The sequence below is a fragment of the Mya arenaria genome, chromosome 12, assembly GCF_026914265.1.
Source record: "Mya arenaria isolate MELC-2E11 chromosome 12, ASM2691426v1".
Classification (NCBI taxonomy): domain Eukaryota; kingdom Metazoa; phylum Mollusca; class Bivalvia; order Myida; family Myidae; genus Mya; species Mya arenaria.
This window is the reverse complement of record NC_069133.1, coordinates 10,812,734-11,098,662: the sequence shown is the minus strand read 5'-3', so window position 1 is coordinate 11,098,662 and position 285,929 is coordinate 10,812,734. Positions and strand designations below refer to the sequence as shown.

The following is a 285,929-nucleotide window of genomic DNA, read 5'->3' as shown; positions in this document are numbered from 1 at the left end:
TTTGAATCCAATTTGAACTTTTATATTGCAGACAATTCATTTCCGTTTTCATGAAATACATTGCTAATTGTTTCCCAACTGGTCAAGGTACCATTTAATTTGTCCATATTTCAATCTTTTTCTTGATGATGAATGCTTGAATATATGCTTGCTTTATGTTTAGATGTTTCTTCTGAGCTGTGTCTGTAGTTTTTCATATAAATATTAAGACAAAATTATTACAATGAAAATAAATGCTATAAAAAATCAAAGAGATACCTTCTATTTTATATTTTTCAAACATTCTGACTTTACAAATTCACACAACAAACAACAAACTAAAATACAAGACCACAAATATTCTTACACACATTATCAACAATGCGTAGTCTTCACTCCTCATCTGTAAAGCGGCTGATCTAAAGAACATCATACGATCTCTGACAGCGAGAGGGCTTGAATACAATGAAACAAACTCGAACATTTCGAGTCCATTGTCTAGCCACATGTGTTATGCTTAAACTTTTGACATTTTAAATATAAGTGAAAAACAATGACACAAGATCACGAAAAGAAAAAAAATCGTTAACACTGTACAGGCCACAAACGTTGTTCAAAATAAACGGAATTCGGTCGGATTGTTTCCGAACAATCTTGCTTATGTTCGATTAAAGACCATGTAGGGTCAAACAGAAGGCCACGAAGTGAAATCAAAGAAACGCTCAAAGCCCCATTGTTGACCCAAATTCATTGAAACTTGGTCAGAACGCTTCTTTTCATAAAATCTAAGTCAATTTCTTTTTTAACTAGTTTATCTATACTTAACTAATCGTCATATTCATGTTATAAATTACAATTTGAAATAAATTTTGACAACACGTCGTGTTATAACTCGTCAGGTCGAATGCGTCAAGTCGAGAAGACTAGATGATAATGCCATCAGTAATTACAATATACGCTTCCGTAGAAGGAAGAGACAGTAATTTGGATTTAACCTGCATATAACAAACTAACACCAAAACGTTTTTCCTCATTTCGTTAAGTTATCTAGTAGTACCATGGTATGAAGTTGCCCTCCCGCCCACCTAAAACAATATTTTGCTAAATAAATCATTTTTCAAACAAGTTTGCTTATACATGAGTAGCCTTGTCATAATTTTGTTGTTTTGGGTTCTGGGCATGTCCCGACAGTTTCAAGTGCATAACTTAAGAAAAACAAATATTAAGGAAGAATAATGAGACGCAGTTAAATATAAATAAATGTGCAATTGTTCTTAAACAATTGACTTTCCTCAAATATTCTTCCGTAACTTTTGTTTATGTAAGTTCATCTTCTTATTGTTTTCCTTATGGCCACACTTGCTATTTCTTCCCATAAACAGCATTTCTTTTTATGTAAGCTAGAACATTTCGAAATTGTAACCATGCAGCGATTGGACATGCTAATAATAAGAATGATGGTGATGATGATGATGTTGATGATGATGATGATGATGATGATGATGATGATGATGATGCTGCTGCTGCTGCTGCTGCTGCTGCTGCTGCTGCTGCTGATAATGATGATGATGATGATGATGATGATGATGATGATGATGATGATGATGATGATGATGATGATGATGATGCTGCTGCTGCTGCTGCTGCTGCTGCTGCTGCTGCTGATAATGATAATGATGATGATGATGATGATGATGATGATGATGAACTAATTATAATTGCAATGCAGACAAGAACAAAACGCTATCGATTTATATGAACATGATGAAAAAAGGGGACAATTATCGCATTGCTCGATTAATATTCTTAATTTCACAAGTGGCCTTAGATCACAGTTATTTGAACTATAAGTCTCACATTTTATCTTTAAAAAATGATTGAAAAACAACGAACTGTCGGCTGTAGAACCATGCAAGATACAACATTCATTCACAAAAAAATATCTTATTGACTATTGAGCCGGCTGTCAAATTGGAGTAAAATTACATAAACCTAAAATAACGTTTCTGTTTGGCTACAATCGACCTATTTTTGAACTTCCACAGGCTATTATTGTTCGAGTGTTTTACTTGAATTAATATAAAACATGCTAATTAGGAGACTACAATTGACTTTATAAAAAAACTCATAGCGTATTCCAAATGAATGTGCGATGGGGACTTATACATGTTACGTTTTTCAGTTATAATGTACACTACTCAAATTCTTAAAAGATAGATATATTTGTAAACCGTGGTGATACTCTGTTCATCATATTATCATGAAACCTTTATTTCTCTGCACTGTATAAAAGGATATACGAACTGTTTATGTCAATGATATATTGTAAGGCGAGTTAGTTTTGTAACGAGTCTGTTCCATTTTCGCTACTTTTTACCAGGAATGGACCCAAAAACCAAAACCTACCGCACACTATTGCTTATTCATTACGAATTTGTGTATATTTTTGTGCCTATTTGTTAATTTAAACGCCTTATATGAGTATGTTATTATACTCAGCGTATCTTATATGAAAATATATTATGAATAATATCTTATATTGAACATGCACTAAGTAAAACATCAGACATAGTGAGTAGAGCTTTAGAAGCCATACTTTTGTGTATGTATCAGTAAAACAAACGTACCGATTAGTGCTTGCGATGGAAATACTTATTAAATAAGAATATTATACAATGTGTTTTTTCGTGTGCAGCAAATTAACGGCCAACATCATGCTTCATATATTATTTTTGAATACATATACTTGTTCATACTAGTCAAAAATTAAAATATAACATTTTCATCTAGAAATTAGTTGTTTTGATAATGCTAACGCATTTATCTGATATAAATTTGATACTTTCGTTCACACACTATTTCAACAACATTACATGGTGCAAATTGATTTACCTTTTTGAAAAACCATATAAACACATGTGAATATAAACTATTAATAGAAATCAATAAATCAAACCTTTAGCTCTAATATAAATAGCTTATATTGCTAACACATCATCTTTACAGCAATTAACAAAACTATTAAATGATCTAATGCTCTAAAGAAGGACCACTGATACATACAAAATATATGTTTTATGATGAGTTATGGTTTCTTACTGCAATGATTATAAACTTGATATTTTTGGCTCAGGGAGACAAAAGAAGCAACACTTGAATGTTTGAATGGCTTATATTAAACAATTGTGATATATGAATGCTTCAAGAGGTACCCTGTAAAAAGAAATTGATTCCAAAATGGAAAACAGAAATCAAATAGTAAGGGTGTTGCATTTCTATTTAGCTCTAAAGGCTTAAAATAAAACAAGAAACAAAATTGATTAAGGTTGAATTTTAATTGTTGACATTATAGTCACATTACTCAGAACTTTTATTAATTAGCATATATTGGCCAAATAAAGATGAACCACTGCTGTTCTTTCAACTTGAAAATTATATGCTAAACAACAATGACTAGAAAAGTGGTAAAACTGGAATTCATAAAAAATGCAGAGAAATATTATTTGAAATGTTAAGCTCCTCAAACATAAGCGATGCATGGAATCTGAAAGCGATGCATGGAAAATGAAACATCCCGAAAAACTACAATATACATGGCACTTCAACACAAAACCTCGCATTCTCGCATACTGTTTAGTTTCCGATGACTTATAAACATTTTAGAAGAAACAACTATAAACCCCGCCTATGAAACAGACCACTCACTGATGTCAATTAGGTTTGAACACGTCTAAGATAAAAAAGGTCTGGGGTATTTCACATTAATAAGTCTGTCTCATAAGATCCAATTTATCAAGACAGAATAAAAACGTGCATAGACGAAGATATCTTCTTATTTATACTGTTATTGATAGTGTGTGTTATTCATTTATTATTATATTTATGTTCAAAATAAGAAAACAAATCAATATTGACACTGAAAAATATCAATTTTTGAAATTCAGTGTCAAATTAAGTAAATTACTATGCCAGAAAGAGCACCTGTTTCTTTCCCTCTTTCATTAGCAATATATTAATATTTAAACACACGCGTTCCTTTTGCTGTATTAACATCATGATCTTATGGACAGACAACTGCGGTCTTGGGCCAGGTTAGAGAGTATATAAGTTATCTTGACCAGTAAACTCAATAGCTGGAGCCCCTGACTTGTAAGCGAGGGGTCCCAGTTTCGATATTCAGACTTGACTTAAACGTTGACCCAAATTCATTGAAACTTGGCCAGAATGCTTATTTTCATAAAATCGAAGACAATTTCTTTTAAACTAGTTTATCTATACATTATTAATCGTCATATTCATGTTATAAATTACAATTTGAAACACTTTTTGACAACACGTCGTGTTATAACTCGTCAGGTCGAATGCGTCAAGTCGAGAAGACTTGATGAAAACGCCATCAGTAATTACAATAAACGCTTCTGTACTATGTTTAAGAAAGAAGAGACAATTATTTGGATTTAACCTGCATATGACTTAGTAACAAACTAACACCAACACTTTTTTCCTCATTTCGTTAAGTTATCTAGTAGTACCATGGTATGAAGTTGCCCTCTCGTCCACCTAAAACAATACTTTGCTGAATAAATCATTTTTCAAACAAGTTTGCTGATATATGAGTAGCCTTGTCATAATTTTGTTGTTTTGGATTCTGGGCATGTCCCGACAGTTTCAATTGCATAACTTAAGAAAAACAAATATTAAGGAAGAATAATGAGACGCAGTTAAATATAAATAAATGTGCAATTGTTCTTAAACAACTAACTTTCCTCAAATATTCTTCCGTAACTTTTGTTTATGTAAGTTCATCTTCTTATTTTTTTCCTTATGGCCACACTTGCTATTTCTTCCCATAAACAGCATTTCTTTTTATGTAAGCTAAAACATTTCGAAATTGTAACCATGCAACGATTGGACATGCTAATAATAAGAATAATGATGATGATGATGTTGATGATGATGATGTGATGATGATGATGATGATGATGATGATGATGATCGATTTATATGATCATGATGAAAAAAGGGGACAATTATCACATTGCTCGATTAATATTCTTTATTTCACAAGTGGCCTTAGATCACAGTTATTTCAACTATAAGTCTCACATTTTATCTTAAAAAAACGATTGAAAAACAACGAACTGTCGGCTGTAGAACCATGCAAGATACAACATTCATTCACAAGAAAACATCCTATTGACTATTGAGCCGGCTGTCATATTGGAGTAGAAATACATAAACCTAAAATAACGTTTCTGTTTGGCTACAATCGACCTATTTTTGAACTTCCACAGGCTATAATTGTTCGAATGTTTTACTTGAATTAATATAAAACATGCTAATTAGGTGACTACAATTGACTTTATAAAAAAACTCATAGCGTATTACAAATGAATGTGCGATGGGGACTTATACATGTTACGTTTTTCAGTTATAATGTACACTACTCAAATTCTTAAAAGATAGATATAATTGAAAACCGTGGTGATATTCTGTTCATCATATTGTCAAGAAACCTTTATTTCTCTGCACTGTATAAAAGGATATACGAACTGTTTATGTCAATGATATATTGTAAGGCGAGTTAGTTTTGTAACGAGTCTGTTCCATTTTCGCTACTTTTTACCAGGAATGGACCCAAAAACCAAAACCTACCGCACACTATTGCTTATTCATTACGAATTTGTGTATATTTTTGTGCCTATTTGTTAATTTAAACGCCTTATATGAGTATGTTATTATACTCAGCGTATCTTATATGAAAATATATTATGAATAATATCTTATATTGAACATGCACTAAGTAAAACATCAGACATAGTGAGTAGAGCTTTAGAAGCCATACTTTTGTGTATGTATCAGTAAAACAAACGTACCGATTTGTGCTTCCGATTGAAAATACTTATTAAATAAGAATATTATACAATGTGTTTTTTTGTGTGCAGCAAATTAACGGCCAACATTATGCTTCATATATTATTTTTGAATACATATACTTGTTCATACTAGTCAAAAATTAAAATATAACATTTTCATCTAGAAATTAGTTGTTTTGATAATGCTTACGCATTTATCTGATATAAATTTGATACTTTCGTTCACACACTATTTCAACAACATTACATAGTGCAATTTGATTTACCTTTTTGAAAAACCATATAGACACATGTGAATATAAACTATTAATAGAAATCAATAAATCAAACCTTTAGCTCTAATATAAAGAGCTAATATTGCTAACACATCATCTTTACAGCAATTAACAAAACTATTAAATGATCTAATGCTCACAAAAGAAGGACCACTGATACATACAAACTATATGTTTAATGATGAGTTATGGTTTCTTACTGCAATGATTATAAACTTGATATTTTTGGCTCAGGGAGACATAAATAGCAACACTTAATGTTCATGGTTAAGGCTATTATCAGGAACGGAAACACATGTTTAAATGGCTTAAATTAAATCATTATGATATATGTATGCTTCAAGAGGTACACTATACAAAAAATAAATTGATTCAAAAATGGAAAACAGAATGGGGAGTTGATCATATATTATGCGAAAACAAATCAAAAAGTAAGGGTGGTGCATTTCTATTCAGCCCAAAACACAATCTTGAAATAAAAGAAGAAACAGAAGTGATTGAAGGTAGAATTTTAATTGTTTAATTGTTGACTTAACAATACATGACTAAAAACTTTCATTGATTAACATATATGGGCCAAACAAAGATAAACCACTTCTAGTCTTACAACTTGGAAATTATATGCCTAACAACAATGACAAGAAAATGGCAAAACTGGCATTCATAAAAAAAGGTAGAAAAAAAATATATATAAATGTTAAGTTCCTCAAACTTCAGCGATGCATGGAGACTAAACATCCCGAAGAACAACAATATACGTGGCACTTGAACACAATATTTATGCAAAAAGCTACAGAAACATGCTCAGTAGCAAACAGTTTAAACATAAACCCGGTTTAGTGGCAATGGGCAAACGCCAAAGACATAGACCACAAAATCACAAACAAGAAACATAAAACAGCACAAAACTCTGCAAACAGCACAGTGCATAAATAATATATATATATATATATATATATATATATATATATATATATATATATATATATATATATATATATATATATATATATATATATATATATATATATATATATATATATATATATATATATATATATATATAAATAGTTGGTATGTTTATCAAGAAGTGTTAGGTACCGCCTTGGAACGGTCAGTAAAAGGTAAATTTACTTGGGGTTTAAACCAGTTTATGTGCACAAACCTCACTCTTATCCCAACAATCCTTAATAAAGATAAAACGCAAAAGGTAAATCTTATCAAAGTATGCATTAACTTGAGGAAACTTATCAATAAAACAAATAATAATAATAAAAAGGTAAACCCCAACTACTTCTATGATTAGAAATCCCAACTCTATCTGCAGACGGAGGGAAACAATTCAGAGCACCTAATGCAAATACTTTTCAAAGATACGATGCAGTCATCGTAAGAAACCAAAAAAATCACACACAGTCTGCCATATAAAATAAAAGGTTTAAAACTGTGTGATCATAGATTTTCATAATAAAAAGCATCATTGTACTAAAACTGGGAACAAATAAAGAAAAACATTATTAAAAATAAAAGCGACTTGTATATGCTATTCTCTCCTTCCAAATGATTTGAAAACGTAAAATATTTGAAGAAAATTAAGTCACAACCAAAACACTCGGAGTCAGTCAACACGTGTTCGCCAAAAAAGGTTTTAAAGATAACATGAATTAGCGAATTCTTCATAAAAATCAAAGCACTGAAAGCTTAGTTATGAAAGGATGCTATATTCAACCCAATATTTTGTTTCAACCTCACATTTACTGTAGAGTTGACTACTGTTTAGTTTCCGAAGGCTTATAAACATTTTAGAAGAAACATCTATAAAGCCCGACTATGGAACAGACTACTCACTGGTTTCAATTTGTTTTAACATGTCTAAGATATAAAAAAATAGGTCCGGGGTATTTCACAATACATAACTCCGTCTTATAAGATGCAATTTATCAAGACAGTATAACAAAATTGCATAGACGAAGATATGTTTTGATGTATGCTGTTATTGGTAGTGTTTGTTATCTAGTTGTTATTATATCAATGTTCAAAATAAATGAGAAAACAATCCATTATTTACACTGCTTTTTGTTTAAATTCAGTGTCAAATTAAGAACTATGCCGGAAAGAGCACCTGTTTTTTCTCTTTCATTCCTCTTTAATATTATATTGATAAGTATATAACACAAGTATTCTTTTTACTGTATTAACATCAGGATCTAAGGGGTAGATAACTGCGGTCTTGGGCCAGGTAAGAGAGTATATAGGTTATCCCGGCCGGTCATCTCAATTGGTGGAGCGTCTGAATTGCAAGCTAAAGGTGTGAGTTTGTGAGATGTTGTAGTGGTCTAGCACGTCACCAATGCATAACGTGTTGAAAGGGCCAGGATGTGATATACGCACGTGAAGGCATGTACCTGGCACAGCTGTCACTTTTGACGCCCTCTCTATTGCATTCCATTTATAGTGCTCCATGTATATACAATAATATTCCTTTTACTGGTTGATGTAACACATGATAAACTTAAAATAATGACTGATATTAGAAATGACTTAAGATGTTTATCTTATAACGACCTTGAGCTGTATTTAAACCATCGCGGACATGAACAGCGTGCTCGCGCCAATAATATTTATATGGAAAACAACAGAAACAAGCTCTGTAGCCAAAAGTTTAAACATAAACACCGTTTAATGGCACATGGTTAACGCCAAAGACATAAAACACAAAACCAAAAAAACAAAAACAAGAAACATGGAACAACAGCACAAAACTCAACAAACATTACAGTGCATATATATTATACAACAAACTAGGTGTGTTTATCAAGGATTGTTAAGTTCCGCATTGGAACGGTCAGTAAAATGTAAATTTACTGGGGGTTCAAACCAGTTTGCGTGCATAACCTCACTCTTATCCTAACAATCCAGATTTAAGAAAAAACCTAAAACGTAAATTTTATCAAGTATGCATAAATTCTATCTGCAGACGAAGGAATATAATTCAGAGTACCTAATTCAACAACTTTTCAAAGATACAGTTATTGTTTGAAACTACGAACATCACACACAGTCTGCCTTATGTAGCCAAGTGAATTTACAGTCTAAGAGAGATAATCCTGTCATGAGATAATGCTGTTAGTTAATCAGATTTCTCTCCCTTACCTTTGTAAAGGAAGAAGTGGGAAATCTCAAGCTTGATTGATTGTCGTGCACAGTTGAAGTCTACAGAGATGTTGGTTTTACTTTGTTTTAGAAAACTTGATTGTTTTACTTGGAATCGGATGTTCTGATGGTTAGTATTGATTTGCATTTGTTGTCTTTTGTGTTTGTCTTGGGTTAGCAATGTATTGGAATGATCATTATTTCATTCAGCTGCATTTATTTAGTTTTGCCATGTATTTTCAAGACATCAGCAGATTTTGTATTTAAAACGAAATGGCAGTTCCATGACATTCTTTTAGCCTCTTTCCATATACTAATATATGTGGGTTTGGTTACAGTTGGTAACATGCATGGATAACAGAAGTCACCATGGGAGTACGAGGGAGTAGGAGTGTTATAACCCATAAATAGTTCCAGTAAGTTCCCTGTCAATGTTTTGTTTTAGTATGTACTGTGTTGTTGTTGTTGTTGTAATCGCTTGTATTATATATGTGTTTTATATGCTTTAGCCATTTAATTTAATCTGCCACTGCACACGATTAAATCATATAAGATAATTAGACTGTTTACGACGTTAAGACAGCTAAACTTATAAACATGTTATTATTCAAACATCTTATGATTGTTTATATTTATATTTTCAGGACGTTCCGATATTATATTAACATTGAATAATGTTGAATATAGAGATATTGAAGAACACTGTGTTTGTTTTTTGAACTATTAAACTGCTACATATGGTAACCTGGACATATAGACCCACCCTCGCTCAGGACTTATTCTCATCTTAAAACTTAGAATAACATAGAAAGCAACACTAAGTAAATAAAAGGTTTAAAACTGTTACAGCGTTTGTTACCTACGTGGTGTCAGAAAATGGACGTTATGTGTTATGGATAAACACTTGAATTAAAAGAGATGCAAAACATGTTCCTTTTTATGAACTATCGGATATACACTTTTAGCCTTTAATTGAAGGGGACACGCAAGATTATATCCGAGGAATATCCTTATTTATTTTATGCTTTCCGGTGGTTTATAGAGATTTATCTGTAAGAAAAATGTTATTTCACTGTTCCAAGCAGTTATAGTTTACCTTGGTTTTATTATTATTTTATTTGTTGTAACGGAATAAAAGAAATAATTTTGTTTTAGTTGTATATGTATTTATTCAACCACGGCATTATACATACGCATTGTGGCGAATTTTATATATTATTATTATTAATATTTTAATATTAATCGTCAAAATAACAACATTGTGATGTAATGTACTTTATCGCATTGAAACGGAAAACAATAGACAATGTCGTTGACGGTTGACGTTCCCTTGTATTGGCCACTAGCAAAATTGTCTTGTTGACAAGAGCTGTTTGAGTATTAAAAGCGACAAAAGTCCACATTATCCTATATTGTAACATGAAAAGCATTTGTATGTGTGGTGAATATACTGTGCAGAAAAAAAGACTGTATTCGGCCAAAAATAACATGCACACATTTCATTACCCTTTTCTAAGCCATTTTAGCATTGTTTTCATATCTCCTAATATTTGTTTAAACTGAGGGTCAAGACAGCCGTACACAAAAGGGTTGATAACATGGTTTATGAACACAAGCCTGAAAAAGAAGAAATACACGGCCTTCTCATAGTCATTCAAACTCTTTAAGATACCTCGTGTTATAAAATCTAATAATGTCATATACATAATTGTTGTGATAATGAATATGATTGTCAGAACGAACATAATGTACGTTTTCCGGCGAATGCGATTCGCTTTTTCTCGACGTCGACGCCGTACCTGTTGTATATGACGTTCTTCCGACGTCCAAACCTCGCAAGTTGTTTCGGCGTCCAAGACACAAACATCAATGACCGCAACCGATTCGCTATCATGTGGGGACCTCATTTCCGTTATGCTGAACTCTATCGCTGATTCACCGTTTCTGGTCGATACGTCAGAATTAGTTATCTCGGGTTTTTTATATGATTCTGGTTGCGACCTTGACGACTTGCTGACCATTGGCGGGCCCGAGTGTTTGCTCCTCCCGGCGAATTTGCGATCGAAAATGAGTGTCTTTGCTACCAGTATATAAAGAACGAGCGTGATTACCAGGCATATCCCAAGTATAACCTCCACTGATGTAGCGATTACAAACAGATGTCTACTGTCAACATAACGAGCATCCTTTCCACAGATAGTGACGGTAACGTTTCTTCCGTTGTATAACCTAACGTCCTGGTGGATTCCCCAGAGAAACCAGCTCGGGAGTGAAATTATGAATGCCGCGCCGTAGATCGCCCCGCACATGATAATCGCGTGTCGAGGCCTGATCTGCCATCCGAATGGCGCACAAACCTTCCGGTAGCGATCGACGGCGATTGTGCACAGACAAAACGCCGCCCCTGACACCGTGAACACGTTGAAAAATGACTTGACCTTGCAGATGGTTGGAAATGGGTACTTGTACCAGTATTGCTGCGTGAGAATCTCCCCAGGCATCGTGGTCAGCGTGCTTATAACGTCCAGAAAAGCCAAGCACAGCACGAAGTACCGGAAGTTACAGTCATGGTAACGCTTTATAAACATATACAATACCAACAGATTGCCAAACAGTCCAAGAACTATTTCAATTCCAACAAAAACCGTCACGGGTGTGACAGCCCTTTTTAATTCGCCATTCAGTTGGTCCAATAATTCACTCTCCGTCGCATGAGATAGTCTCGTGCCGTTGCCAGCATTAGAGAGGTTATTAACAGTATGGCCAAAACTAATAGTACTTGTAGGCATGTGGCTATCAACCATCATTATTTAACTTTTTTTAAAACATTGCTCCACTATTGAAAAAATGTCGATCAAAACTTAAATTAATTAAAGCAATCACATCATAACTAACAACTTTATTATCCATCTTTTGAATGATGCGTTGTCTATTTTCTACTTGTGGTAAATATTGCTTTTAAAAAGTATAACGATTGCGGTTCTTATTGTAACATGAGTAAGTGAACCAAGCGGATGTACACTTTTTAATCATTCATGGCACAACTGACACAAAGAGTATAGCTATTTTTTTTTCTTTTGGCTTCTTAACCTTTTGATTGTATAAAAGCTATATTGATTGGGCTTCAAATAAATAGTCACACAGCAATTATTTAATACGCTTTGCAGAAGTAATTTTCCTGTGGCTTCTTGCGTTTCATTTAGTTTCTGAGTATGAATTACAATACTTGTATTGCCAAGTCACCTTGAATCCACTGTTTCGAAATTGATCTCCATTAATCAGCAGAAATTTGAGTTTTCTCGGTTGCAACACAAAGTTGTAACTTTTTGTAAATTGTGACTCCGACTATGTCCTACCCGACAGTTACGATTGCTCGGTATATAAACAGAGGAAGGGTTCACTTTCTGTTATTTATGCTGTAATTTCGCCTCACAAGATGGAAGAGCTTTCTCTGTAAAAGCCTATAACCTCTGACTTTCAGTTATACTCACTATGACCCACAAGCTAGCTGAGCTCTCTCTCTTCGCAAGAACGTAGAAGCTATGACTTATCTAAAATCAAAGCGCTGATAGCGCTGCACGAACAGGGTTTTAAACAGGTTTTCACCATTATGATTCACGATCATGTGTATATTAATAAGGTGCTGATATGTTGCACAGTGAATCTAAGAGTCCCCGTGTAAACCAACCACAGGGGCCGCCCCAGGTTTATTGAAGCATAATGGTAAATGACAAATTAATATTTTATTGACAATAAACTTAATGTCGCTGTGTAACCAGGTAAACCAGGATGGAGAATGCAACCAATCACAGCATAAGCCTCAATCTTATGGGGTTATAAGTTAGACTTGCCAAGGATTTATTAACCAGAGAAATAAAATAGAAATCGTTGATCATCCAGTGTGAATTTAAAAGATACACTAAAACCGTTTCCGGTTGGTAATTAGATGTAGGCATAAACAAAGACTACACTAATTATAAAATTGAAAACGATCCTTTTCAGGGACACTGTTAAAATTTTAAATAGTATTTTAGAATGATATATACACTGATTTACATAAAAAATGGATTCTCACCCAGGAGGAACGATAAATAGATACTATGCAACGGCTGGTGAATTATTGAAACAGCATACAAAGTCCACGAAGCCTTACTCCCCGTAAATGTGTGGGGTTTAATAAAAGAAAATGAAAATATAAAAAGGGTGAATGCTTGTGCTATTCCCAACCAAGAAAATGAAATATAAAATAACCAAACTTTACTCATTAGCAAGAGTTTGCCTATGTTTGCGTTATTATTCAAAATCAACTTCGAAAATACAACAGATTAAAAACAAATAGTTTCTTAATTAAAATGATCAAAATTAAAATAATTTCTTTCAAACAATTGAAAATGAAACACCTAAAAAGGTTATTAAATCCGTGATATTTTCTTAAATTTACACCAAACCAGCAAAAAAAATAAAACATAATTCATTTCAATGAAATGACATTTTCAAAAAAAAAAAAAAAAAAAAAAACATCCGTCTATACGTACACTTTTAACAGAAAATAAAATAAATTAAACAAAATAAGTCTTAAAAAATCCTTAAGTTCAAAACTTTTTTTTCTTCTTTGACTTTATGGTCAGCAACTCTCTTCTATTTCTATATCGTCAGCTAACTCGTCAGCACTTTAGAACGAGCCTGTCAAAATGCCACGTGATCAAATAACGACTGTTGATTGGATGCGGGCGATCACGTGATATTTTAAGCGGGGAAACTGTGCGCAGGGGATGAGATCATTGTGTCACGTGATGGAATAATGCGCTTTTAGTGGATAGTAGTTCTTTGTTTACGTTTCGATGTTCATTCATTTTTGGGCGCAGGGATACTACTTTAATATTATCTTTATCTAAGTTCAACAAATTAAATGATTAAAATAGCTATTGCGATATGATTGCTTCTTGCGTTGTCAAATCTAGCTCGGTTATTGTTAACATAGCTTGCAATTTACATAGGCATTTTCAACCCTGTTCAACAAGTCCCTTTATCGTATGCCTTAACTTCAACGCGGTCCACTCGTCAGCTATTATCAAAACAATGCGTCAAACTGGGCTTTTCAGCAAAGTCGGCTATTTTAAAAAAAAGTGACTACAAAGTTCAAGTGAATTTAACAAAATGTTCCTCTTTTCAGTAGTCCGAAGTGGCATCCAGAATGTAAACGTTACCAAAAACTTGATCTCTTAGCGTTGGAAAATGCTATATGAAATGGTTTAACTTACAATTACAATTTCAATTAACCATTTATATAATTGTGAAAGTATTTCTATCAATCAAAATTGATTATTCGCCCAATTAATACCATAAAGTTTTACGTTTCGTTATTGGCAGTTGTTTTTCAAATGCACTATTGGCAATGACTATCGAATTAAAAAGGGGAACAACTTTGCAAACGGGTAAAACTTCGTAGCACTATTCTTTGCCTTTTTTTACTTGATCCGGTGTTCAAAATGTACTAAATCAATTCAATAGCTAAATAATACTGAGTTTGAAACTGATTAACACAAGTATTTCAATATGCACAGAGTGCTTACGCAAATTTAACGTTATAGAAAATATACAGGGGAAGTTTGTCGATTTCATTGTAAGATCATATAATATTTCGCGAGTGTCATAGAAAAATATATTTTCACGAGTGGTGAAGATAATTTGATATGCCGATACCCTTGGGACGCCTCTAACGCAATGTTTTGACAGCTGTTTATTTCCGGCTCGTAGAGAAATAGTTCTCTAAGAGTTTTTTATTTTTTATTATTTACTCGTGTTTAAGTGCAAACTAGTGATCATTCATCGATGAGCTTTTATTAATGCATCTAAATTATAAATAATAACCGTAAATGAAAGTATTTTTAAATTGAACTGGGCATGAAAACATGGCGAAAATAACACTGGTCGCCATTTACTGAATGAAAAATGAAAAGGTCGAACGTGTTAATAAAACAATGTGAATAAACATTGGATTTAAAACACTTTCCCAAGTTTTTTGCTTTATGGGACGTGGAAATTCAATCACCAATTACTGTCAGAGAGCAGTCTGATTCGCCTGTTTTCGTGATAAAGAGTGATTACCACGCTTGGTTATTGACAATATTTTAGGCGGGTTGGGTAAACAAAAATCGTATCGTGAATTTTCCGAGAAGTTCACACTACAAAGTCATACAGTTTAATACGATAAATTGATAGATAATATAACATCGTACTTATGTTCGAGCGGCTGTTTTCGTTTGTAATGTGTTTTGTACGAACGCCAATGTTCAAACATTCAGCTTCAAGATAAAAACATGTAAGAAAAACGGGACAACTCTTTTTCTAAAAAACGCTAAGTTATATGTATAAGCAAAAAATCTTTATTTAAATTAACGCAACCTCTCTTAATATTAAATTATTTTTGGTAATATTTACTGGTTCAAATGTAACTTTAGTTCTGATCAATGGGACATAACTGCCCTTGATTTTAAAAGTGGTGATTGAAGTTGATATTTACTGACCGAACGATTCCAAAGCTGTTGTAGAATACATGTAGATTATTCCAGGTTGTAAATAGTTCTCTGACCATTGGAAAAGACGCCCTGTTATACCACTTTTTGTTACTTAAATAAAAGACCACGATGCCAGACTCTATCAAAAGCTTTGGATATATCACAGAATACTGCCCTGATTTCTTCTTCTTCATCGAGGGTTTGACAAAAAGAATGATACACGGACACTAGTTGGTTGCCAGTCGAATCTTTCGGGACAAACCCATATTCGAGAGTCGTTATAACATTGTTTTGAGTGATGAAGTTGAAAACATGTTTATGAATAATGCGTTGAAGAACGCTCAGCAGGGAAATGGGTCTGTAGTTGCTGACGTCCTGAGGGTCGTTTTTTTAAAATAAAATGTACTGACATGCGCGAGTTTCCATTGGCGAGGAACGTTCCTTGTATGCAACGAGTAATTCAATAGACAGTTTTCTTGAGCTTTCCTTCAATACAACACCATTAAATAGGTCAGGATCCAAAAATTCACCCCTTTTTTAGAATACGAAGGCAATCTTCAACTTCAAGTTGAGCCATTTCAGTAGAAGATAGAGTAGGTGAGTTGGTGTGTACTGTGAAGGAAGGAACATGGTGATTTGTATTTTCAAGACTGCTTTTTGATTGAAAGAAAGTGTTAATAATGTTTGCTTTGTCCAAGATGTCTTCATACAGCTAATTGTTGTGTCTGAGTGACGGAATGCTGCGTGTTAAATTATGTGTGATTTTTATGAGTTTCCAGAAATATGTGGATTGGTTTGAAGGATCACGCAGTGCTTCTCCTAGTTTGTTAAAGTGATCTTGTTTTGCTGAGCGTGTAAGTGTGTTTGTTTGGTTTCGTATGCGTTTGAAGGTGGACATGTATATAGGGGTGTCTGTATGGTTTGCTAGTTTGTTATCTCTCTTCCTTCTGTGAATTGATTTACTTATTTCATTGTGGGACCAAGGAGGATCTGAATGGTAACATTCGCGAAACAACAATTTTAGCTGGTTTGTAAAACTTGACGTGTACACATCTTATTAGGATCAATACATGAAACCCAGGTAAAATCTGCAATAAGAACACGCAGGCGTTCATAATTACCTTCCGGGTGTTTACAAATTAACCTCTTAAAGGTAAGATTGATAGGATCTGCCCCTCGTGTAATATCTTGGAAGTTGAATTCCACTACCTTCTTGAATGTAGCATGTATGCAGCATTAAGACAAAGATTCATTCCTCAATAGTATTGTCGACACCTAAGTATGTTTAAATCAATTGAATTATTTATGTCAAGGAATTTGATCATAATTAGAGACATTGCTGTGTATGTATATTCAGCTTTGATATTGGAAACCAGCATACTTTGTAACTCGTCAATTCTTCAATGTATTAAAAGGAAACTTACCAATATTAATATACCTTAATAATACATTTATTAATTTACATTTGGTATTACTGATCTTTCGATCGCCATGTATTTCATGAACTTTTTATATTTCTGCAATGATCATGGGTCATTTTGAACTAATTCATTGAGTGTATATCATGTGATTTGAAATATACGCCTGTTCTGTTCTACTATTATAAAGACTTTGGAATATGAACTTAAGATACACAAACGATTTGGAAGCATTGAGTTTGGTTTGTGGTCACCAAGCCGGACAAGTGGGTTTCCTCCGGATGTTCCGGTTTCCCCCACAACACAATACCACATTATCGCGTAACCTCGTGCCAAAGAGCTATTGATATTAGCTACTTGTTTCACGATCGTTGTAAAATAAATAGTTTTAACTAAGGAAGGATCTTTAAGATGCAGTTTAATAAAAGTAAATGTGTAATTGTTTTTGAACAATTCGCTTATCTTAAATATTCTTCCTTAGCTTTTGTTTATATTAAATTCATCTTCTAATTGTTTTATGACCACACATGTCATAGGCCCTTCTAACAGCATTTATATATTCATATGTAAGATCTGTCATGAGTCGTCATATAATACACACATTTACTCAACGAGTTCAACAATTTTCTTAGAAATCGAGCCGTTTGCGAGTTCATTAACATATTTTCTAAACGAGATGAGTTCAGTTGTGTATAATATAATGACGAGTGACAGATTCTTTTTATCACACGTTGTTTTTTTCAGTATTAAATAACAAAAGGACCTACCTGCTGATGAGACAAATGCCACAAACTGACACTGCAACGTCATCTCCCGCGCTACATGCATTGGAGAAATCATCATCATCATCATCATCATCATCATCATCATCATCATCATCATCATCATCATCATCATCATCATAATCATCATAATCATCATCATCATCATCATCATCATCATCATCATCATCATCATCATCATCATCATCATCATCATCATTTTGAGTGAATAATATGAACATAAGTACGTTTGACATTATCATGTGACGAAATTATTAGTTGTATGGAGCCTCCGTCGTTCGTTACTTCCCTTTGTTTTGGTAACGCCGATACAGTTAATACATAGAGTTATTTCAGGATGACTTGTGGGTAATACAGATGTTTTCAAAAGTCTCTTTGGTAAAAAAAAATAGACAGCAGAAATATGAATAACATCCTTAAAACAGCAATCATACGGCGTTTCAGTGAAATCAAACGCCTCATTAATTGGGTACATCATTATTCAAGAAGCTCAATAAAATGTTAGACCTTTTGGAAGACCCACTGTTCATAATATGGAATTGAATTTTGGAGCATTATATTTCAGAGAATAAGTTATGAAGTCTAGTGGTAAGAATAAGATTGTATTTAGCTTTGTCAGTCAAGAGATATTTATGCACCAGTCAATTGCAACCACGCCCCCCCCCCCACTTCCGGGTCCGGGGAATAGCGGGGCCTTTGACTTTCGGTCCAGTCAACCCCCGGTAAAATCCCCGCCCTGTGGTGTCAAACTGCTGGTAAAATCCCTGCCAAAAGTCCCCACACCCCAGGGGAACCCTAGGTTAGGCCCATTCACCGCTATTTTCAGCGCGAAAACAAAACCACCACAGTCACTCGGCACTGCAGGGCCCCATCGAAGGTGAAAACACGGCCCATTTACGCCGCTATCCTCGGTATGCCCCTGGACCTGGAAAGTGGTGGGGGCGTGTTTACAATTGACTGGTGCATTAGGGTCTAAGGATTACAAGAATTTGGAATAAGAAATAGAGAAACTAGTCAGTTCCATACAAAGCTGCCATGTAATATTTCTGGAGACCATTTCAGGGGATTTTGACATATTTTTCGAATTCGAAGAGATTGTTACATAAGAACAGATTTATTTTATATCGCTAACACGCGAGCATCACTTTACCTTCTATTACATTCTAAGTACATGTATTTAATTAATACTTCTATATGAATCACTTGTATTTTTATGAGACACTGTGTTGATTACATGTTATATACACATATTCCACAAAAAGCAATTTCAAACAAAAATATATATAATAACCAATATAATGGGCTTACCGATAAATAAACTTATCTACTTACTATCAGAAATGATCACTTTCAGACTAGTAGAGAAAATGGAATAAATGTTTTCAATCTTGGGCATTTCTTCAATTTCCAATATAGTCGTAATTGTTTGCCTTTGATCATGATAAAAACTAAATGTATACTTTTTGTGTAAATGTTGATAAACATGTTTCCTTTTGGCATTTATCAAAACAAACATCACCATTGTAATTCATAAAGTCATTTTCTCCCGTGTAGCAGGAGTAGAGTTGTTTGATTATGCACCAGTCAATTGTAACATAAATTTATTTGGTTTAAGGGGTTGGTTATATGGGGGGTTGTGGTACTCTCTCAAGAGCATTTTAACATTTCTAGACCAAATTGGTGCATATTTTGCGAAAGTATCTTGAGCGCCAAGCAAAAATGCTTACCTTCAGTCTTAAGAAAACGGTCCTTAGCATCCAGTTCGAGTCAACGTGGAATGCGAGCCAAGCGAGTTCGGGCAAACGGGGTTCGACTGTAAAGAGAAACGACAGAACTCATGTGTATACAAGGAATGTTCAATGGTGTGTGTACGTGTGCGCCTTTCTTACTGTGTCCACACAAGGAATGTCCAACGGTGTGTGTACGTGTGCGCCTTTCTTACTGTGCCCACACAAGGAATGTTCAATGGTGTGTGTACGTGTGCGCCTTTCTTACTGTGTCCACACAAGGAATGTTCAATGGTGTGTGTACGTGTGCGCCTTTCTTACTGTGTCCACACAAGGAATGTTCAATGGTGTGTGTACGTGTGCGCCTTTCTTACTGTGTCCACACAAGGAATGTTCAATGGTGTGTGCACGTGTGCGCCTTTCTTACTGTGTCCACACAAGGAATGTTCAATGGTGTGTGTACGTGTGCGCCTTTCTTACTGTGTCCACACAAGGAATGTTCAATGGTGTGTGTACGTGTGCGCCTTTCTTACTGTGCCCACACAAGGAATGTTCAATGGTGTGTGTACGTGTGCGCCTTTCTTACTGTGTCCACACAAGGAATGTTCAATGGTGTGTGTACGTGTGCGCCTTTCTTACTGTGTCCACACAAGGAATGTTCAATGGTGTGTGTACGTGTGCGCCTTTCTAACTGTGTCCACACAAGGAATGTTCAATGGTGTGTGTACGTGTGCGCCTTTCTAACTGTGTCCACACAAGGAATGTTCAATGGTGTGTGTACGTGTGCGCCTTTCTAACTGTGTCCACACAAGGAATGTTCAATGGTGTGTGTACGTGTGCGCCTTTCTTACTGTGTCCACACAAGGAATGTTCAATGGTGTGTGTGTACGTGTGCGCCTTTCTAACTGTGTCCACACAAGGAATGTTCAATGGTGTGTGTACGTGTGCGCCTTTCTTACTGTGTCCACACAGGAATGTTCAATGGTGTGTGTACGTGTGCGCCTTTCTAACTGTGTCCACACAAGGAATGTTCAATGGTGTGTGTACGTGTGCGCCTTTCTAACTGTGTCCACACAAGGAATGTTCAATGGTGTGTGTACGTGTGCGCCTTTCTTACTGTGCCCTAACAGTGTGCCTCTAAACAGAGTTTATACAGTAAAACTGCGATCGTTCAAACTAACCGACTAAAATGAAAACTTTGGTCTTTCGAAACATCGGATCACTCGAGTTTTAGCACGTGTTCCTGCATCCTCGAGCGATCGCAGTTTTACTGTATTTGAAAGTTTGACTACTCGTGGGCACGTATTGTATTTCTGTCTGGAATATCAAACATTTTCTGTCAAAATATATATGATATGTTTTTACCTTGTATTCTAATTCCAACGATGCGTATACAATAGACCAATGACGGACCTGAAGAAAAATATGCGATTCTTCTATTCATGTGCCGTGACACCCGGAAGAAAGCTGTTCTCGGTGAAAAGGCGTATGTTTACAATATTACGTTCAAACATATTATAAACGCATCGGTGTTGCTAGAAAAGGTAAAACAAAACAAAATCAAAATAACGAACAAGTAGAGTTTATCGATTCGCTTGGTAAATACATGTTTGTATCGACCAGAAAAGGTCCATATCAAAAGCTTCATTCAGGAATTCTAGTGGCTTCCTAAACCAAGCGATCCGAAAGCGCTCGCCATCATCTTGAATGACAAGTTAAAGAATGTGTTCGCGAAAAAACTCGTCCAACATGCCATAACAGTGGATTGGAAAAGGGCGCAAACACCCCTAGGGAACCTAAGGCTGTTGGCTCTGCCTCCATTCCATCCTTTATACTGATAGAAGCAGTATCAGAGTTAGCCCAAGCCCGTGCGATTTCTCAACCGTCGCCAGGTTCCAAAAGACTGTCATGAAGTAAACATTGTCCCCATATTTAAGAAAGGTGATCGGCACGAAGCAGCCAATTATAGCATGCCAAACTCGGAGAGCATCTAAAGGTTATATCGTTAATCGTTTGTTTTCCGATGCCGTGCTACCAGTCTGTCAATATGTTTTGTTCTTCAAGGGCAAATTACATCAATTCGGAAGTGACTTCCCAGTGTTAAGTGGGTTTTTTCTCCTTTTGGCACATGTCAGTGAGTTAAAGCATTGCTATATTATCTCAGACCATCTTTAAAGGTTTTGGAGCTGAATGGTTTGTGATTTAAAATAAAACTGTATGATAATGGCTGAATCGTCTTGACACCGGATGTGGTGATTTTATCGAATACTGTGGTTACATTCAACCAAATTTTTTTTGTGAATATAAAATTAACTTTCTTTTACCTAACGTTGTTGAGTGTGGAGTACACAGGTGGAACTTTCTTCCCCTCTATGGTGTATGGGGTTGTGGAACACTATACATCCGTGTTATTTTGCGTGCACATTGGTCAATTGACTATAGAAAATATACGAAGTTTATTTAGTGGTCTTTGACATTTAACGTGAGAGATACTACTGCTGCGTGGTGTAATGTGTACGAGGAGCTTACAGGTTATGGACGTTAATGAACAAGGCGAATGAACGCCGAATTGGACGGCAACCGAGTCAACCTCACAAGCGGGGTCGGGACGGGTAAGGGAATGCCTTGCGCCTGTGTGCATTAAACACTGTCTGTTCCTATTTGGTTTCAGCAAACCCCTGGTCCGGCTTAAAATGTACAAACCAGATCTCGTTGCGACCGTAAAACAGCTGGAATGTCCGTATACTGTGTAACCAACTCAACACCTCCTACCGCCGTCTCGCCTCGCTTTCACTTCCGCTTATTTTTCTATTTTGGATAGGTCGGATCCGGATGAGTGGTCCCACCGGAAGTTGAAAGGTGCGTGCAGACGATGAATTTCTTCTCGAAGCCGTTACTTCTCTCCAAGGTGAGGCGAGTCTGAACGAGAGACTGTATGGAGAGTTGGGCCGCTTTGAAGTATAAATACATTGTATAATCAGATAAGTATAACTATTCAAAAGGTTGCCTTTTTATTCTATCGTAAAATATAAATATTAGTGTTAGTAAATTATATGGTATATATAAACGTTATTCGTGCTGAACAGAGATAAAATGTTTTGCTAGATGCTGGAGATTAGATCCATATTTTGTAGGACATACCATGACATTGGAAAATATAAATCGTTATAATATATATAGATGACAGTAATCTTTTGTGATAATGACCTTTATCATTTATATAGGACAAACTGTCAGACAAGCGAACATCCACACTGTCGACATAAATATACGCAATAAATGTGACCAATATGTTAAAAATATGCAAAAATACATAAACTGTAAAATACTTTACAATGGTATATTTTTAGCCTTTTCTAGCATCTTTATAGCATAATGAATGTACTACATTAGATGCCGACAGACAACAAGAGTGATATTGAGTGGCCTTTAACGTTATCAAGGGTCAAGTGTATCAAGAGTAAGTTCAGTGTTTAACTTAATGTAAATACCAATACATTTAACCATGCCAATCTTACAATATAGGCTCTGTTAATGCATTCGCATCATGTGCGAGTTCTTTCAGCGCCCTGTTCTAGGCTGTATGCAAGGAGGCGGAGAAAGGCCTTCAACCTTGCGGCATCCTGTCACTCCGGCTTCGCAACCACGTGTCACACGGGCTCACGCTCCTGTCAGTGCATTTACATTCGGAACTCCTCGGCCACTTTCCATCGAAAACAACCTCGGATATATGCCGGTACATCAGAAGAAGTAGATCGTTGAATTGTAAATACTAGAAATTCTATTTATAAATTGTAGTGTTTTAATGTGTATTTTGTACTTCTAAGTTTAAATTGATTGCAAGTGAAGTGTACTATTGCATAAATAATTAAGAATTCCAGCAGTAAAGTCATTCGGTTTAACTGCTTAATTCATCGACATGTACTGGCAACGTATAGTTAAATGTCAACATTGTAATCCGTCCATATACGGCTAAGGAGTTCCGAATGGTGCCTTTAGTGCCTTTGTTTATCACTTGTTTAAACAGATTCGTCGTTACAATTTGGTCGCTACAAATTAATTTTAAGTTTGTATCGTTATGATTTAATTTATCACGCGGAAACAACGAACTAAGGTCGTCCCCTCATATGATGTTTTATTTTTGTGAACTTATTACTTATTGAATGACATATCATTTTAAGTGCCCATTTCAGAACAAGAACACCTGAACGGACCTCTGTTTCTTCCACGAGGTTATATTCAAGGCGGTCACGTCCCGGTGGTGTTTCAGCGGATCCAAGGGTCTGTATTCACGAATGTAACAGACTAGGCTCAGAAGACTGAGATGTTGTTTTTTTTTAATTTGGAGGAAAGATGTGTCCCTGCTTGTTAAACATATTATTTGTGACAATTTCGGCAATTTTTACCGTCTTTTCACCTGTTATATTTTTGCAACAAAATAAGGATCTTGCTTTTCTGAGTCTGAGTCCCAAACTTAGACTGAAGACGCTAGTAAATTGGACCCAGGTGTCGTCTGCAACGTCATCTTCAGCGTTCTCTTTTTCTTCTTACACTCAACTGCATGTCCACTTCAGTTGCGGTCAATTGTATGGGACAATTGAAAAAACGCTGCAAACTTTTAACTGAATGCGATAGGGAGCCCAGCCATAAATGCATCTTAGTTCCTGTAATCTCGTCTGGAATCAGACTCAGGGTGTGCCCACTTCCCCCGAAATCTTTGAAACTGTTTAACTTTTATGAAATATGATGCTAAGTCCTGCATGTAATAAAGGACAAATAAGCAGATCAAATAAACAACAAATGAACAATGGAAAACGACTAATTATCAATTACCTTACACAATGCTTAAAATATAAAAAAAAAGTTTAGTTGAGCTTAAAACAATTGAGCAGCATTATTTAAAGAAAAGATTTGGTTATTATTTACATGTTGAACTTTTTAAATCAGATGATTTTGGAAAACATAATCTTAATAATATATGGTAAAAATCTTCAAATACACCAGCTTACTGAAAATTTGTATTATGAAAAAAACGAAATATAGTGTTTACATTTGACATGGGGTTTGACTTATATAAGTCTAAATTTGGATGTGTTGTATACATATCCTTTCTATCACACAGCCATAGTCATACAAAGTTCACATGGGGTGTTATTTAATATTCAACTTAAGCTAATATTATGGCCATGCGTCATTGACTTCATTCAATGTATAGGTCAGTTATTAATAACACAATATCTGATTAGCTACATCGTTCTAAGATCAGAGAGTCAAACAGACAGACAGACAGTTTATTTCGACTTGTACAATCCAGTTCAAACGAATATTAAATACCAGCCCTGACAGCTTAATGGCTGAGGGGGTCGGGACCCCCGGATTAGCTTGTATTTATTTTCCGTTTGCTTGTTATGACGCGCTTGCCTGAACAAGTTTGGCTAAGATAGAGCAGCGTGAATGTTTTCTTTATTGTTAATTCGTGAATCATGATAGGTGCGTGATAAACATACGGTGATAATGCAACGATTACATTCACAACCGTAATTGATTTCTTTTGTGGTCTACCACGCAACATAACGTAACGTTGCGTAACCGCTGTTTACCTATCTTGATGTGGTGGCGTGTATTGGGAACGTGTCCACGCGTGATTGACCAATAATGAACCCTGGCCTTTATCGTGATGTGTATTGACTGACCACAACAGGAAGCGTTATCATTTGTGACCAGACTGACAGATTATACAACCTTAAGTGACGGCTGCGTGTTTACATGTGTATACTTGTTGGATAAAGAAACAATTTTATCGTATATAATAAGTAGCATTTATACATAGTGTGCAATTTAACTGTTTTTGAAACTTACATACGGTAATATAACAGGTGCGTTGGAATTTGTTTTTGCTCTGGATGACTACAGCAGTTTGAGTGGTATTTGATATTTAAAATGGTGGTAGTGAATGATCAAAACATCAGTATGGAGAGTTTGATTCCAAACGTGATCACTGGAACGCTGAAGACGATGTTGCAGACGACACCTGGACCCGCGGTAACGCCTATCGGACGCCACCGCCTGGAGTATACAGTCACGGAACAGACCGAGGTACGCCAGGTTTATTTTTTCCTTGAAACGACAATAATAGTTATTTGTAAGTAAATACGAAATATTAATACATTGGAGCAAATAACTTAGATCATATAGTTTTATATATGATAGATTTAATTGTAAGGACACATTCTAAAATTAACACAGATATCCATATTGATCCAAATCAATCTTTACTGACGAGACTGATGAAATATGTTATATAAAATGATACTTACCCTTCACGTGTGCCCGTGCTTTAATTCCAGGATTATGAGACGCGCGTGTACCCGTGCAGCACGTGGCTGTGTACGACAGTGGCCGGAGTGTACCAGGACGCCGCCAGAGTGGAGGCATTTCGCCGCCTCCTCGCATACAGCCAGGGAGAGAACGCTGATGGTATGAAGGGCCTTTCCTTTTTTATAAATACAAATGTAGAACTGTTAGAAAGAGATAGACATAGTTCATTGTTTTGAAAAGCGAACAGCAAAATCAATCTTTCTCAATCGTTTGATATCCCTGGCGGTTGATAACGATATAATACCATATAATACGCTTGCACCTTTAACAATAATACGGTGCTACTATACATAAAGGGCACACCTTAAATAAAGTTATGGTTGCATCAATAAATGATTGGTAAACCGTTCTTATGCACCGTTGGACTGATGGAATCTTTTGTACTCCATAATTGAATGTGTTAATATTAGACGTCACCGACGGTTAAATTGCTGGAAATAGCATTGAGTAGAGGCCAGAACGTAACAGTATCTGTTGTGTTTTTTTTCAATATTTTTATTGCATATCAGTATGACGTCATTGTGGATAGTGACCTGTCTAGCTGTCTGTCTGTCATTTCCCAAGTCTATAGTCTGATCTAATGTATCAGATTGACTTTCATCATTACCCGTTTGGAGTTTCTTTACATGTTTTAAGGCAAATTAATCATATTCGGTTTGTCCAAAAGATACTCGTTTGAACACTATCAGTACCAAAATGAACACTTAGTCCGAGATATGTTCTTAACCATTTCATATCTAAAACAAACGGTCACGCATTGATCATCGTCGCAATGTCACACCAAATGCTTTATCATCGGCACGAAATGTCAATGGCACCAAATGCTTAATTATCGGCACGCAATGTCACTGGCACCAAATGCTTTATCATCGGCAGGCAATGTCAATGGCACCAAATGCTTAATTATCGGCACGCAATGTCACTGTCACCAAATGCTTAATTATCGGCACGCAATGTCACTGGCACCAAATGCTTAATCATCGTCACGCAATGTCAATGACACCAAATGCTTTATTATCGGCACGCAATGTCAATGGCACCAAATGCTTTATCATCGTCACGTAATGTCAATGGCACCAAATGCTTTATAATCGGCACGCAATGTCACTGTCGTCGAATGCTCTACCATCGTTTTGTTTACAGTACTTTTTTTTCGGGGTAAATCTGCCCCGCCCCCCACGCTGCAAACATTGTTTATACTTATTATTTCTTCACTTCGCAGCGGCTCAACTATCCATAAAGCCTCCAATATTGACGCGGGTCTCCTCGGAGGGAACTGGTGGCTTCGAGCGGAAATTCATCGTCTGCACACACTTATCAACTTCCGATGGGACCACACATCCGGAACCGACCAGCCCGAATGTCTACATAGAACATTTACCAGAAATGACAGTCTTTGTTAGCAGATTTCAGGTATATATACATACGTTCTCTTTTTCCGTTCCGTTTATAATTATTTACCTGTACATATACAGCAAAACCTGTATATTGATGTCAAGTTTGTCTTTGTTTACAATTTAAAAGAAGTGATCATTTAAGGCATTTATTGCAAGTAGACAATGTCTCGGTATGCCTTGTCTCTGTAATTAAACCCCTTTCTCGTGCCTTTGTAGGGTATATCGTGTGAGGAGAGGTGGACAAACGAGGCGCGGCAGCTGGCGGAGGTTTTAAGCCGGGTCCAGGACATCCGGACAGACTTTTACTTTACCGCCACATATGAGAGTCCTTTCCAGCTGGTTTCCGGTCGCAACGAGATCTGGTTTGTGCATTTTGACCCAGACCAGCAGTTCGCTCACACGAAACCGGAACATACCAAGCTTAAATACGGCGCACAGTCGCTGGACATTCCACCCGCTGTCTCAACACTTATGTGCTTTCTGATGTCATATTTTGCCGTGATCTCAACATTGGTCAATGGAATGTTTAACGTGACTTGTCTCGTGAAGGATAACTGGAGCAATATACGGCAACACGCGGGCGCCGTTTCTAAGAGCGTGCAACAGAATGTTTCCATCTCGACGCTTCTGCGCACTGGACTCTCGGTGGCGGGAGCGTTGTGGAATGTTACCGTTGCCGTGATAACGGGATCTTCAGACACTAATGGGCATTTAAGTAACAGGGATAGATAATGTAATATCTGTTATATTTATTGACTTATTTGATATTGTATTGATTTATTTATATAATTATTTTTTAGTAAAATTATTTTATTTAATGAACATGTTTTTATTCAATGTTTTCAATTGAGGTTTATTGTTGTGTGTCTGTTTTTTTATATTTTAATATGATTTAAGAAAATATAAGTTTAAAAAAAAGAATGTTGTTTAATGTTGTGTTGCTATTTGTCTTTGCTGCCTTGGTTTCTCGGGGGTTTAAAGTTCAACAGTAATGAACAGAAATGCGGAGAAGTATGATCGTAAATCATAATATGTATAAAATGAAACTTTTTCAAATGTCTGTATTTCGTTTGAATGTTTGTTCTACATGAAACATTTTAATTAAGCCAATTTGTAATTGCAAAAACAGTTATATCTGAAATTGTGGGAAAAAATGTGATTTTTTTTTTAAAAGCGGATGATAATTCCAACTCTTTATTTCTTTGCGGACGCATACCGTTTCCGTTTTAACATGAAAATGCGTAACACATATTATGACTAATGATGTGAAAAAGGTGTAAATGTTTACATGAAATACCGGTCTTACACCACAACCAATAACCCAGTGCTTTCAGCGCTTTGATTGTTAAATGGTATACTGTACTACTAGTCTGTTTACGATTTTCTTAAAGATAATAAATAACTACCGGGTACTGGCCAAATTTTATCGAAGGTTCTTACGTTTAAGAAGCTTTTATCAATTAGCTGAAATACATACTTATTACATATGCACATTAAATTTTGATAAATGAAAAAGCGTTTATTGTGATTATTTTAAAGATAATTCCTATTTTAAGATTCAGAATTCTTAACAGAAAAAATAGTGCGCAAATTATAGAGATATAAAATTGTGAGCTTAGCTCAATCCTGATATGCGAGACGAAAGAAGTGTCGAGTAATTGGAGCCGCCTGGAGCGATAGGTTTTATATGTTTTAACAAATTAAGATGCACTAGAATGTTGCAGCGCTTTAATTCAATTTTTGACCGGTATTCTTTCAATCCGATCTCTGCACGATTTACCATCTAGAGGGTTTATTCCGATTGTAAATTATAAGCCGTTTTATGTCGAGATGGGCCCCGTGAGTAAATAAACAACACGTGAAAATATGTGCATACCCCATGGGGTTTCTGTATCCTCTGGGGCGAATTTTCCCCACGTTTGAAGGTTGAGTAAATTTGCCCCCTTGGGTAGTTCATGTAATAATAACGCAACAATTGATTTGTCCCCGGGGGTTATTTTGATTTTTGACAGAGTTTCACAATAAATGATTGATATATTAAAACAATCAGTATAAAGGAAGGATATTGGACTGATAAACACAAACACATGTATTAAATCTAACTTTGAAAAATTCTCGACAGACTGTCTCTACCGTGAAAGGACTGAAAATGTTTGAAATACCAATTTCATGACTGATTTCACCATATTTAAAATTTTCATTTAATAAATGGCGGCGTAGTAATGTTTTCATGTATTCATGCCCTGTTTAACTTAAAACTAATTTCGTGCATTAACTGTTATTATTTGACACATATATGCATTAATTAAAATTAATGGATTAATGTTCATAACACGCTTGCACTGAAAATCGCGTAAATAATAAATTATGAAAATGTCGGAGAAGTTTTTCTCCACGAACCGGAAAAAAATGACAGCTACGTCATCAGCTTTCCTTTAACGTGAGGGGCGTCCCACGGTAGCGATTTAGAAAACACTCTTTTCAGAAATGGATATTTAGAAAATTAAATTAAAATGGTTATAAACTCCGAATATAAGCATAAAAGAAACAATTCGCCACAAGTGAAAAGAGTTTTCTATGACACGAGTGAAATAAAAAAAATATCTTACACTGTAATCAACAAATATCCTCTATACCATGTGTTTAATAGAATTTATAACTTAATATGATGTTTAATGTATTTTTCAATTTTCATTCTATTCAACTTTCCTTTTTCTCAATTGTTATATGAACGCGTCCAAAAATACCAATGGACAAATTCTCACGCTGGTATATTTAAGCCCATGGACAAATGTTGGGCGTATAAACGCGATGTATGACTGGAATCAAAGAACTGAAAGACCTCACAGATACTTGTATGTATGATGCAGATCCCAACAGCTGCCCCTGGCTTACTTTTAATAGTTGCCTGTGGCCTCTGTTGGGTAAAATCAGTCTTGACCCTGAAAATAAAGAAAATACAACATTTTATGGGTTGCTTAACACGTCATGGAACACAATTCAACTATTAAACATGATTTGTCGACGATATGTCAACTTTCTATAAAAGCAAAAAATCCACTGGGGTTATATAATTGACAAGAGAAGAAACTCTTCAAAACACAACTCTTCATGAAAACGGTACATGTCAAGTTCATACATGAATGTTATGGTTAATATACGAATCCTAAGCGTATCACTGCGTTCTGCGCAAAGATCATTTTTACATCGAAATGACACAACAATCTTACCGAATATTCCAAATTGAAGCAGAAATCCGATTAAAAATATACACACTATCGCCAAAAGTTCGCCATACACAGGTCTTTTCAACTAAATTATGCTGCCTTAATGAGCGCCTGAGTGATCCCGATAGTATCATCGTATCGTCGGGGTCATTTCAAACGCTCATAGTTTCTTCTCTTGTCAATTATATAACCCCAGTGGATTTTTTGCTTTTATAGAAAGTTGACATATCGTCGACATATCATGTTTAATAGTTGAATTGTGTTCCATGACGTGTTAAGCAACCCATAAAATGTTGTATTTTCTTTATTTTCAGGGTCAAGATTGATTTTACCCAACTGAGGCCACAGGCAACTATTAAAAGTAAGCCAGGGGCAGCTGTTGGGACCTGCATCATACATTCAAGTATCTGTGAAAGACCTAGCATCGTGCAAAGTATTTAGAACGGAAGGATCAATGGTATTTGAGAGGTTTTTATACTTAATGGCTTATTATCGTCTCATGAAAGACAAATAACAAAAGTAACCCACCGTATGTATGAAGACTCGTCGCTTTCTTCGGTTTGAAATGTGGGCCTTTCTGAACAGGGCCTTTCTGATATCTGGGCAGTTTTGACCCGATACCGTAGTCCTACGCACAGAGCCTATACATATTGCACATTCGTATAAGGTTCATCATGCAGTTATTTTTTGTCACTATATATTATAAATTTGTTAAATATATTAAATATATTGTCAATACTGACCGCCAGGTGGGGTAGAAAACATGTATCTGGAATAGTCTCCCAGTTGCGATGTATATCGCGCACTTAAGCGTGATATAAAATTTGAAGAAAATGCAACGAGGCCTTTAACCTTTCAGAGTTTCCTTGACGTTTACGGAATATGGCTCTGCACATCAGCCGTGTAGCGACGCACAACAGCATCGTCACATAAACGAAATCGACCACGTTTATGCGGTGATTTTCAATGCATAAACAGGACTTTCTTATGTGGCAAAAAGGCACACTTTCGCCGCATAAAAACAATTAAAACACATACTAGTACAGTAATAGTTGATAAATTTTCATCAAGATCGGACTTTTTTTGTGTCCACTTAACCAAGTTTTGAACTAAACTTTGAGAGACGTTAATTCTGGCACAGATTTAGAAAGATCGGTTTAAATGTGAATCAAACCAATTGATATTTCTGCGAAAACGTTTGAAATGACGTTTGGCCCGACTAAAGGCGGGAATATATGTTACGACAACGCACAACACCGTCATTTGGGACAATCAGAAAACTGAATCGTCGTATGACGATACATATATTCTCGCCTTTTCGTCAGACTGACGGGCATGTACCCTTGACAATGCACACCTTCAACGTCATTTCAAACGTTTCTAGAAAAGTCAATTGTTAACGACGGACAAACAACAGAAATCCAACAATCCTCTAAGCTCCGCATGTGCTCTTTGTGCTCAGATGAGCTAAGAATTATTTCTTTGTCAAGAACCAATGGTAATTGTGCGATTGTGAATTTCATTCACGTCTAGGTCATCAACGTACATCTCTGGTTACCAGGATAAGAAAGAAAACTTTTGAAGATTATATAATTTCCAAATATTTCTACACAACATTAGTTTTGGGCACTTGAGCAAAAGGACTCAGATGACTGATATAGAGTCATCATGGACGTCTTTCTTTCATTAATTATGTTTTTATGCACTAGTCATTTGTAACTAAGAAAATGTAGATGTGAACACTCCAAGGGGAGTAATAATTTATTTTCAACTTTCAATTTTGGCTCAATTTTAAAATATTGCCTTAAATTTGACCAATTTGCCTGCGTACGTTTCCCGTATTTTTTTTTTCAAAATGACAGTAATATGCTACTCCCTAATCTTAGTCATCATAATAATCAACAACATCATCACAACCACGATCATCATCACCACAAACACATCCACCACCACCACCATCATCCCCACAACCATCATCATCATAATTATCATCATCGTTTTTGTTGAAATATTAAAACTCTATTTTTTAGCCTTATAATAAATGGTTCAGTTAATCCTCTTTATGTGACAAAAAGGCACAGTTGCGCCCCATATAAGCAATTTTTGCTTTATGCGTTGATCGTCGCCGCATAAACGTGGTCGCCCTGTTTAGGCGTTGAAAATCACCGCAAAAACACACCTTTACGTGGCGATGCTTCCATGCGGCGTTACACAGCTGGTATGGTGAACGCTTGTGCCAAGTTATTTTGAAATATTTTCATTGGTTGAGTTAGGAGTGAAGCAGAGAACACGAAATAGGGGACTTAGGGCTTCACAGCATAAAACACGAGGACACTCGTTAAATGTTTAAAATGTCTATAATAGTAATTTGATATTAATAAGTTTGTGCATTTTTAAAAAACTCCTTAATAATATTACTGTCAATGATCTGAAGTCATGATAACAGAATCATTTAATCCTAAACAGTTATTTTTATAGTGATTTGGATACTATTCGACGAATCTGATGTTTTACAAATGTAGAAAGCGATATCTTTAGCTTTGCTTAATTACTTTTACTTAGTGCTATTGTGTTATTCATAGACCGCTCAAAGGGCGAAAGTACAACGCCTGTCCCAGGACAACCCCCAGCCCCCCCCCCCCATACACACACACATACCCCGTCTTCCTTGTCACAGGTTAGACAGTCTGACAGTGAAGTCATTGAATTTGTTGGTTCATAGATCCCTTGGATGCTGGATGGAAGACGCATGTGACGGCAACCGATCATTAGATATCAACCTTTCTCTTTTAAACCGTGCCTACAACCTGTCTTCTTTTTCCGTTTCATTATAATGAAGAAAAATGTTCGTGCATATTTATTTGGTTATTGGTTCTTTCCACAATATTCACTCATTGTCCACCGAATGCGAGCCTTATTAATATTTGAGCCTGCAACCTACCAGTCAAAACGTGTACAATTTCGAACATAGCAAAAGTGTTCTTGACTGCGGTAAAAAAAATAAGAAAATATGGACATTCTTATAATCATCATTTGTTTGGTGGGCATTCAAAAGGCTATGTTTAAAATGTCAAATAAGCTTGTATCACAATAAATATATTTACTAGATTTTCCTCGCGAATCTTAGTTTGATCTTCATTCCATTTAAATTTATAACCAAGCATTTGGTCACGTGGATTCATTGCCTTTTTATACGGACGGACAGAAGACGGCAACTATATTGCATCTTACATGCAATTTCATTTGCTGGTTTATAAGTTTATAACCCTATCTGTTTCTCTCTTGAGTATGTTATTTTGTTACACATGCTTATCATTGTTGAGTTACATCAGGTCTCAAAATGTGCATGAACTAGCATCAGGTGAACATTAAGGTGGTTAAACCAATATATATGTTTATATAAGCATGAAGGTTAAACCAATGTATATGATTATATGAGCATGTATATACAGCCCTCCAATGATGTTAATTGCCATATGTCCGGGTCTTTCATAATAAGTGAGGAAATCATTCACTGAAAGTTGAAAACTTTTTTTATACATAAGGCGATGGCAAATTAGAAATCTTTTCATCATCACATCCCTTAAGAGATTCTTTTCTCATTGAGTGATATTCGATTTTTTTTTTGCACGCGGCACTGATATTCTATATTTATAAGTTCACATCACATATTTACATACCGCGCCCATTATAACACAGAGCTCAAGTCGTCTGCTGTTTAACTCAGTCTCAAAGTTAAATAAGGTTTGTTATTTTGAAAACAAACATGCCGAAGTGTCCAACTTGTGCAAAGGAAGTTTATTTTGGTGAGTTGAAATGTTTTCTTTTTAAGTAAACTTGTACAGTCAACATAAGTTATGATTATTAATAGAATGATACATATAGCTGTTAAAGTATTAATTAATATTCTACATCCTTTCTCGATATAGGTTATAAACTAATCAGTATAGTAACCAGTTTAAGGATGCTTCGTTGACGGGAAGATCAACTTACTTTTCGTATGATTTGTATATCATAATATAATTTTATCATATAAATAAATCAGTTCTCTATATTCATATAAACTCATTCATGTATCGGATTCTGATCAAGACTGCGTGCAATATGATATGAAGTGACTCACGCTTAACGGGCGGGACGTTGTTCACATATCTTTGTAAGTGGTGTGATATATGGCATTGAATTATGTGTGGTTTTAGGTAAATTGTTAATATGCATAGACATCAGGAAGCATTTATCTTCCTTTTCTGTTCGTTTTGTCATGTTGCATGGTAGGTTTGGCTGACTCCTTCCCCCTTCCAGCTGGTTTCACTGACCCTTCCCCCTTCGAGCTGGTTTCACTGACCCCTCCCCCCTTCCAGATAGTTTTATTGACCCATACCCCCTTTCAGCTGGTTTCACTAACCCCTTCCAGCTGATTTTACTGACGTCTTCCCCCCTTCCAGCTAGTTTCACTGACCCCTTCTCCTACCAATTTGGTTTACTAACCAGAATCCCTCTTCAAGATGGTTTGACTTCCTCCTTCCTTTCCTCAGATTTGTTGACTGACGTTGTTTGAACAATTAGTTTCACCCCCCCCCCCCCTTCTAATGTGTTTGACTGATCACCTCCCTCTTTCAATTGGATTGTCTAGCCCCGTTTTTCTTCCAATTTGTTTGACGGAGCCTTTCGATCTTCCAGTTCGTGTAGCTGACCCTCCTTCTATTTAGTGTGGCTCACCCACTCTCCCTTCTATTTAGTGTGGCTCACCCACTCCCCCTTCTATTTAGTGTGGCTCACCCACTCCACCTTCTATTTAGTATGGCTGACCCACACCCCCTTCTATTTAGTGTGGCTCACCCACTCCCCCTTCTATTTAGTGTGGCTCACCCACTCCCCCTTCTATTTAGTGTGGCTCACCCACTCCACCTTCTATTTAGTATGGCTGACCCACACCCCCTTCTATTTAGTGTGGCTCACCCACTCCCCCTTCTATTTAGTGTGGCTCACCCACTCCCCCTTCTATTTAGTATGGCTGACCCACACCCCCTTCTATTTAGTGTGGATGACTCCCTCCTACTTTGAGTTGCATTGACTGACTTCTCCCCTTTCAAAGTGCTTTGACTGACCCCTACCCCTGAATGTTCGTTAAACTGACCCTCTCCCCTCCCCCCTACACACACACCTCCCGCCTTCCTAATTTCATCTTCGCCCCTTCTCTTCTACTGCCCTTGAACCGATGATTACGATTTACGACTTAAACCTTTGTAAGCTTAACACTTGCAAATGTTGAAAATAAGCGGTGGTAAAAGTAATCTCAACTGAACCGTAATATGAATCAAATGGAAAGTTAACGGGTTGTGGGGCCTTACATAATGTTTGTAAAACGGTATTCAGTTTAATATGTACTTTTATTCAAGTCGATTCATAATTTATGAAATTACTTTCGAATAAAATATTTTTGTTTTCTAATTAAATTAAACATAATTTACAAAAAATAGATTTTATTATTGTAATTTTAAATTAAACAGAATTTACAAAGTAAGATTTTATACAAAAACTAGTTTGAGATGAGCGTATAAAACACACGACTATATTGCACGAGTGAGCATGTTTAATGGATAAGAAAGCGAACAGTTCGTCTGAATATTTGCGTCGAGGACATTAAAACCGTTGAACATGGCCTGAAACCAGGAATGAGAGAACTATAGCACGCTTGTAAATTTAGCTTGTAAATTTTCGCTGGACAATTGCATAACAAATAACAGGACGTGCCTTGAAATGGGTATACATGGCCTCGGAAATGATTTTAAGTGGAATCTTAAGGTGCCTCAGGTGTGAATTCTCCACACTCCAACTGAATTTTCAGGATTTCTAGGATTGAGAATTTTGGTCCGTCATCAGCCCTGTAATTCATCCCTGTTATTATCAATTCCACCTACGCGTAGTGCATTTATTATGCAGCTACGCCTTCTCTAAAATGTTTAAACTTGTTATCAGCAGGTGGATAAACCACTTCAATTTGTTCAAGCGATATGTCATTAAATTTTTGAAAAATACAGCATTTGGGATGACAAAATGAAACTTTATCTTTGTCATAAAATATGGGTTTGCTATTGCTGCTCCGTATGGTAAGTGGTTATCAAGGCTGTGCTGAACTACTCTGGGACAAAATATATAATAGTTATTTAACCAATTACTGGTCTGTGGCCTTATTCAGTTTTGTTTATTTGAGTTATTCAAGGTTTGCCCGCGCCCATTGGCTGCATTATGGCTTGACTCCGCCGTGATCATGGCATCACGACTTAAATTGTGTTTAAATGCCATAAGTGACATGAGATAGAAGTGACAGCAATTCACAGTCAAACCCAGACATTGGAGGACTTGAAGAAACAGAATGAGATAGAAGAGATCCGGGTGCGATACCCTAGATCTTTGCGAAGAGACCTCTTGGTTCTTTAACATGCTCGGTGTAAAGAAAGATACATGGGATACAAGTTTCCTGGGTTGAACCAGTACTGAGTACACCGCTTTTCCAGGCACTACCCTTTAAATGCCGAGCGCCAGGCAAGGGAGCTTCTTGTACCAACTTTTAACGTCTATCGGTATGACGCGGCCTGGGATCGAACCCACGACATCCCGCTCCGTAGGCGGAAAACTTAACCACAGAGACGGCCGTATTCAATAGCCATCTTAGATTTTAGATTATAATCCCAGTGTTTTTATTGGCCTGTATATTTAGCTGACCAATAGGCTGAGTGGAATCACTGAGACATGTCTAAGGATATGGATAAGATCAATATTGAACACTGGCCCTATGTCTTTCACATTACAAGTGCATTTCTAAACATCTTTACCAGTCTCAATCGTAACCGTCTACCCAATCGGAACACCTCGGCCACTTTCCATCATTTTTTTTTTTAATTTAACTACGCTGCATGTAGATCGCGTAGTCATTTCAACCAGTTGAACCTGACTTTACTTTTAAGGAATATATTAAAACAAATTTGAACTTAGGACACCACAATTGATTAATAGCATTATTATTATTTTAAGAACTGCTTCTGGTGATATACTGGCAGAAATCTGAGGTTATTTTCTATGGAAAATGACCGAGGTGTTCAGAATAGCATATGCCTAGTCAAACACCTTGGACGTTTCTTAAAAGAAATATGAAACTCTCGTTGAATTACATACCAAAATGGCAATACATTAACAAAAAAAATATTTATGGGAATAATAAACACATTACTTATGTGTATGTTTTCACTTGTTTAGCGGAGAAGGTGACGTCAATTGGCAAGGAATGGCACCGAGGATGTCTCAAATGTAAGAAGTGCGGCAAGACTCTGGCATCCGGCTCACACGCGGAGGTATACAAAGAATCAGGCACTATTTTAATTTTTGCCCTGTGTATTCAATTGAAAACATTTGTTGTTTAAATTCCGCCCCTTTAACAAAGATGTCAAGTGGACGGCGGTGTCCATGGGTCTGTCGAAATCTCACCCGATGTTTAAAGTCCCATATATGCCCATAAACGCCCCCTCCTACAGTTTGTCAAACATTTATAAACATACATTTCCAAAGTCCAACTATTACAAATTCCATGGTATTTTTCAATTCATTATTCCTTGAAATCATTTGTAATTCTTAAGAAAAATAATCTCTACGATGTTACCAAATCTGCACTTGTGATCGTACCTGATCCTACCTAATCCTACATGACCGTAACTGATCGTCCATGATCGTGACTGTTCGTACCTGATCGCAACTGTTCGTACCTGATCGTAACTGTTCGTACATGATCGCACCTGTCGTAACTGATCGTAACTGATCGTAACTGTTCGTAAATGATCGTACCTGATCGTAACTGATCGTACCTGATTGTATCTGATCAGAGGCCGTATTCAAGAATCAAGATTTAAGTTCGTTTAAAGAGTAGAATCCGAGTGTTTTGATTGGACTGTAAACTCAATTGACAAATACACTGAAAACACCGAAACACTGAGACTCATTTAGGCATCGGTGACTTCAATTAGGTCATATAAGATAACTCACAATAGAACAGATCTCAAATGTTTGGTAAACTGCCGTTTTTATGCCCCCACAAAGTGGCGGCATATAGGGTTGCCCTTGTCCGTACGTACGTCTGTCTGTCTGTACGTACGTACGTCCCGAAGATTGTTTCCGATCTAATTCTTGAAAACCGTTTGTCCAATCCTCACCAAACTTTAAACACATGTTTGTGACCATAATATCTTGATCAAGTTCGATAGTCATGGAAATCGCTTTAGTCATTTAGGAGTTACGGCCCTTTTTTGCCAAAAATACTTCAAAAATATATGTTTCCAATCTAATTCTTGAAAACCGTTTGTCCAATCCTCACCAAACTTTAAACACATGTTTGTGACCATAATATCTTGATCAAGTTCGATAGTCATGGAAATCGCTTTAGTCATTTAGGAGTTACGGCCCTTTTTTGCCAAAAATACTTCAAAAATATATGTTTCCAATCTAATTCTTGAAAAGTATGTGTCCAATGTGGATCCAACAAGTTTTTTCCTGCCTGAATGGCGCCATATAACCTATACAGTCTTGCGATGCCGTAAAACCCAACTCAACTCAACTTATCCTATATGTGCAGATTATCCTGAATAATCATTATGGCTTATTTTCTGTGACAAAAAATCGAAGTGGGGGCATCCGTGTCCTATGGACACATTTCTAGTTATTTCTTAAAGCGCCAGTTACAATGAAGGAACGCTTCTAGCCACAAGACATCAATTTTCAGAAGTAAATATCTTAACTGCGATCTGCTCTTTTGTCAGCAGTCTTATATCACTGGTTTCCAGACATTTACGCAATAATTGGCTCGTTCCAAGACAAATAATAAAAATCTGTGAGAGTGCAGCTTTAAGGTAACGGCCAAAATCGTTTATTGAAACTGGCTGTCGTCGAATACAAAAAGAACGTTGCTTTAATTGTCATGATTTGTCATTGCCCAAAATGTGTGTTCATTATTTAACTCCACTGCTCTACCTCTTTCAGAAAGATGGGATACCATACTGCCATAAGCCGTGCTACGCCGCATTGTTTGGCCCAGGAGGTAAGTTAATCCAGGGGAACAATCGGAATAACTCCGGCATCACCGCCATATTTAAGCCAGGGGTGGTTTCGGTCATAGTAATTAAGTAATGGTTAAAGATTGTTAGCATGTACTTCGCTGTCGCTAAACCTTTTATTTTGTGTAAGTACATACTTACAATCTGAATTTATTTTAGTAGTCTACATTATATTGTGTAAACTACCCACTAAATGGGCCAGCCACTGTTTATATATACCGATTCACCTGATTAAAATCAATAACAGCTGACTGCTGATTCACTGAAATAAATGTATAGGAAAACTTGAGATATACGAAATTATTATTGGACAAAATATAACGGTGACCACTTATATGTAAAAGGTATGATTAAGACTGATATAAATTCTTTACATTGTATTCTATAAGCTAAATTTAGCCTAAACAATGGCAAACTGTTCTTCGCTCGTAAGCATTATTGTTACTATAATCTTCGCGTGACCGTTTCCTAATGTTGCCTATAATTTGTAGCCCAACCAAGTTGTTTATCAATATTATATGTTGAAATATTAGCCATATCTTTTGCATATACAATAACGTTTGATAAAACTAATGTTATTCTTAGTTATATATTGATCAGAGTCACATTTCATTATCCTATACAAAGAACATACTCTTTCTTGTGAAATTTCCCTAAAGAATGTGTTATTATTGATATATGTCTCTCATGTCGATGATTATTATTCTCGAGGTATTATGTTCTAGTTGCCATTGTGTTTCCAGGTTACGGCCATGGAGGTACGGAAAGTCACAAGTATTAGCGGGCGTTGACACGTACTACGCCATTTACCATGGTTACAGTTGGAGCATAATTAGCTATCTAATAATTGGGACCAAAAAGCATAAACCAAGCTGATATACGCCTTTGATCATCACTAAATATATAGTTGGAAAACATGCCATGAAAAAAATACGTATATACTTGTATTCGTGCAGTTTGAGTTTGCAGATTTATAAATGTACATTGATATTTCAAAGCCATATATCCACGGAAATAGTTTCAACACTGATCTAAAATTTTAATTAAGGCATTACGGTTTGGTATGATGGCATTTTTTTTTATCAGATTGTATACATTAAACGCAATATTTACTCGTATGAATAAAAAATGAAACGGTTGTTTATTGTCAATTGTATTTATCTTTCTAAACTGACAAAAAACAAGAAACATTGTATTTTGTATAGACCGCATGTGAGGAACAGGAGGGGGCGGGGGTGGGGTGAAGGTATTTTGTTCGTCTCACAAGGATGACCGGTATCTGTCACGTAAAACTCTCCGACTAATAATGTGTAAGCTATAGCAAGGGTAAATCTGGACGCTCTTCCAGATGAAGTGGTATATACATGATATGATCCGCTATAACCACGGTAGATAAAACAACAACAACCAGGATACGACATATAGACTATCTGCAATAATGCTTACCCGTACCGGACAAGAGAGAACCAACATACATGTAGTTAAATGTGTGTACATATACACATAATATGACCGGAAGCACGAAAAAAAAAACGTTAACAAGAGAAATAAAACAAAAACAAATTTGGTTAGTTTTACTGATAAGATCACATGTGCATTAACGTGAACTCAGACTTTTTCAATTTATCTTTGGGTAGGATGGGTGCAAGTTTATTTATACTCGTAGGCGGGCAAGGACCATTCGGTGAGTTCTCCAAATAAAAGAGTTAGTCATGTTAGGTTTGTGGAGCATAGTGCACAGACAGAATGTTACCCCAGTTAGAGCTACTCTGGTTCTGTTAACGTGCACCAGTGTATAGAACTGTCATACGGGACCCCCAATTAACGTCACTCCCGGAAAACGATTATTGTCTTAATTAGTGATGCGGCGGGGAATCGAACCAGCGACCCCTGGGGATTGACAAAAAGTGTGTCACCACTTGCCCACGGATCCGCCACGAAGGGTAGTCTCTATGTGGCGTTTAAATACACTATTAGTCGTGATGGAACACACGGTGCGGTCAAGCCACAATGCAGCCAGTGGGCGCGGACCGACCTTTTTAAAATGTAAAACAACACCAACAACAATACCACCAACAACAACAACGACAATGGTAGGTGTGACAGCGTTTGAAGGAATTGTGAGTGTGTGGATACGTACATATTTATAAAATGAATGTATACTCTTTAAATGAGTACTAGATGATTGGAACTGATACTTCCGCTCAGCCCGTTGTGAACTGTTGTATGTTTGTAGAGGCGTCATTATATGGTTCACTCTCAGGACAATTTGATTATCCTGAATGTATTTCCTGATTAAATAAACAAACAGTTGGATGTCGGATCACATGTTTAAACGAAACTTCGTCACTATCGGTCAACACGTAAAAAATTGTTTACGCTATGTTAACAAGTTTATAATGACTGCAGTTTCTACCAAATATTGATACAAATTGGTCAAAATAGTTTTCCTAAAATGATTATTTAGGTCAAATGTATATAACGCATTATATTGGTCAAAAACTAGGTCATAGGGTTAACACATTGAAATACTCCCTTATAGTTATGGAGGTCACACTTGGTCAGGTACTGTTGAACAGGTAGTCACCATGCCTGACTCTAAGACTGAATTAGAAATGGTATGAAACGTCAAATCATAGAACTATTTGTTGATGACAGGCGAATGATAAAGACCATCACAGTCCTCTTCAGTTCGTGGACGCACGTTGACGTACGTTTAAGGCGGTTTGACGATAATGTTATACGCTGCTGATTAATTTCCCTATACATTTCAATGCAAAAAAATGCAACACTTTAAACAGATTGAACAAATGCCATTGAAAGCGTTTATGCCGACCATGTAGTTTCGTTGTAATTAAGTTTAAAACAATAAATCAAAGCGTTTAAGGTTCAAATGGCCTTCGGCCTGCTAGGATTTCTGAGTTTAGTCATGTAATTGAAAAACAAATTTACATCACTTATAAAGATAGAATATTCATGTTCATGAATTCCTTCGCAATGTCAGGCTTCTTACGCAAAATTCATTGGGATCGATTTACATAATCATACACTATTTATTCCCTGTATGTATGGATGAATCTTAACATTGCGCTCACCCTATGCCATTCGAGGACAAAATGAACAGATTTATGCTTTATAAATATGCAAACTGCTCAAAACTCCGGGCTGAAATTACTGAGACAATCTAAGAAATCTCCACACGCTTTCCGTTCCAATCAGTATTACATGACTATTTCACAAATTGTAGCAGGTCGAAAGCACGTCGACGCTTTAAGCGCTTTGTTTTTAATTGTAAAAGTGTAACATTTGCATTTGCAGACGCATTTTCTTTATGAATTATACAGAAGGCATCCTGAACCACATCCTGATAGTAAGCGTTTAGTTAAAGCAGTCTCACAGCTGCACTTTCACAGATTTACCGTTTTATCAAAAACAATTGTCTTCGACCGTTTTGTCAACTTTTTTTAAATTTATTTTTTGTCTTGGAATGAGCCAATTTCTGAGTAAATATCTGCAAACCAGTGATAAAAGACTGCTGAGAAAAGACCACATTGCAGGTATCTCATGTTTTATGCCTAAACGCGTTACTAACGGTTTAAGAAAAATGCATACAACTTCAATTTTATAAATTAAGTATGAAAATCTGTGATCTGATTTTTGTCAGCAGTCTAATATCACTGGTTTCCAGGCTTTTTCGTATGAATTGGCTCGTCCGAATACAAAAAGTTGTCAAAACGTTTAATCTGTGAGAGTGCAGCTTTAAAACGTACCAGAATAGTTGAATATCAGTACCAGACGAAAATTATCCGGTAAAACATGTCACGTATTGATCTATGGATAGTTTAACAAGACAATATTTCCCACTTTAATCCCGTAATCCAATTAGACGAATTATCATAACAATCAAATCGGGTAGCCGGACAGCCTTTTATGATACCCGCATAAGATCTTACCGTCCTTGTGAAACAAGACGCAGTGGAATTATGTTCCCATAATCCGTTTACACTTTTATAATTACAACCCAATTAGATACGCGAAAGGTTTATTATGTTTTATGTTTATTAGTCCATTTTAGAAATTACTGTCAAATAGTATGAAATAGTATAGATAGATATAGTAGGTTTTTCATCGCTCTGTCAGCGTGGGAATAGCCTGTCAGCATTCTATTTTTAAGCACCGGGGGCTTTGGAAAGAATATTTAGTGTAGCACAATCTATAGTCAAGTCAATTATTTTATTTTAGCACCGGGCTATGGAAATATTATTTAGTTTAACATAACCTATGGTCATGTCATTAATTCTATTTTTAGCACCAGGGCTATGGAAATATTATTTAGTGTAGAATAACCCGTAGTCAAGTCAATTATTCTAATTTTAACACACGGGGGGGGGGGGGGCTATGGAAAGATAATTTAGTGTAACATAACCTATATCCAAGTCAATTAATCTATTTTAGCATCGGGGGCTTTGGAAAGGTTATTTAGTGTAGCATAACCTATAGCCAAGTCAGTCACTAATCGTATGTTCAGTGTTCCTACTCAACTCTTTCGGCTCAGAATCTACAGATCCGAGTTACCCGTGCTGTTATCACTAAAATGATATTAGATACTTATAAGCCGTTATTAATGCAATTTTATCAATGCAATTTAAAATCTTTATTAAACTTGGTCTTATATTTATGACACACAATGGAGAAGTCGGAGCACTCGACGCTACCAAGCTAATCTCCTGCTTACCCATAAAATGTCCAAATGAAAAGCTCATTTCAATATGGTAGATAAACTATGAAACCTTTGCTTTCTAACATATTAGACTTAAATTAGCCAAATTGTTCTTAATGGAGCACCCCAAACCCCTTTAACATTTGTACAGCTTTTTCGGAGGTCGGGGACACAAGCCTCCAAGGTGTGTGCTTAAAATGCGCCATCTCTAACGTCAAAGCCTGGATACGTCTCTGGTTTTAACAAGTTTTAAAAGTGCATTCTACTATGGATCATTTTGAAAACCTTGGTCAATATCAAGTTGAAAATGATTCTCGAACAAAACTTGTACCTATGGAATGCTCTTAAAAAGTAAAACATGTATCATGCCATGAAACTATGTAGTAAAAAAATAGTCGAGATGAGTATGTTCGTGATATTGGGCCCAGACCTAGGCAGAACATATGCACCAGTCAATTGTAACCACGCCCACCCACCCCCTACAGGTCCGGGGGTATACCGGGGATAACCGGGGAAATGGGCCGTGTTTTACCTTTCAGGCGGCTCCGCAGTGCTGGGTGAATCTGGTAGTTTTGTCTTTGCGCAAAATATAGCGGGGAATCGGCCTTACCTAGGGTCCCTTGGGTGCGGGGGCATTTGGCGGGGATATAACCATCAATTCGTCCCCGCAGGACGGGGATTTTACCCGGGGTTGGCTGGACCGTAAGTCAAAGTCCCCGCTATTCCCCGCACCTGGGGGGCGTGGTTGCACTTGACTGGTGCATTATTTTGTCTTAAATTTATTGTGAAGCCGCGCCCTGATTAAAAAAGGAAGTATATTGCATAAAAAATAAACCAAAGTTAATACAATCTGGGCGTAGGTCCCATGTCAATTCGTCTATTACTATGTACTATACTATTCGGTTTGCCTGAGGCTATACTACACTAAATAATTAGTCATGCAGTAATTATGAACTCGGTCATTTGACATTTCTACCCGCCGGATACATGTATTCACAACTTAAAACTGAGAGTATCAATTAGATACGCAAAAATTACAGCATATTGAATATAAACATAACATAAATGTTATGTTATGTTAAAGAATATAAACATATTGACTTCAAATTAGAAATACGATTGTTTAACGCAGGACTAGTAAGAGTTAATTGTTAATTACAACGATGTTCGAGAGTATCAAGTGACTGACTTCATGATGAAGTGTGTAATACAATGTAACTTGTACAAGAAGTAATCGCGTGACTGACTAAAAAAAGGATATACCACATGAATTGTGAAATGTAAGCAGTGATTAGAAATGAAAAACCGCTTCTCCCACCTTAGCGGTTTGTACATAATCGATTAGAAGTTTCATACCTTTCGCCCTGCTGTTTCTGCCTAGGATATTATTTTGCTTTGCAATACACCTTATTCATATAAAGCGTGATACATTGAAAGTACAAGAAATAGATACATGTATATATCACGAAATAGTTCTTTAATTGATCCACAGTGAAGTGCTTTTTCAGGATGTGTTTTAAGTGAAGTGGTGAACTATTAAACCGAAACATGGTCATACAGTATTCATGTTGATCAGAGGAGCTAACACAATATCGATACAGGGATACTATTGTATTACTCTAAACAGATTGTTAAAGCTTGAAAGTTGTAGGGTTGTAATCTGATAAGCACATGTTTTGTTGACTTGGGACATAAACTGTGTGTTTATGACTAATCTAAACAACCTGTGGAGTCGTTTTATTACGGTACTTGAATGTGATGGATTCGTCTAAACGTCCGCCTGGTGTCCATTGAATTTTAAAGACATCATTTATTCTTCCTTGTGTTTGTTTGTTATAAATAAATCAGTTAAGAAGAGGATTAAAACTAGTTTTCTGCCTGGTATTCACTAGCCTGATTTGAGGAGCAGGAAGGTTAAGTGGTATTGACATTCATTAGTGGAGGATGTCTTAATAAATAAACAATACCGATAAAGTTCTGCAGTATTGAAATCTTGAACAGCCAGGGAACTATCAAAAGTGTATATCGTGACTTTGTTAAAACGGACTACGGAACAAAATCGATTGATAGCAAACAATTAAAACTGGAACGTAAGAAATCTTGTTTGAATTAATGTGTACACGTCGAAGTGAACTCATATACTGTTTTTATATAAATGGAATATGGTTTGAAGAAGAGTTGATTCGTGATTTGTGTTGATTCGACAGTGGTTGATTCAGAATCTCGTCACGTGTGCATGGTCAGCTAGGATAATACATCACACATTAATAACCATGGCGCGGCTGGCAAATTCGTCGGTCAATCTTGTCATTAAATACTTGTTATTCTTCATCAACTTCGTCGTGTTTGTAAGTATAGTCACTATATTACCTTGTGTGTAATTGGAGATTTTATCTTCAAAAACATGTTCAATATGAGCCGAGACCAAGTTGTTAGAAATACGTATCTAACGGAGGTCAGGCATTTTATCTGACGCACAAAGATCCTTTTGATAGAGATCAAGTAAACAGCAGGTTTTTCATAGAATATCATAACCATACATCTGTTTGTCAAAAGATACCTGCTGTTTTGTTCGATCGAATCATTTCAATGGAGTTGCTCCTTCACATTTAACCTGTTCAAGTTTTAAGACAGAAGCACTGAAATTATGACTGCATTTACTATGCTGTTGGCATACATAGTAGTTAATCACAAACATGCATCTATATAACAGATAGGAATTGCACAATATGTTCTCGTAATTACTTACATGATCAGCAAAATCTATACCTCATGCAAATATCTAGCACGTTTTTTTCTAGCCTGTCTGGTGTTCGAAGAAAAGGAGTAGCAGTATTGTAACAGGCTGGGTGTTGTATTGTCATTGGTTTGGTATCGTTGTCGAAAAATTGTCATTGGCTTTCTGTCGTTGTCGAAGCATTGTCATTGGTTTGTAGTCGTTGTCAAAGCATTGTCATAGGCTTGGTGTTGTTGTCGAAGCATTGTCATAGGCTTGGTGTCGTTGTCGAAGTCTTGTCATAGGCTTGGTGTCGTTGTCGAAGTCTTGTCATAGGCTTGGTGTCGTTGTCAAAGCATTGTTATAGGCTTGGTGTTGTTGTCGAAGCATTGTCATAGGCTTGGTGTCGTTGTCGAAGTATTGTCATAGGCTTGGTGTTGTTGTCAAAGCATTGTCATAGGCTTGGTGTTGTTGTCAAAGCATTGTGATAGGCTTGGTGTCGTTGTCGAAGTATTGTCGTAGGCTTGGTGTTGTTGTCAAAGCATTGTCATAGGCTTGGTTTCGTTGTCGAAGCATTGTCATAGGCATGGTGTCGTTGTCGAAGTATTGTCATAGGCTTGGTGTTGTTGTCAAAGCATTGTCATCGGCTTGGTGTTGTTGTCAAAGCATTGTGATAGGCTTGGTGTCGTTGTCGAAGTATTGTCGTAGGCTTGGTGTTGTTGTCAAAGCATTGTCATAAGTTTGGTTTCGTTGTCGAAGTATTGTCATAGGCATGGTGTTGTTGTCAAAGCATTGTCATAGGCTTGGTGTTGTTGTCAAAACATTGTCATAGGCTTGGTGTTGTTGTCAAAGCATTGTGATAGGCTTGGTGTCGTTGTCAAAGCATTGTCATAAGTTTGGTTTCGTTGTCGAAGTATTGTCATAGGCATGGTGTTGTTGTCAAAGCATTGTCATAGGCTTGGTGTTGTTGTCAAAGCATTGTCATAGGCTTGGTGTTGTTGTCAAAGCATTGTCATAGGCTTGGTGTTGTTGTCAAAGCATTGTCATAGGCTTGGTGTTGTTGTCAAAGCATTGTGATAGGCTTGGTATCGTTGTCAAAGCATTGTCATAAGTTTGGTTTCGTTGTCGAAGTATTGTTATAGGCATGGTGTTGTTGTCAAAGCATTGTCATAGGCTTGGTGTTGTTGTCAAAGCATTGTCATAGGCTTGGTGTTGTTGTCAAAGCATTGTCATAGGCTTGGTGTTGTTGTCAAAGCATTGTCATAGGCTTGGTGTCGTTGTCAATGCATTGTTATAGGCTTGGTGTTGTTGTCAAATCATTGTTATAGGCTTGGTGTTGTTGTCAAATCATTGTCATAAGTTCGGTTTCATTGTCGAAGTATTGTCATAGGCATGGTGTCGTTGTCGAAGTATTGTCATAGGCTTGGTGTTGTTGTCAAAGCATTGTCATAGGCTTGGTGTTGTTGTCAAATCATTGTCATAGGCTTGGTGTTGTTGTCAAAACATTGTCATAGGCTTGGTGTTGTTGTCAAAGCATTGTCATAGACTTCATGTCGTTGTCGAAGTCTTGTCATAGGCTTGGTGTTGTTGTCAAAGCATTGTCATAGGCTTGGTGTCGTTGTCGAAGTATTGTCATAGGCTTGGTGTTGTTGTCGAAGCATGGTCATTGGTTTGGAGTCGTTTTCGAAGCATTGTCATTTGCTTGGTTTCGTTGTAGAAGTATTTTCATGTGCTTGGTGTAGTTCTCGGAGTATTGTCAATAAAGAGTTATTCGTAGCCATTACTTAAAAGGCGGTTCAAGATATTTCTTATGCACCTAGGTATACACGTCGCAAGAGACACTATGCATTTGTATAGCAATGCCAAAATCTCTAGTTTAAATAATTGTTGAAAAGTGCGCCTCATTCGGCTTGTGAAAAGTAGTCGACCCATTCGCTCCGTGGTGCTCATGTTTATGTGTCTGTCCGGCTGTGTTTATGTATGAGCATTTTAGCTTGGACTAAAGCTCATTTGTAAAGAAATATTTAATAATATCACATAAATAAAGATATATGGTTTCTTCATTTCAATTTTTGACCTAAAAAGTTAAATCGGACAAGAATTAAAGGGGGCGCACGCGCCGGTACCCCCCATCTCCACCCCGTCCCATCGTCGTTTTAAACCCTAGTAATTATGAAAATTGATTGAGATCTGTAGCACATAACCCTCGAACAAAGCAGGTCTGGTTTGTAATTATAAATTACTAATTAGCATGGCTATCTCGGTCTGATTAAATCAACAGCCGCGCCCTCACGTCCCTGATAAGACGAACAGCGGACCAGTTTGAATTAGTTAGTTCATGCTGATATAATTATGCTCGATCGTTAAGATTCATATGTTTCACTTTGTTTCCTGTGTATAGACATCGGTACCCTTTATGCCATGTTAAAACGCTCCTAGTGAGGCTGGGACACACGACCGTTCTAACAGGAAGTCCAGTTTTTTTTTCAGTTTTTATTTTTCTTGCAAGCCATTTTTCATGAAAATAAAGTACAATAAATTAAAGTCCAATGACAAGTGCTAATCATGGTACCAGCAGTGTATAAAACAGGGGCGGCTCCAGGATTTGACAGTAGAGCGGACGTTACTTAGTGCTTTTTCTTCTATATTGACATATAAAGTAAACTTGGACGATTTCCTTTTTTTTGGGGGGGGGGGGGGGGGGAGGGGGGTATAGGGATTTCTAACAGAGCAGATTTCTAGCCCCCCCCCTCCCCCGCTGGATCCGCTAGTCACGGATTTACCAGTACTAAACGTCTTCGGCTTGTACCATGCTTTTAAGATACATGCCAGATCATTTTTTTAAATTTCAACTAGTTAAGACCAAATAAATGAAACCATATCCAATCGTCAGAGCTGTGGGACCACTCTGGATGTCATTCAAGGTCTCGCAGTATTTGGGGCACAAAATTACTTCTGTGGTGAATATCTCATCAATCGATGGAGGACACAACTCCCTCTTTGGGTTCATTTGTTTTAAGTCACACTTGAGGATGTGACGGGGTCAAGCCATAATGCAGCCATCGTAGGGGGCGGGCAGACCTTTATAAACTCACCAACAACAACAATCGTCTTGTACATCTGGACATTTTCAGATTATATTGACAAAATGTCATTGGGATATCGGCCCATGCATAAGAATTTTGGTGCACCATTTGAATTTTTACCGGCCTTCGCAGAAAACTGGTCACTATCAGTAGATCAATGTTTCAAAATACGTTTCAGTGCGTGTGTTTTAAGACTGAAATGCTATTCGTTGATATCTAGCCAATGCGTTTGCTAAATGACATTGACATGTGTCTTGTGCACAAGTGTGATAGCATATTAAGTACGTAATAGAAGCTTCGAAATCCGGATATTTGGGTGATTGTTTGAAACTGATACGACGAGTACATTAATTTATAACTTCCTGTTTGAACTAGTGCCACTTTAAACATTTCAGGTTATATTTATGACCAACGCTATTTCGAAATTGTCAGCTTGCATTTATCGTGCATTTTGTTTCAGTAGTTATATCACACATAATGATTATCATTGCTAGATGTTTTATTGATCCATTCACTAAAGGTTAAGGTCATCTCGAATGTGCTTGAATTCTCTATCCCTAGCGGACGTAGGTTTGATGGTCGCTTTCATTATCTCTAGCGGTCGTAGGTTTTATGGTTGTTGTCATTATCCTTAGCGGTCGCAGGTTTGACGGTCGTTGTCGTTATCAAAAGCGGTCGTAGGTTTGATGATCGCTTTCTCTATTCATAACGGTCGTAGGTTTGATGGTCGCGTTCTCTATCCCTAGAGGTCGTAGGTTTGATGGTCGCTTTCTCTATCCCTAGAGGTCGTAGGTTTGATGGTCGCTTTCATTATCTCTAGCGTGTGTAGGTCTGATGGTCATTGCCATTATCCCTAGCGGTCGTAGGTTTGCTGGTCGTTGTCATTATCTCTGGCGACCGTTGGGTTGATGGTCGTTGTCATTCTCTCCAGCAGTCATATGTTTTATGGTCGTTGTCAGTATCCCTTGAGGTCGCAGGTTTGATTAACGTTGTCATTATCTCTAGCGGTCGTAGGTTTGATGATCGTTGTCCTTATCTCTACCAGTCGTAGGTTTGATGGTCGTTGTCATTAACTCAAGCGGTTGTAGTTTTTTATGGTCGTTGTCATCCTCACTTGCGGTCGTAGGTTTGATGGTCGTTGTCATTACCCCTGACATCAGGATGATACTCCGGTCATGTTTCCTACCAAAGAGGATAAGTCCGTGGTGGCCCATACATTTGTTACACCAGACTATTTTTATGTCAAATGTATTTTTACTATTATTCCAATATTTCATGATTGTGTCCAGTAGGAAGCGGGACAATTTCGTTGATCTCGGCCAACTTCTGTGTCCTTGAATTTTACCCGAAATGAAGGAGACCGTTTCTAGCGCGTACGGGTAAATTAGCAAAAATCCTACCCCCCCCCCCCCCCCAAACCGAAACCGATAAATATAGGCTTAATTACATTTGATATGTTGCTATATTTGTGCAAAATGGTGTATTTTTCTGAATTCGATAAGTATTGAACCTACCATATTGTCATGCAAAACATTCTCCAATAACTGGGGTTGGGGTATGCGCTCCTCCCTCGACCTTATCATTTGAGTTCATTATATATATATACCATAATTTCTAGATCGTGTCTAAGAAGGTCAACCCATCTCAGTACAATGATAGCGCATAATATAATTATACTTCATTCTGCTAAATTGAAATTTTAATTATTTTCTCATCTAGCTCGTGTCTGGTGCGGTGGCGGGGCTGATGATCTGGATTCTGGTCGAGAAAGAGAAGACAGTCTCGAGCATATATGATTTTTTCCTGGACGGGGCATGCATCTTCCTTTTGGTGTCGCTCATCGCATTCGTCGTCTCGTTTCTCGGATGGATCGGGGCGTTCCGAGAAAATATTTGCTGTCTAAAAGGTGTAAGTTTGTTTTGGAGGTTTGCTATATAATTTTGCCTTGTAATTATTTGATTAACGTTTGCCTCAATAATTTTCTTGATAGATCTATACATTTCACTGAACACACTATACAGTCGAACCCCGTTGGCTCGAACTCCCAGGGACCGGCGAAAATACCTCGAGCCTCGGAAAAATCGAGCCAAGCGAGAACTGTTACCTTCAGTTTAAAGAAATGGGTCTTTAGCATCTAGTTCGAACCAAAGAGATATTCGAGCAGCCAAACGAAATCGAGCCAATGGGGTTCAAATGTATAAGTAAATGAGAAACCTAGTCGGTCTTTATCAACCCTTTGGGTAACCGTACCTCTTTCTACAACCTTCCAACTAGCAAAACGAACAGTTATATACCCCCCCCCCCCCAAGTTACGCACCCTCTAATGTCTATTCCTGGATCCGGCCCTGAACAATAAACTATGAAACATGAACACACCGCCTCCTATGTTATTTTTGTTATAACTGAATGACTTAAATGATCACCACAGCTCTGTTTTCGATTTTCAGTACCATTGGACTATGACAATCCTGTTTTTCGTGCAAACTGTCATCGTTATTCTAATATTCGTGGTCGTATTTGTACCGGAGGCCCGGAATCAGTTGGGCATTTACCCAGAAGACAGTCTACGGGTAGCTATCGAGAAATACAGGGACGACCCGGACATGCAGAATCTTATAGACAACTTCCAGCTCACGGTACACTGAACATAACATAGCATTTATTAAGCTGTAAATGTTAAAAAAGCATAGCAAACAAATACAATTTATAGTCTCCGTTAAGGTTTGAACAGAAATACTGACATGACAGTGTTATAACACCTATACATCAATCAAGGAATTCACATGTATGGACAAGATAAAATCAATGTTTTCAAATGAAGAACGATGTTAACAGCACTATTCACGTACACATATGACAGTGCTCTTTAGAAATCACGTACAAATAGGACTGTGCTCTTTAGAAGTCACGCACACATATGGCAGTGTTCTTAAGAAGTCACGAACACATAGGACTGTGCTCTTTAGAAGTCACGCCCACATATGGTAGTGCTCTTTAGAAGTCACGTACACATAGGACTACGCTTTTTAGAAGTCACCTACACATAGGAATTCGCTCTTTAGAAGTCACGTTCTAATAGGACTGAGCTCTTTAGAAGTCAGGTACAATAGGACAGTGCTCTTTAAAAGACACGTACTCATAGGACTGTACTCTTTAGAAGACACATACGCGTAAAACTGTGCTCTCTGAAGACACGTAAACGTAGGACAGTGTTCTTTAGAAGTTACGTACACATATGGCAGTGCTCTGTAGAAGACACATACACATATGATAGTGCTCTAAAGAAGACACATACACGTAGGACTGTGCTCTTAAGAAGACACATACACATTGGACTGTGCTCTCTAGAAGACGTACACGTGGGACTGTGCTCTTTAGAAGACAGGTACACGTAGGACTGTGCTCTTAAGAAGACGTACACATAGGACTGTGCTCTCTAGAAGACGTACACGTGGGACTGTGCTCTAAAGAAGACACGTACACGTGGGACTGTGCTCTTAAGAAGACACGTACACGTATGACTGTGCTCTTAAGAAGACACGTACATGATGGACTGTGCTCTAAAGAAGACACGTACACGTATGACTGTGCTCTTAATAAGACACGTACACGTAGGACTGTGCTCTTAAGAAGACACGTACACGTAGGACTGTGCTCTTAAGAAGACACATACACTTAGGACTGTGCTCTTAAGAAGACACATACACGTAGGACTGTGCTCTTGAGAAGACACGTACACGTAGGACTGTGATCTTAAGAAGACACGTACAAGTAGGACTGTGCTCTTAAGAAGACACATACACGTAGGACTGTGCTCTTGAGAAGACACGTACACGTAGGACTGTGCTCTTAAGAAGACACGTACACGTATGACTGTGCTCTTAATAAGACACCACTTAGGACTGGGACATTTGAAGACACGTACACGTAGGACTGTGCTCTTTAGAAGACACGTGCACGTAGGGCAGTGCTCTTTAAAAGTCACGTACACATAGGACTGTGCTCTTTAGAAGTCACGTACACATATTGAAGTGCTCTTTAGAAGTCACGTACACATAGGACTTTGCTCTTTAGAAGTCACGTACACATATTGAAGTGCTCTTTAGAAGTCACGTACACATAGGACTTCGCTCTTTAGAAGTCACGTACTCATATGAATGTGCTATTAAGAAGGCACGTACACATATGGCAGTGCTCTTTAGAAGTTATGACACATATGACTGTTCTTTCCATAAGACGTAAACGTGTAAGAATACACGTACACGTAGGACTGGGCCATTTGAAGAAACGTACACGTAGGACTGTGCTCTTTAGATGACACGTGCACGTAGGGCAGTGGTCTTTAAAAGTCACGTACACATAGGACTGTGCTCTTGAGAAGACACGTACACATATGCCAGTGCTCTTTAGAGATACGTACTCATAGGACTGTACTCTTTAGAAGTCACGTACTCATAGGACTTAGCTCTGTAGAAGACACATACACATATGGTACTGCTCTTTAGAAGACACATATACATTGGACTGTGCTCTCTAGAAGACACATACACGTAGGACTGTGCTCTTAAGAAGACACATACACGTAGGAATGTGCTCTTAAGAAGACACGTACACGTAGGACTGTGCTCTTAAGAAGACACATACACGTAGGACTGTGCTCTTAAGAAGACACGTACACGTAGGACTGTGCTCTTAAGAAGACACGTACACGTAGGACTGTGCTCTTAAGAAGACACATACACGTAGGACTGTGCTCTTAAGAAGACACATACACTTAGGACTGTGCTCTTAAGAAGACACATACACGTAGGACTGTGCTCTTAAGAAGACACATACACGTAGGACTGTGATCTTAAGAAGACACATACACGTAGGACTGTGCTCTTAAGAAGACAGGTACACGTAGGACTGTGCTCTTAAGAAGACACATACACGTAGGACTGTGCTCTTAAGAAGACAGGTACACGTATGACTGTGCTCTTAAGAAGACACATACACGTAGGACTGTGCTCTTAAGAAGACACGTACACGTAGGACTGTGCTCTTGAGAAGACACATACACGTAGGACTGTGCTCTTGAGAAGACACATACACGTAGGACTGTGCTCTTAAGAAGACACATACACGTAGGACTGTGCTCTTAAGAAGACACATACACGTAGGACTGTGCTCTTAAGAAGACACATACACGTAGGACTGTGCTCTTAAGAAGACACATACACGTAGGAATGTGCTCTTAAGAAGACACATACACGTAGGACTGTGCTCCTGAGAAGACACGTACACGTAGGACTGTGATCTTAAGAAGACACGTACACGTAGGACTGTGCTTTTAAGAAGACACATGCACGTAGGACTGTGCTCTTGAGAAGACAGGTACACGTATGACTGTGCTCCTAAGAAGACACGTACACGTAGGACTGTAATCTTAAGAAGACACATACACGTAGGACTGTGCTCTTAAGAAGACACATACACGTAGGAATGTGCTCTTAAGAAGACACATACACGTAGGAATGTGCTCTTAAGAAGACAGGTACACGTAGGACTGTGCTCTTAAGAAGACACGTACACGTAGGACTGTGCTCTTAAGAAGACACATACACGTAGGACTGTGCTCTTAAGAAGACACATACACGTAGGACTGTGCTCTTAAGAAGACACATACACGTAGGACTGTGCTCTTAAGAAGACACATACACGTAGGACTGTGCTCTTAAGAAGACACATACACGTAGGATTGTGATCTTAAGAAGACACATACACGTAGGACTGTGCTCTTAAGAAGACACATACACGTAGGACTGAGCCCTTTAGATGACACATATTCAAATATCCTATTTCAAAGCATGTATACATGCAAAATATATCATTGTTTTAGAAAATCAGGCGTGTTTAATGCTTTGAAATAGCTGACTGCTTTATCGACGCTTTTTAAAAAAAAGATGTTGATAATCGCTAATTGCTTCAAAGTGTTAATTTGTGCATAAAAACAGTTAATATGTCATTGTTTTAGAAGAAAATGCATGTATACATGCTTTGAAATAGGATACCATTTTAGGCCGCTAGGCCGCTAGGCCGCCAGGCCGCTAACTTCACGCGGCTAGGCCGCTAGGCCGCCAGGCCGCTAGGCCGCTGAAGTGCTCGATCGACTTTTTTGAAAAAAAGTTGAAAAACGCTTCAGAGTGATAATTTGTGCATATAAACAGTAAATATATCATTGATTAAGAAGATCAGGCATGTTTAATGCTTTGAAATAGCTGACTGCTTAATCGACTTTTTTGAAAAAAAAAAGATTTTGATTATCGCTAATAGCTTCAAAGTGTTAATTTGTGCATTCAAACAGTTAATATGTCATTGTTTTAGAAGAAAATGCATGTATACATGCTTTGAAATAGGAAACCATTTTAGGCCGCTAGGCCGCCAGGCCGCTAACTTCACGCCGCTAGGCCGCTAGGCCGCTAGGCCGCTGAAGTGCTCGATCAACTTTTTTGAAAAAAAAATAAAAAAAGCTTTAGAGTGATAATTTGTGCATAAAACAGTAAATATATCATTGTTTTAGAAGATCAGGCATGTTTAATGCTTTGAAATAGCTGACTGCTTTATCGACGCTTTTAAAAAAATAAATATTGATAATCGCTAATAGCTTCAAAGTGTTAATTTGTGCATAAAAACAGTTAATATGTCATTGTTTTAGAAGAAAATGTATGTCTTTGAAATAGGATACCATTTTAGGCCGCTAGGCCGCTAGGCCGCTAGGCCGCCAGGCCGCTAACTTCACGCCGCTAGGCCGCTAGGCCGCTAGGCCGCTAGGCCGCTAGGCCGCTGAAGTGCTCGATCGACTTTTTTGAAAAAAAGTTGAAAAACGCTTCAGAGTGATAATTTGTGCATATAAACAGTTAATATATCATTGATTAAGAAGAACAGGCATGTTTAATGCTTTGAAATAGCTGACTGCTTTATCGACGTTTTTGGAAAAAAAACTGTTGATAATCGCTTCAATGTGTTAATTTGTGCATAAAAACAGTTAAAATGTTATTGTTTTAGAAGAAAATGCATGTATACATGCTTTGAAATAGGATTCAATTTAGGCCGCTAGGCCGCTAGGCCGCTAATTTCAGGCTTCTATGCCGCTAGGTCGCTGAAGTGCTTGATCGACTTTTTTGAAAAAGTTTGAAAAACGCTTCAGAGTGATAATTTGTGCATAAAACAGTTAATTTAAAATTGTTTTAGAATAAAAGGTAAAGAAAAATATTCTGAATATATAACAATTTAAGGCCGCTATGTAACTATATGAATAAAAAACCTTGATTTATCATTGTTTTAAAAAAACGCATTAACAATTGCTTGGAAATAGAAAAAATAATTAGGCCGCTAGGCCGCTAGGCCGCCAGGCCGCTAACTTCACGCCGCTAGGCCGCTAACTTCACGCCGCTAGGCCGCTAGGCCGCTAACTTCACGTACATGAATACGACCCCTTTAAATCATTAACTTGTATATTGTTGTTTATTTTGAAAAAAATACCTGTGTATTAGTTATCCACGGCAACCAAGCGTATTCATATGTATTTGATACCCTGGGAAACTTGGTTATGTTTGAATATTCATAGTCATTTTTCGACCAATGAAATAGCCGATAACAAAACGGAAAGAATCTCGACTCCGATCTCTATTTGAAGCATTCGGAACCGAGATTTTATCCGTAGCTTCTCGGCCATTTCCGTACCGCATGAGATGTGTCTCATGCGACCAATCAAACGGCTAGATTTCACCTCACTATTCATGAGTAAGAGATTTTAACGGCCGATTTGCCCAGGGTATGATGTGTGATTATATGTTATGAATTTGTTGGGGTGCCGAGGATGTGTATTAGAATGAAAGCTTTAACTGTAACTTCCACTTTATGTAGTTTAAGTGCTGCGGTATCTCTAACGACGAGTCTGGCTACAAGGACTGGACCAACAATATGTACTTCAACTGTAGCGACGCCATCCCGGATAGTATGAAGGGGAAGTTCGAGTTCTGCTCCGTGCCATTCTCTTGCTGTATTGATAAAGACGTACGTGTATAAGGGCAAGTTATAAGTATCGCCCATGGCCGAGAGTGTACTACAGGTTAATCCCAGCCCGTGCGTAAGGTGTTTTGCGGAAACGAGGTTTACCAAATTTTCCCAGAACGTCCTGTGCGATGATTGGGATGAGCCTATTTTACACGGGCAGCCTTGTTAGTTGCTTTTCCCATGTTAGTCCCACCTCAAATAAACAAATTATAGTAAAGATGTGTTTCAAATCATTTTTACAAAATGGTACTGCTTTTGCCCGTGGGTAAATCTTTACCCGCAAATAATATTTTCCACAATTAATACAATTGTTTCCATATACCAAAAAGGATGGATAAATGTCGAACCCATAGTTCATATGAAGGACACCGAATTTAATTTGAAAAAAGAGGTGCAGATAACTAGTATTTCTACCTTATAAGACTATAGTAAAACCTACTCGTATTCCTAATGATTATGTATTTCTTTGTAATCTATTTCAGAGCGGAATAAAAAATTTAGAATGCGGAAAAAGAATGCAAAGTGCTGTAAGTGTTTATTGAGTACATTTAGAGGTATCGGTCATTTCTTGTATTTATCTTTCTTGTTAAGTTCAAGAGTTGTGCAAGCTTTTAACAACAGAGACGTTGCGAAACACTAAGTGTACTTGAACAATTTAGGGGAAGGGCGGCGCCGGGTGCAAAATGATTTTGTATTATGGGCATAGGGCCCATTAACCTTATGAATGTTTTTCAACGTAACATACTTGTTTTAACTTTAGTACTCTCCTTGATATAATTATTTGATTGTTTTGAACCATTAACCATCTCTGCAGGATCCATTAACCCGGACCGCGGCCATCCACACCGACGGCTGTCTTAAGGCCATTACCGACTTCATGAATAATAACGTCATTGTCGTTGGAGGGGTACTAATGGGCGTATTTATACCACAGGTAAAATCAATCTTTCGTTGATTTAATTAAAGAGAAGGTAATCACGGATCGGACATTTATGGATATGCATTTTTTTCTGAGGTTTGTGACTATACATTTTTTAGTAAAGAGTGAAACAAATAATCACACATTTATAATTACATTTGCGACATATGCTGTCTTACAGGGCTTTAAAAACAAATGACAATATTGTACAAGGCATTCTCAACGAACTATCTGCAACTAAACACACGCACGCACGCACGCACGCACGCACGCACGCACACACACACACACACACACACACACACACACTGATTTTCTTACAAAAACAAATGGCAATGTTGCTTCAAGAATCAATGCCGTCCTTATTGTTTTAGCTGCATTTTCCATTCACTGACTTGATTAAAGACAAATGGCAATGTTGGTACAGGGTCAAGGCCGTCCTAATGAATTAGCAACATTTTTTATATTCACCGACTTGCTTTAAGACAAATTGAGTTGCTTACAATAAACTAGGTCGTCCTCATGAACTTTCTGCATTTTTCCATTCACTGACTTGCTTAAACACAAATTGCAATGTTGCTACAAGTAACTAGGATTTTCAAATAGATAAGCTGTACATATACAATCCACAAACTTTCTCATTTGAGGCCTTCTGATTCTTTTTGTCCAGAATTACTTTAGTTTTCAATGGAGAAAGGTAAGAAAAACTGATTTTAAAATCTGTGAATCAACAGAAATTTCTTATGGGCCTTACAAAATTTACTGCAAGTATAATCATGGGACATCTATTTCTCCCACCTCTGATAAGTAGATCCAATAATTTAACCATGCTAGAAATTCTTATCTTGCCCATGGGCGAAGATAAAATGCCCGTATTGAACTCCTTTTTAATGTTCGCCACATTGTAATTACCTCCCTTGTTGAAGACTGTCGTCTGTTGCTTCATGGAAACCTTGTATTGTGGCAATATTTAGAACGATAATTAATTATTTCTCGCTTCAAATGTCACCATAAAACAGTTTTCACGCACCTTTCAAGAAATAATGCTTCACTCTCCTTAGAACTATTCAAAGACCGATTTGACTATTAACATAATCTGAATCACTGCGCGCATATCCATGACAACCACGAATTAACGCATATCCATACGCAATTATTTTCACTAAGCACAAAAGAGTTCCAGCAAAAATATACATTTTTACTTAATTTTGTTTAACTGAGGTGGGAGAAAAAGCATCTACCATAACCGCCCGTGTAAGATAGGTTCATCCCGACCCTCGCGCAGAGTGTTTTGCGGAAACGAGGTAAACCTCGTTTCCGCAAAAAAACCTACGCTCGGGTCGGAATGAACCTATCTTACACTCTCGGCCATGGAAGATACTTATAATCTAACTTTGTCAGCTATGTAAACACTGTTTTAACTGGAACATCCAATTTCAATGCAAAATGTCACCAAAAGAAATCGTCTCTTTTCCCTCTCGTATAGATGGTGATGTCCTGGCTGTCCCGGAAGTTGATTACTCAGATCTACAAGCAGATGGCCAAGTGGAATCAGACCCAGTATCGCCCCCGTTAGTGGGATAGGGAATTAACGCGCCGGATACCTAGAGCACGTGCTGGCACGTGCGAAAGTGTACGCATATCAGATAACTGTGTTGTCGTGAATAACAATTTTATTTACCGAATTGGCACCGAAGAAAAAATGTAAATGAAAAGAAAATGTATCCTAGATTTACTCTGTACCTACGACTTTACTTATGAGTGACGTCATGAGTGACGTCATCTGTAGAGGAAAACGTTACGTTTTTCATTATTGCTAGATATATCACCTTATAAGCAGGCATCCATGGATAATTTAACAAAACAAAGTTATTAAATTTGATTTTTACACATTTTTATAACTTTGTATTATTGTCAAACCTATTGGTATAAAAGGTTTTTATTGTTAAGGTGAATAACTGAACGGAGCTCATTTTCGCAGACGACGTCACGTGATTATGTGGGCGTTGATGTTGTTTCTGTTCAGAGATTATTTTTATATAGGCGGGATATTTGTATTAACTTACTTATATAACGCAATTGTGTCGTTGACGTGGTTCCTCAAGAATGAAAGTAGTCTTGTTTCCCTTACATCCAAAAAGTGAAAGAACCAGTGCATTAACTTTCGAATGGGGAATAACTGAATGACTTCAAAATAGAAGCTGCCAAAGAGTTGTGAAACTTTAATGTGATATCATGTGTGTTTGGTACAACATAACTGTTCATGTGATTGTATGTATCTAAGAAATCCTTTTTCATATATTTTGTTATAATCTATTGTGTGAAACTATCATAACCGGGTCCCGGGATTACATTCCTTGTGGGCTTTTTTATTTCTTGATTTTATTTGTTGTGTATTTGTGATAACAATGTTCATGTTTTTTCGGTAGCGTTTATCAACAATAAACTCTTCTGTATGCCTGTATGTCTGTCATTTAATCTGCAGAGATCATTTAATGATATGTGGTCAGCCTACCGAGCTTGCTAAATATTTACAAACATATACCTATTTTCATGAATTTCCCAATGACGTTACTCTGCATATATCCTTATGCAAATTGGGGGTAAGGTGACCAAATATGGAAATCGAACTATTGCATTTATGTCTGGAAACCAGTGATATAAGACTGCTGACAAAATATCAGACCGCAGTTTTTCATAAGAACGTTCGAAAATAGATATTTATGGCTAAAAGCGTTTCTAACGCTTTAAGAAAAATGGTTTTTAAGCAGTTTGCCAAGAATTGAGATTTGTTATTTAGTGGGTAATCGTATATGACTGAATTGAATGCATTGACGCCAAAATTAGATGATTCTGAGACAAAAATTAAAACAAAAGTCAATTCTGTCAATATGTGGGAGTGCAGCTTTAATAAGTCATTTTTTACGTACTCAATAATTTTTAGAAGTGACAATTTCATTGTATGTTATACTGCGGCTATACAAGAGCAATGATATTTTGGTTTAACCCTTAAATGTTCCACGCATCCACTCCATAAAGCATAGTTTTATCTTTGAATATGCATTAATTATATTTCAAAGGTTTAATTAACTGAGGTGCTTTCACTAAATACATAGTTGACAGTGCAAAGCATATTATGATCTCAACCTAAATGATATTTACTATAATTCTAGTTAGAGGTTATAAACCAGTCAATTGTAACCACGCCCCTCCCCCCACCCCAGGTCCGGGGAATAGCGGGGACTTTGACTTTCGGTCCAGCCAACTCCGGGTAAAATCCCCGTCCTGCGGGGACAAACTGATGGTTAAATCCCCGCCAAATGCCCTCGCACCCCAGGGAGCCTAGGTAAGGCCCATTCCCCGCTATATTTTGTGCGAAGACAAAACCACCGCATTCACCCGGGACTGTGGGCCCATTTCCCCGGCTATCCTCGGTATACCCCCGGACGGGGGGAGGGGGTGGGCGTGGTTACAATTGACTGGTGCATAAAGTCTGCTAAATTGTAATTCCATCCTGCCTCCTATCATTTTAAAATCAGACCAAGAGGCGCAAAATGACTGTATAAAGTAAGATATTGCCAACTATGTATTGACGGGTTTAAAGATAACTACAAAAGAGCACGTGCAAAACATTGACATGTCAGTTTAATATAATGTTCAAAGGATTTATTCAACAGGTTGTATAGTACACATTTAGTGTTCGAAACTATGTGTAGGAGATAGCATTATTTTTCAAACCTACCGTACGCTCACTTTGGTAAACTTGTATGTGATCTTTTCGAACAAAATTTCACCAGTATCACTACCGAAAGTGTTTTGCTTATAGAAACACACATTTGAAATCATCGCCATAACCGTAATCTCGTATATCTAGAAAAACACAACATGTCATCAAGCTATAACCAGAAACTTTTCTATGTAGAAAACAACAACAACATTTTATAATCGCCATAACCGCAAGCGCTACTATCTAGAACAAAAACACAACATGTCACCAACGCCATAGCCACAAGCACATCAATTTAGAAACGCACAACTTGGTATATACATCACCAATGCAAGCGGTCCTATCATAAAACACACAATGTGTCATCTGCACCACCACCGCAACACTTTTTGAACATGATGCTTTAAGTTTATTATAGGCTGCTGATACATTATAACCAAAAACAAAACAAGATAAACAAATTTCAATATATATTCTCGATTCGAAGCAGTTGCGTTTATCAGAAAGTATTCGAAATTGCCGAAAGGCCGTTAATTTTAGGATTATATATATATGTTATAGGAGTGAATTCCTGCTTTTGTGTCATATGACCTGTTAAAAAAGGTCACAGTTTAACCTCGCGATTTAATTCGCTATGAAAAGATACACCCTAGTTAAAAATAAAAGATGCTCAAATCTTAAATCAAAATCTCGCCTCTTTTTGTTGCATTTTTAGGAGTGAACTTATTCGATTTAGTGCATTATTTGATCGAACATAAGATGCGAGGATGTACCGAATCAATTAATCGAACACAACATGAAAGGCTAGTATGTTCATATTTGAGTCAAATGAGTAAAACACGATCAGAGATCAAATAAACAAAATTGCACTTTTAAAATGTTAAGCTATATTGTGTCCCTTTAATACATAATCACTAAGGCCCATCGGCCACATAAGTCCGCCCGGTTAGCTCAGTCGGTAGAGCGTTGGACTGTTAATCGGACAACCCGGGTTCGATTCCCGGGCGGACCAGGTCACTTCTGTTGTGATTGGTTATAAAATCCTTTCTACGACCATTCGCACTGTACCACTGCCCCTGGCATGTACAGAAGTTGTCAGTTCCTTGCAGAGGTGAAGGCACCTAGTACTGGTTAACCGCCCAGGAAAGGTGTGCGGTGGTTGAACTGTCACTCTGGGACCCTTCAATGTGCTCACGCCGGGACCCGGAGTATAATCTACTAACACCACCACCACCAACAATCGGCCACAAGAGCTGAGACAAATGCGCATAAAGTTGCAGGCTATATACCGTTTATTGTTTGGTGTGCGCAGTAGATTGCGTTTAACTACTGTAAGGTTTATCCATGCGTAATAAAACAAGTTGGATGCCGGGCTTATCGTCGTAGTCTTGGTTGCAGCAATATAGCTTGAATAAAGCATTTAGCTATAGTATAAACCGACGGCAGACACACTTAGTCGAAGATTGGATGGATCGTGCAGGTAAAACACATTTGGTCTTGTTTAATGTCTTTTAAAGATTCCGTTAAAGAAAACGTTCTATACACATGCATGCTCATGTAGCCATTGCTTGAATAACGTTACAGTGAATTTGATAAATATTTTTGTATTGTACATGTCCAATAAGCAAAAATATTTCTTTCATGCTTTTCGATGAAATATGGGGTTTTATCAGTGAAATAACAACAGTAAAAATATCAATATGATACCCATACATGCTTGTTAACGTTGCTAAAAATATTCGCACTCGTACATTTGTGCTTTTATTATTTAGATTATCACGAAATAAATCATACAAATGGTCGTCAAATCATTAACATGAATTTGCTGCACATGAAGTGTGACTGTGTTGTGTTGTTTTCCTCGTTTGGTGTCTGCTTAAATAATTGGCAATGTATTTTATATATTTTTGCATAGGCAGTGTGTGGCCGAAAATACACTTCACTGCCAATAAACCAGTGAACAGATCTTTCAAATTGGTAAAAACCGTGACAATAGTAGTTGAGCACGGTTGTCCAATGATTAACATGGGATGCATTTGTAACTACATGTATTACAAACCTAGCGCCAATATCACGAAACTATTTAAGTCAAATCTCAAACTCAGTCTCAACTCATTTTACGACATAGCATAAAAAAATCTCAAAACTCATAAGCGCAGTCTGTCATAGAGTATGCTGACTAACGCCTTTAGTCAATTTCCAAGGGAAAGATATTCTACAGCCAAAAATGTATTTGAGCACTATTCTTTCTTCTTTGTTCTTTAAAATTACTCAAGTATATTTTTTGCTCTAAACTTTCTTTGAAATATTGACAAAAACATTTTAGCTACACATTCTATGAGAAAATTCGTTTTAAAACGTATAAAAACATGCAAGATTTTGAATCATTCTTTGCTTTTATGAGATAAAATTAGCTCAGATTGGGATAATACGTTCCTTGTTTTCTGAATGCAATGCAATCAAAAACATTCTTATAGATCCTTCCACTGGTTTAGATAGCGTTTACAATACCTAAAAACTCCTGAAAAGGACGGTACAAGTCAATAACAAGCATATCGGAGTACCGAAAAGGTTTTGCTGTAGTCTGACCCGTATTTATACAACATGTTAACCATTTACTGCACCTGTAGTCTATTTCCTAAACTTTTCATTGTAAAATCAAAAGAAAGTAAGTTTTTTTTCAAATGAAGTTATAAAAATAAAGTATGTTTAAGTTGATAAAGAGATAGAAATTATAGACAACTGCGATCGTAAATTGGAAAAAACCAGCATATCAATACATTTGGACATACTTGGAAATATAACTTAATTAATTTTAGCTGGAAGTGTAAACGGTGACTAAATATGTGTGTAACTCAAAGAAATAATTGTTGTTGTTTTTACATCGCTTTGGCAATGCTGATAAATCATTGGTTAAATCGCATACAAATGAATCGCTGATTGGCTGATTGGATTGGAACAATTAAGCGCCAAATAAAACCGTACTAGGAAATAAAACAAGCACACGGAACAAGGTCGTCTATGGAACGTCAGAACAAAAAAAATAGTGGCTGGTGATCGCTTTCTGAAAAAAAAATGTTGTTAGTTTTTTTAGCAAAGATTATGACAGTTTTCAAGACAATATCATTACTCGTGGAAAGCCAATCACAAAACATCAAAAACCATGGAACTTTCGTCTAAGTAAGAGTCAAAATCCTCCCAATGTCTTTGAAGAGCACTACTTATCTCAGGAATCTCAGGAAACGGACATACATGCTACGATCATTGTATTTACATTTAAATACTTCAATTAACATTTTTAATTTTTATATTACTCGTATTTCATTGAACTGTTGTTAACGATACTTGTAAGAGGGGCGTCCCAAATAAGACTCGAATTGTTATTTTCAAAGACAGAACGAAGAGAAAATAAAAAAGAAAACAATAAAAAAACTAAAGCTGTTTTTCAGCATGATCCCTTGAAAATAAAGTCTGTCATTTCCAAGGCTGTAATTCATTAAATAATATATAGACAAATGCAAATAGTCAGGTCAAGGCCCACGCTTAACTGTGTTAATGTTAATAAGTCTTATTACTCGACGTCTTTTACAGTCAATACACGTCTACTACAGTAGTGAAATTATTTAATTTAGAAAGAACAAAGTATGCAACAGAATGCTTAATCTTACTAAAACCACCATTTTTCCTCACTGTATACTTGTAATCTTTATGCTCTTGAAACTTAAGGATAATGAATTCGTTTGAACCGTTAAAAGTTTGAGCTGTTTTGGAAAGTTCACATGGTTAAATGTATGTTTCTTGGATGGATTATTGTGCGTCTAACATTAGTTTATTGTTAGATTGTGCATATCAAGCATAGCTCTTTCTACCTTCAAGACTGCGTTTTATAACAGCACAGTGAGTCATGTTTTATTGAATTAAAATCATGAGAGTCCCAAAATTATTTATTAATAACATTACGCTGAATGTAAAGCAAACGATAAAGTTCACATACTGGGGCTGTATTTAATACGATTTACGAAAGTAAACTTTTTATTGATAGAGATACACATTTCAATAAAATACAATGGTTAAAACGGAGATGAAAAGGGGAATAAATCAACAGTATTTTAAGTGTTGGCATTTATTAAGCTATAATACCTAAAGTAGGATTAAACCGATAAAAAATCGTTTTAAGAATTGGAACGCGACGAAATCCATTATAAAGCTGACTAGAGATTACTTATATTAATGTAAATTGACATTGGACAGTTTTAAAACTATATACTATTGCAAAACTTATTAAACAATGTTTACGCCATTTTGAGACAGCCGTTGTGTTGATCATGAATGTCTCGATCGATGGAATTCAAACTTACTAAATGATCTATAAAACATGGCTCTGGATGAAACATTTAAACGGCAATAGAGAAATCCTTTACTCTTGGCTAAACAAACGTATAACAACATTTCTATCACCAACACATTAAAATAGAAGTTGCATAGCCTTTTTCTGACATTCATAGCCCAGTTTGTTTTCTTGGTCTACTCTCAAGATCTTTAATGGGTAGTTCTCTTTAATGTATATGCTATGATTTTTTAATTTTCTATCACAGCTTTACAGTAATTTTACCTAACTTTAAACATAATCTAACCTGCCTAGCTCACTTTAAACAAAATCAATTTCGGTTGATGTTTTAGCCTTCCGAATTGATTTGCAGAACAAATATGAAAAAGTTCTACACATTGGGCATCTGATAATCCCCAAATTTCACTTCCATAGACAAATATGGGCTTGACAATCTTATCAAACACGCCTTTCATATGTTTTTCAGATACATAAGTAATAAGAAATAAATATCGTTTAAACTTGAAGATAGCTTTTTGAGTTTGCCCAGCTAATGTAGTACATGTATTTTGAAACGAACCACTGGATGTAGACATTATACCTAAATAACAGTATTTATTAACACTCTAAATAGTGCTCTATTCAAAATTAAAATAATGATAAAAAGGCAGTCTACCTCCTTTCCCAAAATCAACTATCTTTATTTTATCTTAGTTCACAACCGATTTTCCTCTTTTACAATACTGTTCAAAAATATCTAAAGCAGTTAGCATAACTTCAGTTGTATTTGCAAAATATCTATAACATCTGCCTTCATAAGCAAAAACATCTTAAGAGTGTTTACATCCATGTCATTTGCACAATTGAATAGAAAGTCTTCCTTTAAGTTATTTAAACACACATGAAATTAAAACGGAAAAATCTTCATTTCATGTTCTAAATATTGTTCAGTAGAATATAATATATCCTCATCAGCCTGGAAAAATATTTTCAGTGTTTGAATATTTTTTCACTTAAAAATATATTGCAAATGTTTCAAAAGAAATATCATCTGAGGATTTATGTGCTACGGTCTCTTTTAACATATTCCAATGCAACTTTGCATTTATAAAACATGCATAAATGCTTTTAAATCTACGTTTAGAATAGTTAAATGATCTAACACTCTTTTTAAAAATACTTCTTGCCTGTATCGTGCTTATCTCTGCAGTTTGCCATCTCCTCTTCATATTCAGTTAGATATAAAAGTCTTTCTACTGTCCTCACAAATATCTGAAAATGTTATCACCTCTTTGTTCTATGGTTTTAAGTAAATCAGGACTATTGTAAATTGTGCTATTTGAAAGCATGGTATGCAGACCCTGGGACAAAATCTTCCTCGGCCAGCTTCTGTTAACTAGGCAGATTATCTGGCTTGGCTGTTAATTTAATAACAACAGGATATGATCTGATTATGAGCTAGACAGGCAAAATATAGGTAAGGGTTAAAACAACATGACGGAGAACAGTGGTGGCAGAGCTATACTACATGGTTTTTTTTTCTTGTAATAGACACGTGGAATTATTCAAACACGACCCGATGAGAGAATGCCGATGCAGCAGTATGTCTTACATTGGATGACGATTGCTAAGAAAGAAACCTTACTGAAATAAATGTGTTGTGGTAGTAACCTACACTGTTTGATATAAAGAACTTCATGATATTGTATCACACGAAGACCATATATTATATATATGTGGGTACATAACTTTGTAGAATTCCTAAATACCAGGATCATGATCGTTAAGTAGTCGATGTTAATTGGATTTTAAAACTTCAATACCAAACATATTAATACCTTTTACGCTCTCACCCGATATGGTTCCTTTGCACCGTATATCGGGTCTCCTACTAACCCCGTAACTAATAATTTATATCTAAAAATACAGAAGTACACTCACGGCTCAGTGCATGAAATCGGACTATTTTAAAAGTAGTGTATATATTAAGCAAGTCAATTGAAACCACCAAGACTTACCGCTTCTTTTACCCGTAATTAAGCTTCGATAAACGTTGTCTCAATGTGCTCTAAATACCAGTCTTGTTCATTTTGTAAAGATCTGTTAAACAGAAAAATGATACCCCAAAATATTCATTATACGCGATTGATATAATGACAGTTTAAATCAACCGTGTACAGAAGTGGTAGTTTTGTCTAATTTAAAATGATACGTCGCTTGTCTTGACAATATAATAGTAAATATTGTGAACAATTGACTCTGTAATCCGGAAGATTTGTGTGTTTTTGATTTGACATGTATCGAGTTTGTGATCGTTTTGATCACTGAATTCACCGATCAATTTTAGTTTATTTTTTCCTGTAAAAAGCGTTTCGTTTATGGGATATAGTGTTTTGTATTGAAACTCTGTAAAGAAAGCACAAGGAAATAGAGTGTTACGTATTGAAAAACTACAAGATGTTGATTTCGGGGCAGGACTCGTTGGAAGTGAATATCATTCTTAAATACATGTTCAAATATGTGTTGTACTTTTTCAACAAGTCTGTATGTGTAAGTGTAAATTTAGTCTCAAATTTGTTTTGCTATTGCAGTTCCAAAATACGTAACGATACGTGTTTGAAATAATATGTTGCAAAATGCGATGGCAGTATTTCAAAATATATCGTCCTACTGTTTTGGAAAATCATGCGATTTTGGTTATAATAAGAGCTTGAGTATGTGTCTACCAATAAATGTGCCGAGGGTCTGTGGTATTAATAACCGTTACACGTTACGTATTCGAATATTAAAATAATACCTGTTTTTTATTAATACCAATCAAATGTATGCATGTTTATTAACATAGTGATTAGATATACCACAACGATTTTCGGAAAGGATCAGTTACCAGTAAGTGTACACCTACTTTAACGCTCGATTTCTGTAATTGCCATTCATGTTCCTTTAGTAAAGAGTTTTCACAAATAGATAATTAAGTAAACTATTCAATATATGAAAGAGGGGTGCATTTCTTTACATGAAAATTACAGCGCTTCTACTCGGAAGGACTATATTTATGTTACTTAAATCAAAATAGTCTCCGATCGATTGTTCAGTCCCTTTTTTAAAACAAAAGTGTTACGGTTCGTTAACGAAGTCGGTGGTTGGTAGGTAGACGAATCGTTTCCAAACGATAACTCGAGAAGGGCTTGAACTTTTGTGCAAGGCCCCTTGATCAGTCGACGACCACCTGTGTGTTTTAGATCAGAAGGTCACAATTCAAGGCCACGGTCACCAGTCTTATGAACACATTGTCCTCATACTTACACCAGAAGCGTTTGATCTTATGCCATGCGAACTTATTTGTTGATTGCCATAGACTAGTAGTAGATCCGTTTTGTTTTTGATGCCAAAAGGTCAGTCTCAAGTTCGGTCAACGGTCTTATGAAAACATTATCCGCACCATAAGTAGGAAATGGTCTAAATTATTAACATGTAAGTTCAGTGGCTGGTTAATTTGGCAAGAAATAAATGATCCATATTATTTTGAGGTCAGTTGTTCAAATGTTTAAGTTTTTGCCAATATTCTTATGGAATCTTCGGACGCAAAATAACTCGAGAACAGTTCGACCGAAAACAATAAAACTTCATTGCCCGCAATTGTTCAGTAAATGATCCCTCTGCTTTCGGATAAATATGTCAAAGGTAACGGTACTACCACTTTCTCCTTACAGAAACTCGATAAAGATTTTTATATAAAATTATAAACCAACAAAGATCCCCTTTTTAATTTTGAGAATTGTAGGTCAAAGGTCAAGGTCACGTTCGAAATTTTATGAAAGTTTTGTCGAAATGATATCTTTATAACCATTTAACATAGAACCTTCAATTCAAGTCGCTGTTTGCCCTGATCACCCGGTAGTTCAAAACTGCCAAAGAGGTGTAAAACACCACACCTCAAAATAAACATTTTTTTCCGGTTTTGACTGCGCCTGCTCCATTATACTCGTATCATAACGTTATTTGACAAGTTTGTTTGCGTTATAATTTGGGTTTCTAGTGTTTCAAGACCTAAATTAAATAAATTGGACGAAAGTATGTACTAAACATATATCACCGAACGAAAAATGTTACGGTTTTATTTGATTATTATGAAGTGTTATATAAAATTATTTTATGTATACAGTGTGGACATACCACGTGGTTTGTTATAACGTGAAGCAAAATACAGCTCGATTCGGAAATGATTATCGCTGTTCATTTGTAAAAAAAACTAAAACCGAGTATAGTGTACACTTTTCCGCTTAGCCTCCGCTAGGTTTTATAAAAATTGATATGAAAATAACAAACTTACAGCGATAATCATTTCCGATCGAGTGATAATTTGCTTCACGCTATAACAAAATGTGACGTCACAAACCACGTGGTATGTCCACACTGTGTATACGTCGAGCAATTTAAATAAGAGATACTATTTCAAATGTTAACAAACTTAACACCGGGAATCTGCATCGTTCTTTATAAAATTTGTATATATTTCTGCACATAGACAATTACCTGAATTAAAACATACAGTTAAAGATGCACTATTACTCCCAAATAAGTTTAACATATTTAATGCACTTGTTTAATATTTTTGCGTTTTAAGCTATTAAATACACAGTTATAATATTGTTAATAGTAATTAATATTTTCTATAAATGCATTATTTAGTAAGTAGTTAAGGATGAAACACTCAAAACTCATGTTTGTTTTACATGTGTATGTATGTATTGATTTTGAATAAGAGTGTCACTTTAATACTTAAATAATATCTATATTCGCTAGTTGATCCATCTATTGTATTTAATCAATATTTAAATATCTTATTTAAGTGGGTTTTTTTACATTAAAAGTTACCTTCCAATTATATTTCTTCTGCTAAATCTTTTTTTTTAAATTTATTTCATAGGTTATTCAGTGATTTGGAATTGGTATAATTGTGTTTTTCTTTGAATTATTCTTGCAATTAACAGTAATGCTTACTTATTTATGCAGTTAAATAAACATTTTATATACCTTTTATATCTTTATTCTTTATCGACTTTCACACTTTTTTGTCTGTTTCTATATCGTCGTGACAAAGGCATGAACAATTCATGAATTTCTATATTTTAGCATTTGTTATATAACACTATGTGTGCGCGCGTGTGTGTGTGCTTTTTCCTCCGCCGAAAAGCGAATCGCATATGGAAATGATAGGCGTGCGTGCGTGTGTACCCGTGTTAACTATAACGCAACAAGTGTTAGAGATATTGACCTCAAACGTCCACTATATCATATTGATAAGACGTGCAGTGCAAATGAAACATAAATCTGGCTGTTGTTTTTTGTATTATTTTTTTTAAAAGCATATTGATATCTTACTTGTTTTTGCTTGCTTCAAGATCGGTGCGTTTACTATGATGGGGTTGATGATATATGCGCTGGTGGTAAAGGAAAAGAAGTTGATTGACGTATATGACTTCTTCTTGGATCCTGCCTGCATCCTTTGCCTGTTTGGATGTGTCGCCTTCTTCGCCTCCCTCGTCGGATGGTGGGGGCCCCTCCGGGAGAATGTAGGCGTCCTCACAGCTGTGAGTAGATGCAATATAAACAATATTTCCTCCTTTAGGGTTGTACATCATAATGTAAGGATGGAATAGGATCAGATCACCCACATATGAAAGAATTGATAAACAATGATGAAAAAATGAAATCTAGACAAGATATGAAGTATGAGTTAATTACGACAAAACACTCAATATTAAGAAAGAAGATACAACGATCTATATTTAGCGTCAGATATATGATCACAGAATATTAGGGATGCAAACGAATATTCGAATATTCTTATATTCGATCGAATGTTTGGTGTTCAAATGTCAAAATCGAATATTCGATGTTTTTGTTGAATTAATAAAATACAACGAGTGGCCGCTAATGCCAGAGGTGTGAACTTGATGACACTATAAACGTGTCATATCGGATTTATCGTCGGGAACTATAAACAGTCCACGTAATTTTGCATTTACTGGCTGTTAGACAAGTGACATTAAACACATTTCAATTATTTTGGGTACATTTAAATTGCCAATTAAGGGTTTAAGAGATCGGCCTTTATACCAATGTTTTGTCTTCACTGCTAATCAAGCTTGGCGATATTGCTCAAATCGCCTTGATGATAAAAAGGACATGTGCTAGTTATGTACTTTAAACTGTTTAACATGTTTCAATATAACATTCTTGCCTTGAAACGTAACTGTATGGTTTAGCGTTTAAGGATATATATCCTTTATTGTTGTACAATACATAAGTCAAAATCGTCGTTTGGTGTCGTTTTCTATAAACATCAATCACAGAACGAGGCTGCGTTGGCGCATATCGTCATTTAACCGGGAAAATACAAAATTTACCGATCTTATTTTGCATTGTTTAAAAATATGAACGCATTGAAATTGAAATTGTTCGATGTTTGTTTTCAAAATGTATCGCTTTTACTGGGGAAATATTCTAAAAGTGGGGAAATTCAGAGGCTAATTTGTGGAAAAATAAGTGTCGTTGCGTGTACCGGATACGACAAAGAATGGTAACAGGGCCGCGGCTATTACTATAGTAAATAATAGTTTACTACAATTCTAAAAAAATATTTTGATATTCGAATATTGGAATATTAGATCGAAAGAATTACCAAATATTCGAAAATCAATTTTGCCATTCGTTTGCATCCCCACAAAAAAATACACTAAACATGCGTCATATGTCATTTAGAGACATATCGTCGGGTACTGTAGTAAATCCCCGTAATTTAACAAGAACCGGCTATTAGACAAGTGAGTTCAAAAAATTAAAGTATTTTCGGTAAATGTAAATGCCTTTGCCAATTAAGGATTTAGAGTATCTTTCTTCACACCAATGTGTTGTTTTGGCTACAAATTAACCTGTGCATGAGTGCTCAAATCGCCGTGATAATATGAATGGCATCTGTGCATTTATTGACTTTAGAAAGGCGTTCGATTCTGTATGGAGCGCGGGCCTGTGGGCAAAACTAGTTAAATATATTTTACATGGGAACTTGTTTAATGTCATAAAAAGTATGTATAACAACACGAAATTATGTTTACTGTTGAATAATAACTCAACAGAATATTGTCAATGTTGCAGCGGTGTCAGACAAGGCAAAGATTTATCTCCTGTACTGTTTTTAAATGAATTAGAGCATTACATGTTAAGTAAAAGCAACTTATGTATTGATTTAAATGATGTTGATATTGATATATACTGAGACTTGAAAATATTAGTAGTATTGTATGCAGATGATACAGTACTGTTTACTAAATCAGAAAACGAACTAATTTCGTTATTGAATAATGTTGCTGATTACTGCGATAAATTGAAGCTTGCTATTAATGTTGAAATGACAAAAGGTTAAGTATTTGGTGATAGACCAAGACGCAATAGAAATATCTTTGTTAATAACAAACAATTTGAAGTTGCAGACGCTTTCAAATATCTTAGTGTAACTTTTTTTTAAAAAGACAGCTAACCAACTTTAAAAAAAACATGTTGTAGCGCAGGCTAGAAAAGCTTTATTTTGTCTTTATGTGAAGTTAGAAATCTATGTCTACCATTAGATTGCCAAATTAAGTTATTTGACAATTCTCTTGCACCTATTATACTGCTTCAAAGCAATCTTTGTTGAATCTAGTCGAAACTTGTTTAAAAGACCAGTTCAAACAGACATGGAATAGTGGCGTTTTTAATTCCTCCAGATGTACCAATTACGGAATTTATAAAACTGAATTGGAACTTGAAAAATGTTATCTCAATGTAAATGCGAACCTTGTCCAGTTTCTAATAAATTTTAGACGTTGTAATAATCATTTACCAATTGAAAAAGGAAGATGGCTCGGTATAGATAGAAACGATAGAAAATGTCAATTATGTACTCTAAATGATATTGGTGATGAATTTCACTATCTTTTATTCTGCCCATATTGTGTTAATGACAGGAGAAGATACTTATCTTATGTAAAATGTATACTACTAATATATTTACTTTCAAAAATGTTATGTGTGAAAATGATTCTTTGAAGCTAAATAACACGAGCAATTTTCTTCAAAATTTCATGCCAAGCTTTTAAACCCCCACCTGGCAACCCTTCACTACTCGTATAATTACTTGATTTTTCACTATATAACATCCACTGTTCTTATAAGTAGCTATGTTTATGTATTCCAACTATTTATATTTGTACCTACTTTTAGTACTACATTTCTACCCATGCAGCCTGGTTTATATATATAATTGTTCCTTTACAGGTTTATTATATACAGCATTTTGTATTATTCATGTTCACGAACTCAAAGCACATATTTGTATTATGTGACGAGAGTAAAATATAACTGTGAAACTGTTAAAATAATGTAGTTACATGCATGTAGTTTGAACTGTTTTTAATGTTTCGGTATAATGTTCGTGCTTTGAACCTCTGTTGATCATAAAGCGACATATACATCGATATGATGTGCGATAGTACCCGTGTACCTGTGTTTTAGTCCGATAATGCCCGCGTTTAAGACCGAGAGCATTGCACATGTACCCGGACGTTGCGCTTAAGTGCGATTCTACCTGTGTATCTGTGTGTTTCACTCCGATAATGCCCGCGTTTAAGTGCAATATTATCTGTTTTTCAGTGCGAGACTACCTGTGTATATATGTTTCAGCCCGATAATGCCCGCCTTTAAGTGCAATAATATCTGTTTTTCAGTGCGAGACTACCTGTGTATCTATGTTTCAGTCCGATAATGCCCGCGTTTAAGACCGAGAATATCTGTGTTTTTCAGTGCGATACTATCCGTGTATCTATGTTTCAGTCCGATAATGCCCGCATTTAAGACCGATAATATCTGTGTTTTTCAGTGCGATACTACCTCTGTATCTGTGTTTCAGTTCGATCATGCCCGCGTTTCATTGCAATAATATCTGTTTTCAGTGCGATACTACAGGTATACCTGTGTTTCAGTGGGATAATACCTGTGTATATGTAATTAAGTGAGATAATAACTGTATATATAAATTATGTTTCAGTGCGATTATACCTGTGTACCTGTGTTTAAGTGCGATACTACCTTTGTACCTATGTTTAAGTGAAATAATTCCTCTGTACTTATGTTTAAGCGCGATAATATGTGTGCTTTATAGTGCGATACTTCCTGTATACCTTTGTTTACGATAATGCCCGCGTTTTAGTGCGATAATAACGGTACACCTGTCTTTAGTACGATGATATCAGCGTTTCAGTATGATAATACCAATGCACCTGTGTGCCAGTACGAAACTATCTGCGTGTCAGTGCGATACACCTATATACCTAAAGTACGAAACTATCTGCGCTTCAGTGCGCTAAAGCATATGTACCTGTGTTACAGTACCAAACTATCTGCGTTTCAGAGCGATACAACCTATGTACCTGTGTTGCAGTACGAAACTATCTGCGTTTTATAGTGATAAACCTATGTACCTGTGCTACAGTACGATGATATATATGCCTGAGTTGCTGTGTTATCCTATCTGTGTTTCAGTGTGACAATGCCTGAGTTGTTGTGTTATCCTACCTGTGTTCAAGTGTGACAATGCCTGAGTTGCTGTGCCATTCTACCTGTGTTTCAGTGTGATATTGCCTGAGTTGCCGTGTTATCCTTTCTGTGTTTCAGTGTGACAATGCCTGAGATGCTGTGTAATCCTACCTGTGTTTCAGTGTGACAATGCCTGAGTTGCTGTGTAATTCTATCTGTGTTTCAGTGTGACAATGCCTGAGTTGCTGTGTAATCCTACCTGTGTTTTAGTGCGACAATGTCTGACTTGCTGTATATTCCTACCTGTGTTTCAGTATGTGTGGATGATGACTATCTTTTTTTTCGTACAAATTGCGTTCGTTATAATCATCTTCGTGGCGGTGTACTCGCCGGAAGCTCAGAAGGCATTGCACATGTACCCGGACGTTGCGCTTAACAAGGCGATAATTAAATACACGGAGGACGATGATCTACGGGACTTCGTGAACAACTTCCAAGAAACGGTGCGTTGGTCTTTTGTTCCACTACACAATTATCATCTGAATTTTCGTACATATTTTAACGATAAAACATAAAATAAAAACCACATAAACCTTTTACGTGCCAACATATATGGTAAAAATAAAGAGAAAATATTGTACTGATCTTTTTCGGGGAAAATTATGAGAAATAGTTTTATGTTTCATAACGTAAACATACTTTTGTATCTCTGATTCAGTGTTGTTTGGGCCCTTATCTTTTGCCTCTGCACGGGGTTTGACTTCTTGACTTGTCTCTGAAGTTTTCATTGTATGAATAAAAATGGAATAACTTTATTAGTTAAAGGGACAAAACCCAAGGTCATATTATTGCAATAAAAAGGGAAATAGCGTCGGTAATTTATCTGTACCCATAAATAGTTATGATTTAAACTGGGAAGCCATTATTGGTTACATAAAACTCAGATAAGAGAGCAACATGATGGTTGCGTTTATTCTTTCAATCATGTAAGATGATGTATCATCGGCCTCCTACAGGCTCGGATTGACAATCTAAGACATTGTTTTTAGGAAAAATTGTATTTGCCGATTTTTTGACCATCTGGTGTCTAGCCCCTTTAAGCTGCTCTGCTAATTCACTACAAAAAATCAGTTCCCACAGTAAACGTAAATTGAGATTATTTGACAAATAGAACCCTAGATCAAACATGAACGTTTCTGAATTATGTAAAGACTAAAACACAGGCTAAACTGTTCCCAATCTGCAGTTTGAATGTTGTGGTGCGAGCGACAATGATGAGGGTTATAAGGACTGGACGAAGAACGAGTATTACAACTGCAGCGTGTCCGAATTACAGAAGAAATCCAACACGATCTCCTGCTCCGTGCCTTACTCATGTTGTCTTCGGAGTGAGGTAAGCTAACCGTAACCACAAAAGTGACTCTGAACGGTCATTCAACGTGTTTTCTGTTCCTTGTCATACTCCAGTTGTCATCCGCATGAGATAAATTTACCGTTACCACAAAGTGATTTTGACCGTAATTCAAACCAATCTTATATTCCTTGCCTTACTCCCGTATGTGGTTACCTTACTGTAACCACAAAAGTGACTCTCTAAACGATCATGCAAATAGCTCTTCTGCTAAGTGCCACTCTTCAGTTGTCATCCGTATTTAAGGTAAGCTAGCCGCAGCCAGAAATGCGACTCTAAACGGTCATTATGCCCGCTCTCCTAACCCTTGTCATTCTCCAGTTGTCATCCGTATAAGGTAAGCTACCCTTAACCAGAAATGCGACTCTGAACGGTCATAAAGCCTGCTCTTCTGCTTAGTGCCATACTCCAGTTGTCATCCGTATAAGTTAAGCTAGCCGTTGCCAAAAGTGTATCTACGAACGGTCATTCAGCCTGCTGTTCTGCTCCGTGCCTTTATCCTGTTGTCCTCTGTATAAGCTAAACTAGCCGTAGCCACAAAATACTCCAAAGGGTTATAATACCCGCTCTTCTGCTTAATGCCATAATCCAATTGTCATCCGTATAAGGTAGCTAGCATAGCCACGAAAGTGACTCTAAACGATCATTCAACCCGCTGTTCTGCTCCTTCCCATACTCTAGTTGTCATCCGTATAAGGTAAGCTAGCCGTAGCCACAAAAAATACTCCAAAGGGCCATAACACCCGCTGTTCTGCTCCTTCCCATACTCCAGTTGTCATCCGTATAAGGTGAGCTAGCATAGCCACAAAAGTGACTCTAACGATCATTCAACCCGCTGTTCTGCGTCTTGCCATTCTCTAGTTGCCATCACAATAAGGTAAGCTAGCCGTATCCATAAAAGTGTGACAATGAACGGTCATTCAACCCGCTGTTCTGCTCCATACCATACTCTTGTTGTCATACGTATAAAATAAGCTTACCGTAACCACAATAGTCTCTCTGAACGGACATTCAACACGCTCTTCTGCTCCATGCCATTCTCTTTTTGTCATCCGTATTAGGCAAGCTTACCGTAACCACAATAGTGACTTAGGACGGTCATTCAACCCGCTGTTCTACTCCATGCCTTACTCATGTTGTGTTCGGTATAAGGTAAGTACGCATTCAACAATTTTTCCATGGCAGCATCGGCTCAGTCACATACACCAGTAAACACAATAGAGTGCGCAAAATACTTGGCTTTGGCTGGCCTATTTTAGGCAATGCATTTTTTTTCAACTTATGCCACGATTGAATTTATTTGGTATTACTTGTTTTACATGTAGTTAATGCATTACAAATTGCACGAATTAAACGAATCCAGTCTAAGGGAGCGAAAGCGACCATATATATTAGTTCGCTTTACTAACTGTTTCCACAATAAAACTTTACTCTGAACGGTCATTGTACTTACTCTTCTGCGCCGTATCTCATTCCTGTTATTTGTTGTTTTCCGTATAATGTAAGCTAGCCGTGACCACAAAAGTTATTTCCAAATGTCATTGAACTTACGTACTTTTCTGCGCCGAACCTCATTCCTGTTGTTTTTAATATTTATTCGTTTAACCAACAGTTACAATCGTTGTTTCTATGGTAAGTAGAATATTAGATATGACGTTCACGAAATACCAGTTTCAGTGCGCGTAATAATTGCCTCTAGTTGGCCTGTTTGAAGCCATGTACTATACATTAAATAAAAAATAAATGTTTTTTCAAAGTTCGAAGTGAGTGTGTTTTTCAGCTCGAAAAACAATCCATGTATTGTTTTTGCCTTTGTGTCTTTATCGGCGTCGGTGTTGAGTCGTCGACGTCGTCTTGAAAACACTTAAACATTGATCACATTTACTAAGATGCCGTTCGATATGTATAACAACAGAGAGATATCGGGATCATTTGTGTGTTGCTCATTCTACTACATGTATAATGAATGTGTTCCTGTTTCAGAGCAGGGTTGTTGACAGCGCTTGTGGCCTTAACATGCAGATCGTTGTAAGTACTTTCAGTCTTCCTTTAGCCAAAGGAAAGTTTGAAGAAGTCTATAAGTTATTCATCAAACATATACCATCAGATCTACAAGCATAGCCAAGATACATAGTAGCGATCAACAATTGCAATATAAACTGAAAATTCCCAGTGAACTTTCATTCATCTTTTTGCTGTTTATGCTCTCTTCGAAGAAAATGGGGTATATAGATTTTCAATTGTCAGTATGTCGTTTGGTCGGTCTTTCTGTCCGTCTGTAAACCTATTTTTGACGGCAAAAAACTCACGAACGGTTTGGGCAATGCAACTTCAGTGGTATGGTACCCTTGACCATTAAATGAACCTTACTGTTTTTGAGTTGAGTAGATAAACGGCCAAGACAACGGTCAACAGTGTTATACATTGTTTGCCTGCACAAAGGTTGGCGAACAGTGTGACTTAGTTCCTTTGCGAAACAATACAGTTATGTGCAGTTTGTCAAACATTCTCACGGTAGTTATAGGGAAAATCATTTTATAGTGATAAACTTAAATTAAGATTATTTCATTTTTGGCTGATTCAAGTGATTTAATTAAATTATGATTGCGTCCTTTTTGGCTGGTGCATTTATCAATCCTTGACATCCTCAAACCTTTGTTTACAATAGAATGCAACTGTACGAGCACAGACTATATACACCCAAGGATGTTTCAAACGTATCGCCGACATCATGCGGAGCAATGGACTGTATGTGGGGATAACGCTCTTGGTAATCCTTGTTCCCCAGGTAATATTAGCCAGACACTACCACATCTGAGTAATGATAAAAATCGCAGTGTTAATTGAATAGATGAGATTGTAATACACTTGAAATTCGTTGTATCCAATCTGTTACCTCGTTTCTCTGCTTATGTCCATTTTTCCGGGTCCCGAATTATTTTCTTCTGCTTTTATATCAATCCAGTCCGCATATGCGATTTTTAATTCGACTGTTTAATGAATAAGGAGGCTATACAACTCGCACGAGCGTCAGCGTCCGATCAAAGTTAAAGGGCAAGTTGGCAGTTTCTCTAATAACTCAAATACCGTTCCTTCAATTAACTTAAAACTACACAATCTCACCATGAGGTTACTTAACTCTATGTTATTCAAAATACAAATTATGGCCCCTGAACGACTCGGTATCTTAGGTTAATGTTCAGGGCACATTGTGTCAGGTTAAAATTTTAGGGCAAGTTTGGTTTTTTACTAATCATTTCCATACCCTTACTTGGCTTAATACTACACAAAGTTGTTGAAGGCAATCACATAAATAACTCCATACAATTTATGGCTAATAATAGACTTAAAATGGTTGGTTAAAGCATTTGGGCAAAGTTGGGTTTTAACTCAGATCTCAAATACTGATCATTTTATAGATTTTATTCTTACACAGTAGCCACCACAAAATAAGTTACAATATTTCTCAATAACCCATTATTGTATTGCCTTTGGCAGGTACATTTTTATGTTTTTAACGTTGTTTTTTTTAAGATGAATCTTGGTTATTAGAATGACGTACGTCGTTATTTTGGTGGGCCGGCGGGAGGGTTGCATCAAACTTATGGTATTGAATAATATATATGCTAGGTTTTACATACATTAACCAGACTTGGTAGACAGGAAGAATTTATGATTACCTTTCATGAGATTGTTGTATGGGGACCCTATGGTCACGGTCAAGGTCAATGTAAATAAAAACAGAAATATTATTGGTACTGAATGACTTTAGTTACGTTTGGCATATTGCCATAAGCTTTGTATGTAGGTAAAGTTTATAGTGACCTTTCGTGGATTGGTTTGGGTCACCGAGAGGCATCGTCAAGGTCAATGTCACTGTTACTAAAAATAGTAAATGGTTAGTACTGAATTTCTTAGTAAAGGTTGACATATTGTGGCCAAACCTGGTATATTGAAAGTGTTTATGGATATCTTTCATGCTATTGCGTGTGTGGTGCTTGGGTCAATGTCACTGTTACTGAAAATAGAAAGCGGCTTGTACTGAATAATTTTAGTTAGGTTTGATATATTGGGAACAAATGTTGTATATAAGACAAGTTTATGGAGACCTTGGCGTTTGGGACCTTATAGGTCACGGTCAAGGTCACTGTTACTGAAAAAAGAGACCTTTTGGTACGATATAACTTAAGTTAGGGTTGACATATTGTAATCAAACCTGGTGTGTCGGAAGAGTGGTTAAGTACTTCCACGGGATCGCATCTTCAGCAAATAGGGTTAATGTCAATGTTACTATTACTAAAATAGAAAAACAACAACACTAAAACTGAATCTCGAAGTCTTAAGTGCTTCTATCAATCAATCAAAGTTATGTTGTTTTTTTCGTTGCGATGCGGTGTCTCTTGATAACTTTTCAGTTTTACTTTTTAATGATTTTGACAGGCACATACTACATCATTTCTGTTCTGTATTTATTTCTATGACAAAACGTCGTATAGATGAGCGCTGTTCTACGCCAGCTCTTGTTATCTCTAATAATTTCTATTTCAAAATCATAAATTCAAGTTCAAACACGGTATTCACGGTCAAATGTTCTTTTCTCTTATATATATTTAGAAATCGTGTATTGATTAAGAAGGCCGAAAAAATAACATGACAACCGAGCATATGTTACATGAATAGTAAATTGCCTTATTACAAATAAACTCTTTTTCTAAACAATGTAATACCCAAAGTCAAAGTTCAGGCAGAAATCCTGGATCATATCAAACGATATTGGATAAGGCGCATTTCCGGTCGCAAATGTATTTTTATTGGCCGTTACCTTTAGTACAATGTACAGAAATCGGCTGAACAACATCAAGGGGCGCCTCGAGATTATCCTGTGGTACCCTTGCACTTGCACACGGGCGCGTCACAATTGTATTCGAGAACATGTTAAACGACATCGCGCGGGTGTTACTGTAGCTTCGAAAAAGGTATAAAGAAACGTAAAAAGTATATTTTCAGTTTGTCTTGACGTGGATGGCTCAGAAACTCAGGGATCAGATCAAAGCTCAGCGACAGAAGTGGAACCAACGTCTTCGGTAACCGACAGTCATGTTTGCGCATGCCCAGTGGCCATGATCGATTTACCCTTCTCGGAACACTTCTGTTAATACTGTTATGCCTGAGGCGACCTTGCAACGAGTGTTATACAATGTTTATGTACATAGACAAATTTGATCATAAATGTAGTCTAATAAGCGACTTTATTGCAATAATCGTTAAGAAACATACATGTGACACGTTTTTAGTGCTTTTTAACAATCTTTAAACAGAGACTTATTGATTGTTATAATCAAAACTGGTCTGAATCTGTAAATAATTCTGGTCGCTGTTCTCATTACAAAAACTTTAAAACACTGTTGAATGTTGAAAGATACCTATCAGTAGCTATACCATTTAAGCACAAGATAGCACTTTCAAAATTTCGATGTTCAAACCATAAATTGAGAATAGAAACTGGTAGGCATCAAAACATACCAAAAGATGATCGTATATGTACTTTTTGTTATGATAACGAACATTTATCTGTCTTAGATTGTGAATATCATGCATTTTTTGTCTGTAGAACGTATGGCAATATAAGAAGACAATATTTGTTTAATTGGCACTCTGCTGGTATAGATTTAAATGACTTTTATAGCCTTATGAAAACAACTAATTATGAGACTCTAAGTAAGTTGTCTTTCTATGTATATCATCTTCTTTTAGAAATTAAAAATTAAAAGGATATACTCATGTTTGGATATATGCTTAAGTTCCTTTTCTTGACACAACTCTTATATTATTTGTTTTGTTATGTATGTCACGTATTTTGGGCCGGTGGCCTTTGATTACTTAATAAATTTGTGGACTTGACTTGACTTGTTTTTAGTGCTAGAGAGACATGCAATGAGTACCCGCACTAATAATAACCTACCAGTATAAGTAGTTTCGTGGCTGACGTTTGCTCCTTTTTTCTGGGGCTCAAAAGTTCAACGCCATAGAATTCAAACACAACCGTACATCAGTTGCTTTCATAGTCTTGTTCTTATTTTCGTGTTACTAACATATCTTCGCCTTTTACATTTGTTTTTCACATTATATAAATGTTATTAATGAAATAAAATACGGAAATATTTTAGAAAATTGTTACATAAATGATAAATGTTGAGTATCTAGTATGCCTCGCTACATATACAATATAAACGCTCGATATTTGAACAAGGGGCTTAACTCGACGATTATCTAAGTCAGAGTTATGGACTTTGCTACATAAGTGCACATTGTCACTGGTAATATATGTACAAAATGAAATGTCATTATCTCGAATGTTTATGAAGTAATGGCCAAGTAAACGACTTCTACGATTCGTTCGACATATCAAGGGACATAACTGCATGTATTCAGTAAATAAAAGCATTGGGTTTTCTACAAAGGTTTATCTTTTCATGAGTAACTATTGCACAAAGTTTCATGTCATATATTGAAAGTTCATTAAACAATGGCCAGGCTTTTGGCTTGGTATTCATCATGGGAGCAATATGATAGTTCCAATGTTTATGGGTTTTTTTTTACTTTACCAGAATGTGTGTGCCAGTTGCAGACGGAACACAGACATCCAGGTTATCGCATAGAAACACAGTCACTACATTATATTGTAAAAGTAAATAATAATTTATTCAATCATTAAAGTGATTCTTATATCAAAATGATTCAAACTTTAAAATGATAACGTAAGTTACAGAAAGATAGATAAAATATGAGCAAGAAATAAAAAAAAATATTTTGTGATGTATGGTGCCCTGGAAAAACTTCTTAAAGCTGCACTCTCACAGATTGACCTTTTTGACATCTTTTTTATTCATGTTTTTGTATTGGGAGAAACCAAATTTTGCGGATATGTCTTAGAACCAATGACACAAGGCTGCTGACAAAAGAGCAGATCGCAATTTTAAATTGTAATTTTAAATAATCAAATGCAGTCTTTGTGATTAAAGAGTAGAAGAAGATGCTTTTTCTAAAAAGACAAATATTTGATATGAATTTTATGTACGTTAGAACGTGGTTTTAATAATACCTGGGCCGGTTTGCATAAAACATCTTAATATACATATGCATACCCAGAAGGGCTCTACAAAATCCATACAACTATGGGCTATAACCAAACAAAATCTTCCAGGCCATCATCACACGTTGGCTTTTCTCAAGTCCGCTTTCTGTCAATTAACCTTTTTTTTCATTCTGATACCTGCCAAATATAGACCGTATGAAGCCAATCGAGTGCCAAGTGATCTATAAAGTTTCTTTATTCAAGACCATGTAGGTTCTTTACGAGCCAAAACAGTTCCAGTGCCATTGTACAGTCAATTAAGCATATCAAATACTAAAAAGGTCTATTATTAAATCGGTAAAATTCTCTATCAAGTCAATTGTGACCTCAATAATGTTTTTTAGATACAAACAAACCGATGCGCAACACTAAGTTAGCCTACTCAGTGTCAAATAGACCGCATTTTGGAACCATAAAGCCCATTAAGATCAAAACAGACCCATTTGAATCTCTAAGTAAGCATACACAGTGCCCATCAAGCCACATTTTGTAAACCATTAAACCCATTAAGATAAAAACTAATATGTACAGCTCTATGTAAGCCTACTGCGTGTCAAATAAATCTCAGATAGAATAATATAAAGCCCATTCAGATCAGAACAAAGTTCAACAAACCCATGTGCAACTCTTAGTACGCCTACTCAGTGTCAAACAGACCACATTTAGGAAACCATTATGTTCATTTAGATCCAAACAAACCCATTTGCAGCTCTAAGTTAGCATACACAATGACCATAAGACCAAGTTTTGATCACTATAAAGCCCGTTTAGATCCAAACAAACCCATGCGCAGCTCTAAGTCAGCATATACAGCGCCCATTAGACCACATTTTGGCAAATATTAAGCCCGGTTAGAGGCAAACAAACCCATGTGCAGCACTAAGCTGGCCTACTCAGTGTCAAATAGACCGCATTTTGGAAACCATGAAGCCCATTTAGAGCCAATCAAACCCATGTGCATCTCTAATTCAACCTACTCAATATCATAAAGAAACATATTTAGCAACCAATATACAGCCAATTTAGATCCAAACAAACCGATATTCAGCACTGAGTAAACCTTCTCAGTGTCAAATAGACCTGATTTTGGAAAACATAAAGCCTATTAAGATCGAAACAAATCCCATGTGAAGCTCCAAGTAAGCATACACAGTTCCCTTAAACCTATATTTTGGAACCATAGATCCCATTAAGATCCAAACAAATCCCATGTGAGGCTCCAAGTAACCATACACAGTTCCCTTAAACCTATATTTTGGAACCATAGATCCCATTAAGATCCAAACAAACCCATGTGAAGCTCAAAGTCAGCATATACAGTGCCCCTTAGACTACATTTTGGCAAATATTAAGCCCGTTTAGAGGTAAACAAACCAATGTGCAGCTCTAAGTTAGCATACAGAATGCCCTTAAGACCACATTTTGGGAACAATATACATTGTAGTATATTTAAAGCAAAACAAACCCAAGCAAGACACATAACGTCTGATTCTTATAGATAATTATATTATATCATATGACCAATGAAATCAGAAGTTTGTTCTTCCGTTTAAAATCAACTAGTATATCCTATATGTTTTTGTTTTCATAATTGGCGAGTTTCTCTTCATTTTCACTTTTATTCAAAAACTTTCGACCACTTTTCAATTTCAGACTGCGTTCTCTAAACACATTAGTATAAATCAAATAAAATGAAGTAGAATTACATAATTTTGCAATATTTTTTAGCCAAACTGAAAATTCTTCAAAACGATACTATATAGATTGGCCATCTCGAAAAGTAAGTTATACGTATAATAGTGCATCAACAACCTTTTATGTAATGATATGATTAGAGGGTGACGAAACTGTTGTCATGGCATACGTCAATTGACTGCGATTTTAGGCAGGGTCTCTGTTTTTGATACTTTTAGGCTAATATCCTAGGTATTTTTCATCAAAATTTGTATTATGTGTAGCGGTGATACCTTAAAAATGAGAAAGGGGACCACTGACACCTATACCACAGTTTAGCCTAGGCCTCAACCTAAGTCACTGGCATAGGTCAATTGGCTGCGATTTTAGGATGGCTCTAGGTTATTGATATTTTTAGGCTATTACCCGTGGAATTTTTCATCAAATATTGAATATTTGTTGCGGTGATACCTTAAAAATAAGAAAGGGGACCACTGACACCTATACCACAGTGTAGCCTAGGCATTAACCTAGGTCATGGCATACGTCAATGGGCAGCGATTTTAGGCAGGGTCTCTGTTTTTGATACTTATAGGCTAATACCATAGGAATTTCAACATTTCAATTATGTGTAGCGGTGATACCTTAAATTGAGAAAGGGGACCTCTGACACCTATACTAGAGTGTAGCCTAGGCATAAACCTTGGTCATGGCATAGGTCAATTGGCTGCGATTTTAGGCAGGTTTTGGGTTTTTGATACTTTTAGGTTATTACCCTAGTCATATTTCATTATAATTTCAATAATATTTAGCGGAGATACCTTAAAAATGAGAAAGGGGACCACTCTCACCTATACCAGAGTGTAGCCTTGCAATGAACCTATGTCTTGACAGACGTCACTGGTCTGCGATTTTAGGCAAGCTCTGGCTTTTTTTATACTTATAGGCATACACCCTAGGAATTGTCTACCATTTTTTCAGTTATTTGTAGCGCTGATACCTTAAATATGAGAAAGGGGACCACTCTCAACTATATTAGAGAGTAGCCTAGGCATGAACTTAGGTCATGGCATAGGTCATTAGTCTGCGATTTTAGGCTGACTCTTAGTTGTTGATACCTATAGGTTAAATAGGTATCTCCGCTAAACATTATTGAAATTATAATGAAATATGACTAGGGTATTAACCTAAAAGTATCAAAAACCCAAAGCCTGCCTAAAATCGCAGCCAATTGACCTATGCCATGACCTAGGTAAAGCCCTAGGCTACACTGGTATAGGTGCCACTGGTCCTCTTTCTCATTTTTAAGGTACCACCGCTACACATAATTGAAATGTTGATGGAAAATGCCTAGGGTATTAACCTAAAAGTATTAAAAACCATGAGCCTGTCTAAAATCGCAGCCCACTGACCTATGCCATGACCTAGGTTAAGGCCTAGGCTACACTGTGATATAGGTGTCACTGGTCCTCTTTCTCATTTTTAAGGTATCACCGCTACACATAATTGAAATTTTGATGGAAAATGCCTAGGGTATTAACCTAAAAGTATTAAAAACCATGAGCCTGCCTTAAATCGCAGCCCATTGACCTATGCCATGACCTAGGTAAAGGCCTAGGCTACACTGTGGTATAGGTGTCAGAGGTCCCTTTTCTCATTTTTAAGGTATCACCGCTAAACATTGTTGAAACTTTGATTGAAAATTCCTATGATGTTAGCCTAAACATATCAAAAACCCAGAGCCTGCCTAATATCGCAGCCAATTGACAGATGCCATGACCTAGGTTCGCAGTTCAGTGACCTATGCCATGACCAAGAGCAGCTTCTATTCTATATTAAAATAACATTTATTAATATACTTAAAATTCCGATGATTCGGTGCTAGCACCGTGGTTTCGGTGATAGCACCGCGGCGCTGCGGCGCTGCGGTGCTGCGGTGCTACGGTGCTAACTTCACGCACATAAAAATAAATGGCAAATTTTATATAGGGCAAACGGGAGACAATCTTCAATATATAAAATATTCCATTTTTATAAATTTCACAGTAATGATGTTTCAGCTAGGTTATAAAAAGAGCTTTTTTCATTGACATTTTAAGCCTTACTAAAAATAAAATTGAAAACGTGACAATTTACGTTGTGTACGCAAATATGTGAACTGGTACTTTATTGTATAACACACACACACGCACACACGCACGCACGCACGCACGCACGCACGCACACACAACACACCCACACACGCACACGCACACGCACACAACACACACACACACACACACATATATATATATGTATGTATATTCACGGCTCAGTGCGTGTAAACGGACTTTTTTAAAAGAGTGTATATTATAGTATCTCAAGCAAATCATTTCAAGCTGGACAAATTCGTTTACCCGTAATAAAGCATCGACATACGGTGTATCAATGTGCTCTAAATACTAATCCTGTTCATTTTGTAAAGATCTGTAACAAGGAAGAAATATACTATAAAAAAATCATTATACTCGGTTAATATAATCTAGAGCGTGACTGTTAAAGCTATCACCCGTGTATAGAAGGAGTGGTTTTGTCTTATTTAAGATTATACGTCGCTTGTCTTGACAATATAGTTCATATGACAAATCGACTCTGTAATCCGGAAGATTTGTGTGGTTTTGTAAAAATATCTGGACAAATATCGAGTTTGTGTTCATTTTGATCACCGGATAAACCGATCAATTTTAAATTAATTTTCCAGCAAAGCGTTCCGTTTGTGGGTTATAGTATAACAGTTTTATAGGGAAAACTAAGTAAAGAAAATACAAGGAAATAGAGTGTTACGTATTAAACAACTACAAGATGAGGATTCCGGGGCAGGACTCGTCGGAAGTGAATATCGTAACTAAATATGTGTTGTTCTTCCTCAACCTTTCAATATTTGTAAGTATAGTGTAAATATCATCTGTATATTTGAGTTGCCACTGCAGTTCTAAAAATACCTAACGAAACGTGATCGAAATTATATGTTTTCCAATGGAATTGTAGTATTTTCAAATCTATCGTACTCTTTATATTGGAAATTCGCCAGTCAGGCGTTTTCGGTTTTCATAACAGCCAATAGAAGAAATATAATATGAAACACTAAACTTTTTGTTGCGTAATGTGTATGCATCTACCAAATAAGTGTGCCTAACCTCTGCGCTTATAATAACCGTTACACGATACGTATTGCTACTATGGACAGTCATGTTAATATTATTCTTGTGTTTTATTTAAACACACCAAAACAATGCATGTTAATAAATGAAATGTTGTTGGATAAACCACAAAATCATGATTAACGCAATGGATCATTTACCCGTAATTGTACACCAACTTAAACGCTTCGATAGATGAAATCTTTCAAAATTCTATAATTACAATTCAAGTTCCTTTAGAAAAGAATTTTCACAAAGAAATAATTGAGTAAACTATTAATTATTTCGTAATAGCTTGTATAAAACGTGACATTTTTGAATACACCTGAACAATTTCGATGCAAAGGGTTTAATAATAGCCATACTGTACTTCTATTTACATTAAAACTTCATCGCTTACATCCGGAAGAATTATGTGTTATGTTACTTTTATCTGAACTAGATTTTGGTCAATTTCCCCCTTTTAAAAAAAGAAAGAAGCATTACGGTTCGCAAATGTAAGACGGTTGGCAGGTCGGTAGACCAAACCTTGTCTGAAAAATAACTCGAGAAGGTTTTGACCAAGGACATTCAAGTTCAGTGCAAGGCCCCCTTGACTAGTCGAAGACCGCCTGTGTGTTTTAGATCAGTAGGTCAATGGTCAAGGTCACGGTCAACAGTCTTAGGATAACATTGTCTACACAATTACACCGGAAGTGTTTGAAATAGGACTATACAATCTTATTTGTTGATTGCCATGGACTAAAAGATGACCCCATTTGTTTTTGAGGCCAGAAGGTAAAATATTAAGACTAGTCAACAATATTATGAAAACATTACCCGCGCCATCACTCGGGAAAGGTCTAATCTAGAAACATGGAGGTTCAGTGGCAGTTTTACTTGACACGAAACAAATGATCCATATTAAAGTTTCGGCCAACATTCTTGATGAATATTCGGCCAAAAAATAGCTCAAGAACAGTTCGACAAAATACAATCAAACTTTAGGGATAGCCTGCAATTTACCAGTAAATGACCCCATTGTTTTAAGGGTATGGCAACGGTACGAACAATTTGACCTCACATTACCTAGATACCGATTTCGTTTAAATTTATTAAACTTCAATTTTAAATGGAAGATTGCCATGAACCAACAAAAGACCCCTATTGATTTTGAGATTTGTAGGTAAAATAAGGTCACGGTCGATATTGGTATGAAAGCTTTGTCCACATAATAACTTGATAACCGTTTAACATAGGACCATGAAATTTAAGTCGTTGGTTGCCCTTCATCATCCGGAAACCAGTTGTAACCACAACTGTTTATGAGTTCAGTAGTTCTAAACTGCCGAAGCGTTGTGTTAAACAGCACTATTTCGACAAAAAATGTTTGCAGTCGATACAGTTTATGTTAAAATACAAAAATAGAATGCATTGATTTACATTCGTATTTGATATTTAGACATATTTATATTAATTGTTTAATAGATGTAATATATCGATTGATACATTGATCACAAAAGTGTACAGTTATTTATCCGCGTGGGGCATGGCTTACCGGATATTATATGAAAAATATTGAATCTTTGAATCTATATAAAAGCTGCACCCTCACAGCTTTACCATTTTTACAACTTTTTTTATTTTTGTCTTGAAAAGAGCAAGTTTTTGCGTAAATATCTGTAACCCAATGATGTAAGATTGTTGACAAAAAATCAGATCGTATATTTTTATATTTCCGTTCGAAAATTAATGTTTTATGGTTTAAACCGTTACTAACGGTTTAAGAAAAATGCATAAAACATCAATTTTTGAACTTAAATATAAAAAATCTGCGATCTATATATATTTTTGTCAGCAGTCTTATAGAACTAGTTTCCATGGATTGTCGCAAAATTGGCTCGTTCCAAGACAAAAAATAAAAAGGTTGTCAAAACGTTCAATTCGTGAGAGTGCAGCTTTAACAGGACTAGACAGAATTGAATGTTAGATTTGACATGAAAAAGAATGTCAACTTATCTTAAAGGGAAAATTATGTGAATTATATTCCTTCCGTATTTAATGAAAATTATTACTACATACATATATTTCGATATTTGATGCTCAAGATTATGAATAACCAGTAATCCGATAAGCTACATCGTTCTTAGATCTAATTAAGACCAAAATTGAATACCACCTCTGAGTGAATCAACTACTAGGGCCTTAACTATTTAAACCATGACATTTAACTTACCAATGAGACTGACCTCAAAACACCATTGGGTCTTCCCTTAAAGCCGGGTGATGACCTTTATCTTTATTTATTGCTTTAAGCAACTTACAAAATACTTGTGTATGGACAGTGATTATTTTCTTAGATTCTAACTAAGAAGTGAACATTTGTCGATGGTTGTACCAGGGTGCAATATATTATGCATTGACTGATTATTATGCTCCCAATGAAACTATGGCGTTTAAAGGGACTGTACACCAGATTTGTGCCAAAAAAAATTCTGTTACAATTCTCAGGACAACTATTTAATAGAATGTGTTACGCTTTTATATCATAATTGTAAAAAAAGTACCATAATGTGATAAAAAAAATTCGGGTTGAACCGGTGTCGCCAAAATTGTGTTGTATCTACTGTGCTACGAAGGCTTACTCCAGACGAGTGGTATATTTAAGCTATATACCTAACCTGGTAATATCACGTGATAACATCGACTAGACAATCACGCATAAGGAATGAATTCTACTGGGTAGACATACCCAGTAAAAACAATTAATGGAAAAATACGAAATAAATGCTAAACAGAAATAAATTGTAAACTATGTGGTACTTCAGTTAGTAAGTTTCAATGCATTGTACACATTAATACACACTTTATGTCTGTTTTCGACAATTTTCTTTTTTTCTTGCAATTTGATCATCTGGTGCACAGTTGATTTAAATTTGTACATGTTAGTGAATGTATCGAATAACCTCAATAGTATATATTTCTAATAGACTGTCATTATAAACCATTTATCATAAACAGTAAAATAAATAAATCATAAAAGTATACCATAAATATACACCATTAATGTATACCATCAATATATACCATAAATGAATACAATGAATATATATAATGAATATACACGTAAAAAATGTAATGAATATAATCAATATATACAAGATAAATAGATGTCTTAAAATATATCATCAATATTAATAATAAAAATATATCATAAATATATACCATAATATATATATAATAAATATATACCATAACTATATATCATAACTATATTATAAATATATATATATATATATATATATATCTATTCCATAAATAAATATATATATATATATATATATATATATATATATCATAATTATGTACCATAGATATCAATCTCACTAAAATCATATCGTGCCATTACGTTGTGCACATAGTGTAGAGTCGTGAAACGAATATTGGGGACCTGATTTGAATGTGATACCGTAAATATACATGATAAAAATAACCATAAATATTTCATAAATATATAAAATAAATTTATATCATAAACGTATCATAACTATATACCATATTATCCTAACATAAACCATACCATGTGTACATACCCTATCGAAATCAAAACAAGTAATAAACAAACGCTAACCGGTCCATTTCCCCAGGGCTAGAAAGGAATTTAAACGCTCTGATAAACGATGCGCTTATTAACTACCGGTCATGCTCCCTTTGTAAAGAACTCTCGCAAGGAAGAAATAATACACCATGATATCGATTTATTTTTAGGTAAATCTAATGTAGATCGTGACATTGTTGAACACACCCTTGTTGAGAACGTCCAGTGTTTGTATTTACATTGAACTTCAGATTTTGAAAAGCTGACCTGAAATTTGAAGGATTCGAATGCTATTGTAAAGTTATTTAGACAAGTTATTAAGTCTGTGGATCATTGGACATACTGTAAAGTGACTGTATGTGTGTTTTCGTTTATGAGATATTGTCGTTTAAAGGACAAACGATAGGGATACTATCATTTCGAATGTGAAGGAATAAAATTGCTTTATAAATAACTACAAGATGAAGCTTCCAGGGCAGAATTCGTCGGAAGTGAATCTCGTTTCTAAATATGTGTTGTTCTTTGTCAACTTCTTAATATGTGTAAGTATAGTGTTACATTAGGTGGACATTTTTGATGGTGCAATTCCGAATTCTCCAGGACCTAATGACAGAATGTGTCTTAAAGCTGGACTCTAACAGATAGCACGTTTTGACAACTTTTTTTTTTATTTTTTGTCTTGGAACGAGCCTATTTTTGCGAAGATCCAAGGAAACTAGTTATATAAGACGGGTGACACAAAATAGATCGCAGATTTTTATAATTAAGTTCAAAAATTTATATTGAATGCATTTTTCTTAAAACGTAAGTAACGGTTTAAGCCATAAAACATTAATTTTCAAACGGAAATATGAATATCTGCGATCTGATTTTTTGTCAGCAATCTTATATCATTGGTTTGCAGATATTTACGCAAATATTTGCTCTTTCGAAGACAAACAATAAAAAAGTTGTAGAAATGCTATATCTGTGAGAGTGCAGCTTTAAAGAGTCTGTGGCAGTGTGAATGTTTAAAGATCATAACGCTTAAGATGGTGGTATTGATAGCATTTTTGTGTTTTATATCGTAATGACAAGTCAATGCATGGCAAATGCATGTATATCTACATGAAAGCATTTGCTTCTGTGGTACTTAACACTCTGTGTGTGTGTGTGTGCGTGCGTGCGTGCGTGCGTGCGTGCGTGCGTGCGTGTGCGTGTGCGTGCGCGTGCGCGTGCGCGCGCGCGCGTGCGTGTGCGTATGTGTTTTATCCCCCGCCGAAAAGCGAATGGGATATGGAAATGGTAAGCGTGTGTGGGTCCGTGCGTGCCGTAATCATGTGTGCCCAGAGGATAACTCTAACTTAAGAAGTGTTTGAGACATTGATCTCAAACATCTTCTTTAACATATGAAGGAGAGGTGCAATGCCAATGAAACTTAACTCTGGCTGCGATATGTTTTAGTTATAGCTTTTTGTTCAGTTGCTTTCATTGGAACATAACTTAAAAAGATGGCGGAAATGTTATTTTTTGTATCTGTAAAAAATATCTTTATATTATGATTGTTTTGTCTGCTTCCAGATCGTTGCGCTCGCGGTTGTGGCGTTGATGACGTATGTGCTGGTGGTGAAGGAAAAGAAGGTGGAAGAAGCATATGACTTCTTTCTGGATCCTTCCTGCATCCTTTGCCTGTTTGGCTGTGTCGCCCTCCTCGCCTCACTAGTCGGATGGTGGGGGCCCTTCCGGGAGAATGTGGGCGTCCTCAGAGCAGTGAGTAGATGCAATATTAACAATACTTCCTCATTTTTTATGTTTAAGATTTTCACATCGTAATGTAAGAATGTGATAGGTATAAGATCATCCACATGTGAAAGAAATCCATCAAAATTGATGAAAAAAATGAAATCGATACTAGATATGAAGTAGGAGTCAATGACGACAAAACACTCAATAGCGTCTAGAAACAAGATACAGAGGTGTTAATTTAAAGTCGAATATATGATTACAATATTATTTCACAATGATTTATTTTCCGACATGAATAACAAACATACCTGGAAATAAAAGCATATAGTTTTAAATAGGTTACACATGAAATAAAGTATATACAAACGCCGTATATGATCATGCAGACAAATACAAAAAGTTAAATGGATTAGAGGACTGTTCACAATAAAACTACAGAAATTCTTAAAATAAATCATCCATCTAATTTGGAAATAAAACTCAGCATAACCAATGCCAATTTTGAAACCAGAACTTTTAACTTATCAAGTTCTTAAGCGTAAAAAGCTCAAAAATATTAATTCAGTAAGCCAAATTTCTTACTTAACTATTATCTTACTAAATAACATATAGTTTATCGTTACAAGTATAAAGATAATGTTGCCTGAGGCACTTTTTAATAAAGATCCTGGTCGAATTTAGTCGTAAAGTGAAGTGATCTTAGTCTGTATAGTTTCCTTATTGAGCCAGAATTAGAAAATTAAAATTCAACGAAAAAAAATATGAGGTTTGAAGTTTTGTTAAGTTTGTGCTATGGAAAGCGTTTTCAACGAGACGAAGTCGCGGTAAATGTCACCCTCTGTGGCCAATAAAGCGATATACACGTTGATATGATGTGCGGTAATACCCGTGTACCAATGTTTCAGTCCGATAATGCCCGCGTCTGAGTGTGACAGTACCCGTGTACCTGTGTTTAAGTGGGATACTTCCTGCGTTCCTGTGTTTCAGTAATGTCTGCTTTTCAGTGTGAGTCTACCTCTGTATCCGTCTGCTTTTGAGTGCGATAATACCCGCGTACCTGTGTTTCAGTACAAAAGTGGCTGGGTAATTTCCAAGAACCTGTGTTTTTGTGCGATAATAACCGTGTACCTGTGTTTCAGTGCGATAATACCTGTGTACCTGTGTTTCAGTGCGATAATACCCGTGTACCTGCGTTTCAATGCGATAATAACCGTGTACCTGTGTTTCAGTGCGATAATAACCGTGTACCTGTGTTTCAGTGCGATAGTACCCATGTACCTGTGCTTCAGTGCAATAATGCATGTGTTCCTGCGTTTAAGTGCGATAATAACCGTGTACCTGTGTTTCAGTGCGATAATGCATGTGTTCCTGTGTTTAAATGCAATAATAACCGTATACCAGTGTTTCAGTGCGATAATACCTGTGTACCTGTGTTTCAGTGCGATAATACCCGTGTCCCTATGCTTCAGTGCGATATTTCCTGTAAACTTGTGTTTCAGTACTGTAATATCTGCGTTTCGGTTTGATAAAACGTGTTTTTCAGAGCGATAATACCTGTGTGTCTGTGTTTCACAGCGATAAAATATATGTACCTGTGTTTAAGTACGATATAACTGCGTTTCGGTGCGATACTATCTGTGTGTTTTTTCAGTGCGATAAAACCTGTCTACCGGTGTTTCAGTACGAAATAACTGTGTTTTAGTACGATAGTATCTGTCTGTGTTACAGTTTGATAAAGCCAGTGTTTCAGTACGATTATATCTGTATTTCAGTTTCAGATAATGTCTGTGTTTCAGTACGATGATAGCTGAACATGTTTCAGTGTGGCAATGCCTGAGTTGCTATGTAATCCCTCCTACCTGTGTTTCAGTACGTGTGGATGATGACTATCTTGTTTTTCTTACAAATTGCGTTCGTTATAATCATCTTCGTGGCGGTGTACTCGCCGGAAGCTCAGAAGGCATTGCACTTGTACCCGGACGATGCGCTTAACAAGGCGGTAGTTCAATACTGGGACGACGATGATCTACGGGACCTCGTGAACTACTTCCAGGAAACGGTGCGTTGGTCTCTTGTTCCACCACACAATTATCATATGAGTTGTCGAATATATTTATCATATGAGTTGTCGAATATATTTTAACGATAAGTTAACAGCATAAATTACGGGCCACATAACATGTTTTCATGCCTACAGAGATGGTAAAAGAGGTGAAAATATTGTACTGATCCTTTTTGGGGGAAATAATGATTTATATAAATGTAAACACGCCTTTTAGTCTAGCTTTCAGTGTTGTTTGGGCCCGTTTATTCTGCGGGGTTTATGTTTGAATATTTGACATCTTGACATGTCTCTGTAGTTTTCATTGTATGAATGAAAATGTAATAAGTTTACTTGTTAAAGGGACTAGACACCAGGTGATACAATTCCATGAGAGAAATAAAATCGTCGAAAACTTATTTAAAGTTAATAAAGTTTTGTACAATGCAATGAATTTTACTTACTGATGTATCACATCGCTAACCCAACTTTTGCAGTTCTTTCGCAGTTTTCAAATTCGCAATTTACTGGGGTTGACTACCACGTAGATCCCAATAAGTTTAAAAATGGCGTCGGTATATTCATCTGTACTCATAAACAGTTATGATTTAAGCTGGGAAACCAGTATGCGCTATTTTCAAACGGATGAGACAGCAACATGATTTTTGGGCTTATTCTTTTAATAATGTAAAATTATGTAATATCGGCCTCCAACTAGCTCGCATTGACATTGTTTTGAGGATAAAATGTATTGCCGATTTTTGAACCACTTCGTGTCTAACCCCTTTAAGCTGCTTTGCTTAACCACTCCAAAGGAATCTGTTCCCGTATTAAACGTAGATTGAGACTATTTGACAAATAGGACCTAAAATCAAACCATAACATTTGTGAGTTATATAAAATCAGATTAATACACGGGCTAATTTGTACCCTATTCTGCAGTTTGCCTGTTGTGGTACGAGCGACACTGATGAGGGTTATAAGGACTGGGCAAAGAACGAGTATTACAACTGCAGTGTTTCCGAATTACAGAAAAAATCTAACCCACTCTTCTGCTCCGTGCCATATTCCTGTTGTTTTCCAAATGAGGTAAGCTTACCATAGCCACAATAGTGACTCTGAACGGTCATTCAATCCGCTCTTCTGCTCCGTGCCATACTCTTGTGAGGTAAGCTAAACGTAACAGCAATAGTGACCCTGAACGGTCATTCAACCAGCTCTTCTGCTCCGTGCCATACTCGTGTGAGGTAAGCTAACCGTAACCACAATAGTGACCCCGAACGGTCATTCAACCCGCTCTTCTGCTCCGTGCCATACTCCTGTTTTCATCCTTATGAGGTATGCTAAACGTAACAGCAATAGTGACCCTGAACGGTCATTCAACCCGCTCTTCTGCTCCGTGCCATACTCTTGTGAGTTAAGCTAACCGTAACAGCAATAGTGACCCTGAACGGTCATTCAACGCGCTCTTCTGCCCCGTGCCATCAGTTGTTATCCGTATGACGTGAGCTTACCATAGTTTCTCTAAGATTCTTGACAGTTACATAAGTACATCGTTATTCGGATCGTGCTTGCGGGCTATATATGATACGGACATAGTTTTCTCTGCAATTCCTTTAATGGTATATTTGCTACCGTTTGAAGCATTAAAAATGATTAACATTTAAGAGTTATTGCCCTTTCAATAATGTTATTATTTTACTTTTATTAATGCGATAACATTTTTTGCTGAAGATAACTGCCTTAAGCGAAAATCAATCAATACTATGTAATGGTTTAAGGTTGTTGGTTTAAATACTTACAAAAATAGATGGTTTGATCCGGCACAGTCGCCTAACAATTTATTTTGTGTTAGTACATACTAACAACCTTTAACTTTTAAATTGTCCACGTGTTTTGTGAACTTTCTACTGAATGGGCCGGCCACTGTTTACAGCTATCGCTTCACCTCTTTTAAATCAAACTTTAACTTTACCAAATGATCTTTTTTCTGTTCCCCAAAACCACTCATGATTATATAATGCCATCCCTGGATACTGGAGAAGTTTCATCTCAACAAACTTGAATGCATATAAAGACTTAAAAGCACACTTATTTTGCTATTGTTACGATAAAACTGGTTTTTATAGCCTTATAAATTCGATAGTCTTTTCAACCGGATAACAATCAAAGTGTCATAAAACATACTTACACGGGTCACGACGAGTTTCCTCTTATCTTCGTAGCACGTCATATTTAATTTAAAAGCGTATGACTGAAACATGAGTGATCTTCGATGTTTTTCATTTCTTCTGTAATCAACCGTCGTGTCGTGTCTTATCAAGCGAAATGATTCACCATTGTGTTGTTATTTAAATAAATATTTTTACTGTCGTTATGAACTGTACACGATTTAGTGGTCATCATTATATTTTGTCGAATGAGAAGGCAGTTTGTCTCAAGTTTTAAAATACATTGTTAGTATACATGAACTTACGCAAAATAAATGGTATCTATTCATTTTGTATACACGTGCATTCTAACTATCTTTAAACTATACATAGTTCGAGTATATCACATTGTGCACCAGTCAATTGTAACCACGGCCCTCAGGTCCGGGGAAAAGCGGGGACTCTGACTTTCGTCCAGCCAACCCCAGGTAAAATCCCGTCCTGCGGGAACAAACTGCTGGTAAATTCTCCGCCAAATGACCCGCACCCGGGGACATCCTAGGTAAGGCCCCGATATTTTCGGCGCGAAAACAAAACCACCGCATTCACCCGGCACTGCGGGGCCACCTAAAAGGTAAAAACACGGCTCATATACCCCGTTATCCCCTCGGACCTTGGGGCGTGGTTACAATTGACTGGTGCAATAAACGAAATTGTTTCCAAGCAGCAACGGTTCAGTCACGTACACCAGTAAACAAAATACAGTGCATGAAATATTTGGCTTTGAGTGGGCTATTTTAATCAATGAACATATTTCAAGTTATGCAACGATTTAATTCATTTGGTTCTACGTGTATTTCATGTATTACATATTGAATCGTTCTATTTAGGGGGCGACAGCGCGACCATAGGATCGTTTAACCAACTTACAGTCACCGTAAACCAAATACAATGCACGAATAACTTGCATTTGATTGGCATGTTTGAATACGGATGGACAATACATTAAATAACAAAATAACAATAAAGTTCGAAATGTTATTTCAGCTCGAAAAACAATCGCTGTATTGTTAGTGCCTTTGTGTCGTCATCGGCGTTGGTGTTGTCGTCGTCGACGTGATCTTCCAAAAACTTAAACATTAGCCATATTAACTAAGATGCCGCCCGAGATATTTACATAAAAATGTTGCCAGCCACAATTGGCGTGTGTTTAGCAAGGTTAATCACTCTGGCTTAGGAAGTGTTGTGCCCCCTTTTAAAGAAATAAAACAACAGAGGGATATTGTGATCATCCGTGTGGTGTTGATTGTACTATAATGATGGTGTTCTGTTTCAGGGCGGGCTAAAAGACTTCGCCTGTGGCCTAAACATGCAGAGCGATGATATTGTGAGTACTTACAGTCAGTCTTCCTTGGGCCATCCGAAAGGTTGACATCCATCCGTTATTTACCAGAAATATATCATAAGATCTACAAGTAAAGCCAAGATACACAGTAGCGAATAACAATTGCAATATATACTTTAAGGTAGCACATCCCTAATGAAAACCTCCAAATGAAATGCTTTAGCCTATGTTGTTAAGCACAGGACTACAATGATAACATTGAAATAAGATTATGTCCTTTTGGGCTGATGCAAGAGACAACATTAAATTAAGAGTATGTCCTTTTTGGCTGGTGCATCAATCGGTTTTTTGACATCTTCAAACCTTTGTTTACGATAGGACCCAACCGTACGAGCAAAGACTATATACACCAAAGGATGTTTCAAAAGTATCGCCGACATCATGCGGGACAACGTGCTGGTAGTGGGGGCTGTGCTCATCGGAATCTTTATTCCCCAGGTAATTAAGCAAGACACTACCACATCTGAGTATTGATAATCGCAGTGTAGTTTGTAATGAGTTGGATTGCACTTCAGTCGAAATCTTTATGTCGAAATTGGTTACCTCGATATTCAGGTTATTTCGAAAAAATAAGGGTCCTGAAATTATTTCTTCTGTTTCTGTATAAATTCAATCTTCATATGGCGAATATATCAGCTCGACTATTCAAAGAATAAGAACTACTCGCCCCGACGTCGGGGTCTGCGTCGGCGTCCGGAGTTTTAGGGCAAGTTGGCAGTTTCACTTATACTGTGAAATCATTAATGTTCGTGGGGCATTTATGTTCGTGGTTTTCGTGGGTTGGGTGATCCACGAATTCAAGATCCCACGAAATATAAACCCTTTATTCACTTTTTCAATTGCCTTGTTACGTACATTCTCTAGTATATTCTTTACAGAGGTCGCAGTATACAGTGTTAAAACCTGTCTCACTGTATAACTTACGATCATTATTCTGTTAATATATTATAACTGCTTTTAACAAATAATGAACCAAATCAATTAAATGTTTTATGCAGCAAATGACAGTTATAAGCACGTGTTTAAACGTGTGCTGTTAATGAAAATCTGCAAGTTTACAAGATGTGCGTCATGAGTGTCCATACTCGATTTTTTTATTTAATAAAATAATTAATCGATTACTAGTATATTGAAGGTTACTAAGCACCGAACGTGACAATATACGCACCTTTTCGGCGTTTTCACAGTTTGCAAAATTCTTAATTGGCATTCAATGGCTTCCCCTATCTGTATTTATGATCAGGGTACATCTTCTTTTATTACATTTATTCCCAATTAAGTCGATAAGTGACATGGGTTTATGCACTAATTGGCATGTCGTACCACATTAGCGAGTGTCATAAACCGAGTGACGTAGAAGACGGAAATCACGGGCCAGCGCGTGGATATTATGCAGAAGATCTAGGACGATCGCATCTTCGATTTTTTTTTCGGCAAACCACGAAATTTCATGCCCACGAACATTAATGATTTCACAGTAACTCCAATTCTCTTATTCAACTAACTTAAAACTTCACACAATTGTTCAAGACAATATGAAGTCACATAACTCCATGTTATCCGAAATACAAATTGTGGTCCCTGATCGACTTAGAAACTTTAGTTTAGAAAGTCTTAGGGCACATTTTGTCAGGTTAAAGTTTCAATTGACATAATACGTCACACCCCTGTTTGCGGCAATTACACAACTAGGTTACACAACTCTAAATTAACTATAAAAACAAATTATGGCCCTAAATCGACCTCAAAGGTTTGGTTAAAGTTTTTAGACAACTTTTGATTTTTACTCAGATCTCAAATACTGTTCATTCAAAATACTTTATTCTTGACACAGTAGTCATCACACAATAAGTCTACATAACTACATATTAACCAATTATTTTGTTGTTTTGGGCTGGTGCATTTTTATACTTTTAACAAGGTTTTCACAAAATGAGACCTCGTTATTAGAATGACGTGCGTCGTTGTTCAGGCGGGCCGACGGGAGGGCGGCGTCAAACTCATCTATGGGATCGAATAATTTTAGTTATGTTTGACATAAAGTTACCAAAATTAGTATATTGGATGTGTTTATGAAGACCTTTCATGGGAGTGCGTTTGGGGCCTCTATGGTCGCTGTGGAAACAAAACTTAGGGCATACCGATAGGTGTTCATGCAATGTTTTAAAATAGCTCTGTAAACGAAATTGCGTATATTAAGGACAACATTTAAAAATAAATGACAGTTCATGCTTGGTTCTAAGATTTCCGAAGCACATTTCGCCTCGATTGAAAATTTGTGACACGCATTCCAAATAAACTACAGAACTGTCTAACAAAATAAAGGTACCAAATAACGGGGAAAATTGGGCGCTGGAACAGGGTCGATGTTACGAAATTTAATTGTTTAATTATTGAGAGAAACTAAACAGAAGTACATACCGTCTCACTGGGCGCTGCCATTTTTTAATGCTTGATATCAAAACAATATACCACGTGATTACCGCCTCTGTTTCTTGTTTACCTTTAAATTTGTCTTTTGATTGTGTTTGACAGACAAATAATATTGCATTTAGGTGTTCAAGTCACCGGTTAAATCGAATTTGGCCAACATCTTAACATAGACAGAAATGATAGAATATGTGCGTCCTGCTTAATCAACGAGAACAGGCTTTTATTAGAAGATGAATTTCATGTGTTTTTCATATGCCCAAGGTTCTCTACTGCAAGAAATCAGTTTTTATTTACCTGGTACACGGGTCGATCTGACCTACATGCCTTTTACAGACTCCTAAAGTCAGATAATAGTTTTGTTATTCGACAAGTGGCAATATTTATTTTTTACTTGTTAAAAATGGCAGATTGAAATTTGTAAACAATTTGTATTAAGCAATGACACCACTTTATTGTAATTAATGATGTATATATTATAGTATGTCTTTTGGGCCGGAGGCCTTTATGTACTGAATAAAGTTGAGTTGAGTTGAGTTAAATAACTGAAAATAATTGTCCATACAATGTAATACTCAAGAATAAATTGTTGGCTGAAATTCTGGTGACCTTTCCAACGATTCGGGATAAGACGCATTTACGTGTCCAAATTTTGGGATAATGTGCAGGCATAGGCCGGTTGCAAATGCAATTTGTATTTGTCGTAGCTAGCCCCTTAAATTTTAGGACAATGTAAAGAAATCGGAAAAAAACAATGATTGTAGTCGAGAGAACATTAAACGGTATAACGCGGATATGTGACATCAGCATCATGAGGATAAGAATATGTGACCTTTTCGTATGGCTATAAAATGGCTTGCTAGAAAAGGTGTGCTTTTAATATATATTCCCATCTTAATTCAAACATTTAATTGGGGTGGGCATCATACGTAACAAATGTTAAAACAGTGATGATTATATATACCATATAAAAAAGGTTATGTATATTTTCAGTTGATCATGACATGGATGGCTCGGACACTCATTGGTCAGATCAGTGTCCAGCGACAAAAGTGGAACCAACGACCTCGGTAACCGTCAGTCCTTGATGCGCATGCGCAGTGGCCATGATCGTTTTACATATCTCGGAACACTTCGGTGAATTCCGTAATGCTTGAGACGGTCATGCAACGATTGTTATACAATGTACATAGACAAATTTGGTCATAAATATGCGGTCTTATTGTTAGATTCATTTAGGTACATACTTGTGTTACCTTTCTTTATATACCTTAAAGAGAGACATCCAATGAGTATGTGCAAGTATAATAACCTTTCCGTATAAGTATTGACCTGACTGACATTTGCTCCTTTTACTGGAATCATATGTACCTTGTTCAAGGACATGCTTTACACAGGCATCTGAATCATTGTTTGTCGTATATCAAAGACATTAAATATCTTCAGATGTGTTGTTTATCTCATTGTATATACCCAAAATGGTTTTAAACAACATATTTGTGACAAACAATGATTCAGATGCCTGTGATACTTTACATGTGCTCAAATGTTCAACGTTGCTGCCATACAGCTCAAACACAACCGTACATCATTTGTATTCCTGGTTTTGTTCTACTGTTCTTGTTAACACGTCTTCGCCGTCTACATTTGTTTATCACATTGTTTAAATGTTACTAATAAAATATAGAAATGTTTTCAAAAAATTGTTAAATAAATGATCACTGTTGAATATCTAGTATTCGTCGGTAGTCATACAATATAAACGCTCGATATTCGAATAAGGGGCTTAACTCGACAATTATTTCAGGGCCGGTGTAACGTTGTAAAGTGACCCCCATAGAATAATGACCCCCCGGTCATTATTTTATATAAAATAATGACCATTTTCTATAAAATACTGACTCCCCTTATAAAATAATGACCCCCCGATTTTATCTGTAAAATATTGACCCCCCCCCCCCCACTTAGCCTGTTACTAACATATCTATATCAATTCAAGTCACTGTCGTGTTTCTATGGCTTTTATATTTGTTGTTGTTGTTTTTGCTTCTGGAGCCGCTGCATGTTACTGCTGCAGAAGCTGCTGTGTCTACATCTATTGAAATGAAATATAAAATTGCTTCCATTTGAATTTCATTTAAATTATCATCAATGTAATACAATATACATAAGTCGCTTTAACGTAGCTGTATATGATTCAACTTCAAAGACAACATTGTTCTACTTCATCTGACGTTAGATAGCCTTTGTTCATACCGTGGAGGCATTGCTTAAAACGAATGTGTTAAAAATGCAAGGCTTTGAGGAGCTATTTAAGCAGTCACTGTTCGTGCCATGACTTACATCAAAGTCCATGATGTCACTGAGCGGTGTTTTTTATGTTTTATGCAGACTGCATCATTTCTAAAAATAGTTCCTTTGATTTACCTCAGAAAAGCCGCTCGTTCAACATCAAAGAAAACGACAGCGACACCGAAAGCAGTTCTACGTAAACGCGTGTATATATAAAGGTCTGTGGTAAGCAGTCAGTCCAACCTTGCAGCATGGACGAGAAAGATTACACAGATGTTGTAGAGTTTGTAAAAAATGGGAAGTATCCCGTTTCTGTAAAAGACAAGAACAAAAAGAGGAATTTTCGTAGAAAGTGCAAACCTTTTATTTTTGATGACGGGTTGTATTATAAGAAAACCAGCTCATCAAAACGTTTGCAAGTTGTTAAGAAAGGGAAGACAGATGACATCATTCAGAGCATGCATGCATCAGATCACGGAGGACATTTGGGAGTTTCAAAAACGTAAGTTTGATATAATGATTTCATTATCATGACCAAAAAGGAACTTGTGATTCCTGTGAGCCTGTGTTAGATATGACATTTAAGATTATTTAAATTAGTACGAAAGCTGAATAACAAAAGCGTCAAAACGTGACTGAACTCGTAATAACGAGATAAATATCTCGTAAAAACGACTAAGTATCTCGTTATAACGAGACAACTATCTTGTTATTAGACTTGTACGGATTATGACGGACACGGACACTGAGAGCGAACAACCGACAGGCAGGGGATACTCTCAAAGTTATTTCATGCTTTAAAACAGTCATGTATGTATAAATAAGGCGTATCAGATGAGTCGTTTTACAAACTAACATTAAGCTCTAGATCTTTGTATCAGTTATGATTAATTTTCGATTATAATAACTGTAAATATATTGTGAGAACAGTCCGAACGCAATATTTTGGTTTTCGCTGACAAAACCATTATACTGAAAAAGGTAAAGAATATATAACGGTACTTGATTTTAAAGTTTATAATATAGGTGAACAGGTCTTTGGATCATTCCATTATTAGATAAAACTGAAATAAAGTGTTTTGTCTATATATTGTCCGCTTTTCATGCCAATAGTAAATGATACTGGTTTATTTTGATATGCAGTGTGCAATATTAAAGTATAGTCCGTTTAAAAAAGCTGATTATGAGATACGAGTTTATTGTCAATAAATAGGGGTGTAATGATCGGATGACTCCAGGTAAATGTTATTGTTTTGATAAGTATTTTATTTACTTGATGCATTAGCATATTCACTTTAATTTAATTGTCCTCTAAAATGCTCTGTACTTAATGAAATTACAGATATTAATTTCTCATATAGAGTCGCTGGCCCAGTGGTATCGTTCAGATCTATGACGATAGCGGTTGTGGGTTCGAACCTCAAGTGAGGAAGTTTTTTTTATGCCCCCCCCCCCCCCACAAAGTGGGAGGCATATAGTGATTGCACTGTCTGTCCGTTCGTCCGTTCGTTCGTTCGTCCGTCCGTCCGTCCCGTTTCGTGTCTTCGTCATAACTTCTTAACTGTTGAATGGATTCGAATCAAACTTCACAGAATTGTAAAGCACCATGAGAAGGTGTGTCGCGTCCAACTCTCAGTTCCCCAGGTCCAAGGTCAAGGTCACACTTAAAGGTCAAAGTTCAAATCTTTCGTGTCTTGGCCATAACTTCTTTACTATTGAATGGATTTGAATCAAACTTCACAGAATTGTAAAGCACCATGAGACGGTGTGTCGCATCCAACTCTCGGGTCCCCCAGGTCCAAGGTCAAGGTCACACTTAAAGGTCAAAGTTCAATTTTTTCGTGTCTCAGCCATAACTTCTTTACTATTGAATGGATTTGAATCAAACTTCACAGAATTGCAAATTTTGAGTTCAAACATTTCAAGGTCAAGGTCATCCTTCAAGGTCAAAGGTCAAATTAAGGTCAATGTGCTAGGGGGGCATTTGTCTCTTACAGTGACAGCTCTTGTTATTTCATTTTTGGAAAGAATTACATAGTTTGTATTTAGTAATGTTATGTAAAAATCTAAATCACGAGAACCTCACTTATCTCGATTTTGCATGTATAATTCAAATAAGGTCCGAGTACACATAATAAGTAGACAGTATCCTCCAAGTAAACTATAAGAATGCCAGGAAAGTATTTGAATTCCGCCGAAAAGGAAAAGGTTGTATCTGTGCACTTATGAGGATCGAACCCATGATCATAACATGTGTAGTGTTCCGCATTCTTCCATTATACCACTACGCCACAGTCATTGAAAGTTGCTTATGTAAACTCAAAACTAATTCTAATAATTCTATCGTCATTTAGAACATTTAGAACAACATGTATTGGATTTCAACTTGTCTCAGGTGCATCCATGGCTAGCTTTATTTTTAGTAATGATACTACAGTGAAACTTGTAATAGGTGACTTTCCGTGAGACCTTAACAAAAAGGTCACGTATGACTGGGAGTCTTTTAATTCAGGTCCACTAACGTCAAGTGTTTCAATTTATTATTTGTTCTTGTAAATCCTGATGCCTGTCTTTTTCTTGGATTATGGTATTTAAATTGATATAAGATATTCCCTATTTAGAATATGTATACGTATTTGCATTATTATTTGTCTAATTCCTTTTTACTTGTTTTGCAAGCCATTTTGTCTGCCGTGATATCATATTACTGCACATCGGTTGAGTTTTCAAATCCCGCGTTTATTCATCGGGTAATGGATAGGTTTATATGAGATTATATTTCCATCATATTTTATTATTGTTTGGTAATACTAAAAGGAGCAGGGATTTTGAAATTTCGAAATTTTAATTAGGTTGGTAGCTCCAATTCGATTTTCTCACAAGAAAAGTTGTTCGTACGGATTATATAAAATGAACTCGTGCATCCACAGATCGTCCAATTTTGGACATATTAGAAGTTATGGTTAAATTGACTTAACTCAGATAATAAAAGAGAAAAATAAACATTTTTGCCATAGCACACAGTAAAGTTAACACGCTGGTAAGAAATCCAAGATCCGAAGCGCTATATGTTAATGACTGAAAAATGCATGAAATTCGTTTAATTAAGCCATATTATCATCACGGGGTGCAAACATTACGGTCGTTTGTGGCGTCAGACAGGGAGTCTTTTAATTCAGTCAGTGACTTTATATAGATTTTTTTTACGTCAGGCGGTCGTAAACAGGGTCGTATACGGCAGGAAGTTGTCTAAATCAGTGAGTCGCTAAGGCAAGGTTGACTGTATTTTGGTAACTTATCTGGACTAATAGTTATGTTTGCTTTGTTTCAGATGGGAAAAGATTTCGACTAGGTTTTACTGGAAAGGATGTTTCGAAGATGTACACACGTTTATACAGAACTGCGACAACTGTCAAAGAAAGGTGAACCTGAAGAAAGCAAAGAAGCCACTGCGACCTATCACAGTTCCCGCCGAGGCTTTCAAGCAAGTGGGCATGGACCTTATAGGTCCTCTAGAAACCTCTTATCAGGGTAAGTTTTGTCTGTCGGTTTGTTGGGCTGCTTTGGTAGACCCTGGTGACTTTGACTCGTAGACAATATATGTCGGGGCATTGTGGTGCCGCATAGCGGTGTTGCTGCATAAAGATGGTCAAACAAAATTATGCGGCGATTTTCAACGCATGCAGAGGGCATGTTTAGGCGGCAGAAAGGCCCCCTTTCGCCGCATAAAGAAACCCATTAAAACATAAACGATAATTACTAGTTACTTCTATGAAGTTTCAACCAGACCAGGATCTAGTTTTATGTACTCACTCTCTCTTCCTCTGAAAAAGTCTTAAGTTCCGAAGGTCATTCCATCTTAAGTGGGGGCATATTTTATTCACTATACATTATATAGGGAAAAAAATTGTGAACGCAACTTCTCCTACACCGCTTGGTGGATTTTGTTCAAACTTTCACAGATGATCAACCTTAATGTGTAGATGATCGTAAAGACAGGAATTTTGGCTGTGATTGGTTTTAGCAAAATTATGGCCTTTTGATGTTTTATTCACTATACATTATATATGGAAAAAAAATTGTGAACGCAACTCCTCCTACACCGCTTGGGGGATTTTGTTCAAACTTTCACAGATGATCAACCTTAATATGTTGATGATCGTACAGACAGGAATTTTTGCTGCGTTTAGTCTTAGCAGAATTATGGCCCTTTGTTGTTTTATTCACTATACATTATATAAGGAAATATTTGTGAAGTAATAATTTTGGTATTAATATACTTATTAATTTCATATTTGAACACAACAAAGCTTTGAACTGGACCTTCAAAAAATTAATATGAAGATAACCTTGGCCTCTGAATGACCTTGACCTTCAAATTTAAAGCCTCATAAGGCCTTTGTGTTTGGAGTGGCTGCCACTATTTTTGTGACTAAAGTATACTAAAGAAATTATATATTTTTCAAGTTAAATTATATAAGAAATAACTGTTTTCTTAAAGCTTTTTAACAGATTTGTATATCCAATAAGCATTATAAGGAAAACAAAATATTTTATTACCTCCCTTAATTCTTTTTACTATATGTTTACATGTAGGATAATTAAAAGTGAGTGTTTCTTTACGTTTTATTGTTGACATTCCCTATTTAGACAAATGTTAAACCCATTTTTAACATAAAAATAAAAGCCTTATGGGACTTTAAAGTTTGAAATTTCCCAAAAGTGACTAAAACTTTGCTATTTATTTATTAGTTTTCTTCATGCTTGAGCACAACAACCTTTTTAAGACAAACTTAATATGCGCTAAAGATCAAATGATATAACATGTTACTAAGCATCATGTAGGGGTGCACCAGTGTCCTATGGACACATATCTAGTTGTTTTATGCGTGGCATGTCGCCGCATAAAGGTGGTCACCCTCTATATGCGTTGAAAATCACCGCATAAACGAGTCCGACCACCTTTATGCGGCAACACCGCTATGCGGCACCACAGGGCATAATAATGTTATGACCCCCGTAATAATACTATGACTGGGGGTCATAATACTATGACCGGGGGTCATAATACTATGACCGGGGGTCATAATACTGTGACCGGGGGTCATAATACTATGACCGGGGGGTCATAATACTGTGACCGGGGGTCATAATATTACGACTCCTCCACACATAGGAAAATGAGTCTCACACAAACCACTATATGAGGGTTATTTTCTGTGTGAGGCAGAGTCATAATATTGTGCCCCCGGTCATAAACTGTGACTGGGGGTCATAATTTTACATCTCCCCTACACATAGAAAACGCCCTTCACATAGTACCAACGGTTGCACTGCTCATTTTTAGTCACTATTATGCATAAAAGTAATGATGCGACTCATATTTCTATAAGGATCAGTTTGCTAAGTTACAATATACTTATATTGATAAAATCACCATGTCCAGTCTTCACGTGGTTTGACGGTGAAGTTAATGCTAAATGATGGTGGAAAACAACCTACTGGGTATTTCACCTCTGTACCACCGTACTCATTTGAAACGTTGTAATACATTGTAGTCAGTTTAACTTGAGATTTTTAGTTACTGGAGCGGTAGAGACGTATCGGTAATGCACCTGTTGAGTGGTGGTAAACTGAAATAGATTTTACGCAGTTTACGATTAGTTACAAGCAAAGCGACCGCCCATGTGAAACAGGGCCATGTGCGAAAGCAACTGCATTTCTTTTTAAGCACTGTAAATATATGTCGTATTTTTACGGGAAAACCATAGTTTATTAAATTAAATTTTGATAGTTCTGTATTTTTACGGGAAAACCATAGTTTATTAAATTAAATTTTGATAGTTCTGTAACTTAAACGCCGTCGACGGTTGCCAGCTGATATGTCAATGTACCAGCTGTTTATGACCTGTCAGTCAAATATGATCAGGCTTATTAGTCCCCTACGAGGACTATAGGAATGCCCTCCGTCAGTCTGTCCGTCCGTCCGTCTGTCCGTCCGTCCGTCCGAAAATCTGGATCCCGCGATATCTTCAAAATACTTAAAAAAAATTCATGAAACTTGGAATAGTGATAAAGGGCAATATGGAGATTATGCACGTCTTTTTATTTATTTATTTTTTTCGTTTTTGCGTCCGTCTGTCTGTCTGCTTTAAAAAACATTCAACACATCTTTAACCTAACTGGATTCCACTATATCTCCAAAAGTACATTGAATTTTTTTATGGAACTCCCCTACCGGTGTAACCGAGATAGGATTGCCCTCCGTCCGTCTGTCCCGTCTGTCCGTCCGTCCAAATTTTGTTTCCGGGCTATTTCTTGAAGACTATTGGCCAGATTTCAATTATTTTTTTTAAGAGTTATAGCATTTGACTAGCAATTTGCAATTTTCAAGCGAAATGAATGGGGGATTTTTTTCTTAAAGTAGTTTGTATAGAACATATCAACTGTAAACTTGAGAAAGATATTATTAAGAAACAGAGTAGTGCTTTTTTATTTTCCTTCCATTTTTGTCGAGCCCACCTTCGGTGAACTCGACCCTTAGTCGCCAGGTTTTGATGTTCGCTATATGTGCGTGCATGTGTCCGTCCTGATTTTTACGGACCATAACTCCAATTTGAATGAAAATGGAGGAATTTCTGTAAAAACTTCACACAAGTGATCACCTCCATGAGTTCTAGTTCTGCGCGCATGAACTGGGTTTATGGGTCAAAGGTAAAGGTCTTCTTAGAGATCACTGATAAATGCTTGTGCAGGGCATATCTGGTAACTGCATGAAGAGATTTTTTTTACTATAACTTCACACAAATGTTAACTACCATGAGATCTAGTGTCGCACGCATCAACCAGGTCTCCAGTTAAAGGTAAAGATAACAGAGGTCATTAGAAGTGCTTTTCTAGAGGATATCCTATATGCATGAGGGAATTTTTATGCAACATCTTAAAACTGCGATGCTGGCCCGTAGACATGCAGAATGAAATTCTAGTTTCTATGCAAACTCAAACTTGAAAAGAAACATCTATCGGCTGGGGATATACTAGTATTGTCTTTGACAATGCATCGTTGATTAAAATAAGTATTGTAAAATGCTTACATTTATACATTTCAGGAAACAAGTACATTGTCGTTATAACAGAATATTTGACAAAATGGGTAGAGGCAGAAGGGATTCCAGACAAGTCATCTGAAACTGTACTATCAGTATTCACAAAGTTTGTCACGACACATGGTTGCCCCAGCGTATTAATAACGGATCAGGGGAGAGAATTCTGCAACGACTTGAATGAAAAGTTTTGCAAGCAGTTTGGGATAGAACATAGAATTGCATCAGCATATCACCCACAAACAGGAGGACATACTGAAAGATTTAACAGGACTTTGTGCGATATGCTTGTGCACAGTGTAGATTTGTCGCAGAAAAATTGGGACATTAAGTTACCATACGTACTGTTTGCCTATAGAACGTCTAAACATGAGTCGACGAAACAAACACCATTCTATCTTGTGTTTGGAAGGCACGCACGCTTACCAATAGAACTAGACTTAGCAATGCAATCGGATGATAACCAAGACTCTGAATTGTCACTAAAGGAAAGAATAGACTCGTTCATTAAACTGTCGTGCAACAGAAAAGAAGCATCGTCCAATATTAAAACGGCACAATCGAAGCAGAAGAAATATTACGATTCTTCACTACCTAAAGACGATACAGCAGGTTTTGAAGTCGGCGACCAAGTCCTTCTTCATAACACCAGAAAATTGACGAGAAAAGGAGGGAAATTGGGTCTAAAATGGAAAGGACCATTCAAAATAACAAAAGTAACTGGAAAAGGCACTTATTTCCTAGAAGGAATGAAAACAAGTGTAAGTGGGAACAGACTGAATCGCTATAGGCAGAGTAATGACGATGCTGCTACAGATAACACAGAAAAGCGACCAACTGAAGGTCCAAAAGATGACCACAGTCTAATAAACAAAGAAACAGGAACCCAAGCAAACGAGAAAGCGTTTGAAAGACCTGCAAAAAGAAACGATAAATCTGACGACTGCAATCTCCCTCCAAAAAAGAGAAGAGTATCGCGAGAAGATGTTGCAACACAACCTACCAATTCTACAGAATCTACTAATCAAGAACCCCAACCATTTCAATTCAGACCATCTAATCAAGAATGGCAGGAACAAATCTCGAGTGTATTTAAGTCGGCAGTCAAAAACACGTATGCATCCGGTCCAGACAAATATATACGACGAGACGCCAAACCTACTAAAACTGTAAACATGCGTGGGGATGGCAATTGTTTGTTTAGAACATTCAGTTATTTAGTTTTTGGCGTACAAACACACCATAGCTTGATAAGGCAAGCGATTGTTGACTTCATGAAAGAAAACGAAACTCTAATGAAAGGCATTACACGTGATTCGGTTTCCAGATATCTAGACACGTCAATGATGGCCTCCGAAAACACTTGGGGAACAGAAGTGGAGATATTTGCTTTTGCAACTCTCACCAGAAGCGTTGTGTATGTTTATTCACAGTATGGCAGTAAGGAACAGTGGCGTTGGTTAGAATACAAACCGTTAGGCCTCATTGGTGGTAATTTAAGGGGTCGAGCAGTGTACATTCAGAATTCCAGCGACCATTTTGTCCCGGTGCTAGAGGTAGATGGCGAAGAGTTCTCAAGAAAGCCATACAAACGAATTCGGAACCACATTCCAGAAAGATACCACGCCCTTATAAGTGATGACATATTAGATGCTGCTTTAGTGAATTGTTACGCAGACGAAGCCTTGCTATTAAAACTTGACAAAAGTGTAAAGACTGTATATGTGAAGGCTTTTACTAACACGCCTTACAATGTAGAAGGGCTGCGTGGGTTATCTGACGAGGTGGATGCAAATATTTTCAATATAGTATGTGACTGGAGCGATGTCGAAAACATACTTAATTGATAAGTGACACGTGCAAGAATAAATCAACAACTCAGTGGAGAACGATACAATTTATGCTAAATTTGGTTTAACATATTGCATCTGATGAGCATAACAATGCGTGCTAAATATACCTTGTGTGATTTACTAACTAAAATAATAGCTTAAGATATAAACATATGTGACATGTAGTTTTACCAAAGCACAGGTCAACACCCTGGGACGTTTTGTTGGATTCGCCTCTATATTCCATACAGTTTTAAATAAAAAGTCCTTTCGTTTATGAAATTGTCCTTATTATATACCGAACAACACTCCCGAACCACGGATATATAGGATCTCACATGAGTTGTCATATGATATAAGATTTTATTAAACGAGCTCAAGAAAATGTTACATAGCGAGCCTCGGGCGAGCTTTATAACATTTTCTTGAACGAGTTTAATAAAATATTATATTTTTTGACAACGAATGTGAGATTCGTTTTATCACATGACTTAAAACATAAAAATAAAACATATAAAATAAACCCTTTTTAACGCTATGAGTACGCACGCTTTTCACGCCTTTTTTCTATATGGAATGTATTGGCGGAAATGAGTCACGTCAAAGTTATATTACACGTGTTAAATATAAAGAAATTCGTAATGATTATATTACATGAAAAACAAGCGATGTCATGTGATAAAATCAGATCTAGCAAATTCAACGATAATGCTACCAAGACCCGTATCTATATTCACACAAAAGTAAAAACACTCTAGAGGCCACATTTTTATATGAATCTTTATAAAATTTGGTCAGAATGCTAGTTAATTCGAGTGAGTTTAAAACTGAGTCATATTAGGTCAAAATTAGAAGTATGTCCGTCCGTCTGTCCGTTTGTCCGTCCGTCCGTCTGTCTGTCTGTCTTCCGGTAATGTCAAACACCCCCGGGGACGTAGACATGGTTGCGCGTCAAAATCGCAAGAAGGTTTAAAGAGTAGTTTAAAAAGATTTAAAAGAATGTTTAAAAGGGTTAACTAGAAATACATTCTGCATGCCCACGGGCAGATGTCGAGCCCGCTTTGTAGGTTTAAATTTTCACAGAAAGATTCATAATGGACATTTGTGAAGATGAAAGAATGATAATGACCTTGACCTTTGATATTGTGACCCCAAAAACAATAGGGGTCATTTACTCAATATGGGTGATCATCCTATCAGGTTTGGCAGCTGAAGGTTGAACAATAATTAAGTTATTGAGCGGAAACCGTTTTCAGTTTTAAGGTCTATGTAACCTTGAACTTGTTATTTGACATTTGACCTCTAAGTGTGACCTTGACCTTTGCCACAGAGACATAATTTTTTCGCGCGACACACCGCCTTGCCATGGAGAACATTTATGCCAAATTATATTAAAATCCCTCCATCCATATAGAAGTTATGCTCCGGACACGGATTTTGCGCCGACTCCAAGTGTGACCTTGACCTTTGACGAGCGGATCTGGGTGGTGTGCGCGACACGTCTTCTAATTAAGGTTAAAATATATCTCAAGTTAATGTTAAATTCCTTCAAAAAATGAGCGAGATATTTCGTCACGCAATCTGATTGGCACATACGAAATAAACAAGTCTCCGTGACGTCATATGGGCTGGCCACCGCTCTTCCGAATAACGGACGCGATCGTCGTGTTAATAAGATGCAATCGATTTTCTTAGAAGATAATCCAATAAATCGACTATTATTCTTTTGATATAAGTAGAAATAATATAAATGATAATATAAATATAAGAAATGAACGCCTTCTCGCTATAGTTCAACGGGTATATGAATACAACAAGTAGCGTGCATAGTTAACGTAAACCCCTTCGGGGTTTACGAACTATGCACGAGACTTGTTGTATTCATATAATCGTGAACCGACGCGAGAAGGCGTTCATTTCTTAAATATAGCTGCACTGAACTGCTCAGGGGTAGGGAGGAGGGCAACAGTAAGTGGTAGGTTGTTCCAATGGTACACAGTCCTGGGGAAGAAAGAACATTTATGATAATAAGAGGTTGCTGTAATTAACCTGTAACTCAGATCTTTTGCATGAATTGCTTATCCTTTTTGTGCTAAATGATTTCTAAAACCACTTTTCGAATGGTCATGAAAAGAAAAAAGGGATAATATTTTTAAGTCATTCATCATTGCTAGTTCCATTAATCTGTGTGGGACGTTTAATCACTATACAACTTTGATGACTACGAAAATGATTCAAATCACTAACAAACACTTGTCACTTACAGTGCACTTACAGTGATTCTGCTTGTATAATTAATAATTATTTAATTTCAATCGCAGAGAGGTTTATATAGTTGACTCCTAATCCAGTTGCACAGATTCGATTCTTAGGCGAGGAAGCTATCGAAGTATGTTACATCAGATCAGGATTAGACGAGTTCTGGTAAGAAGTCCAACGATACTAGATTGAAATCCAGCCACCCTCGCCCCCTGAAAACTAGCTAGTTCTGTGATTATAAATATTTTTGATTGTTGATATTCAAACAGGCCGTAAATTACAACAAGTAGTTGCGTATTTTGTTGATGGAACGTTCCTATGCAGTCCATCGCCTATGTTTTAAATGATAAACTGAGCAGCGCACAGTTTGTATGCCTGTCACCCATACACGACCCTGGTAGGCGTCGAACTCACAACGGTGAGGGGCAAGTGATTCTCGGTCGGAGACTTTAACCATTTTTTCTTTCCACACAAATAGGCATCGGTAGTGGTAATCCCTGAAGCTTGGATCAATTCCATCTAACTGCGGTCAAAAAAAAACGTGCAGTATGGACGCATGCACGGACGGGTGCCATCTCTCCTCCGATGTCTATGGATGAAGATAATTATGTTGTGCAAGTGTACCTTAGATAGGTTAGGTCAAGGTTTGGATTGGGGGGGGGGGTCCTTATTCTATAGGGGGTCACATTTCTACGTGAGGGGTCATTTTTCTACGTGTGAGGAGTCATAATATAATGACCCCCCAGTCATAATATAATGACCCCCCGGTCAATATTTTATATAAAATAATGACCGGGGGTCATTATTTTATATAAAATAATGACCGGGGGGTCATTATTCTATGGGGGTCACTTTACAACGTTACACCGGCTCCAAACAAGTCATTGTTTGGGGGACTTATTAGGGGTAGGCTCGGGAGGAGTGTCCCATCCCTTTTGAAGAAAATTTTGATTTTTGTAGATGGAATGGTGTAATTTCCAGAACTACTTGACTAATTGATAGCACATTATTATGATTATTAAAATATACGAATTTTTCCAGCAGATAGGTATTACAGCACACTCTTTGGCCTCATAGTTGTGCGATTTCCTACTTCTTTACATATCAGTTTACATGAATCCTTGAGAATTATTTAAGTCAAGAGTTATGGACTTTGCTACATACGTGCGCATTGTCACTGGTAATATATGTACAAAGTTCCATGGCATTAACTTGAACGTGTATAAAGTAATGGCCAAGTTACAGATTTGCACGATCCGTTCAACCCATCAAGGGACATAACTAGTCAGTAAATAAAGCCAGAGTTACGGGGTTGGCTACAAAGGTTCATATTTTCATGAGTAACTAGTGAACATAGTTTCATGTCAATAGCTTGAAAGGTTATTAAACGATGGCCAGGTAAAGGGGCTTTGCTTGGTATTCATTCTAGGAACAAAACGATAGATCCAATGTATTTTACTTTACTAGGCTCTGTTAGCCAGTGACAGACGGGCACAGGCCACGGGGTTATTGCATAAGCAACAAAGTCACTATATTATATTGTAAAAGTAAATTTATTTACCAAAATAATAATTTATTCAATCATTAAAGTGATTCTTATATTAAAGTGATTCAAAATAAACAAGCAACGATTATAAAATGCATCATAACAGATAATGTAAGTAACAGAAAGTTTCAAAAGATAGATAAAATATGAGCAAGAAATAACAAATATTTGGTTATGTTTGGTATCTATGAACAAGTTCTTTTAGCTTCACTCCCACTAATTGACCGTTTTGACAACTTTTTATATTTTTTTTTTTTTTTGTCTTTGGATGAGCCGATTTTTCTGTATGTCTTATAACCTATGATACAAGACTGCTGAAAAAAAGCAGATAGCAGTTTTTCGTTTTTACGTTTGAAAAATGATGTTTTATGGCTAAACGCGTTACTAACGCGAAAGAAAAGTGATATTTTCAGAAGTTTTCCAAATAATTGAGATGTGTTCTAATGTGAGTTAGCTTATATGACTGAATTGAAGGTATTAATGCAAAAAATCAGCCGATTTTGAGACAAAAACTAAAAAAGTCATAACTGTCATTCTGTGAGAGTGCAGCTTTAAAGCTGCACTCTCACAGATTGAATGTTTAGACAACTTTTTTTTTATTTTTTTTTGTCTTTTAACGAGCCAATTTTTGTGAAAATCCATTGAAAACAGTTATATAAGACTGCTGAAAAAATATAGATCGCAGATTTTTATATTTAAGTTCAAAAATTAATGTTTTGTGCATTTTTTTAGACCTTTAGCCATAAAACATTGATTTTCGAACGGAAATATTCAAATCTGCGGTCATCTCTTATCATTAGTTTGTAGATATTTACGCAAACAATTTTCTTTTTTCAAGACAAAAAGTTGTAAAAACGGTAAATCTGTGAGAGTGTAGCTTTAATATATAAATGCACTATATTTACATGATTAAACTATAACTTATCTGACAAGCATTGCTGTATGAATTGTTACAGTAAAACAGTGGGTTGATTGGTCAGAACTTTGTCAAAGTTGACAACGTTATTAAAGGCATCATTGTTAACTTGAAAAGGTTGATTATTTTAGTCATGTGGTTTATATAATTATAGTTAAATCATTTGTATCAATAATTGTGAAAAGTACCATAGATCACATCTTGTTACGTGTGTCCAAGAAACTGAATATCAAAGATTTAACAGTTATCACAACGAAGTTAACAAGCTGTTAGCTTTAACAATTTTCTGAACAATCGGCCCTTTTTTCAGCTACATAAACTTTGAATAAATGTTGAACATTCAAAATGTTATACACTTTACGACAAACAAAAGTATACATTTTTTATTCTCCCACTTCTTTATATGGTTATTATGGCAAATGACATTTTCAAATGAGGTGTTTAATTTTTTTGATTTATTTTGCAATGGAAGTTATATTATTTGAAACTTGAATTAATAACTTTATATAGCTAATCATTGTGATTATTCTTTCCCACATTTTATTCGGATTCTTATAACAATGAAAAATAAACAAGAAGCCTACAAGGGCCTACAATGTATGATTTACAGACATGTTTTCTGGGGGTTATTTACTGAACTCACATTCAAAGTTAAGCAATCAGTGAACTGTATGTTCCACAAGTAATACAATCATACACAACTCTCTGTACAAATTTGTCTCCCTTAGAAAATACTTTTACTTTCGAACAAAGGGAAAAAACCTTACAACAATAATACACAACTCTCTGCACTAAGTTGTCTCCCTTCAAAAATACTGAGCAGGATTGCATGGGTGGATCTTGCTGGCTTCGAAAGGAATCGAGCTCTCATGGAAATCTAATTACTGTGTTAGTTTGATAAAACAATCAAAACAGTATTGCGTTGACAAGCAATTGTTTACAGACGCACAAACAAAGGACACAGCGCCATAAAAATTAGAAGTAAAATGGTGAAACAGTGTATTCAGCAAAATACCACCAGTTTATCGTGTGTTATCTGCAAATAGTTTTAATTAAGTCGGCTATCAATGGTGTCTTCTTGATGTTGGTTTCTTGAATGATCTCATAATTATTTGACTAACACTTCCTGAATTGTTTTAACTCATTCATGTTTTTTATGTATCAGTAAAGAATCTCATGAAAACAGATTTCAATGCAGGTAATATAGAGTTTTAGGAATATTGGTGATTAACAAACCGAAAACATTTTGGTGGTGAAAAAGTAACATATACAGGCCCTATGGTTAAGAAGGTGCTTTTTGAGTTTTAGATTGCCTCTTACATACTAGGTTATTTTTGTTTTGAAATGGTCCATTTTCATCGACAGAAAATAACCCAAATCATATTTTTCTAAAGAAAAAAACCCAGATTTTTTTTAAGAGCACAATAAGAGAAAGCAAAATTTGCTGGTATCAATGAATATGGATAGTCTTTTACAGATATTGCCACTTGTTGAAAAAATATTCCCAGAAAGTGATTTATCTGATATATATATAAATGTATACTCTCTTTTTGTCATTGAGTGTATAAAGATAAATTCAAAGTCTACTTTGTTTATAGAACACAGGAAGTAAACAGAAAAACAGTGAAACAATGTACAAAAACAACAACATATAAACATCAAGGTATTTTCAAATAGTACAAGAACATATATGTGAACATAGAATATAAATACTGAGAGAAAATGACTCAAGTTCTAATTGAACAATTACAATGAAATAACAAGTCATATTCCTGAAAAGAAGACTCTTGTTAATTCATTATCAACACCAGTTACCCTAGAAAGAAGGTTCATTTGTCAAAATAAATTAAATATAAATCAATAACAACATCAATATAAAGAAATCAAATTGGTACCCCTCTTTAAAAAAAAAAATAACAGCAGTAAAACAGCAAAAGTGGTTCCTGAAAAGAACTTCATTTGTTATTTATCCAGTATACCATCATATAAGTTTTATCTCATCTAACATACAATTCCATGGATGATTTTGTCATTATTGGTATTCTCATCAAAAAAATAAGAAGTACAGATCCGGAATATAAGCAGCAGATGGCAAAAATCATGATAATGACTTGCATCTTCTTAAAAAAACGAATCATTTGTGATAACCACTATAAGAGATCTGCTAGATTTAACATGCTTTCTTCATTATCTTCTAACAAACACACTTAACAGAATTATAACATGGACTGTCTATGAAAGCAATACCATACCTCAATACTAATAAAATGTTTTAATGGCCCAAAATACAAATACTATTTACAATTGTATACAATTTATATATGGCAAAAACAAGTCAACCTCTTGCTTGCGGGTATTTACACATTTAGGATATCAAAAATATAACAAGAGGGCTGTGGAGCGAACAACGATTATCTGTTCTTGTGTTTTCAGTCGACAAGGGGTATAGCTCCATAACTATTAAAGACAGAGTTATGCCCCTTGCTATAAATATGCATATTGTCTCTAGCAACATGTGTATATAGTTGTATTTGAATATCTTGATCATTGTTTTTATTTATAGGCAAGGTTAAAGATTATTTACAACAACGCCAATGACAACGACACCATGGCTATGACAATACCTCCCTTTTTTTCTTCAAAAACCGGACAATTTAAAAATGGACAAAGCTGCAGTTTCAATGTAACATGCAAGCAATCATACATGATAAAATGCCATACAAGAATATTTAGTAAAAGTTTTTAGCCTTCGGACTGGATGCAAAGTTAAATGTTATTGTCCTACAGAAACAAGAAAATGTTATAAAATAAATGTCTTTATAATTTTGATACATATTGAAGCAATGTTCAAAAAAGTCTACATTAATACCATTTATATTTGCAAAATTCCTTGATAGGCTTTTTTTATTAAATATTATTATAGCAAAATACCCTAAATTCTTATTCCCGTTAACCAGAGTGTTGATGCTATGCATACCATTCAATTTAGCATAATCAAACTCTGATGAATGAGAATGTATATCCTATACCTTTAAAATTTGTAATGCTTTAAAGCATTATAAGAAATAGTCAATGCACAAAACTATCACACATTTAACTGACAGAACTATGACACAGTTTTAATATACTGTATACCGTAAAATAAGTCTCTTTAAAAATACAAAAATCAACAATAAAATATAACATTATTCACCTGAAGTTAGTAACAAAGCCATTGTAAAGGCAGAGCATAACAAAGAACTTTGTGCTCAGGAGAGCTAAAAACATAAAATACATAAAGGGCACACGCCATTTAGAATAACTCTTAAACACGATTTAGTGGTCATCATTATATTTTGTTCAATGAGCGAAAAAAAAATTCCACATGTTTTCCAATACATTTATTTCTGTAAATCAGCAGTCAGCTGTTATTGATTTTAATCAGGTGATGCGGTAGATATAAACATTGGCTGGCCAAGTTAGTGGGAACTAAACACAATATAATGTAGACCAGTTAAAAACTTGTATGTGTGTACATACTAACAATCCTTAGCCATAACATCACATTAAACTTGCACCTGATAAATCTGAAAGATATTTGTTGAAACAAGGCTCCTGGCCCCTAATTATGAAATAGGAATGATTATGAATGGGTTGTAACACCTGATAATTGATAATTGTAAATCCTGAAATACAGCAGGGATTAAGACCCATTCTGGGGGCTGCAAGCCCCCTCGGGGTTCAGAGGCAGAGCCCCGATCAAAATTGACCTCAGAGACCTTCTATAATGCATCTCAGCAAAACAGTTTGACATTTCAGAGACCTTCCAAGACCCCTCAACCTCCCACATGAAAACTAACATCAATCTCCAAGGTATCCTTGAAGCCTCTGATCCGGAAATTCAGAACCTTGCATTATATGAAGTTTAAAGAACACATACTAATAATCCATGTGAAACACAATCAGTGTAGGAGAAAGTCCTTGTGGTTTTTCAGTTTTTTCATGTTTTTCTTGATCTCTTTGACGAGGTCTGAAGGCTGAACAACGACGGAGATGTCCCGTCCCACCGCCAACAGCCGATGCTCGATCTACAAACAGGAATGAGTTGTCATCACTTTTATATTATACTTATATAGATTGGCCATTTCAGTTTAATATTTTTTCAGGGCTAAATGATGTGTTATTGTTGAAATTGGGAACTGTCTTTATCAAAATATATTTAAAAAATTGGTGTGAAATAATGCTTGAATCCTTTTCAAAATATGATCAATTATGTTAATTTCAAACAAGATGTACTTGTACAATATTGACAGTTCATAATATTGGAGCCATCAGACAATTGCTAGATAATCTTTCAAGATTAACAAATTGCAATGAAATTAAGTCCAAACCTCCTGGTTTTTAGAGAAAAGGTTAAGAGGTCTCATGTTGACCTCAGTCAGCATCCAGTTGACTGGTCCCCCTTCCATACCCTTTGCCTTGTTGGGCAGACCGTGTCTACTGGCCAAGCCATTCGGGTCCACATAGATGATCTGAAGAATACATCATGTAATGACCCTAGCCCTATATAATATTATAATTTCACTACCATACAAATTCTAAACACCATTGTAATTATTATATTAGAAGTATTTCATCCAACCCTTTTACAAGATTGGAATGGTTCAAGATGAAGAAATCAGTTAGGAGATTATATACCTCACTTCACCTGATTTTCAAACTCAAGTCATTTTTTGTTTGTTTTTTAAATAAGATTTTTTAAATAAATCTTAAAATTCCAATGACTTGAGTTTGAAAATCCGGTGAAGTGAGGTATATAATCTAATACAAAGTACATATAAAAAAAAATATTATTTTTTTTATGTTGAATTTTTTTTCTTCACATTTTTGGTATTGTAATTTTTAGTTTGGAATTATAAGATTTTTTTTGATTTTTTAAAAAAAATGATTGCGTTTGAAAATCTGGTGCCAGTGCCTCACTTCTATGGAACATAAAGTAAAAATGGCAGGCAATAATTTTGACTATCACCTCGCATTATCATCCTCTGCCGCACTGTTACCCTCCGACATCATGAACTTGACATTATGCTATAAATACGCACCCATGATGGATTTTAATGTGAAAATTATGATTGATAAAACTGGTATTGCAATTTTAGAAGACACCTATTATTAATTTTCACTTCTATAGAACATATAACAATTTTTCTGTTTATTTACATGTGAATTTGAATAGAATACTTTCAAATTCTACAGTTTTTGTTCTGTATAATAACAGATATTGACTGCCTTAGCTTCGCATTGGTCGACAGTATTTACCTCAGGTAAACACTATGCAATGTCACCCTGAAGGCAGTCAATATTCAGGGGCGTAGCTTCCTATAGGCCGTGTAGGCCGCGGCCTACACATTTTTCAGAAAAAACGAAAAAATAAAAATGCCAAATCTGCAATAAAACTGAAGGCATAGAAGAGTGAGGGGCTAAAATATGAAATTCCGATAAATGCGCTTAAATATATCGGAAACCTGGTATTCAAATATATCGTTTTCCTTTGCTCTAAAGTATATTTTCACACATCATTAATGTTCCGTATATAATTTATCGAAAGTTAAATACCAGAAGTCTGCGCGTTTAAGCCGTACATTAAACATTTCCAATCGGCTTGGTATAAGTTTGCAGTCGCTTTATCATTTGATATTGTAAACGGTCTGGTGCCAGTATTGCCGAACATAGTCCTACGTATCCTGATTTCGATAGTCTCACTTTGACTTCAATAGATAAAGATATCAAACAACAACTGCTAGAAGGAACTTGGCAATCATGCCTTCAGTACCAGTTTCCACCGACTCTCCGAACTATGATGGACACAGTTCAGGACATTGGATTCTTGTTCATTTTTTTAGCAAATCGTCTAGCAGCGTTTCAGGACGAGCTTTCTAGAGAAGTCGCAACGAAAGAGGAATGAACCGGCGCACTAAGCTTCGCTCGTTATGTGAGACACGATGAATCAGTCGTGCGGACGCACTCGAAACGTTCCAAAATGCGTTTCCTCGTAGTGGTCCACGCACTTGAAACTATTAATGAAGACGGAGACGAGAAGGCCGGCCAGTATTTGTCTACTGTACTGCGCTTTGAATTCATTATCTGACTTGTAGTGACGCAAGACATTGGGTACTACTGTGAACCTGACAAATCTTCTTCAGAGGGAAGGCAATGATCTACTACATGCTGTTGAAGAAACAAACGTCATTGTCAAATTGTGCAATGACTGGAGGGCTGATCCTGATGTGTAGAATGGACAGAATGGAGCTCAGGCTTCGACATTCAACCATCAATGCCAAGAAGAGTTGGTCGACAGCAAAACAGGGCAAATTGAGGTGCAAACACCATCTGACTACTTCAGATTAACCTTTGTACAATGTCTTCAAAGACAGATACAGTGCACAACATTTATTGCCTTCAAAACTGGAAATTATGCAGGACGACATGCTGCCATCAATTTATGCTGTTAAGGCCCCTGATCGCCACGAAACATTTGACACATTTAAAACAGAATGGAATGTGAGATGGAGCATCGCAGCCGCAAGTTTATCTAGACTACAAGAGACCACGAAGCAGACCAAAAAGTACCTGTATCCTAGCACATTTACAATATTCGAGGTTCTTCTTACTATGCCACCTACATCAGCCCCTTGTGAAAGGTCGTTTTGTGGAATGAAACGAATAAAAAACTTCCTGCAAACGACAATGTAAAGCGACATGTTGTCATCCTTGACCCTAATCCACAGCCACAAGAACATGATTATAGATGTTGACCGCGTCATCAATGTGTTTGCGACGTGAACATTCCGGAAGCTAGAGTTTTTTTAATGATCCCGGAAAGTCAACTGTGCTGTAGAAAGCGACATTATATATATATATATATATATATATGGCATTGTTTGTGCAAATACGCATATGATTAATTTTGATTTTGGCAACAAAATGCATTAATATTGAGTAAATTTAATTAATAAAATGTACAATGTTTTACTTCTATGGCCTGTCTTCTTTAGCTAAAATACGTACAAAATTAATTTAAGGTAAAGCATAATGATTTTGTTGCTCTCTTTAATGTTACGAAATATACGCCAAAACGCACCTACAATCACCTAGCTAAGCAAAATTTCCGGGGGTGGGGAGCATGAACCCGGGCCCCCTAAAACGTGGCCTACACATATATTTTCGTCAAGCTACGCCCCTGATATTAATATATTATCAGTGCATAGGCCGAACACTTGCCTGTTGTTCAAGTTGTCTTTTTCAGCCAAACAAAGGGAATACACTTAACAATTATTAAAGCCAGAGTTATAGCCCTGGCTGCGCCTGTGCTTATTGAGCAACACTTACTAATTATTAAAGCCAGAGTTATAGACCTTGCTGTGCCTGTGCTTAATGGACAACACTTACTAATTATTAAAGCCAGAGTTATAGCCCTTGCTGCGCCTGTGCTTAATGGGCAACACTTACTAATTATTAAAGCCATAGTTATAGACCTTGCTGTGCCTGTGCTTAATGGACAACACTTAACAATTATTAAAGCCAGAGTTATAGACCTTGCTGTACCTGTGCTTAATGGACAACACTTACTAATTATTAAAGCCAGAGTTATAGACCTTGCTGTGCCTGTGCTTAATGGACAACACTTACTAATTATTAAAGCCAGAGTTATAGACCTTGCTGTGCCTGTGCTTAATGGGCAACACTTAACAATTATTAAAGCCAGAGTTATAGACCTTGCTGTACCTGTGCTTAATGGACAACACTTACTAATTATTAAAGCCATAGTTATAGACCTTGCTGTACCTGTGCTTAATGGGCAACACTTACTAATTATTAAAGCCATAGTTATAGACCTTGCTGTACCTGTGCTTATTGGACAACACTTACTAATTATTAAAGCCAGAGTTATAGACCTTGCTGTGCCTGTGCTTAATGGACAACACTTACTAATTATTAAAGCCAGAGTTATAGATTTTGGCAGAAGTATGGCAGAGGATAAAGTCTTTGCAAACAACAAAGACTTAAAAACCAAGGCTTCTTAAATACGAAAATAATTTAGAGAATGGAAAGTTTTCCTACCTCAGCACTTGTACCATCCCTTCGTATACCAAGACATTCCCCTTCCGCAGCCCGCTGTATAGCAAACACCTGTGCAAATGGTGTCCGATTAATCGTGATTTCAATGCTCTCAGCTGGAACAAGTGTAAGACGCAATATTTTGAAAGGATATCACAGAACAACTTTTCATGTTTTATTGTTAAGGCATGTTTTGTCTTTAATAAATTATTGAAAATAATGTATTTCAGATATAATAGTTAATTTATTATATCATATGATAAAAGAGATACATATTGTAGGAAAAAGACTGAAATTAGTAAATGACTTAAGATGTTTTATGAATACTGGCTCAGGTCTTATTAAAATCATGGTCTAACATTCATAAAATTGATATCAAATAATTTCATTTCAGAAAAATCATCTTCTATTCTTTAGTCACAATGAATGCATTTGATTATTTCAAGTTTACTTTTCTTTATATAAAATTACCTTTGACATTTTTAACGAGTTTATTGGCAAATGCGAGTTCCGAGACCTGTACATCGTTGATTGCCGTCAATTCATCCCCAATATGAAACTTGTCATACAGTCGTGGGAACTTCTTCACATCCCAGCCACAAATCCTTAGGAAAACAAAACTTTATATTAAGCTGGTGCAGTGAATATTTTCATTATTCGCCATAGTGGCCCACAGTGTTACAGCCAGAACATTTTCATGTCTTTTTTTCAAAATGTAAAGAAGTGAACAGAAGCAAAAGGTAAAAGTTATAAAAGAACTAAAAAGACACAATATTATAAGAACACTTAACTTACTAATTGAGGCAAAACAAGTTATTGCTTGGAAACTGTTTTACCTACAGAAACCTGAAGAACCATGAAATCAATAAGACTCATCTGCTGGTCATGACGTTTTTTGCTTACAAAGATTGTGATTCCTGGGCCATTTTCTTCATTTATAGGACATAAAACACAGGGACAGATGAACAGAAATTTAGCATCTTTTGCTAATACAAATTTGTAGATCATTCTTAAACACATACCTCTGTACAAACATGATTAAAACTATTCATTCCTGACCATCAAGCTCAAACTCACAAGCCCACTATATTCTCAAGCTCAAAATCACAAGCCCACCATATTCTCAAGCTCAAAGTCACCAACCTCCCATGATTATTCTCAAGCTCAAACTCACAAGCCCACCATATTCTCAAGCTCATACTCCCAAACCCACCATATTCTCAAGCTCAAAATCACAAGCCCACCATGATTTTTCTCAAGCTCAAAGTCACAAACCCAACATATTCTCAAGCTCAAAATCACAAGCCCACCATATTCTCAAGCTCAAAGTCACCAACCTACCATGATTATTCTCAAGCTCAAACTCACAAACCCACCATATTCTCAAGCTCAAAATCACAAGCCCACCATGATTATTCTCAAGCTCAAAGTAAAAAACCCACCATATTCTCAAGCTCAAACTCACAAACCCACCATGATCATTCTCAAGCTTAATGTCACAAACCCACCATATTCTACCAAAGCATTCAACAAGTGCGAGCCCACTTGTGAAGTGTTGTTTTGAGATCATCTTCACCAATCCCCCGGTCGACTCTATCTCCGCTCTGATAATGTCCACCTGGTTCTGCTTAAGGTTCATCACTGTGAGGGCCCCTGATGATGGTGAAGTGGACTGTTGGCGACATGACAGGTGGATTGTCTTAGGTCGGGCACCACCATGAGCTGATGGCCAAAAAAAACAAATAACAATAATAATTTATTTTTTGACAATCACATTGTGAAACATACAAATGTACATGAAAACTCATAAATCTTCTAGTTTATTGAATTTTACTTTGATTTCTCCTATCACATTTCATAAAGATAATGAAACACATGTATAAGGCCATGCTGATACCCAAATACTGCTTATCTCCTTACACGTACATGTTAGCCCACAACAATGATAAATACTAGAATAAGAGGCCCAAAAGGGCCTATGCTCTACTGGCTGGGTTTGTGTGGTCAACATCACTGTTTTCGAAAGGAACCAACCTCTTATGGATATCTGAATACTGTACAAGTTTCATCAAGATACAATCAAAACTGAAGACTGTATCATGTTCACAAGCATTTTTTAAACAATAGCATTTTTTTATACTATCAAGGCCCATTATCTAATCATTTCAAGGCCCATAATTTAGGCATGCATGGGCAGATCTAGGTGGTTTTCCAAAGGAACCGAGCTCTAATGGATATCTAAATACTGTACAAGTTTCATCGAGATACAATCAAAACTGAAGACTGTATCGTGTAAACAAGCAATTGTTTACACAATAGCATTCTTTATAATATCAAGGCCCTTAATCTAGACAATGACATGCATAGGCAGATCGGGCTAGTTTTCGAAAGGAACCAAGCTCTAAAGGATAACTAGATACAAGTTTCATAGAGATACAACTGAAGGCTACGTCATGTTAACAAGGAATTGTTTACAGGCGCACTGATTTTTATACTATAAGAAAGGAACCAACCTCTAATGGATATGTAGATACTGTACAAGTTTCATCAAGATACAATCAAAACTGAAGGCTGTATCCTGTTAACAAGGAATTGTTTACAGACGCACGGACGCACATACTACGTACACATTACCATCGCATAAGCTCTTCTGGCCTATGGCCAGTAGAACTAAAAACAAACATACAACAAGAACGCTGCAGAGAGAACAACAACCCTTGTTTGTTGGGGTTTATTGTCAAAATTACAAAGTATTGTGTCTTGCTACATGAGCAAATTGTCTCTGGCAACATTTGTTACAGTACCAAATTTCATTTCAAGATTTGGAGAGGTTTATTATTTATGTTCCAGGTTAGAGATTTTACCCAACGCTGACTAAGACACCAAGGCCATCAATATTGCCTGACTTTTTCTTAAAAAAAACTTTAATGGGCAAATATAGGCAGAATATTTGCAATGATTGTCTGCAATTTGAAAAAATGAAAGACCTACGTTTCACATTGCCAGCATCGAATGAAGCCCTCATGATGCTGGGAGGTCTTCGGGGTGGGATGGGTGCAGACTGAAGGTCACTGGGGCGTGGCGGCACGGCTGGCTCCTTCTGCCTAGAAGGTGGGGGTGGAAGACCGGGTCGTCGGGGTAACGGTTGGGAAGGTCTGTCCTCAAATGTCTCAATTACATTTGAGGAGCTTTGAAATGATTTGTTCATATTCATGTTTCCACTTTCTGACTTTTTGTTCCTCCTTGGTGGAGCTATGGGAATGTCATCGTCTGTTGCAGATCCTGTTGTTCCTACTACAGTCTTGTTACTCCGCCTGTTCGGTGGACTGGGTACTGGTGGTCTATTTGTTGATTGAGATAGAATAGCAGACCTAGACATATCCACATCTTCATATGTGTCTTGATTGCAAATTGCTTGCGACGATCTCTCTACCATTGATTTTGAGAAAATATGTGGAGTTTTAAGTTCACCAAAGTCTCTCCTAGGGAGATTAAGTTGTGGTCTATTAACAGCACAGAAAGGCTGACCATTTTGTATAGGTTTCATTAAAGGATTCTTGTCAGTTTCAGCCGCATGGTTTGCTGAGGAGGCACTTGATCCGTGTTCAGGTAAGTCAGAGTACATATTCAACTCCTTCGACCCTGAAGCTCCGTAGCCTGGGCTGTTTGGCGAGGCCCTTGGTGGCAAATCTACCACTAATGTTTCCGGAAGCTCAATTTCATCCGACTTTCTTGAGAACATCTTTTTAATCTTACTCATGTGCTTATGTTTTATGTAACCTTCATCCTTATTTGATGTATTTTTAGACTGATTGTTAGTAGCATGTTGTTCATGATCAGCAGGTTTTGTTGCAGCATTTGGCACATCAAGGTCAACTGTGAATTTCTCAGGTTTCATTCCTGGTTCAAATTCTGTATCAAAGCTCTTTTTCGGTTCATTCTTGTTCGGAGTCCAGTCTTCTTTATGGTTATTTCTCTTAGGTAATGGTATGTCAGTCACCTCTTGGTCTTTTACACTGGAGCAGAGCCAGGCTGCTCCATATAGTTCATCAGTCTCATACGGCTGACTTATAGACAGATCAGGTGTAGTTTCTCTACTCGGTTTATCATCAAAACTTATCGGATTTCCTTCAGTTTTTCTTACCAAGGTTTCATACTGTCCAATATCATCCTTATTACTTACAGCACCACTATCACAGTTAGAAAGATTGCTTGGTACACTTTTGGGCTCAGCCCTAGCAGGTAATTCTTTATACAAGGCACTTGGAGAAGTTTGTTCTTTGGCTGTAGGTTTTGGATAATCATACAGGGATAACGCATCCTGAAGTTCAGTATTGGAATAAGTATCCTTTTCAACACATGCTTGGGGGATAGGGGCCTGACCCAGTGAATTTAAGGTGGGACTATCTGATCGTTGATTTAGGGAATGCAAGTATGAGTTTGCATTTACAGAAACACTGTGTGCTACTGGAGGGTCAGCTGTTTCCCTGCTGACACCAAGAGAGTCAAGTCGTTCACCAGGCTCTGGAGGAATACAAGACTCAGCCTCTTCTTCTTCAGTGGTGTCTGATTTCCTATTTCGCAGCCAGAATGAGGCTCCAAGAAAATCAGCATCTTCAGAAGTATCTGATTCTTGTGGGTGAACACTTACTATCTCAGGCAGACTAGTTACTCTGTCATCATCATCATCATCATTCTTTGTTCTGACAGCATGTCTGCTTTCAACATGCGGTTTGTTTGCACTAAATCTTGGAGAAGGTTCATTTTCAGAATCAGAGCTATCTGAAGAGGAATCAAAGAAACTTTTCTCTTTCTGAGAAGGTTCCTGGTCATGACCTTTGAAGTTGGTATATGAGCCGTCCGACATTTTATCATTACGGTGTATTGAGGAAATAATAGCAAACACTTCCTCTCCGTCAGCATGTTTGTTTCCCTGGGATCTGCGAGGGAGTGGGATTGGGGGTGCCTCTTCAGGGTAGGGTATTGAAGGCGGGACTCGAATCTGTAGTGTTGCAGACATGCTCAAATCTCTAGGATCTTCGTAATCTGGATTCTAAAAAAAACATAAGAATTTCTTTTCATGCTCATATGGGACAGTACATCATGATATTTATAACTTGACCGTCCTTGGCACACACAATGAATAATTAAGCTTGTGTTTATATTAATACTAAGTCACCTGGCCCCAATTTCTCGAAACTTCTTAAGCTTAACAGGCTTAAGTTGCTTAATCAATTAGCCAAAATACATACTTATAGTGAATTTTTATAAATGAAAAATGGTTTATTGTGATAATCGTAACGATAATTCCAATCTTTAGTATTAAAACATTTAAAGGAGTATATAAAACGCAAAATATTGAAAGACAAAAATGGTGGGTTTAGCTTAATCCTGTAATAAGAGACTTAGGAAGGAAGTTTCGAGAAATTGGGGCCAGTAGCTTATATTAATCATATTAACAGATCATCGTATAAATTAGTTTTCTTTTTCAATACAAAGTCAAGAAAATTTTGATTTTATCTTGAATATTGAAAAGGAATGACTATGTATCATATGAAACAATGGCTCTCTTATGCATATGTTCTAAATATGTTTTTTATACTTATCTTGAAAAAATATTTTTAATATGAACATATTAATTCTAGTTTAAGCCAACCCCAAGATTTTCAGGTTCTTCAACTCCATTAAGCAGCCTCTCTTCAAATGTCATTTCCTCTAGCTGATTGGCTAACACCTCATCTGATTGGCTGAATCTGGAGTCATCTGATTGGCTGGTGTCAGGCGGTTCTGGAGGCACTGGTCGACGCACAGGAAAAGCAGTGTATTCATGATCAGCTTTTTGATTTTTACTCTGAAATTGTTATTTCATAATCAAAATGATATTGTCATTCTTGGGCTTGTTCACATGATATATTGGCATATTTCTTTTAACTTTAGTTGAAAATGAGTTATTTTACTTTATTTTATGGACAAACATCAAACAGCACTGGAAGATACCTTTTTTTTAACAGAATTTGGTAAACCAAAGACAAAAAAAAAATCATTTTTGATAACGTCACTTATGCTTTTTCACAAAACAGAACAACACAGTCACATTTTCAAATAATTATTAAGAATAGATCCATCATTTGATTTTATGCCCCAAGTCTGACCATATAGAACATGAATTTGTCCCTTTTATATAAACTGAAGTTAAGTGTCTTATGTCTTTTGTTTCGCTGCAACATTCATACTAAGTTTCATGTGAATATAACTATTTTCGCAAGCTGACAGCACTGAATACTAATTTAACAGTTTTCTGTACGTTTAATCTGCTCATGAACACTTTAGGATAAAGCATTCCTTGCTACAGTTATGCACACTATCAGCAGATAGTGTGGCCCACATTCATGAACATCTTTAGTCAAAGCTTGAGACTCAAATTTTGATATACCATTTTTGACTACCCTTAAAAAAGTTATTGGCCACAAACAAATTTCTATTTTTAGCTTCATCAACCTTCACCCAATCCCTTCTAAAGCAACCCCAAGCTAGCTCTTCACTTATGCTACCTAAACATCAAGTTATGGTCAAAGTCATTATTCCTATGTTATTAGGCAGAAACTGCTATGCTATTTAAAGTAACACTGACCTTGACTGCACCTTCTTTAAAAGTAATCCCAAGCCTCCTCTTCACATAAGCTACCTACATACTGTTTCATCACTATCAATCATTCTTCTACTTACACACCAAGATTCATCACTATCCATCATTCTTAATATAAATTATTCAGCTGACACCATTTCTCTATTTTAAGTGACCCCACATACACCCAAAGTAATCCAAAGCTAGCTCTTCAAATGGGCAAGTGTATTCACTATTCATCAATCCTAGCTTAAGTTAAAGGTAAAAAGCTATTCTACTTTAATTTTTTATTAATGTTGACATCGACCCCTACCCCCTTCAAGCTAGCTCTTCACATATGATATCTACTCATCGAGTTTTATCATTATCCATCAATCCTAACTAAAGTTATTCGGGGGGACACCATGTTTCTGTGTTTAGTAACAATGACCTTGACCCCACACCCCCAAAAAGTGCTCCCAAGCTAGCTCTTCACATAAGCTACCTACACACAAAGTTTCATCCCTATCCATCAATGCCCGCCTACTTAAACATCCTCATTCTAATAACCCAGTTATTACCCAGCCTTGTTAACAAGCATAAGTGGTTTTTTTTTATAAAAATAGACTGAAGCATGATGTTTATAAGTGTATCTGTAGCTGTCTTCACAAGCAAGGTTTAATGATTTACTATATTATAAACTACACTAAAACTAACTCTGATTCCTAGATTCCGTAGATGGCGTTCCAGGCATCGGCACCAGTCTATCATCTGTCCTCTGTGGGAGGGCGGTAGAAGACATATTATTAGGGATGAAAATTGTTCAATTATAAAAGAAGTCAAATGTAGATGAACTTTTAAAATGAAATACATGAATACCGGATATAAGTACAATATTACCTGCTGGATGCTGTGAGTTCAATGTTCCTGTCCGATAGGATGATACAGAATGTGTGGTCATTGGAGGTTCTCCCCATCGTGTACGAGAGGCTCTGGAAGGAAGAGAGGTTCACTGCCTGTATGGGGCGCCCCGTAAACACGCACTCCTCACGATCATAGTGCTCCAGATACGGGCAACGATTACGCACCACAAACACGTACCAACGGCTAGGCTCTAGCTTCTGCAGATTAAATTATACTGTTCATGTAATATGAAATATTAAACATATTTTAGAAACCAGTCGTACTAGTATTTAAGCCTGGTTTTAGCCAGGATAGGACGCTGCAGAAGTGAGGTCAGGGTGCTAAGGGAAAAAATGGCACATTGTATTAGGCTGTCAAGAACTTGAATCTCATACATTTGACAGAAATAGTTAAGGGTTGTGTTTAATTGAAGTAAAATCAGGTTTCAACTGCCAAATACATAAAGTCAATTTATAATCTTATCATAAGTTTTAATCAAAACAAAGGAAATATTTCTAATAAGTAACAGTCTAAAGCATTTAACTTAATGAGGGCAGGAAGGTGACCATGAGGGCAGGAAGGTGACCATGAGGGCAGGAAGGTGACCATGAGGGCAGGAAGGTGACCATGAGGGAAGGAAGGTGACCATGAGGGCAGGAAGGTGACCATGAGGGCAGGAAGGTGACCATAAGGGCAGGAAGGTGACCATGAGGGCAGGAAGGTGACCATGAGGGCAGGAAGGTGACCATGAGGGCAGGAAGGTGACCATGCTGATCTCCATAAAAGCAGACAGATACTTCTAAAATGACAGGGTGCAGCACCTTCCAAAACTCTTTTGCTAAAACCGTTTAGAATACAACCTACAATTTAGCCAATGAAATCACTAAGTACTAAGCTAAGTCATTAAGAATTTCAACTTTCGCTCAGGTGTTTAAAGGTCCACCAACTTCCACTTTTCCGATACAAACTCCCTGTGTCAGATTTTACGTTGATAAATAAATTGTGTCAGCCAAATAGATAAAACTGCCTTGTTTTGTTGAAAATCACAATCAAAATAAAGACATTGAAGGACACTTAAAATCAACAATAAAGAAAATATACCCTAGTTTAGTATCAAGTTTGACGAAAGGACATCCAGGATTGTGAAATTCAAGTACACATACATGCATTTCCTGGTCAATACAGTAATTTAGTATTTATAATCATATTTTCACTGGTTTACCCAGTGTGGATATTCCATTTAAGTTGTCTATGTTAAGTTCTTTTCCCCCCGAGGTGTAATATTAAATCATCTATAAAAGATCCCCCACCTGTTTGATGTTCTTGGCAATGAGTTTGGATGCGGAGGGCACGGGGTCAGCAGACTGAACACTCCTCTTCAAGTATCCCTGCTTGAGAATATTTTGCGCAGTCACTGGTGTGGCCATGCCGCATTATGTAATCTAATGGCGATCTGAAATGAAACAAGAAATTGACACTTGAACTATGTGTGTTGTAGTCAGCAGTGTCACAATACCACATGATGGTTTCTCATGGAAAGTTGACAATATAGCATTACTAGAAATTGAATGCATGAATCATAAATGTGTATTACTAGAATTGCAAACACAATCAATTGTTAATGACTTTCATTTCAATCTAATCAGTGACATTTTTCATTTTTTAAATTGTGTTTATATTTTGCATAAAACTCATCAAGATCAACTGTCTACGTGGTGTGGTGGATAAGGTCCCCAACTGTAGACTTCGCGGACTCGGGTTCGAGCCATGCTGCCACCGAAACATATTTTTCTGTTTTTCATTATCTCATTTTCTTTTCTATTATTTAATTTTATAAAATTAATTTAATATCTTTTCCTTCTCACTTTTGTATGGTTTACAAATTTCTTAGGAAAAGTTTTATATTTCATTACATGAAAAAGCCGAAAACTCTGCTTGAAGTTTTACAAATGAATAGTAATCCACACCATTCTTCTTATGAATGTAGGATTTTTTTATTCACTCATAATTTTCCTCCCTTGAATTTTTTGCATCCAAAGTCTTGAAAAACACGTAAAACTTCAAAAAGAGGTGTATAAATGTATAGCACGCTTGCTTCATAGCATTTTTTTTTTTGTATTCTGGAAGTTATATGTTTTTAAAGTTTTTAGAATAAAATTAAATTTTAATTGCACTTGCGGATAAAGAGGGGCCCCCTCTAGAATTTTCCATGTTTTCTTTTTATAATGGAGGAAAAACGTAATATGATATGCCAAAATGCACCATTTCGGACTTAAAATTTTCTTGGGAATACCCCGAACCTTACCGTGCCAACATTTCAAACTAAATAAATTTCTTGATTGCATCAGTTAATGGTAGTTTAAGTGCATTTTGGATTTAGTAGCAATTGTTTACATTTAAAACTTGACACATCAACAATTCTTATGAGGGGTGGAGTTAAAGGCAGTCAGGATGGGTGGAGTTAAAGGCAGTCAGGATGATGAAAAAAAAAACTTTATCAAACTGATTTCCAACCTGGGAGTGTACTGGATAGTACATGTCATGCACTTGAAATGCTGCCCAATACACAGAAATGTTTGTACATGTACCATTGTATTACATCCAACTATAATATCCTGTTAATGAGTCATTGAGGGAAAACATTATACAGCCGATAACAAAACAATTAAGTGTGTCTTTTTCCTCGTTCTGAAACTTGAGTGTGATAAAAAAAATCATTGCTTAAACAATGAGTAAGATTCTACAAATATATCATGTTCAATTCCATGTAAATTCTACATATACAACAATTAATATACATTGCATTGACTAAATATATTTAAACAAATAAATAATAATTAGTATTTAATTCACTCCATTAGCCAGTGACAGCATGTCTGCAACAGACATAATTGTAATTGTTTTTTTTTTTAATACAAAGGTTTATGAAACTCATTTGAGAAAAGTTTTAGAGACTTGTTTCATATATTTTCAAACTAAATGACAACTCGTGTTAGAACTTACACAAATAAATATATGTTTATATACCTACAGAAATTTAAATCTGCAAATGGATAAAAAAAATGTACCACAACTACTTTTTTAAACATATTTCTTCATTTTGTTCAACCAATACTTTAAAAATAGACATACATGTATCTGTCCAATTATTTATATATCATTTCAAAATATGTCACAATCATGGTTCATTGGAAAAATTGTTCAAACACTTTGTAAATAATAATAATACCTCTGTGTAAATTATCCAATGAAAGAAGTACATATATGACCGAGATAGCCTTTTGCCAACTGAAGTTATTAGTCAGAAGTTACTTCCTTGATTGTGATTTTTTAAAGTAAACAAATAAGATTAAAGCATAGAGATAGATTAAAACACTTTATCAGTTGCGTGTTTCTATTTAAACATGTGTACAGAAGTTGTCGAGTTTGGAACATCTATTACAAATAATATATTAGTGCCAAAGACAAAAGCACAGATATACATTGAATCATTGAAGTGCATGACTCATCATCACCACAATCATCATCAGTATTATTTGTATTTTAATACCAACAAGAGACTGTTTCTCCTCCCAAAGAATACTTAATTTCATAATGCCTATATCAAATTTCTGAACTTTGGAAAAGAAATGCTAGGTTCAAAAGTTAATAAATGAACAAGGTGTAAGTATTTGGTCCAAATCTGACAAATCAAGGGCCATAATTCTAGAGTGAGTAGTGTGCTTTTGCTGGTCATTAAACTGGGCCAAATTATATGAAGCCTTTTGCTCTCACTAATGCTTAATGAATATAGTCACAGAGCTCAAAATTTTAAGAAGATATTTGAAAGAAATTCAGAGAAGAAATCTCAAACATCCCCCTGCATGAAGGAGATATTCTCCATTTGAGACTTGCTCACAAATTTAACATATGATTTGTAGCATGTATGAGAAAATTAAAGCTGAACTTGAAGAGCTCTGCTCCACAAATACTTTTCCTACATGGTTTATGTAACTAGTAAAAACATATGTTATGATCTTTTTTGAAACCATGAAGGCATACAAATTTATACATACACATACGGTAGTTAAAAACAAGTCAAACATTTTATTTATGCTACTTGTGTTGGCCCAAAGATTGATGTTTGAGGGCACGTAAGTGTGACAGTGTAGTAAATACCAATAACCAGACATTTCACGATTTCAGGTTTATTATCCTGATAATGTATATAATTTCATATTGTTTGCAAACACGTATTGGCCCAGAAACATGTAGCAAAATCAGGTTTCTTTTTGGTATTTTTGGAATATGACCTATACCCGTGGAATTGGGAATTTTCGCAGCATTTTTGGCAAAATTGGTAATTTCTTCATAAAGTCTGGTTGTACATAAATTGTTCATGAGTTAACTTTGAGATATTTTCTCATGCTATTTGTGTGGCATTTCCCTGATAGGTGACCTTCTAGCTTTCTTGTAGGGTGATCTCCTAATAGTGTTCCAGAAATATAAACATTGTCCAACTGTTTAGTGAACATTTCACGTATTTTGCAGCAATACCCTGCTTTTGCTGCACTATAGTACAGCCAGTTGTACTTAGATTTATAATTGGCTGAAGTTGTTAAGCGATGATAAGGAAGAGGGACACACTCTGATTCAGACTCGGAAGACACAGGCCTTGTAACATTATCAACCAGATCAACATTAGATTCACTGCTACTAATTCCCTGACATAGACCTAAAGAAATGCTGTTGAGAGCTGATTGCTTAAAATAGTATTGATCAGCTTTGTTTTGTCATCTTTTTCAGGGTTTTTTTCTGAAAATATTTTGAATTGTGTGACATTTTCAATAATGGATATGATTAAATTCAACGCTATCTTTCGGTAAAGCTTATTTCCCTGTCTCCGTTTTTTTATTTGAAAAAGTTTTGCAGGTAGTAACAGTCATTGAAATTAGACTTTCGGATGAACAAGCCCGAATTCTTATACTATTGCATGGAATCATATTTTTAAACAAGCCCTGCTATATAATATTCAGAATTTGAGCAAGCCTGGTGACATTTTACCAGTGCAGGGCTTGCGGGCTTGTGCTACATGTAATTACGACCACTGTAGTAAAACTGTAGAGGATATAACTTTATATAAAGAAGGGTGTAGTTATTGTTATACGAAACCATTTAGTTTTTGTTATTAGGCCTTTTGTTTTGTATTGTTTGTTTAACGAACCGCGATGATTGAATATGTTTGTAGGAGAAGGAAATGAAATAAAAAATAAAATCTAAAAATCTTGTTTTATTTTTTTGGTAGGAAATGAAACACAAGTTAATAAGCTACTTATTAAAAATTAAACACCAAACAGGGTTGAATCTTACCACCAGTGCTATATGAAACAACAGTTTCCTTCCAATCACTGAACAATTACTGCCTGAATGGTGTTCACATCATTAAATCTTAACAGCAGTTCGATATTGATCACTATTATTTAATAAGTTTCATTTAAATTATCACATGATAGTTAATACTGACTAGGTACTGTTCAGAATGTTAACATAAGTTTTATATTAAACACCTAAGTTTCATTTGAATTATCACATGACTGGTAATACTGACACGCAATCATAACACTGATCACAATCTTAATACAAGTAAGCTCAACTAATTTGGTACCAAAATTACTTTCAAACACCATTTTAGACCAAAACATGAGTCTGAATCCTATTATTAGATGCAAGTGCTCCGGTGGTTGTGGGTTCGAATCTCAAACCAGGGCACACTTTTCTTACCAGGTCTATACACAGCAAAAGAAAGGAAAAATTATTTTGAACTTATTATGTGCAGCATTATTTGGTATGGCACAAACACTGAATATAATAGGTTTGTGGCATTGGCATCAATAAAAACATTTAGTCAGAGTCAAAAACTGCAAGAATAATACTTTTCAGGAGGTACCCAATCAAATTTCTTTGCCGTGGACATCATTATAACGAATAAATTGACAGTCTTTGTAGGTGGCACCTTTCCTTCCTCTGTTTTTGATAGAAACTCTATGACAATGAATTTGACCCCGAATTGTATCAACATGGATCCAGGCATGTCATTTGGTATCACAATCTCCCTTCAGAAATAGCTAAACTGTAACCAGTCAGAGTTTCTTCGAGCATTGTTGTCCAGTCAAACGTCTGGATACAAAAATGAGTGCTTACGATTGGATGACTGATAGACAAATGGCTATAGAAACGATGAAAAGTTTATGTGGAAGGAGTTGTCTTTCTTTCCCGAACGTTTTATTTTAATGGCCGGATAAATTCCGAGTGGAGGGAATAAAAAAAGTTTGCGATTTCCAATTTTCTTTTCTTCATGAAATCGCGTTTTTTTGTTGTTAAATGAACAATTAAAAAAACAGTGGCCTTTAAATAAAATATACGTAAAGTGTAATAAAAACATAGACAAAAAAACTGCTTAAGACAGGCTTCTAAGGTATCGGGACCCATCTTCTACGGTACAGAGAGACAGATATTATACCGGTGTTGTTTGTTTCCATGAATAGATGCTTGCATGAAAGGAAACCAACTGTTTTGTTTATATTTTCATCATTGTTTTTCTTTTCGAAATTTTCAGAACTTCAGATTGGGAATTCTGATTGGAAAATTGGGAAAAAACAATACTTTATGCCAATGGGAAATGACCAAATAACGGCTATAAAAATCGCCAAAAAAAGCCCTGCTGAACCGAAAAGTCAATATATACTTGTCCGGTGTCTCCTTTTGTGCAATGTCACATTTTTCTCCTGAAAAACACTTCAATGAAAAAAAAAGACCTGCTTTATTACTTGTTTTGTCTGTACAAAGTATACAAGTGAAATAACAGTGTGACATAAAAAATTCATGAATTCTGGTTATGTTTGGATACGAAATTCTCTTCAGCCAACAGGTCCTAAAACTTTATATTTATATAGCATGTAACATGGTCCACAACAATGCCATTATTCGATATACCACCACCACCACCAACAAGTTCTTTAGCTATGGCAATTAGTAAATTAAGGAACGTTCACTGAATTAGTTTCTGGTAACTGTTAAAATTTACATTTTTAAAACTTGTAAATAGATCCGTTGTAAAAAAAAAAATATATTCCACCTTTGTATGTTCTTCTGCGTTATTATAACTTTTAATTGTGCATAATAATGCTTAACATTTGACACAAATCGAAATAAAAACACTTAAACGTTTACTTCCTTGTTCTATGATAATGTCAAATTTTAAAATAGGGGAGGTAACTTACAGCATCGGTTACACACTACTAATTTATGTCAGTGAAATTTGAAGTCATTTAACAATTCAAATAAATAACTATTTTGTATTAATATTGAAGAACGTGTAGTTGATTTGATTTGATTTAAACATATTTTATTGCATTTTTTCATTCAACATGATCGGTATTTACAACAATGATAATCATATAGAGTATACAAAAAGCAAATGGGTTGGACACAAGTTCTAAAAACATTAGTAACGTCTTCCCCATGAGCACATAAACTTGATAAATATTTGGCGATACATATAAATAAGAAAAAGGTAAGGAAATGGATAAGTGAAAGAAATGTTAGTAAAAGACAGGAAGTAACAAGAAAAGAAGAAGGATTATGACTCACTGCTACACAGGTGATATGTGGTAAACTATTCAATAAAACAACCTGGTTCAGTTATATTTAAAGAAGGGGCTAATGCGTAAACCGTTTAGAGTGTTTTATAAATAAGTGTACATAATGGAATAATACAATATTTTCATCGTCGGAGAGTGAGGGTTTTTATAGAGGTCAAAGTTAAGAATACTACAATGGTTCCTTATACGAGCATGCATTACGGAGTAAACACGTTTTCCTAACAGAATTAAAGTACTTGGTAACCACAGGACCTTTGATTTTTTTCCCTTAAATTTGCTTTAAATGTTGAAACTGAAAGAGATCTGTAATGTTATGTTCTAAATTATTATATAAATCTAATGCTGATGGAATAAAAAACTTTGAAAATAACTCTGTTCTGCGAGGAATAGTAATGAAATTGCTATTATTTCGGAGATTATAATTTGTTGTTGTAGAAATCACAGGCGATTTCGTGTGGTTAAGGTGAATGCTATATCATTGTTTAACTTTTTGTATGCTTTATGAATTGACTCGTTAGTACAAACTTATTAATGCCAATCATGTATTTCTGAGTTTCTGCGTGCCGCGTATCACCCACTTCAGTACCGTCAAGCTCTCCTAAAAAAGCCTCTGTATACTATGTACCATGAAGCCGTACCTTTAAGGTTTGGCGTCTTTAGGTTCAGAAGCGAAAACACATGATTAATTTTTGTCTGATGGTACATATTGGCTGGTGTCGGATGGGGTATATTGGCTGGTGTCGGATGGGTTATATTGGCTGGTGTCGGATAAGGTATATTAGCTAGTGTCGGATGGGGTATATTGGCTAGTGTCGGATGGGGTATATTAGCTAGTGTCGGATGGGGTATATTAGCTAGTGTGGGATGGGGTATATTAGCTAGTGTCGGATGGGGTATATTGGCTAGTGTCGGATGGGGGTATATTAGCTAGTGTCGGATGGGGTATATTAGCTATTGTGGGATGGGGTATATTAGCTAGTGTCGGATGGGGTATATTAGCTAGTGTCGGATAAAGTATATTAGCTAGTGTTGGATGGGGTATATTGGCTAGTGTCGGATGGGGTATATTGGCTGGTGTCGGATGGGGTAAATTAGCAAGTGTCGGATGGGGTATATTAGCTAGTGTCGGATGGGGTATATTAGCTAGTGTCGGATGGGGTATATTGGCTAGTGTCGGATGGGGTATATTGGCTAGTGTCGGATGGGGTATATTAGCTAGTGTCGGATGGGGTATATTAGCTAGTGTGGGATGGAGTATATTAGCTAGTGTCGGATGGGGTATATTGGCTAGTGTCGGATGGGGGTATATTAGCTAGTGTCGGATGGGGTATATTAGCTATTGTGGGATGGGGTATATTAGCTAGTGTCGGATGGTGTATATTGGCTAGTGTCGGATGGGGTATATTGGCTAGTGTAGGGTGGTGTTTAATGGCTAGTGTGGGATGGGGTTTATTAGCTAGTGTCGGATAAAGTATATTAGCTAGTGTTGGATGGGGTATATTGGCTAGTGTCGGATGGGGTATATTGGCTGGTGTCGGATGGGGTATATTAGCAAGTGTCGGATGGGGTATATTAGCTAGTGTCGGATGGTACATATTAGCTAGTGTCGGATGGTACATATTGGCTAGTGTCGGATGGTGTATATTAGCTAGTGTGAAATGGGTTATATATTGGCTAGTGTCGGATGGGGAATATTGGCTAGTGTCGGATGGGGTATATTGGCTAGTGTAGGATGGGGTATATTGGCTAGTGTCGGATGGGGTATATTGGCTAGTGTCGGATGGGGTATATTGGCTTGTGTCGGATGGGGTTTATTGGCTAGTGTCGGATGGGGTATATTGGCTAGTGTCGGATGGGGTATATTGGCTTGTGTCGGATGGGGTATATTGGCTTGTGTCGGATGTGGTATATTAGCTAGTGTAGGATGGGGTATATTGACTAGTGTCGGATGGTACATATTGGCTAGTGTTGGATGGTGTTTATTTGCTAGTGTAGGATGGGGTATATTGGCTAGTGTCGGATGGGGTATATTAGCTAGTGTAGGATGGGGTATATTGGCTAGTGTTGGATGGGGTATATTAGCTAGTGTGGGATGGTGTTTATTGACTAGTGTTGACTGGTGTTTATTTGCTAGTGTCGGATGGGGTATAATGGCTAGTGTGGAATGGGGTATATTAGCTAGTGTCGGATGGCGTATATTAGCTAGTGTCAGATGGTACATATTGGCTAGTGTGGGATGGGGTATATTGGCTAGTGTGGGATGGGGTATATTGGCTAGTGTGGGATGGGGTATATTGGCTAGTGTCGGATGGCGTATATTGGCTAGTGTGGGATGGGGTATATTGGCTAGTGTGGGATGGGGTATATTGGCTAGTGTGGAATGGGGTATATTATCTAGTGTCGGATGGGGTATATTAGCTAGTGTCAGATGGTACATATTGGCTTGTGTCGGATGGGGTATATTGGCTAGTGTGGGATGGGGTATATTGGCTAGTGTGGGATGGTGTATATTTGTTAGTGACGGATGGGGTATATTGGCTAGTGTCAGATGGTACATATTGGCTTGTGTCGGATGGGGTATATTGGCTAGTGTGGGATGGGGTATATTGGCTAGTGTGGGATGGTGTATATTTGTTAGTGACGGATGGGGTATATTGGCTAGTGTCGGATGGGGTATATTGGCTGGTGTCGAATGAGGTATATTGGCTAGTGTGGGATGGTGTTTATTGACTAGTGTTGAATGGTGTTTATTTGCTAGTGTAGGATGGGGTATATTGGCTAGTGTGGGATTGGGTATATTGGCTAGTGTTTGATGGGGTATATTGACTAGTGTAGGATGGGGTATATTGGCTAGTGTTGGATGGTACATATTGGCCAATGTTGGATGGTGTTTATTTGCTAGTGTAGGATAGGGTATATTGTTTAGTGTTGGATGGGGTATATTGACTAGTGTAGGATGGGGTATATTGGCTAGTGTCGGATGGTACATATTGGCTAGTGTTGGATGGTGTTTATTTGATAGTGTTCGATGGGGTATATTGGCTTGTGTAGGATGGGGTATATTGGCTAGTGTAAGATGGGGTATATTGACTAATGTCGGATGGGGGTATATTGGCTAGTGTAGGGTGGTGTTTAATGGCTTGTGTCGGATGGGGTATATTGGCTAGTGTCGGATGGGGTATATTGGCTAGTGTCGGATGGGGTATATTGGCTAGTGTAGGGTGGTGTTTAATGGCTAGTGTGGGATGGGGTGTATTGGCTAGTTGCGGATGGGGTATATTGGCTAGTGTCGGATGGGGTATATTGACTAATGTCGGATGGGGTATATTGACTAGTGTAGGGTGGTGTTTAATGGCTTGTGTCGGATGGAGTATATTGGCTTGTGTAGGATGGGGTAAATTTGCTAGTGTATGATGGGGTATATTAGCTAGTGTAGGGTGGTGTTTAATGGCTTGTGTCGGATGGGGTATATTGGCTAGTTTCGGATGGGGTATATTGGCTAGTGTCGGATGGGATATATTGACTAATGTCGGATGGGGTATATTGGCTAGTGTAGGGTGGGGTATATTGGCTAGTGTCGGATTGGGTATATTGGCTAGTGTCGGATGGGGTATATTGTCTAGTGTCGAATTGGGTATATTGTCTAGTTTAGGGTGGGGTATATTGGCTAGTGTCGGATTGGGTATATTGGCTGGTGTGGAATGCGTTATATTGGCTAGTGTCGGATGGCGTATATTGGCTAGTGTCGGATGGGGTATATTGGCTCGTATGAAATGGGATATATTGGCTAGTGTAGGATGGGGTATATTGGCAAGTGTAGGATGGGGTATATTGGCTAGTGTGGGATGGGGTATATTGGCTTGTGTCGGATGGGGTATATTGGCTAGTGTAGGATGGGGTATATTGGCTAGTGTGAAATGGGGTATATTAACTATTGTTAGTCTGAAATGGTGCATTTTGGTGTATTCCATTGAAATTTCCCCCTTTCCGATTTTAACTTGGATATTTAACGTTGTAAATCCTCTAGTGCTTTCAATGGCGTGTTACACAATTCAAGACAACTAATGATTTACATGTTCTTTTACATGACCAGTTTACACAGGGTACAAAACATTGAGAAAGGAGCAAGTTAATTGCCCGTCATTTAAATAGCCGTCTTTCGATGAACATTGAATATTCTAACGGCAATCAGAACTTGAAATATTAAAAGTAGTTTAATTCAGTCCTGATGACCTCCCCAGGGCATTCAGTGCATTGTGCGCGGTGGCAGTGATATTGTTCCAATGATTGGTTATTTTTTGTCTTTTGCGCTCTCAAGAAAATTAAGATAAATGGACGCAGAGTAATTAAATGTCAGATTGTAATTACAGATACGTCTATCATCAAAGACCGGGAAAGTACAAGAGTGACAGGTTCGAACGCGGGCTGCAGTAACTATTGACAGGCTAGAGATAGTCGTACCTTGGTTACCAAAGTTTAGCACTAGTGCGTCCAGGAAAAGTTATCTGAATTGAAAGTATAATTTATTCATGAAAAATGAATATGTTGCGGGCACCAGAAGTGGATAGATCAGTGTGTCGTTGAAGACAGTAACCGTATACTCGTGGCAGCTGACAATGTGCACATGTTATCATGGAATTAAAACAGCTACTTCTTTGGTTGGCGCTTGATTTAGGTTTGTTTTAAAATACTTATAAAAAATATGTGTTACTCTTTCTGCAAGCTCATTGTTTATATTGACACAAACATGTTTCCCATTGTAGGGCCAACTTCTGTATTTAAATATGACACGACCATTCGTTGCCGCTAGTGTGTCGCTCCGTATGCGTTCCCGATACGTTTTCTGTGAATCACTGTCACAGACACTATCTCAATAGTGTTTACCGAGAAAAAAAAGTTTGTTTTATTCCACAGTTCATGCCCACTTTTACACTGAACCCGAATACTTTCTTGTTCTTGGCAACACGAGCACGTGGAATGAAGCCCGCACCACGTGCCACGAGCTGGGAGGGCATCTGCTGTCGATCCGTGCGGCCAGCGATTGGGAAGTTTGGATAAATGTTTTGTAAGTCGTCTGCTTTCTTTGGATAATAAATTATATTTGACATCTGAATTTACTCCTATCATTCGATTTGATTAAAATTGTATGATATTTTAATAAAACCACCTGTTATATATATATATCTTACACAGAACATAGTAGTGGAAACATTCATATTTTTTTAAGTTTAATTTAAAGACAACTTACAAATATTTTACACCAAAAACATGAAAAGCTTCTTAAATACCTCAAAAAATGAATACATGACAGTTAATTTGATAAAAAGAGAGTATTTAAGTTATTCGTTGTTAAAAAAAAAGAAATGTTCACTAATTTGAAGTTTTTCACTAAACAGCTTTATGAAGCCCGGCTTTCTAGTAGGCGGTAGTTCTCACAACATTTGTAAACTCCTTGTTTATTGGAAGTCGCCACAGTATCAATCTACGCGGAAGAACACTTTCATTTATTATTTAACACTTCCCTTTTATAAACCTCATCTTTATCGTCATGATCACATTTGTTTACAATCACTGTGGATCAAATATACCACTTTGCACTTGATACTGCTTTAAATAGATTAGCTAATTGAACGGCAAACATACCATGACTACAGTGAAGTTAATACACAAATTTAAAAACAAGTTTCCTGTTGTTTTTTCTATAAACTTTAAAATGTTCTGTTGCCGTATGCCTCACTATCCAGTGTTCTGTTGGCGTATGCCTCATTGTCCAGTATTCTGTTACCGTATGCCTCATTATCCAATGTTATGTTGCCGTATGCCTCACCGTCCATTGTTCTGTTGCCGTATGCCTCACCGTCCAGTGTTCTGTTGCCGTATACCTCACTATTAATTGTTCTGTTGGCGTATGCCTCATTGTCCAGTATTCTGTTACCGTATACCTCATTATCCAGTGTTCTGTTGCCGTATGCCTCACCGTCCATTGTTCTGTTGCCGTATGCCTCACCGTCCAGTGTTCTGTTGCCGTATACCTCACTATTAATTGTTCTGTTGCCGTATGCCTCATTGTCAAGTATATGTTGCCGTATACCTCACTATCCAGTGTTCTGTTGCCGTATGCCTCACCGTCCAGTGTTAGGTTGCCGTGTACCTCATTGTCCAGTGTTCTGTTGCCGTATGCCTCATTGTCCAGTATTCTGTTGCCATATGCCTCAATGGCCAGTGTTCTGTTTCCGAATACCTCATTGTCCAGTGTTCTTTTGCTGTATACCTCATTGTCCAGTGTAATGCTGCCGTAGACCTCATTGTGCAGTGTTCTGTTGCCGTATGCCTCATTGTCCAGTGTTCTTTTGCCGTATACCTCATTGTCCAATGTTATGTTACCGTATACCTCATTTTCCAGTGTTCTGTTGCCGTATACCTCATTGTCCAGTGTCATGTTGCCGTATGCCTCACGTTCCAGTGTTCTGTTGCCGTATGCCGTATTTTCCAGTGTTATGTTGCCGTATGCCGTATTGTCCAGTGTTCTGTTGCCGTATTCCTCACTGTCCAGTGTTCTGTTAACGTATACCAGACTGTCCAGTGTTCTGTTGCCGTATACCCCACCGTCCAGTGTTCTGTTGCCGTATACCCCACCGTCCACTGTTCTGTTGCCGTATGCCTCATTGTCCAGTATTCTGTTGCCATATGCCTCAATGGCCAGTGTTCTGTTTCCGAATACCTCATTGTCCAGTGTTCTTTTGCTGTATACCTCATTGTCCAGTGTAATGCTGCCGTAGACCTCATTGTCCAGTGTTCTGTTGCCGTATGCCTCATTGTCCAGTGTTATTTTGCCGTATACCTTATTGTCCAATGTTATGTTACCGTATACCTCATTTTCCAGTGTTCTGTTGCCGTATACCTCATTGTCCAGTGTCATGTTGCCGTATGCCTCACTTTCCAGTGTTCTGTTGCCGTATGCCGTATTTTCCAGTGTTATGTTGCCGTATGCCGTATTGTCCAGTGTTCTGTTGCCGTATTCCTCACTGTCCAGTGTTCTGTTAACGTATACCAGACTGTCCAGTGTTCTGTTGCCGTATACCCCACCGTCCAGTGTTCTGTTGCCGTATACCCCACCGTCCACTGTTCTGTTGCCGTATGCCTCATTGTCCAGTATTCTGTTGCCATATGCCTCAATGGCCAGTGTTCTGTTTCCGAATACCTCATTGTCCAGTGTTCTTTTGCTGTATACCTCATTGTCCAGTGTAATGCTGCCGTAGACCTCATTGTCCAGTGTTCTGTTGCCGTATGCCTCATTGTCCAGTGTTATTTTGCCGTATACCTTATTGTCCAATGTTATGTTACCGTATACCTCATTTTCCAGTGTTCTGTTGCCGTATACCTCATTGTCCAGTGTCATGTTGCCGTATGCCTCACTTTCCAGTGTTCTGTTGCCGTATGCCGTATTTTCCAGTGTTATGTTGCCGCATGCCGTATTGTCCAGTGTTCTGTTGCCGTATTCCTCACTATCCAGTGTTCTGTTGCCGTATACCAGACTGTCCAGTGTTCTGTTGCCGTATACCCCACCGTCCAGTGTTCTGTTGCCGTATACCCCACCGTCCACTGTTCTGTTGCCGTATACCTAACTATCCAGTGTTCAATTGCCGTATACCTCACTATTCAGTGTTCTGTTGCCGTATACCTTACAGTCCAGCGTTCTGTTTCCGTATACCTCACCATCCGGGGTTCTGTTGTCATATAACCCACCGTCCAGTGTTCTGTTTCACCATATCTCACAATCTAGTGTTCACTACAACACATTTTATACCATTGGTTGCAGCGTTGTAAAACATAACGAAGCAACACTCTTAGTTTATTTTGAAACCATGGTACTAATTGTTTTAAAGGAACACTACCCGCCAATCTTACATACGCGCAGAATCGGGGACGTACTGGTTCGGCCTCCATGCGCCTGACGTCACTGATGTTGAACGTCTCACCTGGGACGACTGTTCTGACGTCATGTTCAGCTCTCCAGCGTTCTATCTTGACGAGGCGACGGGATACCAGTGTGTTTCTATGTGGGTCCATGTGGAAGTGTTTAATGACGTATTTAGAGACGTATGGGTCAAAGGTCAGATGTGTAGCCTTCCTGCGCAACCGATTTGTGAATTCTCGGTTAGAGGTGACCATGATTTTATATACATTACACGGAGAGACGTTAAAAACGCGATGCTTCGATTTGTTTAATACATGTAAATGAAAAATCATTAAGCCAATACGCAATATTGACTTAACATTCAACAACTTATTTTCAATTTATTTTTATAAATTTATGCATGCGCTATTTAAGGTCTCTCTTTGTTATAGCTGCAAAAACTAAATGTTAGAAAGTAAGGGTTTTCGATGATAGCTGCATATATACGGCTGACCCAATGGTACTAAATCCACTGTTCTGTTTTAGTATAGTTTAGTTTAAACTTATTTATTTCACAACGATTGTGAAACAAGTTATGCCAACATTATATTAATCACTCTCGTTGGCACAATGTTACGCGAGAGTGTGGTCTTATGTTGTGGGGAAAACCGGATTACCCGGAGGAAACCCACTTGTCGGCTTGGCGACCACAAACTCACATGCGCCCGGGCCGGAAATGGAACCCGGGTCGCCTAGGGGAGAAGCGAATGCGCTAACCGGACATCCAGTTTTAGTAATGAGGCTTCATATCAATTCTAGTTCATAAATACATGTGTACGAGGTCGATTTCTGCGGTGAACGTTGACTATGACTTCGAATTGTCATTTCTAAACATCGAATTATCAGTAAAACGTCCTTTTCTGTGCAGGTTCCGGTTGCATGGCAACATGTGACGAGGTACTGGCTCCGTCCACTGCCACCGAATGCAAGACCGCCTGCGAGGGCGCATCTTGCACCGCACAATTCCTGTCGCAGGTGAGACGGAAGCACTGTTACACTGTTGCCCTTATATTCAATTGATGTTGTTTCAGTTTTTGTTTTTCTGTTTAATTTATCTTACAATGCTTGTACATGTACTATTGTTACAATCAAATTAAAGGTATTTCATGTACAATTGTTAGAAAAATAAAATATAAAACAGGCTTCTAATAAGACGAAGGACGTCTCTGTTAACCTAGTCATAATTCAAAAAAAACCACTCAGCTCCCTGCTAACGGCACACTATAGCCTTTGGTCAAAATTGTCAGGAAATAATACATACTGCTTCGTTTCAGCTTGGCCTCTGCCATATAACACCGGACATGTACGTGCACGCCGAATTATTCAGCCTGTGCTACTTTCCATCTGTTGATTACGTTCCTACTTGTCAGGATTCCCTCGGTATGACTTCCTTATTGTATGTCAATGATTGATTAAGTTTGTGTATGTAGTCTTATATGTACGTTAAAATGTTCTCGTGGATAATTTAAAGCTGCACTCTCACAGATTTGCCGTTTCGACAACTTTTTTATTTTTTGTCTTGGAATGAGCCATTTTGTTGCGTAAATATCAGCTTAACAGTGATAAAAGACTGCCGACAAAAGATCAGATCGCAGATTTTCATATTTCCATTCGAAAATTAATGGTTTGTAGCTAAAAGCGTTACTAACGGTTTAAGAAAAATGCATAAAACATCAATGAACTTAAATATGACAATCTGCGATCTAATTTATGTCAGCAGTCTTATATCACTGGTTTCCATGCATTTTCACATAATCTGGCTCGTTTCAAGACAAACATAAAAAAACTGTCAAAGGTTCAATTTGTGAGTGCAGCTTTCAGGCATTGCTGGTTAAATATTAGAGCGCATGCATATAAACATACTTATTCATTTTTGCTTGATTGTGACGAAAGCTTAAAGCTTATATAATAAGTCTGGAGTATGTTTCCTGTAAATAAATCCGTAATGGTATCCATATTGAGCGACCCTGGGAAATTTCGTTGGGATCGAACCCACAGTCTGCTGAGAGAGGGGGTGTGTGTGAATCAAACCCACAGCCAACAACCTTGAGCGAGAGGCTAACATCTACACTTCTAGACACGCTCACCCTGTCGGGAATCGAACCCACAACCTCTTGGGTGAGAGGGGGACACCTATACCACTAAACCACTCTCACCATGTACCATCAAACTCATAGCCTCTATAGTGAGGGTCGGACACCTATACCAACAGACCACTCTCACCCTGGCAGAGATCGAACCTACAGCCTCTTAAGCGAGGGGCTAGCATCCATACCTCTAGACCACTATCACACTGTTCGTGATCGAACCAACATCCTAATGGGCGAGAGGTTGATTCTTGTTTTAGCCTGGTGGGTATCGAACCCACAACCTCAAGTCTTGAACGAGAGGCTAACACCTACACTTCTAGACCACTCTAATCCTGTCAGGGATCGAACCCACAACTTCTTGGGTGAGAGGTGGACACCTACACCACTAAACCGCTCTCACTCTTTATACAACCTCGACTACCGTGTTAACGTACACCTATGTATCAGATAACTGAGGATATGTGTATGTTACAGCAATACCCGTATCGACTGTTGACTCTAACCCAAGAGTGACGGACACGAAATGCATTTCTTCGGACACCACTACAGATGTAACCCCTACAACAGTCGGCATGACATCCGAACTGGCGCCAACTATTGTCATTTCTGACGTAACTATGACGACCAAAGTTAACACAGCTGCGGATACGACAACACCGGAAGTTGGAAATAAAACGTGTACTTGTCTGTGCCAACAGCTGTGGACGTTCCTGGCACTGCCGCCTCCAGAAGAAGAGAACCTCACTGTGGAAGAAAAGGTTGAACAGATCGTGCAAGCACTGACGATCGAGCGGAAAAATACAACCGTTGCCCAGCGGAAGAAAATCAGCGTAATGGATACCCGAGTAAGTTCCATGGGTATCGGTGCAATAGCTGGAGGTGTGATCTTTTCTGTGTTTGGAATTATTGTTTTAATAGACTTGTCCAAAATCAGACATGAACTCAGATATTTGCTCCAGTTTGTAGTGGCCCGTTTTCGAGGCTACATGATTAACCACGTTCACCCGATCAAGGACCTAGCGGGAGCATCTAATGAACCGTCCGTCTCCATAGCCATTGGCGGCCCATTGAAACTAAAACCAAAATTGCAAAAACAGAAGACGAAACGAAGTGTAATTACAAATAAGCCTGATATAAACACGCATAATAACCAGGCCAAAACTGTAAATGGTAAGAAAGAATCCCCCGACAAGTCTAAGTCATTAGGTAAACGCCCTGCCTCGAAGAGCACGGAACACCAGGAAATGGAACTTGAAGATGTTGAAGATCCAACAGATGTATCCTCGGAAACCAGTGTTAACAAGAACTCATCGCCTCACGACGCCGGAGCCCCGCGTCAACTCTCCGTTGGGACTCTTCACACTGGTGATGAAAATATGGAGTATTATATAAATAGTCAAATAGGCTCCATTCTCAAAACTCCCGGGTTCACCAAGGGGCTGCAGCCGGCCTATAAGAGCACAGGGATACTGCTGCCCAGCCCGGGTCAAGTGAAGCGTGTCTCTGTTCCAAAAGAGGATGAACTTCAAGCCATCGACAGGAACCGTCACCCGAATACTTCACCGAAGCTACAGCGACCAGGGTGGAAGTATTGGAAATAGCAAGTTTTCTTAAAATTAGAAACAACAACAGCGTTATAGCAGTGTTAAACTGCTGCTTTGGTTTATAGTTTTGAATCATTTTTCCTTGGAATTTATCGAGTAAATTAATGCAATAAACACTGAAGTTAGATAATTTACATAAGCGAAAAATACATGTACATGTTCCTTTTAAATCAAAATATTATGACCTGTTACAAGTAGATTTTAATTTTGTTTTGCATAAACTTGTATCCATTTGCAAAACTGGACATACCAAAACACACATTTTAAAGGGACTAGACACCTGATGGTCCACAAATCGGCAAAAAAAATATTACCTCAAAACAAGCCTAGAACTGTCAAAACGAGCTTGGATGAGGCCAACAATACGTCACTTACATGATTAAAAGAATATGGTGTCGCTGTTTTAGCTGAATTCCCATTATTTATTGATTTTTTAATTTACTGGTATTTACGTGGTAGTTTGTCTACCACGTAAACAGTTAAATTCGAACTGGAAAATACGCAAAAACTGCGACATTTACATGTGTTGTTAGCACTGTGATACATCAGTCAGTAAGATTCAATGCGTTGTACACATCGATATCAATTTCTTTTTTCCTTTCAATTGTATCATCTGGTGCCTTCTCCCTTTAATGAGGTATTCAAATAAAAAAATGTTTAATTTCGACAATTTATTAAATAAATATAACATAAAAAAATATGTGTCAAGAGACGTTTGATTTATGCGGTGAGAATCTGGCCAGGACAGGAACGTGGTCCGAGGCTGCTGATGCCCTGAAATATAGGACCATCAAGATATTGAATGGATTCACAAAAGCCTTAATATAAACCATAACAAGAGCTGTCACAGAGACAGCGCGCTCGACTATTCCGCCGCTTTTCAGTGTAAGGAATGAAAAGTTTTGGCGAAACATGCATGGATCACTGTTAGATTAGATTTCAATGCAATACATGATGTGCTGAGATATTAACATAAATGTTTTAACATGGAACATTTTAACCAGAGTTTTTTAGTCTAATAATAAAGGGCCATTATTTGCAAAATACAGTTATCTAACTTGGTTTTTCAATTACGTTGGGTGGTTGAATACCATTGTATAAAGTCTCAATGCAATACATCAAGTAATTGCTGAGATATTATCCTATGTATGCTAACATGCAAGACCTTAACCAGAATTTAGTCGCATAATAAAGAGGCAAAAATTATATAATATAAAAGATAGAGTTATCTTTCTTAATTAAAGAAGAAGGTTAAATGGTTGGGAGCATGTGTGTAAGGTTTCAATGCAATACATGATGTATTCACTGAGGTATTGACTTAAAAGTGGTAACAAGCAAAACCTTAACCAGAATTTTATATGTCTAAAAAAGGGGCCATTATTTGAATATAATGCAAACTAGAGTTATCTAACTTGGTTAATTAAGTAGGTTGGATGGTTGAGTACCATTGTATAAAGTCTTAATGCAATACCTCACGTAGTTGTTGAGATGTTAACCTTTGTGTGCTTGCACACAAAACCTTAACTAGAATATCTTAGTTGAATAAAAATGGGCAATTATTTTCATTAATTGCAAACTAGAGTTATCTAACTTGGTTAATTAAGTAGGTTGGATGGTTGAGTACCATTGTATCAAGTCTCTATGCAATACCTCAAGTAGTTGCTGAGATATTAACCTATGTGTGCTTGCACGCAAAACCTTAACCAGAATTTTTAAGTCAAATAATAAAGGCCTAATATTTGCATTAAATGCAAACTAGAGTTATCCAACTTGGTTAATTAAGCAGGGTGGAAGGTTGAGTACCACTGTATAAAGTTTTAATGCAATACCTCAAGTAGTTGCTGAGATATTAACCTATGTGTGCTTGCACACAAAACCATAACAAGAATTTCTAAGTTGAATAATAAAGGCCTATTATTTGCATTAAATGCAAATTAAAGTTTTCTTACTTGGTTAATGAAGCAGGTTGGAAGGTTGAGTACCACTGTATAAAGTCTCAATGCAATACCTCAAGTAGTTGCTGAGATATTAACCTATGTGTGAGTGCATGCAAAACCTTAACCAAGGTGTGACGCAGACGCCGACGCTTGGGTGATAGTATATAGCTCTTCATATTTTTCGAATAGTCGAGCTAAAGATATATAAAAAAATCCCCCAAAATAATTCAATTAATTTTGGTCTTGAAAAAAATAACTGTTTTTAAGGAGGGGGTGTGGCCATAGGGGCGGTCATGTCAACGCAACTGCCGCCTATGGTTTTAGCGTTTCCAATTAAGTTCATACTTCAATTGTTCAATTAGGCCAATAGCTGTAGGCTCATGTGAACTGTTTTGTTGGAAGCATGCAGTACTGATGAATTTGAGGGACCAGGGGCAGTGTTCAACATAGTCCATATCCTGAGATATGCTTCAGTGATTTCATTCAGTTTATTAACCTGATATTTTTTTAGACCAATCAAAACACTCAGATTTTACTCTTAAACTTCAATTAGATTTACATTGGTTATTAAATACTATACAGTTAAAACCCATTAGATCGGTATCCCATGGACAGGCCAAACTACTTCAAGCCTCGCGAATATCGAGTCAAGCGAGAAGGCTTAAATAGATTTTAAAAAAATGGGTATTTGACATCCAGATCGAGCCAAAGAGGAAATCAAGCCAAGCGATATCGAGCCAACAGGTTTCGACTGTATACATATTTAGTAGTAAAGGCAAAAGGCGTTTCCATTGTCTAGTTGTAACACACTTGACTGTCAATCCAGGGGTCGCAGGTTCGATTTCTCGCCGCATCACTAAAAAACACAAATCGTCTTCCGGGAGTGACGTTAAATGTGGGTCCTGAGTGCCAGTGCTATACACTGGTGCATTTAAATGAACCAGGGTAGCTCTAACCAGGGTAACATTCTGTCTGTGCACTATGCTCCATAAGACATAAAATGACTAACAATCTTATCAGAGCACTCGCCAAAGGGCAAGGCCCGAGTGCAAGTATAAATAAGCTTACACATTACCGGCAAAATGGAATATGCCTCTGGTGCTTAGATCTGGCAATACCACCATAAGCACTTATTCGGTTACTATAATAAAACTGCGATAGCTCGAGGACGCCAGGGGTCGGAGCTTAAAGCTCGAGTGATCCGATGTTTCGAACGACACAAGTTTCCATTTTAGTCTGTTATGACGTCTTACATTACATTAAATTTCATGTCGTCATACCGATTGTTTACATCGGCACCGATTATGTATTGCCGTGTGAAAATCGCTCATATGTTCGAAGTAGTAGCTAAGTCTAGATAATCTCATTATATTTACAAGTTTATATGCCAGGTGATTATTCTACTGTTTACAACACATATACATGTATTATGAAAATGTGAAATGCCTTAATTAAGTAATAAATGAAACTTTTCTATTATGCTTTTCGGTGGAAAATCATGTTATCTTAACTATTATTATTTCACTGCTTTTAAACGGTTCAGTTATTGTGTTGCTTTATAAAAGTAATGTAGACATGAGTTCACTATGCAATGTTATTTCTTCAATGACGACACAATGTAATGTATCTCACGCCATATTCCAATTAACGCAAATTTATCGACAATTTTTCTTAAATGTTAGCTTCCTCACTCGTGATATGGATTTTTTTGGTCAATCAGTGATTCTTTTCAATGTTACATCGAAATAAAACAATTATCTTCAATCTATTATCCTTTTTCACCGTTACTTGAGGTACATGTACACTATGGCGTCATTTTTATTTGTTGCAAAGAAGGGTCAGTATCAACTAAGTGCACGAAATCTCCTACATACCCTCTTTTTCCATCGTCTAAGACTTTGATTTCTTCAACAGTACAGCAGCCCTGGTCAGATTTCAGGAAAATGTAGTCAATCTGAAAACAAGGGCAAGGGTATCTATGTTACCAACTAGAAATGTGTCCATAGGACACGGATGCCCCCATATGTTGCATTTGGGACAATCTTTTTATCCATTCTCCAAAAATGTGCATCAAAATTACGAGTTCCACAAACTAAGAGCAGTGGGAAACGAAACCCCAGGTGCAAAACTTCATCACCAAATTATAAGTAACATTCCGCCAAGGTTTGTTGACTCCTGGTGATTTTTTTTGAAGTTATGAGCACCTCAAGTCCAAAATGCCAATCTTTGCAAATTCAAGGGCCAAACTCTGGTTTTACTAAGTGCAACAGAAAAAGAAACCCCAGGTACACAACTTCATCACCACATTATCATTTCCCTAAGGTTGCATGACTCTATGCAATGTAGTCTTGAAGATTTAAGCAACCCATGTCCAGAAATGCCAATTCAAGGGCCATAACTCTAGTTTCACTAAGTGCAGCGGAAAACGAAACCCCAGATACACAACTTCATCAACTCCTTTACATTCCCCTAAGGTTTTATGACTCTAGGTAAAATAGTTTTTGAGTTTTAAGCAACTAAATTCCAGAAATGGCATTTTGCTTATTCAAGGGCCATAACTCTGGTTTTACTACGTGCAGCGGGAAACGAAACACCAGATGCACATCTTCTAAACATTGCCCTAAGATTTCATGACTCAAAGTAAAATAGTTTCGGAGTTTCGAGCGTCACAATTCCAGAAATGCCAAATTGAATGTTTACTAATTCAAGGGCCATAACTCTAGTTTTACTAAGTGCAAAGGGAAATAAAACGCAAGATGCAAAACTTCACCACCCCATAAACATTCCCCTAAGATTTTATGATTCCAGGTAATATAATTTTGGTGTTTTAAGTGACACAAATCCAGAAATGCCATTTTTTGCTAATTCAAGGGCCATAACTCTTGTATTACTAAGTGCAGCATGAAACAAAACCCCAGGTGCACAATTACATCACCTCATTAACATTCCCATAATGTTTCATGACTCTAGGTAACATACTTTTGGAGTCTTGAGAGACACAAGTTCGCCTTATAATTACAAAATCACAGACTAATGGACATAGGTTGGCCGGGACCCATTGACTCATGGACGGACAATGGCAAATGTATCTGCACCCCTCCCCATTTTTGTGAAGGCATACTAACATAATTTTAACATTATGATTATCAGAATTAATCAATTTTTTTAAAGATTAACATCGACAAAGCGTCTTTAATAGCCAAAACAAGAGGCACATCAGTGCCTGTGCTCCACTGGCCAAAAGGTTCAAGCAAAGACCACCTAACGAACATTTTCGTCAAGTTTCATAGAAATACAATCATCAATTTTTGAGGAGAAGTTATTTAAAAAAATTTTTTACTTTAATAGCTCTGGCTGCCATGTTGTGCAGTGGACCGAAATGATTTGGGCAATTTGAGTAAAGGAGCACCAAACAAACATTTCTGTCAAGTTTTATCGAAAAAAGGTCATCGGTTTCGACGACAAGTCGTATAAAGTTTTTTTTATTTTTTAGCTCTGGCAGCCATGGTGTGCAGTGGACTGGAACCATTTAACAAATTATGGTTAATGACCACCCAAGGAACATTTCTGTCAAGTTTCATCAAAATCTGATCATCGGTTAACATTTAATCTCAATAGATTATGAAGCAAATATCTAACCTGAACAAGAACTGACGAGATAGAATAGACTTGGTGTTTCACTTACACTTTTCGGCCATTTAAGTTACTTAAAATAGCTGTTTCATAAACTTTCAGAATGTCACTTAAACGAAAATTAATGTTCAGTCTATATATACTTTCCTATGTATAAATGTAAGGTTTTTAAATTGATCTTTTTGTGAGAACTTTATGCTTATATGTTTACTCATAAATTATTATTGTTTAAAAATTATTTAAAGATGCTATACGTGAAAAATTAAGACATTATTTTTTTTTCTATTAAAGGGAAGTAATTCAGTAGTAAAATGTAATCAAAGCTATTAAAGCATGGCATTTCTTTTCTAACCATGTTGATATTATTACAGTCTATTCAAGCAAGATGCCTTTTGTTTTTACATAGTAACCATAGGTTCTGAAAAACAAGGAGCACTATTCCCAACAGAAGGATGTCACTCCCTATCACTGCATGAGCATCATAATAAAGAAATGTTTACTCAAACTGCAAGCTGCTCAATTGAAATAGGTATTTACCTCAAGCATACAGTTTTATAATGTGGCAAAATAGTCGGACTACTAGATTGTCATTCGGACTAGTAAAATATGCCATTATGCTAGTCCAACTGGCTAGTAGGTTAAAATGTTTTTCGTGAAGACTGCGGACGAGAAGTCCTTAAAGGTTTTTCTATTTTTAACTCTCGCAGCCATGTTGTGCAGCGGACGGGAACCATTTGGGCAATTTTGGTTAAAGGGCATCCCGATGAACATTTATGTACAGTTTCATCAAAATCTGATAATCGGTTTCTGAGAAGATGTAGTTTAACGTTTTTTTCTATTCTTAGCTCTGGTGCCCATGTTGTGCAGCAGACCAGAACTGTTTGGGCTATTTTGGTTAAGGACTACCCAAGTAACATTTCTGTCAAGTTTCATTGCAATACGATCATCGGTTTCTGAGGAGAAGTCGTTTAAAGGTTTTTCTATTTTTACCTCTGGGGGCCATCTTGTGCAGTGGACCGAAACCATTGAAGCAAATTTGATAAAGGACCATCCAAGGAACATTTCTGTTAAGTTTCATCAAAATCTGATCATCGGTTTCTGAGAAGATGTTCTTTAAAGGTTTTTCTATTTTTTTGCCCTGGCAGCCATGTTGTGCAGCGGACCGGAACCATTTGAGCAATTTTGGTTAAGGACCACCCAAGGAACAATTCTGTCAAGTTTCATCAAAATCTGCCTATCCGTTTCAGAGGAGATGTCGTTTAAAGATTTTGCTATTTTTAGCTGTGGCGGCCATATTGTGCAATGGACCAGAACCATTTGAGCAATTTTAATAAAGGACCACCCAAGGAACATTACTGTCAAGTTTCATCAAAATCTGCCGAACCGTTTCAGAGGAGATGTCGTTTAAAGATTTTGCTATTTTTAGCTCTGGCGGCCATATTGTGCAATGGACCGGAACCATTTGAGCAATTTTGGTAAAGGACCACCAAAGGAACATTCTTATTAAGTTTTGTCAAAATCCGCTAATCAGTTTCAGAGGAGATGTCGTTTAAAGTAAAAGTTTACGCACGCACGCACGCACTCACGACGGACAATCTGTGACGACATAAGCTCCATGGCCTTCGGCCAGTGGAGCTAAAAAGGTATACAGAAAAAAGTAAGAACTTGAACGTATCACACTTTGATTGTATGCCTACTATACTACTAATCAAACAAGATATATACAATATACTATTACTACTTCTGACAGCATTACTTCCATTATGTTAAGAAAGATATATGTTTGAATACATTAATTTATCTTGCAAGGTGTGTAACAAAACACTGAAGAAAGTGTCATTATAAGAACTTTAACAGACAACACATCAATGTCTTACCCGCTTTGTAAGGTTGGGCTCGAGCGCATTGAAAGTAAAGCCCTTATCTTCTGGATATGAGTGAAGCCAGATGTCCTGGAATTTGGTTTCTTGGGATCGAAAACCCCTCAGATACCTGCAGAACGAAACATACACTAACAGAAATAGCTCCATAGCACTTTACAATAATATATTCTCACTTATGAGAAAGCAGACCCTATTTGAATGCTGGGGAAATACAAAGATGGTTTCGCTGTTGACAATAAGCTATACTTTGAATCAATTCGACATTCTGTAGTATTCAATTTGCAAGAGTAGACATACCTAAGTATATAAGAGAAACATCAGTCAAGTCTGTTCTCTACTTACGTCATAGCAGGCTCATGCGGCTCGGCGTTCAGGTCGCCAGCGAAGACAGCCGGGCCTGGAAGTTGACTGACGATCTCCAAGATCTGACGGACGGACGCCTCCCGTGCCTCGTGACTCAGGGACAGGTGTGTGGTCAACACATGTACCTACAGGGGGCAAATGGTGTATGTGGTAAAACAAGTAATGAACGTGTTCCTTTGAAATCAAATAAAAAGCGAAGACTAACAAAACCATCGATACAGTTTGAAAACGAATAATTTTGCTGTGTTCAACCATGAGTAATGTTCGATAAACCGGATAAGATGAGGAAAAGGTCAATGTTAACTATGGGTTATGATTGTTGAAGCACATTAGCTATCCTTTATAGATAGATACTCAAGAAAAATAGACTTCTGACAAGCTGAAAATCAGCAAGTAAACTATTGCAACTATATCACACCTAATAATAATAATATGATATTATGTTCCTTCTTTACTTATAAGAGACAGTGGGCCTCTAAACAGTATAATTTTCACCATCTAGTTAAGCAGGCCTTTAAATATAAACCAGACACTATTTTTTTATAAGGCTTGCTGAAGACGAGTTGTGTAACCGCTGAGAAGACTTCACCAAAGATATATTTTAAGAGTACCAGTCTAAACAAGACTGTGGTCTGAATTAAAATGTGCACGTTATACAGAATGAGATGTCTTTCCATCCAGAAAAGACCTCCTTTTAAAGTTCCAAGCTACATTTATAAAATGCAGTATAATATAAGAAATAGCACAGAGCACTTCGGACCTCCTGACATTATAATGAGTGGTTTGTATTTTTTTAATATAATTACATAAAAAATCTACTAAATATAAATGATTACTTCAATACCTAGATTCAAATTAAATGTATGTAACTCACCACCCCAGTAATTGGTATGTATATATCTGCACGTAAGAGGATTCTTTGGTGAGTATCAGCGCTATTACTTCTGTTACTGTAAAAATAAGAAGCGTCAATTGTTAAAAGGACTTCTAAATCCCCAATTCAATTCAAATTTACATATTGTTTCATTAATGTTTACAAACTGCTTAGAAGTGATGAGCATTATTGTAAATGTTTCAGTCATATTGTCAGCAAAACTAACTGTTGAGTTTATAAGGTATTTAAGATTATAACAATGAAAAGAATTGATATTGTCTGCCAGATTAGGAAAAGTAGATGGCATGGAAATCATGTGGGTAAAATATTCCGATCAAAACATGCAATAGGATGCAGAGTGATGGACTGTTATAAATATTGAATATGAGATATGATTATGTTAGCAACTATTTGAAATAAACAAAAATCACATATAATACAACATTAAGAATTGACATAGTAACCTAGAATTTGACCAAGTTTTAAACTAAAAAAAGATTTTATCACAGCCACATATTGAAAAAGAAACATTGCAAGAATATAGCCGCTAGTGTGTTGGCTGCAACTGTTTGAAATAAAAGAATATCATATATAGAGTAGCATTTACTATAATCGTTTAGATTTTACCTGTATTTTGACCCCACATTACCCTGCTTAGAACTAAAGAGATTTCATGAAGGTCAGATGGACGAAAAATATTGCAAACATATAGCCTCAAAGGTGTTGTTTCCAAGATTTGACCCGATGACCTAGTTTGTGACCTCATGTGACATAGTTTCAAACTAGGCCAAGAATTCATGGAGGCAAATTCATAAAGAATGGAGGGGATATATTGCCTCTGTTTGTTTACAAACTTTCATTAAGATTTGACCTAATTACCTCGTTTTTGACCCCATGTGACCCACTTTTTCAACTCTAATTAGATGACATAAAGGGCAACATTTTGACATCAGTTTGAACGAAGTTTGACCAATCAATACCAATGTTAGTTTTCAGACATGATTTTTGAAAGAATTGACCTAGTGACCTAGTTTCTGACCTTATATGCCCAAGTTTCAAACTAGTCATTGAAGTTATCAAAGAAAAACATTCTGATTAAATCAAATACATATATGACCAGTCATGTTGCCTCTAGTATGTTCCTTACAGTCTGATAAAGTTTCATGAATATTGGACCAAATCTAGTGTCTCTAGTGTGTTCCAAACATAAATATAACCCCTTAATTGTTTTTCTAAGATTTAACCTAACGACCTTGTTTTTGACACCACTTTACCTAGTTTCAAATTAATCCAAGAGTTGAACAAGGAAAACTTTTAGATAAAGTTGGGCCAAATGTTATGTCTCACGAGTGTTCAAAAGATTTTACTTTGTTTTTTAACCCCATGGGACCCACATTTACAAGCGGTCAAAATGTTATGAAGGGGGACATTCTGATTAAGTTTGAACATCATCTGACCAATCTGTACCACGATATGGTTCCAGCCAGAAAAATGTAACAGACGGACAGACAAAAGGATGGACATTCTCGCATATCATCCTTCATAAGGTATTTTCCCATTACTCCCATAATAAAAATATACCCACTCATCCCTACTGAGAAATAAGAATAACTTAACAAAGTTATGTCCTTTACGTAATAAAGGAATTAGTACCCTCTAGTACCAACTATATACACATTTGTTAATGCCCATGGATGGAGTGACGAACAGAAAGACACCATCAAATACAATATCCCCATCCTAAGACCTTCGATTCGGCTGGGGATAATAAGCTAAGCACTGAGCTGTCTTCATATTGTGCTCAGAAAGGATAGAAATGTTGCTTACATGAACAGCATGTAAGTCTGTGTGTGCACAATGGGGTAGCGGGAGAATATGGCCACGCCCTCCTCCGTCCGTCCGTCCTGGATCGTGTTAGGCTGCATCTGGGCAGGCTCGTACACAAACTACAAATGTTTTGATTTTATATAAGGATTCTTTTCGTCAAAGAAACATGGGTTGTGAAGAATAATCTATTATTATTTTCAATAATTATTTTATTTATGTATACACTAAACAGTGCTCTATACTATAAAGTGATGTACACTATACAGCGATATACACTTTGCAGCGATATACACTTTACAGTAATGGACACTATACAACAATGTACACTATGCAGCGATATACACTATACAGTGATATATACTATACAGTGATGTACAAGATACAGCGATATACACTATACAGCAATGTACGCTATGCAGCGATATACACTATACAGCAATGTACGCTATGCAGCGATATACACTATACAGCAATGTACGCTATGCAGCGATATACACTATACAGCAATGGACACTATACAACAATGTACACTATGCAGCGATATACACTATACAGCAATGTACACTATGCAGCGATAAACACTATACAGCAATGCACACCATACAGTGATGTACACTATGCAGCAATATACACCATACAGCAATGTACACTATACAGGGATATAAACTTAACAGCGAGCGATATAGAATTAAGAGTTAAACACTAAACAGCATTATACACAGTGATGTTTAATAAACAGGGATGTGAACTTTACAGCAATAAACAATATACAGTAATGAGCACTATTAAGGATGTACACCATAAAGGGATTTACACTATACAATGATATTCTTTACAGCGATGTTCACTATACAGCAGTGCACAAGTCGCGATATACACTGTACAGTGACGTAAACTATGCAGCAATATACACTATACAGTGCACTATGCAGTAATAATATTCAGAGATATACATGATACAGCAATATACACTATACAGTGATGTATACTAAACAGTAGAAATACACCATATAAAAAAAATACTTTGTCAGGATACTTTGTTTATGTTTCATTCCTAGTATAGGGTATATTACTGATATATAGTATTATTATAGTGATAAACACTATACAGTGATGTACACTTTACAGTGATGTACACTATACAGCGATGAACATTCTACAGTAAATGAACACTATACAGTGAAATACTCTATACTAGGAATGAAATATAAACAAAGTATCCTGACAGGTGAACGCATCATTGTTGTGAAAATTATAGTCGATATTAGTTTAATATTGTGCCTTGCTCACAGCTCAAACTGAAATTATAGTGATTGATCCAACACTGTGTTGGATATTGTATCTACTTCAGTTTTGTTGCAAGCAATGTTAATTTTTCATTTGCTGTAACATAAGAATTCCATTTTTAAAAGAAACATGGATTGTGAAGAAGAATATATTATTTTTATCATTATGGTATAATAATTATTGAATTTAGTATATACTTAACAGCAAATTTAAGTGAAATTGGCATTCAACCTGATATTCCTGTAACCAGTCTGCCACAGTGGCAACCTGTGCGGGCCCCATGTCCCCACCCATCCCCTCGGCATACCGCACTTCCTGTATACAAACTACATCTGGCCGCGCCCCCAGCAGCACCTGCAAAACATGGACGCATGTCCATCATTGAGATGAGGAAAAGATATATGATGGTACTCAATGAATCTAATTTATGTTAATATAGTCCCAATTTTGGTCCACGTCTGAAACCCTTTTCTTTGTCGATATTATACCACAATTCCATGAAAATGAAGCTTTATTACTCATAAAGTCAGGACATAGGAACTTGACGACCCTTACACCAGTAATGCTTGATTTCCATCTAAAAGCCAGCACTTTTTTGGCGTCTGGGTATATAAGATATCGGATGTGCAGAATTTTTTGTTTTTGTTCACAGTGGTAAAGTAAACAGATAAATTATTCTACTATTTCAGTATTACTAAATATGTCTGGTGCAATTTACTTACATTCTTCACACGATTCATTCGCTTGGTGTAACTATTAGATGTGGCTGGTTTGGAATTCATATTCCATATATTATATGACATCACAGAAAATTGTCCGGAGTTAAGACTATGAGATTGGAATGTGCTCTCTTTGGATATATATTCATCTTTTGATGGTGCATCTTTTACCTCACCCGGTTCATCTGATAAACTATTATCCACGCCCATATAGTTGTAGCTATATTTAGATTCAGGCTCAAATTTAATAAAATTCTTAAAATAACTCGTCCCTACAGGAAATATGTACGCAGGTATTGTTGATGGTTTGATTTGTTCTCCAGTTTTGTTTGCATGTTCTATATAAGCAGTGTGTGAATAAACAAAGAATTGCTCCTCCTCAACAGTTGTTGAAAACTGAAAGTGGTGTCTCAGTATTGCAGGGCCCTGCTTCCATTCAAGAGTCAATTGGTAAAGCGTCCCGAGGGGAAACATGCTCGTGAACCCATGGCTCTGCCCTCGTCTGTCTGTCACATGACTCTCATAAAACAGTGGAGTCTGTCCATCCATTGTGTAGAACAGCAGCTAAAAAAAATATTGTTATACAAATTGTATCACTACATAAAAAATGATAATGTTTCATATTTTACCGGTAATCATCATTCATTAAAACAGCAATACAAGCTAGTGCATTGGGAAGAATGTTGTCAGGTAAAAAGACAAGAATAAGACAATCAAAACAGTTATATAAATATAATCATCTACCGTCTTCTGGAAAAGTGTGATAGCTGGAGCTTTGCTGCCACCTGGCACACACCAGGGAGCTCGCTTGGCTGCAAACCTTTCTGAAAACTAAAGGCATTTTTTGTTGTATTATATTTAATTTATGGATAATTATTGCTCATAAAGAGAATAATTTCTTTAAGTTATAGAATTATTTAGGTAAACAGAATATTTTATGTTTATCAAACATGATTTCAAATATTTTTTTACCTAAATAATTCAGTAACTTAAAGAAATTATTCTCTTTATGAGCAATAATTATCAACAAAATGTTTCTGTTCTGCTTCAAGATATTGGTTACATTGAAGTGCTGTAAAATTGAGTGTACATTATAAATTAGTAACTGAATATGATTGTTCCAGAGTGTCTTGTTTCACTCTAAAAATTACATATCTGAAGTTATAAAAATGTCAATAAAACATAAATTTAGTGTAGCTCTTCGTATCAGGTATATCATCTTGTAATGTGTCACATACACAATGACACAATGCTGAAAAGTTGGCTTAATTCTGGAGGGTGTAATCCCCCTTTTTTGTATGCAGTATTCAGGGGCTTATAAATTTAAGGATTTTGTGAAGAAACTCAAGATTTGGCATTATTCTGTTGGTACACAGACCCATCAAATACTTAAATTATAATTGTTACTTAACATTATGATAGAAAAAAGAGGAGTATTCGGTATGCCAAAGGGGAGAAGGGTTACTCCATTATTCAGTTCTTACCGATACAAGTCGCTCTGTAAGGTCATTCTTGTGTTTTACTGCTTGTGGTCCGTAGGACAGTACGTTGCCAAATTCCACTAACATCCAACCTGCAATTATAAAGAATAGGCTAACTGATTTTGATATTTGATAATTTTCTGTGCCAAATAAATGTCAGTAGATATTTTTTGCAGTTTTTGATATGGTAAACTTATTAATGGGATCAGTAGAATCCCTGTCTTTAAAAAATAAAGTCTAATGTTGTGACTTGATGAATTACATCCATTTTATGCACCAGTCAAATGTAACCACGACCCCCAGGTCCGGGGAATAGCAGGGACATTCGGTCCAGCAGATCCCGGGTAAAATTGGGAACAAACTGTTGGTAAAATCCCCGCCAAATGCCCCCATTCTCTGCTATTTTTGAAGTGAAAACAAAACCACTGCATTCACTTGGCACTGCGGGGCCACCTGGCAGGTAAAACCACGACCCATTTCCCTGGCTATCCCTGGTATACCCCCGGACCTAGGGGGGCCGTGGTTACATTTGACTGGTGCATTACACATCACATCATGTATCTTCATACAAATTTGGTGTCGGCACCCCTTTGGCTAAAAAAACATAACAAACATAGTTGAGCTTTAAAATGCTTTCCTTACAGAACATCAACATTACAGTAATGCGCATCAAGGCAACCTATGCATCAGTTGAATAATTCCCTGAAAACGTCACTCAGTCAGTGTCAGCCCGAGTCCATTATGTAGTATTATAATTATTTAGATAACCACCAGGAGACTTTTTACAGTTCTTAGTATCGGAAGACTCATTACAGGCAAACATTAAAATTCCAAATGATAAAAAGGTTCCCTGTCAGAAAACTCATCATCCCTTAAAATTTTGGCTTAGTAACAGTACATTATACATTAGTCCATATGAACAGCCGTTTAGTCTTTGACAATTTTTTTGTTTTGGCGACTCTAAGGGAAAATAATAACTGTCCAAAAGTTAAAAAAGTTCCCTTAATGCGCATTTTAGTGGCTACATTATACTTAAGACTTACAATGTAGCCATTGTAGGCACGGATCTACTAAAGCTACAATAATGAGCGATCAGGGATACTTTTTTTATTGATTTGACATTTCTTATGTATCCCTTAAACACTACAACTCTCTACTATTTAACACAGGGTGAAAGAATATAAAGATGACAAAGTTGTTCAATATTTACCCGACAGTGATCTAAACTGGATTAAATTTAGTCGTTTTTTTCACATAAATATATTCTGGGTCACGAATACTGTTATACATGTACACAACCAGTCAGATTTGTCCTAGATTAACAGATATCGGGATTCTTGATAAACAATTGACACATTTAAGTGTTTTATGATAACTGAACATGTTTTTTTTTACATAATGACATAAATAAAGATGTGTTTAATAGTAGGCAATAATATTTTCGTAGAAATTTAAATTTGAAACGGGAGATAATTGCAAAATTGTGGGCACAAGGATTCTCTGCGCAAGGACCGTTCGCTACTTTTTGCTGGGATGGTGGACGTCAAGAGTCTGCCATAGAAAAAAAATAATCAAAAGACCCGTTGACGGCCATTTAGGTGGACTAGGGTCTCGTTGATATAGTAAAGCAGTTGATTATGTTACAAAGCAGGAGTACATAATAGTTTACATTGAAGCACATTATGGTGAACAACCAACTTCAAGGAAGAATCATATAAGAAACAATACTGAACTTAAAATATATAATTTGTTTGTCCGAAAATGATCTGTCCGTATTCATGGTAATTTAGTTAATGTAAGATAAAACATACCATATGCACTGATTGATGACACAAACCACAATGTTAAACGGAAACTTTTGAATTTTATATCAAACAATCCCATTTTTCTGTTGAACGGTTTGCTTTATCGAATTATAGTTGCAAGTTGTATTTGTGTTGTGTGTTGACATGACTGGTTATTAACTTTAAAATCAATTGTTCATATAAGGCTGGGAACCATGCTGAAAACGAAAGTTGAAAACTTCACGCATGCGCACAAACGACGTAAAAACCAGGAAGCAAATCGAAAGAACAATCCGACTGAACATTCAAGAAAAGGGAAAAATAGAGTGAGTGCTTTTAGACAGAACAAGTATGGTTTTTTTACATTCGTTATAATTAAATCAATGAATGATCAAAGGTGTAACTACGATAATTTCAATACTGTACAAGTATTTTTTTAACCAGAAACGTACGTCTACTTTCGTTTTCAATGTAACTGAAATTTAATACGTGAATGGCTGTTTTGTTTAATTATAGGAAAATGATTACTTATTTAATATTGGTTATCATTGTGAATTAGTTCCATCAGCGCTGACATAAATGACAGTGGTAACATTTTTTCTTTAAATGCGTGTTTTATGGTCGCGCAGGCACCGCATGATTATTGTTGGGCGAGGCAATGATATACATGTATGGTCAAAAACATCATTGATTATGATAATGGTTGATTAATGGGTTTGTATAACAAGTAATTTTACTATTGCATTAGATAATACATAGATTAGAGCATGGTCAACAACACTACATGTAGCGAATAGCATGACTTACAATAGTTCCATTGTGGAAAAGGCTAAGCAAAGAGAAGAAAACGTGCAGGTCTAAGAAAGTAAATTAAAACTATATTGAATGCATTGTACGTGGAAAAATGCCATGGATAATGAGTTGAATGCCAAGTATTTTCGTAACAATGCATTATCTGCGAATACTATGAACACATTTTGGGACCATCCGATTTTTCTGTGAACTATATATGCCTTAAAGACATACTTTAATTGGCATGTTTTTTTTCGGTTGTTTACAGAGATTTATTAGAGAAATGAGAATGATAATTCACTGTTCATTGAAGACAGTGAAATAACAATTTGTTATGTTTTATTGTTTTCAATTTTAGCCCGCTCTCACTATCAAATCAAACCTCAGCGCGCACGGTGCTAGGATACAATTTCAATGACGTCATTTCCGAAATGACATTACGTTCACGCTTCTCTGAATATATTAAATAAACCGCCATTTAAAATCCTTTTTATGCATTTAATAAAAGGAAAAATGCTTGTTTTAGTACAAGATCGATATATTACGATCCTACAATTGTACAAACAATTATCATTTCTCTATCTCTCTTTACAACATCTCGTCCTAATCATAATGTAAACATACCGTTGTTGTTCTACATATATGGAAAACGAAACAACCTTGATAACTTTTAAACAGCCGCACGAGGATTTTCTTACCCCATCACACGATTGTAAATCAATATTACCCTTTAAACTTGTTTATCTTTGTATTTTTGTAATACAATGCATGTAGAAGGCATATATGAAGATTAGACTATTTTGTTAGTTATCTTTTTGAGTTATCTTTTTGTGAACCTTGAAGTAGATTTATACTTATTTCAGATCTTAGTTTCCTGCGCTGCATTTTATAGTTACTTGGTATTGTAGGTTAAAATAGCTCGACCATTTCAGAACATCTTCGAGCCGGGGTATTAATGATTTTGACCCCGAAAGGTTTACGGCAGGCTTAACAACAACAAGCATTTGCCTCGCCCAACATCACTCCCGTACAATAACATTCCATATATTTGAAGGCACGGATAATCATCATTTTGTAACTGGGTATTTATGCTTTTGCATCGGGTAATTATTATCTTTTAACCATTTATTTGGAAGCCAATATTGTTAAAAGATGAACATTTTTACAATATAATGTATTTGTTATGGTTAATTTTTGACCTACATGTATTCAATTGGAGAAGTCATGTTTGCAACCATGGTTTCTGCTTTTTAGCATGAATTAACGTTATCAGTATCGTGCGTCGACGTATTTATACATTTTTCTGCCGTTTCGGTTAATAATTGGTGTAATGGTTTGTAGAATTCGTGCCGAACGCATAAACACGTGATACGCTACGCTATGCTTAAAACTAATTTTAATTGCCCTTTCTGTTTTTTTTTAAATTGCGCATTATAATAACGCATTTGAGTTACTGCTACAACGATAAAGGGTCATTTCGGGAATTTTAGTATTTGCCGACAACACAGGTACCCAATGTAAGTCGATATACGTCTATGTTCGCCGAAGTAACTAGGTTATTTATATGAGATGATTCAGTTTTAAATAATAGTAAGATGACATGAATTCATATATTAAATGATTAAGAATTTTCGGAGTGAGCTTAGCAAACGAGCCCTTCTTAATCATTAATATTTTATTCAGGTCATCTAACTGATATAGAAAAAAATTGGCTGACACATGGTCAATGTAAAATCTAACGCCGGGAGTGTGTATCAGATGAGTGTCAGTGGACGGACCTTTTAACACCCGCGATACTTAATGATTGCTCATATGCAATTTCATTGGGTGTAAATGTAGGTTGTATTCTTAACCGCGTTTTTAGGCTTCTACACCGAAACTTCCTAAGTTCGTATCACATTTACATTTCATCATGCTGTAAAGGAAGCATACTGCTGTAAACACAGCATTCATTTCAGCGCTGGTGCAAATTAAATATATTTCCGAACAATGCAAACAAAGTAATTGCGTTGAAATAAAAGCGAAAAAAGAGCCTGATATATATGTATATATATAACTATGGTAACATCTTTTCAGGGTTTTCAAAAATTGTAACTTTTTCTGATGGCAGTTAGGTTCTATGGCACAGAATACGTGCATGATAAATATAGTCAACAACTGTTTTGTCATGTCATAATATAGAACACACCTCTTTATATGTCAATTGGCGCTATTCCAAACATTCGATTAGTTTCGTTTCATTTTCTGAAAACGCTTAACAAAGAGTTTGAATGATTAAAGTCAATCGAAGTGATCGTTTCACATGATGTTTTTTTCTAGCTTCTTTTTAAACTGAGTTTGTTTTATATTTTGTATTTATATGAATTATATCGAATATAAATGTGGATTTTTAATATAAATATTTGAAATACGACAAAAGGAAGTTAATCATTACATGCGATCACTGGATTTTTCGAAATTGTTTGTGATGACACTGTTTTTCCTAAACACTACTGTTATCATAACATAGTTAAACACATGTACCCATGTATCTATTTGACATCTGATAAAGTATTATTTCAGTGTATTTTAAACATCGTTTTATAAAGTATTTAGTGAAAGTCGTTTAGGAACAAATAACATAAGGAATTATTTAATTATTTTTTCACCAGGTAGCATTGCATTTTATTTGCACCATAGCATTCGTGAAGCGTCAGTTGTATTTCAAACATTGAGTTGTATTTCAAACATTGAGTTGTATTTCAAACATTGAGTTGTAATTATAACATTCAGTTGTTGTTTTTAAACATTCAGTTGTTTTTCAAACATTGAGATGTTTTTCAAGCATTTACTTGTATTTCAAGCATTTACTTGTATTTGAAATACTATTAGAGAGGTTCCAGAAAACGACGAGTACAAGAACACGTGAACGTCTAGCTAAACGAAGAAGTAATAGTTGCAGTTGAGTTTAAAAGTCGTTTGCAAAATTACTCTCTAAACTTGTACGCGTCGACTCACTGTTATCAAATTCATATCTTTTTCTCGTGATATCGACATGTCCTACATGCTATTCAAAACATGTACTTTGTGCACATATAGGGCACATACCATGATGATGTTGGGTACAAAAAGACGCCCACAAGTTCCCGTTCCCGTACATGTTATTTTTGCAAACCATGTATTAACAAATCCAGGTAACATGTATTATATCGGTACCAGAAACAAGACAATATATGCTCAATTGATTGGGCGAACCATGTAATAGTAGTATGCCCAGTTTAAGCGGATGCTTAACAATAATGCTTAACAACAACAACAGCATCACTAACAACAAGAACAACGTCAACAACAACAACAACATCAACAACAACAACAACATCATCATCATCATCATCATCATCATCCTCATCAACATCCTCATCATCATCAACAACAACAACAACAACATCATCAACAACAACAACAACAACAACATCAACAATACATGCATTACATTAGCGATTATAAAACCCAATAACCTGCATTGGCTAAAACATTCATGTTACTTCAGACATGAAGTATGTCCCGTCCTAGCGGTAGCGGGAACGAGGAAGAGTTCGCTTACAGCAGTTCGGGCTCCGAGGGGGAGGGGCCGTGGGAGGGTGAGCGACCCACAGGGAAGTCCGTCCTCAACGTGTTCAAGGGATACCACGTTCCGGGCAAATACAAGTAACTTACATAAAACAAGGTTTCAGAAACATATAAGATGAGTAATTTTTTCAGATTTAAATCATTCCATCATTTTATTAAATGCCGCCATATCACAACACTTTTTTTCTTTCTTCTCATACATATATGTTGTATTAATGAAGTACTTTAGTTGAAATGATTTAGGTAATAGCGTAGTTGTTAGGCATGTATGACGTGAGCACATTAGATACTGACTCAGTTAATCTCGATTTTAGACCAAGTATGGACGCAAGCATTGTACAAAGCATAGACCAACAGTCAAACGACAATCAAAATACGGAACAATCAGAGGACAGCGCAGTGTCTCGAAGCGAGACAAACAGACTAAGTGTCAAAAACAGAATCAGCATGTTTGAAGCAATAACAGAACCGTCAGTCGTAGCTTGCATGCCCGATTCAATGCAACAGCGGCACTCAGTTTCAGAAGATTGTTCAATCATTGGAGCTACAATGACACCAGAAACGAACGAGTCTGGGAATAAGGGCTCTCGGCCTCCTGTGCCCCCCAGACCTTCCAAGTCCCTAGTAGTTTCAGAATCGATAACGCCAACCCTCACAGAGGACACGATCGAGACTAAAGCGACAGTACTTTCAGTTGACTCGGATGACGAGCAATCAGCGAAAATGGTGTTTAAGAATGACTTTACCAAATCACTTTTTGCTGATGCTCCGCCTCCGGATGTTGTGGAACAGCCTCTTCAGTCGGATATTCCAATGGAAAGTTTTGTTATATTGAGCAAAGAAGACGAACTATTCCAATCCGAAATTGTGAGTACAACAAACACAGATGAAGGGACCGATGTGGATAAAGAATTTCTTGGGGTGAAATTAGAAAGTGATGTGGATATGAGGGATGAGGCAAACATACAAGAAAGTGTAGATCGTTCAAAATTAAATGATTCGGAGTTTGATGAAGATATTACAGCCGTTGATTTTGGATCGGTCCAAATGACGGATGATACTGTAAATGTCCGAACTGATGACATAGATGAAAAGGAAGCCGGTTCTGAGGAAAACTCCATAACAGAGATCATTTCACAAGTTCAGTCTGACAAAGATGGTGTAAATTCTGAAGGCGTTATCCAATTGACAGAAAAGGAAGTATCAGTACCTTCTGTAGCTGACTCAAAAGATGAACAAGTTAAAAGTATGGAAACTGCAGAATTAGTTTCACACGTTATTGATACAACAGAGGAAGAAACTGATAATACTGAAAAAGAAATTGAACTAGGCGAGCCGCCCGTTTCATCCGTGACACCAGATCCTGACGAAACAAAGCAGACATCTGAAAGTAAGGAAAATGAAATGGGAACCAATGAATTGCAAACAGATCCTCCTGACGAAACAAAGCAGACATTTGAAAGTAAGGAAAATGGAATGGGAACCAATGAATTGCAAACAGATCCTGACGAAATAAAGCAGACATTTGAAAGGAAGGAAAATGAAATGGGAACCAATGAACTGCAAACAGATCCTCCTGACGAAACAAAGCAGACATTTGAAAGTAAAGAAAATGGAATGGGAACCAATGAATTGCAAACAGATCCTGACGAAATAAAGCAGACATTTGAAAGGAAGGAAAATGAAATGGGAACCAATGAATTGCAAACAGAGATACAAGACACTGGCCTAGCAGAAGAAAGTGCTGATTCGTCTGATGATGACAGTTTTAAGGATTGTAACGAGGGGGACGATATCGAAATGTTTCAGTCAATGCAACCGCTTGAGCACTTTGAAGAAAAAGGCGACATTGACTCCGACGATAACAAAGTTGATGATGTCACTGAAGAAATGCCGAAAACAAATGCTGCAACTGAATTCGATGAAATGTTTCCGTCTATCGAAATTATTGGCAGTGGGACCATCATTCAGCCTCAACAAGCCTATTCTAGTATGTCTAGTTCAGTTGGCTCTTCAGATATGTTATGGTCAATAATACCACAAACTATTGACGAAAATATTGAAGAAGGTAAAGAGGGCATTTCGTCTCAGTCATCAGGCAGTTTTTCAATACTATCAAAATCTGATAGTGACGAAAACAGTCAAATCGTCGAAAACAGTCAGATCGTCGACAACAGTCAAATTGTCGAAGAAACCATTGCTGTGCCAGACCAATGTCCATCAATGGAACGTTCCACACCTTTATCTTCTGAAGGTGTTTGTTTTAACCAATCTCTACCTGTTGATAAAGATGAGGTAAAAGAAATGCGTCCCTCCCATCTGAAAGAGACCAAGGAAGTTAAACCCACAGGAAGATTTAAGGAGACACCGAAACAAGAGGAAATGGGTACAGCTGCTCAGAAACCACCACCTGTTGTCCGCCCAACGACGTTTCAAGACTATATAGTGAAGAGCGGTGTTGCAGACATTTCGACACATGATGGTGAACAAAAGAATCATCTATATGGTGCATTTGAGGACAACCAAACGCCACCCCCACCACCTCCTCCTAAGTCACAAGCAGTCCTTGAGGAGCTTAAGTCATTGGCATCACAACATGCCAATACACCAACCCCAGATGATACCAAGCCGTTCCCAGTTGATCAAGTTAGGGTCGACCAGTCAGAAGAAAGTGAAACACAAGCAGATATAATGACAACAAGTGTAGAATGTGGTAATTACAGTAACTACACATACACTCAAGGGTATCAGCCTGCTGCTGGATATGATGCCAACGCTTATCAAGGGCAATATGGAATGCAAGCGGGACAACAGTATGATCCGCAGCTATATTGGCAACTTTATCCAGGACAGCAACCATTCACGCCAAATGCTCATTATCAGGCACCAAGTTTACCACCGGAATATTATCCTTACCAATATTATCCTCCGTATGCACAGAATTATCCAACCAGTCTGCAGTTCAACAGTTCGAATACTAGTGATCAACCACACATTCCTGCTCAGGAACTCGAAAAAGTTCCAACAGGACAGAGTAATGCATCTGCGCATGCTCCTGAGTTTGTTGGTGAAGCTTCGAAGTTAACGTCTGACTACGAGAATGGTCCTTCCAAACAAAAAGGCAAAGAATCTTTCAAACCAAAGAAATCGCAATCGCCTAGGAAAACAAAGGATACGTCAAAGCAAGGGCAACATAGAACTCCTACCGAGACAACTTCGAAACCGCAAGCTAAGCATGCTCACGATAGTAAACAACACCAAAAACATGTGCCGAAGAGGAACCCAACAAAACAGGCACCGAAGCCGGAACACAGGAAGTCATCGGCAGGTTTGTGGATTAAAATTATAACGAATCAAAATCAAAATGCAGTATAGTTTTAATTTTGCATTTTTTTTATATAAAATTTTCACTTTGATCTTGTAGGTAAGCAAGAAAAGGCTGTAACAGACGCACGAAAAGAATCTACACCGATAAAGGTATGTTATTGTTACCTCAAGTGCTCAATGTGATATTGTAGGTTCGTTGGATGTCCGTCGTCCGTCCATAGTTCTTTGTCCGAAATTGTGTTTAATCACTCTAAGGGTCACAGATTTGTAATGTGTACTTGTTGTTTATCTCTGTAAAATTAATGTTTGAAGTTTAACGATGTGCGGTTAAAGCAATCAAGGTCATAAATCAACTGAACAGAAAGACCTTGTTAAACTCTAGAGGCTATAGTGCGAGTCAAAATTAATGACAGTATATTTTGTTTCCCTTAAGTCAATGCCAATTTTGATATTGCATGTAGACCAGAAGGTTACAAAAACTTGTCAACAAACTTGAGGCAACAATTTTAGTAAATGATTAATAACTTTATTTTTTGTGTGCATAACATATATAAAGGTAAACCTAAGTATTTGGTTATGTCGCGTTAAAAACGACGTCACAATCTCAAATCAAGGAACAACATTGATTAAAAAAAGAGACTACAATTTTGATCAACACATACTAAGACTTAGTCAAACCATAATATCTATGTGAAATATCCGACTCTGCGGTCAAAAAGTCATGAGATCGAATGAAAGGTGTAATCTTGTGTACTGTTTTGAGGCCTTATATTTTCCCCAAAAGTAGTGCAACTTGTTGAGCGATTAAGGGCATCTTAGCACTTTGTACCATTTGCAGTTAAAATGTTGACTCTTCAAACTTCGAATATAAGACTCAAAATAACAATATTTATCAGTCACTGTATTTGTACGTAAATAGTTATTTGCTGTTTTTGTGCCATAGGTTGAAAAAGACACTACGAAGTACTGTATATTTGCAAAAGGAATAGACAAAACCGCGTCTGAAGAACACCTTATCAATCTCTTCGAAGTTTGCATGGGCAACACTGCTGACTATATTCTAGATTCAATGGTTTTCAACTTCTCAAAAACGTGTGCCGTGTTTTCTGTGAAAGGAAAACCTGGTAAGTAGCCTTGGTCCATATTCTATAACGTAAGAGACTCCGATTCAGAAATGTCAATGTTTAAAGTCATTTATACTATCGTTCCGTAAAACTCACATTTTGTAACCATGACATTTTACCATATGAAGTTGGTGGGTAATGTGTCATCCAAATTGCCCACAAATAGTGCTCATTGCCAATAAGAATCTAAACAACACCCTTAGTAGATATAGTACCCTTAGCATATATAGTACCCAAAACCTGGCAGTGTTCTGGAGTTTGAGTACTCTGGGCTACATTGTCCAAGGGTGTCCGTGAAACAGTACGTCTGTAAGACCAAATGTAAGTGGTGTATTAATTGAAAAGCTGGGGTCAGTATAGTTTTTACTCTCCTAATATGCCTATATATTGCTTTGCACATGTCGGTCGGTCCTTCGGTAGACCAAAGCTTGTCCGAGTGATAATTCGACAATTCCTGGACATATTGTCATCAAACTCTGCATGAAGGTTGTGCCTGACCAATAGATTACCCCTATTGTTTTAACCATAGCCCTCAAAATTGACTCGGAGGAGGGGACTGACCAGTAGATGACCCCAATCGGTGTAAGGGGTCAAAGGTCAAGGTCACAGTGACCTTGAACGCAAACTTGACAATTCCTGGACTTATGTTTATCAAACATGAAAGTTGGGCCTGACCAGTAGATGACCCCTATTTTGTAAGGCGTCGTCGGGTCAAAGGGTAAGGTCACAGTGACCTTAAACGCGAAAAGGTTGGCAAAGCTTCTTCTAGTGATAACTCAACAATGCCTGGACCTATGGTCATCAAACATTACATAGAGGCTGGGCCTGACCAGATGTCCCCTGTTGATTAAAGGGTCATCAGGTCAAAGGTCAAGGTACAAGTGACCTCGAATGCGAAAAGGTTTTCCGAGTGATTATCGTGTTTATCTGCAAATTTCAGTCATCATCTGAACATGATACAAAACTGTACGTTCTATCCTCACACTTTAAATGGTCATAATCTTAAAACTGCAACCAATATATATGCAAAAAGCTACAGAAACATGCTCAGTAGCAAAAAGTTTTAAACATAAACCCGGTTTAGTGGCAATGGGCAACGCCAAAGACATAGAACACAAATTCACAAACAAGAAACATAGAACAGCACACAACTCTGTCAATCACTATATAATCAGCTGTCATCTCGGTCCATGCATATTTCATTCAATTGTCCAAATATTCTTGAAAACATGGCGGTCAGGTGGGGGGGGGAGTATAATGTTTGACACACATTTCGTGTTATTTGTAGATATGGAGAACATGAAGACTAACATGGCGAGGAAGAATTTGTCCTTTCAGCCGGAGCTTAACCTACTGGACACAACACCGATGATTGCCATTAGCTGTAACGGCGCTGTGGCGGTTGGCATGCTTGAGCTTTACTTTGAAAGTGAGAGAAATGGAGGTATGCTGTTATGCTTTGTTTGTTTGTGTATACTACTAATGGATGACTTGTTCAAATTTTAATTGTGCTGTGTTACAATATGTTTTAAATTATTAAGTGTTTTTTAGCTTTGAATTGTTTATTGCATGTCCTCAGGAGGAGACGTAGAGGGCACCCCTTATGAGACCGACGACGGAAACTGTACTATTGTGACTTTCTCAGATGCGGAAGGTAAAATAGAATAAATTCAAAAACTTATACTTTATTCAGACAAATGCCATTGATATACGGAACGTTTTGCGTAACATTTACTTACAAACCGTAACTATTTTACCAACATAAGTTGTGCAGGGCTTCTAAGGTTCAGGATTGAGAGCTTCAGACTATTGTACATTTGTTAAGAATGCTTTGCTCGGACATTTGCATCAGAAACAGTAGAACGTACCTTGAAATAAAAAGAGATGCCTTTGGAAAAAATATCTAAGACCCGTTACCCTGCTTTGGGCATGGAACCCTCATACTCAAATAGACCCCACTGATATATATTTGTTTGTCAGAAAAACCTCACTGATATATATTTGTTTGTCAGGAAAGTCCACTTGGTATATCATCTTATTCATGATGTGTTTCACTGAAATGTGTTGTTTCAGTTGTCGAAAGGGTTTGTGCCAAAAAGGACCACATTTTGAACGGACAGTCACTTCGAGTGTCGCCATTTTACAAGTGCGAGTTGGGCGAACTGTATGATGCAAAACTGCACAAGTTTTCTCTCCCAGAGCCAATTGTTCTTACATTGTCTACGGTTAAAACTCAACTTTTGAAAAAGTGAGTATCGTAATGTTTTACGTCTTTATGCACACCGTTTCATTCGTGAGGTTTAGTTTACACTAGTTTCCTTTAGCTCATTGTGACGAAAGCGAAAGGCTTATAGGATCACTCTCGAGTCCGTTTCCTGGGTAGAAATCAGTTCTGATGTCAATTGTCGGGAGGCCATGAGAATTTTCCTCTGGCGGGATTCGCACCTACAACATCTTGTGTGAGATGCAGATAACTATTACTTTAGACCACTCTTACTCTCCTACAGGTTTAGTAAGGTTTTCAATATATCAAACATATGTTTAGTGCGTATGATAACAATCATTGCTTTATTATGTTGACAAGTAATACATATTTTTGTCTACCTACTGTTTCAGCTTTCAGATGATTTAATATCATTTTACCGTGTAAGGGCATTATTTGGAAAGGGGTTCTTATTAATATTTGTTAAACTAAGGATACACTTAGATTAGTTCGTTTAAATCAACAATGTGTAATGTGTTTAAAACCTATATTGTCTTCAATCTCATCATTTATGTTGATACATTGGTATTATATTTTAGGGAATGCTGTTCAAAGTTGCTGGAGGACTTAAAAGCACATTACTGCGAATGCGATATATCGGAGACAACGCTTACCCTCACTTGTTGCCTCTGTCCTATCACACCAAAAGTAAAGGAATTAAAGAGAAGTTGGGACAGGGATGTGGTTAATCTGGTCAATCATTTTTTTGAAAATAACACAGACAACCGCAAGCTGAACTTTAACGACAAGATTGTCACAAATGTCGTAGAACATTGCACTAGTAAGTTTGATTTGCAAATTTGTTAAAATATTGAGGGTTGAAAGCAAACATATTCTATCTTAAATTTTATTTAATGTCTCTTAGAACCGTTTCGCATTCACCCCTTGAATTATGGTTGTTTGAAAATTTGAAACGTGTTATATTTTATTTCATTTATTTAAAAAAAAAGGATTTTTTTTTCCAAAAAGATGGAATTGTTAAACATTTAGTTAAATTCTGAAAACGCATATTAATATAACTTTGCTTCAGAAATCCTGCATTTATTAAAATAAACTCCAATCTATGGCCGATATTAATACAACAACTTAACAACTTAAGTCGTTTCCTAATACCTCAAGGCCTTATCCTCATTTATGTATCTCACTATTCATATAATCTAATCATTATAATCAAGAAAATATAATGTACCGTTGAATTTGGCAAAAAGATCATAATTTTATGTAAAAACACTTATTGATAACTTTTGATTTCATTTAAGGTAATAACTTTTGATTTCATTTAAGGAGTTTCATAAAATCGACTTAAGTTATGAAAATGTTTGATATATCTGCATAACTGTTTTTCATATTGCTGCATTATAGCCTTCTCCAATCATCCAGACGTTGTGGTAATCTGTGATGCAGCAAAGTGCTTTATAGAAGTATATGGCTTGAGGACAAGTACATCTTCTGTTTTTGAAGACATCCAAGGCAAGGTGAAGCAGTGGGAAAGACAACTGACAAGGACAACCGAACGGATAACTTACTCGTTTCTTCACTTGAAATTGATGGAAAAACTCGGTCTTATTAGTAGGCTTAAAGAAATACAGGAGCTTGATGTCAGAGTTGGTGATGATTTTGTTGATTTAGAGGGACAACCAGACGACATAACGCATGCAAAACTTGAATTACATAAGGGTAAAGACAAAATGAAATTCACTAAATATGAACATGGGCTATCGTTTCAATGTGCTGAGCTTGTCCGATCAAAGAAAAAAGTAATTGCACTTATTGACGAAAGCTTTAAAGAAAAGGGAATCGAGGCCTCGTGGAAATTAGAAGGAAGTGCGTTCCACGTCGTGTTTGTGAAGGATCAAGAAGACGATTATGGATATGCAGTTATGGTTGATAGGGACTCGGACATAGTGAGTGTCTTCTCAAATATTTTGGAGAAGTCTATTAAATATGAAAGGGACGACAAGGACGTGTTCCATTCTGATGAATGGACACAGTTTATTACAGATTTAACTGAAGATCATGATGACGTTGCTGGTTTTGATATCGTCGAGAAAACGTGCCGACTCGTTATGCATGGATGGCACAAAAACGTGAACGAAATGTACAAACGTATAGAGTCTTTCCTTGACACGCGAGTCTTGAGGACACTAGTTTTGAAACGAGGAACAATCCCAATTCGTTTTATACAAAAGTTCAAACGTGATGTTATTGATGATTTGCAAAACAATCTTAAAGAACGCAATGGCTTTATTGCATTTTGTGGTAAGTATTTCGTGAACCCAGCTAGATATTGCTTAAAGTAAACAATGCCAAGAAGGATCATCATTCTCTTTTTACATTTGTTTTTAAATTATAGTAGAACTCAACTATTTTAAGTTTATGGAGTATAAATAACCAGTTAAACACAGATTAATGTCGATAAGTTAGTACTGCTAATACATTTCCACCTTAAAATAAATAGAACTTTATCATTCGAGCTCAAAGTGCTAAAGGATGAGCCGTTCAGATGGGTCACCGTCCGTCTTCGTCTGTCGTTAACAATTTCCTTCAAATGAAATCTAAACCAATGGGTCAATTTTAACCAACCTTGACAGGAGAGTTTCATGATTGGTCAACTAAAATGTTCCATATATAACTCTGGTTGTCATGGCAACCTAAAAGAAAAACTTCGAAAATATTCTTCGAGAACCCACTGCCCTAAATTCAAAATAATTTCAAAGAACTGTTTCTTAGGTGACCGTCTATTCCATTCCTTCGATACCACATATAAATTTACAGGCACAGTAGTCATAAATGCAAGTATAAACCCAGTTTTATGGCACAAGGTGAAAACCCAAACCAAACTGATTGAGATACGTGCACACACTACAAACCAATCAATCCCACCAACACAGCAATAATAATAAACAAATAGTTAATAGACAATGTTATTACCGCCTTTGCAATTTTAGTGAAACACAAGTATAATTGACTTGTCCCAATATTTATCAATGCTAACAAAGTTAAAAATATTAACCTCACCGGAACCACTATTAGCGTAAGAAAGAAGAATACAGTAAAACCAACTTATAAACTAAGAAAATAAGTTCTCAACAACCGGATACTGTCATCACCTGCAAACGAATGAATGGAGCCGGAGCAACAATGCCAACTCTCAAACAGTACATTGAAGTCATTTGAAGACTGTCATCTAACTAACAAAGCTTGCCTTAGCATTTTCGAGGTTTAAAATTATGTCCTCATATTTAATAGTGTAATAAAACATACTTCACTGTACACATCCGGACGCGGGGATTAATTGTTTCCAATGTGTATAATTGTCTTCTTATTTCGGTAACCCTATGATATTTTCTATATATATAAAACTCTTCTCTTTAAAAACCGCTCGCTCGATTTCAAAATATATTCACAGAAATAGTCCCCTTAAGCAACATGGCCTAAATTTTAGGAGAAAGAATTTTCTCGGAAGCCGCTGTCTTGATTTCAAAATTATTTAACAAAAATGTTGCATGGGGCCCTCATCCTGTTAGTTCGTTAAAACATGGCTCCAGAGGTTCATAATACGACTATATGGAAAAACACACTTGAAAACCTTCCTGTCAGACACTGTACACACGATTATACAAGAATCACACTATTGTGTGATCTTCTACCAAATACCTTCAAGTGATGTTAAAAACATGACCGCCAGGGCGGAGGGATAATTTGATGTATTATTATATCAGGAAACTCTGAGAACCTTAACAGCAGCTTGCTCCCCTAGCAACCATCACTTTCGTTGACAAACATGGATCGTCTAAGTAGCCACCAACTTTCTCAATCATGTTATTATACCAATCCCTACCTCGACAATGGCTTGCTTTCCTATTAACCATCGCAATCCTTAGCAACTATCAACCTCCTTAACAAACACTTACTTTCTTAGCAACTACCTTTTGTCTTAATTACCGATGACTTCTTGGCAACCAATGACTGGTGAGCATAAATTGGTCATATGACCCTGTTTTCATAATAGGGAGTTTTCACTCAAAATATTTAAAACGTTATATAAGCTAAATGCTCAACATAATTATGTTTTGTAGAAGACAAAGAAACTGTTGATATTCGCGGCAACAAGGAAGATCGAGACATGGCCCGTGATGAATTGGAAAAAGTGTTCAATTCAATTATAAAAGAGGAACACACCATTGAAAAGGTGTCAGTGAAGGATGTTTTTCAAGATGAAAAAGCGCGTGGAAAAATCGATGAAATAGAACAGAGTACAAGGTATTTAATTTAATAGAAAACTGAGTTTTACCTTGTTTTTAAATAGAAAACTAAGTTTTACCTTTACTTCTATGAAAACATGTCGTATTTGACATTAAAGGAACTTACTCAGAGATTATGTATTAGCAACGCGTTTAAAATATGTTGAAATTGAGTTATTTACTAATTTTAATGAAACAAATGTTAACAACAATTTGGTCTGAATTCTGTCACAATGCAACTCTGGAATAAATCGATCTTCAGTAGCTTTTCGGCGAAATTGAGCATTTTCTGTCACATTTGAATATTGTTATTTACAACAGTGCTTTAATGTAAACATTGGTTGAAGGTTTATCATTCAAACACACATTTTGTTCACATTTCACACAAACCACATGTGGTGTCTGACCATATCAAAAATGAAAGAATCTTTTGAAAATCTGTATTCAACTGCGACCCACATTGATATTTCTTCGTTTAGATGTGTGATACAGCTTCCAGGTCAGCAAGAAACATTCGAGTATGAGACAGAAGAAGATGCATACGAAAAGATTGGAGATGATCAAGTTCCCGGGGCAAAGGCAGCACCAGGTCAATTTTAGCTTCTGTATACATAGATAATGTTTTTTGTCTCCGTCGCCGGCTTACAAACTATAACTTTAAAGCTTCACAGGAAAAGATAATCCTTAGTTGGTTTTATTTAATCATGTACACTGCGTATCTTTGGTTGCCGTGGCAACAACACTGATGTACTTAAAATATGTTGTAAGAAGCTGATTTTCACTGAAATATAACACGGGTGATTCGTCAATGATATGGCAGCAATCAATGGAGCTTATATTCATTGACTTGTTTTCGAAAAAAACACCTTCATCACAATACAAACGTGATGGTTTGAGAGACGTAATTGAAAAAATCGTCTCGACTGAAACCAGTAGTTGTTATACGTAAGTAATGTACAGTGTAAACTCTGGAAGAGATCCCATACCAAATATTCTACATTTATGCACTTTTTGTCACATTAGCGATCATGTCCATGGAGCCTTATCCTTAAATATTATCTTGTGGCATGTAACTTAATTTAGCATGTTTTGTACTAAACGTTCTTTAATCCTCAGTTATGTTTTCTGACTTAAGATGTTGGTTTTTTTTTGCTCAGGTAAAGCAGCGATGACGAGTGATACTGATTCGTTTCCAGCAAAGAACGGAACGAACATTTCTATTGTACTTGGAGAAATAGGAAAACAAAAGGTAATGTCTAGAAGTCTTATTAGGCGCACACAATATGTTGATGTAAAACATTTATTTTAATTTTAATGCACTATCGTGTTAACTCATATAACTTCAATGATCAAAACAAAAGTATGATGTTGACCCTTTTTAACTGGTGAAACTGTGGTTACTTGTGGCTACATAGCTATTAATTACACACAAACAAACAAAGGCTACTTTTTTATTTGTACAAAAATCGTACGCTTTTTTGTTTTGTTTTTGGGCATTTAAGTCTAATTAGTTGAACATGATGATGCGTTAGAACATTTAGCATCAACCTACATTGTGCGCCTATATAGATACATGATCCCCATTCATATACTAACCTTTTAGATTTGATCATTACAACGTTTGTATTTCATAACTCAATATAAGCCTAACATATAATCACTAATTTCTTACATTAGTTTTGTTTTGCTTAGTTTCCTGCGTTCAAATTGTATAACAAGTTGATTGCGAAATAACACGACATCGCTATTTTTCTTCACTTTTTAATAATCAAAGCCTGTTTAAAGATCAAATTATCTCACCTGATTGTTTCTATATTAAATACCATATATGAAAGCATTTGATGTAATATGAATACATTTCAGGGAGATGTTTTCGTCGTGTCGACGTCCCCTAGTTTAAACCTGAAAGGAGGACAAGCAGGACGCGCGATTCTACACGTAGCTGGGCATGACCTTCAGCAAAAGATTAAGAAAGCCTATCCGGAAGACATTGCATATGGGGAGATTGCTGACGTTGAAGGGGGAAAAATGAAATGTGACTGTATGTACCTCACAGCTCTGCCTGGATGGAAAGCTGCAGACCATAAAGCACAGGAGGTGGGTTAGACAGGGCGATAGTAGTTATGCATGTCGATAATGTCTGTACACATTGTTTGAGCTGCTGTCCATTTCTTATTCAGACAGAACGTTCACACTCTGCTGATTTTCACAAACCTTGAGCTATCTCAGATATGTCTTTGCCATCTTGATTATGCGTTTGGTAACTGGTATTACCATGCGACTGGACTTACTGACTGCGCATGCGCAATTTCATTTCATTTATGTGACGATTAAAATATCTCCAATTTATCGAATAAAATTGGAATTTTTAGACTAGTCCTGCAATTCAAATTAGTTTTTTTTTCTACTTTGTCAATGTATCTTGATCGCATGGTAAACGATGCTTCATTATCTTGAAACTAACATTTACTCTAGTCTACCTTATGCTTATGCATATTTAATGTTTAAAAATTGACAATTGATAAAAGTATTTATTCAATATTTGTTCATTAGGTGCTGAAGAAACTCGTGCAAGACTGCCTCAAAAAGGCTGCAAAAGAAAATAAGATGTCGATAGTGTTTAGTGCATTGGGATGCGGCCAATTGAAATATCCCGTGGAAGTTGTTGCGAGGATCATGTTTGATACTGCGATAGACTTCGATAAAAACAACAAGAAATCCAGCCTAAAAACAGTTCAGTTCGTGATATATCCGTCAGATGAACACGTTAAAAAGGTAAATCACTAATTAACCAGGTTTTCACATAGTTACCTAGTAATTAGAATGATATACGCCGTTGTTTGTGCGGGCAGTCTTACGTGCGGCGTCAAAATCATGAAATTGAGTTCGGTTTGACATACTGTGACCAAAATTGTTATATAGCAGACTTAATTGAGAAGGTTTATAAGATTGCGTTTGAGGTCCTTAAGAGTCCACGTCAAGGTCGCTGTATCTCAAAAATAGAAATACGGTTAATACGAAAAACTTTATTCTGAGTGGACATATTGTGATAAAGTTGTATATATACAAAAATAAGCAGACATTTCATGGCGTTGCCTTTTGTGCACCTATCGACAATGTCGATGTGACTGAACTTAGAGAAAAAAAACAAAGCGCTTATCGGATCAATGGTAAGGGCACAGCTACTGAAAATAGAAACGGTTGAATCTAAATGTCTTAAGTTTGGGTTGACTTGTGCTAGCAAACTTGTTATATAAGAATATTTTATAGAGACCTTCCATTTGATTGTGCTTAAAGCCACATTGGCCAAGGTAACTGTTACTAGAAATAGAAAAAAAATGTTGAATCTTATAAAAAAAAATACTTTGATTGACCAAACATGGTATAGAGGAAGATTTTTTTTAGAAGTTTTAAATGATTTGATTTAGATAATTAGGATTTTACTTGGCCATTGCATAATAGGCGACATTATATTAGAATATTTAACGATAGCCTTCATATGATTTATTGCTTATAGGCGTTCAAAGATGAACTGAGATTAAGGCGAGATGGTGGTGGAAAAAGACCCGTTTACAGTAAGTTATGTCTCACCCCAACATGTGTTAACAAAAATATATTTTGATGCGTTTGTGATCTGTCTGTTTCTTTGTTATGTTTCACTCATATAAGTGTCTGTCATAATCCGTGTGCGTTGAAACAGGAGGTTCGTTCACTGTAGATCACAATGTGTTGTTTGAGAGTATACGCATTACTCGAATAGAATGTCCCCTTTGATGATTCCGTCATATGTTTGATTAAGCACTAATATATTTTATCCTATTTCAGAAATGCAGAAGGGAATGGCAACAATTGAGCTCGTTGTGGAAAACTTGGCTGAACAAAAGGTTGTTTTTTAAAATACAGTTTACTTTAAACCCCTTATATTTCACTGGGGAGATATTATGAGGAGCTCTTATTTATTTGAAAATAAACAACAAACAAACGGTACTGAATTTATTTATTTTCTGACTTAAGTTATATCTAATATAATATTTGTGTCCATTGAACCATTGTTGGGATTTGTACGTAATCTCGCTATGAATCGTTATTTGTAGGTTGACGTCATTCTGTGTTCCACGTCTTCTACCATGGACCTCAAACATGGAGCGTGTCAGGCTCTTTTGAAAAAAGGTGGTAAGAAACTGGAGGAGGAGTGTGCATCAAAATATAGCAACACTTTGGACGACTGTCAAATTGCCGAAATATCATCCGGAGATCTTCCCTGTAAGAAGCTGTTTTTGACAGTTCTTCCACGCCATGCTGGAGAAGAATCTATAACCGTAAGTTTTAGGTTTGACATTAAAAATGAGATTTAAAGTTGGAATAATGTTAATGTAAATATTATTATACAGGCTTTCAAGCGGGTCCTTCATTTACTACTTGTCCCTTTTTTTGGTTCGGCTCCTACTTTTCCCTTCTTTTTCTTGAAAAATCCCTTCTTTCCCTACTTGTTTGTAAAAATGGTTCGAGAAATAATAGAAAAGTTTTAACTAAATACATGTCTGGATATTCATTCATTTCATGGTTTGAAAGAGGGGTTTTATGATGAGAATGAGTGGTGCATGTTGGCAAGTCAGAGACCCATTTCAGGTTCATCTGCTTATCCTGTGGCTGATCTCTCTTGAATCACTGGTTTCTAAGCAAAGCTAACAACAGGAACATCTTAATTGAGGAATAGGTTTAGTAGTCATTTTTTGCACCCAAAGGGGTAAGTAAAGAACCCTACTATCCCTACCTTTTGCTCCTAATATCCCTATTTTACCCTACTTTTTCAAAACATCCTCCTACTTTTTTTGTCATTGGTCACTTGAAAGCCTGTATATGTATTTTTATTAAAAATGCTGTTCGATACTCAATTGATATTTACTAATCGTATGTGGTTTGTAAATTGAGAAGTGTTGTGTACAGAAAACACCTCTCCGAAATAAGCATGAATACTTTTTTACGGGAAGGTCATTATTAAATATTTAAATGATTTGCGGGAGGGAGTTGAACAGCGTAGTCACAAGATAGGCGGTGATTGGACTGTAAATTGTACACAGCGGTTCGGAAATCTTAATAGGTTTAAAAGTGAACAAACTATTCGCGCTTCTTACTATACATTTAATCGATATAATGCCTAATTGTCTACATTAGGCCAACATTTTTTTAATAAACAGGTATAGAACAATTATACTATTCGCACTGATTTATGATTACTATTTATTCTGAATAATATACTATCTCTAAGCAAATACGACTACTTTTTATCCAATGTTAACACTATACAAAAACATGAGAAGCTGCACTGTCCATTGGTGAATATATTCCGTTACAGAAATTGAAAGAGATGCTTCGTACAGCTTTCAAACTCGCTGAAACTCGAAAGTATTCATCCCTAGCCATCCCGGCCTTGGGAACAGGCAATTTGAAATATCCAAAAGAGGACGTTTGTCGCTGCATGTTTGAAACCTTCATAGAGCTTGGAAAACAAGAGGAAGCAAATAAACCTTTTACTGTAAAGTTTGTGATGCACGCCAAGGACCATGACCTGATTGGGGTAGGCGTTTGTTTTCAGTATACCTCATGTGGCTTTGTCCTTTTAAAATTACCCATAGTCATATCATTAGTAGTGATGGGCCGATGATCGCCGATATCGATTATATCGGCAGACATTCGTAACTCGGCGATCGGCGACCTCATCGTTCCATAACCGAACAATCGAAAAAAACAACGTATGCTTGAATCTAGTAAATTTCCAACTTTATATAGCGCAGTAACTTAGAGCTAAGGGTAGTAACCGCTACTTTGAGTTCTTACAGAACTTTCCATTAGTTTTTCTTTGCGTTAAAATCGCTTTATAGTGGCACTTTCGGAACTCCTCGGCCATTTTGATAAAAAACAACCTCGGATGTATTTGGACGGTTTACATATTCAAAAAGAGGTACGTTTAAGTCCGCTGCAAGTAGATCGCGTAGTAATTTTATTTAGCAGTTAAACTTTATGACTTTATTCTTGGAAATCTTAATTATGTTTGCAATAATTTACTTCACTGGCAATCAATTTAAACTTAGATCAATAAATACAATTCTAAAACACTTCATTTCATAAATGATTCAAAAATTTACGAACTACTTCAACTGATGTACCGGCATACATCCGAGGTTGTTTTCGATAAAAATGGCCGAGGAGCTCCGAATGATAGTGGCAGACCCATTCGAAACTCTTCGGCCATTTTTTTCAAAAACAATATGAATCACATGTATACATATGGAAATCGCTGGAAATATGATTAACTACTTTTCTTGATTAGATATTTCGCCGTTACTTGGAGAGCCGTTCAAAGCAGGGGAAAAGGGGGGAAAGGCACATGCAAGATGTTAAACGAAAGAATCGAAATATTGCCCATTCCAGCACAGGTTGTGACACCGTTGACTATGGCAAGTAGTTATGTCGATTATTACTTATCATGATTTGTAAATGACTACTTAAATGATTGCATATATATCCCAACTTTTAATTAATGAAATATCGCATAAGAAATATCGATTTGTTGGAATATGGGAGATAATTATTACGGTTCTCACAACTTTTGTATTAGCTATATATAGTTCTGTTTAATTATACTTATGTTCGTGCCTTCTGGATTTGAACTTACACACTAAATAATGAATACATGTTTATTCAAATAACTCTTAATTAGTGGCAAGAGAGACATTCTAAAATTATGATTACGAATTTTTCAGGTATTCGTATTTCCGGAGTTGATCTGAAGGTGTTCATAGGCGACATTCTTGAGCACACAGCCGATGCATTTGTTACCAGCACTGGATCAAAGTTAGAATTGCATGGTAAGGCTGGACACGTTTATAAATGTGTTTTTAGGGAAAAAAGCCAGGTAAAAAGTGGTTGCATGTCTGTAACGTATTAAAAAGCAATACACCATGTTACTATCACAATAACTGTATTGAACACAATACGAGGTTGTACACGGAAAATAGCTGAAATCCCCAGTAAATTTACATTTGGCTGACCGTTCAAAGGCGGTACTCGAACAGCTCTAAGTTTTATTCATTCTATATTTTGTGTGTGGTTATTGTTGTGCGTGTTGTTTTACTGTGATTCTGTCTTTGGCTTTGTGCCAGTAAACGGGGTTTATGTTTAAGCTTTCCACGACTGGACTTGTGTCTGTAGTTTTCATATAGATACTCGCGTATTTCATGAATAATATAGGGTTAATACACCTTTTTGAGGTCGTTACCATCTGCAAAGGCCCGCAAAACGGTTTACAGCCCGAGTGCGTAGCACGAGGGTTGTAAACTATTCTAAGTGCTTTTGCAGATGGTAACGACCGAAAAATGGTGTATTATCGCTATTATTGCATAAAATACACACCATGAAAAACGTTTGTGTTTAAAAAGGCTGTTAAATGTCATGAAAATGCAAAAACAGTTAGTTCAAAATAACCTCCATAACAGGTGCTTGTGTGACGTCATGAGTGATGTCATTGAAAAACTTTTACATGAAGCTCGATTCGGGCCGCAACATAACTCGGCAGTTTCATTTTTGTTTCGAAGCCATTTTTTGCAGTGTTCATTCGATTGGAAAGTGTTTTTTTTTTTTTTTTTTTTGGAAATTGACTGGATTACTGGGATTATTTACACACAATACCTATTGGGTAATCGATTAATTACCGATATAGTCCTACTTTAACCATTATTTGTTTTGACAACTAATTTAAGCCTGAACATTTTGCAAACATGGTCTTGATAATTTGTACAGCATCTTCAGCATCAGAGAAAAAAAATATGAAATTTCTTTGTTCATTGCATATGACGTAATGAAATCATGTCCATATATGTCGTTCGGTCTGGATAAAATCGACAGAAATAACTAATTTTCGGAGAAGTTGAACGTTTTAGACTTCATTTAGTGCTTTTAAAGCAAACAAATAGTTAAAACAACTGTAGAAAGTACTATCTAGTGAACACACATCAGCTTGCCAGGAACAGACAACTGAGAATAAAATATGTAAGTTAGATGCGGTTTATTTAATTTGTTGATATTTATATACAGCTATATATGCTGAAATTTGTTTCTGTGCAAAAGTTGGCATTGTTGACCCACTTTCGGTCAGAGACCAGGTCGCTCAGCTGCCATTGTAATGATGCGAGCCCTGAAAGCGCCTATGTAAAACAAAAAGCCGGTCATTAACGGCACGTGACTTTACTGAATAATGCACTTTTTCTACCGATAACGCACGGGTTTTTGCGTTTTAACACACCACGATAACGGACCGAAAACACACATTTTATGCAATAATTGATATTTGAAACTATTCGGTTTGGTTGAGCGCGCATCAACTTGTTTAACCCTTGTTTAAGATATGTTGATGAGCGTATGATCAGTTTGTGTTGTTTGTACGTTTTGCGTTTCTCGTTTACTTTGTTTGGCATTGCCTTGTGTCTTTATATTTTTCTTTTAACAGTACGGCTTATCTTTGTATTTTTCATTGTGATGTTGATAAATTTTCAAAGATTTTTTTTATAGAAAATGTACTTAGTATAGTAATGAAAAAAATGTTATTGTGTATTTAAATAGGAGCAGTTGCCAAGGGATTAAAAAAGAGATGCCCGCAGTTAGAGGAACAGTGTCAAGGTAATGCAATTCTTTTAGTTTTCAGCAGATTGTGTGTTACGAGGAAACATTTTTGAACCATTTAATACTAAGATAGATGATATATTTTTGCATGCATAGTGTACATGCAATGGTCAGTATATCAAGTATGTTCATTCAGGATTGAATGTTTCAATATTGTGGTTCAATTAAAACATTTGTTCAGGGCACGGGTGTGGACTTCACCAGATGAACCGCAATTCTAAAACCTCGTAAAACATTCATTATTCGCAGAATCTCCAAGCAATAGTCCTTCAAATATGCTAAGAAAATAAGCTTTATAGACAATTACACGTCGATATATTTTTGGTTGTTTGAACAGCGTTCGCATCTGAGACGTCACTTGTTCCATCAACCTCACAAATATTTAAATCGCCATAAAATGGCAATTTTTCAATTTTAAAAATCAATGGAATACTTTTAGCACAACTGTCAACATTTCAAAGGGATGGAATTCTGGTCACTAAATGTCCAGGGCTTAAAGCTAGCAAGACGATACTCGTCAAATATGTGGACAGGCCATCTGAATGGACAGCGCAAATGAGGAAGTGTTTAGAAGTAGCTAACCAATCCAAGATCAAAACAGTCGCTTTTCCCGTCTTAGGCTCGGGTAAGATATTTGCAGTTCGTATTTAAGGTAGTCGATGCCAAATTATAATATTGTTGAATGCATGGTTACTGAATGTTATTTAATAGTGTGTTTTTCTTCAGTGTATGAATATGTATAATATATACCGAACATAATATTACAAACAAACATTTTAGTCCTTGAACCTATAAAGAACAGGCCGCTGCCGTCGACTCATTATTTGAACTTAAGAACAAAAATACGAATTGCAACAACTTAGTCAGAAATGTGTTTTTTTCATGTTAACAACAATCAAACACTACGCTTTCAAGTGATTCGAAAATTACACGGGTAACCAGGTATGAAAATTAAACATCGTGGCAGATTTCATATAAAATGAAAATAATACAATTCAACCACAGGGACAGCCCAGAAGCCCAAAACATAATGACGAACCTATTTGTACATAGGATACCTTAAGCAATTTAAGTAATTTCCTTATCTGTTTTAAAAGTATGTATTTGCTTGGACAACAGGATATGTGTTCGTCTTATTTAAACTAAATTTCTAGGTGCAGGATTTTCGCCTATTAAACCAGAGAACATAGCCGAATCTCTTTTTGATGCTCTTGACGAGTTTATGTCAGATGGAAACACTGATTTGATGATTCGTGAGGTTCATCTTATCGTCTTTAAAACTCAAGCAGAACGATTCCAACCAATCATAGATGTATTGCGTAGCAAGGCCATGAAAGCGGCTTCAGACTTAAACAGTGGATCATTTGGACAGATAAAGAAAGGTAAAAACAACTAAAATACTTCTTTGCCGACAGCATATTTGTAGTTTATCAGGTTGAACCGAGTATTTATTTCTCAGTCTTCATTGTTTTTCATCGAACGCATTAACACTTTTATATATATCGTGAATAACAATAAAATATTTTAGAGGTTTTATATATAGCATTTTTATTATGGTTTAAGCTGGGAGGAAGTTTTGGAAGAAGACAAAGGAATTTGTAGGTGTAGGCTATATGGCATCTGAAGAAGGAGCAATGGCACAACCCCGTCCTTCGCCCTCTTCTTCGAAAAGAAACACGTCGACTCTTGCACTGTATATTTACTCTGACTCCAGTGAAAATATACAGAGATGTAAACAACGCCTGGAAACACATCTTGAAGAAGCACTGATAACCGCATATGAGAAACAATACAAAACAATCGTTTGCTCGTTAACAAAAGAGGAGGTAAGGTTAATTGTATTAGACCTGCATCCGCGTAGTTTGTACATTGGTCAAAATGCACAGGTGGTACTGTAACCAATTTGTCGGAAAAGCAGTATTTAAGCAATCTAGTGTACCAGGACTTCTAGAAAGTATTAATGAATAGTTTGCATTCATTGTTCAACGTAGTAATATTGCATTATAATATAGTAAAATAATAAGGAAACACAACTTGTACCTACCGAACAATGATAATGTAGTGTTTCTTCTATATCAACACTTCGACTTTAATTTCCAGAAAGAAGAGCTTGAATCATTGCCGCTGGTGGTTGACATGAAAATAGATGTTAACGATGGGATAGTGATAATTAAAGGTGAAAGAAAGCTTGCATTTGAAGCGCAATCTAATGTTAGAGAAATGTTGATGCGATTTGAAAAGAATCGATGTGAACTTGAACAATCTCAAGAACTCGCAAAAAAGATAGAATGGCAGTATGAAGAAGAGGATAACAACGAAACGAAATACAAGTTCTATGGGAATTTACAAAGTTTCAAAATGGAGATGGCGTATCAAAGAAATGAAAAATCTTTCTGTTTCATGGACAATGATGTCGAATATGAGATCGACTTCAATGACTTGGTTGAATACGCTAAACATGACAAAGCAGATCTCGTTAGTGTGGTTCGCAAGGAAATTTTGAAAGGTCGGTGATTAAGGGAGCGTCCTTAAGTCGATAAATAACCAAAAACCTTTGTCCTAAGTGTCATTTAACGCTAATGATAAAACGATTATCGATGTAATATCGGCGACAAACAATCGGTAGTGGTTATCCAAAATTGATGTCGCTAGTGTTACTTTACTTCCGGCCATTACGTATCTTTTTGTAATGCGTTAACTTACATGTGCTTGATGTGGTGTGCATCATTTTGCAACTGATGTGCAATTAGTATGTTTGTGCTTTGTTGTTATTTTCATTTGTGAAGTAATTAAAGTCGGTACAAGTTTATGGCAATTTACTAGCAGTTCCAATAAGCATGATTTATTATCACACTTACTGACTCAATGTCAAATTATTTATATGATCATGATGATACTATGTTTAAGGAATGCATTTCCAAATGATATTATGAACTTACGATTATGGGCCGATAGTTAGTCGAAATGCTTGGTCCGATTTGATTTTGTAATCGTATTTGAAACGTTCCTTGAATATAAACAGTTTTGTAAATGTGATCGGATTAATGCATACATTAGATCCTTCTTTTCTTTTTTTTGTAGGACAACAGGTGCCCTTGCCGATTGACTGGAAGGCTATGAAAGACGGTGTCAATATTAAGCTTATAGAGCTAAAGCCTGATGAAAAACAATTCAAAGACATTGAAACTCGCTTCATGTTTGAGGTATAATCAATTTGTGCGAACAGTCGTTAGATATATTGTAGCAGACAAACATGAACTGAATGCATCAATATGTTGTTTTGATAAAAAACAGCAGTCAACAGATATCTTTACAATGAGCTTTTTTAAATGCCAAAATCTCTAAACGAGACACTCAACGTTAAACCCAACATAAAAGGAGTGAAAAAGATATAACTAATGAATCCATTATTGTAGGTTATTCATATTCCATAAATATTTTTTGTACAAAATAATGAACTAGCGATAAAATATGCACAATGTGGGATTGATGAGCTCCTGCAAAGCACGCCAGAATACATCAGTTTTTGTAGTACTATATCTTATTTTGATCTTGATACAAATTTCACAGGAAATCAACTGCTATTAGGGTGGCATTACATCTTAAATCGGTTTCAAGTAAACAGCCAGTATTTGCAAGTTTAGGGTTTTAATGCAAACAATCATAAAGCTGCACGATTGAAAGTTCAAAAGTGTAAAGTTCAATTGACAATCTTTTTTGAACATGAAACGAGTGAATGTTAAATTGACGCTAAATTGAAATATAAATCAGTTACATTTGCAAATAACATTGCACGAAAATATAGTTATAAATCTGATCAGTGAAATTAAATATTCTTGGAAGAATCTTTTAAATCGTCATGAACATTGTCTTATCTCATATCACAGTCGTGCCCTGGATACCCCGAGATGACCCGAGGCAACATTTTATACCTGTTGCAGAAAGTTTGAAACTAAGAAATCATACATTGCAACAATCAGTCCACTGTTTTGTATAAAGGCTGTATATATGAATAATAGTACATTTACATAGCATTGAATTAAATTGATATTGAAATTAATGGTTCCTTTTTTTGCATCAGGTGAAGAATGGGCAATATGCCAATAGTCCAGGACACAAATACGATAAAAATTCCATGAAAATTGTCAAGGTAGGTTTATTTGCAGCGTTAATGATGACACTATTAGTTGTTGAATTGAACGTTTATGCTGTATGCTTATTTGTAACTGAAATATTAAAGAAGTTTATTAATAGAACATACCGGTATGCGTCTGATTTTGGAAGAATAGCTGGAGGGGTTTACATATCTTTTTCCTTCATTAGCATTTTCAACAACTATTATATACACAGACAATTTAATTCAGCTTGATATAATATCTGTTAAAAAAGCTTACATTATATCGCAATTATAGTGTATTCTATATGTGGTTATCGAAACAATTCTATTTTATTTACTACAGTTTAAGTTCACGATTGGGGCTTAAACATTTTTGGTAGCTTCTAGCGAGTAAATTACAAAACCCGCTCTTCACCGATACATTCTGGCATTGTTCATAAGGAGCACAGTTTGGTCTTTTTTATGAAGGAAATTAAAGAAAAGAAATGGAAATTCTTTAGCATACACGACAAGATATATCTTAAAACTGCTAGAAAACCAGGCATGAATTGTTTTGCTCACTAAAGCTTTGGTCTAGATAGCTTCTGTATGTCATCTTTAAAACTGTACATTGTATTATAAATACGTGCTTATTTAAAATACTAAGTATATGATGACAGATTGAACGCATACAAAACAAGGCTTTGTATCAGCAATACCAAGCAAAGAAAAGCTTTCTTCAAGAGCAAAAGCCAATCCTTCCACCGAATATGCCGTTAGAAAGAGAGCTCTGGCACGGAACTAATGAAGCTGCCATGGATAACATTATTTGTCATGGGTTCAATCGGAGTTATGCTGGTGATAATGGTAGGTTTTTTCTTAAGTAGCTGTGTAAATTATTATGCTTTATTCGATTTTCTGATGTAATGCCCTCCCGTTTGATTCAAAATGTCCTATTGCTGCATTCATGTTGTTGAGTTGTTGATATTGTTCTATAAAATTATCAAGTCCCGATTCGAAATGAAAATTAATTAACATTTTATTCTATTTAAGCCGGTCAACCGTGGTACGGGCAGGGCGTTTATTTTGCTCGTGATGCCTCGTATTCGGCTAGATCTTGGATGACCGGTGCAGGAACAGGAGGCAAAAAGGGATATGTGTTTTTAGTGAACGCTTTAACGGGTAAGAATGTGCTGCTTTCAATCTTGTTGAAAATTACTAATATATGTGTTTGGTCTCGATACTGGACCGATTGTTCAGAAAATTGTTTAAAGGGACTTGCTCATGTTTTTGTAAAATGCACTTTTTGTACGACAAAAAATCAGTTTTGTCAAATCATTAAGAATGTCAACACTAAGGTACCAACAACTGAAATCCTTCAGCAAATGATAATATTTATTCAAAAATCGTCTATGAAGACTACCATTTCATAAGCATTAGCAACGCGATTATCGGCTTTATTGTTGCCTGACATTATCAGATGATGGCATAGTGATTAAGGCGACGGTTTTCTGATATTTTCTTGACATTACCGGCGTTGGTTCGCACCCCACTAAAATCAAAATACTGTTTGGTACAATAATTGTGTATTTTTCCTATAATTTCGATATAACAGTAAAACAATGATAAAGAGACATTACCGGGAAAAATTATTTTTGGTCCAAAAACATGAGCGAGTCCCCTTAGATAAACAACGTGACTAAAGAATTCGTTCTTAAAGGGGCTGTACTCCGTATGATGAAATAGCGAAAATAAATGCCGAAAACTGATATAAACTTTGTATCGATGTGTACAATGCATTGAAACGTATTAGCTGAAGTACCACATAGTTTACAATTAATTTATTTTTCGCATTGTTTTCGTATTTTTCCAATTAAAACAGATTACTAGGTATGTCTACCTAGTAGAATTCATTCCTAATGCGGGATTGGCTAGTCAATGTTATCACGTGATATTACCAAGTTAGGTATGTAGCTTAAATATTCCAACTGTTTTGAGTAAGCCTTCGTAGCACAGTGGATACAACACTGGAATGCAATTTTGGCGACACCGGTTCGAACCCGGTCTTCGACTCGTTTTTTTACATTTTGGTATTTCTACAATTATGATATCAAAGAGTAAAGCATTTTATTAAATAATTGTCCTGAGATTCGTTACAGAAAAAAAACCTTTTTGGTGCCAATCTGGTGTACAGTCCCTTTAATTTTTAAAACTTTAAATATATGTTTTGATGTGCTCACATATTTATATACAAACCAGTAAAGATGAAACCGTTGTTTCAAAGTATGTACGAACTACAGCAGATCACAAATGTATACATTTAATTTCCAAAGCAGTAAGGATTTGAAACAACGATGACATTAACAACGTTGTTATTTAAAAAAGAAGTTATGAACATAGTTATAATCGGCCCACTGTCTGTTTTTCTGAGTGAGAATCCATTGCAAAAGACCGGATAATGAAATGCAAAAATCAAATAATGTGCATAATGCTAAATGGGAAATTTTTGGTTTTGTGCCTTCACGATTAACCTGAAATAAAACAGTAACTATGTGTGCCGTCGTTGACGTAACACTGTCCGTTAATATGTCTTTTTGGCCGAAGAAGGAATCGTAACTTTGGCAATATCTTTGGTCGCCGTTTGAAACTTCATATACTCCAAATGGCAATTAGTGGGGCATGCACGTTAAAAGTTGGATATGCCTCCCTTTTGCTTATCAATTACCTATTACTTCATTGTATGTGTATGCATAGAAATATATAGGTTTCTAAAACATATATGTGATTTACATGTACTGTAATGAATTTTAATATATTTTCGAAGGCCACTTGTGCCAAGGAAAGAAAGGAATGCGGGTTCTGGAGCCAGTAAATAAGGCAAAGGATCCGCTAGTTTTGTACGACTGCGCAGTCGACAGTGTAGCTAACCCTATGGAGTTCGTGATATTTTCCGACACACAGGCCTACCCAGCGTACATTCTCACTTTTTCAAGTGGATAATCATCATGTGTTGTTTTGCCTTTTGAATAGTCGAGAAATGTGGAATTATTGAATATTATACTGATGTGACCATTGCACACGTCTTTTCGCAAATTGTGTTTTGGACAAGGGATCCTGTCGATGTAATTCTAAAAGGATGTTTTATCAGTTTATGGAAAATTGTTTCGAATGTGTACTTTATGTCCAGTCACCTTAAAATGTAATTCAATTAAATAACACGCTAAAACATTTTATATTTTTGAATGATTATGCTGTGATGTTATTAGAATAAGTATACAAGTATATTCAAAAGTAAGAACATATTTTCGTAGAGTGTTGTTCGCCCAACAATGCTGATACCGGTTGTAAGGCACATAAAGTGTAAGTGATTCATGAGTATGTAATGTATGTGTATTTTCTCTATCATAACGTTACTCTTATAATATGTATATTTTTAAAGTGATTGTTATTAACCGGTGTTAAAATCATAATGCATTGTATTACAATGAGATGTTTTGTTATTGTTGTAACGTATTTGTATAACGAATATATTTTGTTGTGTTGTCATTTGTAGATTACAAGCTTGAAAAGCACTGGTACTGTTTTCACCAGTTTAGAATTTGAAGTAAATTTAGCAGGATCATATAAATTATAAGGCTAGTTGTGAAGCATGAAGCCAGTACGCTACCAATGTACGCTCTCGACCTTTTTAAAATCGAAATCAAATAGATAAAGTTTTGCCTCTGTCTGATAATAAGTTTTTCTTCTTACAAGTTGACAGTTGACTATTTCTATGCCAAAAACGACAGCAGAATCAATCCAATGGATGATGAGCGTGTTGCGTTCAGTATTAGAATAATTTTATAATTTTCTTAGGTAAGATAATGTTTATGTATACATTGAATATGTCTGTGTAATTATTTAAAGATTATTATCAGAGTTGTAAATTCTATACATGTTTATTGTTGTTTTTGTTTCACTTTTTGGTGGATATCATCTAATGATTTTTTCAAATTCATGTTTAAAACTGCACCCTTATAGATGGGCCGTTTTGACATTTTATGTCTTGGAATGAACCATTTTTGTGTACCTGTCTAAGAACTTGTTAAATAAGACTGCTGACAAACGTTTGTAACTTCTTTAGCTACAAAACTTTCGAACGTAAATATGAAAAACTGCGATCTGGTTTTTTACAACCAGCCTATATCACTGGTCTCCAGATATTTACGCGAAGGTTGGTTCATTCCAAGACAAAAAATAAAGTTGTCAAAACGATCAATCGGTGAGAGTGCAGCTTTAAGATAACACTATCATTTAATAATTGTTCACTTTTATGTTTAAGAATTGATTGTGTTTTCATGTATTAAACTATTATGTTGTGATTTATCATTAACTGAATTTTCTTGTGTGTACTAACCCACGCATTCCAGTTTGACCCATTTTCCGAGCATTTAATGTATTCCTATAACTGCTGGTGGACTAGACTTACTTGTCTGTGTGGTCTGTATGCTTTGTCCAATCGGATAACACTATTTATCAAATTTGTTGTACATAAATTTTGGTGATTTGGCGTTGAGCGAATTGAAAGATTTAAACAGAGGCAGGATCAGTAGACAACATTTTATCCCAACACTTATCTGGAATTGAGTGTCTGCGATATTCCAGGCTTTGTTTTGGTAAATGAATAATCCTAACCTTTAACCATTATATGCTGTTCGCTCATATTAGTTTTACATTGTACGGCTGTATTGTAATTGTGTTTTTCGCATTTGTAATCCATTGAGTGTTATGTGACTGAAAGGGGAATTTTGTTTTCGCATCTTGAAGCAGTAAGTGGGCGAGAACCATGTACATCAAACTTAAGTTAAGCATTTAATTTTAAACACACGGCTTCGTTCTTTTTCCAGGTATTTCGGATCATTCCTTTTCTTTTTTTAAATATATTCCGTGTTCTTTCATAATAAGGTACTTAAATCTGTAATTTTTGGCTCTGTTTTGTTTTGTGTTTACTATATTTTGGCGATTTAAAGTCAAAAACCGTGCGCGATGACGCTTAACATAAAATCGACACATGGCATGGCCTTATGTTAAAGTCAACACTATTTCTGCTCGAGATAATCAGTTATTTGCTTCAAACCTACAACACTTTCTGAAACATTCGACGAGGATCAAGGTTTCCTGTCTGGGTCTGTGAGTGTGTGGGTTACGTATGTACGTTTGCCTCTCTAGTTCAGTGTTGTTTTCACCCTTGTCTTGTACCTCTAAACGGGGTTTATGTTTGATTTATTTGCTTGGTCCTGTTTGTTTTCATTAAATTTTTCAAACCTACTATGTTAGAGCACATTTTGCTATCCGTTTAAATTGCTATGTTTACTTTTTTAATTATATTGAACGCATGTTTAATATCTGAGCAAATTACTTTGTTAAATCAAACTTTGTTCTTCATTACGTTGATTGAATTTCCATTTCATTTCCATCTGATGATTAAATCTCTGATGTGCACCTTAGTAAGAATGAATAAATTCATCTCCATTCATTTTATGTTGATTTTTTCATCGTTAAAATATGCATGCGCCATAGCATGTCGACTTTGCATCGAGTAGGATGTACGTCCGTTGCATTATAATGGTAATCCAACTGGTTGCCAAGATACCAAACACCAAACAGCTTGATTGTGTCATTGAAATCCAGGTATTAGCCAGGCAACACCCTTAATCGATTAAGGAGGGCAGGAGTTTTGAATAAAAGAGTAATGATTTGTTGTATAAAAATGAAAAAAAAAACTGACGAAAAACATCCTTCTTATTTTATATATGATTTTCATGTTTAATTTAAATGCACATAAGGGAATACTTTTTTTATTTTTCAACCAGCTAAAACAAAACGCACACACATTACACTTTAGTGACACACTGGTAGGACCCAGGTCCTGGCATATAGATGCTTCTCTGGATGATGGCGACTAAGGTTGGCGCCGGAAGGGTTGGTTCGGGGACAAACTGGCAAGAAGTTCCGGGTGTGCAGCCGCAGTGGCCGTTCATAGTCTCCAAAGGCCAACAAGGCACGCCTTCAAGCTTGTAGTTTTCACATACACCTTCAAGTAAACATGTATAAACAATACATGGTCAATACAAGTAGAAAATATACAGACAGCTTTACTAAGTAATTGCATCTATATGTGTATTGATCAAACAGGGGAAATGCGACCGAACATATCCACTGATCATGAACAATTTGTGATGCTTTTGTCCAAATTCCACTGTCAAAGTCTGTAGATGTTCGGGTACTCCATACAAATAGCAGTCATTCGCTTCGTTTGACGGCAGACCTTTGGCGGCATTAGAAGTGTGAATATAGGCTACCTACCAGTGTCCATGTGTGTTGACTTATACAACCTAAACGTGTCACTGCATGTGGATATAGGCTACCTTCCCGTGATAATGTGCGTTGACATATACAACTTATACGTTTCCCTGCGTGTGGATATATGCTGCAGCGAGTCTTCCTATGCATATCACTATGTGGATATAGGCTACCTACCCGTGTTCATGGTGTTGACATACACAACCTATACGTGTCACTGCGTGTTGATATATGCTGCAGCGAGTCTACCTACGCAAACCACTATGTGGATATAGGCTACCGACCAGTGTCCATGTGTGTTGACATAGACAACCTATACGTATCACTGCGTGTTGATATATGCTGCAGCGAGTCTACCTACGCAAACCACTATGTGGATATAGGCTACCGACCAGTGTCCATGTGTGTTGACATAGACAACCTATACGTATCACTGCGTGTTGATATATGCTGCAGCGAGTCTACCTACGCAAACCACTATGCGGATATAGGCTACCGACCAGTGTCCATGTGTGTTGACATAGACAACCTATACGTATCACTGCGTGTTGATATATGCTGCAGCGAGTCTACCTACGCAAACCACTATGTGGATATAGGCTACCGACCAGTGTCCATGTGTGTTGACAGAGACAACCTATACGTATCACTGCGTGTTGATATATGCTGCAGCGAGTCTACCTACGCAAACCACTATGTGGATATAGGCTACCGACCAGTGTCCATGTGTGTTGTCATAGACAACCTATACGTATCACTGCGTGTTGATATAGGCTGCAGCGAGTCTACCTACGCAAACCACTATGTGGATATAGGCTACCGACCAGTGTCCATGTGTGTTGACATAGCCAACCTATACGTATCACTGCGTGTGGATATAGGCTGCAGCGAGTCTATCTACGCAAACCACTATGTGGATATAGGCTTCCGACCCGTGTCCATGTGTGTTGACAGAGACAACCTTTGCGTTTCACTGCGTGTGGATATAGGCTGCAGCGAGTCTATCTACGCAAACCACTATGTGGATATAGGCTTCCGACCCGTGTCCATGTGTGTTGACAGAGACAACCTTTGCGTTTCACTGCGTGTGGATATAGACTGCAGGGAGTCTATCTACGCAAACCACTCTGTGGATATAGGCTTCCGACCCGTGTCCATGTGTGTTGACAGAGACAACCTATACGTTTTACTCCGTGTGGATATAGTCTGCAGGGAGTCTACTTATGCAAACCACTATGTGGATATAGGCTACCGACCAGTGTCCATGTGTGTTGACAGAGACAACCTCTACTTTCACTGCGTGTGGATATAGGCTGTAGCGAGTCTTCTTATGAAAACCACTGTGTGAATATAGGCTACCTACCCGTGTTCATGTGTGTTTGCATAGACAACCTATACGTGTCACTACGTGTGGATATAGGCTGCAGCGAGTCTTTCTATGCAAAACACTTAGTGAATATAGGCTACCTACCAGTGTACATGTGTGTTGACATAGACAACCTATACTTGTCAATACGTGTAGATATAGGCTGCGGCGAGACTTCCTATATAAACCACTGTGTAAATATATGCCACCTACCCGTGATCATGTGTGTTGACATATTCAACCTACAGTTGTCACTACGTGTGGATATAGGTTGCAGCGAGTCTACCTACGCAAACCATTGTGTGGATATAGAATACCTACTCGTGTCTTCATGTTTTGATATTATCTACCTACTCGTGTCACTGCGTGGATATAGGCATGAATAGTCTACCTTACCGCCGCCCCCCTCCTTGGGTATGCTGCAGCGAATATACATATACGTGCCACTCTGTGTTCATATCCAAACTACGTGTGTGGATTTAGGCTCTATACATACCTGTATCTCTGTTAGTGGATATACGCTACATATCCGTATCAGATATAAGCTGCAGCGGTAGGGTGACTAGTTTGAGTCTACATACCCGTGTCACTATGTGTGGATATAGGCTGCAGCGACAGGATGACTAGTTTGAGTCTACATACCCGTGTCACTATGTGTGGATATAGGCTGCAGCAGGAGGGTGACTAGTTTGAGTCTACATACCCGTGTCACTATATGTGGATATAGGCTGCAGCAGTAGGGTGACTAGTTTGAGTCTACATACCCGTGTCACTATGTGTGGATATAGGCTGCAGCAGTAGAGTAACTAGTTTGAGTCTACATACCCGTGTCACTATGTGTGGATATAGGCTGCAGCAGTAGGGTGACTGGTTTTAGTCTACATACCCGTGTCACTATGTGTGGATATAGGCTGCAGCAGGAGGGTGACTAGTTTTAGTCTACATACCCGTGTCACTATGTGTGGATATAGGCTGCAGCAGTAGAGTGACTAGTTTGAGTCTACATACCCGTGTCACAATGTGTGGATATAGGCTGCAGTAGTAGGGTGACTAGTTTGAGTCTACATACCCGTGTCACTATGTGTGGATATAGGCTGCAGCAGTAGGGTGACTAGTTTGAATCTACATGCCCGTGTCACTATGTGTGGATATAGGCTGCAGCAGTAGAGTGACTAGTTTGAGTCTACAAACCCGTGTCACTAAGTGTGGATATAGGCTGCAGCAGTAGGGTGACTAGTTTGAGTCTACATACCCGTGTCACTATGTGTGGATATAGGCTGCAGCAGTAGAGTGACTAGTTTGAGTCTACATACCCGTGTCACTATGTGTGGATATAGGCTGCAGCAGTAGGGTGACTAGTTTGAGTCTACATACCCGTGTCACTATGTGTGGATATAGGCTGCAACGGTAGGATGGACTGGCGTTTCTTGCTCACCACCTCAAACTCTGGCTTGATGTAACAACATTGGGTGCTCGCACATTCGCTCTTCAGCTTACACACAGTCGCCTGTAGACAAGTTTAAAGAAGTTGGATAAAATATCATTATTCGCTTTGTGCAGAATTGGGGAGTGTTTCGTACTGTAAATACTTTTTCCATTATTTGTTCCTAAAACTAAATGCTTTTATGCTTTTATTTCAAGGTCACACATTCATTGTTATGTTTTGATGTGTTATGTATGTTTGTTATTCATGTCGGAAAATAGCTCATTGAGCTAATGTTTCTTGATAAGATATACCCGACTTTAAATAAAGATTCTTGTAACTTGTTTCTTGTATCGTTTTAGTGTATGCATTAACTATCACATTCAAAGGTTAACTAAAAACTAAAAAGGCATATGTCATGCAAAATTACAACGTTATTTCAATATACGCACGGTACTTATTGTTAGGTATTCTCGGCAACATAGTTCTATATAATTATCAGATCCGTTGAATGGTCAGCATATAATATTAATCCGAGAGAGTTAATGTCGACCGAGTCACTAGCCGTTAATGTTTCTAGGGTTAACACTATATGGTTTCATGGGGTCTGATATGAGGTTTATATTATCTCCATGGTGTCTGTTATGAGGATTATATGACCTATATTGGGTCTGATATGTTTTTTCACATACCAAACGAATAGTTTGTGAAACATCTAGGATGATGTCAATGTCAGAAGAAACAACAGTTTATTGTAACATAAATAGAACAGCGATTGTTACACCGGTGACGTCTGCGACAGTCTGCACACCTCGCCCATCTCCGCTATAGGTAATTCCTATGTATTCTACAGTCAATTAACCAATTTGCATGCCAGATTTCACTAATTTCTAGTCCTTCACGACCCAAAAACCATACATGGGGAGAAAGCTCCGCTTGTGGATTAAACATGAATCAACGTAAGAAAGAAAGTAACGTTTCTTCTAAAAAACATAAAAATGGTTGAACGGAGTCACTGTGTATTCGGTAAAATGACAATATCCGGTGTACGCGGACAAACAATGCGTTAAAGATGTTAACAATAACAACTAGATCAAGTACAAGTAGTTCCAGCATGTTCGGCCTGTTTCTTAAAGCACAAACCATTCAGCTTCCAAACCTATAAATATGGAAGGTAACCGATTGTCTGAGATGGTATAAAAGCATGCTTTGATTTAGTGTCATGTGTCAATTAAATGAAATAAGACAACAATGTAACAATGAGTAAGCACTTCCGAATGGTGTTTTTTCTCTATACGACGAGCGACGAAGTTGGTAAAATATATAATACTAATATTAATTCATTGTTAATTACCAACTTCAGAATGATTTCCAGTGAAGTACATTAATTAATAAGATTACTAAGAGTGAAGTCCTTATACTTAACTACTAAAAATAAATTAATACGTGATCTACTTGCAAAGTAGTGAATTCTGAAGAATTCTGAAATGGTAAACCATCCATATTCATCCAAGCTTATTTCGACCGAGGTGCTCCGATTAAATAAGTGCGTCTGCGAAACGCTTAACGTCTTCTGAGGTGGAATTTCAACTACATGTATAAGTATATATATTATATTAATAAGATTAGCGCCTATTGCGCCTGGATTGAAAGGCGAGTGTAGTATTAAAATTATGACATGAGATATTACGGAATGACTTAACTTAGTATACCTCACTTCTATAGAACATATAGAAAAAATGCCAGGGCAAAATTTTCGACGATTTTTATGTGTAAATTATGATATATAAAACTGACTCTGCAACCTTAAAGGACTTTTATTATTATTTCGCTTCTATAGAACATATGAAAATGGCAATACGCTACGAAATCAGGATTTACTGATTACTTCAAGTCTGTATCACTTTCAGAAGCGCTTTTATAAAATGACTTTAGGTCCGGTATAAGAAAAAAAACAGATACTACACCCAACCTTCGAAATGTAAAGTATACATAGCTACTGTGGTATACAAGTCCAAGTACTTCTGTTATTGGTGCAGTAACTATAACTACGATATCTTCAACAACATTAAAGTATGTTTCCGTGTGAACTAGATTGTACACGTTTACGCTGTGCGACAAAACAGTGATCATCTGTCAAATGTTTAGTGGATTAATTTAGTAGTTGCACGTGTAATATTTAATCGATCATTTGCTAGTTGAAAATTGTGGTGTGTTTGTGGTGGTGTTTCCACGTATCTCGCCCGATGTCGTTTGGGCACTTACCTTGTACCTTTAAACAGGGTTAATATTTGAATGTTTGTCTATTTGGCTTAAGTCCCTTCTGACAGGATTAAGCTATGTTCACTTTTTTGTTTTTCAATAATTTGGGTAACATTTACTTTTTAGTGTTTTTATACTTAAGATAGGAATGACCTTTATGATTATCACTAGTAACAATTTTTCATTGATCAAAAATCAATTTAAGTATGTATTTTGGCTAATTGAAATAAGCTATTCAAGCCTGTTAAGCTAAGAGGAAGTTTCGAGAAATTGGGGCTCAACCTACTGTATATTGGATGCATGATTTATAGACGAGCGTTTTATTTTAATTTTGCTTTAGCTTTCCGTTTTAAAACCAACATTTTATTAAAGTGTCTTTATCATAAAGGCAAACATAACTAACCTATGCCACAATTTTTGTAGTGAATTGCTTACTTATCTAAACGCTTAGCAATTGTTGCATATATATGCTGATGTTATATTATATAGATTCCTTTGATTTTAAAATCGCCTACCTGAGCAATTGCCATAGCAAGCGCAAATATATAACACACAATTAATACGCGCATATTTGGCTTTGTTGTAGTCCAGTATAAAGTGAAATATTATTTGGTTGCGTACAGCATATTATCTCTAGATGTACCGGTTTGGCATTGATAAGAACACTTAGATAAGGACTTTAAAGCATTCACTTAGGTCATCTGAAATTGTCAACATAGTTTTAGGATACGACCGAGTAAGTGCCATATAATCGCATTTCAAAAGACCAGAGCAGCTCTTACCTGTGTAACATCCTGTCTGTGCACAACCTTACAATGCTTATACTATTTGGGGCCGATGGATGAATTTCCCATGACGTCACCCCCCCCCCCCATATAACAACATGCCGTACTGACAATAGTGTGCATTGTACGTTATATCCATCATGTGCTTTGTTTTATCCAAACATATGGCCCTTACTGTCCCGGCTCATGCTCCGTTATGTGTCTGGTCCTCTTTGTTTCCTTGGGAAATTTTATTTACAAAACAACAACAACATAAAGCCACCACAGGGACAACATTTTATATATTAACAGTTGCTACGTTTGTTTAAAGAATGTTGCTAGTTTTATAATATATTAAGTGCGTTTGTGTTGTAACTAAACTACATGTAGTTTCAGTTTTGGTTTAAACGTTTTGCTACTGAGCTTGTTTCTGTAGCTTTTTGCATAAATATTGACGAGTTTTTCGGTTTTGAAACCTGTTTCAAAGGTTTAACTTGTAGTGACAAAGGTATGATTTTGTGTACAATTTCTGGAGCTTCTGCATGTAGCCATTACTTCTCAGTTGCTTCAAAACAATGATACACCAGATGGTCGTTGGCCTGTTATAACAAAATGGTGTTTCAATACACGTGTTGGATTCTTATATAACTTTATAGTGTATTGAATTATTAACACTACGAGTGTTGATCCAAAATAAACGGGATTGTCCCTATATTTCCTTTATTTTACAAAATATTTTTATAAAAATTTCTGAATACACTCTTTTATCTACGGCAAAGATATTTATGAAATTAATTTTATTGCAGATCTATGTTATTCCATATTACTAATCACTATAGCAACCAAGTGACGTAATACCGGGGACGCTGTCGTTAACAATTTATCGCATAAAATGTGGAAGTCATTTTCTTCATAATAATGAGAGATATTTTAGCGCCAAATTACACGACTAACGTTAAACGTATTTTACGTCATTTTACAAATTTTCAACGTCATTGTTGTTTCCGTTTAGAAACAACAGCAATTCAAGCGTAACTACCTGTTTAAAATTATGGCGACAATAAATCCGATAGAAACTCGCGCTGTCATTAGATTTTGCTGTCAGCTTGGTTATTCGCCGACGAAAACCTATGAAATGATACAGAAGACGTCTGCAGGACTAAAGATATCTAGGACTCGGGTTTTTGATTGACATCGGCGCTTTTGTGACGGCAGATCGTCTGTGGAAGATGAAAAGGGCGTGGTCGTGAGAGTTCCGTAGACGCAACGTTAGTGGCATCTGTAAAGGACGTCATCTACAGAGATAGGCGGACAACAATACGAGATGTTTGTAACATAACTGGTTATAGTTTAGGTACAGTCCAGAGAGTTATTACTGAACAACTGAACATGAAAAAGGTCAGTGCTAGGTGGATACCCCGCCTACTAACAGATGAACACCGGACAAAACGGATTAATGCCTCCAGGAAGTTTTTACAACGTTATCGACGGGAAGGGGAAGCTATCTTGAACCGCATTATCACCTGTGACGAGACCTGGATTTACCTGCTTGATCCTGAGACTATGGAGCAGTCTCGTCAATGGAAGACTCCGGGATCACCGACACCTAAGAAGGCCAAAGTTACCAGAACAACAGGCAAGCAAATGTACATTTTCTTTGCCGACAGCCATGGGATGATTCTACAACACACAGTGCTGATTGGACAGACGGTTAATGCTGCTTACTATTGGAAAGGTTCGTTGAAAATTGAAAATATAAAAAATATTTCTTAAATAATGGTATGGTCAATATTTAAAACAAATCATAACACAATATTTTAATATTATAATTATAGGCACTCAATATGAAAGTAGTCAAATAGATAGTAGATTTTAAAATTATTCTAAGACATTGATGTTTTCTGTATTCAGGCTCTGCGCATAGATTTGCCACGTGTGTTGATGAAGAAGGGGCCCCACGTTACCATGGATAATATAGTGTTACACCAGGACAATGCCCCCGCTCATACGACAGAATCCACCAGGTTGGAGATAAATATACTTGGCTGCGATTCAGTGGAACACCCTCCTTATCCTCCGGACTTAGCTCCGATGGATTTTCGTGTATTCCCAGTGGTAAAGGCTACCTTAAAGGGTACCAGATTTGATACTTTTGTTGAACTGTCACATGCAGTACATCGTGTTGTTTCGGATTTAGATACTCAGTGGTATAAAGACATGTTTGACCAATGGATCTCAAGGCATCAAAAATGCATTTCCGTCAAGGGAGATTATATTGAAAAATGATTAATGAAACCACCTGTTACACGACGCCGGACGACGTCATTTGTGAACGTTAACTGTACCCGCATGTTGCTGGTATACATTATGTTTATTAACGTAATATGAATATTTATTGTGATATTGTTTTGAAATTATCAGATATAATCCAGTAAAGATTGTTTATACAACTGTACGAATTTCTTTACCCTCGCACTTATACTAAAAAAGGAATTAACCCAATACCCGTTAATTCTGGATCACCCCTCACATACCTACCTTTCAAATAAAATAAGCAGTATTTGGTATTGAAAACAAAAATGACTCGAAATGAAGAAAAGTTTAAAACCTCTGGTTTTTATGAAAACGACAATAAAGGCGGCACTCTAACATAACGTAGTATAAAATAAGTGTGTGCTTTTGTGCTTACAGATACAAATAAAAATGCACAAAATTGTTAGTATGCCTTAATTAGAATTTAATATGTATGTATTGGTTTGTACTCTATGTGAAAAAAATAAATGAGAAAATAGAAATATATCTTGAAAATACAATATTTTATAATTGTTCAAACACTCAATGAGAGAAGTTTGCCTTTATATACAAGATGAAAATTTTCTAGTACATTCTTCGAAAACCCTCAGGAACTTTCTCTCAGAAGCTTTCTCTTAAATTCTTTAGGAATATTTTTTTATTCCGAATCATCATACATGAACTAAAATAAAATAAAAAGTAAATTATTAAACAATAAAGTACTAATAAAGTACTAAATTACGTATACATGTAACACTTCATTTTTTCAAGAAAGAAAAGTTTCTATTTACTAAAATTTTCTTTATTAATACATGTCAATAGCAATGGATAAGGAGAATTGGAATAACGCATAAAATAACAATATTATATCTCGTGACGTTAATATCATTTGCATGAAAACATAAATCAACATATGTTCATTAAGCAGGAACGAAATATAAACGGGATAGTGCATCAGGAATTAAACTGAAGTGCTTACCTTAGCCTTAGAATTTAAGGAAGTGTACATAATCTAATCACTCGCAATCATCCCTTTATATTTAATTTCAAGATAATGTTTCTACACCACCTAACTCCATCACAACAACCTTTGCTGTTGTTTTGCAATGTGTGTAAGAAACTGAGGGTATCGTGATTACTGCAGTCAAGAATTGGTGAACATTAAGAAGTCGAATAAAATTTAAAAAAATAAATTAATAGAGAGAACAAGAGCAAGACACTCTTTATCTATTGTAGAGTAATTTAATTGATGTCAGTTTAATCCCTTAGAAAATAACAACCAAGATCTTCAACCACGTTGCTGTCCCCTTGTATCAATTCCACACCTGCACCAAATCCACTCACATCTACATCCAACGATTCCGATTTGTCAAAATTAGGTGACAAAAGAACTGTTGTATGGACTATGGGTTTCACTCTATCAAAAGCATTTTGACATTTGTCATTCTAAATGAACATAGATCCTTGTTTTATAAAGTAATCTAAGGTTCTGCAATAACTGAAAAGTTATTACAGAATTTCCGATAATATCCAGCAAGAAATCGCATCAGTTGTCTTTTAAATATTGGCGCAGGAAAATCAGATAATTAAATCTTTGACATTTTCATCTACATGTTAGACCCGAACCTGTTTCAAAACTTGCCTTATAAAGTAACAATAGCATTATAAAATTCACTATTTGCAAAATGGATGTTCAACTTGGTTCATTGAGTCGATCGAAGTTTAATGTGTGTGCGTTTTGTTTAAGCTGGTTGAAGAATGAAACAATAGTATTTCCTCAAGTGCATTTTGAAGGTCAGAAATAATATAAGAGGTATATATTTGTCTTTTTTCATTACTGCAATATTTCTCTTAATAGGCACAGCCCCTAGTAGGCGGAGCTTTAGGATTCTCTGGTTACTGGCCGCTGTACATATAATTTGTTAATAAAGGTATAGAGACCAAGACGGTGTTGCTTCTTTCTTTCCCAGTAGAATATATTACAAAACGTAACAAACGTTACAGGTACTATAAAACCAGTTTTTATTTTTTTCCAAACTCCTCATCCCTTCCCTCCCAAATCGATTTTGGGTGTTGCTCAGCTGACACCTCATTCCAATGACACAAGCAAGTTGTTTGGTGTTTGGTAGCTCGGCAATCAGTTAAATAACCATTATAATGCAACGAACATACATCGTTTTCCTCGACATGCTATAGCACATGTATATCTTAACGATAAAAACGTTTAAATGAATGGAGATGAATTTATTCATTCTTACCAAGGTCAACACATGCACAGCAGAGACTTAATCATCAGATGGAAATGTAATAAAAATCGAATCAACGTAATGAAGTACAAAATTTGGTTTAACAAAGTTATTTGCTCAGATTATAAACATGCATTCAATATAGCTTAAAAGAAGATATAGCAATTTAAACGGAAAGCGAAATGTGCTCTGAAATAGTAGGTTGAAATAACTCGATGAAAAACAAAGGAGCAAGCCAATTATTCAAATATAAACCCGGTTAAGAGGTACAAGGCAAACGACACTAAAAGAGGGACACAAACGTTAACACACGCACGCACACACACCCATACACGCACGCACGCAAGTACACACACACACACATACACACTGACCCAGACGGGAAACTTTGTGTAGGTTTGCAGCAAATAACTGATTATCTCGAGCAGGCATAGTGTTTGCAATTAAAATTTAAATTTAAGTTTTCTGTACATGGTTCTCTCCCACTTCAAGATGCGAAAAAAAAAATTCCCCTTTCAGTGATATAACTCTCAATGGATTACAAATGCAAAAAAACATGATTACAATACAGCCATACAATTTTAAGCTTATATGCGCGAATAGTATGTTATGGTAAAAGGTTATTGTTATGCACATACCAAGAAAAGCCTGGAATGTCGCTGACACTCGGCTCATATAGTCGATAAATTCATACTTTAACCAGATAAGTGTTGGGATAATATATTGGCTATTGATCCTGCCTCTATTTAAATCTTACAATTCACTTGATCATAATCACGCCGAATCACCAGAATACATGAACAGCAAATTTGAAAAATACTGCCATCCGATTAGACAAAATATGATTCGAACACACACAAATTTATGGATAGTCCGTCAGCAGTTATACAAATAAATTTAAATGCTCGTAAAATGGGTCGAATTCGAATGGGTGGGTTGAAACATACATACACATAAATTCATCTTATGATATTTCACAACATAATATTTTTCTACTAAACACATTCTTTTTGATTGGTAGTATTCTCTTAAACATAAACTTAAAATGATCATTAGATGATATACACCGAAAGTGAAACTATAAGCAACAATAAACATGCATATAATTTACAACTCGGATTATAAACAATCTCACATAGATACACAGAAATATTCAATGTATATATAAACATTATTTTTTGAAAAGAAAATTATAAAAAAAAATCTTATACTAATTGGCTTGAATCAGCTGTCGTTTTTGTCATACTGAACTGGTATCAGACAGAATCAGAACTTTATTTATTTTATTTTGATTTTAAAATTTAGGTCGAGAGCTTACATTGGAGGGAAATGGCTTCGTTATTTACAACTCGCTTTATAACTTATATGATCCTGCTATATTAACTTAAAATTCTAAATTGTGAAAGCAGTTCCAGTGATTTTCAAGCTTGTAATCTTCAGATAACAACAGAACATATTATTTATACAAATACATTGCAACATTAACAAAACATATCATTGTTATATAATGCATTATGATTTAAACATCGGTTAATTACAAGCACTTTAAAAATATACATACTATAAGAGTAACGTTATGGTAGAGAAAATGCACATACATTACATACTCATGAATCACTTACACTGCATGTGTCTAACAACCGTTATCAGCTTTTTTGGGCGACCAACACTTTACGAAAACATGTTTTTACTTTTGAATATACTAATAAACTTATTCTGATTAACATCACAGCGCAATCATTCAAAAGTATAAAAATGTGTAAGCATGTTATTAAATTGAATAACGTTTTAAAGGTCTGAACCTAAAGTACAAATTCGAAACAATTGTCCATAAACTGATAACTCACAGACAATACAAATTCATAAATGACCTACAATACATGTGATTTATAACCGTTATCAGCATTTTTAGGCGACCAATACTATACGAAAATCTTTATATAAATATGGGTTTTTTTAAATTTGAATAAACTAGTAAACTTATTCCGATTAAAAAATCACAGCATGCTCATTCAAAAGTATTAAAATGAGTAAACAAGTTATTTAATTGAATATAATTTTAAATGGGTCTGTACATAGAGTACACATTCGGAACAATTTTACATCAACTTATAAATCAGACATTAAGAATCACGTCTACAGTGTTTCAAGTCCAAAACACAATGAAATAAAACATGTGCAACACTAGTATTACATTCAATAAGTTGTTTCCAATTTATTGACTATGGTTACTGAAACAACATCCGATGATTATCCACTTGAAAATGTGAGAAGGTACGCTGGGTAGGCCTGCGTGTCGGAAAATATCACGAACTCCATAGGGTTAGCCAGCTTGTCGACTGCGCAGTCGTACATAACTAGCGGATCCTTTGCCTTATCTACTGGTTGAAGAACCCGCAAGCCTTGCTTCCCTGGGCACAAGTGACCTTCGAATATATATTTAATTCATTAGAGTACATGTGAATCACGCACGCACACGCACACGCACACGCACACGCACACACACACACACACACACACACATATACATATATATATATATATATATATATATATATATATATATATATATATATATATATATATACACACACACACAAAGAACGGCTGTTAAAGGGCTAAATGTATACGGAGGTATATCCAAGTTCAATTCATCTTTCAACATGCATGCCCTACACGTTGCCTGTTGTATATGAAGTTTCAAACAACGACCATTGATATTGACAGAGTAATGATTTTATCTTCGACCAAGAAACATATTGACTGACAAGTGGGTATATCAACGACGGTTCATGTTTCTGTTTTCTCTAGTTCACTCGCAAAGGCCACAATCAAAGGTCTGTTCATGTTTCTGTTCACTTGCAAAGGGCACACTCGAAAACTCCTATTTCATTTTCTATTCAGCTGTACTATACATTAGATTTTGCGTTTATTCTTGTCCTTTGTAATGGAATATATTATTTTAAAAAGAAATAGAGAGTATCGACAACATAACGCATGAAAAAGCTGTTTTCAACAATATTGAAAACAGCACATTCTTACCCGTTAAAGCTTTGACCAAAAACACATAACCTTTTTTCCCTATTCCTGCACCGGTCATCCAAGATCTAGCCGAATACGAGGCATCACTGGCAAAGTAAACGCCCTGTCCGAACCACGGTTTACCGGCTTAAAAGAAAAGAAAAAAACATGTTTATATTAATTTGGCAATGGTGTCTTGACTTTGTTACAGCACATGTCATCAACATTAATGCAGCAATAGATCAATTTCAATCAGATTAGAAGGTAATACATCAGAACATCTAGTAAAGCATACACAATAAATGGATAGGTACTTAAAAAGCCTACCATTATCACCAGCATAACTTCGGTTAAACCCATGACAGATAATCATATCCATGGCAGTCTCATTAGTTCCATGCCAGAGCTCTCTTTCTAACGGCATATTCGGTGGAAGGTTTGGCTTTTGCTCAATCAGAAAGCTTTTCTTTGCTTGGTATCGCTGATACAAAGCCTTGTTTTGTATGCGTTCAATCTGTCATCATTTACACAGTAAATTTAAATTAGCAAATATTTATAATACAATGTATAGTTTCAAAGACGACACGCAGAAGCTATCTTTACCTAAGCTATATGGTGCAAATAAAATTCATACCTAAGAAGATTGGTTTTCTCGCATTTTCAGGATAAATCATTTCCTTGTACGCTCAAGTATTTCCAATACTTTTTTAGAATTTCCTTCATTACAATGACCAAAACATGCTGGTTATAAACAATCCCAGAATGCTAGGGTAAAAAGCAGTTTATACTATTTACTTTATTATTTAGTCGCTATTAGTTACAAAGATATTGAAGCCCAATCGTGAACTCAAACTGTAGTAATAATGATAAAAATGCTTTGATAATCAAATATAGCATGGTGTTTATGACTGCGCTATAATGTCAGCTTTTCTAACAGATATCATTATATAAAGCTGAATTAAATCGTCTGTGTATATTAATATATTTGTTGAAAATGCTTCTGACGGGAAAGATATGTAAACCCCTCCAGCTATTCTTCCAAAATCAATAATCGTTTAATTCAACAACTATTCGTGTCACCATTTACGCTGCAAATAAACCTACCTTGACAACTTTAATGGATTTTTTATCGTATCTGTGTCCTGGACTATTGGCATATTGACCGTTCTTCACCTGAATCAAAAAAGGAAGCATTCAATTTAAATTCAAACAATTTAATGCTATGAGCATGTACTATTATTCTTATCTACAAGCTTTATACAAAAATGTTTGTACTGACTGTTAAAACCATTCAAGCTATGTATTTCTTAGTTTCATCTGCAAAAGGTATAAAGTGTTGCTTGAAAAAAATACTGGTTTATTGTAGAAAAGAGACATTTGTTTTAAGTCATCCAGGTTACAACTTCGGTTTTGACGTTGAGATCAGACGACGTTCATGACGATTTAAAATATTCTTCAGTGTTTCATAAGATAATATCCACTTTAGAGACTTCTGCGTCTTTCGTTTTATTTTTAAAAAGTTCAATTGAATACAAGTACAAAGAAAATTAAAGGACTAATATTGATTGACGAAAGATATGGCTATGCGTTTTTTTCTGAAATGAAAAAAACAAACGTCAGGGAAACATACAGCATTTAAAAAACCTATTAAGGAGCTCGTATTGAATATTGTTCAAGTCCCGTAACAAATATCGATCTCTCAATTTATAACCTATGTATGAAAAATGTGACATATGAATTGACGTCACAAACTTCGGCCGAAACATTTACCCTTTACCGCACTTGACCGTCATAATATAATATATACCCAATACAAAGTGTTTACGCCAAACGAAAAGTTGGTCTATCAACTCAGCTTTTGTTGTCTTTTATTCATTGTTTAAGTTCGTAATACTATCATTCATAAATACTTATGTTACTGCACATGTAAATCGGTTCGTCGATGAAGCCAGGGAATTAATGTCACAGCTTAATGAGTGTTTGCATTAAAACCCTAAACTTGCAAATACTGGGCGATTACTAACAACCGATTAAAGAAGTAATGTAACCGTAACAGCAGTTCATTTCCCGTGAAATTTGAAGATCACAATAAGATACAGTGTTAAAAATACAATAAGTACTGCAAAATCCGACGTATTCTGGCGTGCTTTGCAGTAGCTCTTATATCCCATTTTTGCTTAGTAATACGTTCGTGCGCAAATTGAATATATTAACGATAGTTCATTATTTTGTAAAACAATATGTGTAATATATTAATTAACCACAACAGTGAATACATTAGACTAGTTAAGTGTTATTCCTTGTTCACTCCTAATGTTGTACTTTAGCGTTGAGTGTCTCGTTTAGAGATGTTTGGCCTCGACTCTTGTGTATTTAAAATAAAACTCATAGTAAACATAATTATTGACTTTTGTTGTTTCCACTGTATTATCAAAACAACATATTAACGCATTCATATCAAGTTTGTCTGCTGCAATATAACTAACGACTGTTCGCACCAATTGATTGTACCTCAAACATGAAGCGAGTTTCAATGTCTTTGAATTGTTTTTCATCGGGCTTGAGCTCTACAAGCTTAATATTGACACCGTCTTTCATAGGCTTCCAGTCAGTCGGCAAGGGCACCTGTTGTCCTAGAAAACAAACGTGAAAGAATATTTAATATTGGCATATTAATGGTGTTAATGTATGCATTAATCTGATGAACGTTACAAATACGATTACAAACCTTTGTAGGCAAACACGTATATATCAAACTTAAAAAACACCCGTAAAATTGTGTTTAAAAATCGGAAATTAGCTATCGTTAATCGAAGCGAATCGGACCAAGCATTTCGATGTATTATCGGCCCATAATCCTTAGTTCATAATATCATTTGGAAATATATTCCTTATACATAGTATCATCATTATTATTTAAATGGTTTAACCTTGAGTCAGTAAGTGTGATATTATAGTCATGCTTAATGGAACAGTTAGTAAACTTCCATAAACTTGTTCTGGCTTTAATTACTTCACGCACGAACATAACAACAAAACACAAATATATTAATTGCACATCAGTTGAAAAATGATGCACACCGCATCAAGTACATATAAGTTAACAAGTAAACGCATTACAAAAATATACGTAATGGCCGGAAGTAAAGTAACATAAGCGACATCGATTTTGAACAATAACAATCGAATGGCGCCGATAATACATTGTCAGCGCAATTTCTCGATTGCACTCATCATTAGCGTTAAATAGCACTTGGGGAAAAGGTTTTGGTTATTTATTGACTTGAAGACTCTCCTTAAAACACTAACCTTTCATAATTTCCTTGCGAACCACACGAACAAGATCTGCTTTGTCATGTTTTGCGTATTCAACCATGTCATTGAAGTCGATCTCATATTCGACATCATTGTCCATGAAACTGACAAATCTTTCATTTCTTAGATACGCCATCTCCATTTTGAAACTTTGTAAATTCCCATAGAACTTGTATTTCGCTTCGGTGTTATCCTCTTCTTCATACTGCCATTCTATCTTTTTCGCGAGTTCTTGAGATTGTTCAAGTTCGCATCGATTCTTTTCAAATCGCATCAACATTTCTCTAACATTAGATTGCGCTTCGAATGCGAGCTTTCTTTCGCCTTTAATTACCACTATTCCATCGTTTTCATCTATTTTCATGTCAACCACTAGCGGCAATGATTTAAGCTCTTCTTTCTGAAAATTAAAGTCAAAGAGTTGATACAGGATAAACACTACATAAACATTATTCTGTAGGCACATATTGTGTTTTTTTTATTATTTTAAATTCAAATTCTTTTTTTGATACAGGCTTTACTATAATTATGTATTATAATGCAATATGATCACGTTGAACAATGATTGATTTTGATAACAATGAAGTTATTGGCACTGTACACATATAATGCAAAAACAATATTTCATTGATAATTTCTAGAAGTCATGGTAAAATACATTGCTTCAATACTGCTTTTCTGACACGGTTATGGTACTATCTGCGCATTTCGACACTCTTATTAACTATTCGGATTCAGGACTTATACGATTTAATCTTACCTCCTCTTTTGTTAACGAGCAAACGATTTTTTTGTTTTCTTTCACATATGCGGTTATCACTGCTACTTCCAGATGTGTTTCTAGCCGTTATTTACATCTCTGTATATTTTCACTGGAGTCGGAGTAAATATACAGTGCAAGGGTCGATGTGTTTCTTTTCGAAGAAGAGGGTGAATGACGGGGTTGTGTCGTTGCTCCTTCTTCAGATACCATATAGCCTACATCTACAAATTCCTTTGTCCTCTTCCATAACTTCCTCCCAGCTTAAGCCATAATAAAAATGATGTATAGACCTCTAAAATATTTTATTGTTGTTCAAGTTATACAAATATATTAATGCGTTCGATGAAAAACAATGAAGACTGAAAAATAAATACTCGGTTCAACATGATAAACTACAAATATGCATAAAATACTGTCGGCAAAGAAATATATTAGTAGTTTTTACCTTTCTTTATCTGTCCAAATGATCCACTTTCTAAGTCTGAAGTCGCTTTCATGGCCTTGCTACATAAAACATCTATGATTGGTTGAAATCGTTCCGCTTGAGTTTTAAAGACGATAAGATGAACCTCACTTATCTTCAAATCAGTGTTTCCATCTGACATAAACTCGTCAAGAGCATCAAAAAGGGTTTCTGCACCTGGACATATGTTTTCGTATAGTTTCAATAAATCGGCAATATATCCTGCTGTCCTAGCATTTAAATACCTTAATTTATATAGTACGCGAAGTGGCTACTGGGCTTGTCCCTGTAGTTTTCATTGTATTATTTTCATTCTAGAGGCCATTGGCGCCACAGTTTAATTGTGATGCTCGGTGACCCCATATATCCTTGGGATCACTTATTTGTAAAGCGTCTTGTTTGATGATGACTAATATGCTAAGTAAATTACCAAGTTTCAATGTCCAAACAGTTCGTTTGTAACATTTCGTTCGGTATATCTTTAAAATATTCATTAACTAAACACTTTTAAAATAATATGGAGTCAACAGGCATCCAAAATCACATAATTGATTATCGGCTACCTTAAATAGAATCTTATTAAATATTTATCTACCTGAGCCTAGAATTGGAAACGCCACTGTTTTAATCTCGGATCGGTTTGCTACTTCAAAACACATCTTCATTTGCGCCTTCCAGTCTGATGGTCTCTCCACATGTTTGACGAGTATTGCCTGTCGGGCTTCAAGCCCTTGACATGTCGTGATAAGTATACCATCCTTTTGAAAAGTTGACAGTTGTGCTACAGTAGATTTCAATTTCTATTAATTAATGTATATTTCATTTGATAAGTTAAAAACAAATACTATAACAAATCACACAAATACATACTGTGAAATCATTAATGTTCGTGGGGCATTCAAGATCCCACGAAATGTAGACCCTTTATTCACTTTTTCAATTGTCATGTTATGTACATATTTTAGTTTATTCGTTCCAGAGGCCGCACTATACAGCGTAAAAATCCGCCACACTGTATATCTTACTATAATTGTTTTGTTAATATATCTGCATTTAACAAATTATAATCAAACCATTTAAATGTGTTTTGATGAACCAAATGACAGATGCACGTGTGTGCTGTTCATGAAAATCTCCAGGTTTACAAGATGTGAGTGATGAGTGTCGGTTCTCGATTTTTTTTCTTTAATGAAGGCCACTTAGCACCCAACGTGACAATGCACAAAACAACGCGTTCAATATACTTATTAACCAAAACGTGTGAATAAATATTGAAATGATTCGATTTGAAAAAAGATGATATTCAAAAGTGATTGAATTTGTAAATATCAGCTATCTTTTAGGATTTTTTACTCAAATATATGGTCCTTCTCGGTGTTTTCATAGTTTGCAAAATTCTTAATTGGCATTCAATGGCTTCGCCTATCTGTATTTATGATCAGGGTACATCTTCTTTTATGACCTTAATTTCCAATTAAATCGATAATTGACATTGGTATATGCACTTATTGGCATGTCGTACCACTTTAGCGTGTGTCATAAACGGAGTGACGATGAAGACCGAAATCACGGGCCAGCGCGTGGAGATAATGCAGACGATCTAGAACGACGGCAAGTTCGATTTTTTTTTTCAAAGATGAAAAACCACGAATTGAAGTACCCACGAAATGGTAATTTTTCGGCAAACCACGAAATTTCATGCAAACGAATATAAATGATTTCACAGTATTAAGATCTTCATTTTGTGCGCTTCCTTAGACGAACGAATATTCTTTCAATTGTATTCATATTCCGATTAGCTCAACATCCTTGAAATACCTCTTATTCTACAAAGACGACATGACATTTTATTGCGGTAAAATGTATGTCGATAGAACAAGTGACGTCTCTGAAACAAACGCTGTTCCAACAGCTGAGATCATTCTACGTTCAATAGTATTTAAAACGTTATTTTTTACCATTTTATTTTGATTATCGGAAAGTAATTTTAAAAATAATGACTGCAAATATAAAAATTAAATAAGTTAGAATTGATGTTTATCTTTGTATGAACATATTTGGTTAGTTCACGGACAATCGTGAAGGCCTTCACAAACCGTGCACTGACCAAATGTTTTCATACACCGTTAAACCACAATAGTAAAACATTCAATCCTTGATTAATATATGACCTCTTTAAGCACTTTGTTAATACACACACATATCTTCTTTATAAATATTTAATGGTTCTAAGACAAACACATTTCCTCGATAACAAACAATCAGCATAACACTTAAATAATTCCATTACCTTGACACTGTTGTTTTACTCGCGGGCATCTCTTTTTCAACCCATTGGCAACTGCTCCTTTTGAAATACACATTTAATTCGCTAAATAAATTTGAATATTTAAATACTTATAATGCAAATTACATATTCAAAGCTGATTTGCTAATATTATATAAATTTATGAAGATAATTTCGTAGAAATCTGATGCGAATGTTGCAAATGTCTTAATGTTTGCGCAGCTTTAACATAAATTGGGCAAAAAATTCACTAAAATGATTTTTTTTTTTTGCCTGTACTTACTGAATAATCAAAAAGCAAATAGTTAGAAGATGATTATTTGCATTAGAGTAAGACCGTTTTGTATTTCATCGAGTGAGCACCAAAAGCTATATTCCACGAGTGGCGTAGCCAAGAGGGAAATATTTACTTTTGGTGTTCACGAGGTGAAATTTTTAGAACTGTTACAATGAAACAATCATTTAAGTATATGCTTAAAAAGGATATCAAATAATATAATTGCAATTTTCCAGATTTTCCGCCAATCTGTATGCGAACATGGCGTCATATTGGAAATGACGTCGTTGAAGTTGTGTCCGAGCCCCGTGCGAGCTAACAAATGATTATAAGATGAGAGAGGGTAACAACTTTAAAACAGAAAAATATGAACTTGTTATTTCACTGTTTGAAAAAGAGAAATATCATTTTAATTACATTAATGAATTTCTATAAACACTCGGAAGGAATATAATAAAAATAATAACGCCTTTAAAGCATATCATCGATTTTCTTTGCTTCAGATTTAAAGTATTCTAGTGTGATAAACCGTTGTTGTTATTTCGGCTATCGCCAGTACAAGGGATTGTCAATAGTTTCAGCGACGTAAAGTTTTGCTTGGCTAAATCATTTCGACAGAATTTTAGTAAACTAGGTAATTAAACTAATTTTGACAGTACTTAAATAAGCCATTAACGGTTGACTTGGGCCGCTGTAGCTTGATCTTTGATGAAACCAAGTTAAACAAAGGATAGGTCCTTCGATTATTATTATTATTGGCTATATAGAAATGATGATCTAAATAGTATTTAAGTATTCTGGCCATCCTAAGCTGAGCATATGTTAAACAATTGACTGATCCATCTGTCATTGTCACCTGCCGGTAACGGTAGTGCGGCTTTTATGAAATTAAACCTTTTAGACGGCATTTTTAAAAACACTAAGTAGCTAGATAGAAATGATGTGCTAAATTGGGAAAAAAAAGGTTGGCGGTGGTCATTGTGTTTCATCACCAACCGCAATTGTGTGTGAGTTAAAACCAGTAACAGTTAATGAAAAAGTTTAAAAAAAGGAAAAGACATAGATCGGAATTGAAGAAGGATAGTTCAAGAGCTGAAGATAAATTCAGATCTGGCCGCAATATTACAAAAATACCCAAATCAAATCTCAATACCAATCTAAACTCATTTTACCACATAAAAGCATAGTATGATTGAAAATTTTGCATGTTTTTAATACTTTTTAAAAAAGTATTTTCTCCTAGAATGTGTTCATAAAAAGATTTTGACAATATTTTAAAGAAAATTAATTCAAAGGAAAAAAATAAACTTGAGTATATGTTAAAGGGAAATGAATTGTACTCTGCAAGTACGTTTTTGGCTGTTGAATATTGTTCCATTGGAATCTAGACCAAATGTTTTAACAAAATAATCAATGATAGAATGTGGTTTTAAAATGTGTAAAAACCTATATACATTTAATATCCTTTGAACATATTTGGTTAAATGGGTTGAGTCTGAGATTGAGATTTGACTTAAGTATTTTTGTGATATACGGGCCAGGCACTTAATGAGGAACAGAAACAGAAATTGAATTACATGCTTTTACACCATCGTGATACGTTCAGCAGTATGGATACGGACAAAGGCAGATGCATTTTTTCAAACATCGAATTTAATTGAAAGATCCTAAACCATTCAAGCAACGTAACCCGCGGGTACCACTTGTTATGGTACAAGAGGTCGGGACGCATCTAGAATAGTTGTTGTCATGTGGCATTATATGGCAATCAAACTCGCTACGGGCTTACCCAGTGGTCTTAGTAAGAAAGAAAAATGGAAAACTACGGCTGCGTATGAATTACAGGATGTTAAATGAAAGGACAATTAATTATGTCTACGGTCTTCCAAGAAAAAAGAGATGTTTGACTGCTTACACGGGGCTCGCTACTTCACCACCAAGGACATGAAGAACGGATACCATCAGCTACCAATGGAGGAAGAATGAATAGAAAGGACTGCATTTACAGTAGGGTATAGATCAAATGAGCATTTCTATCTGTATAATATATTTAGATGACCTAATGAGTTTTATGGAACGCTTGGATTAAGTTTTGACATAATAAAATAATGTAATCTAAAATTAGCCCAAGTGAATTGTAGTTTCTTAACAGAAAGAGTCAACTTCCTTGGTCATGTAGTAAGCAAAGACGGAGATAAGACTGATCCCAGTAAAATTGACAAGGTCTGAAACTGGCCATCACCAAACACACCAGAAGATTTTCACAGTTTCGTAATATTTGCGGGGTATAACTGTAGATTCATAAAATACTGTTCAAGGATTATCCGCTCCTTAGCTGAGTTGACTCCCCACCCCACCTCCAAGAAATGACCAAAGAAGAAAGCGGAACAAAATAATTGGAATATAAGCCTACCTGGATTTCAGTAAACCCTTTAAATTGCAAACGGAGCATGCACATCTGGATTTGTAGCAGTATTATTCCAACACCAAGACGATATGAAATGAGTTATCTCTTATGCAAGCAGAGCAGTTTGTAAATCTGAGAAGAATTATTTAAACAATAGATGGCGTTGATAATTGGCGTTGAAGTGGGCAGTAACTTCAACATTTCGGAATATATGAAAGGAAATCATTTCATGGTATATACTGACAATAACCCACTGACTCATATAATGCTGCTACAAGCCAGAGATGGGCAGCTGCTTTGGCAGATTATGATTTTCAAATCAGATACCGACCTTTACCCAAGTAGAGTTAAAAGAGATTAGAAGTAAACAGAAAAAGGACCCCGTGATAGGAAAAACCGAGGATTGAGGTGATAGGTAAGCGTAGAATAGAAAATAACTACAATAAAGAAGGTACATAATGAAGAAATATTGGAAACACTTCAAGATTAGAACAGTTGTTCTGTACAGAGTTTTGATTATTTGACATTGGAGCCATCTAAAGGAGGATACTCAAATATATTAGTTGTCACCGACCACTTTACAAAATACACTTGCAATATCAATACGCGAATAGACTGCTAAACTACTGTCGATGCATTTTACAATCAGTTCATTGTGAATGGAATTCTACATAGACTCAACTCTGATAGAGGTGCCAACTTTGAAAGTCAACTGATAAAGAAGCTATGTGAGCTTACCAACATGAGTGTCACTTTAGTGTACCATCCTCAAGGCAACGCAGAGCCGAAAAGGTTTGACAGGACTATTATCAGCATACTAAGGACACTTGAGCAAGATCAGAAGAATTGACGAAGACAAGAGATTTTGTCCATAAATATGTAGAGAAAGTCAATCAGACAAAAGAAATATTATGCTATGAAAGTCAGAGGTGTCAACTTTGAAATAGGAGAACCGATAAGTGAAGATTTTGGCGAATGGTCAAGGAAAACACAAATTGAGTGACAAGTTTTAAGAGGGGGTATACACGGTGGGAGGACAGAAATAAGAAGTACCCCTGTATACATAAGAAGGTACCAGTACTGAATGAGTTACGACCCTGTACCGGAACCATGTATCCTTAGCGAACCACCGGGTGCGAGATGAATGTGTCAAATATGAGAATATCAAGAAAACAGAACAATAGATAGTTAAAGAGAAGATAAAGGATGCACCCAGAGATGAAAAATAGTCAGGTGGTACCATGATGATGATGGTGTGATTTATGTACCACAGACATATGTTCACGGGGACACCCGTGTGTAAGTGCATCAGTCAGAGGAACAAATAAAGATAGAAAATATAAATATAGATGATGGAGATGAGGATAAAAAGTGAAGTTCTTCAGCTACAGACTGATCTGGAGGTAAAAAAAGGATATGATTGAAAAGGACAATGCAGAGGTCGAAGTTGAAGTGGACAGGAGTGATGTTGCCGAAGCTGTTTCAGGAGGTCCTAATGTAGATGAGAGCACATGAAGCTGAACAGGGTTAGACTGTTGTTGAAGATACTTTCAGCAACGAGAAGGGCACAACACTTTATGAGACGTTGCATAGAAGAAGTTCCGTTAGCCACAAATAAGAAGAAGAGAAAAAGACAGTTACCGCACCCAACAATCCGAAGATCCGTAAAAGCTGAAAGAGCTTCTGAGTAATACTGCGGTTACGTGATGTATGGAATGGACAGCAGACCAGATCAAGCCGGATTCAATGCGTTGCAGATTATCATTAGTTCAGTATTGGGAAGTATGGATGGGATGGTGAGATTGCGAGGAGATTAGTGACGGAAGCTAATGAAATTATGTAATTATTCAGGATATATACTTTAAATACAATTGTAATTATGTGTATGCTTAGGAGAAGTTGTTTATAGACATACTTTCCAATATTTTAATTTGTGTGTTGAAATTTATGTGTGTTGAGAGTTATTCATAGAGTTGGAAGAAGATGGCATGAATGTATACCGTTGGTATGTTGTACTTACATTTCGCAATTAATTTTGTTTGTTTAGGGATTTTGCATATATTTTGCATTTACTTGTGCTTAAAGTGAGATGTGTGTTAATTATTTTGAATTATTGGTTGTAATCTGACTTAGAAGACAGGTACGTGTGTAACATTATCGGAGTTTCACGAGTATAACAGTTTATATTTATTTAAGTTCTATTTGATGTAAGGGAGAAAACAAGCGATCTTCTTTGACCTAATTAACAGAGTGGTCTTTCTTGGTCTTTTTAAAATATCATTGCTATCTGTTCATCTGTGACTATAGTCATCAATTGATAGTTTTGGTGGGAACACAAGGCCATTCCGTTCTTTTACTTGAGAGTTTTATTAATTTGAGTTTGAGTGAATATAAATTCAAGGTAAGTCAGTTCTAGAATCTAGTATTTCTTTTCCTATTTAGTACAGTTTGATAAGAAGTGTGTTTCTTATAATTACATTTGAGCAGTAGTATTTCAGTAGGTTAATTGGCCTTTTTTAACTTTTACAGTCAAGATGATGATTCAACCATATTAATTAACTCAATTATTTAAGATATTTGGCACCAGTTGTATTTTAATATATCAGTTGGTCTAATAACTCCACAATGTCAGTCAGTGAGAAGGAAGGTCAATATAATTTTATCATAAAAACGAAGGGCCATGGAACGGTCAGTAAAACACGGCTTCGCTGAAAAACTAGTTCACTGTGGATAAAGCAAGTTGCGAGCATAACCAAATCGAATAGTTTAACATGTTTCTTTTTTTTCGTGACATATGCGAATTGTGTCAGTTATTTTCAATTGTGCCCAGCCTTACCATGCAATTCTAAATTTGATCCAACGCTTGTTACAATGGCATCTGCCTTGTGCTCAAAAATGTCCCCTATGAACAGCTGCATGTTTACTCCGAAAATACGAACACCTGAAAACAATTGTTATCGACATTTTAAATTATCTCTATTGCCTCTAGATATATTAAATTTGTATTTTGTACAGGGGTTACAAAGATTTAATTACTTAGTTTTGTATATTCAAAGTCAGAAGCCATGAACATGTAGATCATTAAACGGAATTATAATTAGTACAACATGCAAACCTTAGTTTTGGTAACTTTGGAAATTATTTACGTTATTCCAGCAAATCGACATGTCTCTTTGCGATTTTCCATAAGTTAGAAGGTAGGGAGTTCCATTAATATCTATAAGCGAAATAAGCCAGCGGTACGTGATTCTTATATTACACAGCCCATGAGTATCAAGTCAATCAAATCGACATAAGTACTTGCCATTTTCAATTATGACATAGCCTGTGTTGGAATAGGCCTTCTGTCGTATCTTTGGATTTACATATTGCATGTTCCTTTCTCCCATAAACCGAACATTCATACGTCGAGAAGAGCTTTGAAACTGTCAATAATGGTCAATTAAGTACAGGTAATAGGAAAATAGGCATTTCGTGTTACTCGCTTTCATATCGGAATACCAAATTATACAAAATAAACAAAGCAGAAACAGTTAATGAAAGAAATTGTTGACTATATGTTGGAATATCTGAGTAAGTTAAACATATTGTATGTATTTTAAATAACGTTCAGAGCACTGATAGACACAATTGTATATAAAATGCTAAACTGTTAAGAAAATGAATGTGGCATGCTTAAAAATATTTTAAGGATGCATTACCTTAAGTTTTCCTATTTCTCCACGTGCTAGAGAAAAAGAAACAGAATAAAACAGAAAACATAATTGAGGTGTTTCAAATATTTGTAATTGTCTAGAACTGTAAAACACATGCTACATATTTTAAGATGCCAAAAGCACAGTTTATCGAAGGAGTAAGCTCCATGGACTGGGACGCTACTGAAAAAAGAAGGGCGACCACAAAACTGTATTTATATATACAGAAGGAATAACTGACCTGATGCTGCCATTGCCCCGGGAACTTGATCATCTCCGATATCTGCGTCATCTTTAGCCCCGTACTGGAATGTCTCATGCTCGCCTGGTAGCCGTATCAAACATCTGAAAGAGAAATTGGGTTCGCTGTTGAATACATGTTTTAAAAGGATTCTTTTCTGATTTTAAACGGTCAGACATCTTAAAAGTAACTTCAGTTGAGATGTGATGCAACTGCTTTTTTCAATGATAAAACCTCACCAAAAGATCAAATTAAAGCTTCTTTGTTATTAGTTTTTACAAAGGGCGACGGACACTGCTTTATTTAGCCGATAACCTTAAGCATGATTGTTTTTAGACTTGTATTGACAACAATTTGCTCATTTGCAGTCTTACTTCCCAAAACGATATACCACAACTAATAGTTTTGTTTTTATATTCCAAAAAGGATGAACACATGTCGAAATCAATGGTTCTAATAATGCATACCGAGCTTAATTTGAAAGAAATGAGCATGAAACAGGGTATTTTTACCTTATGAGACTATAGTAGATCACAGTAAATCTTTGAGCATCCACCAATCATTTAATTTGTTTACGTTTTCAGCTATTAAATACACGGTTACAATCTTGTAATCAGAAATTAATATTTCCATTCCAATGTATAGTTAAGTAAGTAGTAAAAGATTTATCAGTCAAAAAACATTTTTGTTATACATGTGTATGTATTGATTTTGAATAAGAGTGTCACTACTTAAAGAACTCAGTGTCAGTTATAACATGAAATTTGTGATTAAGTTCCTTTTAAATCAAATACGACAAGTTTTCATACAAGTAAAAGTATAAAATACTTGAGTGTATTCTTGATGATAGATACCTAGTAATCGTCTCAATTTCATCGATTTTTCCAAGAGATTTTTTATCTTGCAACGCACCCTTCACTGACATGTTTTTAATGGTGTGCTCCTCTCGTATGACTGAGTTGAGTATTTGTTCCAATTCATCACGGACTATTTCTCGATCTTCCCTTCTCCCGCGAATTTCAACAGTTTCACTGTCATCTTCAAAACATAATTATGTATAATTATGCAGAGCATATACCCATTAAAAATGAATTATTCTTTTCCACTTGACAACATGACCAAGTCATCAACATGATGTCGATAGGTTTCCAAGTAAGGTTTAAAATGTTTTGAATGAAAGTGCATTTTCTTAAAACAGAAGGCCCTATATCGCCCACCTGCTATTGGTTGCGAAAGAAGTCATTGGTTGGCAAGATAAAAGGTGGCTGCTTAGAATGTTGGTGGCTGCTTAGGAGGTTAATGGTGAGTTGATGTTGAACAGGGAAGCAAGACACTGTCTAAGTAGCTGTTGGTTTCTAGGAAAATCAGTCAATAAAGTTTGGGAGCGGTGCATTTTTGTTTCAAGTCATGGTTGCTAGGAAAATAAGCTGCTGCTTAGGCAGTCATAGATCGCTTAAAAATAGTTTGCCAATATTGCAAATGGTTGGTACAGAGGTCAAAGATTGTTCAGGAAATTGATGATTGCCATGGAAATATGATGATTGTAATGAAATTGGTAAAGGACAAATCTATATCGTAAACATATCCGCTCTGGGTTTTGGGTAAAAATATCTTAAATATTGTTCTTATATAAAACTATGGTAAACTAGAAATCTCCAGGGAGGGGCCAACATTGACTCAATGCGCATGATTTGAACAAATTTGGAACCACTTGGCAATGCTTCATGCCAAAAAAACTAAGCTCGAAGTATTGCAGTTTTTGAGTATTTTTTTAAAGATTATTCTAATATAAGTTAACGTAAAGCTGAGCCTACCCTATGGTTGCCATTTTTAACAAACTAACCTAATTTGAAGGAACATACACAGGGAAAATTTCTGTGATTTGGTTTCAAATTATGTACGCGGTGTCTTCCAGGAAGATTTTCAGTTTTCCGTATAATGATATAGTTAAAACGAGCCCGGCCCCTAGCACCCCTATTGTCAACGAGCCCGCAAATCCCCCTGGCAGCCATGTGTTTAAGAAAGAACAAAATGTTTAAGAATTTTGGTAGAGGGTACTCAAAGAACATAATATTTTATCTGTGAAATTATTTTGAAATCGGACCAGCGGTTTCTGATGGGAAGACTTTCCAAACTTTCCAAACAGCCATAATGAAAACTATCCCCGATCCCTTGTTTGTACAATGATGCTTTCATTATGAGTCTATATGGATTTATAATTTATTTCATAATTTCGAATTTGCTACGGCGAGCTTTGTCAGATGGCTGTATTTGAATGACCGCATCGTTCCTTTTAAGAGATTCATTCATTTTGCAGGGGATGTCTGTATCCGGTCATTGAGTACTTGACATTACTTCCTAAGTGTATATATTAGTTTTTCATCATTCTATATTGTTCAAACAATGATACTGTCTCTAATAAGGGTTATATTTTTTTAATTATTGATAAATGTTTGGACAATGTACTCGTGTTTCACCGACCGCTCCAAGGCAATAACCTTCCTTTCTTTATAAAACTAGGAACATTTCGTTGAAATATGTTTGAAATCGCGCCAGCCGTTTATGAGGAGAGAAAACAATCCTTTAAGCTGCCAAGGCAACCAGAGTTATGCAGAGAACAACACTTTTTATAATCTGGAAGACACGTTCTTGTGAAGTCTGGAATAAGCCTAGTAGTTTAGGATATGTCATGGAGATGCTGACGACGGACAGTGACCCGTCAGAATGGCTCAACCTTAAGCTAAATTGAATTTTCGGTAATAAAGTATTGGTATTTTCCTTTGTCATAATTCTGCAAAATCGTTGATAACAATTGAGTGTTCATTTGGTACTTCATAAACTTAAGATAACTTAGGTTTTATAATAAAAAATAATTGAATAAAAAGGAATGTACGTAAGACAATATTAAAACAGGGTTCACAATATACTTACCAGAAAATGCAATAAAACCATTGTATTCTTTTAGATTTTTCTGCAAATCATCAATATCAACACGATTGAACCGTTGAATAAAACCAATTTGGATTGTTCCTCTTTTCAAAACTAGTGTCCTTAAGACTCTCTTGTCAAGGAAAGACTCTATACTTTTGTACATTTCGTTCACGTTTTCGTGCCATCCATGCAAACCTATCCTGCACTTTTTCTCGTCGATATCAAAAGCTGCAAAGTCATCGTGTTCTTTAGTTAAATCAGTAATAAACTGTATCCATTCACCAGAATGGAACACACCCTTGTCGCCCCTTTCATAAAGAATAAAATTCTCCAAAATATTTGAGAAGACACTCACTATGTCCGAGTCCATATCACTCATATTTGCATATCCATAATCGTCTTGTTGATCCTTCACAAACACGACGTGGAACGCACTTCCTTCTATTTTCCATGAGGCCTCGATTCTCTTTTCTTTAAGGCTTTCGTCAATAAGTGCAATTACACTTGCTTTTGATCGGACAAGCTCAGCACATTCAAACGATAGCCCATGTTTGTATTTACTGACTTTCATTTTGTTTATACTTTCATGAATTACAAGTTTTGCTTGTGTTATGTCGCTTGGTTGCCCTTTTAAATCAACAAAATCATCGTCAACTCTGACATCAAGCTCCGGTATTGCTTTTAGCCTTCTTATTAAACCGCGTTTTTCCATCAATTTTATGTGAATAAACGATATATGTATCCGTTCGGTTATCATGGTCAGTTGTCTTTCCCACTGCTTCACCTTGCCTTCGATGTTTTCAAAAACAGCAGATGTACTTGCCCTCAAGCCAAAAACTTCAATCAGACACTTTGATTCATCCCAGAGTACCACAACGTCTGGGTGTTTGGAGAAGGCTAAAATGCAGCAATGTGAAAAACAGTTATAGGCCGGTATTCATATAACATCTTAAAAAATATAACTGAAGTTAGTTTCCTTAAACGTCCATGATAAAATCAAAATATATTGATATGTGATTTACTGTAAGGTATTTTTTTATAAATAAAGTCAATGAAAATAAAGTTTTTGTTTTTTTTACATGATCAGGATATTAAATTATATAAATATATAAATTCAGTACCGAGATATATAAATAAGGAAAAGAACCTAAGTTAGGAAACGATTTATTATTTAAGATGTTGTATTTTACCCAGGCTAGGGCTAATGTATTGGTTATTGTATGTTTATGAAATCAAGTACAAGAGTTTTTGGGCAAAGTAACGGTATGCGTGAAGTCTTTAAAAGTTATACATTTATTCCTTTTTCGAAAAAAAAGAATACAAAAAACAATTAACACGTTTTAAATGGTGCGTATCAAACTTACTAGTGCAATAATCATTGACATTTGTGAAAATCTTGTGGCTGAAGTCAAGTATGCGGTTGTCAGTGACATTTTCAAAAAAGTGTTCGACCAGATAAGTCACATCCCCAAGCCAACTCATTCTCAACTGCATTACGTTCGGCGTGGCTGTCGTGAGGCAACAAGAAAGTTTAAGTGTATTCTCGGTTATTTCGCATTCGCAAAAGTGTGCCTCCAAGTCCTTCAGAAACTTCGAACAGCATGTTCTAAAAAATGAATACAAATAATCCCAATAAATGATAGGAATAAAGCATGACATAGGTTTTAAACATATAAACACAACACACATGGATCATTTACCATAAATCATAACTCGTGTTGGACCATGTCTTAACACTTTAAAATGATTCTTAAATTCACCTGAAAAATGAAACACTAAGTAGACAAAATACTCTTATAACATGTCGTCATAATAAAGCACAATGTTATCATACCACCTAACACTAATATGTTTGATATGTAATTCGACATTTACCCTAGAGGTTTTTGATGCGACCCCAGCCATGACCTCCCAAAATGGACATCAGTACTGGTTTCTACTGAGTTATCGGACTCGAACGTGATTCTATAAGCTATCAGCTTTCGTTAAAATCGAGCTTAATGAAACTAATATAAACTAAACAGCAATTATGAAATACCGTGTGTATAAAGACATGACGATGCTCACTTTTTCAAAAGTTGAGATTTAGCTGTTGACAATGAAAAAGCAATTGGTTGTGGGAGAGAAAACTTGTGAAGTTCTGCATCATAAAGTTCGCCCAACTCGCACTTGTAAAATGGCGACACTCGAAGTGACTGTCCGTTCAAAGTGTGGTCCTTTTTGGCACAAACCCTTTCGACAACTGAAACAACACATTTCAGTGAAACACATCATGAATAAGATGATATACCAAGTAGACTAGCCTGACAAACAAATAAAATATGTATCCAATAATTCAGTGTACAATGCACTACTAATTGCCAATCATTAAAAATGGCCGGGGATCGGTTTGAATATCAGGGAGTCATGCCCAAAGCATGGTAATGGGGCTTAGACCCCATTTTCAATTGTTTCCAAACTCATTTATATCCATTTCAAGGTTTTGATGCAATTGTCAATACAAAAACAATATTTATAACTGTACAATAGTCTAAAGATAAAAAAGGTCGGAATCCTGATTTCCTGAACTTTAAAACCCCTGAATACATGCACAAGAAATAATGGTGAAAATAGTTATGGCTTATAAGTAATTATTTTTCAAAAGTACCGTATATCAATAGCATTTGTATGAATGCAATATAGATATATTAAACTCATTATGTTTTACCTTCCGCATCTGAGAAAGTCACAATAGTACAGATTCCGTCGTCGGTCTCATACGGGGTGCCCTCGACGTCTCCCCCTAAAAACATACAATAAACAAAACATACCTAGCTCTCTTATGGAAATAAAAGAACTTTCAACACATAGATATACAACACATTTGGTGATAAATTTGAACATATCATCACTTAGTTCAAACATCCGAGGTCTAACAGCATACCTCCATTTCTCTCACTTTCAAAGTAAAGCTCCAGCATGTCAACCGTCACACCGCCGTTGAAGCTAATGGCAATCATCGGTGTTTTGCCCAGTAGGTGCAGCTCCGGGTAAAAGGACAAATTCCTCCTCTTGGCAAAGTTTCTCTTCATGTACTCCATATCTGCAATTAATAAGAGATAACTATACTGGCCTCGTCTTTATTGGATTTTTAAAGTTGAAGGCCACCTTATGATTTGGCGCATTTAGTCAAAAGGTCAAACCAGCGTTGCTTTTATCAGGATATTGACAGTATAAAGAAACATAACATAATTTAAAACAGCATTTAATATCAAGAGTCAGTGAACCATCAAATCGAATAACGTAAAGTAGTTTACAGAACATTTTACATTTTACTGTTTACTTCTCAAACATATATATTTATAATATTATAAGACTTTCAAAAAAGTGAACGAAAGCAGGGCCCATATCTACTAACGTTTGAGTCTAACTTTGAGGCTAAAGGCTCAAACCGTAAATCGTGTTTTTTTTGTGTTTTTTTATTACATGAGTATGAACAATGTATTCATGATTAAAAAGCTGTGTATGTTACATGAGGCTAATTCTAACTTTATTTGTTAACATTTTGTCAAAAGGAATGATATTAATGACATCTCGTTAATTCAAGACGTTAGTGAAATGGACCTAGGCTACGTACCAGGTTTTCCTTCCACAGAAAACACGGCACATGTTTTCGGTAAGTTGAAAACCATTGAATCTTGAATATAGTCGACAGTGTTGCCCATGCAAACTTCAAAGAGAGTTATGATGTGTTCTTCAGGAGCTTTTGGGTCTATTCCTTTTGCAAATATACAGTACTTCGTAGTGTCATTTTCGACCTATGGCACAAAACAGTAATCAATTATTAGCGTGCAGTTACGGTGGCTGATACAAGCGCTTTGAACAAGTTTCGTTAATTGTGGACCACATCTCGGTCTGTAGAATAACGAATATTATTCTTTAATATGATCTTATGATCCAAAATAACCTAGTATTGAAGTGTACCTACGTTTTATGCAGACAACAAAATAACAAAATATATTGAGTTTGACCAAACCTGTGGCCACGAGATGGTTAACAGGTTTCTGCACCCCATTTTACTTACAGGTATTATCCAACTTGACCTGAACTTAGTAAACACAACAGGTTCTTTTCGTTCATTTAACCGAGTGACTTTGTTTTTTAACTGCATATGGTCAAACATCGAACTTGACCTAAAATCAGCAGAGTCTAACATTCTGACCAAGTTATTTATTATGAAAACTGTGCCGTAGTGAACGTCAACAAACCGATTTTGGACGATGAGCAACGGACGGACGACGTATATCCAACGATCATAAAAATTCACATTAAGCACTTGACGCAACAAGTCGTACCTGTGTCGGTGTTGATTCTCTTCGTGATTCGGTTTGAACATTTTCTTGTTTGCGTATTTGATCAGAAGTGGGTGTTATATAAAACAAAACAAATGCAAAATTTAAAAACTGCATTTTGTGTTATATTCTTATAATTTTATTCAACAAACCTGTCGAAGACTCTCTGTGCTCCGGCTTTGGTTCCTGTTTTGTGGCTTCTTCGACTCAACGTGCCTTTGGTTTTGTTTTCGTTCTTGTTCAAGCTTTACTGCGGGCTCGGTTGGCGTTCTATGTTGCCTTTGCTTTGCCGTATCCTTTGTTCTCCTAGGCGTTTTCTCTGGTTTGAACGATTCCTTGTCTTTTTGTTTGAATGGAGCACTTTCGTAGCCAAATGTTGGCCTGTTAGCTTTATCAAAATCAGGTGTATGTTGATATGGCTGTACATACGGATAGTATGGGAAAGGACCCCACTGTGGAAACCTTGGTGCCTGATATTGTGCATTTGGTATGTATGGTTGTTGTCCTGGATAAGGTTGCCAGTATGGCTGCGGATCATACTTTTGTTCCGCTTGCACTCCATATTGTCCTTGAAAAGCGTTGGCATCATATCCAGCAGCGGGTGGATACCCTTGAGCGTGTGTGAAGTCAGTGTAACTGCTGTATTCGTCACTTCCTGCCATTAGATTTTCTTGTGTTTCACTGTCTGAATGGTCGACACTATCAGATTCAACTGTTAGTGAAATGGCATCAGTCTCGATCATGTTATCTGAGAGGGTTGACCTATTCAACTCTCTTACTATTTGGGACTTAAAATGTCTGTGAGGCACGGGAGGTGGAGACCTCTTAATGTCAGACTCGCTTGTTTCTGGAGTCAGTGTAGGTCCTTCTCCAATGATTGAACAGTCTTCTGAAAGTGAATGCTGCTGCTGCATTGAATCGGGCATGCTAGCTATAAATGATGGTCCTTGGATGCTTTCCTCGATTTGAGACGCTGCGCTCTCCTCTGGTTGTTTATTGTATTGATTGTCGCTTGATTGTTGGTACATGCTTTGTTCTATGCTTTCGTCCATACTAGGTCTAAAACTCAAGTTTAACTGAGTCAGTAGCTTATGTTCACAATTCATACATGCCTAATAGTTTAAGGAATCCTACTGCATTAACACATAAAACTTAAAGTATTTTAGCATTACAATATACATGTCTAAGAACACTTTGATGTGAAAAGTACGTGTTTTACTTGGTTACATTTACCATAATGGTGAAAATATTTGGAATCTGTAAAAATACACCCAACTTATAAAGTTTGGCATTAGGTTATAATTACTTGTATTTGCCCGGAACGTGGTATCCCTTGAACACGTTGAGGACGGACTTCCCTGTGGGTCGCTCACCCTCCCACGTTCCCTCCCCCTCGGAGCCCGAACTGCTGTAAGCGAACTCTTCCTCGTTCCCGCTACCGCTAGGACGGGACATCCTTCATATCTGAAGTAACATGAATGTTGTAGCCAATGCAAGTTATTGGGTTTTATAATCGCTAATGCAATGCATATATTGCTGTTGTTGTTGTTGTTGATGTTGTTGTTGTTGTTGTTGTTGTTTAGCATGAGATCCTTGGAATAGTACTCTTACATGGTCCGATAAAGAAATTGAAAGTTCATCGTCTAGCTCCTAATACCGTTATATTACACGTTACCTGGATTTGTTTTAGAGAAGTTGCAAAACACTATGTGTACGGTTACGTGTACGTGTGGTCTTCGTTTGTGCACAACGCCAACCAGATATGCGTCCATTGTACAAGCTTAATTAGATTTACATGTACGAGACCATGATGAAATTTATTTTCGCGATGAGTACAGGTTTAAAGAGAAATATCGCAAACGATTTTATAACCTCAGTTGCAACGTTTACCTTTATGTGTAGCTATACGTACAAGTTCAAGTTCATGGCGTGTTTAGTAACCGTTTAAATAATAATCAAATGTAACTGAATTTTTACAAAATGATGTTTTAAACGCAAAAATTATGTTTCAAATACACCCGAGAATAATTGAAATACACAAGGATCTGCATGTGCAAACAGACAACTGTTCGTACGGTTATGGGTGAACGTATACTTTTGTGGAGAGACAACATCATCAGTCTTTGTAGTATGCAGTTGATTTGTGTGTAACTGTAATGTTCTGTGTTATGTATAATAAGAACAGTAAGTAACAGATCCTTGTTGTAATGTTTATTGTTATTTAAATGTCAACCTGTCAACTACGCCTAGCTATATTGGCACCGCCGCCAAATATTATAATTGAGTTCTATTCTCTGCTGATCGCATCATAGCAAGCATGTAATTTTAGAGGCATTAAAATATATAGTCCTATAGCGTGTTGAATCTTCATTCCTTAAAACCCTAAGATGTTACAATGGCGACGAGGATGTTAAAAGTTTGGTTTAAAGATTAATAAACCTTATTGGAATGAACTTGTGACATTAAGGTGATTCATACATGAAACATTGGTGATTTACTGACACAATGGCACAAGGATTACCAGTGTTTCCGAACTTTGTTGTGAATGAACCAGCGGTAGACACCAGATGGACAAAATGGTGTAGTAGACTGGAAAACTTACTCGTGGGTTTAGACATTAAGGATGAAAAACGGGAGAGAGCGTTACTCCTCCACTATGCTGGCGAGGACGTCAACGATGTCTTTTATACTCTACCGGACACAGGTGAAGACTACAAGACAGCGCTAGCAAAACTGAAGGACTACTTTGCGCACAAAAAGTGCACGGAATTTACAAATTTCGTCAGGCAAAACAACCACACAGACGTATACCTTTTCACCAAAGAAAACAGTTGAAGAAGGAATTGAAACGTCTGGAGGACCTTGATATCATAGAAAGAGTGGATGGTCGTACATATTGGGTGTCGCTGATAGTCGTCGCACCTAAGCCAAAATCCAAGGCAAATAATAAGAATTTGCGTTAATATGCGACAGCCAAATCAAGCCATAAAGAGAACACGGCATATCATACCGACAATTGATGACATGATTGTAGACCTGAATGGCGCGAAATTATTTTCAAAGTTGGATTTTAATCAGGGTTACCATCAGTCTTCGTATATTTACATGTATGTTGTTTTTCTAAATATAGTTATATGTGTCATTTCTTAAAATGTAATTGTTATTTTGAATCCGGCAGTGACCAGTCTAAACTACTGAGCACCAGTTTGGAATATTGGAAAGAACACTCTCATTACTATGGAATTTCATTCATAAGCAAGTGAAACATGATATAAACTGAAACTGAAATTTTCAAGCCGCACAGATTAGTTTGGCATTAATATCTATTAACTCTTGACATTTGCTATAATGTTGAAATGGTTCACACGTGCAACACTGTGTGTGCTTTATGTTAATACAACCTTCATCAAATAGGAACAATTAATTTGGTTCGACAAAACTTGTGTAAAACTGAACTTTGAATTAGAAGGCAATTATTTTTAGAAAAATAGTTATTATTTAATAAGTCATGTGAATTTCAATCTGAGTTGAGAGAGGATGTAATGTTTATTATTATTTAAATGTCAACCTGTTAACCACGCCTAGCTATATATTAGCACCGCCTCCAAATATTATAATTGAGTTTGTTCTGGTATATGTCTAGAGCTGTAAATGTAATATGATCTGCATGCTTAGAGATATATACCCCACCTATAGCCATACTATAAATGGCCATATGTATTTAGTCGCTATAATAAACTCAGTACAGAAACATCTCTGTTGTTATACTTCATTAAAGAACCCAAAACATGGTGTCAGAAGTGTTACTTTAGATATATATATATAAAAGAATTTATGGAATTGTAAAAAGATATCTATATTAATTCTTTGATCAAACTTGACTTACTTTAAAAAAGAATCATGGACTTAACAGGTGTTCAACAACCCGTTATGGAAAAGGACTGCAATTTCACCAATGCAGAGGAAATGATCCGACATCGAATAGTATTCGGTATTAACTCATCAAAGATCAGAGAAAAACTGATAAATACTTGTGCAGAACTTACTATGGACAAAGCCATTCAAATCGCGCAGAACATCAAATATGCGCCGGAGCAATTAAAGTCCATGTCCGCGGCTCCACCGGAGGCCCCAGTCCACGGTGTAAAGCAGAAAGGATTCCAACATAAGAAATTCCAGGGAGCGAGAACACAGGGAGCGAGACCGAAAAGGAAAGGCCCAGCTACTCAGACCAAATCCGGCAGTCAGTGTAGGAAATGTTCGAAGTGTGGTGGTATTGAACACTCTCGCAGTGAGCCGTGCCCAGCGAAAGGCAAAACTTGTTTCAAGTGTAAAAAGCTGAATCATTTTGCTAGTGTGTGTAGATCGCGAAACGTGCATGAATTAAATTTCGAACCTGATCACTGCCAAGGTAATGAAAAATGTTTTGTAGACCATATTAGAGCGAATATTAAGAAAGGCCAAGCTTTTGTAAATGTTAACGTTGGTCCTCAGAAATTTCCAATTGAGTTCAAGTTAGACACTGGTACCCAGGTCAACATCATTCCAAAGCATTTGTATGATAAACTTAGGATGTACCATCCCATGCAAAAGCCCAAACATCAGTTACTAGACTATAATGGTGGTCGATTGAATGTTGCAGGTGTATGTTCTCTTTCATATCAGTATGGAAAGTTCAAGCAGATCCTAGAATTGTTCATTGTGAAAACTAGATCTCCTGCAATACTAGGTTAACAAGCATGTCAAGATGTAGGTTTGGTCAAACTCGTATACACAGTAGGTGACAGTGAGAAAAGTCTCACTCAGTCAAGCATTCTTGAAGAATAGGCTGGTGTATTTGATGGCATTGGTCTATTTCCTGGTGAGGTTGACATAAAAAATGATCCTAATGCCACCCCTGTTGTTCATCCTCCAAGACGCATTCCTGTAGCATTAGAGGAAAATGATAAATAACAGTTTCAGTCTATGGTAAATGATGATATCATTACCAAGGTCACAACGCCAACAGATTGTGTTAATTCAATGGTGATTGTTGAAAAGCCAAATTCAGAAAGTGCTCGAATATGCTTAGACCCAAAAGATTTAAACAGGGCAATACTTAGACCTCATTAACCAATGAAAACACTTGATGATGTGTTACCCAAGCTAAGTGGAGCGAAGTTTTTCACTAAACTTGATGCCAGGTCAGGATATTGGAATTTGAAATTGTCCAATAAGTCCTCGTTTTTGACTACTTTCAACAGCATAAATGGAAGATACATATTTAAAAGATTACCGTTTGGTCTTTGTCTGTCACAAGATCAGTTTCAAAGGAAAACTGACGAATGTTTTGAAGGTTTGCCTGGCATTGTAGCTATTGTTGATGATATTTTGGTTTTTGGAAAGACCAAACAGGAGCATGATGCAAATTTGAGATTGGTCATGAATAGGCTAAGAGAAATGGGAATCAAGTTTAACCAAGATAAGCTTCATGTTAGTGTTAGTGAAGTTTCATATTTTGGTCATGTTTTAACATGTGATGGTCTAAAAGTAGACAAATCGAAAATATCTGCTGTAGCAGAAATGAGCCCCCACAAAGCAAAACTGAGTTAGAAACAATTTTGGGTATGGTCAATTACTTATCGAAGTTTGCGCCAAACTTGGCAACAGTCACAAGTACTTTAAGGCAGCTTTGTGCGAAGAATGTTCACTTCCATTGGGAAAAGGAACATGACGATGCATTTCAAAATGTCAAGGACATAATGACATGTTCTCCTGTACTTGCATATTATGATCCAAAGAAGCCTTGTACTTTGCAATGCGACAGCAGCAAATTAGGGTTAGGTGCCACATTGTTACAAAATGAACGTCCAGTGGCATACGCGTCAAAATCATTGACGAAAAGCGAGCAAAACTATGCTCAAATTGAAAAGGAAATGTATTCCATTTTGTTTGATTGTCGTAAATTTGAGCAATACATCTACGGCAGAGAGGTCATAGTTCAAAATGATCATCTCCCATTGGTTTCTATCATGAAAAAAAAACATTATACCAGGCCCCAGCTAGGTTACAAAACATGATGTTACAACTGCAAAGGTATAACATCAAATTAGAGTTCAAGAACGGAAAGAATGTGCCGTTGACACTTTCCCTGGTTACTCGGATCGTATGGACCTCAAAGTGCATTTGGTTATGACAAACTTAACCTATAGGAAATTAAATGTGATAAGAAGGGAAACAAAACTAGACAAAGTTCTTAGCGTCCTTAGAGATACAATAATGGTTGGTTGGTCTAACAAAAAAACACATTGTCCTGCAGAGGTTACAGAGTACTGGAATTTCAGAGACGAAATGTCATATATTGTTGGTCTTATAATGAAAGGTGATAGGATCGTCATACCCAAATCCCTTAGGCAGGAAATGTTGAAAAATGTCCATGTTGGACATATGGGCGTAGAAAAATGTTTGCAAAGAGCCCGAAATTTATTTTTCTGGCCTAGGTTAACTTCTGAGATCAAAGAAATGATTTCATTGTGCCCAACTTGCTTAGAGAAAATGTACTCTAATGCAAAACGGCCTTTAGAACCACATTATGTCCCTGAACACCCTTGGTTTAAGGTTGGAACAGATTTATTTTCCTTCCAAGGAAAAGACTATCTCATTGTGGTGGACTATTATAGTCATTACTTTGAAGTAAAACAGTTACCCAATGCAAAAAGTCAGACTGTCATAGATAGAATAAAAGGCATATTTGGTAGATTTGGTATACCATATCAAGTTGTCTCTGACAGTGGTCCATGCTATGCAAGTCATGAATTCAAGAAATTTGCAAGTGATTGGAATTTTGAGCAAATTATGACTGATCCATATCACAGCCAGTCGAATGGATTAGCAGAGAAATATGTTGGTATTATTAAACGCATTTTGTCAAAATCAATGTATGATGGTCAAGATCCTATGATAGGTATTCTGGAATAGAGAGCAACACCATTGGAATGTGGTTTCACCAGCACAGTTGTTAATGGGTAGACAGCTGAGATCAGTTAAACCCACTATCACGGAAAATGTCACACCCAAAATACCTGACCATGATTATGTCAAACAATTTATATCTGAACAGTTTTTGTTAAATAAATCGGAATACGTACCAATGTTTAGTAAGTTGTATTTTGTTACCTTTTTGCTTTTTATAAATGAAGTTAACCTACATTATAAAGGCAAGGTTAGTTAAGGCAATTGTTGATAGCTAGACCACTTCAGAGCATTCTTTGTAACTTTAAGTGTTTTTGAATGTCATGAAAATACTTTGTGAGCCTACATTTGCTATGTTAATTGCATTATTTTGATTTTTATTGCAATATTTTGATGTGTGTGTCTTGATTGTTGTGTTTGGGTTATTTCAGATAACCGTTCCTACGTTCCTATACGTACAATTTAGCGTTACGATGTGTTCCATAACGTTCTGTTATGCTGACTGATTGACTGTTTGACTGTATGGAATAAATGTGAGCGAGTATTTTAAAACGAGTTCCGGTTTATTATGTGAAAAGAAGATCCCGCGGTGTAGTGACTTGAGACTTCGATATGTAGTCCTATAGCGTGTTGAATCTTCATTCCTTAAACCTCTAAGATGTTACACTTGTGTATGTAATGGAGTAAGTCAGACCCGAAACGCCGCGAGACTGGTTAATAGGTTTGTGTCACAGTTGTGGGTGCTTTCATGAAGAATAACAACAGAAATGTTTCTGTACTGAGTTTATTATAGCGACTGAATACATATGGCCATTTATAGTTGGAGTATAAATCTCTGAGCATGCTGATCATATTACATTTACAGCTATAAACATATACCTGAACAGTTCATTTGTACAACAGCTTAATAACCACTAACTATGATTCTTGAAATATATGAATATAATGCATGAATGCTATTCGCTGACTACATGCTGGTAGGCGGGGCTTTCCAGACCACACAGAGCATATCAGAGACCACTACAGTAATTATTTTTAAAGAAAAATGCATTAAATATTGAGTTGAATATACTTTCGTAGACTTACACTTACTGTATTTACTTCTTAATGGAACTATTGTAAGTACTGAAACTATTGCCTAACTTATGTACATGTTAATATGTGTTATATATTATCAGCGTCATGTTTTATATCGCTAGTACGTGTAGCCAGTTGAGCATACTCTTCTCCTTCTAGAACTGTCATCTATGTATTTTCTAGGTATCTTCTAATGCCAACGGCAAATTGCGCGTAAAATAACCCCTAAAAATTGTACATGTTTACCGACCACTTTTATTGCCTCGCCCAAACCTCTTGACGTGCATGTGTGCACATGTATATACACGCATTCTCTGGAGAATTGGGATATTGATGACGTCTTGTATAGATTATTCTATATATATTGTGCATGTGGACCAACACTATTAAAGTGAATGTGTAGTACTATTAAAAGTTCCACAAGTTAACTTCTTTGTCAATATCGGAGAAAAAAGGTAATAAAATACGCTCAAATGAACCATTTATTTCTAACAAGAAATACGTTTTTTTTTGTTTGGGAACCCCCCAAACTCCCCTGCCAACATTTTAAACCATTCAAATTTAGGTTCTGAGGAAGACGCGAATGTCAAAGGATGTGCAGTTACGCCCCCTTGATCTGACGTCATTTCCTATTTCGACCGTAAATGGTGATGAAACAAGTACTATACAATGACTACTAATATAATTGTATATACATTTCCTAAAACTTAAAAACAAAACTGCCATCCCGTGAAGTTCAAAACAAAAGTAGAAGTACGTTTATGGTTAAAAAAACACTTGGGATTAAAACATTTATACAACTTTGATCTGACATATTACGAGTATAAGGAACATACTTGTTCTATCTAAAAGCACTGATACAGCACGAGTTGTAGTTGTAGTTCACTTTTCTTAAATGTTCAGTCCACTAGCTTGTTCTTTCGAGTTGCTTCCTGCTTGAAGTTTAAGCATGGTTCCCTGTTTTTAAGTTACAGTTAATCTTAAAGTTAATAACCATTCATGTCATGACAAAAGACCGTTGTCAGGGGTAGTCAGCTCATACATAATAATATATACTCGGCAAAAAAAGTCATGCGACTAGGTATATAATGGTGTATAATTTTGAATGTATTTAAAAAATATTTTATGTCATACATGATATGAAAGAATAAATCGAGGACAATCGTTTATTAAAAAAAATAATGAAGTTTATTGCTATGAATAATACATTTTATCGATTTGACCAGTATATGGGTCTGGGCCGTGTAAAACTCACAATACAGCTCGTTTATGCGTAAAACCGTTTTGTATAACCAGCCTCTGGAATGAAATATACAGTAAGAACATCAACAAAAATAATGTAAAACAATGAAAAGTCAACAATATCAACAGATTATCACACGACTACAAAGCCTTATTTTAACATTTTATATGTTAATAAATTCGTATAGTTTCTCTTTTTAAACGCTAATATTTACACTTCCATTCCTTAAATGAACTGCCTTTTGGCAATTGCGTTTATCAATCGATGAACGCAACATCTTCGGATATGTTCGAATCGCAATTCATCGCATAACAATATACATGAACATTTTTATCTTGTTTAATATTGTTTGTATTGTGTCAGCAGGTGCCGTAAAATATAAATAAACATTTTAGAACGTGTTAAATTATGATATGTTAAATGTATCGTTGCCTCAAGTGTTTATACGTTTAAAACTGATTTCAAGTGGTTGATCTTTTCCCGCGTTATGGTGACGTCATTTGATAAAACGTTTCCGGTCACGGTCGGTTCGTTCTATTTACAGAACGGGTAAGAACGGATTACTGAAGGGTTTTCTTAAATGAAATAAAGTATTTTTAAACAATTCTTGAATGGAATAATGCACTATTGGTGTAAATATAAGTAATGATTCGCGGGATTGATGTCATTATCGGGGATATGAACGCAATTTGGCCGGTCAAAGTACGCGTGGAGTCCCTCGGACTCCACACACTTTGACCAGCCCAATTGCTTTCATACCCCGATAATGACATAAATCTCGCATTCATTCCTTAAATGATGTGTATATCCCCCGAAATTGTCCCTGCATTTAATCATTCTCGCTCTTGATGACTAAACAAGTATTTTTTTTTCATTTCCTGTTGTGGAATCGCATCCCATTCCTGTTCAAGAAATCTTCGAAGATCCATTAGGGTGCTATGTGGCTTTATACGCAAAGAAACGCTGCGTCCAAGAACACCCCACACGTGTTTAATGCACCTTGCGTCTTGCAATGCTTTCAACGTTACATCCCGCTTCTTTAAATCCGATAGCACGTAACCGGTCGTAGTCGGAAAAATGGTTACGATTCATCTCTATCAAATATGCTGTTTGGACGTACACAATTAAAACAACCTGTGCCTAATTTAAATTGAAATCCTTATTTTGTAAAACGGTACCAATTATATGCGAACAAAACAAGATATGCAATTTCTCCGTAAATCTAAAAAAACACTTCCATTTTGTGAGTTTTGACTGTAGACCCTAGTCCACCTAAATGGCCGTCAACGAGTCTTTTTACGATTTTTTTACTATGCCAGACTCGTGACAGGGGGTACATAGGAAATGTCAAAATTATTAAACAGCATCCCTGATCGCTCATTATTGTAGCTACTGTAGACCCCTACCCATTTCTAACACGGTATTATCATAATGTGAATGACCAATTAATTATCTTTATTATACATGCAGTTGTTCAAAATAAAAAGTACTTTCACAAAATATATTACCATTATTGATAAATATTTCAAGTGCTTGAAAAAAATCATAAGGGAACACGTTGTCGCATGACTTTTTTTGCCGAGTATATATATGTCTAGAGTCTAACCGCATGAAAAATTATTCGGTAATGTCCGTCGAACACGGAAATAACCGAGATAACTGGTTCTGACCGGTTTAATGTTGCTAGGTCCGAAGAAATCCAAATGCTCTTTTCTATCCAATCACGATTCAGTATCGAGCTCGACGTCAACAAGAAGAGAGTGAAGACAAAGTCGTTGTGTATATTTTGATTATATTTCTGTTAAGAGTTTAAAATTCAAGTCGAAAATAGGAGGACTGTACAGTTCTTGGTTTGGTTATAACAAGAAAACGGAAATGACAGGATCTACAGAGATTCTGGACAACCAACCCTTGGCGAAATTCCTCTGTGGGGTCGTCGAAGGTAATTAATTCAAAATGGCGGACAAAACTTGGCAAATCTCCAAGTCTGGATCGACCTTGGCCCGCGTACTTTTCCAAACGTATTGTTTATTTTTTATAACGCTTTTTATTCAGATTTGAATTTATATTACTATGCTTTCATATAGTATGTGTCCATTGGAAAGTTTAAAACCCGGTTGGAAAGGTGATACTTAAAAAACATATAAGCTGTTTCGTTTTCTAAAAATATCCTCAAAAAGGAATCACCGGGTTGGGGAATATCACAAGTTTCAGTATTTTCCAAATTATCTGTTTTATACTGATATTGTCCATACATTTACCTAAATAATTGTTATCGAAAAAAATGATGTTAAAATTATTTACACTGTAGAAATACTGGAAGCTGGTTATCATTTTGATGAAAACTCAGTTGATGCTTTATAATTTGATCTTGTGTTGTACTAGAAGTATTAATTTTTTGTTATTTTAATTTATTTAATCAACCCACTTTTAAAAAATGATCATCACTTTCAACTGTATTTTTAAATTGGAGAAAAATACAAGTTGGATACCTACCTTGTGTTATAGGGAAATGTTTAGCCCTTTATGCTAGTTGATCCCTTTAGACTACTTCTGTGCAAATCTCCACTCCGGTCTGATTGTCTATGAATGAAAATATTGATGAATTCACTCCGGTCTGATTGATTACTGATGAATTTATTTATGGTTTTTAATACACATCACTTAGGTCAAAATGTTTGTGTGACCATAACTTACCCAGTTGTGAGTTTTAACTGTTCACGGTGCTGCATGTAACGACATTTTGTGGAAGAACGTTCCAAGTGGATATAGTATGATGTCCGAAAGAATTTAATCGAATAGACTTGTGAGCTTTAGGCTTTGCAAGCTTCAAACAGTGACCTCTTGTTCTACTATTGTCCGCAAAATTGAAAAATACACTTGCATTGATGTCATCAACTTATATACGTAATTAGTAGACGCTTTACATAAATATATATGATCTTACGTCATTGATTAAACCATTTTTATATTTACTTTACGTGAACTCCATCGTTGTTCAGCACCTACGCTGATATCAAACACAACAATTTCGGCCTCCAGTCACTTTTGTCATAGGTTTGAGTTTTGGTCACTCATATTTAATAACACTTATACATTCCCATTGACCATAAACTGAGAAACTTACCTTAATTAATCATTTTCAGGATTCTATGGTATACCATGGACAACGGAGCAGAGAAAGCTCCTATTCCAGTGGATGAATTACATGGGGATGACCACCTACATGTATGCCCCCAAAGATGATGCCAAACACAGGGCCTTTTGGAGAGATTTGTATTCTGTGGAGGAAGCAGGTAAATATGCCTATAATTTGTTTATCTTTATCTCCCATTTTTGATTTTTTTTTGCCAATATGTTGTACTCTTGTGCATCTGACTCAACATTAAAATAACACATTATTATTTTTACAGATAACCTGACTGGTCTTATTGAAGCAGCAACAGAGAACAACATCACCTTTGTATATGCCATTTCCCCAGGGTTGGACATCAGCTTCTCAAGTGCCAAAGATGTACAGTGTTTGAAGAGGAAATGTGAACAGGTATGTTTGGATTTAATAGGGAAACCAATTTATTTAAATGGCCTTAATTTATTGGTGCATGGTAATGCTAATTTATTGAATTTGTTTTAAAGGTAAAATCATGGTAGAGATATTCAAACCATGCAGCTGCATCAGATTTTTTTTTGTGCCAGGCTTGGCTTGACTATAAGCTAGGCGTTTTAAACAGTTCTTGTTATGAATTTTATTCATTATTTTACAAAGATTTATGATGATTCCTTTTATAACAGGTTGCTGCATTTGGGTGCCATGCCTTTGCCCTGCTCTTCGATGACATAGACCCAGAGTTAAGTGCATCTGACAAGAGTGCATTCCAGTCCTCTGCCTGTGCCCAAGTTTCCATTACAAATGAGCTGTTCGAGCACCTGGGCCAGCCAGAGTTCTACTTTTGTCCAACGGGTGAGTGAGAACTTACATGCTACATATAATACTGTTGGTTTGTTAGTAAGTGTTTTCTTAAACAGATTGTGAAACAAGAGGTATTTAGGGTTTTAATGCCTTGACTCTTTTTGTGCCATAAGTCATCATTTATTTTTTGAATGCACAATTATGTTGAAATATATTTGACTTGGTGAGGGCGCAGGTGCGCTCTAGCAAACCCCTTTCTGAAGTTGCGCCTGGAATATTGGGATAGCCCTGCATTGCACAAGAGATGTGTGCTCAGTTTTTCTTTATTTAAGTGCCTAGCATATTGTCAAAGGATTATAATATCTTCATAGCGTGATATTTTTATATTTTAGAGTACTGCACATCAAGAGCCATGCCCAACCTTGCTACATCAGGTTATTTGAACACAGTTGGGTCCAAATTACTTAACGACATTCACATCCTCTGGACTGGCTGTAAAGTGATCAGTAAGAAAATCACAATCTCTGAGCTAGAGGAGGTGGCCAAAGTGTTCCGTAGGCCTCCAGTTATCTGGGACAACATTCACGCAAATGATTATGACCAAAGACGCATGTATCTGGGTCCGTTTGATGGCCGGTCCGCAGACATCATTCCCTATTTGCGAGGTGTCCTCACAAACCCAAACTGCGAGTTTGAGGCTAACTACATTCCGCTACATACGCTTGGACAGTGGTCACGGTCCAACAAGAATGGAGTCAAGAAAGATATCATTACAGGTTAGCGCTCTATTTGTCAAATAATGTTAACTGGGCTATTGTTTTAAGTTTTATTGTCAACTTGTAATGCTGACAGATATGTATACTTGACAATAATAATTTATGAAATATATTACCATGTAAAAATAGTATGAGGACACAGTCATAATCATCTGACCATTGATAATGATAACTGATATCATCTTTCATTGTCATGCTGGCTTTTATATCCATATCTTTTTGTTTTGTTTTCAATTCTAAATTTCCATTCACAATTTCTTCACCAAAAGTGGACCCAATTAAATTCTTGACAAGTCAATTAGGAGGGCTTTAGGGTTGATATATTTGGGGTCTTTTAAGGGGAAAATAAACTAATATTAAATCATGTCCTTAATCACAGGAAACTAGACAGCTTTTTCTTTTAACAGAAAAAATTCCTAATTTCGGCATTTGCTGTTAAAATTCATCAAACCTTATTTCTTTGTTGGAAAGTATATGGTAAATTAATAATTTTAGGCTTTTTTGTCATGATTTTTACAATTCTAAGGGCTCATTTTGCTTTTCCTCAACAGAGAACCAGCTGAGTCCAGTTGCATCAGACATTAAGTTGGAGAGTGAGTGTGATTTCATGACAGATGATGATATCAACAACTTCGACTCCAAATACCAGCCTAAGCATGCCCTGAAGATTGCCATAGCTGATTGGCTAATGGAGCTGAACAAGTCTCGCCACCCACCCAAATCATTGGCCGTTGCAACCACCCCTCTGGCTCCCGCTGTGCCAGTACCAAACATTAACATGCCTGCACCGATTCAGGCTTACAACGAGCTGGAAACCACAAACCTCCCTACCACCAATGTGAACCCTGTAGACCCATCTATGATGAACCCTACCACCTCAATTCTTGTCAACAGTCTTGTAGACCCCCTGTGTTCTCCTGAAGTCTCACCGAGACGGGAGTCAGACAATGAATCAGAAATCTCTAATGAAAATGAACCAATGGACTGTGTGCCATGTGCTATTTCTGACAGTATTAATGTCTTGGAAAATATTTCTATGGTGCCAAATATTGGGTCTGCTGACAGTCTAATGCAGTTAGATAGTCAGCCTCCAAATGCCAGCACAGCTGAAGATAAAAAACTAGCCCGTGTTGTTGAAAGTGTTATTTCACATGAAGACTTGGAACTTCTTATAAGCTTTTTCTACCTCCCGTTCGAGTATGCTGCGATTCCTGTACAAATGCTGCAGGATCTCCACTTGATGAAACAAAATTGCTATCTCCTGTCTAGCAACCCATCTTCTGATAACCAAGCACAGGTATGTGTTGGCACAGAAATATCATGGAATAATCTTAATATAACTTTTTTTAAATAAGTGATGACTTGTGATGGTTATTTTTATAGAACAAAATGTTGGTCATGCATAAAGTTATGAAATATGAGACTAGTATTGAGCTATCTACTTAGTACAGATAATCATAGGTCAGGATTTTCACATATGTGGCTTTCTTGTCTTCAGATATCTGAGTGGTGGGAAGCATCCAACCGATTCCTGACAACTGTTGACCGAGTACAGAACCTGATAGTGCAACTGAAGAAGACAGCAAACCAGGCAGTTGGCTACTACTTCTATCCATACCTTTGGGACATGGTCGGAGTCCTGCAAACCTGTGCTGGCTTTGTCAGATGGCTAGGTAAATAGAAATGGTCAAAAGGTCTACAGTACCAATAAACTGATATTCTGCCTGATAAAGCAATAGTTACATGTTCATTTTGTTGAACAGTTGCATTTTGTTCATGCTCTCTACAGGTGATTAAACAATTCTGTTTCATTTAATCAGTTGAACTCTGTTAGATTTAAAGAATAAATTAAATAGGAGATAATAATATAATGATTACTTATTTTAATTATCTTGATATTAATTGAGGCTTGGATCTCGTTGCAGGTCTGGGGCAAATTACGAACTCGGCTGGCTGTCTACAAATGCAGAGCTCATATACATGTATGATTTAGCTTCTGTTTGATCACTATACGCTTTATGTCATTGTAGTGAAACTTCTGCCCAGCCAAATATTCGTATACAGCTGTCTTGATATATTAAGCAATATTTAAGTTAGTATGTGAAATGGTATAAAACAACTTCCGTTACTTAAGCCAAATTTGGGGACAATGTTGGACTCAAAACAGGAGTCTTTCTTTCTAGTATGTAACATGCAGGGGATTGGGTAGACAGTTGGGCAAGCAAGCATTTCTCTATGAATTTTAATTTGTATGAACACTTTTTGTGATTTTCAGATATAGTTTCTTTAAGGCAGTATAGCTGTTAAAGTTCCACGATAGCACCTGGTTGTGTGCTTTTAAAACCTATGTTGATCATAGCTGAAATATTACTATAATCTTTTATCATTTGATTGTCATTTCTTTGGAATTCTTATTATTGAAGTTTTCCTGAATTCCAATAACCTGGTTGAGAAAGCAAACCGACCTGTTTACTATTTATTTTCGGAGGAAAAAAATTATAAAAAAAGACAAAGAGATACTTATACAGTCTATGTTATGCTAAATATTTGGGAAAACTTAAATATATGAACTCTGAATAGTTTGTGACAGTGTGTTATATTATGGTATAGGTTAACAGTGAACAGCTTTTCAACTGGTTTTAATTGCAATATTGCCATCTCTTTTATTATGCTGGAAAAAATGCTATACTGCCAGATGATAATTACTGTAATATCAGTCTTCATGATAAACCACTTGCCCTAAGCCTTAACAAGTAAAATTTTTAAAGTGCAAGTAAGCAATTCAGTCAGCTTGGACATCTTTTTCCATGGTAAACATGCATAATGTAGTTAAAAAACTATTGAAAAAAATATGTGTTTTGGCAAGTTACAATGGTAAGCTCATTTCAACAGCTTCTTGTCCAAATGGGCGACAAGATTAAAATACATCATGAAGACTGGTGTATCAAGAACATTGAGATCAAAGACTTGTTTTTGAATGCATATTGCATTGATGATCATAGATAAATGCATGAACTTCTTCAATACTGTTTCTCGAGTTGTTTTATACCTATTGTATATATTCAATATGTGAATAACCAGCCATTTTCAAGTTTTATCATGTGATGATTTTCATACAAACTTATTTTTTGCTTTATTTAACAAGCCTTTCTTTTTTGTGCGTTATTCGAAACCAGTCGGGAATGATGCCTGATAAAAACTTGAACATAGCTGGGACATGTAATTTATAGATTTATATATAATTTGTTGCTGGCAAGATATTGCTGTATGCTGAATTACGGTTGGGTAGATTTCACATAGCATTTGTGTTGCTGTACTGTAAAAGTTACCTGAGCAACTACAGAAGAATACAATACTGGTAACGTATGAAACAAGAATCAGGCCAGGACAGGTAGTCGGTATTCAAATTGTAAATTTTGATAATTAACTAAGCCATCATATAAAGTTTTTTAAATGCATAATGATAAGTAACGTAAACATCAAATTATAATAATTTAAAATCATTTTTTCAAGTAAACAAATGAAAAAGTAAATTTAAAGATAATTGTAATGAATTAAACAATAAAATTTTCATTAAAATTCAACAATCAACAATTTTGAACATGTTTCTAATGTTATTTTCACTTTTTCTTTTGTACAGGGATGACAAAGGATTATCGTGATGCGTTTTTGAGTGGCGATCAAGAACCATGGTGCTTCCAGGGTGGCTTACAAGCCGAGTTTCAAGTATGTATAGTCGACGAACCCACCCGACCATCATCGGACATCCTCGCCACTCAACTACTCTGCTCCGAAGCATTCTAGTTTTGGAGGGATCAAGTTTTATATAAAATGAATTGTATAATCTGCTTGTGGTTTGTTCCCGAACACACAATAACAAGACTCCATTGCAGGTTCTGTTATCCTTATCTCAAGTGGGTTATTTTACAGGTCTCCAGTAATGCTTACCTTTTCAGGGGTTTTCTGACTTGTACAACCTTTTCATAGGGTCAGACATAGTTCTTGTTTTGTCAGTCTGTAAAGTAAACAGTATCTGAAAAGCCCTAACCTTCATGTGAAGGTATCCATTCTGATCAGGCCGTGTCAGATGCACAATGGTTTACAGACTGAATCACAGCTTCATTGCTTTTGTATTTGACGTTAATTTATCTTGATGAAAATGAAAATGTTGTACACAACTTGAAAATCCTTGAACTTATGATAAAAGATCTATTTGCAGAAAGCAGAGGCATTTGCATACAACATGCAACAACCGGCGTAACTTGTTTCAAAATTGAAAATTGTAACAATTAGTAAATAGGTTACACTCAACTTAGTACATTTCGACACTCATTGTCCAAGTGTGCTAAGCCATTGTGAACTTCTACATATTTCATCTTAAGCCAGGAATTCTGGTTTGAAAGCTTGGTGAACATTAAGTATACACATGCCTCTGATTAAGTAATTATAAAAGGATTTTTATTGCAGAACGTTTTAATATGGTACTTGGTACTTTTTTCAGCAGTGTAAACTGTAGCTTTTCCTGAAGTTTATGTCATTTGCTGTGCTCAAAATATTTTGAAGGGTTGGGTTTGTAAGAATTTGTCAATATTAGAACTTGTTGTCTATTTTCGGATAACCGTTTTTAAGTTTCTTAGTTATGTTTAAAATGATGCAAAGTTAAATTGCTAACTAAAACAAGTAAAATGACATTCAGCAGGGAAAGCTATATGTTTGTTAACTGGTGAAGCTGAAAGATAAAATGTCCAAACACTTGAGATATGGATACAGGCCTGCTTCTATGACAGCTGATAAGATATTAAAACGGGGGATTTTTTGTTGTTTGCATTAATGAACGAGATATTTCAAACCTTTAAATCAAAAGCTGTCATATTGCATCACAATAACCATTTGTTTTCAGAGCTTGGCTTGCTCTAGGGTCGTTTCCTACAATGGATCCGTCCTGCGCATCAAAATCGCCATGGTTACTGTATTAATGATTTTCTTTCAATCTTGCAGCGCATGTTGCCAATTGCCTCAGCACATGATCTGCTTTACATTCGACACCCAGAGGTGATCCTCAAGAAATCCTATAAGTACAGACCATATAAGCTTAGCGATGAGGTAAGATTTCCTTTGAACTGTCATCCAATATTCAGATGTTTAATTTTGGTGCCATGTGATTATTTTGTTATCATTTGAAAGGGTATTGTGAGTAAAAAATACCAAAATTTGTACAAAATGAAAATAAATATTACATACTTTTCTGACCTTAAAATAGTGGCAAGTAGGTCTTTTCGTGTCCTATTTCATGTGATATGCAGTATAACTGTAGATGTAAGTACATTTGTATTTGATCTAAAACAACTCTATGGAGTCACCAACTATGTTAATAGAATATGAATGGAAGTGTCATTTAGCTTATAAGTGATAAGATGATCTGTAAATCTGTAATTCACAATGTCTGATAGTTGGGTCCTTCCTATTGCAGGATATAAGGCTAACACCCAGCGTTTAAAAGGTGTTTGGAAAATGAATCTTGAATACAGGAAATCTCATTTTGTAGTAAATGTTTGCTTAAATGGCATTATTAACAACTGGCATTTGTTTTTACTTTTAGGCTGAGCTGTACAATATCTGTCTAAAGACCTGTGATGATGGCGCAGACGGGACAGAGGTTTTCCCAGAACACCCTAATGTGATTGGCGATAAGTAAGTGAAATTCCCTGTTAATGGTCTAATTTTGTACCTGTTCCATTATTTTTCAACAATGCAAAATGCATACAATAATGTAACAATGTATTTCAAAATGGACATTATTATACAAGGTACATATAATCTTTAGAACTCTGTAGTTGTAACCATTCAGCACTTCAAAGTCTGAGATTGACAGGCGGCAAGAGTTGTCATGCGTTAAATTTACAAGCCCTGCGCAAGAGTGGTTGTTGGTTTGTTCCAATGAACGGGCCCTTTTCATGGCCCCTAAGGAACTGGTTTCTACTCAGAACACTGAATGAGTGGGATGTTATAAGGCAATGGCTTTCATCATTATGAAGTTAAAATTATTCAGCACAAACAGGAGGATATAAGCTTATTTAATTACTGACTGTTCACACAGGTTGATCGGGGGTATGCTGACTCTGAACCCAGAGCAATGTTTTGTGGTGGAGGACGAAGAAGGGCTCATGGGATACGCGGTTGCTGCTCTTGATGCCAAAACACTGAAGCAGAGGGAGGCTGTAGCTTGGATACCGGCTCTTCGAGAGAAATATGTGAAACCAGCCAGCTTACCAGAATTAACCCCAGCTGAGGTAGGCCTTAAGCATTAAATGCTGCAATTTATTTTTATGGAAATCATGTGAGACTCACTACCAGATGAAGACAATTAATATCAGTATGTTTTGTTTCTTTGTTTGTATAGAATTTTTAAAATGACAGACTTACCAATTTTTTTATCAGACTTGGCAGGTGGGTCAGACAGGTTCAGTCTTGTGGTCTACTATATACCTTAAATGGCCTCAGCTTGAAATAATTCACAGCTCTTATTATTCCTTAAGGTAACATTGCAAAAAAACCTAAATAATTTAAGTGTACCATTGTAATACTACACGACTGTTCAATTTGTCAATGGAGATTAACTGGTATGTAAGGATAAGTTGATCCAGTAAGTGTGGAAATAGATATTGTTTCTAATATGTGGTTGCACTTCATTTCAGGAGTTGATACAGAATTTCCACAATGAGCCAGCACCGGTGCCGGAGAGTGTGACAAGCTCGTTCCCATCAGTAATACGTCTTGATGTTCTCTCGAACCGTATGGAGGACTGTGCTGTGACTAAGCGCCTCCTGGCATCCTGTCTGTCTGGGCTGAGAGCCCAGGGCTCCACAGGAGTGTACGTGGAGCTGAGCGTGGGCGACAAGTGTATGCTGGAACACTACAGACTGATGGGCTTCACGCCCGTTAATTCAAGCGAACAAGATGATGTCGTCTATCTTGGACGATTTTTATAAACTAGACATGGTTGTCATTAATGGTTGATAAAAGAGAAATTGCAGAAAAAACACTAAAAAAGTATTGAAAGAATACGCAAAAGTATTAAAATTAAAAAAAAAAATAAGTGTCAAGTGCAGTACAGAAAGTATATGTGTTCTATTTATATGTGCGATAAATGTGTTTGTTACCCTCAAAGGGATTGGACGATAAAAGATAAGAATGTTATGAATGTTTATTTGTCTTTCATTTTGTGTAAATATTACAAGATGTAGTTCTTTATATATACTTATGATCATTCTGTCTTGTCAAGGTATTGATCAGAAGTGTATTTTTGTGATTTTTGAACCTAAAAAAAATCATGTTTAAATTAATTTGATATATTTTAATTGACAGCTGATTGATTTTTCTATGATTGTACTGATTATTTCTATTAATGTGAACAAAAGTTGTGTTTTTTAAGAGCACATGGACTCGTATTGTTGTTTATGTTTTTAGTCTTTAAACATTATAACAAAATGGCGTTTTAGTGCTTCAGCATATTACTGTGAAACTGTGATACATTTTTCAAAAAATGCTTCATGCCAAGGAGCATTAGGGGTAGCCCCCTATGACCCCCACTATGGCACAGCCCTGGACCCGCAAGGGGCCTTTTGGAGCACTCTCGACACCCCTCAAAACGAAAATCCACAGGGCAAGGGGGGACCCCCCGCATAATTTCAGCCATATTCAATACAGCCAGGCAGTATCTGACTTGTGCTGTGATTTTTTATGCTATGTTGTGTTATGTAATTAAATTGTTGATGTAGTTATAATACGGATATTCTAATTGTAATAAATATGTTAAAAAATAGAAGGTCTTGTTCTTTGTATGTGGCATACGGTGAAGATTATGACTATTATAAAATGAACTGACATTTCAGTAAATCCGGAATATTCCTGTTCTGTATATATACAGCAGGTTTCGCTGGATATCGATTTCCATTGAAGGAATGTGTGAATGTCAAGGTTTTCTTGTAGGAATAGATCAATAACCTGGCTGCTAATGTCTAGGTTGTCTGTTTTTCTTGCTTGAGGGCTAATGGTTATTTAAATGTTGACTGGTTCATGTTTGGTCGATCAAGTGTATAGCCGAGATGAATGTTTCAGTATTTATTCGGGAAAATAGTTCTCCTTTATAATCTTATAAATACCTTGTCAGTATATTTGATCTTCAAAACTTCAACCAATCGGAGCGTGTAGCCAACAGTTAATACAATAATTGATCGAATTGCGCAACCATCTGTTCAATTCATTGCCATCATGAAAATCACGTGACCGTATATGATTACGGTACAGATTGTCAATTATCTTATTTTAAATATGTTTGTACATTAATCTCAATGTACATTGAATAATTCAAATTATGAAGTGTAGCGAAAATTGTACAGTGGTTGCAGACGACGATATTTCATAAATCCAGCCATATTCACTCATGGCGGCAGAGATCTATTCTGCGTGTCAGGGATGATCCCTGTCCAGGAGATTGACATTTGGGTTCTAATAACTTGGAACGTCTGATATGAGCTATCAACTTGTCACACATCTAACGCTACTTAAAAAGTGAGTCAGACGACACGAATATCTTATCCTCATCAAGGGCGTACTTGAGCTGAGAATGTTTATAAAATTTGTCATTGCATAACTTGTACTTTTCTTTCCGTATTCTCCACCTAAAAATAAAAATAGTAATGACATAAAGTAAAGATTCGTCTCTGCGCTTGTTATCAGTGGGAGATTCAAGGTCATTTTAAAACATCAGCCAAGGGAGGCTACTGTTAAATGACAACCTGAATAAGAAACATATTTATAACTCCATGCTGAGTCATCAAGCATAAACACGATGAGGTGTATTTGCTGTTTATAACATCGATCACACACATCTTAATATACGACTTCGTTATACGGATATAATCGGTATATTACCTGTGCATGGGGTTATATAAATAGGTAAGCCACTTCGATCATCATTAATTATTTGATAATGTTCAACGAATTCGTGTTTAATTATATCAAAGGTAGGCTTCACTGTTTTTTGGCAAACAACTTAGTTTGATAAGCCAAAAGTTCAGAATTCACTTTGATAATGTACATGCCTAAATTTGCCATGATTGAGACTACCTGTATGTTTCGTTTCGCTCAGAACAAACATAAACAAAACATTATTTTTATATATTCACACACCCCAATTGAAAAAACAAATATTAATAACGGTACTTAGTGATCATCTCTGATGATTTTTATCACAATGTGTTATTAAAGTAGTACATGTACAATATTACTCTATTCTTTTGGAAAGACAACAACATTGATTGACTAAAATAAATGACCGAATCCATTATGCTATTCAAATTCAACTCTTCAATCACATTGGATGATCCAGTAATTTGTTAAGAGGGGACACAACTCCCTCAATATCGTTTCGGTTAATAATTCCTCACCGAATCGAAGGTTTGGAAGGTTATATTTGTTTTGGCGTTGTCCGTCCGTCATTGGTTCGTAAATCCGTCACATTTTTCAGTTTTGAACCATATCGTGCTACGGATTGTTCAGATAATGTTCAAACTTGGTCAGAAAGTCCCCCGTCATAAAATCTCGACCGCTTGTAAATTCGGGTCACATGGTGTAAAAAACTAGGTCACTCGGTCAAATCTTTGGAACACAGTTAGATACATTATATGTAGTCCATCTCTTTCAGAACATTGATCAACTCTTGGATTAATCTGAAACAAGGTCACGTGGTGTCAAAAACTAGGTCGCTAGGTCAAACCTTAGAAAACAATCAAGGGGTTATATTTGTGTTTTAACACACTGGATACATTATATTTGGTCCAATATTCATGAAACTTTATCAGACTGTGATGAACATACTAGAGGCAATATGTCCTATATTTATGAAACTTAATCAGAATGTTTTCTTTGATAAAATCAATGACTAGTTTGAAACCTGGTCGCATGTGGTCATAAACTAGGTCAAATCTTAAAACAAATCATTCCCGAAACCTAATATTGGTATTGATTGGTCATACTTTGTTCAAACTGTGGTCAGATTGTTCCCCTTAATATAATCTAGATATACTTTAAAAGTGGGTCAAAAACTAGGTCATTGTCCACAGTTTATAAGAGACCAACACACTGCAGCTATATTGCATGTTTTGATGGAATATTTTACCAAAACATGATTTTCATGTCATCTATACTTTGACCAATCTAGCGGGTGCCTATCAATTCAACGAATTTGCTATTTTTAGTCCAAATAAATATGTGCTTTCTGGCGTATTATTTTTTCTACGATACAGACACAAAGGAGTTCACTTGAGAGAGGCAGCGCGACGAGGGTGCGCCCCCTCCCCATTGTCCGCTAGTGATTCAAGTGTTTATTTTCAGGTCCAGTTACTCTTAAGAAAAAAGAATGGCGGACTTCACTGATAGCAATCCGTACAAAGACGAAGGAACCGACGTCGACGCCATTTCAGGACGCCAAGACACCGACGGAGAAGGTGGAGATACATCAAGGTACATTAAATGCATAGTTATAGGTACCAACTGTTCATTATCATAGGCAAAGTATTCTAGTTAAGTATGCACACTTCAGAAAGTATCGAAATAAACAATGTTATTGTTTTACATGGTTTTGATACACAGCTTGGTGGCATGACCTTAATGTACCAAAAAAAACTAGTGTTTCATTATTATACCATAGAGTGAGACACACAGTCTGAGAGAGTCAGACACATGATGCTGTACCTATTTTTTCATCCAGGGTAAATAGAATGCCGCGAACAGACATTGAAACAGATGTTGAAACCACGCATAACGTAGAAACTGACGTCGACGTGACGTCCGATGTTGGTACAGACGTGGACGTAGGAACGTCTAGAGACGGCAACATGGTGGGAAAAAAGGGAAACGTAGAAAAGACGATGCCTGACAGGGGAGCTGTGAAAGCCAGCACAGGACTAACATCAGCGGTATTCTGGTCTTTGATTGTACATGTACATGCTTAGTCTCAGCCTAACATTTGCCCTAAAAAACCCTGCTCCGTGAGATTTTATTGCTATATTGGAAATATGTCTTGAAAAAGTGACACTGTTTTTTTTAAAAGTACTTCATTTGGATAGAGCCACCCAAGCTCTATAACAATAAGGATGAGCCCAGAGGTAGAGTGCCCGGCACCCGACCAAGAGGTCCCTGGTTCGTCCCCCGGTCGGGGAACGTTCTTGTGGCCTCACACATGGACGCCTAGTACTCGTGAGTTAAACCTCGGAAGCAGACACGAGAGTTTTTAAAACAAGCTTTCTTAAACAATCGAGCTACAACAAATTGTTATAATCTAAACATTTAATACTAATTTTAGTGAATCATTTACACTGTGCTGCCAGTTATTGGCTTGTCATTTAGTGTTTTGCAAAGACGAATGGTCAAGGTAATGCCAATAGCATTGGCGACCTCGTCGGCGTTGTGTAAAATCTTGATTAATGACTTAAACCGTAAACCACACTAAAATTAAACTCAGTATACATTTTCACTAACGGGTCTTCTAATCGTCTAGCTTTCGACCAAAATGTAGTAAGATAAATACATTTAATTAAGATTGTCATAAGGTCACCTAATTGACCTTATTATCCCCCGCCGAATCGAAGGTTTCGGGAGGGGGATATTGTCGTTGCGTTGTCCGTCATTCCGTCCGACCTTCCGTCCGGAACCAGATCTTGGTAGGCATTGATCAGAAAATGTTCAAACTTGGTTAGAATGTTCCCCTTGATCAAATCTTGACCACTTGCGAAAGTGGGTCACATGGGGTCAAAAACTAGGCCTCTGGGTCAAATTTTAGAAATATCTTTGGAACAAACTAGAGACATTATACATGGTCAAATATTCATGAAACTTAATCAAAATGTTTTCCTTAATGAACGATGAACTCTTAAACGTATATAAAACTGGGTCACATATGATCGAAAATTAGGTCACTAGGTCAAATCTTAAAAAAAATCTTGTCAGGAACCATATCATGGTAATGATTGGTCAGATTCTGTTTAAACTTGGTCAAGATGTACCCCTTGATGAAATATGGATCGCTTGTAAAAGTGGGTCACATGGGGTCAAAAACTAGGTTACAAGGTCAAATCTTTGGAACAAACTAGAGGCATTGAAAATGAGCTTGAAAATAACACACAATGAACAGGTACCTTAAAATGTCATTTTCCACTATTTACTGTTATCACATAAGACATATGAACTTTCACTTTGAAATCATTCAAATTCATAGAAACTATTTCAAATGTTACTTTATATACAAAACTTTTATTTCAAATAATTCCAAACAAACTCAAACTTATATCCAACGTTCATAACGGTACATTTCTCTGCAGCCATATGACATTTTAATATAGGAATATTCCACCTACTTTTCATTTCAAATCCATGAACTTTGCCTAATCAGGCGGGGGATATCAATTCAACGAATTTGCTTGTTTAATTTAATTTGAAACGAGTTGTGTCTTAAAGTTATTTGTTTCGAAATAAATTGTATTACAACTTAGATTTACCAATATCAAAAGTAATCTCATTTGGAAATGACCCCAATGAAATTGCGTGCAGCAAGTCCCTTAACTTTAAAAAAGTGTATGCTTTGAGTTATGTCCCTTGATCAAGAGAGATAAATGGACTGACCTTGTCATCCGGTGATCTGCTTTAATATCACATTGTTCTATTTTTAGGTGCGACCCGGACCTGAGCCTGTGAGTGTTGAGTCTGACAGCTACAACATGGAGCACAAGCGGCGCGGGTATGCCCTGCTCATCAACCAGGAACGCTTCAGTGCGGATCTGCAAAGGCAGGGCTACACCAAGAGGACGGGTACGGCGGTCGACGAGAGGAACATTAGCAGGAAACTCAAGGAGCTAGGTACATGTCTGAGATGATGTAGTAGGGGGTATTCCAGGCATGTCAAGGGATTTGCCCAATTACTGCAGCAACAACATAAACTATATATGCATTACTGCTTTCTGTGATCTCAGCAAACGCCAAAAGTAATTTAATCACAAGATCAGTAGAATATAAATTATTTGTTACACTGTAAGAAGCTGAGATGTATGGGATATTTACCCTCAGTGGTTCTTTAATTGTGTTTCGCATATAGCAACCTCAAGTGTTTTGTATATGATATTGTTTCGACAATGATTAACACCCTGTTAAATCAATGAAAACATCCTTTACCTTGTATTTATTATAGTTAAGATTAATTCTTAAGCATGATTATGTTTATTTGTCACTTTATATTTGAATTAAATAAGGTTACCCCAATATTCACAGATTTTGTAATTTGGCTAAGTATTGGTTTTATGTCCCATGCTATCTAAACAAATTGTCATGCCTGCATGAACAAATTCTGTACCCATAAATTTCATGACTTTGCATTCATCTACCATTCTATTTGTTTATATGCAATGATATTTTAACGATGATTATATAGAATGTTTTTATTGATTTGTAAACACGATGAACTCTTCATTTTTGATGAATAAAAAATATCCATAATTATATCTGTCTATACACTTCGACACAATCGCAATTTACATTCATGTAAAAGGTCACTAAGTTGTTAAACGAGAAAAAGTGTCATGAATAAGTAGATTTATCATGTACCATCTACCATTATACATGTTAATTGTTTTTCTGTTTCAGGATTTGACGTAACAATATTTCCAGATTTAACTGCGAACCACATTAAAAACATGTGTGCCAAGATGGCTGACAAGGATCACTCGGACTGTGACTGCTTCGTCTTCGTCATCCTGAGTCACGGCGAGGAAGGAGTTGTTTATGGGACAGATAAAGAGGTTGAAATCAAAGAACTTGCCAGCTATTTCAGGGGAGACCGCTGTCCAACGTTGATCGGAAAGCCTAAACTGTTCATCATTCAAGCGTGTCGCGGAAACCAGACAGATCCCGGGGTGAAGGTCAATGTCACAGACGCGCTCAAAGAAGCGTCTGATGACAAAACCGAAGTTAGGAAAGACGTTTTAACTATTAAACTTCCAGTTGAGGCAGACTTTCTTTTTGCGTATTCTACTGTGCCTGGCTATTATTCTTGGAGAAACGGTGCAAACGGTTCTTGGTTTATCCAAGCATTGTGTGCTGTTTTGGTGAAACATTTAGAAAAGGGAATTGAAATAAGAAAGTTATTAACCCTTGTGAACAGACAGGTTGCCCAAAATTTCCAGTCCAGTAATCCGGACAATGAGGACTTCCACAGAATGAAGCAAGTCCCCTGCATCTCATCCATGTTGACCAAAGATCTATACCTGTGCAAGAAGAAACGGAAAAGATAGAACATATGTATTGTGAAGTTGTGCTTTTGCCAAGTTTAGCTTCAAAATCTATAGGCCACTGATGCGATTGATCACAGACACAATGTACCTACACACTGATCACAAATGTTGGTTTGATATAGTTAACTCAGCACGAGTATAAGTTGTGAAGATATTGAAGATAAAACAAACAAAAAATAAAAACCATTTATTAATACGTGATATTACATTAACCCAATATATTTTAAATAATACAGGTGTCTAATGATATTTGAGTCTGAATAATGAAAAAAAGATACAAAATGAAACAATATTTACATGCATATAGTCATAGCACATAACAAATTAATTTGCCGTTAACTGTTACTGGTTACTATAGTTGTCATTCACCGAATTAAATATCTGCCATACATTTAAAAATGTGTACATGTTTGAGTCTTTGGCCAAAATACTACCTTAAATATATACAAACAGTCAAAACTCGCTATGTCGAAGTCGTTGGGACCTCGAGAAATACTTCGAGATAACGAACATTCGATACAACCGAAATACAAACAGTATTTAATTCAATCGAAAAAATCCAAATAATAGACATTTCCAGAAAATCGAGATAACCGAGTTCGACATAGCAAGTTTAATAGTACAAAAATAGTAATGATCAGTTTACGTTAAGGTAAATGCCGCTTTGATGTTCAACAGCGCGATAAATAGCGAGGGTAGTGGATATGTTAACGCATTAGATTTTGATAAACGATATATCATGAGACATATTCGTGTACAGAACTTGCGTGCATGACGTTCTTTGCCACGCCGTGTTCAAAATAGGAAACGAGACGCCAGATATGAGACGAGAACTAAACTCCACGATGACAGGCAGGTAAACGCGTGTCCCACGGGCGTTGCCGGTTCATCCATCACGTCAGAACCGACACAGTGATGACACGTGAAGAAGTTGTCTCGGTCGTAACGACGCTTGATCAGCAACAGACGCTCGTAGTTCTCGGTTCCCCAGAAGTCCTCCTTCCAGTAAGGGTTATCTTTCCACGGCTCGTTCAAGTACATACCGCTCCCGAAACTGCAAAATAAGGCATGTGGTTGAAAAAGATGCACACGATGTTTACTCGTTTTTTAGCCAGGGTTCAAACTCCATTGTGTATGGCCTATGGGTACTTTATGTGCATGACGTCATCCGTGCATGACGTCATCCATGCATGTATATAGTATACGTTTAGAATGATAATGTGTTGGATGAACCGAGTAAAGTGATTTGAGCGAAAATTAGCCCTGAGATTGAAGTAATATTTCGCAAAATTATTTTTAAACTAAATGGAACTTTTTACGTTTTACGTATAGTTACACGCACAGGAACACGTTAAGAGTCGCGTTTCACAACTATCTAGTAAAAAGTGTTCGTAAAAGATTTAAGGAAATTCGTCTCTTCTACTGGGTGACGTCGAGTAAATTGGCACACAGTGACATTAGAAGTATTTTCGAGTGTAACGACACGGAAGATCACTGCGTTTATGATACGGGACCAGTTGGGTAACAGCGAATTAGTCTTAATTTCTTATTCCTTTTGGGTTATTAAAGCGAGCTAATTATGTGTGCGGTGTGTGATATTTGCCGGTGAGATATTTATGGTGCCGGTGAGTGATTTATGGTGCCGGTGAGTGATTTGTGTGTGATATTTGCCGGTGAGTGATTTATGTGTGTGATATTTCCCGGTGATATATTTATGTGTGTGATATTTGTCGGTAAGTGATTTATGTGTGTAATTTCGTCGACGAGTGATTTATGTGTTTGATGTTTGTCGGCGAGTGCCCAGTTATGTGTGGGATATTTGCCGGTGAGTGATTTATGTGTGTGATATTTGCCGGTGATATATTTATGTGTGTGATATTTGCCGGTGAGTGATTTATGTGTGTGATATTTGCCGGTGACTGATTTATGTGTGTGATATTTGCCGGCGAGTGATTTATGTGTGTGATATTTGCCGGTGAGTGATTTATGTGTGTGATATTTGCCGGTGATATATTTATGTGTGTGATATTTGCAGGTGAATGATTTATGTGTGTGATATTTGCAGGTGAATGATTTATGTGTGTGATATTTGCCGGTGAATGATTTATGTGTGTGATGTTTGTCGGTGAATGATTTATGTGTGTGATGTTTGTCGGCGAGTGATTTATGTGTATGATATTTGCCGGTGAGTGATTTATGTGTGTGATATTTGTCAGCGATTGATTTATGTGTGTGATATTTTCCGGTGAGTGATTTATGTATGTGGTATTTGTCGGCGAGTGATTTATGTGTGTGATATTTGCCGGTGAATGATTTATGTGTGTGATGTTTGTCGGCGAGTGATTTATGTGTATGATATTTGCCGGTGAGTGATTTATGTGTGTGATATTTGTCAGCGATTGATTTATGTGTGTGATATTTTCCGGTGAGTGATTTATGTATGTGGTATTTGTCGGCGAGTGATTTATGTGTGTGATATTTGCCGGTGACTGATTTATGTGTGTGATATTTGCCGGTGACTGATTTATGTGTGTGATATTTGCCGGTGAGTGATTTATGTGTGTGATATTTTCCGGCGAGTGATTTATGTGTGTGATATTTGTCGGCGAGTGATTTATGTGTATGATATTTGCCGGTGAGTGATTTATGTGTGTGATATTTGCCGGTGAATAATTTATGTGTGTGATGCTTGTCGGCGAGTGATTTATGTGTATCATATTTGCCGACGAGTGATTTATGTGTGTGATATTTGTCGGCGAGTGTTTTATGTGTATGCTATTTGCCGGTGAGTGATTTATGTGTGTGATATTTGCCGGCGAGTGATTTATGTGTGTGATGTTTGTCGGTGAGTGATTTATGTGTGATTTATGTGTGTGATATTTGCCGATGAGTGATTTATATGTGTGATATTTGCCGGTGAGTGATTTATGTGTATGATATTTGCCGTTGAGTGATGTATGTGTGTGATATTTGCCGCTGAGTGATTTATGTGTGTGATATTCGCCGGTGAGTGAATTATGGGTTATATATTGTCGCTGAGTGATTTATGCGAGCTTTAAGTGAACATTTGAAAACGCCTTTTACACTCAACTGCAACTTGACCATGTCACTGAAGGTATACATACACATGGAAGTACATGTCTTGTTTTTGCAAACCCACATGTATAAAGTGATCTTGTTCGATGGAAGAAGATCTGAATGTAATGCGTGTGCGCTTGCTTCACGAAGCGTAAATTTTACGACATGTACATAAGTTTGCAAACTTTGATATAAGAATCATATTGGAGGGTAATTACAGGTATAAAGTTAGCATGTACAATTTAAGAAAATCTGAATCTTATGAGCACACTTTTCGTTCACGAAGCGTAACATCTACTATATATATTGGCACACCATAATATTAAAAATATTTTCAAGTGTAAGGACAATAGGTCGCGACGTCGCAGAAAACTATTTAACGTCATATATGCAGTGGGTAAAAGGCCGGTAAAAGGCATGTTCATTCAATAAGTCTTACTTTCTTATTCCTTTTGCAAACGTCTGGAAGTATTCGATTAGTTCGTTGTTACCGGTCGTCTGATTCAAGAGAGGGGCCCCGCTTCCGGCGTCGCCAAGGAAGAGTCCGCATGCCAATGACGTCACTGACGTCCGATAGCCCGGATGTAGGGGTGTGCCCTCTAAGGAGCCTTCCGTGGTTTTGCCTGTAAGATGGATGTAGCCGATATTATATGACACAGTTACCTCGCTGCGATTGCCTAAGTGACCTATCAGAAGGGTGTGGCGTTTGATTTATATTTAATCAATTAAGAGTGAACCCCGGGTAACAATAAAGGTGTGAAATTCGGAGTATGTGCTTATGATGATTTGTTTATGAATGTAATATGTCCCTGGTGTCGTCAAGCTTAAGGCCGCCGTTCAGCTTACCTCCCAGAAGAATTCCTGTGCAAGCGATATACAAATCCCTGGCCGGCCCCACAAACAGCTGCTCCCTAATGAAGGTCCGGAAGTCCTTCCCGACCCGTCCCGGCTGCAACAAAGTGCCCGCCATATATGTGCGCACGATTGGCGGGTCCTTCGAGTCCTTCTCGTAGTCCCAGAAATCCGTCTTGTTTGTGAAGGTGAAAGGTACTTGTCTGTTAAGAAAAAACATTGTAAATTTATGACGTGATGGAACTACGATCAGTCGGTTCGTCATAGATCCATCAATGCAGAATTTTATTATAATGTTTCTAAAGAACAGAAAAAATGCAAATTGATTATTCCATTTTGTGGCTTCATGAGGATAGTGTATTTTAAATGACCAAGCATTTGGAAATTTTGCTGGGGACCAGGGGACCGCTAGGGAAGCTCCCGGAATTAAGCTTTCTATAACGAATTTCAAAGCCTCTTCTGACAATTTCAAACACAAAGACACTTGGATATATTGTGTGCTCTACCAGGGCAGAAAAAACTCAAGTATGATATGACAGTAAATAAAAGTATCAGGGGATACGTGAATTGAGATTGTTTGTTCACTTTTTTCTTCTTTAAAAAAAGAAGATTTTGTTCAATAGATGTTGCATCAACATAATGGCAAAATTTGTCACAGTAAGATGGGCTCCACTTTAAACAGTGTGTGTATACCACGTGTTAAATGACGTCATACATGCTACGTCGGAAGGCAAAAATTTGCTTAAAATGAAGACTTAAATCAAATAACTTGTCATTTACAACACCATTTTAAATGAAACAAAGGGCAGTCTATGCCGCTTAAAGAGCCCCGCATTTGTTTTATTACCAAAATTTGATGAGGTGATTAGTTTCATCAAACACTTAGACAAACCGTTTTCCAAAATAATGTTTTGACAGTGCTCCGTCAGACGGCCGTATTGTGAAAAGGTTTGTCGAAGTGTCTTAAGAAACTAAACTCTCGATCAAATTCTGGTAAAAGACCGAAGGTGGGGCTCCGTGAGCAGCGTACACTGCGCTATGTTTCATTTAAAATGGGGAAGAAATAGTGAAGTTATCTTTGTTTAAAGTCTTTTTTTAAATCAAAATATTGCCTTCCGACGTAGCATTTATGACGCAATTTATCACGTGGTATACACACACTGAGATATGTCGTAAAATGATGACGAAGTTATTCGGATAATTCCTCAATGTAGAGCTAATTAACGTGACGAAGATCACCAATGATCAAAGTAGGTCATTTTTTTACGGAATTGAATGATTATTTCTGACTACGAATTTTATCGGTGTGCTGCGGGTGTTATTTTGGCGGAGATCCACCAGTATTCAATAGTCTGTGGCGCGTAATTTTTATTCATCGAATTTAAATAGGAAACCCCAAAATGAAAATATCAACCTTTCGGAAAATACGATCATCTCTAGGCAATGTCAGACACTCTGTGGTTTCGATCCCTACAATGATTAGAGTTGTCTAGAGGTTGTGGGTTCGATCCCCACCAGAGTAAGAATGATCTAGTGGTATAGGTGTAAGCCTCTCACACAAGAGGTCGCTTTTTCATTTTCCGCTAGGAGAGCTTCCTCATTGCCTCTCGATATGATAAATTCAGTACATTTTTTACCCATGAAACGGAATCAAGAGCAATTATATTGACTATCAGACTAAAGCATCAGTTTTCGTCAGTCCGGGAAAAAAGCAAAAGGAATTCGTATACAGTCGAACCCCGTTGGCTCGAACTTCTAGGGACCGGCGAAAATACTTCGAGCGTCGGAAAATTCGAACCAAGCGGGATTGTTAACCTTAAGTATAAAGAAATCGGTCCTCTTTATCAAGTTCGAGCCAACGAGGAATTCGAGCCAAGCGAGTTCGAGCCAACGGGTTTCGACTGTAAATTAACAATTTCACTATAAAAAGGGACGATGTCAATCAACACAGTCTCTGATCTTTAACATAAGTCTCAAACTTAGATTGTCTAACTCACTTGCTTCTTGCCCAGCTGACTGCGGGCTCTAATTCTTCATACTCGGATCCATCCCAGGGTGCAAACTTGTTAAAGTAAAATGTTAGCAATCCCTTGTAATTGATCATGGTTTTGGAGCCACCGTCCTCGAAAGATCCCGGATAGTTAGTAGACAACCAGTAGCCACCCCATGTACGCGGCAATTTCTCTAAGAGCTGCTCAACAACTTCAAATAACTCCTCGAAATAGTTTACCCCATACACGTCTATTTCAATAGGAACGGGCATACTGAAAACTACCATCTGGGACGGCATTGGGTGCAGGCGGAAAACAAAGTAGACGGCAATTCCAAATGTGCCCCCACCGCCGCCCTTAAGTGCCCAGAACAGGTCTCCGTTCTCGTGATACATGATATCGCCTTCCGTGGTGACAATCACCGTCCTGTTCTCCGTCGCAGTGGCGATCGAACCGTCAGCAAGCACCACCTATGTACAACGAAAACCTAGCTGAGGTAATATTATTGAACTAGTACTGTTTAAAAACTTCACTGTGTCGATGTTCATGCTGTTTTGCATTTTTTAGTTCTTGGACAATTGTTTTTGCTTACAAGTGTCAGGTTACTTGATACATGATACTTATGCTAAGGATAAAGGTCCAGTAAGAAAACTGTATACCAAAGACACTCGGTCCACACTATCTTCCTAACCATTCCTTACCTGAACCTCTAGCAGGTTGTCGACGGCGTATCCAAGGGAACGGGACACGGGGCTGTGTCCACCACCAAGCGTATAGCCTCCCGGGGTCACCGTGTGTGCGCTGCCGCCAACTACCACACGCTTGACCGCGTTCAACTGAAACACATTTAAAATAACTAACATTGACAGACAACATTATTGTGACCAACATAGCAATGGTCTCTTTCTTACACAAACAAGCATATTGAGAGTGCATGCCCATCTGTTCTGGCCTCAATCCCCGGGTAGGTTGTGCACATGGCCAACTGTGTCGGTTCAAAGTCTCCTTACAGTTCACGGTCAACTGTGTCTGATAAATGTTTCCTTACGGTTCAAGGCAACTGTGCCTGATCCAAGTCCCCTAACGATTCATCGATCTTTCTCAGTTGTGTACACGACCAACTGTATCTCATCCAAATTCCTAAAACGTTCTTCAGTTGTATTTAGCAGGGTGAAAACGTGCCTGATCTATGTCTTCTGATGGTTCATTGTCTAAAGAGTCTGAACCATGTTTTTCGTACTTTCTTACATGTTTCCCCTTACGTTCAAGCTCAGTTAAGCACCCAGTCATTGTGTTTGATCCGAGTATCCTAACGGTTCATGACTAACTGTGTATTATCTAAGTCTACTTGATTCGAGTCTCCTTACGGTTTACGACTGTGTTTGATTCGAGTCTCCTTACGGTTTAGGGCTGTGTTTGATTCGAGTCTCCTTACGGTTCAAGGCTTTGTTTGGTTCGAGTCTCTTTACGGTTCACGGCTTTGTTTGATTCGAGTCTCCTTACGGTTAAAGGCTTTGTTTGATTCGAATCTCCTTATGGTTAAAGACTTTGTTTGGCTCGAGTCTCCTTATGGTTAAAGGCTTTGTTTGATACGAATCTCCTTATGGTTAAAGACTTTGTTTGGCTCGAGTCTCCTTATGGTTAAAGGCTTTGTTTGATTCGAATCTCCTAATGGTTAAAGACTTTGTTTGGCTCGAGTCTCCTTATGGTTAAAGGCTTTGTTTGGCTCGAGTCTCCTTATGGTTAAAGACTTTGTTTGGCTCGAGTCTACTTATGGTTAAAGGCTTTGTTTGGCTCGAGTCTCCTTACGGTTAAAGACTTTGTTTGATTCGAGACTCCTTACGGCTCAAGGCTGTGTTTGATTCGATTCTCCTTACGGTTTACGACTGTGTTTGATTCGAATCTCCTTACCACGAGGCAGCAGTATTCGAGAAATGGGGGACATTCACAACGCTAGACATAGGGACATACACATGGTTTAAATCAAACATACCGTTGAATAGGGTTTTGTTTGGGGAGAACTTGCAGTAACAAACAGCTTAAATAACACACCCAAGTTGATATATAATATGTATCAGATACAGTCTTGTTCCATCAAATTATACAATCAATATTAAATATCAAAATCATAATTAAACCATCCATTATGAATTTACAAGATATTTGATTAAACCTGTCTATTATTTGTTCGATTCCTCTAATCTTACATGTACGAGAAATATGTGAAAATAAACGAATAGACATATAGGTTAACATTTTACTGCGTATTTAGATCACTGTTAGGTGCTTGTTAGTTGCCCACCAAACAAATTGCATGGTAAAACTGCATGGTTCAATAGTTCACCAAACGTATCGCATGGTTAAACTACAGGAAAAAACTGCGTGGTTCAATTGCCCACCAACCATATTGCATGTCAAAACTACCAACCGTATGGCATGTCTAAACTACCAACCGTATTGCATGTCAAAACTACCAACCGTATGGCATGTCTAAACTACCAACCGTATGGCATGTCAAAACTACCAACCGTATGGCATGTCAAAACTACCAACCGTATGACATGTCAAAACTACCAACGGTATGACATGTCAACACTACCAACCATATTGCATGTCAAAACTATCAACCGTATGGCATGTCAAAACTACCAACCGTATGGCATGTCAAAGCTACCAACCGTATGGCATGCCAAAACTACCAACCGTATGGCATGTCAAGACTACCAACCGTATGGCATGTCAAAACTATCAGACATATTTCATGTCAAAACTACCAAACATATGGCATGTCAAAACTACCAACCATATGGCATGTCAAAACTATCAGACATATTTCATGTCAAAACTACCAAACATATGATATATCAAAACTACCAAACATAGTGCATGTCAAAACTACTAGACATATTTCATGTTCACTGCATGTTTAAATTGTCCACCAAACATATTGCATGTTAAAACTGCATGTTTAAATTGTCCACCAAACATATTGCATGTTAAAACTGCATGTTTAAATTGTCCACCAAACATATTGCATGGTAAAACTGCACGGTTCAAATTTCTTACAAACATATTGTATGGTAAAACTGCAAATTGCATGTCAATAACCACAAATGATATATCATGGCCAAACTCCAAGTTTGGTTATCAAATAAAATCTTTGCATCTTAAATCTGCATGGCTCAGTAAACCACCAAAGCTATTGTAAAGTAAAACTGCATGCTTCAATTACCACCAGACTTTTTGCATTGTAAACCAGCGTGGTTCATTTATCTACCAGATTTATTGCATAGCAAAACTGCCCGATTCAATAACAACCAAACATATTCCATGCTCAAACTGCATGTTTCTACATGTATTAGCTATCAAACTTAATGCATGGTAAAACTGCACGTTTCTAACCTTCTTGTATATCTCCTGCCATTGTATCCCGGTCTGCACCTTAACCGTGCCATGTGGGCTCCTCTCCGTGCTCAAGTCTATCTCCATCTCGTTCATCTCAGACAGGCTTATGAGGAAACTTCCCTCCCATGTGGAGCGGCCCACATAGTCATGACCCGAGCTCCGCACTGTCACGTGTAAGTTGTATTTCCGCGCGAACTGCACCGCTTTCTGGATGTCCTCAGCGTTCTTTACCACGGCGACCAAATTTGGGTACCTGTGAACATGAATACGCATGCCAGTTAACATGTTCAGTGTATTTTTAAAGCGTACACGGTGTTAGATAAAAGAGTGGTTGTGACACAACTTCATGGTCTCTAAACGCCAGCTCCGCCACTTAACGGTGGTGCAAAGAAAATGAGCTGTCGACACTTCCGTGGTGCAGCTGTGCCCTAAGTTTACCTGTTCATAAGTGAGTATGATTTATAGTTTATTTGATAATTTTATCAAACGAACATATTTCAAAAATCCCTGAATGTGGTACCGCGTAAGAACACTTTGGCTGCAGGCTGGCTGCGATTTCGTTTCAATATTATGCGAACTGTGGTGACTGGAGCCTTTCTCTCGAATCGGACTTGTGCATATATTGAGATCTGTTCACTACGATGCTTACACACACCGTAAGAGCATTTTGGTGCACGCAAATATAACTGTTACGTATATTACTTACGTCGGAACACAACAAAACCAATTAGCACTTCTTAAAACGGAAATATGCACATATTTATGAAAGTGGTGGCTCTGTTTGTCTAGTGGTGGCGCTGTCGGGTAGTACTTGTGTACTACCTTTTAGGTGCTGCCTTATCAGGCACGTGTACATTGCACTCGTTTAAAGGCAGAAATTCAAATTTTCGAAAGTTCTTCAGCGTTAGTAGCTTAAGTAGATTATTTCATAATTTTTAACCAAAATGTTAAATTTATTTTGATTTTACAAAAAATATTTTTAGTTTATTGTGATAATCATAAAAAATAGCCTCCCGTAATAAAAACTAGTAGTAAGAATGTCAATATTACACATTTTTTACCCAAACAAGAATAATGAACACAGCTTAATAATGTTATCAGGCACTTTAGATGTTTCGAGAATTATGGACCAGGATACATGTAAAATGTCTCTCTTACATGGAACAGGTATGGGTTAGTATAACACGAACGCTAATCAGAAAAGAACTTTATGCGAGGGTGGATCAGCATACCGGAGGCCAAGTGCAAATTCCACATGTCTGAAATTTACCCTGCGCGAAGGTGAGTTTTGTTTTCGCCATAAGCCGTACAGGTGGATTTCCTCCGGGTACTCCGGGTTCTCCGGATTCCCCCATAACGCAAGACCGCACTCCCACGTTACGTCGTGTCAGTGAGAGTGATTAATTTAAGGTTGTAATAGCTTGTTTCACAATCGTTGTAAAATTAAAGAGTTTAAACATAACTAATGTACACGTACAATTGCAAATTGAGTATCGCAGCCTATCGAATGTCAGCTGGAGAATTATTGATTGTTAAAATATTACCAGAAGGGGTCAAAACATAAATATGCTAAATATCCCGTGTCTGTAAGCAATACCATGTTTCGAGCTGCGTTTCTTAACATTTTCGGCACTTCGCTTGACGGTTTTGCATTAAACATGAAGTTGAACTATTTAAATGTGAAAGTACCAATAAAATAGTAGTGTAATTAAAATAATCGCAACTCATTCATGATTTTGTTTTGTTGAAGCATATGGGAACACAATATATCAATGTCGATTGTTTATAATCATGCATCGGAATGGTTGGATTAAGTACACGCAATATTAAACTGAAATCAAAGGCGGTGACTATAAATTTCTTATTTCAAAGGTTTAATATTTCCTATTTCAGATCTATGGGCATCATGGGCATTATTACCTGTTTATCTCTCAACGGACGTCGTACATATATGGGCATTATAAACACATGACCTCTGCTCAACGGTGCTGTCCATTTGTGCATGATATATGGGCATTATGAACAGTTAACCTCTGTTCAACGGTGTTATAAATATACACACATAATAAACAGTTTACCTCTGTTCAACGTTGTTATAGAAATATACGGGCATTATAAACAGTTTACCTCTGTTCAACGGTATTGTACATATGTGCCTGTTTACTGTACTCTGGGTAGCTTGGCAACAGCAGGTGCCCGTTCATATCATGGTTGAGGGCGGCCATGTCCATCTGAGAGGGGTAGCATTCATCACTCGGGCAGCATCGCTCCGAGATTATGTTGTGAACGCTACCATGTTCCCTGTCATGTCCATTGCCAGTCACACCCCAGCCCATTAAGGCAACACTTGCCAGCAAGGCTAGCGCTGAACTGCAATTAGAGATACTTAAATGACTACATACTTAAATGAAAACAAGCATCGCTCGGTGATGTTGTACACGCTACCGTGTTCCCTGTCATGTCCATCGCCGGTCACACCCCAGCCCATCAAGGCAACACTTTCCGGCAAGGCAAGCACTACACTACAATAGGAGATACATAAATGGCCACATTCTTTAATATATGAATACATGCATCGCTCAGAGATGATGTAGTGCACGCCACCAATTCTCCTGCTTGCCCAAGCCCTAGCACCCCAGGACAACACTGGCTAGCAAGGCAAACGATATACTGCATATATCTGTAGGTTCTGCATTACCAATAACAGTGAGTAAAAAAAACATGGCTAGGAAAGTCATCACTGCCAACAATGTGTTTCGCCTGGTCAATTGCTGGCCATGCCTAAGCAACCCCAAGGCCAACCTGCATCTTGAGATCAACGGATCGTACACTATGAATAAGCAAAAATGTCATTAATAATTATTATATTGCCCATATTATTCATATAGTCAATACGTAATCTTTATTCCTTTTTCGAATAAGATATTGGGACAAGTTCCTTTTTCCAAATATAATTAATTGCAAATGAGCATGTTATCACTTCTTAGTGTTGGTGTTTGTATTTTAATACATAACATTATTAATGCAATTTATGGAATATAAAATTACGTGACAATAACAAAAGTCGAATAAGGTACTAGTTCTCTATTATTTAGTCAAATGTTCCTTTTCTTTATTTCTTATCATCTTTAATAAATTAAACAATCCGGGCAATTCATTTGAGCTTATTTCTTACATCTGTACAAGCACTGTCCGGGTACTTTAATTGCATTAACGATACTCTCAGATCACCTAGGAACTAGTCGAAAGGGTTTTCTGTTTGAATGCAAATAGAATCTCAACAAACCTTTGATAAACATTGCATACAAGAAATGTTGCACAGAGTATATGGTTTATCCATAGAAGTTTTCATTTTTGTCTTCCCCCACCCAATTTGCATGTTTCAAGATAAACTAACTGATCTAAAGCATTAAGAAATTAGGAAAATTAGGTTATATAGTTTAGACAATAATATATGTAATTATGAACAGCATAGAACAAAAATGCACCTTACCTCATATTATTTGCTAGCCGAAACAAACGTACAGCTACCTTCACCTGTCACTGTGTTTTATATTCTTTCAATTATTGCGAAATATCCTTACACCTTGTTTTTTCTAAAATAAATAGAGCAAACCATGAGCTGGATACTGACATTTATCACATGGTCAATGAACTTGTATTTTGATTGAAGACATATTCAATACACCGGAAAGATTTTCACTTAAGTTACTAAAATATCGTCCTAGTTTGCGTTAAGTTTACGTGTTACGGTGTTTTATTAATGCATGATTACATATATATATATATACAATTAGTAATGGATACACGTTTTGCGGAATTGTTGTATTCTTTATGCTTCACATCGGTATCAAAACGTTGAAGAATTCTATTTAAACAGCATTTGTTAAAACAATTTAGCATTACTCCATCCGAGTTAGTGCACTCACAATCCTTGTTATTTAATAGTTATTGTAACCACTATGTGAGCTATATAATACCTATTGCAACACAGCTCGAGTTGTGTAAAATTTATTGCACACTTCACTATATAATATATATACGAAGTAAGTATTGCACCCACAATCCGTGTAAGGTAATGCACCAGTCAATTGTAACCACGCCCCCAGGTCCGGTGGTATACCAGGGATAGCCGGGGAAATGGGCCGTGTTTTTACCTTTCAGGTGGCCCCGCAGTGCCGGGTGAATGCGGTGGTTTTGTCTTCCCGCAAAATATAGCGGGGAATTTACCTTACCTAGGGTCCCTGGGGTGCGGGGGCATTTGGCGGGGATTTGACCATCAGTATGTCCCCGCAGGGCGGAGATTTTACCCGGGGTTGGCTGGACCGAAAGTCAAAGTCCCCGCTATTCCCCAGACCCTGGGGGGGGGGTCTGGTTACAATTGACTGGTGCATATTAGTTACTTCACCCATAACCCGAGTTATGTAATAGTTACTGCTACCACAACCCGTGCTATATAATATATAGCTACTGCACCCACAACCCGTGTAATGTAATAGCTACTACACACACAACCTAAGTAATGTAACTGCTACCACAACCCGTGTTATGTAATAGCTACTCCATCCAAAACCTACACCTACAACCTGTTTTATGTTATAGCTTCTGCTCCTTCCACCTGTTTTATGTTATAGCTACTGCACCTACAACCTGTATTATATTATAGCTACTGCACCTACAACCTATATTATGTAATAGCTACGGTCCCAACAACTCGTGTTATGTAATAGCTACTGTCCCCACAGCCCGAGTGATGTAAAACCTACTATCCCCACAACCCGTGTTATGTAATAACTACTGTCCCCACAACCCGTGTTATGTAATAGTTAATGTCCCCATAACCCGTGTTATGTCATAACTACTGTCCCCACAACCCGAGTTATGTAATAACTACTGTCTCCACAACCCGCGTTATGTAATAACTACTGTCCCCACAACCCGAGTTATGTAATAGCTATTGCACAACAACCCGAGTTATGTTATAGCTACTTTACCCACAGCACGAGTTATGTTATAGCTACTGCACACACAGTCAGAGCAATGTGATAGCTACTGCACACACAGCCCGAGTTATGTAATAGCTACTGCACCCACAGACCGAGTTATGTAATAGCTACTGCACCCACAACCCGAGATTTAAAATAGCTAATGCACCCACAACCCGAGTTATGTAATAGCTACTGTCTGCATAGCTCGAATTATGTAATAGCTACTGTCCCCACAGCCCGAATAATGTAAAAGTTATTGAATCAACAACCCATGTAATGTAATAGCTATTTCACCAACACCAGAGTTATGTAATAGCTACTCTCCCCAAAGCCCGAGCAATGTAATAGTTACTGCACCCACAGCCTGAGTTATGTAATTGCAACTGCGTGCACAACCCATGTAATGTAATAGCTACTGTCCCACAACCCGAGTAGGGAAATAGCTACTGTTCCCACAACCCGAATTATGTAATAACTACTGCACCCACAACCCGAGTTATATAATAACTACTGCACCCACAACCCATGTTATGTAATAGCTGCTGCACCCACAACCCATGTAATGTAATAGCTACTGCACCCTCAAACCGAGTTATGTAATAGGTACTGCACCCACAGCCCATGTAATGTAAAAGCTACTTTACCCTAAACTGTCTCCACAGCCCGAGCAATGTAATAGCTACTGCACTTTCAACCCGAGTTATGTAATACCTACTGCATCCACAACTCGAGTTAATTAATAGCTAATATCCCCACAGCGCGAGCAATTTAACAGCCACTGCAACCACAACACGTGTTATATAATAGCTACTGTCCCCACAACCCATGTAATGTCATAGTTACTTTACCCACAACCCGTGTTATATAATAGTTACTGTACCCACAACCCGTGTTATATAATAGTTACTGTACCCACAACCCGTGTTATATAATAGTTACTGTACCCACAGCCCGTGTTATATAATAGTTACTGTACCCACAACCCGTGTTATATAATAGTTACTGTACCCACAACCCGTGTTATATAATAGTAACTGTACCCACAACCCGTGTTATATAATAGTTACTGTACCCACAACCCGTGTTATATAATAGTTACTGTACCCACAACCCGTGTTATATAATAGTAACTGCACCCACAACCCGTGTTATATAATAGTTACTGTACCCACAACCCGTGTTATATAATAGTTACTGTACCCACAACCCGTGTTATATAATAGTTACTGCACTCACAACCCGTGTAATGTAATAGTTACTGGACCCACAACCCGTGTTATATAATAGTTACTGTACCCACAACCCGTGTTATATAATAGTTACTGCACTCACAACCCGTGTTATATAATAGTTACTGTACCCACAACCCGTGTTATATAATAGTTACTGTACCCACAACCCGTGTTATATAATAGTTACTGCACTCACAACCCGTGTAATGTAATAGTTACTGTACCCACAACCCGTGTTATATAATAGTTACTGCACTCACAACCCGTGTAATGTAATAGTTACTGGACCCACAACCCGTGTTATATAATAGTTACTGCACTCAAAACCCGTGTTATATAATAGTTACTGTACCCACAACCCGTGTTATATAATAGTTACTCTACCCACAACCCGTGTTATATAATAGTTACTGTACCCACAACCCGTGTTATATAATAGTTACTGTACCATAATAGTTACTGGACCCTCAACCCGTGTTATATAATAGTTACTGTACCCACAACCCGTGTTATATAATAGTTACTGCACTCACAACCCGTGTTATATAATAGTTACTGCACTCACAACCCGTGTTATATAATGGTTACTGCACTCACAATCCGTATTATATAATAGTTACTGCACTCATACCCCGTGTTATGTAATAGTTGCTGAACCCACAATCCATGTTATGTTATAGCTACTGCACCAACAACCCGTGTTATGTAATAGCTATTACACACACAACCCGTCTTATGTAATAGCTACTGCACCAACAACACGAGTTATGTAATAGTAACTGCACACCACAGCCCGAGTTATGTAATAGTTACTGCACCCTTCAACCCAGTTATGTAATAGTTACTGTACCCACAGCCCGTGTTATATAATAGTTAGTGCACTCACAACCCGTGTTATATAATAGTTACTGCACTCACAATCCGTGTTATATAATAGTTACTGTACCCACAGCCCGTGTTATATAATAGTTACTGCACCCACACTCCGTGTTATATAATAGTTACTGCACTCACAATCCGTGTTATATAATAGTTACTGTACCCACAGCCCGTGTTATATAATAGTTACTGCACTCACAGCCAGTGTTATATAATAGTTACTGCACCCACAGCCCGTGTTATATAATAGTTACTGCACTCACAGCCAGTGTTATTTAATAGTTACTGCACTCACAATCCGTGTTATATAATAGTTACTGTACCCACAGCCCGTGTTATATAATAGTTACTGGACCCACAGCCCGTGTTATATAATAGTTACTGTACCCACAGCCCGTGTTATATAATAGTTACTGTACCCACAGCCCGTGTTATATAATAGTTACTGCACCCACAATCCGTGTTATATAATAGTTACTGCACTCACAATCCGTGTTATATAATAGTTACTGTACCCACAGCCCGTGTTATATAATAGTTACTGCACCCACAGCCCGTGTTATATAATAGTTACTGCACTCACAGCCAGTGTTATATAATAGTTACTGTACCCACAACCCGTGTTATATAATAGTTACTGCACTCACAATCCGTGTTATATAATAGTTGCTGCACTCACAATCCGTCTTATATAATAGCTACTGCCCTCACAACCCGTGTTATATAATAGTTGCTGAACCCACAACCCGTGTTATGTAAAAGCTACTGCACCAACAACCCGTGTTATGTAATAGCTACTACACACACAACCTGTCTTATGTAATAGCTACTGCACCAACAACACGAGTTATGTAATAGTAACTGCACCCCACAGCCTGAGTTATGTAATAGCTACTGCACCCTCAACCCGAGTTATGTAATAGTTTCGCACTCACACCCAAGTTATGTAATAGCTGTTGCATACACAACCCGAGTTAAGTAATAGCTACTGCACCAACAACACGAGTTATGTAATAGTTACTGCACTCCACAGCCCGAGTTATGTAATAGTTACTGCACCCTCAACCCGAGTTATGTAATAGTTACTGCACTCACACCCGAGTTATGTAATAGCTATTGCATACACAACCCGAGTTGTGTAACAGCTGCTGCACAATCATTTTAATGATTGTACGACAGCGCTTTTGTCGTGTATGTTATTTCATCTTCAACGCGAGTTATTGAGATAATACAGAGGCGCTCTTGCCGTTTATATAATTGTACAACCCGAGTGAGGGAGCGTCTAGAAATAAGAATGAAAACGAGATATATGAGTGAGTCGAGATGCAGGATGGGGAGAGAAAACGTAGAGGTGAGAAATAAAAGAGTTTGAGGAGAAGAGAAAAAGAGGTTGAGGATGGTAAAGCATTTGTGTGGCTTCTTTTTCAGTTGGACATTTCGCATAACATGTAAGAAACGATACGATGGTGGCCCTGAGAGTCAATGGTTAAGACCGATAAGAAGACAAATGTCGTACCATACACGACCACGCGTACTAGCATTGGTACTGTGAGCAAGGTTCGAAATCCAGCAGCAATATTTCCCGTACAAACTAGTCCAAGATTTGAAACCCTGGTCCATTGTTTGTCGCAAAACAAAATGTACACACAAAATCCCTTTCCAAGGAAAAGTTATTTGTACATGTGCCATCAGTGGTACACAGAAACCTACATGAAATAATATCGTATTTAGATATTTAAATATATCTCTTGAAATATGACGAGTGCTTTATACTCTGTTTTAATTTATACTCTGTTTTTGAAACTGTGTACGTCACAAAATATGTTTTGAACTATCACTTATCAGTCAACCCCTCTTTAATCAGTAATATTTTTCGAATGTGCATTGTTGCTTTTCCAGAGACACTTCATTCGTTAGATTATGTCATTGGGTAAGACAAATTGACAACGATGCTCAGAATAAGGCCAAACACATGAGTGTTAAGTTTTCAGGCACCGCCGCATTCGTTTTTTTGCATCCCAATTATTTTTTTTCCAACATAAACACAATTTTTTGTATTGTGTTTGTAGAAAAAAAGAATTCTTTATTAAAATGTAAAGGTATTTAGACAAATGCAATATTCCTACTGTTGATGAGAATAAGGACCGTTCATTTGACAGGCATATCAGATTTAAACATTTAACTGCTTTTGACATCTTATAAAGATGTTGATTTATTTATTATCAAATTTGGGCGAAAAAGTAATGAAAAAAGGAAAATTAAAATAATAAAGAATTAAGAATAAAGATCCGCGCTCATTCTTCATCATGTTTTTAATCGGCTGTGAA

General features: G+C 36.6%; 16 protein-coding genes across 27 annotated transcripts; 9 read left to right on the top strand and 7 right to left on the bottom strand.

Moving 5' to 3' along the window:
* Positions 1 to 9,222: 9,222 nt before the first annotated feature.
* Positions 9,223 to 12,087, bottom strand: LOC128210442 (mu-type opioid receptor-like). The gene is made up of 2 exons (XM_052914790.1): positions 11,083 to 12,087; positions 9,223 to 9,237 (listed from the first exon to the last, which is right to left on the bottom strand). The coding sequence occupies exons 1-2, from the start codon at positions 12,085 to 12,087 to the stop codon at positions 9,223 to 9,225; spliced, it is 1,020 nt and encodes a 339-aa protein (XP_052770750.1).
* Positions 12,088 to 22,241: 10,154 nt separating this feature from the next.
* LOC128212147 (uncharacterized) lies at positions 22,242 to 28,866 on the top strand. Its single transcript, XM_052917442.1, has 6 exons — positions 22,242 to 22,340; positions 22,550 to 23,493; positions 23,922 to 25,824; positions 26,076 to 26,205; positions 27,329 to 27,519; positions 27,720 to 28,866. Exons 3-6 carry the CDS (start codon positions 25,669 to 25,671, stop codon positions 28,233 to 28,235), a joined length of 993 nt encoding a protein of 330 aa, XP_052773402.1. The 5' UTR covers positions 22,242 to 22,340; positions 22,550 to 23,493; positions 23,922 to 25,668; the 3' UTR covers positions 28,236 to 28,866.
* Positions 28,867 to 34,377: 5,511 nt separating this feature from the next.
* On the top strand, positions 34,378 to 40,970 carry LOC128212425 (cysteine-rich protein 1-like). The gene is made up of 4 exons (XM_052917882.1): positions 34,378 to 34,536; positions 37,988 to 38,082; positions 39,758 to 39,815; positions 40,575 to 40,970. Exons 1-4 carry the CDS (start codon positions 34,497 to 34,499, stop codon positions 40,610 to 40,612), a joined length of 231 nt encoding a protein of 76 aa, XP_052773842.1. The 5' UTR covers positions 34,378 to 34,496; the 3' UTR covers positions 40,613 to 40,970.
* Positions 40,971 to 45,573: 4,603 nt separating this feature from the next.
* On the top strand, positions 45,574 to 61,794 carry LOC128211999 (tetraspanin-33-like). The gene is made up of 7 exons (XM_052917209.1): positions 45,574 to 46,899; positions 52,073 to 52,261; positions 52,801 to 52,989; positions 58,262 to 58,411; positions 58,894 to 58,938; positions 59,226 to 59,345; positions 60,817 to 61,794. The coding sequence occupies exons 1-7, from the start codon at positions 46,825 to 46,827 to the stop codon at positions 60,904 to 60,906; spliced, it is 858 nt and encodes a 285-aa protein (XP_052773169.1). The 5' UTR covers positions 45,574 to 46,824; the 3' UTR covers positions 60,907 to 61,794.
* A 7,773-nt stretch (positions 61,795 to 69,567) lies between these two features.
* LOC128211150 (tetraspanin-33-like) lies at positions 69,568 to 84,265 on the top strand. 3 transcript variants are annotated; one of them, XM_052915603.1, is made up of 7 exons: positions 69,568 to 69,934; positions 72,790 to 72,978; positions 77,275 to 77,463; positions 78,207 to 78,353; positions 80,355 to 80,399; positions 81,040 to 81,141; positions 83,379 to 84,265. In XM_052915603.1, exons 1-7 carry the CDS (start codon positions 69,842 to 69,844, stop codon positions 83,457 to 83,459), a joined length of 846 nt encoding a protein of 281 aa, XP_052771563.1. In that variant the 5' UTR covers positions 69,568 to 69,841; the 3' UTR covers positions 83,460 to 84,265. The 3 variants fall into 3 exon arrangements, with proteins under 3 accessions (XP_052771563.1, XP_052771562.1, XP_052771564.1); XM_052915602.1 differs by having other exon boundaries at positions 81,040 to 81,159; XM_052915604.1 differs by lacking the exon at positions 69,568 to 69,934 and adding an exon at positions 69,958 to 70,273 and having other exon boundaries at positions 81,040 to 81,159.
* Positions 84,266 to 89,673: 5,408 nt separating this feature from the next.
* Positions 89,674 to 105,381, top strand: LOC128210971 (tetraspanin-33-like). Of its 2 annotated transcripts, none has more exons than XM_052915324.1 (7): positions 89,674 to 90,102; positions 95,497 to 95,685; positions 97,532 to 97,720; positions 98,645 to 98,791; positions 101,189 to 101,239; positions 101,576 to 101,695; positions 104,681 to 105,381. In XM_052915324.1, exons 1-7 carry the CDS (start codon positions 90,022 to 90,024, stop codon positions 104,759 to 104,761), a joined length of 858 nt encoding a protein of 285 aa, XP_052771284.1. In that variant the 5' UTR covers positions 89,674 to 90,021; the 3' UTR covers positions 104,762 to 105,381. The 2 variants fall into 2 exon arrangements, with proteins under 2 accessions (XP_052771284.1, XP_052771285.1); XM_052915325.1 differs by lacking the exon at positions 89,674 to 90,102 and adding an exon at positions 94,153 to 94,478.
* Positions 105,382 to 119,298: 13,917 nt separating this feature from the next.
* Positions 119,299 to 142,455, bottom strand: LOC128211645 (nucleolar protein dao-5-like). 4 transcript variants are annotated; one of them, XM_052916638.1, is made up of 11 exons: positions 142,354 to 142,455; positions 136,550 to 136,692; positions 135,237 to 135,457; positions 135,054 to 135,114; positions 133,389 to 133,583; positions 130,724 to 132,785; positions 129,241 to 129,454; positions 128,204 to 128,337; positions 127,736 to 127,848; positions 124,006 to 124,146; positions 119,299 to 123,702 (listed from the first exon to the last, which is right to left on the bottom strand). In XM_052916638.1, exons 2-11 carry the CDS (start codon positions 136,664 to 136,666, stop codon positions 123,577 to 123,579), a joined length of 3,384 nt encoding a protein of 1,127 aa, XP_052772598.1. In that variant the 5' UTR covers positions 136,667 to 136,692; positions 142,354 to 142,455; the 3' UTR covers positions 119,299 to 123,576. The 4 variants fall into 4 exon arrangements, with proteins under 4 accessions (XP_052772598.1, XP_052772599.1, XP_052772602.1 ...); XM_052916639.1 differs by lacking the exon at positions 142,354 to 142,455 and adding an exon at positions 138,469 to 138,570; XM_052916642.1 differs by lacking the exons at positions 135,054 to 135,114; positions 136,550 to 136,692; positions 142,354 to 142,455 and having other exon boundaries at positions 135,237 to 135,370.
* Positions 142,456 to 142,938: 483 nt separating this feature from the next.
* LOC128210288 (uncharacterized) lies at positions 142,939 to 155,177 on the top strand. 2 transcript variants are annotated; one of them, XM_052914544.1, is made up of 7 exons: positions 142,939 to 143,118; positions 147,250 to 147,554; positions 147,794 to 147,944; positions 150,766 to 151,043; positions 151,705 to 151,811; positions 152,111 to 152,216; positions 153,401 to 155,177. In XM_052914544.1, the coding sequence occupies exons 2-7, from the start codon at positions 147,512 to 147,514 to the stop codon at positions 154,525 to 154,527; spliced, it is 1,812 nt and encodes a 603-aa protein (XP_052770504.1). In that variant the 5' UTR covers positions 142,939 to 143,118; positions 147,250 to 147,511; the 3' UTR covers positions 154,528 to 155,177. The 2 variants fall into 2 exon arrangements, with proteins under 2 accessions (XP_052770504.1, XP_052770505.1); XM_052914545.1 differs by lacking the exons at positions 142,939 to 143,118; positions 147,794 to 147,944 and having other exon boundaries at positions 147,491 to 147,554.
* Positions 155,178 to 155,186: 9 nt separating this feature from the next.
* LOC128210289 (uncharacterized) lies at positions 155,187 to 170,492 on the bottom strand. The gene is made up of 11 exons (XM_052914547.1): positions 170,346 to 170,492; positions 168,538 to 168,626; positions 167,798 to 167,884; positions 167,057 to 167,617; positions 166,566 to 166,688; positions 165,048 to 165,166; positions 163,221 to 163,296; positions 162,326 to 162,471; positions 161,978 to 162,092; positions 158,342 to 158,421; positions 155,187 to 155,304 (listed from the first exon to the last, which is right to left on the bottom strand). Exons 1-11 carry the CDS (start codon positions 170,416 to 170,418, stop codon positions 155,235 to 155,237), a joined length of 1,539 nt encoding a protein of 512 aa, XP_052770507.1. The 5' UTR covers positions 170,419 to 170,492; the 3' UTR covers positions 155,187 to 155,234.
* Positions 170,493 to 170,568: 76 nt separating this feature from the next.
* Positions 170,569 to 203,967, top strand: LOC128211284 (protein mono-ADP-ribosyltransferase PARP14-like). 3 transcript variants are annotated; one of them, XM_052915902.1, is made up of 31 exons: positions 170,569 to 170,644; positions 174,640 to 174,797; positions 175,034 to 178,047; positions 178,144 to 178,196; positions 178,990 to 179,170; positions 180,459 to 180,614; positions 180,750 to 180,824; positions 181,244 to 181,418; positions 181,973 to 182,214; positions 182,796 to 183,692; positions 185,513 to 185,696; positions 186,157 to 186,266; positions 186,835 to 186,926; positions 187,541 to 187,774; positions 188,231 to 188,452; positions 189,195 to 189,252; positions 189,503 to 189,561; positions 189,772 to 189,996; positions 191,034 to 191,255; positions 192,009 to 192,135; positions 192,442 to 192,546; positions 194,297 to 194,353; positions 194,796 to 194,981; positions 195,511 to 195,738; positions 195,920 to 196,182; positions 196,457 to 196,862; positions 197,438 to 197,559; positions 198,438 to 198,506; positions 199,133 to 199,319; positions 199,506 to 199,634; positions 201,277 to 203,967. In XM_052915902.1, exons 2-31 carry the CDS (start codon positions 174,649 to 174,651, stop codon positions 201,450 to 201,452), a joined length of 8,403 nt encoding a protein of 2,800 aa, XP_052771862.1. In that variant the 5' UTR covers positions 170,569 to 170,644; positions 174,640 to 174,648; the 3' UTR covers positions 201,453 to 203,967. The 3 variants fall into 3 exon arrangements, with proteins under 3 accessions (XP_052771862.1, XP_052771863.1, XP_052771861.1); XM_052915903.1 differs by having other exon boundaries at positions 170,580 to 170,667; XM_052915901.1 differs by lacking the exon at positions 170,569 to 170,644 and adding an exon at positions 170,888 to 170,906.
* Positions 203,968 to 204,273: 306 nt separating this feature from the next.
* Positions 204,274 to 210,422, bottom strand: LOC128210287 (uncharacterized). The gene is made up of 3 exons (XM_052914543.1): positions 210,361 to 210,422; positions 207,535 to 207,667; positions 204,274 to 204,525 (listed from the first exon to the last, which is right to left on the bottom strand). Exons 1-3 carry the CDS (start codon positions 210,412 to 210,414, stop codon positions 204,326 to 204,328), a joined length of 387 nt encoding a protein of 128 aa, XP_052770503.1. The 5' UTR covers positions 210,415 to 210,422; the 3' UTR covers positions 204,274 to 204,325.
* Positions 210,423 to 216,562: 6,140 nt separating this feature from the next.
* Positions 216,563 to 221,874, bottom strand: LOC128211119 (protein mono-ADP-ribosyltransferase PARP14-like). The gene is made up of 6 exons (XM_052915540.1): positions 221,478 to 221,874; positions 220,680 to 220,801; positions 219,273 to 219,341; positions 218,496 to 218,682; positions 218,190 to 218,315; positions 216,563 to 217,573 (listed from the first exon to the last, which is right to left on the bottom strand). The coding sequence occupies exons 1-6, from the start codon at positions 221,845 to 221,847 to the stop codon at positions 217,398 to 217,400; spliced, it is 1,050 nt and encodes a 349-aa protein (XP_052771500.1). The 5' UTR covers positions 221,848 to 221,874; the 3' UTR covers positions 216,563 to 217,397.
* A 369-nt stretch (positions 221,875 to 222,243) lies between these two features.
* Positions 222,244 to 247,853, bottom strand: LOC128211117 (uncharacterized). 3 transcript variants are annotated; one of them, XM_052915538.1, is made up of 18 exons: positions 247,743 to 247,853; positions 240,185 to 240,342; positions 239,031 to 239,943; positions 238,164 to 238,344; positions 237,471 to 237,629; positions 237,255 to 237,329; positions 236,615 to 236,789; positions 235,912 to 236,153; positions 234,548 to 235,444; positions 232,471 to 232,654; positions 231,617 to 231,720; positions 231,382 to 231,407; positions 230,985 to 231,105; positions 230,517 to 230,621; positions 225,000 to 225,056; positions 223,305 to 223,490; positions 222,692 to 222,886; positions 222,244 to 222,538 (listed from the first exon to the last, which is right to left on the bottom strand). In XM_052915538.1, exons 2-18 carry the CDS (start codon positions 240,331 to 240,333, stop codon positions 222,468 to 222,470), a joined length of 3,840 nt encoding a protein of 1,279 aa, XP_052771498.1. In that variant the 5' UTR covers positions 240,334 to 240,342; positions 247,743 to 247,853; the 3' UTR covers positions 222,244 to 222,467. The 3 variants fall into 3 exon arrangements, with proteins under 3 accessions (XP_052771498.1, XP_052771496.1, XP_052771497.1); XM_052915536.1 differs by having other exon boundaries at positions 222,244 to 222,506; XM_052915537.1 differs by having other exon boundaries at positions 222,244 to 222,506; positions 239,031 to 239,937.
* Positions 247,854 to 249,894: 2,041 nt separating this feature from the next.
* Positions 249,895 to 260,660, top strand: LOC128211118 (protein O-GlcNAcase-like). Its single transcript, XM_052915539.1, has 13 exons — positions 249,895 to 250,091; positions 251,296 to 251,445; positions 251,563 to 251,693; positions 251,942 to 252,110; positions 252,452 to 252,835; positions 253,387 to 254,132; positions 254,334 to 254,508; positions 254,761 to 254,817; positions 256,476 to 256,561; positions 257,834 to 257,938; positions 258,435 to 258,526; positions 258,933 to 259,125; positions 259,531 to 260,660. Exons 1-13 carry the CDS (start codon positions 250,025 to 250,027, stop codon positions 259,822 to 259,824), a joined length of 2,649 nt encoding a protein of 882 aa, XP_052771499.1. The 5' UTR covers positions 249,895 to 250,024; the 3' UTR covers positions 259,825 to 260,660.
* A 984-nt stretch (positions 260,661 to 261,644) lies between these two features.
* Positions 261,645 to 267,576, top strand: LOC128212323 (caspase-3-like). Its single transcript, XM_052917721.1, has 5 exons — positions 261,645 to 261,793; positions 263,231 to 263,359; positions 263,607 to 263,814; positions 265,564 to 265,750; positions 266,531 to 267,576. Exons 2-5 carry the CDS (start codon positions 263,256 to 263,258, stop codon positions 267,175 to 267,177), a joined length of 1,146 nt encoding a protein of 381 aa, XP_052773681.1. The 5' UTR covers positions 261,645 to 261,793; positions 263,231 to 263,255; the 3' UTR covers positions 267,178 to 267,576.
* Positions 267,350 to 280,334, bottom strand: LOC128212322 (uncharacterized). The gene is made up of 8 exons (XM_052917720.1): positions 279,997 to 280,334; positions 278,631 to 278,873; positions 276,501 to 276,756; positions 273,800 to 273,934; positions 273,105 to 273,568; positions 271,102 to 271,310; positions 270,695 to 270,878; positions 267,350 to 268,231 (listed from the first exon to the last, which is right to left on the bottom strand). The coding sequence occupies exons 1-8, from the start codon at positions 279,999 to 280,001 to the stop codon at positions 267,973 to 267,975; spliced, it is 1,755 nt and encodes a 584-aa protein (XP_052773680.1). The 5' UTR covers positions 280,002 to 280,334; the 3' UTR covers positions 267,350 to 267,972.
* Between the last annotated feature and the right edge of the window lie 5,595 nt (positions 280,335 to 285,929).

What these genes read in the sequence shown, in the direction of transcription:
- LOC128212323 (XM_052917721.1), top strand. Translation starts at nt 263,256, where the DNA reads ATGGCGGACTTCACTGATAGCAATCCGTACAAAGACGAAGGAACCGAC. An exon ending in GAAGGTGGAGATACATCAAG is followed by an intron (nt 263,360 to 263,606) that starts GTACATTAAATG and finishes TTTTTCATCCAG; the next exon opens with GGTAAATAGAATGCCGCGAA. An exon ending in GCACAGGACTAACATCAGCG is followed by an intron (nt 263,815 to 265,563) that starts GTATTCTGGTCT and finishes TTCTATTTTTAG; the next exon opens with GTGCGACCCGGACCTGAGCC.
- LOC128210971 (XM_052915324.1), top strand. Translation starts at nt 90,022, where the DNA reads ATGAGGATTCCGGGGCAGGACTCGTCGGAAGTGAATATCGTAACTAAA. An exon ending in TCCTCAACCTTTCAATATTT is followed by an intron (nt 90,103 to 95,496) that starts GTAAGTATAGTG and finishes GTCTGCTTCCAG; the next exon opens with ATCGTTGCGCTCGCGGTTGT. An exon ending in ACATGCAGAGCGATGATATT is followed by an intron (nt 101,240 to 101,575) that starts GTGAGTACTTAC and finishes TGTTTACGATAG; the next exon opens with GACCCAACCGTACGAGCAAA.
- LOC128211150 (XM_052915602.1), top strand. Translation starts at nt 69,842, where the DNA reads ATGTTGATTTCGGGGCAGGACTCGTTGGAAGTGAATATCATTCTTAAA. An exon ending in TGAACAACTTCCAAGAAACG is followed by an intron (nt 77,464 to 78,206) that starts GTGCGTTGGTCT and finishes CCCAATCTGCAG; the next exon opens with TTTGAATGTTGTGGTGCGAG. An exon ending in CATGTTGTCTTCGGAGTGAG is followed by an intron (nt 78,354 to 80,354) that starts GTAAGCTAACCG and finishes TTCCTGTTTCAG; the next exon opens with AGCAGGGTTGTTGACAGCGC.
- LOC128211118 (XM_052915539.1), top strand. Translation starts at nt 250,025, where the DNA reads ATGACAGGATCTACAGAGATTCTGGACAACCAACCCTTGGCGAAATTC. An exon ending in CCTCTGTGGGGTCGTCGAAG is followed by an intron (nt 250,092 to 251,295) that starts GTAATTAATTCA and finishes AATCATTTTCAG; the next exon opens with GATTCTATGGTATACCATGG. An exon ending in TGAAGAGGAAATGTGAACAG is followed by an intron (nt 251,694 to 251,941) that starts GTATGTTTGGAT and finishes CTTTTATAACAG; the next exon opens with GTTGCTGCATTTGGGTGCCA.
- LOC128210288 (XM_052914544.1), top strand. Translation starts at nt 147,512, where the DNA reads ATGGAATTAAAACAGCTACTTCTTTGGTTGGCGCTTGATTTAG. An exon ending in CCGCACAATTCCTGTCGCAG is followed by an intron (nt 151,812 to 152,110) that starts GTGAGACGGAAG and finishes GCTTCGTTTCAG; the next exon opens with CTTGGCCTCTGCCATATAAC. An exon ending in TACTTGTCAGGATTCCCTCG is followed by an intron (nt 152,217 to 153,400) that starts GTATGACTTCCT and finishes TGTATGTTACAG; the next exon opens with CAATACCCGTATCGACTGTT.
- LOC128212425 (XM_052917882.1), top strand. Translation starts at nt 34,497, where the DNA reads ATGCCGAAGTGTCCAACTTGTGCAAAGGAAGTTTATTTTG. An exon ending in TGCAAAGGAAGTTTATTTTG is followed by an intron (nt 34,537 to 37,987) that starts GTGAGTTGAAAT and finishes TCACTTGTTTAG; the next exon opens with CGGAGAAGGTGACGTCAATT. An exon ending in CATCCGGCTCACACGCGGAG is followed by an intron (nt 38,083 to 39,757) that starts GTATACAAAGAA and finishes TACCTCTTTCAG; the next exon opens with AAAGATGGGATACCATACTG.
- LOC128210442 (XM_052914790.1), bottom strand. Translation starts at nt 12,087, where the DNA reads ATGGTTGATAGCCACATGCCTACAAGTACTATTAGTTTTGGCCATACT.
- LOC128212322 (XM_052917720.1), bottom strand. An exon ending in TACAATACCGTTGAACAGAG is followed by an intron (nt 276,757 to 278,630) that starts GTAAACTGTTTA and finishes TCATGTTCACAG; the next exon opens with GTACCCAAATTTGGTCGCCG. An exon ending in ACAACCTGCTAGAGGTTCAG is followed by an intron (nt 273,569 to 273,799) that starts GTAAGGAATGGT and finishes CGTTGTACATAG; the next exon opens with GTGGTGCTTGCTGACGGTTC.
- LOC128210289 (XM_052914547.1), bottom strand. Translation starts at nt 170,418, where the DNA reads ATGGGATTGTTTGATATAAAATTCAAAAGTTTCCGTTTAACATTGTGG. An exon ending in TCACACTTTTCCAGAAGACG is followed by an intron (nt 167,618 to 167,797) that starts GTAGATGATTAT and finishes TATTTTTTTTAG; the next exon opens with CTGCTGTTCTACACAATGGA. An exon ending in GAATGAATCGTGTGAAGAAT is followed by an intron (nt 166,689 to 167,056) that starts GTAAGTAAATTG and finishes CATGTTTTGCAG; the next exon opens with GTGCTGCTGGGGGCGCGGCC.
- LOC128211117 (XM_052915536.1), bottom strand. Translation starts at nt 240,333, where the DNA reads ATGTCCCGTCCTAGCGGTAGCGGGAACGAGGAAGAGTTCGCTTACAGC. An exon ending in GACTTTCTCAGATGCGGAAG is followed by an intron (nt 236,790 to 237,254) that starts GTAAAACATAAT and finishes GTGTTGTTTCAG; the next exon opens with TTGTCGAAAGGGTTTGTGCC. An exon ending in TGTCAATGATTATTGCACTA is followed by an intron (nt 235,445 to 235,911) that starts GTAAGTTTGATA and finishes GCTGCATTTTAG; the next exon opens with CCTTCTCCAAACACCCAGAC.
- LOC128211119 (XM_052915540.1), bottom strand. Translation starts at nt 221,847, where the DNA reads ATGAAAATAGATGAAAACGATGGAATAGTGGTAATTAAAGGCGAAAGA. An exon ending in TCGCAAGGAAATTATGAAAG is followed by an intron (nt 220,802 to 221,477) that starts GTTAGTGTTTTA and finishes TTTGTTTTCTAG; the next exon opens with GACAACAGGTGCCCTTGCCG. An exon ending in AAGTTATGCTGGTGATAATG is followed by an intron (nt 218,316 to 218,495) that starts GTAGGCTTTTTA and finishes TTTTCTTTTAAG; the next exon opens with CCGGTAAACCGTGGTTCGGA.
- LOC128211284 (XM_052915902.1), top strand. Translation starts at nt 174,649, where the DNA reads ATGTCCCGTCCTAGCGGTAGCGGGAACGAGGAAGAGTTCGCTTACAGC. An exon ending in CAGACCATAAAGCACAGGAG is followed by an intron (nt 187,775 to 188,230) that starts GTGGGTTAGACA and finishes TTTGTTCATTAG; the next exon opens with GTGCTGAAGAAACTCGTGCA. An exon ending in ATCAAAGTTAGAATTGCATG is followed by an intron (nt 192,547 to 194,296) that starts GTAAGGCTGGAC and finishes GTATTTAAATAG; the next exon opens with GAGCAGTTGCCAAGGGATTA.
- LOC128211999 (XM_052917209.1), top strand. Translation starts at nt 46,825, where the DNA reads ATGGCGCGGCTGGCAAATTCGTCGGTCAATCTTGTCATTAAATACTTG. An exon ending in TAGACAACTTCCAGCTCACG is followed by an intron (nt 52,990 to 58,261) that starts GTACACTGAACA and finishes CACTTTATGTAG; the next exon opens with TTTAAGTGCTGCGGTATCTC. An exon ending in GAAAAAGAATGCAAAGTGCT is followed by an intron (nt 58,939 to 59,225) that starts GTAAGTGTTTAT and finishes CCATCTCTGCAG; the next exon opens with GATCCATTAACCCGGACCGC.
- LOC128211645 (XM_052916638.1), bottom strand. Translation starts at nt 136,666, where the DNA reads ATGGCCACACCAGTGACTGCGCAAAATATTCTCAAGCAGGGATACTTG. An exon ending in GAACTCACAGCATCCAGCAG is followed by an intron (nt 135,115 to 135,236) that starts GTAATATTGTAC and finishes GCCCTCCCACAG; the next exon opens with AGGACAGATGATAGACTGGT. An exon ending in TTTTCTCTAAAAACCAGGAG is followed by an intron (nt 123,703 to 124,005) that starts GTTTGGACTTAA and finishes TCCTGTTTGTAG; the next exon opens with ATCGAGCATCGGCTGTTGGC.
- LOC128210287 (XM_052914543.1), bottom strand. Translation starts at nt 210,414, where the DNA reads ATGCGCGTATTAATTGTGTGTTATATATTTGCGCTTGCTATGGCAATT. An exon ending in TTGCTATGGCAATTGCTCAG is followed by an intron (nt 207,668 to 210,360) that starts GTAGGCGATTTT and finishes ACTTGTCTACAG; the next exon opens with GCGACTGTGTGTAAGCTGAA. An exon ending in ATCCACACATAGTGACACGG is followed by an intron (nt 204,526 to 207,534) that starts GTATGTAGACTC and finishes GTTTACTTGAAG; the next exon opens with GTGTATGTGAAAACTACAAG.
- LOC128212147 (XM_052917442.1), top strand. Translation starts at nt 25,669, where the DNA reads ATGGTGGTAGTGAATGATCAAAACATCAGTATGGAGAGTTTGATTCCA. An exon ending in CAGTCACGGAACAGACCGAG is followed by an intron (nt 25,825 to 26,075) that starts GTACGCCAGGTT and finishes CTTTAATTCCAG; the next exon opens with GATTATGAGACGCGCGTGTA. An exon ending in CCAGGGAGAGAACGCTGATG is followed by an intron (nt 26,206 to 27,328) that starts GTATGAAGGGCC and finishes TTCACTTCGCAG; the next exon opens with CGGCTCAACTATCCATAAAG.